The 273,539-nt window shown below is 48.3% G+C and overlaps 79 protein-coding genes across 79 annotated transcripts in view; 44 read left to right on the forward strand and 35 right to left on the reverse strand.

The window, feature by feature from the left end:
* Window positions 1-3,021: 3,021 nt before the first annotated feature.
* Window positions 3,022-4,212, reverse strand: ABOM_002938 (uncharacterized protein; the record flags this gene model as incomplete). The annotated part of the gene is made up of 1 exon (XM_022530068.1): window positions 3,022-4,212. The coding sequence occupies one exon, from the start codon at window positions 4,210-4,212 to the stop codon at window positions 3,022-3,024; it is 1,191 nt and encodes a 396-aa protein (XP_022392484.1).
* A 4,783-nt stretch (window positions 4,213-8,995) lies between these two features.
* On the reverse strand, window positions 8,996-10,771 carry ABOM_002939 (fungal specific transcription factor domain-containing protein; the record flags this gene model as incomplete). The annotated part of the gene is made up of 1 exon (XM_022530069.1): window positions 8,996-10,771. One exon carries the CDS (start codon window positions 10,769-10,771, stop codon window positions 8,996-8,998), a length of 1,776 nt encoding a protein of 591 aa, XP_022392534.1.
* Window positions 10,772-13,307: 2,536 nt separating this feature from the next.
* Window positions 13,308-14,782, forward strand: ABOM_002940 (alpha-mannosyltransferase; the record flags this gene model as incomplete). Its single annotated transcript, XM_022530070.1, has 2 exons — window positions 13,308-14,311; window positions 14,422-14,782. The coding sequence occupies 2 exons, from the start codon at window positions 13,308-13,310 to the stop codon at window positions 14,780-14,782; spliced, it is 1,365 nt and encodes a 454-aa protein (XP_022392481.1).
* A 403-nt stretch (window positions 14,783-15,185) lies between these two features.
* Window positions 15,186-15,672, reverse strand: ABOM_002941 (uncharacterized protein; the record flags this gene model as incomplete). Its single annotated transcript, XM_022530071.1, has 3 exons — window positions 15,186-15,287; window positions 15,345-15,466; window positions 15,537-15,672. The coding sequence occupies 3 exons, from the start codon at window positions 15,670-15,672 to the stop codon at window positions 15,186-15,188; spliced, it is 360 nt and encodes a 119-aa protein (XP_022392482.1).
* Window positions 15,673-16,434: 762 nt separating this feature from the next.
* On the forward strand, window positions 16,435-17,175 carry ABOM_002942 (uncharacterized protein; the record flags this gene model as incomplete). The annotated part of the gene is made up of 1 exon (XM_022530072.1): window positions 16,435-17,175. The coding sequence occupies one exon, from the start codon at window positions 16,435-16,437 to the stop codon at window positions 17,173-17,175; it is 741 nt and encodes a 246-aa protein (XP_022392483.1).
* A 373-nt stretch (window positions 17,176-17,548) lies between these two features.
* On the forward strand, window positions 17,549-18,538 carry ABOM_002943 (protein-transporting protein BCP1; the record flags this gene model as incomplete). The annotated part of the gene is made up of 3 exons (XM_022530073.1): window positions 17,549-17,632; window positions 17,692-17,925; window positions 17,984-18,538. 3 exons carry the CDS (start codon window positions 17,549-17,551, stop codon window positions 18,536-18,538), a joined length of 873 nt encoding a protein of 290 aa, XP_022392581.1.
* A 185-nt stretch (window positions 18,539-18,723) lies between these two features.
* Window positions 18,724-19,717, reverse strand: ABOM_002944 (chorismate mutase ARO7; the record flags this gene model as incomplete). Its single annotated transcript, XM_022530074.1, has 3 exons — window positions 18,724-18,801; window positions 18,857-19,508; window positions 19,647-19,717. The coding sequence occupies 3 exons, from the start codon at window positions 19,715-19,717 to the stop codon at window positions 18,724-18,726; spliced, it is 801 nt and encodes a 266-aa protein (XP_022392477.1).
* A 989-nt stretch (window positions 19,718-20,706) lies between these two features.
* Window positions 20,707-22,899, forward strand: mdv1 (WD repeat-containing protein; the record flags this gene model as incomplete). Its single annotated transcript, XM_022530075.1, has 5 exons — window positions 20,707-20,790; window positions 20,871-21,468; window positions 21,522-21,716; window positions 21,766-22,568; window positions 22,624-22,899. The coding sequence occupies 5 exons, from the start codon at window positions 20,707-20,709 to the stop codon at window positions 22,897-22,899; spliced, it is 1,956 nt and encodes a 651-aa protein (XP_022392478.1).
* Window positions 22,900-24,100: 1,201 nt separating this feature from the next.
* ABOM_002946 (uncharacterized protein) lies at window positions 24,101-26,281 on the forward strand (the record flags this gene model as incomplete). The annotated part of the gene is made up of 1 exon (XM_022530076.1): window positions 24,101-26,281. One exon carries the CDS (start codon window positions 24,101-24,103, stop codon window positions 26,279-26,281), a length of 2,181 nt encoding a protein of 726 aa, XP_022392479.1.
* Window positions 26,282-26,732: 451 nt separating this feature from the next.
* ABOM_002947 (agmatinase) lies at window positions 26,733-28,553 on the reverse strand (the record flags this gene model as incomplete). Its single annotated transcript, XM_022530077.1, has 9 exons — window positions 26,733-26,823; window positions 26,913-27,063; window positions 27,203-27,295; window positions 27,390-27,607; window positions 27,680-27,901; window positions 27,978-28,061; window positions 28,122-28,212; window positions 28,271-28,367; window positions 28,422-28,553. The coding sequence occupies 9 exons, from the start codon at window positions 28,551-28,553 to the stop codon at window positions 26,733-26,735; spliced, it is 1,179 nt and encodes a 392-aa protein (XP_022392480.1).
* Window positions 28,554-29,409: 856 nt separating this feature from the next.
* Window positions 29,410-30,986, reverse strand: ABOM_002948 (MATE family efflux transporter; the record flags this gene model as incomplete). The annotated part of the gene is made up of 2 exons (XM_022530078.1): window positions 29,410-30,311; window positions 30,371-30,986. The coding sequence occupies 2 exons, from the start codon at window positions 30,984-30,986 to the stop codon at window positions 29,410-29,412; spliced, it is 1,518 nt and encodes a 505-aa protein (XP_022392475.1).
* A 1,823-nt stretch (window positions 30,987-32,809) lies between these two features.
* On the forward strand, window positions 32,810-34,820 carry ABOM_002949 (putative MFS transporter; the record flags this gene model as incomplete). Its single annotated transcript, XM_022530079.1, has 7 exons — window positions 32,810-33,015; window positions 33,068-33,381; window positions 33,438-33,527; window positions 33,601-34,221; window positions 34,285-34,359; window positions 34,437-34,564; window positions 34,647-34,820. 7 exons carry the CDS (start codon window positions 32,810-32,812, stop codon window positions 34,818-34,820), a joined length of 1,608 nt encoding a protein of 535 aa, XP_022392476.1.
* Window positions 34,821-35,645: 825 nt separating this feature from the next.
* Window positions 35,646-36,012, forward strand: ABOM_002950 (uncharacterized protein; the record flags this gene model as incomplete). Its single annotated transcript, XM_022530080.1, has 3 exons — window positions 35,646-35,654; window positions 35,723-35,797; window positions 35,860-36,012. 3 exons carry the CDS (start codon window positions 35,646-35,648, stop codon window positions 36,010-36,012), a joined length of 237 nt encoding a protein of 78 aa, XP_022392516.1.
* Window positions 36,013-36,506: 494 nt separating this feature from the next.
* Window positions 36,507-37,292, reverse strand: ABOM_002951 (ankyrin repeat domain-containing protein; the record flags this gene model as incomplete). Its single annotated transcript, XM_022530081.1, has 1 exon — window positions 36,507-37,292. The coding sequence occupies one exon, from the start codon at window positions 37,290-37,292 to the stop codon at window positions 36,507-36,509; it is 786 nt and encodes a 261-aa protein (XP_022392525.1).
* A 5,471-nt stretch (window positions 37,293-42,763) lies between these two features.
* Window positions 42,764-48,280, forward strand: ABOM_002952 (kinesin family protein; the record flags this gene model as incomplete). The annotated part of the gene is made up of 6 exons (XM_022530082.1): window positions 42,764-42,899; window positions 43,045-43,368; window positions 43,424-43,599; window positions 43,650-46,920; window positions 46,983-47,668; window positions 47,720-48,280. The coding sequence occupies 6 exons, from the start codon at window positions 42,764-42,766 to the stop codon at window positions 48,278-48,280; spliced, it is 5,154 nt and encodes a 1,717-aa protein (XP_022392594.1).
* Window positions 48,281-49,010: 730 nt separating this feature from the next.
* Window positions 49,011-52,809, forward strand: ABOM_002953 (uncharacterized protein; the record flags this gene model as incomplete). The annotated part of the gene is made up of 5 exons (XM_022530083.1): window positions 49,011-49,845; window positions 49,921-50,437; window positions 50,869-51,988; window positions 52,063-52,608; window positions 52,699-52,809. The coding sequence occupies 5 exons, from the start codon at window positions 49,011-49,013 to the stop codon at window positions 52,807-52,809; spliced, it is 3,129 nt and encodes a 1,042-aa protein (XP_022392593.1).
* Window positions 52,810-53,185: 376 nt separating this feature from the next.
* On the reverse strand, window positions 53,186-60,544 carry ABOM_002954 (inositol polyphosphate kinase KCS1; the record flags this gene model as incomplete). Its single annotated transcript, XM_022530084.1, has 5 exons — window positions 53,186-53,845; window positions 53,896-54,817; window positions 54,883-55,163; window positions 56,347-58,297; window positions 58,383-60,544. The coding sequence occupies 5 exons, from the start codon at window positions 60,542-60,544 to the stop codon at window positions 53,186-53,188; spliced, it is 5,976 nt and encodes a 1,991-aa protein (XP_022392524.1).
* Window positions 60,545-66,452: 5,908 nt separating this feature from the next.
* Window positions 66,453-67,554, forward strand: ABOM_002955 (DUF614 domain protein; the record flags this gene model as incomplete). The annotated part of the gene is made up of 3 exons (XM_022530085.1): window positions 66,453-67,037; window positions 67,319-67,363; window positions 67,432-67,554. 3 exons carry the CDS (start codon window positions 66,453-66,455, stop codon window positions 67,552-67,554), a joined length of 753 nt encoding a protein of 250 aa, XP_022392595.1.
* Window positions 67,555-68,467: 913 nt separating this feature from the next.
* On the forward strand, window positions 68,468-70,907 carry ABOM_002956 (PalH/RIM21 family protein; the record flags this gene model as incomplete). Its single annotated transcript, XM_022530086.1, has 2 exons — window positions 68,468-68,576; window positions 68,692-70,907. The coding sequence occupies 2 exons, from the start codon at window positions 68,468-68,470 to the stop codon at window positions 70,905-70,907; spliced, it is 2,325 nt and encodes a 774-aa protein (XP_022392523.1).
* Window positions 70,908-71,990: 1,083 nt separating this feature from the next.
* ABOM_002957 (uncharacterized protein) lies at window positions 71,991-74,177 on the forward strand (the record flags this gene model as incomplete). Its single annotated transcript, XM_022530087.1, has 3 exons — window positions 71,991-72,101; window positions 72,175-73,473; window positions 73,530-74,177. 3 exons carry the CDS (start codon window positions 71,991-71,993, stop codon window positions 74,175-74,177), a joined length of 2,058 nt encoding a protein of 685 aa, XP_022392522.1.
* Window positions 74,178-74,956: 779 nt separating this feature from the next.
* Window positions 74,957-75,776, forward strand: ABOM_002958 (uncharacterized protein; the record flags this gene model as incomplete). Its single annotated transcript, XM_022530088.1, has 3 exons — window positions 74,957-74,987; window positions 75,040-75,339; window positions 75,400-75,776. 3 exons carry the CDS (start codon window positions 74,957-74,959, stop codon window positions 75,774-75,776), a joined length of 708 nt encoding a protein of 235 aa, XP_022392592.1.
* Window positions 75,777-77,882: 2,106 nt separating this feature from the next.
* Window positions 77,883-79,202, reverse strand: ABOM_002959 (spherulation-specific family 4 protein; the record flags this gene model as incomplete). Its single annotated transcript, XM_022530089.1, has 3 exons — window positions 77,883-78,188; window positions 78,243-78,600; window positions 78,649-79,202. 3 exons carry the CDS (start codon window positions 79,200-79,202, stop codon window positions 77,883-77,885), a joined length of 1,218 nt encoding a protein of 405 aa, XP_022392591.1.
* Window positions 79,203-84,637: 5,435 nt separating this feature from the next.
* ABOM_002960 (pepsin-like aspartic protease) lies at window positions 84,638-86,028 on the forward strand (the record flags this gene model as incomplete). Its single annotated transcript, XM_022530090.1, has 4 exons — window positions 84,638-84,987; window positions 85,044-85,321; window positions 85,381-85,629; window positions 85,691-86,028. The coding sequence occupies 4 exons, from the start codon at window positions 84,638-84,640 to the stop codon at window positions 86,026-86,028; spliced, it is 1,215 nt and encodes a 404-aa protein (XP_022392588.1).
* A 1,250-nt stretch (window positions 86,029-87,278) lies between these two features.
* On the reverse strand, window positions 87,279-90,650 carry ABOM_002961 (Zn(II)2Cys6 transcription factor domain-containing protein; the record flags this gene model as incomplete). Its single annotated transcript, XM_022530091.1, has 6 exons — window positions 87,279-88,025; window positions 88,076-88,368; window positions 88,418-88,465; window positions 88,512-89,506; window positions 89,554-90,418; window positions 90,503-90,650. 6 exons carry the CDS (start codon window positions 90,648-90,650, stop codon window positions 87,279-87,281), a joined length of 3,096 nt encoding a protein of 1,031 aa, XP_022392589.1.
* Window positions 90,651-91,408: 758 nt separating this feature from the next.
* ABOM_002962 (putative UV radiation resistance protein (UVRAG)) lies at window positions 91,409-93,327 on the reverse strand (the record flags this gene model as incomplete). Its single annotated transcript, XM_022530092.1, has 2 exons — window positions 91,409-93,178; window positions 93,247-93,327. The coding sequence occupies 2 exons, from the start codon at window positions 93,325-93,327 to the stop codon at window positions 91,409-91,411; spliced, it is 1,851 nt and encodes a 616-aa protein (XP_022392586.1).
* A 397-nt stretch (window positions 93,328-93,724) lies between these two features.
* Window positions 93,725-94,838, forward strand: ABOM_002963 (mitochondrial 54S ribosomal protein mL67; the record flags this gene model as incomplete). Its single annotated transcript, XM_022530093.1, has 2 exons — window positions 93,725-94,000; window positions 94,077-94,838. 2 exons carry the CDS (start codon window positions 93,725-93,727, stop codon window positions 94,836-94,838), a joined length of 1,038 nt encoding a protein of 345 aa, XP_022392587.1.
* Window positions 94,839-95,518: 680 nt separating this feature from the next.
* On the reverse strand, window positions 95,519-97,278 carry ptcG (type 2C protein phosphatase PTC1; the record flags this gene model as incomplete). Its single annotated transcript, XM_022530094.1, has 2 exons — window positions 95,519-95,962; window positions 96,016-97,278. 2 exons carry the CDS (start codon window positions 97,276-97,278, stop codon window positions 95,519-95,521), a joined length of 1,707 nt encoding a protein of 568 aa, XP_022392585.1.
* A 1,450-nt stretch (window positions 97,279-98,728) lies between these two features.
* On the reverse strand, window positions 98,729-103,398 carry ABOM_002965 (YjeF-related protein N-terminus domain containing protein; the record flags this gene model as incomplete). Its single annotated transcript, XM_022530095.1, has 7 exons — window positions 98,729-99,242; window positions 99,330-100,507; window positions 100,582-100,598; window positions 100,844-100,865; window positions 101,369-101,397; window positions 101,460-103,226; window positions 103,284-103,398. 7 exons carry the CDS (start codon window positions 103,396-103,398, stop codon window positions 98,729-98,731), a joined length of 3,642 nt encoding a protein of 1,213 aa, XP_022392567.1.
* Window positions 103,399-104,034: 636 nt separating this feature from the next.
* On the reverse strand, window positions 104,035-106,350 carry ABOM_002966 (DEAD/DEAH box helicase; the record flags this gene model as incomplete). Its single annotated transcript, XM_022530096.1, has 3 exons — window positions 104,035-104,860; window positions 104,913-105,331; window positions 105,385-106,350. 3 exons carry the CDS (start codon window positions 106,348-106,350, stop codon window positions 104,035-104,037), a joined length of 2,211 nt encoding a protein of 736 aa, XP_022392583.1.
* A 546-nt stretch (window positions 106,351-106,896) lies between these two features.
* On the forward strand, window positions 106,897-109,667 carry ABOM_002967 (BRCT domain protein; the record flags this gene model as incomplete). The annotated part of the gene is made up of 7 exons (XM_022530097.1): window positions 106,897-106,918; window positions 106,978-107,039; window positions 107,140-107,416; window positions 107,474-108,096; window positions 108,148-108,424; window positions 108,476-108,556; window positions 108,607-109,667. 7 exons carry the CDS (start codon window positions 106,897-106,899, stop codon window positions 109,665-109,667), a joined length of 2,403 nt encoding a protein of 800 aa, XP_022392584.1.
* A 527-nt stretch (window positions 109,668-110,194) lies between these two features.
* On the reverse strand, window positions 110,195-113,166 carry ABOM_002968 (mitofusin; the record flags this gene model as incomplete). Its single annotated transcript, XM_022530098.1, has 4 exons — window positions 110,195-110,556; window positions 110,608-112,676; window positions 112,728-112,776; window positions 112,845-113,166. 4 exons carry the CDS (start codon window positions 113,164-113,166, stop codon window positions 110,195-110,197), a joined length of 2,802 nt encoding a protein of 933 aa, XP_022392509.1.
* A 353-nt stretch (window positions 113,167-113,519) lies between these two features.
* Window positions 113,520-114,440, forward strand: ABOM_002969 (ESCRT-III subunit protein DID4; the record flags this gene model as incomplete). Its single annotated transcript, XM_022530099.1, has 5 exons — window positions 113,520-113,525; window positions 113,586-113,800; window positions 113,868-113,928; window positions 113,988-114,248; window positions 114,312-114,440. 5 exons carry the CDS (start codon window positions 113,520-113,522, stop codon window positions 114,438-114,440), a joined length of 672 nt encoding a protein of 223 aa, XP_022392510.1.
* A 1,794-nt stretch (window positions 114,441-116,234) lies between these two features.
* ABOM_002970 (acyl carrier protein) lies at window positions 116,235-116,661 on the forward strand (the record flags this gene model as incomplete). The annotated part of the gene is made up of 4 exons (XM_022530100.1): window positions 116,235-116,300; window positions 116,355-116,435; window positions 116,509-116,557; window positions 116,618-116,661. 4 exons carry the CDS (start codon window positions 116,235-116,237, stop codon window positions 116,659-116,661), a joined length of 240 nt encoding a protein of 79 aa, XP_022392505.1.
* Window positions 116,662-121,389: 4,728 nt separating this feature from the next.
* ABOM_002971 (uncharacterized protein) lies at window positions 121,390-121,962 on the forward strand (the record flags this gene model as incomplete). The annotated part of the gene is made up of 1 exon (XM_022530101.1): window positions 121,390-121,962. One exon carries the CDS (start codon window positions 121,390-121,392, stop codon window positions 121,960-121,962), a length of 573 nt encoding a protein of 190 aa, XP_022392504.1.
* Window positions 121,963-122,214: 252 nt separating this feature from the next.
* Window positions 122,215-122,974, reverse strand: ABOM_002972 (uncharacterized protein; the record flags this gene model as incomplete). The annotated part of the gene is made up of 4 exons (XM_022530102.1): window positions 122,215-122,289; window positions 122,338-122,529; window positions 122,588-122,865; window positions 122,932-122,974. The coding sequence occupies 4 exons, from the start codon at window positions 122,972-122,974 to the stop codon at window positions 122,215-122,217; spliced, it is 588 nt and encodes a 195-aa protein (XP_022392517.1).
* A 439-nt stretch (window positions 122,975-123,413) lies between these two features.
* Window positions 123,414-124,373, forward strand: ABOM_002973 (IFN-inducible and antiviral protein; the record flags this gene model as incomplete). Its single annotated transcript, XM_022530103.1, has 1 exon — window positions 123,414-124,373. The coding sequence occupies one exon, from the start codon at window positions 123,414-123,416 to the stop codon at window positions 124,371-124,373; it is 960 nt and encodes a 319-aa protein (XP_022392506.1).
* Window positions 124,374-127,255: 2,882 nt separating this feature from the next.
* ABOM_002974 (uncharacterized protein) lies at window positions 127,256-127,613 on the forward strand (the record flags this gene model as incomplete). Its single annotated transcript, XM_022530104.1, has 3 exons — window positions 127,256-127,421; window positions 127,474-127,526; window positions 127,581-127,613. 3 exons carry the CDS (start codon window positions 127,256-127,258, stop codon window positions 127,611-127,613), a joined length of 252 nt encoding a protein of 83 aa, XP_022392521.1.
* Window positions 127,614-131,396: 3,783 nt separating this feature from the next.
* On the forward strand, window positions 131,397-133,736 carry ABOM_002975 (uncharacterized protein; the record flags this gene model as incomplete). The annotated part of the gene is made up of 1 exon (XM_022530105.1): window positions 131,397-133,736. One exon carries the CDS (start codon window positions 131,397-131,399, stop codon window positions 133,734-133,736), a length of 2,340 nt encoding a protein of 779 aa, XP_022392518.1.
* A 605-nt stretch (window positions 133,737-134,341) lies between these two features.
* Window positions 134,342-135,462, forward strand: ABOM_002976 (triose-phosphate isomerase TPI1; the record flags this gene model as incomplete). Its single annotated transcript, XM_022530106.1, has 6 exons — window positions 134,342-134,379; window positions 134,486-134,768; window positions 134,830-134,904; window positions 134,988-135,100; window positions 135,161-135,375; window positions 135,434-135,462. The coding sequence occupies 6 exons, from the start codon at window positions 134,342-134,344 to the stop codon at window positions 135,460-135,462; spliced, it is 753 nt and encodes a 250-aa protein (XP_022392508.1).
* Window positions 135,463-135,711: 249 nt separating this feature from the next.
* Window positions 135,712-137,137, reverse strand: ABOM_002977 (mitochondrial distribution and morphology protein 10; the record flags this gene model as incomplete). Its single annotated transcript, XM_022530107.1, has 2 exons — window positions 135,712-136,976; window positions 137,041-137,137. 2 exons carry the CDS (start codon window positions 137,135-137,137, stop codon window positions 135,712-135,714), a joined length of 1,362 nt encoding a protein of 453 aa, XP_022392507.1.
* A 373-nt stretch (window positions 137,138-137,510) lies between these two features.
* ABOM_002978 (ribosome assembly factor MRT4) lies at window positions 137,511-138,399 on the forward strand (the record flags this gene model as incomplete). Its single annotated transcript, XM_022530108.1, has 2 exons — window positions 137,511-137,704; window positions 137,850-138,399. The coding sequence occupies 2 exons, from the start codon at window positions 137,511-137,513 to the stop codon at window positions 138,397-138,399; spliced, it is 744 nt and encodes a 247-aa protein (XP_022392520.1).
* Window positions 138,400-139,254: 855 nt separating this feature from the next.
* On the reverse strand, window positions 139,255-140,628 carry ABOM_002979 (U1 small nuclear ribonucleoprotein 70 kDa; the record flags this gene model as incomplete). The annotated part of the gene is made up of 5 exons (XM_022530109.1): window positions 139,255-139,475; window positions 139,529-139,918; window positions 140,011-140,107; window positions 140,178-140,305; window positions 140,367-140,628. 5 exons carry the CDS (start codon window positions 140,626-140,628, stop codon window positions 139,255-139,257), a joined length of 1,098 nt encoding a protein of 365 aa, XP_022392519.1.
* Window positions 140,629-140,936: 308 nt separating this feature from the next.
* Window positions 140,937-141,470, forward strand: ABOM_002980 (mitochondrial 54S ribosomal protein mL43; the record flags this gene model as incomplete). Its single annotated transcript, XM_022530110.1, has 3 exons — window positions 140,937-140,975; window positions 141,035-141,117; window positions 141,179-141,470. The coding sequence occupies 3 exons, from the start codon at window positions 140,937-140,939 to the stop codon at window positions 141,468-141,470; spliced, it is 414 nt and encodes a 137-aa protein (XP_022392573.1).
* A 417-nt stretch (window positions 141,471-141,887) lies between these two features.
* Window positions 141,888-145,264, reverse strand: ABOM_002981 (putative cell cycle control protein (Cwf8); the record flags this gene model as incomplete). The annotated part of the gene is made up of 8 exons (XM_022530111.1): window positions 141,888-142,034; window positions 142,088-142,915; window positions 143,015-143,188; window positions 143,637-144,082; window positions 144,138-144,601; window positions 144,657-145,095; window positions 145,145-145,189; window positions 145,252-145,264. 8 exons carry the CDS (start codon window positions 145,262-145,264, stop codon window positions 141,888-141,890), a joined length of 2,556 nt encoding a protein of 851 aa, XP_022392574.1.
* Window positions 145,265-145,727: 463 nt separating this feature from the next.
* On the forward strand, window positions 145,728-146,281 carry ABOM_002982 (DUF4604 domain-containing protein; the record flags this gene model as incomplete). Its single annotated transcript, XM_022530112.1, has 2 exons — window positions 145,728-145,758; window positions 145,815-146,281. The coding sequence occupies 2 exons, from the start codon at window positions 145,728-145,730 to the stop codon at window positions 146,279-146,281; spliced, it is 498 nt and encodes a 165-aa protein (XP_022392575.1).
* A 413-nt stretch (window positions 146,282-146,694) lies between these two features.
* On the forward strand, window positions 146,695-150,271 carry ABOM_002983 (GTPase RIA1; the record flags this gene model as incomplete). Its single annotated transcript, XM_022530113.1, has 6 exons — window positions 146,695-146,757; window positions 146,838-146,858; window positions 146,932-147,869; window positions 147,920-149,443; window positions 149,503-149,825; window positions 149,892-150,271. The coding sequence occupies 6 exons, from the start codon at window positions 146,695-146,697 to the stop codon at window positions 150,269-150,271; spliced, it is 3,249 nt and encodes a 1,082-aa protein (XP_022392576.1).
* A 768-nt stretch (window positions 150,272-151,039) lies between these two features.
* Window positions 151,040-151,788, reverse strand: ABOM_002984 (exosome non-catalytic core subunit CSL4; the record flags this gene model as incomplete). Its single annotated transcript, XM_022530114.1, has 2 exons — window positions 151,040-151,551; window positions 151,605-151,788. 2 exons carry the CDS (start codon window positions 151,786-151,788, stop codon window positions 151,040-151,042), a joined length of 696 nt encoding a protein of 231 aa, XP_022392577.1.
* Window positions 151,789-153,053: 1,265 nt separating this feature from the next.
* Window positions 153,054-155,720, forward strand: ABOM_002985 (uncharacterized protein; the record flags this gene model as incomplete). Its single annotated transcript, XM_022530115.1, has 12 exons — window positions 153,054-153,072; window positions 153,450-153,621; window positions 153,684-153,834; window positions 153,885-154,013; window positions 154,065-154,159; window positions 154,219-154,420; window positions 154,486-154,613; window positions 154,676-154,793; window positions 154,846-154,963; window positions 155,017-155,387; window positions 155,440-155,562; window positions 155,709-155,720. The coding sequence occupies 12 exons, from the start codon at window positions 153,054-153,056 to the stop codon at window positions 155,718-155,720; spliced, it is 1,638 nt and encodes a 545-aa protein (XP_022392578.1).
* A 1,076-nt stretch (window positions 155,721-156,796) lies between these two features.
* On the reverse strand, window positions 156,797-158,051 carry ABOM_002986 (zinc-binding alcohol dehydrogenase family protein; the record flags this gene model as incomplete). Its single annotated transcript, XM_022530116.1, has 5 exons — window positions 156,797-157,002; window positions 157,061-157,620; window positions 157,681-157,797; window positions 157,853-157,875; window positions 157,935-158,051. The coding sequence occupies 5 exons, from the start codon at window positions 158,049-158,051 to the stop codon at window positions 156,797-156,799; spliced, it is 1,023 nt and encodes a 340-aa protein (XP_022392579.1).
* Window positions 158,052-162,630: 4,579 nt separating this feature from the next.
* Window positions 162,631-164,072, reverse strand: ABOM_002987 (uncharacterized protein; the record flags this gene model as incomplete). The annotated part of the gene is made up of 4 exons (XM_022530117.1): window positions 162,631-162,922; window positions 162,975-163,103; window positions 163,174-163,365; window positions 163,423-164,072. The coding sequence occupies 4 exons, from the start codon at window positions 164,070-164,072 to the stop codon at window positions 162,631-162,633; spliced, it is 1,263 nt and encodes a 420-aa protein (XP_022392580.1).
* A 1,267-nt stretch (window positions 164,073-165,339) lies between these two features.
* Window positions 165,340-167,149, forward strand: ABOM_002988 (fungal specific transcription factor domain-containing protein; the record flags this gene model as incomplete). Its single annotated transcript, XM_022530118.1, has 4 exons — window positions 165,340-165,455; window positions 165,639-166,273; window positions 166,359-166,776; window positions 166,834-167,149. The coding sequence occupies 4 exons, from the start codon at window positions 165,340-165,342 to the stop codon at window positions 167,147-167,149; spliced, it is 1,485 nt and encodes a 494-aa protein (XP_022392495.1).
* A 13,737-nt stretch (window positions 167,150-180,886) lies between these two features.
* ABOM_002989 (uncharacterized protein) lies at window positions 180,887-181,540 on the forward strand (the record flags this gene model as incomplete). Its single annotated transcript, XM_022530119.1, has 1 exon — window positions 180,887-181,540. The coding sequence occupies one exon, from the start codon at window positions 180,887-180,889 to the stop codon at window positions 181,538-181,540; it is 654 nt and encodes a 217-aa protein (XP_022392488.1).
* Window positions 181,541-183,226: 1,686 nt separating this feature from the next.
* On the reverse strand, window positions 183,227-185,190 carry ABOM_002990 (bifunctional C97 family peptidase/thioredoxin family protein; the record flags this gene model as incomplete). The annotated part of the gene is made up of 4 exons (XM_022530120.1): window positions 183,227-184,759; window positions 184,860-185,033; window positions 185,090-185,104; window positions 185,155-185,190. The coding sequence occupies 4 exons, from the start codon at window positions 185,188-185,190 to the stop codon at window positions 183,227-183,229; spliced, it is 1,758 nt and encodes a 585-aa protein (XP_022392568.1).
* A 71-nt stretch (window positions 185,191-185,261) lies between these two features.
* Window positions 185,262-186,409, forward strand: ABOM_002991 (EF-hand superfamily Ca2+-modulated protein; the record flags this gene model as incomplete). Its single annotated transcript, XM_022530121.1, has 3 exons — window positions 185,262-185,294; window positions 185,775-185,968; window positions 186,043-186,409. The coding sequence occupies 3 exons, from the start codon at window positions 185,262-185,264 to the stop codon at window positions 186,407-186,409; spliced, it is 594 nt and encodes a 197-aa protein (XP_022392563.1).
* Window positions 186,410-186,894: 485 nt separating this feature from the next.
* ABOM_002992 (ubiquitin-specific protease UBP1) lies at window positions 186,895-188,862 on the reverse strand (the record flags this gene model as incomplete). Its single annotated transcript, XM_022530122.1, has 1 exon — window positions 186,895-188,862. One exon carries the CDS (start codon window positions 188,860-188,862, stop codon window positions 186,895-186,897), a length of 1,968 nt encoding a protein of 655 aa, XP_022392562.1.
* A 268-nt stretch (window positions 188,863-189,130) lies between these two features.
* On the forward strand, window positions 189,131-189,761 carry ABOM_002993 (Alb1 domain-containing protein; the record flags this gene model as incomplete). Its single annotated transcript, XM_022530123.1, has 3 exons — window positions 189,131-189,146; window positions 189,204-189,496; window positions 189,555-189,761. 3 exons carry the CDS (start codon window positions 189,131-189,133, stop codon window positions 189,759-189,761), a joined length of 516 nt encoding a protein of 171 aa, XP_022392561.1.
* Window positions 189,762-189,808: 47 nt separating this feature from the next.
* Window positions 189,809-192,605, reverse strand: vp16 (tethering complex subunit VPS16; the record flags this gene model as incomplete). The annotated part of the gene is made up of 7 exons (XM_022530124.1): window positions 189,809-190,057; window positions 190,118-190,185; window positions 190,239-191,387; window positions 191,438-191,532; window positions 191,582-192,075; window positions 192,125-192,253; window positions 192,303-192,605. The coding sequence occupies 7 exons, from the start codon at window positions 192,603-192,605 to the stop codon at window positions 189,809-189,811; spliced, it is 2,487 nt and encodes an 828-aa protein (XP_022392566.1).
* Window positions 192,606-192,832: 227 nt separating this feature from the next.
* On the forward strand, window positions 192,833-194,095 carry ABOM_002995 (uncharacterized protein; the record flags this gene model as incomplete). The annotated part of the gene is made up of 6 exons (XM_022530125.1): window positions 192,833-192,979; window positions 193,038-193,241; window positions 193,293-193,415; window positions 193,468-193,629; window positions 193,677-193,831; window positions 193,879-194,095. The coding sequence occupies 6 exons, from the start codon at window positions 192,833-192,835 to the stop codon at window positions 194,093-194,095; spliced, it is 1,008 nt and encodes a 335-aa protein (XP_022392565.1).
* A 229-nt stretch (window positions 194,096-194,324) lies between these two features.
* ABOM_002996 (uncharacterized protein) lies at window positions 194,325-194,876 on the reverse strand (the record flags this gene model as incomplete). The annotated part of the gene is made up of 1 exon (XM_022530126.1): window positions 194,325-194,876. The coding sequence occupies one exon, from the start codon at window positions 194,874-194,876 to the stop codon at window positions 194,325-194,327; it is 552 nt and encodes a 183-aa protein (XP_022392569.1).
* Window positions 194,877-195,442: 566 nt separating this feature from the next.
* ABOM_002997 (GMC family oxidoreductase) lies at window positions 195,443-197,304 on the reverse strand (the record flags this gene model as incomplete). Its single annotated transcript, XM_022530127.1, has 3 exons — window positions 195,443-196,389; window positions 196,499-197,212; window positions 197,271-197,304. 3 exons carry the CDS (start codon window positions 197,302-197,304, stop codon window positions 195,443-195,445), a joined length of 1,695 nt encoding a protein of 564 aa, XP_022392564.1.
* A 1,065-nt stretch (window positions 197,305-198,369) lies between these two features.
* On the forward strand, window positions 198,370-199,824 carry ABOM_002998 (srpk; the record flags this gene model as incomplete). Its single annotated transcript, XM_022530128.1, has 6 exons — window positions 198,370-198,507; window positions 198,576-198,802; window positions 198,870-199,009; window positions 199,060-199,154; window positions 199,207-199,320; window positions 199,384-199,824. The coding sequence occupies 6 exons, from the start codon at window positions 198,370-198,372 to the stop codon at window positions 199,822-199,824; spliced, it is 1,155 nt and encodes a 384-aa protein (XP_022392560.1).
* A 2,387-nt stretch (window positions 199,825-202,211) lies between these two features.
* Window positions 202,212-203,213, forward strand: ABOM_002999 (uncharacterized protein; the record flags this gene model as incomplete). Its single annotated transcript, XM_022530129.1, has 2 exons — window positions 202,212-202,568; window positions 202,638-203,213. The coding sequence occupies 2 exons, from the start codon at window positions 202,212-202,214 to the stop codon at window positions 203,211-203,213; spliced, it is 933 nt and encodes a 310-aa protein (XP_022392559.1).
* Window positions 203,214-204,030: 817 nt separating this feature from the next.
* ABOM_003000 (ankyrin repeat domain-containing protein) lies at window positions 204,031-205,635 on the forward strand (the record flags this gene model as incomplete). The annotated part of the gene is made up of 1 exon (XM_022530130.1): window positions 204,031-205,635. One exon carries the CDS (start codon window positions 204,031-204,033, stop codon window positions 205,633-205,635), a length of 1,605 nt encoding a protein of 534 aa, XP_022392494.1.
* A 1,641-nt stretch (window positions 205,636-207,276) lies between these two features.
* ABOM_003001 (bestrophin family protein) lies at window positions 207,277-208,630 on the reverse strand (the record flags this gene model as incomplete). Its single annotated transcript, XM_022530131.1, has 4 exons — window positions 207,277-207,643; window positions 207,717-208,261; window positions 208,325-208,466; window positions 208,521-208,630. 4 exons carry the CDS (start codon window positions 208,628-208,630, stop codon window positions 207,277-207,279), a joined length of 1,164 nt encoding a protein of 387 aa, XP_022392536.1.
* A 1,057-nt stretch (window positions 208,631-209,687) lies between these two features.
* ABOM_003002 (FHA domain protein) lies at window positions 209,688-211,573 on the reverse strand (the record flags this gene model as incomplete). The annotated part of the gene is made up of 3 exons (XM_022530132.1): window positions 209,688-210,284; window positions 210,371-210,467; window positions 210,519-211,573. 3 exons carry the CDS (start codon window positions 211,571-211,573, stop codon window positions 209,688-209,690), a joined length of 1,749 nt encoding a protein of 582 aa, XP_022392493.1.
* Window positions 211,574-215,103: 3,530 nt separating this feature from the next.
* Window positions 215,104-217,141, forward strand: vac8 (protein anchor VAC8; the record flags this gene model as incomplete). Its single annotated transcript, XM_022530133.1, has 6 exons — window positions 215,104-215,277; window positions 215,355-215,475; window positions 215,538-215,651; window positions 215,702-215,947; window positions 216,009-216,758; window positions 216,810-217,141. The coding sequence occupies 6 exons, from the start codon at window positions 215,104-215,106 to the stop codon at window positions 217,139-217,141; spliced, it is 1,737 nt and encodes a 578-aa protein (XP_022392572.1).
* Window positions 217,142-218,523: 1,382 nt separating this feature from the next.
* On the reverse strand, window positions 218,524-219,637 carry ABOM_003004 (uncharacterized protein; the record flags this gene model as incomplete). The annotated part of the gene is made up of 5 exons (XM_022530134.1): window positions 218,524-218,774; window positions 218,829-218,907; window positions 218,943-219,174; window positions 219,231-219,466; window positions 219,530-219,637. The coding sequence occupies 5 exons, from the start codon at window positions 219,635-219,637 to the stop codon at window positions 218,524-218,526; spliced, it is 906 nt and encodes a 301-aa protein (XP_022392571.1).
* A 528-nt stretch (window positions 219,638-220,165) lies between these two features.
* ABOM_003005 (NAD(P)/FAD-dependent oxidoreductase) lies at window positions 220,166-221,317 on the forward strand (the record flags this gene model as incomplete). The annotated part of the gene is made up of 1 exon (XM_022530135.1): window positions 220,166-221,317. One exon carries the CDS (start codon window positions 220,166-220,168, stop codon window positions 221,315-221,317), a length of 1,152 nt encoding a protein of 383 aa, XP_022392492.1.
* Window positions 221,318-230,580: 9,263 nt separating this feature from the next.
* Window positions 230,581-232,294, reverse strand: ABOM_003006 (uncharacterized protein; the record flags this gene model as incomplete). The annotated part of the gene is made up of 3 exons (XM_022530136.1): window positions 230,581-231,509; window positions 231,558-232,159; window positions 232,215-232,294. The coding sequence occupies 3 exons, from the start codon at window positions 232,292-232,294 to the stop codon at window positions 230,581-230,583; spliced, it is 1,611 nt and encodes a 536-aa protein (XP_022392490.1).
* Window positions 232,295-234,561: 2,267 nt separating this feature from the next.
* On the reverse strand, window positions 234,562-235,854 carry ABOM_003007 (aromatic ring-hydroxylating oxygenase subunit alpha; the record flags this gene model as incomplete). The annotated part of the gene is made up of 2 exons (XM_022530137.1): window positions 234,562-234,976; window positions 235,034-235,854. 2 exons carry the CDS (start codon window positions 235,852-235,854, stop codon window positions 234,562-234,564), a joined length of 1,236 nt encoding a protein of 411 aa, XP_022392491.1.
* A 337-nt stretch (window positions 235,855-236,191) lies between these two features.
* On the forward strand, window positions 236,192-238,735 carry ABOM_003008 (uncharacterized protein; the record flags this gene model as incomplete). Its single annotated transcript, XM_022530138.1, has 5 exons — window positions 236,192-236,392; window positions 237,265-237,316; window positions 237,361-237,720; window positions 237,770-238,181; window positions 238,231-238,735. 5 exons carry the CDS (start codon window positions 236,192-236,194, stop codon window positions 238,733-238,735), a joined length of 1,530 nt encoding a protein of 509 aa, XP_022392489.1.
* Window positions 238,736-239,749: 1,014 nt separating this feature from the next.
* On the forward strand, window positions 239,750-241,544 carry ABOM_003009 (uncharacterized protein; the record flags this gene model as incomplete). The annotated part of the gene is made up of 3 exons (XM_022530139.1): window positions 239,750-239,858; window positions 239,939-240,725; window positions 240,785-241,544. The coding sequence occupies 3 exons, from the start codon at window positions 239,750-239,752 to the stop codon at window positions 241,542-241,544; spliced, it is 1,656 nt and encodes a 551-aa protein (XP_022392535.1).
* Window positions 241,545-244,261: 2,717 nt separating this feature from the next.
* Window positions 244,262-246,103, forward strand: ABOM_003010 (uncharacterized protein; the record flags this gene model as incomplete). Its single annotated transcript, XM_022530140.1, has 4 exons — window positions 244,262-244,438; window positions 244,489-244,819; window positions 244,891-245,017; window positions 245,071-246,103. The coding sequence occupies 4 exons, from the start codon at window positions 244,262-244,264 to the stop codon at window positions 246,101-246,103; spliced, it is 1,668 nt and encodes a 555-aa protein (XP_022392552.1).
* An 830-nt stretch (window positions 246,104-246,933) lies between these two features.
* On the reverse strand, window positions 246,934-248,018 carry ABOM_003011 (terpene synthase family protein; the record flags this gene model as incomplete). Its single annotated transcript, XM_022530141.1, has 3 exons — window positions 246,934-247,333; window positions 247,397-247,679; window positions 247,742-248,018. The coding sequence occupies 3 exons, from the start codon at window positions 248,016-248,018 to the stop codon at window positions 246,934-246,936; spliced, it is 960 nt and encodes a 319-aa protein (XP_022392551.1).
* A 3,688-nt stretch (window positions 248,019-251,706) lies between these two features.
* ABOM_003012 (uncharacterized protein) lies at window positions 251,707-252,507 on the reverse strand (the record flags this gene model as incomplete). Its single annotated transcript, XM_022530142.1, has 2 exons — window positions 251,707-252,104; window positions 252,180-252,507. The coding sequence occupies 2 exons, from the start codon at window positions 252,505-252,507 to the stop codon at window positions 251,707-251,709; spliced, it is 726 nt and encodes a 241-aa protein (XP_022392554.1).
* Window positions 252,508-252,888: 381 nt separating this feature from the next.
* Window positions 252,889-253,730, forward strand: ABOM_003013 (uncharacterized protein; the record flags this gene model as incomplete). Its single annotated transcript, XM_022530143.1, has 4 exons — window positions 252,889-252,996; window positions 253,045-253,539; window positions 253,596-253,648; window positions 253,709-253,730. The coding sequence occupies 4 exons, from the start codon at window positions 252,889-252,891 to the stop codon at window positions 253,728-253,730; spliced, it is 678 nt and encodes a 225-aa protein (XP_022392553.1).
* Window positions 253,731-263,167: 9,437 nt separating this feature from the next.
* Window positions 263,168-264,568, forward strand: fpaI (putative methionine aminopeptidase, type I; the record flags this gene model as incomplete). The annotated part of the gene is made up of 4 exons (XM_022530144.1): window positions 263,168-263,320; window positions 263,381-263,794; window positions 263,856-264,402; window positions 264,456-264,568. The coding sequence occupies 4 exons, from the start codon at window positions 263,168-263,170 to the stop codon at window positions 264,566-264,568; spliced, it is 1,227 nt and encodes a 408-aa protein (XP_022392558.1).
* Window positions 264,569-267,303: 2,735 nt separating this feature from the next.
* On the reverse strand, window positions 267,304-268,611 carry ABOM_003015 (uncharacterized protein; the record flags this gene model as incomplete). The annotated part of the gene is made up of 6 exons (XM_022530145.1): window positions 267,304-267,613; window positions 267,669-268,141; window positions 268,196-268,263; window positions 268,310-268,346; window positions 268,399-268,418; window positions 268,470-268,611. The coding sequence occupies 6 exons, from the start codon at window positions 268,609-268,611 to the stop codon at window positions 267,304-267,306; spliced, it is 1,050 nt and encodes a 349-aa protein (XP_022392555.1).
* A 4,242-nt stretch (window positions 268,612-272,853) lies between these two features.
* ABOM_003016 (S1 family serine peptidase) overlaps window positions 272,854-273,539 on the forward strand; it is a gene marked incomplete at both ends in the record, with an annotated part of 758 nt that continues 72 nt past the window's right edge. Inside the window, 2 exons of the mRNA XM_022530146.1 lie at window positions 272,854-273,212; window positions 273,269-273,539. The exon at window positions 273,269-273,539 is cut by the window's right edge and continues 72 nt beyond it. Of these exons, the coding sequence (XP_022392557.1) occupies window positions 272,854-273,212; window positions 273,269-273,539 (630 nt within the window). The remainder of the gene's footprint in view (window positions 273,213-273,268) is intronic.

Here is a 273,539-nt window from a genome sequence, read left to right on the forward strand (position 1 = left end):
AACATAGCTTGAAATCAATAAGAGAAAGGCAAGAATCAGCCTTCTGTCTATATAGTATCTACTGCTTGCCTTTCGGCCTACGTACCCTTACCTAGTTGACAGGTCCTTTGCCCTGACTAGTAGATATTTCTTTGACAGCTACTATGACCTAACACCTATGATTCGGCCTGGTAAGCATGTAATCTTATCTAGAAGAGTCGAAATATAAAGAACTCGAAGTTTTTACCGTCGCAGAGGATAGTAAGTCTCTCCTTCAAGTTTACACAGTGATACGCCCCGTGCTCAGCCCAGCCTACCAAACTGGCTTGAAAGCCAAGACTTAAAGTCCACCTAGGTGGGCCGCAAACTGTGTACAAAGTTAAATAGAAGGACCGAAATAGGCCAGGGCAGTGATAACTGATCAGTGGAGCAGGAGTGACAAAAGGCACGGAGATTTAATCAACAGGGTCAACCTGTTACACACAGGTCTTCATTGCATTCTTATACTATTCACTCTTGTAAACCAAGGAGTAGGCAATCCCTTCGGTACATTGGAACTTTTATATAGAATTTTAGAATTGGCTGGGTTTGCATAAAAGCATGTAACCCGGATACCCCCCCCCCCCAGACCCTATCCAGCCCTGGGACACTTGAGTATCAGAGCAGCTGAAGGAAAGAGTTAATAGGCCTGTGATACAATGGGATGGTTTCCCATACCTTATTCTTGGTCATTACACTTCAACGCCACACGTTGATTTATCTGGCGGGCCGCAAAATTTCTCTTTATTGTTCCATAGAGTATCAGGGGGGCAATCCTTCAACGCCGGCGTCCCCGTCACCCCGTCGCTATTGACCTCACAATATATGTACTTTGTGCAGTCTTCGGAATACGGGTAGAAGCAGTCACGTTCACCAGCACAGTGTGTCGCTTTGATGTCATCCTCCGGGCAGACGATGTCACTGAGTCCACTGACTGTTCCGGCCACGGCTAGAGCGAGTGGAAGAAAGCGAGGAAGATGCATGGCTTACCCAAAGATTAGCATGTTTCCAGCGCGAAAGAAAAATTATGAGGTGGATACTTACTAAGTGCTCGGTGTTAAAGAGTGCGGACTTGGATTGATCTTTGGACACCATTGAGATGTACTTGGGAGACGGGGGGTATTTAAGCACCAGAAGAGTCAATGCAAGTGCATTGTGATGGCTAACCAACTAGTGAGTTGGTGGCTGCCTATGGGCCACGTATTCGGTCCTAAGGTGACCATTGACAGCCTATTATTCTAATGCATCGCCGCGAAGCTACTCTGTAGAGTGCTGTTGAGATCGCTTAAGGAACCCCTTGCTTCTTTCCAGAAACAATGGATTTCGATAGTCTATTGATCGTCAGATCGTCAGTACTATTGACCCACTTGTGCTAACCTTCGCTCTAGCTGACCTCTCCTCTAACCTTTCAGCGACCCTGGGCTGGAAGCTGGCTTGGTGGGCAGTTCCATTTGGTATAGGGTTCCAATTTCCTATACAAAAGGTGCTTGGCTCTGTTCTTGAATAGCTTAATATCCAGTAAACGTAATACTTCAAATTGGTGAATACTGGTTAAGAATATATCCACCTATATAATCCTCAGAGATGATACCAATAACCTTGAATAATAACTACTAACTATAGTATATCCAGTAGGCGTGCCTTGAAATATCCAGACCTTCCAAGTTCAGTTAAAACGATAGAAGCACTGCTATAATTTCTTTTAACATAAAACTATAGATAATACTTCGGAACTGGAACACTATCTTAAAAGCTTTGATGTATATCTCCCAAGTTAGGGTTCTTGTGACCCGAGCTACTCCGTACAATCGGCCCAGTAGTAGAATGTAAGGAATGTAGTGACCTCCAGGTCGGCAACGTTTTTTAAAACTCCACCTAACATTCCATAGCCCACCGCGACTCGCATTTACACTAACTATACTAGTAACACGATACTACTCCAAGAAGTACAGGCCAGCCTACCAAACCCCGAGATCTTAGTCCATATCACTCGCATAAGGCAATCGCATTCTTGCTCCACTGGGGCATTGGTTTACGATCTTAGATAATCTTACTATGTATAGCGTCAAATCATGAACAATACTCATACTCCGACTTAGTCAGAAAATACAACCGGCTGAAATTAACGGTTACATACATCAATCACAGTAACACCGGCGATAGCCTAACCTATCCAGTCAGGAACAGATGCCTCGTGCTACGAGTTAGTTTCAGTCGTCATCTGTCTGCTATTTTCCGAGGCGCCCGGTGGATAACCTTAGGCTCCGCTTTAGTGAGGGGTAAAAAAAGATAGTCGATGTGGGATGTCAGATGACATCAGATTGGCGCTTGCGCTAGTTATTATCGCACTCGGTAGTTCTTGGGAGTTTGGGGTGGGGGAGGGAGGGGATTGCGAAGAGAAGACAAGACAAGGTCAAAAGTGGTAAAATTGAAATGTCTATCGGTACGATGGTAGTGGGTGTCTATATACGCTGTGCAAGACGCAACGAAAGAATCAAACCAACCGTGTCCGAGATAGAACGAGTCGCAAAATGGTATCATCGAAGACAAAGAAAGCCATGGGCTCCAACTTGCAGTAGAAAATGCAAATGACTCCCGATGAGCTAGCATACGCCAGACAAGAAAGCAAAGCCCCGTCCCAGTTGTAAGCAGAATGTAAAGAATTAAGTGTGCCCAGAGGAAGGAAATGACAAAGGAAAAAAACAAAGGAAAAGAAAAGCTGTCAGAGTGATCCGCGCTGATAGCGGTACTGTCCTTTGAACGAGTCACTGAGAGCAAAGGGCAATCCAGTCAGTAGGCCAAACCAAAACGCGCTAAAATGCAATCCGACAGATCAAACGTAAAATGCCGAGGTAGCTCAAACAGCAGCTCTGATGTTGCCCTGCAGTTCCGATTATTCATTCCCGGCGGTGGAAGATGAAAAGAACAAAAATCAATCACGAGTACTTTTTTTTGGTGGGCCGATGCCCGGTGACATTTAGATATCGCAAAGGGTTGCGAGGACTATGCGGCCGGTCGTCGAAGAATCTCCTCGCAGTTGGCATCGAACCGCATGTTCCATAAACGAACGCTGTTCATCAACTTCTCCGTGCTCTCCAGTTCGCGGTCGCGACCAAATATCGTCTCCACAAATTCGCAGCCTGCATTGCGGCCCATAGACACACTCTTACCACCTTCTCGCTTGGCCGCTTTCCACATGAACTGTTCGCAGGTTTTCAGCAATTTCTTAAACCGCGCCCACAGGCGCTCACCGCTTTCCAGAAAGTCCTCCACCACTTCTTGGTGCTCAGGCTCCTTGATCCGATCCACACACTCATCGGCCCTCCTGATCTTACCCGCCAGCTTAATCAACAACAACCACAGCTCGCCCGCAACGTCGGCCATTGGAGTCGAAGCACCGTGGTGGAAGACCGTCCAGTCGTAGATCCACTTGCCGAGGGAGTTCGCATCGAAGACACTGCCCAGGAGAATGATAGGGGTTTCGGTGGGATCCCAGTTCTTGATCGAATAGCCCGCGGGGATGCCAGCTTTGGCCGCATCCTCTTCCGTAGCCTTCGGAGGCGGCTTAGATGATGTCGTGGGCTTGGGCTTGGACGGGGTCCTGGTGGAGGTGGACTGGCGACGCGCGCGGGACCGCTTCGGTGAGTCGTCATCATGCGCAGGAACCTGATTAGAATAACAATATTGATCAGTGGGTGGCTTTGGCTTGCGTGGAGTTGCAGACGAGAATCGACGGGGTTGGCTAGCTTCCTCGCGGAAGGCGAATCGTGGCGCGTCATCGAATCCATCGTCGACCACATCTACAAAGATGGGTCGTTTCCGGGTCGAGTGCGACGGGCGCGGACTAGCGTTATCCCAAGGGTCCGCCGGGGCATTGCCCATGGTGCTACGGCGACGATGGTAGGACGGAGAGCCACCAAAAAAAGCACTTACATTATCGTGCTTGCGCGGTGGCGTGCTATATTCAGGCATCGCGTCGTAGAAAGGCGTACCATACCCGGCATATTGCCATCCTGGTGCTTCCTTGGTGCCGGCATAACTGGCTTTGCGACTATGGCGCTTCGATGATGGTCGAGGGGAGCCGTAGGGATTGGCGACCTGAGTAGCGTAGTAGGCGTAATGAGGAGATGTAGGAGGCGAAGTCATATAATGGGATGACCACCCGGGAGGAGGTGGAGTGGAATAATGATACATTATCGGAAGTTGAGCATAAAAATTGGCTCGCGATGCTGGTAGTAAAGACGAGGAATAGAAATCGACAACTTTTTAGAGTCCCAAGTAACCAAGCTGCTCAAGGAGACAAGCAAATGACCAAATCAAAAATGTTGGGAAAAAATATAAAAAAAAAATAAAAAAATAAAAAATAAAAAAATAAAAAATAAAATAAAATGAAAAATAAGAAGCACAACCCAGGTATATTGTACAGGATATCGTTCAGAACAACCCGATCGACGCCGATGCAAAGGACAACGAAATCGGAAGATCGATAATGAGGACCGTCACCGAGGCACGGCTGGTAGGGGAGAGGAGGGACAGGATGTTATGTGCTGAGAGTGCATTTGAACGTCGTCAATCGTCGGACGGGTTAAGCGACTGATCTGTGTGCGAGGCGAATTCGGTTCCTTGAGGCGAAAGACACCGAACCCAAACGATTGCCGAGAATATTCGAGCGGGTTCCTGAAAGGTCTCTTGATTCTATCTATGTGAATTCCAGGAGTCGACCCAGGAGGTAGTGCGACTGCTGGTTGGGGGGGTTAATTTCTGGAGGTTGATAGTGAACCCTGATGAAGGGCGATAAATGTAGTAAAATGGCGAAAGGAGGGCGCGCAGGCGAACCCCAAGCGTTTTTTGTAATGGATGTTGACTGAGTCCACGGGAACGGGGCACTGCGGGTAAGGGTGGGGGGCGCTTGTAAAATTTCACAACGCTAAATTTGGTTCCATTCGGTCCCGTCTGGTTTGGTTTAATACCGTACGGTACCGATGGAGTACTTTTCAGCTCCGTCGGTTTCAGGCCCGACAGCCCACAGCTGAGAATAAGACACCGACGATAGTTGCCAATGTGAAGATTCATTTGAAGAAACCTTCTTACAGATAGGGAAAGCTATGCACATTTAAGTTCATCAGGGAAAAAAAAAGCTCGAGGCTGATCATATCGCCCGGCTACATATGATATGTTATATACTCTCAGATTCGCTGCCGCTGAAGGAGTCATCTGGAGTGTTGATTAGTTGGGCATCGCCTCGTCGTGCCCTCTGGGTTGACTGGATAGGGCACAAAATAGCCGAATCCAGGGTCGCTATTGGTACCGACCGATAAGCCAGGAGTCAAAATTGCGATATGGACCATATATATCCAGTCATCCTTCTTCGTGAGCCCCCTTCTTGAGTAATCCACTGCATCACTATTCCATCACACTTTCAGTGCCATTGGTCGACCGCAAGTCTACCAAGTCGGACTCATACACTATGGCTATTCGTACCTAAGGCATTCACGGGCCGCTGTAGGTTCAGTCTCCCTTCACACCATCTTGATCTCCTATCCATACGGTGAGTGGGAGCCTAGAATCTGGCGATGAGGGCGCGTATACGGGCGCGGGTGTGAGTCAGTGCCTAAGTTGCCACAGCATGGCTCAGAGTATAACAGGTATCTATTCAGAGTGGTAAGACGATGATTCAGAAGCTTGTCAGCTGAACGAAGACTCATCCAGGAATACTGCTCGCCTCGTTTGTAATCTAAGTCGTCATCGCACGACTGCCTAGGGCTGTGGCAATGTGATAGCACAGGTCTGAAGACCACAACCGCGGATAAATCATTCAATACGGTGCTCTGCAACTCCATACACTGATAATTATAATACAGTCGAGGTCTGAGCAAATAAAAACATTCAGCGCAATGCTGTGTATAACTATTACATGGTCAGCTTTAAGATAATCTGTTCCGTGGATGTTTCCCGCCGTATCCCATGGTTCCATTCCCTGATCTCTGGTTCCAGATAAACAAGCTCGTCTAGACGGATTTTAGTTCAGTGGGACCTTTCTGTCATAAACACCCACCGTATAAATTATACCCACCATGTCCATCGACCAAAACAATGGTTGTTGGGCAACATTCGGTTGCTGGGCTTTACCGCTGCTGGGCAGCAAGTGCACAACGCGATCGGGTTTCAGTGGACAGACCGCAATTTGAACATCTAAGGGCGGAAGGAGTCCGTAGAGGGGTGGGGTGAAAAAAAAAAAAGAAAAAAAAGAAAAAGAAAGAAAGAAAGAAAGAAAAGAAAAGAATAGAGAGAAAAATATCTGAATCCAAATGAAACTTGTCCAAAAATCTGGTTCATACTATCGCAGGCAAAGTACTCGATATGTATAAACGGTTACAGTACCTATGTGAATTGTACATACTTAGTCTCAACAAAAAGCAGGATAGCGAAGGACAACCCCAGTCCGTCAGCCCGTCAGATTCGACATATCTTTTATTCGAACTGAATGAAGCATTGAAGCGATATCATTCCTAATTTTTTGTGGTCTATTTTATTTTGCTTTTTTTGTGCGATAGACTTTTTCTCCGTCGTACCAGACGCTATGGCTTCAAAGTTCAAGGAGATGAATCATTAATGTCGTTACACGGGGGAAATATTGTACAATACTACTGGTAAATTAAAATATGGCCTGGATAGATAAAGACCAAATGGCGACGCCGGCAATGCTAATATCGCTTGAGGACTAGTCTCGTCATAGCCGCTGTGAAGGTCGGCGTCAACGGTTCAATTGCATAGGCTGGCCGAGGTGTGATGAGTGATGTGATTGAAGCCCCCTCCCTCAGCCACCTGAAGATTAATTTAGAACAATATATTAAATGACTGCCGACACGGTCATCATTCCGAGTCCGTCTGCGCCGGAGTACGTAGCACGGCGTACGGAGTACACTGGACATGACTCTAAATCAAGGGAGAACACCTCTTGTAATATTCAACCCCCCCCCAAAGGGGAAATGAATATGAGGTTCACACGGGAGACCGGTACTTTTGCCTGCATCAAAGTCAAAGCGGCTTCTCCACAGCCAAGGCCCACCAGCAGAATTTTCACCCTGCCCTTGCTCTAGAAACCGATCTAGAATCCTATACGGCGGTCAAGTGTTTCTAGTCGTTTTGGACACGGGATAATTTGGCATGTGGGCGCATAAGGAAGACGTTCAGGTTAGGGGGGGACTTTCTCTACGAATCCCTGAAGACATGGCCGGAGCGGCAAAGCAAAAAAGAAGTGGAATGGCAATGTAACACACCTTTGAGTCAAGTTGACCCTTTTTCGTCAATTCCAACCGTGTAACGTTGGCCAGAGCTCGGAGGCTAAAAAAATATAATGCAAAATGATATGACCAGACTGGGGCTCGATCCCAGGACCTTATCGGTGTTAACGATACGTGATAACCAACTACACCATCCGGCCGATATATTTTGCACTGGCTTATTAAGATAAAAGAGGGAAGCCACATGAAGGGTCAAAAAATGTAGCGAACAAAGGGTGAGGATCCCATGTGCGTACGGTATGTACTGGTACATACATAGTTACCTATTTTACTACGTACGATACGTACCACATTCTAGCCCCATAGGCATTCATATTCCAGCCTAGATTACCATAATTTATTCCCACTTCTGTACAAAGGAGACCTGAATCCTGCATACTCAGCCCTGATGAAGAATTCCACACAAAACAAAGCCACAGCACTGGACCTCTCGCCTGATTAGCCCATCCAGGTTCTTCCTTTCTGGGGATGTATACGTAGTCTGTCTCATCCTCTGGTCTGTTCGCCCGCCCCCATTCCAATAAGCTGAAGAATCCATCGCGTAGTCGAAACGAGCATTATTGTGCGCGTGACTTCAGCCCTTACCCTGAGCCCTAGTCAGCAAACTAGACATCAATGGGACCCCAGTGCCTAGGCGTCAATACAAGCCTAGCAAGTGCCTATTAACCCCAGTACCGAAACAACATACAGGCGAACCTTGCAGATAGTGTCAGACTTACTGTAGAACAAACACACCCCTCTCAACTCCCATTCGCCGGTTCAGAGTCGATCATAGTACCTGAACTGGGGCTGGACCGAGACCGCCAACGAACCGAACACTCTTTCCAACCTGCATGCAGCCCTTCCGGCTTCCGCGACCTCATTTAGTTCGTATTCGATTAGCCAACAGAGACAGCGATGGGCTACCAAAGAAGTAAAGTTACTGTACGTCGTCATAGCTACATCTGTGGCTCGGTGGGTACGGTTGTACCCCTCACAGGAGTAATAACTCTTATAGGTAGTCCAGTGTGGTGGAGCGGTACTTCGGACTCCCTGTTCGGACTGAACGTGCATAAAGATACTAGATTGTCTCCACGCTAACTAACGTGGCCAGATAGCTAAGGTGTCACCGACCAACCCTATCAACTTACCACGACCCCTCCTGATCCTTCCACAGAATGTATGACTATGGTTTGTACATACATGCGCCCAATAATGGATTTCCCGGCCCAAATGCCTCCACCATCTTTTTTTCTACGGTTACCACGGTGCATCTACATAAATCTCCGACGTGTGGAGTTGAGATCGGCAAATCAGCGCCTGACACGCTGGCGACGCCAGACTCGTTACCGGTGGATCTGGCGTTGGGTTATAGCTAGTCATGGAATTGCGGGGTGTTATTGGTGAATTGCTATTTCATCGGGTTGCTGTGGTTGGCAATGAGATCAGTTAGGTTGTTATGTGGTTGCTACGTGACTTTTCTTATACGAGGGGGATTTTTCTTCTTCAAGGTAGGCACAATTGCTGCCACCATCGTTGCTATAGCCATGCTATGTACATACATACATGTAGAACTTCGTAATGCTATACCTATATTCGTAATATATCCAGTTGTATATCATCAAGCACATCAGCCAGATTACCGAATAGGCCCACTGGCGTATTAGTATCATGAACGTACATTCGTGACCTTGTCACACCACCATATATTCCCCCTCGGTCCGTTTAGCCTGCATCACCCGGTGCCATCGGAATCCATGCGGTCTCGCAACCGATGCTGGGGTCGCGGACGTCGATGTTCCGCTATAGGAAGGCGAATTATCATCAAAGGCTGACACAACGTCTTCAGATGCGCCAGGGTATCTGCCGCGTGATGCACGATCAATGTTATCGCCAACATCGGCCGCGGTAGGGATTTCGGTCCATATATTTTCGAGCAGCTCTAGACATGAGAGGTTATTGAGAAATCCAGAATCTTTGGAAAGGTCCTTGCAACGCTCTCTGATGAATGTACGATGTCTTTCAAGCACACACTCGGCGCCAGTGATAAAAAGCGGCCATAATAGGTACACGTCCGACTTGACCAGTGAGATATGATGCATCGCGTGGTGCACGAGTAATTGAATACGATGGTGATTGGATGGCAGATCTGGATACGCAAGTCGCTCAGTATAGAGAATGGCGGAATGGCGGAATGATTCGGAGATATGAAAGACATCCTCGCGGTTCTGAGGGGCAACAACGGCCTGAGATGACGGGGATGAAGGCGGCGAGATGTAGGCATTTGTGGTAGTCGCAGGGGCAGCACCAAAGTGTTGACTATCCTGGCGCGGGAGACGCCATGATTCAAGCTTTTGCCGTAATGAATACCACTCAGCCCAAAACGCTGGTGATGACGGCCGCCTCGGAGGGTCGCTCGATTGTGGTAGACAGGGTAGCGGATGCGAATAAGTGTGGTTGACTGTAGGTATGTCCGACCTCAACGTAGAAGGCGAGTAGAAATATGTCATCGATGGGGGAGGCGCCGAAGAGGGTACAAACACATCCGCAAGCCCCGGCGCTTTGACTTCCTGGTCTTGACTCAAAAGATTCAAACGACCGAGCTGCGCAATGAATTTGAACAGACTGGGATCGCAACCAGCAAGATTCTCTAGCCCCCACTCGCCGTCTGAAACTGCCGCAATATCTAAACAAGCACCGCGAAGTTGCGTTTCGCGATCATTGGTGGTAGCCGTCATCGTATCAAACCAGGTGAACACACGAACGAACCATTTCAACTCCTCCGACATTTGGGGTGAGCTGCGCATTCGGATAGCCAATAACTTCGTCACCCCAGCGAACTGGGTTTTGAATTGAGCGACGCCAGTATCACACATGTGGAATAAGCAAAGAACTAGCAGTGTTGCAAGGACGGAATCCGACAGTCTTTCACGGGGATCGGCCAACTCCATATTCAAAGCTTTGACAGCCATGCCCCGATGGTATTGCTCCTCTTGAGCAAAACCCTCAGGCCTTGACACTCCGTATTCATCTCGGAACGCCTCGTCAGTCAAGGCGCGATGGGCTAACGATGATAAGCGTGCTGGAAGGGACCGCTCCGTTGGCCTCATCCTCCGCTCATGCCTCTGCCGTATGTTACATGTAGATAACGTAGCGATGGCTTCCTGAAGTGATAAGCTCTCCTGTGCAAGGCGTAGAACATATGTGCGGAATGGGTTTGCTGGGCCGTCGAAAGCAACGATCATCGGCGCTATGACTTCGGCGTAATAGCTGATTAAATATCTGAGTCGTGGGGTACGCCCAACAGAGCGTGCTAGGAGCAGCTGTGATAGCGACGGCGAATGACAAGTTTCTACGCGTAGAGGAGGACTGCCTGTACTTTCTCGCTCGTGCTGTTCCTCAACTACCTCTGTTGCCTCAGTCTCCGGGGCATTCCCCGGGTGTTGCCACTGTAGCATCGTTGATAGCATTTGTGCCTGACTAGACCATCCATTTGTTGTGCGTATCAAGTTATGACAACCCGTAGATAGGTCTGGCCTCTCCTGAAAGTGTGGGCGTACATCGAGGTTCGCTATGCCCAGTGAGACATCTGTTCCGTGGGTTCCATTCTTACTCCACGGGTGATGGTGCGCGGAGAGTGGACTTCCAGTGGGCCATGGTTGGGTGTTAGACGCGTCAGTTGTCCATATTATGTTCCCGTGGGCTTCGGTTACTATTGGAGGCCGCTGCGGATCCTGAGACGCAGGTGAAGTCGTGGATGAAGTCGTGACTGTGTGAGAGGGTGTAGACTTGTAAGGCGACGGGGGTATAGACGGTGATTCGTGTGGGCCTTCCGGACAAGGTGCTGTTGACGGCGTCGCAGCTGGTTGTGACCCGCTCACCGGAAGAGATAACCCCCTAAGCTTACCCCGCTAGCAACGCCAACACCCCAGGTCAGCTTAGTCTTATAACCCGAACATTCTCGGCCATTGTCAAGGCATTGAGAGCAATAAGGGCGTCGCCGATCACAGGAGAACCCTTGTCGGGCGCAGGTAAAGCAATCCTCCGCTGCGCCGGTAACGACGGTGCGCTTGCGTCTCTTTCGGGGGGCTTGATCCGTGGCCGAGGTAGCTTTTCGGGTTTGCGCGTTGGAAGCCGGCTCCATATTAAGACCCGGTCGACCAGCTATCGCTATCGAACCGATAGTCTTAAATGGCTTAACTGGTCAGGGACAGGAGAGGCGGAATGGCGGAGAGACCCGCGTTGCGGGGTGCCATAGATGATAGAGCGATCGACGAGCAACCGCTAAGGTCGGAAAGTAAAGACGAGAGAAGTCGAGTAAGCGAGTGGGGAGGTGAAGAAAGAAGAAATAAATCCAATGGATTATAGTAATGAGCGGTTTAGCCTCAAAATCCCAGCGACCGGTGTCTTGGGGTGTTTCTGGCTTTGCCCGAGTGTGCTAGCCACGCGGAATTAGAGACGGACGATAAGTGACGATCGCTGCGGCTTCGCCCGCCCTTTAATATCACCTAGTTGATCGTAGAGCCGAAACGAAAATTTGGCAACTAACCAGGAAGAGATAAGTGATACTGATTGGTTTAACTCGGGAAGCCTCGTCACGGAAAGGTATCAAATTAAAAAGCCCCAACTCTATGACGACGCGAACCGAGTCCCAGCGTTTGCCACTCGCTAGACTGGACCTCCTGCAGTGCTGCTTGGCCTGAGTCTTGACACACCAAAATGGTGACGCAGCCGAGCCAGAAGACGATGATAGTATAAAGGGTGGTGGGGGAAAGCAAAAGATCCGTGTCGGTCTGAATAGCAATCCTAGGGACGGTTCAACTACTAGTATGCGAGATCATCAACGGGATCATGTGCCGTCACGTGCAAAGTTTCTTGTATTTGCAAAGTTGAAGCAATTCTTGAGAGCAGTTCCCGTTGCACAGATCGGCCGGCAATACCAGCCAAAGACCCACTCTCTAGCCTCAAAGTAAGGAACTTTGCTGGTTACCAGGGAGGAATTAAGAGCCGTTTGCCTGCAGAGTTTTGGGTTTCTGTGTACTCCATAGTACTTTTGAATTTTGTGGCTGAAAGTATTTTCTTGAGGATCAGCGGTTCTTCAGATGGTTCCGTCTCATTTTCTTTCGGAATATTCTTCTTCGATCTTTGACTCTCCCAGATCTTCTTGGCTTTATCCAATAATCCACTATTGACAAGGGAAAGCCTAGGTCCCTTGGAGATATCCACATATTATGTTATGATATCCATTCTAAAATTGGCAAAGCTTGTCCCTCGGCCTATGAGCGTTCGCTGATTGGAAAGCGCCGCAGAGTTCCCAAGGATACCATCTCGGCCGTAGAGGACAATTGAAACTCTGGTCCTTTACGGAAAGAAGCTGCGAAGGGGTGGAGCCTTGAGAAAACTTAAGTTATGCGCTCTCGGAATAAGGAGTATAATCAACTGGGTTAGTGTGAGATGGTCGGCCTTTTTGGGGCCTCGTCGGAATGTACCTTGTTTCTGCCACCGCCTTCCGCACAGGGGAAGTCTTTGTTTTTTCCTGAATTTCATTGTCTATACATCAGATTTCAACTGTGGAGAGATTTTGCAGTGATTTCAGGCAACAACCTACATTCAAGCCTACTGCCCTTCATCGCTCAAAGCTTCGGCAATAGTGTCGAACCCCTCTGACGCCTGCCTGTCACTAATTCAGTGCTAATTGTTCGACAAAGACTGCCTCGGCCACATCGGATCGACGTCTTCCGTTGGGGGTCGCGCAGAACGAACCTCCTGAATTGTGTTGAGGCGGTCGAATAAACGACCTCGTTGCGGCCAGCATCGCCTGTCATGCTGGCATTCCTCTTTAATTAAGACTGCTCTTATCTGGAATCCGCGATCGAGGTTCTCTCGTTAAGTGTTGGGGCGTATCGTGTTTGCACCGCGCCCATTGGGTCACATTGTGTAGACACCCGAGTTAGAACTATAACAGCATTCTCTGCCATCAATTTCAACCGACTGTCAAACATAGCAATGTCAATCTTTCGGCCAGGCCGGCTGAGGACGGTCCTCTCAGCGACGGCCGCATTAATTCTCATTTGTACTTTCTATCTATATTGGACTCCGCCTCCGGCTTCGACGATTCCTAGCACTGTCTTTGAAGTTCCTCTCACCGAACGTCAGATTGCCTTTTGGAAGGTGCTAAGGTCGATTTTAGATGCACATGCACCAAATTGCCCGTCCCCCACACTCCAGGCTTCTGTGAGCGCAGTTCATTTCAATGCCACAACAGTCGACCCACGTCCCGACTTGATTGTGTTTGGCGAGAATGATCTCGACGTGCTGACAGAGGCACATGCGAATTATCTCAATGATATCAGGACGGCGCAGAAGTTGCGTCCGGCCCACTCTCCCGGAACTCGGGGTATAGTTACGACGGCCGGGGGTTCCTATCTTCCCGTATTTCTGTCATCCTTGCGGATGCTACGCCGCACAGGGTCAACTTTGCCTGTGGAGGTGTACATGAAGGATGCAAGCGAGTATGAAAAGAAAATCTGCGACAAGGTCCTCCCAGATATGGGTGCGCGATGCCTAATCCTCTCCGATGTTGTAGGCAAGGATGTCATCCAACATTACCAACTAAAGGTCTTTGCGGTCCTCTTTTCTTCGTTCGAGGAGATTGTTTGGATGGATGCCGATTGCTTTCCAATGGACAAACCCGAGATATTGCTCAACCATGAACCTTTCACGTCCACTGGCTTAGTGACTTGGCCCGATTTCTGGGCGTCGTCGGTTTCTCCGGCATATTATAACATCTCCCAGCAGCCCATGCCTCCGATGACCGAGCGACAATCCTCGGAGACCGGTATCTTCCTCGTCTCCAAGAAGACGCACTATCTCACACTGCTACTCGCTGCCTATTATAACTACTATGGACCGTCGCATTACTTCCGACTATTGTCTCAGGGTGCACCAGGCGAGGGCGACAAAGAAACGTTCCTGCAGGCTGCGACTGCGTGGGTGAACCTTTCTACGCGGTCAGCGAGAGAGTTCAGGCGCTCGGCCATCAAACACCGGAAGGGCTTTCTGGCTCAGCAATGGCGCAATCGGACCCTATTGGAGACCATGTGCTGACGAGCCAAGGAAGATGGCGAGTTCAGGACCCCTCTGTGGACAAGCCGCCTCGCGTATTTTTCATCCATGCCAACTACCCCAAGTTCAATCCTGCAGAGAATGTCTTTGGGTACAATTGGGAAACTACACCTACCCTTCGACCCGATGGCACAGAGGGGCGCGCATGGACTGCCCCTGAAGACGTCCTACGCCGGTTTGGGATTGACATCGAGAGAGCCTACTGGGAAGAGATCAAATGGGTTAGCTGTAGTCCCGACATAGAATTCAGAACGTGGGAAGGCAAAACGGGTGTGTGTGAGAAAGTCGAGAGCTACTGGAACACAGTCTTTGCAGAACCACACGATGACGACCCTAAGTTTGTTGACGAAGGCTAAATTAGCTCCAGTGAGTACCACTCTAGTTAATCTGGGTCCCATCTGCAGCTGCTACCGCCATAGTGTTCGGCTCGACAATCCTTATCACAGATGCTAGCATAGATTACCTTTTGACACGACACTTGCATGGATGTGAGCGCCTATTTGTGAGTCAAAAGGGACGCAACACGCTGTTTACGAGACGACGACATGGCCGATTACAATATGTATATACATACCATTCATAATGTTGCATAATATCAGAGGATATAGAAATGGACGCAAAATTCCACGTTGATGCTGATCAATTCCCATTATTTCGTCAACCGGTACATGCTAAAATTACAAAAGATGCCACATTAAACCAGCTTGTGGACGAAAAAGCATAACCTTTGGTCATTACACCATAGCCTCCAGGGCAAATTTATTTCTTGATACCCTTCTCCCTCAGTCTCTGCTCGTCTTCTTCCTTGAGCTCCTGGTCAATCTTGGCTCCCTTCGACGGCTCATTGCCATGGATCTTGGCCTGGTCACATGCAAGTCAGCTACAACTATCGACAATCATCACAAGCGGGAAACATACCGGCTTAGTAGAGTCCTTCTTGCTAATCTCCGCCTCGGGGTTAACATCATAGTTGTGATGATGACTGGGGTCAGGCTGCCTCTCACGAGCAGCGAGCTTGTTGGCAATGGAGCGCTCGTCCTCTGCATTCTAGTCAGCACCGGTTCAAGCAACAACATCCCATCAATGGCGAGCAATCAGAGAAGGACATACTCGAATCCAAGTTCTTATGGCTGTGCTTCTGGCCCTCGTTGTAGCGGTCCTGCTCGTTCAGGACGGACTGAGGCACGTTGCGCTGGTCGCCTGCTTCGTAGAGGCTGCGGTTGCCCACGCTAGATTGGCCTGACATTTTGATCAATTGAGGTTTGATTGTAGGAAATTTGAAAAGAGGAAGAAAGAGGCAGTGGTAGAGTACTCGAGAATAATTAAAATTAGAGAGTTGATTGCATTAGGTTGGGAATAGAGGTCAAGACGATACTTTCTTTATAGTATCTTGTATGCCATGATGTGATGTCATGGCTGAGGTCGCTGAGATCATAGGTGGGTCGCATTACAACAATACCTGGAAGGGGGTACTCCAATTAATATGGAATTGCGCTTTGGACTTGACATGATTGAATCATAGGTGGGATTGGTCTAGAAGCGCTTTTGTTGTTTTCTTTTTCTCGATTGGGGGGCTGGGTAGGGCCTGTGTGGGTTTGTTTTGGTGTTTGGTTTACACTCCCGGATCTATGAGAGATTAGACGGATATGGAAAATCGTAAGAAAATCCATAATTCGGTATGTTTCTATGCTTTGTCATGTTTCCGCCGTCATTTCGCACTGACAATCTTCTAGCCAATTAGTCTCTACAGATCATGTGTCGATATGCAAGACAGGTGTACCTCTATACTACTACTAGTAGTAGTACTAGTAGTAGTACTACTAGGTGGGCACCACCACCACGATTGATCCTCAGCAACCCACGTCCGATCTCGGTGCCCAAACCACAACTTCAATACTACAATATCTCTACAACATCACCAGCAATACGTACCTACAGTAACCACACACCCCTCTACCACCCTACTCGCAATCTCCCCAACCCAGCACGCCAACCCCAACCCCGCAAGATGTCAACAGCATCAACAGCAACACCCACCCCGCAACCAGACCCCCGCTACGTCCAACTCTTCCAGGACCTCTCCACCCGCTTTGCGCAGACCTCCCTCCCGGCCGAAAAATGGTACATCCTCGCCATATCCACAATAGTAGCCAGCCCGGACCCGGAGCGCTGCGACCAGCTCTACCTACACCTAATCAACCAAGCTCCCTACAGCACCCCGTCAGCTAGACAAGCACTGGTCCGGCGCCTCCGCGAAGCCCTCTTCAAAAGCATCATCATAGTGGGCGTGTGCAAGCCCATCGAGGCCATCCTAGCAATCAGCAAATACGAACGTGAAGAAGACAAAGACTACACCTTCACGCGGGAGAACTGGCAATGCGACCAGGCCAACCATGACCGCGGCGTAGCGTGGCTGGAGAAGCTGTATGCGCGGAACACGGCCGGGACGCTGGACTTTTTCCGCGCGCATCAGGATTTCGGGTGGTTGTCGAAGGAGATTACGTATGGACTGTTTTTGTCGGATCGAGAGATCTTGGACGATGTTGATACGCAGATGGTCGTGTTGCCGGCCATCATGAGCCAGAATCTGAAGAATGAGACGCATTGGCACATTCGAGGGACGAGGAGGTTGGGGGTCAGCATGGAGGATGTAAAGGTTGTTTGGGAGTGTATTCAGCTCGTTGCCGGGTTCTATGGGGTGGTGTTGGACAAGGTGCCTACTGTTGAGGAGGTGGAAAGTGATGTTTGATCGTGTGGTGGATGGTTTGGATATATAGATGTGTTGGGGTGGCATCTTCGATTGTGATCATGATGATAGAATGTGTTCACGATTGAATGTGGACCTGTTAGAGGAAAATATTAGAGAAATTTGTTTTAGGCCGTTTGTGGTTCAGAGCCATGTACCCCGTATCACTTGGAGGTTATATTGACTTAGGTATTGACCTGTTATTGCTCATGAGATATACTTTGTTTAACCCCCGCGATAAAATGTACGGAAAAGGTTTAGCGAGAGCGGAGCAACTTTTATCGGCCGCCGATGAAGCCCAAAACGACGGATTCCAATGAACCAATACCCCACGAATTGACCTTATTCCCACACTGCAATCACCATATTGATCACAATGGGTAAACGCAAGGAGATCAAAGATAACGATGTCGAAATGGGCGGCACTGACCCCCGCGTGGACGGCGATGAGTCCGACGAGGTAAAACACCACCTTCGCATACATCATAATTTTTTTTCTAACGCCGATCATGGTCGCAGGACATGGACATTGTGAATGTCGATTTCGAATGGTTCGACCCTCAGCCGATCGATTTCCACGGTCTTAAGGTCCTCCTCCGCCAGCTCTTCGACTCCGATGCCCAGCTCTTCGACATGTCCGCTTTGTCGGACATGATCCTCGCGCAACCGTTGCTGGGATCAACAGTGAAGGTAGACGGTAACGAGTCGGATCCGTATGCCTTCTTGACCGTGCTCAACCTCCAGGAACACAAGGTACGCTTTGCGAGAGCAACACCCAAGAGAGAAAATCGCTCGCTAATATCCAGAATAGGACAAACCCGTCATCAAAGATTTGATATCCTACCTCCAGCGTAAAGCATCGTCGAATCCCGACCTCGCCCCTCTTTCCCAGCTCCTTTCCCAAACACCCGTTCCTCCGATCGGATTGATTCTTACCGAGCGATTGATCAATATGCCCGCCGAAGTGGTTCCTGCGATGTACACCATGCTGATGGAGGAGATTGCGTGGGCTATTCAAGACAAGGAGCCCTACAAGTTCTCGCATTACCTGATTGTGTCCAAGAATTATGAAGAGGTTGAGTCGAAGTTGGACATGGAGGACTCGCGGCCGCAGAAGAAAAAGAAGAAGTCGGCTGGTAAGGCTGAAAAGTTTTACTTCCACCCTGAGGATGAGATTCTGGAGAAGCACACGCGGTGCTTCGGGTCTATCGAGTACACACATAAACACGATGAGGGACACTCGGATTCGAAGCGCGCGTTCCAGGAGGCGGGTATCAGGACCAATGGAAGTCTGATGCTTTTCGATGCGGATAAACTCGAGGGTGCGATCAAAGAGATGAAGGACTTCTTGCAGCCTCCGGTATGAGTCTGATGGTTACGGCATGGTTTATGATGTTAGAAAAAAGTTGCTCTGCGCTTTGTCCATAGCGTGTCTATATCCAGTTTTTGAAAATATATTAATAACTCTATGGTTTCCTTTTTTCGGGGTTTTAAATATGTTCATGCGTTTATGGCTGGTTCTATCTTCGTAAATCTTCGTCCATCATTCATTTATTCCCATTGGGTTCCCTTCAGGCGTTGCATAAGGTATTCAACCTCTACGACCTTAGTCAAGGGAATGACATATTCCTAGACGGGGATTAGCAAGTCACTAGCCAAGAAAGGAAGGGGAAGTAGTTCTCACCTTGTACATGGCAACCACGGCCTCCACGTTGATCTTGGAGCCGGTCTCTGTCGCGAATGCGGGATCTGTTCCGTAAGTCTTTGCCTTCAGCGCCAGTCTCTCCAGCACTTTCCGCTCGACCTTCGCGTCGGTAATAGCGTCATCGATCCCAACCCGATCATTCGCCTTGATCATCTTGACGAATCGCTCCGGCTCCTTCTGGAACTTCGACTCGGCCACGAACTTGCCGAAGTGAATGCGCCGAGACAGCGCCTGCAGACAGCTCACGTCGGCGGTCGCAGCGGACCCGTAGTTCTCCTGCGTCTCGCCGCGATCCTCGCGTCCAAACCGCGGACAGACAGCGGGAAGGATATCCTCGGTATAGCGCTGTTTGATGATATCATTCACGTTCACGTCATTATCATGAAGAATCTTCGGATACTCCAGCGGCGCTAGGATCGGTTCTTCAAGGACATCCGGGAAGAACGGATATTCGTCCGGGGACTGGTAGCGACGCACGCGCGACTGGATACGCTCCTGCTCGCGGAGCAGATAATCCATCAGAGGGATGTCATCGCCGGGGATCTTGACGCCGCCGGGGACGTAAACAGGCCTGTTGAGGGGGAATTGGACACGCTCAATCAGGTGGAAGGTGATGGTGTCTTCAAGACGGCTGTAGCATTACACATGATCAGCTCAGGGATGTCACAGGGATTTCGGAATTCTGTGGTCGTTTTGTCTGGTCTAGACGGTAGCCGTGCGACTGCGGGGCAAAGTGTAAGCCGTGAGAAATAAATGCCTTGCGACTTACATCAATTGGAACCGAATGTTGGCTAAATCCAGGGCCTTGGAGGCGTCTGAAAGGTCAATGGCTGTGTCCATGGCTTCTTTTTTATTTTGTGCTCTACTCCGTAGTTGGTTGTGGTTTAAATTTCTCGTTCGTTTTGTTTCCGACAAGATGAGTGTCTCCTGCGGGGCCCCGATTGCGCAGACAGATATTCCTTCTCGGGTCGTTGGGCTGGGGAGGAGTATACCAAGTATGATGAATACTTCGAGGTTCACACGGCTTATATTGAGTTCTGATCAGCTAAGCATGAGTCGGACAGGTAGTAACTGGGGGCTCTATCATTGAAGAAAATATACAAAGAGCCATTTACGAGGTGCTTTTATAGCAGGGAGTACCCTTCATGACCCTTCCTAAACCGGAGTACAGAAGCCTGAACCCAGCACTTGCGTCGATTTAGGGAAAAGCGCTAAGCCGCCGATCCATCGTTTCGCAGGGAAAAGAAAAGGAACAAGAACCCAAGACATAAGTAGATGCCCAGAAAGCATTCACAGAGCATCAGCTGAAAGGATCGCGTTTACGAAGGATCCCATCTGGATCCGATGGTCATCTTGAAATGTTCCTCTGGCTGATGCCGTCATGTGGTAACGTAACTTTCATTTGCAAGGAGGGTTTCAAGTCTAGATTTCAGTACTGACGGTATTACTACAACGTATAAAAGCCAAGCATTAAGAATGGATGCGGACTGGGAAAAACAAAGAATTTTGAAGAAGTTGCAAACCCACATTTTACAATCTTCGACTCCGTACTGAAGCTCGCAAACACTCACACTGTCTTATCGACGACTGTCATGTGCTACGGGGATTAGTCCGCGGTAATATTACGGTACATAGTTCAGGTTCCGGCAACGCGGTAATTCATTTATCGCGTGCAGCTCCAGCTCAAAGTTCTCTTTTCCAGAGAGCCGAAAAATAGAGCAAGTGCACTGCCGACTCGATTCGACCTGCCCTGCTTTGCCTCACACCCCCCTCTCCAGACCTTCCGCATGGGCATTTAACTCCCCCCAATAACTGCTCAGCTCGGTGATATGGACAAACACCGCCGCGATGAGTCGCCTTCCGGTCTGTCAGATATTGTCGAGCATGACGGTCTTCTAGGGACCGGCCTGACGGTAAGTCCCTACGGACCTCTATATCTGCCTGTTCTCCCAAGTCGCCCAAGGATCCGCTGATAGAGCCTTCCGGTACTCAGACCAGACATATCGAGGCCTTCGGGAGGAAAGTAACGTCGACAGCCGGGCATTTAATGGGCCCTACGGCCGACGGGAATCCCGCCCATTACCACAATGCGATGGCGGATATTCAGCGCGAGCTGCGGCGGCCCAATACGCAGCGCAGGGTATTCGCCTTGACCCAAACCACGCCGACGGATCTTGTCCGCTCCAGGCTGTCGACTTCCGAAATCCAATCGCGAGCTCTCTCCTCTCTCCCCGACGATCTCCTTGCGAACATCCCCGACGACAGCAGCTCCTACTCCCTGTTTGAAGGCTTCCAGGCCTCCCAAGACGATATTGAATATAGAAAGGCCCATCGACGGCGCGTTTCCAAATCGAAGAAATTGTTGAAAGATGGCGAAAGCCGGGCGGCCCTTCCGTCCGCCGCGGCGGACCTGAAGAAGGAACGTGATCTGTTAAGTCGCCGCATGGAACTGATGGGTGTGCGCAAAAACATGTGCAGCTCGGAGATACACGATATAGACAACAAGATCGCGAACCTTCACAATATGCGCAAGATTGTTTTGGACCGGTTGGCTGGACTAGAGATGGAGGAGGCGGAATTGGAACACGAACGTGGGTTGGATTTGGTTCCATTGTCGCGGTTTGATTCTGACTTTGGGTAACAGTGACCGAACTCGAAAATAAACTTGAGGATATTGAAGAGGAAACACCGGACGCTTCTGCTGTTGTGGGCACTCCGAAATCATCCGCAAACGATGAATCGATGGGCTCCGAGGATCCGGCCATGGACGCATCTTTCATGTCGGAATCAATCTATCAAAAGATTCCATCGCCGAAGAGCCTGAAGCACAAATCAAAGAGTACGCCTCTTCGGGCCGTTCCCATTAGACTAATAGCTAATTCTCTCAGGAAAACGGTCTATGCCTGTTTTACACGAGCACTTCAATCCCGGATCCTTGATTAAGGAGATGGAAGCGCATACTGATATGGTGACTGCCGTTGATTTCGACTATCCTTTTGGCACAATGATTACCGCAGCGTTGGATGATACCGTGCGAGTTTGGGATCTCAATGTTGGAAGGTGTACTGGGTTCCTGGAGGGGCATAACGCATCGGTTCGATGTCTTCAGATCGAGGACAACATCGTGGCTACGGGTTCTATGGATGCCTCAGTCAAGCTTTGGGATTTGAGTCGCGCCCGCTCTAGACCTCGAAGCAGCCGCATTAACAAGCAAGAAGACGAAGAAGACGCTGCTGACGACGCTTCCCAAGTATCCCATTCAACAACGTTAGAGGATTGCCACGTATTTTCACTAGATTCCCATGTCGGTGAGGTGACAGCGCTCCATTTCCGAGGCGACAATTTGATCTCTGGCTCGGCTGATAAGACTCTACGCCAATGGGATCTCGTCAAAGGACGTTGTGTGCAGACGTTGGATGTTCTTTGGGCTGCAGCTCAAGCGGATACATTGAATGGAGACAGCACATGGCGACCGTCCGGACGCGTACCAGATGCATCTGCAGACTTTGTGGGGGCGCTTCAATGTTTCGATGCCGCCCTGGCTTGCGGTACTGCGGACAGCATGGTCCGTCTGTGGGATCTGCGCAGTGGCCAGGTTCACCGTAGTCTTGTTGGCCACACAGGCCCCGTTACATGCTTGCAGTTTGATGATGTGCATCTCGTGACGGGAAGTATGGACCGTAGTATTCGGGTATGTTGCACACTGACTCTGCGAGGTTAAGGATGCCATTGCTGACATGTTTTAGATCTGGGATCTCCGAATGGGGTCCATCTACGACGCATTCGCCTACGACAAACCCGTCACCAGCATGAAGTTCGACGCGAAACGAATCGTGGCTGCTGCGGGAGAGAGCGTGGTCAAGGTCTACGACAAGGCGGACGGCAACCACTGGGACTGTGGTGCCGGCGTTGGTGTTGATGAACAAGGACCGCTTCCTGCGACTGTTGACCGAGTGTGTCTCAAGGACGGATTTCTCGTTGAAGGTCGCCAGGACGGTATTGTTGGCGCGTGGACGTGTTAGAAATGATTCTATGAGGCATTGGCTTTTGGACGTATTTGGATGTACATGCGGGCACTTGCCATTATATTTCCTGCGAAGTCTCAAGAGCATCTTGAATGTGTATATTATATGTCAACAGTGTTCTAGAAGCGAAATAAAAGCTGTCCAGGACCGACAGCATTGTAAAATGTCTTTGAAGTGATGGTCTCTTAACACATTGAACCTTGAATATAAATGATTGGGAGTAAATTTAGAGAAATGGCAAAGGATACCGAAACAGCAAGGCAAAAGCCGCAACCATTGGGTTTCTTAGACCTTAATAACTGCGTTATGAAATGGTATCTTCATTTTTCAGTCGCCAACTGGTCAATACATGGATTCCCGATTACGTCGAACTGACCTTCCGTAATTTGGGTGGGGCGAACAAGTCACGCTTTACTGGATCAGGGATTCTACAGACTTACATACCAAATACTTACTTGGACTTCGCGACAGCATCGACACCGCCAAGTTAGCGTTAAATACACCAAAACGCGTGCTGATATGGTCGCAAAGCACTGAAGAATTGATTGTGATCTTTTATATCTTCTTAGAACTGCTGTGCGCTCTGCACACTGCACGCTGGTGTTGAGCATCAGTAATCTCTGCCCGCGTCGCATCCGCGCGCCGTGTTCCTTTCTCGTGGATGCAAGTGAAGCTGTATCATTCACTACCTCGATATCTCAATTAGGCAGTTTCTTTGGTTCCTCTAATTGACTTTACCTTGAGGGAGTTAGGGGTCGTTGTGTGGGGGGCTCCTTGTGCCGCGGTTGTGGTGCGCCTCACTTCGACTTTACGAAGATTCCACCAAGGCGGCGGCGACTCAGTCAACATTTTAGAGCTCGCCTCTAATCGATGTGTAGTACTTGCTAGGTAACTACTCACTGAGCTGTCGACTGTAATATTATACTCTCCGACTGGTCGTTCCACAACCGCCGTTGAGAATTGAATCAGTGTTGCTATACCCCAAACGTGTGGGTGCGACAGCGTTGTCATTCACTTTCGAAGGGTTTACTGTAAGTGTATGCTTTACTTTCTCTTGAGTCTCAAGTACCTTGAAGCTTATGCGTCGAATGTCTCATTCTCATTCCATGCAATCTTGCCTAACATTGCTTTCAGGGCACTTACTTTACGTTAATTTTTCACGAAAATAGACGTTTGTCTTCAATAGGAGACCATCAACATGCCTCCCAAGCGCTCTTCTACTCGGCGTGCCGGGGCTGTGACTCTGACCTCTGACCGCGGGACTCCTTCGTACATCCCTAACATGTCAAGTCCCGATGCGAGGAATCCTGCCTTGCCTGATATACCGACCAAGCAATCGTTCGCCTATGGCTCATCAACAACACCAATTCTTCCCCGTGAGCTTGCGGCGAAGCCGAGGATGAATCTGGTTGAGATGGCAACCAATATCGATGAAGGCCGCAGGGTCGCCCAAGATCGAGACTTTGACAGACCTCACATGAACACACGCTCGCGAAGGCAATCTGTTTCTGCAAGCTTATCCCCTGTTCGGCGAAGTCGACGTGAGCCAACTCCAGATCAACTGCAGCTGCTTGATTCGCTACGTGAAGCCACTATGTCTCCTAATGGCCAAGACCATGGAGAGCAATCTACTCCCACTCCCACTCCTCCTATTCCACACACTCTGTCCACAGCATCCAGTCCTGCTACTGAATCTCTTACGAACCCCAAATACCCTGTCTTGACTACCGACCAACTTTATCCGTCTCCACTTCTGCGGTATGGATCACCTGCTCGGAATGCAATCTCGCTGAGCTCGCCCAATTTTGCAACCTCTGTCGACAATGAATCAGTTATCTCGTGGAACGTAGAACGTGATATCCATGATGATGACCTGCAACGGACACGCCCGAATGGGTATCTTGATGGACCGCATGGAAAGAACATTACAGCTCCTCCCCGCCGATTTTCGGGCTTCGCGTTTGCCCACGAGCCTATTGAAGAAGTTGACGAACCGACTACCCAGCTCTCTATATCTAAATCACGTTCTCCTGAGGCTGCGACAGTCGACATTCAGCCTAAGCCTGAACCGCTGTCAGAGTCCGAAGTGGCGCTATCGCCCGGGTCCACGCCTTCGCCCGAGCCAGAGCCAGAGCCAGAAAGGGAGCCTGAGCCTGAGCGCGAGCCCACGCCTCCTCGTGCTCCCGCTCCCGCTCCAGCGCCCAGGATCGCATCCAAACCTGAGCTTTCTTCAGCGCCCACTAGGACAATTATTCCCAGCAATCCTATCCGGGAGGCTTCATTTGATGACAGCACGTATGAGAACGCGTCCCCGTTACGAGAACGTGTCAAAAGCAACGTGCGCTCAGTGGGGAATGCAGCAATTAGTTTCCAGAAAGGCTTGCCTGTCAAAGTAATCACTCTGGTGGTACTAACAGCAGCTATTCTCACCGCCTGCTTTTTTGGCGACCAAGTTTCCAACATTTCCTCCAGTATCGGCTGGCATCTTCCATTGTACAGAGGCCCCTTCCGCGATTTGAATGCGACTGCGTTGCAAGCAGTCCACGGTCTTTCTAACCAAGTGGTTCGCCTTGGAGAGGAAGTTTCCTCGCTGTCTAAGGAGATGGATGTCATTAAAACTGAGGTTGAACATGTGCCTGCTCCCACCACCATTGTCCAGCCAATCCCAGCTCAACAAGAGACCCCGAAAACCAATTTTCTATCTATAGGTATGGGTGTTTTTGTAGACCCGTACAACACAAGTCCCACATCGGGGCGGTCTGTGGGCTTCCTGCACAAACTCCACTCTCAACTTTTGTCTAGAGGCTCGCAGCGACAGCCGGAGCCTCCCCTTGCAGCTTTGACACCCTGGCAGGACGTGGGGGAGTGTTGGTGTAGCAAGCCTCGCTCTGGTATGTCTCAGCTTGCACTGCAGCTGGGGCGTGAAATCGTGCCAGAGGAGGTGGTTGTAGAACACATACCGAAGGGGGCAAGCATCCGGCCAGAAGTTGCACCTCGGGATATGGAGCTATGGGCTCAGTTCCATATCGTCGATGAATCGAACTCCGACTCGTCTCCTTCCCCCAATCCCTTACGCAAATCCGGGATGTTGTCTGAGCAGGCGTCCCTCCACGACCACATCATTGATACCCTTCGGTTAGCATATAAAGGTGAACCCGAGGGTGCATACTCGAACGACGAACTCCTGGGGCCTTCGTTCTATCGTGTGGGGCAATGGACATATGATCTCCACGCCTCGAACCATATCCAGAAGTTCGAGTTAGACGCTATCATTGATGTTCCAGCCATCCGAGTCGACAAGGTGGCTTTCCGGGTCAAGTCAAACTGGGGTGGAAACGATACATGTCTGTATCGGTTGAAACTATACGGCCATGTGTAGGTGATGACGCCTACATCTCAAATACCTTTATGTTCTCTCTCTTTTTTTTTTAGAAAAAAAAGATTTTGATAGCAAGTTCCTCGCTTTAAGAGGGGAACAGCGGTGTTATGGCGTCCGCCAATTACTCGTTCTTCTGTTGATTCTCTGATTTGCAATTCGACCCGATCATGCCGTCTGGCCTGGGACATGATGACCAATCGAACGATTCTCTTACTTTGATATATCTATTCATTCTTTGGATGCATGGCACAGCACGGAAAGGGGCGTTACGGTCTAATTCGAGATATCCAGCTCAATTCTTAGTATCTGCATTTTAGTATAATAGACAGTGACAGTCCGTGACAGTCCGTGACATATCGGGATGAAACCCAGTAAACCAACTAACCCCCACCCACCTCAATTCATAATCACCTATACACTAGAAACAAAAAAGAGAAAAAAGACAACAGACCTACAACTCAACCGACCCATCAGAATCAACAGTCAGCGGCCCCTTCTTTACCATCATCGTCAGAATCTCATAAAGCACATCCGCGGCAGCCCTACCCACACAAGTCATTAGCAAACTCCACAAACCAACCAAGAACAACCCCCGGAATATGAAGGAAAGAAAGAAAGAAAGAAAACATACATAGTCGACAGCTCCGCATTAGTATCATAAGCCGGCGCCACCTCCACGATATCAGCACCGATGAGATTCAACCCGTCCAGACCACGGATGATGGTGCGCAGTTCGCGGGTCGACCAGCCGCCTGTTTCGGGGGTGCCGGTAGCGGGGGCATCTGCAATTTTTTTTTAAAACATTTCCTATTAGCCCTTATTTTGCATTTCGGGAAGTTTGCTTTATCCTTATGAGAGAGAGAGAAAGAAGGGGGGATAGTTCATATATTGCTGGAGGACTATGTTGGTGAAGGGACTTACAGGCGGGATCGAGCGTGTCGATGTCGATGGACAGGTAGACGGGGTTTTCGGTACCGACGCGGTCGCGGATTCGTTTGATTATGCCGTCCGTGCCTGGGTCTTGTTAGTTGTGTTTTGTTCTTTGGGGTTTTGTGTGCTTAGGTGTGAGTGGTTAGGGCAGGAAGAGGGGGTGGGAGGAAGTATATACCGATGGTGTCTATATCTCTAGCCTCGACGATTTCAAACCCACAGTATCCGTCATTCTCATAGTCCGAGGGGCCGGAGAGGGTAGTCCGGATACCGGCGTGAATGTTCGTGTCGTTCTTGAGGAGGCCTTCCATCGCCGCGTGGTAGAAGTATGTTCCATGGTTCACGGAGGCGACCTGGCTTGGGGAGCCGCCGAAGACCTTGGGTTTCCAGGAGTCGCTGTTGGGTTATTATTAGTGATCAGCCCTGGAATACGATGATAGCGGGGAATATGGTGTTGGAGCGACGTACAGATGGCTGTCGAAGTGAATGACACTGACAGGGCCATAGGCCTTGTTGATACTGCGCAGCAGGGGCAGGGTGATGGTGTGGTCGCCTCCTAGGGTGATGACGCGGGGGAGGGTCTTGCCTGCTCGTGAGAGGCCGTATTCGTTTGCGTCGGTGAAGGGCTTGCGCATCAGGATGCTGTTGTGGCCTTCTTCGATTTGCTGGATTGCCCAGGCGTTGTCGTAGCTGCGGTCTTTTTGTTAGTTCTAACTTCTGGGGGGGGGGGGGGGGTAGGGTAGGGAGGTGGGATGCTGGGACGTACGAGGTGACGGGGATGTCGCCGCAGTCTATGACTTTGAGATCGCTGACGAAGGGATTGGCTTCTAGGGGGACATTGTAGCCGCCGCTGGATGGTTGTTGGTTAGTTTTGAATACTATAAGCAATAGCTCGGTGGGAATGGCGTACTAGAGATTGAGACGGCGGGAGCCTTGTCGGATGCCGCTGGGACCAAATCTGGCACCGGGTCTGTAGGAGGTGCCGGTGTCAAAGGGGGCTCCTGTATTGCGTTAGCTGTGGCCGAGAGGAATCAGAAGAAGTTGATGCTCTAGCCATACCTATGAAGGCAATATCGTACTTCTCATCGTCGCTGGAGAGACACGGGAAGTAGGGCAAACGAGCGAAGGTCGAAATGCCTGAGAAGACGGAGTCGGCCTGAGACCGTCAGTATGCATGTATACAAAGGATAGGTAGCAGCTGCACACATACCTGGGTACCGCCGTCTCCTGGCAAGGTGTTATACCACAGTTTCTGGTGCGGACCGGACGTGGGGGTTTGGTGTTTGCTATGGGCAGAAGCCACAGCAGACAAAGCGAGAAGGCTCACTGTTGTGACGAGCATGTTTGCACTGATACTTGATATGATTGCGAAGAGGGAAGGTCAAATTCAATATGGATTTAATTGGAAGACTGGGATCTATGTTCTTGTGTGATGGAGGGAACAAAACTGCTATTTATGTGACCCTTCACGGCAATTGTAAACTTCATTTCCTCAGAGGACTTTCCCCTCGCCTACTTCCGACCGATTATGCCCCTGGTCAATCCATAATTTGCTTTGACTGCTTCTCTTGTGCAATGTTCGAGATCAGGTAACTACCATCTGCGTCTCGGATGGACCAACCTACTCTGAACCAGTCAAGGGACAGAGGAAAGACCCCGACAAACCTTCGAGATTCAAGTCTGGGATAGGACCAAGGAGATACAGTTGGCGTTTGCTCCACTCCCTACAACTTCCTACTTTGGAGGGTACGGGGAGTGGGACAGGCTGAGGATTTACTCTCTATCTGAACATGCAGCCGAATGCACGGATTGCCATTCAGCTTCCCAAAACGGAAAGGTTGGGGAGAGAATCCACGACAAGACGAACATGAGGTCAGCCCAGGAAGCGCGATTAAATTTAGTCAAGGTTACTGGGTTATCAGTTCTTATCGTCACGACAAGGAAATCCTCCGCATGAGTGGCCGATCGGCTTCTTATCAATGCACCCGCACCACCACTAGCTTCAACTTCTAGAACGTCTGGTCTGTCCTCGGAAAAATTGACATTCTTTAGTCTGGGGTACAGCGCTAACTCATTGAAGCAGGGATTCTTGGCCAACCGCTCGACACAGTGACATGAGCACAAACAACTCTGCCATACTTGCTATCTCCATACCGTCGTCCACGGCCGAATCGCCGTACTACTAGTACCACTCTACTCTACATTCCATCCTCCAATCGCTCATGCACATCCATACGCGAAAACGCCTTATCCACTTCCTTGCGCCAATTGCTCAGGGCCACGATCATCCACTCCAACGCCCCCACCAGATACAAGGCAATACACTGTCCCACCCAGAGGCCCTTGAGGCCCCAGCCATGAAATGCCAGCCAAATGCCGAGCGGCAGCGCACCACAGTAATAGCTAACCAGATTGACCATCGCTCCGACATGCTGACGACCCATACCGCGCAGACTACCCCCGCAACTGCCGTTCAAGCCATCTGCAATCTGGAATAGTGCAACGTACGGCAGGACGTCGGCGGTTAGGCGCACAACTCGCTCGTCTGAGTTGAAGATCTTTGCAAAATCATGCCGCGTCCCCATCAGCACCACCAGTACGACCCCACCGAGGAGAATGCTGAGCCAGGCGGCTGTATTCGCTGCTTTGGCTGCTCCCGGTGCGTTCCGAGAACCTAGGAGGTTGCCCACTCGTGCCGACGTGGCGACGCCCACTCCAAACGGGATCGTGTTGAGTACTTGATCTGCGGTCATGATAACGCTTTGCGCGGCCAATGCGATCGTCCCCAGCCGGCCTGCTGCCAGGGCCACAATCTCGAATGCCCACCACTCCGTGCCGACGTGGATGATACCTAGGAAGGCTAGACGGGCAAAGGTACCCAGGTTCTGGAACGCCTCTCGTGACCATCCACCCCAGCATTCGGACCCGGCAATGAACCGGGCATAGAGGACTAACAAGAGGAACGACAACCAGTACGAAATGCCAGTGGCAAATGGTGCTCCGACTAAGCCCATCTCAAAGGTGTAACAGAATAGGTAGTTGAGAAGGGCATTAAAAGGCGATGTAATCATTAGCACATATGTTCCTGGACGCATGATGCCTGGGAAGCAGCAGAGTTAGTGATAGGGTTTAGCGGTGACAGCGCGAGTTGAGTCTCACCTTGAGCTTGCAGATACTTCTTCATCACTTCGAAATAGATATACCCCAAACCGCCTGGGATCAAGCAGGTCAAGAATCTCGCACTGTCCCTAGACAGTTGCGGATCTTGGCCCAGAAGCAGGAAGACGGGCTCCGAGCATGCCCAAAGAATAGCAACGGGGATGTAGAACAGACTCAGAACGAAGAACCCCCTCTGCAGCAGGATACCGAGATCATGCTTGTTTGAGCTACCCGTGAACGTGGACGAGGCCAACGTATCGAGAGCTGTTGTGCCACCCAACGCGATCATCCACGCTGTGATCATAGCAAACATCAAGGAAAATGCAGTCGTGGCCAGGTTTTCGGGTGAGGAGCGCCCGACTATCAAAACGGACACGGTCTGCAAGCTGTTCTGGAGTGTATACGCCAGTATGACGGGAATGGAACCCTTGAACAGAATCCAGAGTTCGGTGAGGTACTGCCTCCAGCCCTCTTCGTCAGAGTCATAGCTGTCAGAGCGATCTGTATCTTCAGGATCGTCGATGTCCGTTGGCTTTGGGAGGAGAGAGGTATATTCAGTTGGCTCTTCTTCAGTATTAGGCGTGTCACCATAGCAAGGAGAACGTTGACGATACATCTCTACGGAGTTTGGTCAGAGGGATTTTGAAAACCGGTTTACCAGTACTGCACACACAAAATAGTCTCTATATTTGAAGTGAAAGGAGTCGTGAGTCTATATTACTTGTTGCATAGACACCTTGCAGACTGCTCAAACTCTTGGCTCTATTTGGTTAATACAAAGTACACAAGTGGATCAGAAGTAATAAGAAAAGCCTCATACAAAGGCATAAAAAGGTATACAAATTCCTATCATCGTAATACATCGGAACGAACACGAATATCTCGATCATAGCCTTGACGGACCCACATAATCCAGACTGGTTTCAGAAATTCGATGAAGTCATTCAATTACCGAGATCATGATAAAGGACGGCCAAAAGTGCCGAGTCACCATTCTATGTGGTAACTCATCCCTTATCAATTATGAAGCAAGGAACGAGTCGGTGGAATGTCCCACTCGCCTGCAGACATTCGATTTTCTCCAAACAAGTTCCTGATTAGGAAAGGATCGTATACCCTGACTTGGAGTTTAAACCATGGCGAGACTTTTCTTATCGCTACCCCACGTTCCGTCCGAGACGTTATCAGAGACCTGGCTGTAGACTGTGGATAATTATAGGATTAATTGGCTATGGCTCGATGCCCCGCTCATACCTAGTGTACTTCAGAGAATATTGATACGTTCCGCACGTAATGTACAGTATAATCCGGGGGTACTGATATTAGGGCTTACTAGGGCTAAATGATCCCGGTTAATTAATTTCTATTTAGAATGTCTAGTATGACTATTAGGCTATCTAGAAGCTCTAGATAGTCTGTCTGTATGATTTCTTGTAGATCTAATAGTATCACAGGCTTGTTCAATCTTTTCCTTAGGTTGTTTTTTAGTAGGGGTATCGTTTTGAGATAGAGGCCAGTACTACAACGGCTCATTCAATTGCATACATCTCTGTTGAATCTGGTTTAACGAGTTGTGAATTAGTATATAATGATACTGAGGTAGTAAAAACTGTCGCATTAGCAGATCCAGCCTGTATATATAGATGATGGTCTGAGGAGAATGGACATTGCCCATAGAATCAGCGGAATAAAGGCTTAAAGCGCCGGTGAAAGACCCATCTAGATTGAAAATGAGCTCAGGACAATCAGCAGAGTCTACGAGACAATGATATCACGTATTCGTTCACATGCTTGATTGACTCGAAGGCCATCTACATGTATGTCAATACCGTTTCTCTGAGGATCTCGCTGGTAATCAGCCTTCTATTCTCCGCTACGATTAATAACTGGTTAAATTGTTTTGAAATCAATTTATTTGGATCTGAAATGGATTCTCAATCACTTTTCCAGTTGTCTTAAGACGAATCAAGTAGGGTTGGGCACCACTGCGGCCGGCAGAACGGTGACCCACCTGAACAGGTCTTAACTATTTTTTGGCAAGTTTACCCGACTTAAGAAGACAACAACTTTGCTTGTTATGGATGTCTCGATAGATGGTTTAAGAGTCGGAGTAAAAAATATAAAGAAAACATTGGTGACTGCCAGCGTGTGGTGTTCATTGGTTGTAACAGTGCATGCTACTAAGCATTCCCTCGGAACGTATTGTCTTCCTAAACCCTAATTCATGGCCGAAGAGATAAGGCATGCTTCTGATATGTCTCAAGGGTCTGATTCGATGGCCTGTATGTTGACGTACTCTGATCCTTGTTCTTATGCAGGCACCGTATGTTACACATTAAACTACCAGGTCTTGATAACTGTTTTTTATGCCTGAATTTGTATATATACTCTGATTCAACATGCCCCAAATTCCCACTCATCGCGCTAGACTTCACAACCATGGAGAAGGAAAAGAAGGAAGACGTCTCCCTCGGCCCCATGGATACCGACATAGTTCACGGTGACGAGAAACGTCCACCATTTCCTTCTGAGAGTGTCGAGCGAGATGGCGTGAGACTCCATCCCCCGCCAACCTCGGATCCCCTGGACCCTTTAAATTGGTCTAGGGTACAGAAGCACTCCATTCTGGGAATAGTCATGCTAAAGTATGATGTTTTTGCCTTAATAGCCATGCTAGATAGTGCTAACTCAAGCTAGATATTTCCTTTTCACTTACATCACTACCACGACCGTCCCCTCGTTCCCTGAGATCCAGTCTCAGTTCAACATCAACTACTCACAGGTCAACTGGACCGTGGCTATCCCCGCTCTAGGCTTGTCCGTGGGTCCGCTATTCTGGTCTTCATTGAGCGATATCTACGGACGTCGAATCATCTTCATCATAGGAACAACCATCTCTTTGGTAGCTACTATTGGTGCGGCAGTGGCTGACACCTATGGAGGGTATATGACTGCTCGGTTCTTTCAAGGGTTCGGCGTCAGCCCGGGATCAACAGTGGGCATGGCTGTGGGTATGTACGCCTTAGACCCTTGATTTTGCATCTTAGCAAGTTACTAATGAAGTCAGTCAATGATCTCTTCTTTGATTATGAACGCGGACAGAAACTGGGACTATGGGTTCTGGCCCTCGACTCAGGACTTCTTCTTGGCCCTACCTGTACGCTGCCCTCCCAGTCTCCCTGCTAGCAGTGCCCAGATCAGTTCTACAATTCTAACATTATGTTCTTCAGTCGGCGGGTTCCTCAATCTCGTGAGCGCAGCATGGATCAATTGGTTCAATGCGATCCTCTTTGCCGTCCTCCTCCTCCTCGAACTCTTCTTCATGCCCGAGACTCTCTACCCACGCACCCGCATGCTCCAACACATGCCTAAAGACCCCTCGCCATACTCAACAGACATCGAGCAGCCCCAAGAGAAGTGCGAAGCAACATCCAAAGCGACAATACAGAATACAGAGATAGATACAATACCTCGGACGAAGGCCCTCAATTTCTTCAGCATCCGCCCCGTCCCCGGCCTGCGCCATCCAAAACCTTGGGATGCCACTCTACGCTTCTTCCTTACCTTTCAATTCCCTGTTGTCGTTCTCGCCGTCCTCGGGTACTCTTTTCTTTGGTATTGGTGGGTGCTATCCGTGATAACAATGGTACCAGCCGCGTACGCAACGTATTCGCCGCTGATCCAGGGCCTATTGTTCCTGGGATTATTTATCGGGACGCTAGTGTCGGAGGTGTGCTGCTCAGGGAGACTCAGTGATTATATTGTTAAACGATTAGCAAGGAAAAACGAGGGTGTGCGAGTCCCAGAGATGAGGTTATGGTTAGCCTATCCTGCCATCCTGATCACTGCTGGTGAGTCTACGTCACCCAAAGAACCCATCGATAGAGCGGTATATCTAACAAGGTTAACGAAAGTTGGGTTAATAGTCTGGGGCATCAGCATTGACAAAAGCTACCACTGGATGATCGGACAGGTAGCATTCTTCCTATGTAAGTCGTCACCACGCTTTACTTCTCGCCCCCTCCCCTCTTCACCACTCAGCGACTAATGCCATAGTACATTGCAGTCTCATCGGGAATCCAAATCGGCAACACAGTCACAAGCAGCTACATAATCGACAGCTACCCGCTCCAATCAACCAGCGTCGTCATCTTCTACGCCGTATTCCTCAACCTGAGTGCTTTTATCAACCCTGTACATAACCCCCATACCTCATACCTCATACCTCATACCTCATACCCACCTGCCGATTAAACAGGACGCTGACAAGATACAGTTCTTCATCGCCAACTGGCAGACCTCTTCCGGCTGGACGTGGACATTCACAGCACAAGCCCTGATTGTGCTTATTGCTGGAACGAGCGTGTTCGCTGTGTTACAACGCTACGGGGCGTTCCTGAGATCCAAAGCGAAGATACCGGGGTGGGTGAATCCGGAGTTTGATTCTTGATTCTCTTTTTGTGGGTATGTATGTGGACGTTTTTGTTCCTTTGTATATATTTTGGTATAGGTATGTCGGAGTAGATGATAAAGGTAGTTAGTACGCAAGGTCTGGACATGTATAGTTTATGAAGTTATGAGAATATGAAGACGTCTTATCATATAATTGTCGTTATCCATTACTGATTATTTACTAGTAGTAGTTGGATGGGTTTTATGAACTACTGCATTGCGAACCATGGGTCCGTCCCGTCTTGGAGGAGCCCCTTTTCTATAATTTAGTACTCTGTGCAGTCTACGGAGTAAAACTATATGTCTATCTTAGAATTTTACAGTTAGGAACGGGAACTGGTATCTGGGACAAGGTTCGAATTTAATGTGTGTCGATTATAGTATCATGATAATGTACTGTAGTTAGTTTTCTTTAGGATCCAATAGAGATACATACGGAGTACCACGAAGAGACAAATTTATATATACGAACCAGATATAGTACCGGGATTATTGTATAGTACTCTGGGATAAGTGGCAACTGCAGTATAAATATATGATACATAAGAGCTTGGAATGGTGTAAGAATACGTAGCTAGCAAATAACAAAAAAGACAATGTGGTGGATGAATTCGATACGCCCAGAATTGATATAGTATGAGAACAGTGATACAACAACGGTTCCGGTCTAGACCTCATCCAGCCAACCGTGAAGAGGCAAAAAGGCAGAAAAAAAAAAAAAAACTTCTCCGCCCCCCACAATTTCATCCGTCCAAAAACAAAAAATTCCCCTGCAATCGCATTTCTTGCAACAGCCACAGAATTATAATTATCACTAGTCATCATGGGTAACGTAAGGGCGCTCACGATATGTCTTCTCGTTTTTTTTCTCGGGAGAAGTGACTGATCTTATGTCACCAGGGAGCCAAAGCCGCCTCTAAGCGTGAGCGCAATGCCAAAGACGCAAAGGGTTCTGCGAAGTCGCAGCTCAAAGCTGTATGTGTATCTACTGGACAAGGCAAATGTAGTTGATTGGTTGTCAAGCTCACAGATTACAGAACGAAGCTGCCAAGGATATCATCTGCAGCGTTTGCAGACAGACTTTCCTCAAGACTACTCGTGGTCCGGCCCTGACCGAGCATGCTGGTAATAAGCACAGCAAGACGCTCCAGGAATGTTTCCCTAGCTTCGTGGAGGCTCCTAAGAAATAAACGGGAGGTTTCCACTTGAGGTTGATGATCTTTTCTAGTGCTTATGTGGGGTGATGTGCATTCTTTCAGTTGCGGTGTTTTTGCTTTCTTTTCTGTGTTCACAGCGAAGGCGATGATGTAGCATGAGTATACCATAGGGTATTGAATCGGAGCATGACAGCGTGCGCTTTTATCTTGTTCATGTTGAAAGAGTCCATGGTAGTTACGTAGTTGCACGAGATTAAAGTTAGCCATAGATCGATGGCTTATAGGGCCCACGGGTTCCTGGATAGTAAGCATACAATCTCTGGCTGGGGTGTCTTGCCATGTTTGTCAGCTGCTGGTGAATGGATACATGTTGGGAGGCTAGCTTTCTAGAAGTTCTTAGAGATGACTCTAATTCCTGCCTAGATGTAGTCATTGCAATCGAGTAGGGCATTAGATAGCTTATTGCTTTATCATTAGGACCATCAACCTTTGCATAGAATCCAGGTATCTTGATATTTCGAATAGATTCACTTCAAAAGGCGTGTTAATTTGGCGACCTGCTCGAACGTGAGACTCGCTCGCCCGGGGTCAGCGCCGTTGTGGAGTAACAGCTTGATCACATTCTCATTTCCCTGGATAGCAGCATATGTCAGTGGTGTCCAGCCAAGACCATCTTCAGATTCTATATTAGAACCTTTCTCGAGCAGCAGTTTGACTATGCTCTCATATTCGGAGAGTACAGCAACTGTTAGCGGTGTCCAGCCATGATTATCTTCAGACTCTATATTTGAACCTTTCTCGAGCAGCAGTTTGACTATATTCTCATATCCAGAGAACACAGCAACTGCTAATGGTGTCCAGTCATAGCCATCTCTAGATTCTATATCAGAACCTTTCTCGAGCAGCAGTTTGACTATACTCTCATATCCAGAGTGTGCAGCAGCTGTCAACGGCGTACTGCCATAGCTATCTTTAAATTTTATATCAGCACCTTTCTCAAGCAGCAGCCTGGCTATATCCTCATGTCCATTGCAAACAGCAACGCTCAATGGTGTGTTACTGGCATAGTCTTTGCACTCTATGTTAGCACCCTTTTGGAGCAGTGCCTCCACAGCTGATTTGCGCCCGTTCGCCGAGTACCATCGCAGTGCTGAACTCCCGGAGTACCTAATGTTGTGTTTGTATAGAGGGTCTGCTTGCTGGATAGCATAGACCCGGGGGCTTGCCAATAGAACAGAAAGAATATCCTTCTCACTATCCAGGTCCTCGATGATCAGAAGTAGTAGTTCGTTTGGGAGACCGAGCAGAGACATCGTAAAGAAAGAGTTTGATAAGCTAGGAGTTTCCCGGCGATCTTAAATGAATTTTCCTCCTATAGTAGTCGAGTCGAGCCCTCGATGATCGTAAAGAATGAGACTTGTTAGCGTCACGAGGGGAGGGAAGAGTTGTGAAAACAGCCATTCTTCATGACTTCACCATGACTAGCATGACGTGGTATTCTCGATCGCTTAGATTTATAAACGAATACGTTTAGCGGTTATCACTGGGTTCTAGAAATGAAAGACACCATCGAATCTGCGCCATATATCTTCTTTAATCCGTTCACCTAAGAATCTGTGTAATGTCGAATCCCCTGCGAGTCGGGCATCAAATAGAGCCAGAGAGGACTAAATGTAGGTATAGCAGATCATCCTATCTAGTAACTAGACATCACCTGATAGTTATTCGTAGGCCGATACTCATATCCAGCTGGTAGTTCAATAGATGTAGGGAATTCGCCCCCCTCCGGATTCAATACCGGTCAAAGTATCTCATTCCAACTTAAGAGTGAGAGTACTCTTACTACATTATATCTTACCTTAGTTCATATGCGACAACCTTAGCTTTCCCTTGTACCAGAACAGAGTTCCTTATTATTGTTGTCCGGTCCGCTTGGGGCTTGCCGCCCTAGTTTGCTTTCAACTTACTCGATCTGTCGTTTCTTGGTTCCAAGCGAGTCTCAAAACGGTGAAGCCAAAGAGTGGCCTCATCGAGAATGGGGATAGAGCTTCTGTCGCTTCAATGATGGAGAGTCCATGTACATCCTATGCTTTATCTGGTTGCTCGTTATCTTTCACGCCTGCTTTATGGATTTACCGTGTGGTGGTGGGGATACAACTTGTTCGTGTATTAAGGGCAACCCCTTACCACATCAATGTGATGTCGAAGAAGTATACAGTATGTCTTCAATACTAGTTAGTTCCACACAATAGGCCTTTCATATAGCCATATCAGAAGTCAAGTCCTTTGAGCGTCAAAGTGAAGTCAGGCGACTTCATCTTGACGCGAACACAATGTCCTTTTCGATTGCATTCCACATAAAGTCTAAATTTAAAGTTAAGATAGCCCCGATCTGAAGGGTGGACACTGGAACGCCGTTGTTGGAAATCGTTGCCACTGGGGCAAAGAGTGGAATACACATTGACGGAGTCCCGATTTTCTTACCTATCCTAAACCTTATCCCTTTCACGAGCTGCTATGCTCAGGAGCTCGCCTGCTCGGAGTGCTCAGATAGACCCAAGCCGAAATTCCGTACATGTCTACTTTATCTCGACATTGACATCCTCCTTGCATGAGCGCAAACGCCACCTCGCAACCTGCAAACCAGATGTGAGCCTATTTAGGCTTAGCTCCAATGGCCCTGCGATGTTCACGTTCGTTTCTATCGAGTTCCTTCCAGAGATATCCACAATGCACATAGGGATGACACTATTGATTTCCAGATCACGTTGAACAAAGTGTATCGGTGGCAACAAACTAACGCTTACATCTCTCAGTTAATGTCCGCGATAGATTCCCGTCCTTACATAGAGTTTCGATATCGCAATCGATTGCAGGACTCCTTTTCACTGAAGGCCTTTGGGAGTGTCCTTGCATAGGGCAGCGTTTATCCTGGACCCTGAGTAGACTTTCGGGCCCTTGCGCCGCTTGATAGCTGTCATTAATATCAGTCTAGGGTGATCAAGGGGCTGGGTCATATCTCATTATTGAGCTCAGGTTCGTCTTTCGCGTGATATCCGAGGTGGCCAAATATGATATCACAATAAGCCGTGGCGGTTGTATCACCGACGCCCCTGCACTATGTATTCCGTACATATGCACGGGTTGGCGAACCGTTGAAAACCTGAATATCCCCAACTGGCCTAGACTGTACCCAAATGGAGTATGTGATCATCGATCCTGAAACTCCGGGGCCGGCTCTTGGTCTGCCCGCCCTCTAATTACAATTCCCAGAAAGGTTACTGCTAATTTTACCTATGTTGCTCCACTATTCTCTGGCAGACAGGCTCTTCCGGTCCGCCGGCTGCGAACTCTCTGCATGGAGGGTCTTCTTTAGTTGCGTTTATTGGGACTCCCGTGCTATCATACACCATAGGGCTCACTTGGGCTTACGATGTACGGGTGAATAGAGGAAAGGAGAAAGGGGATGTCTTTCACGATCGCAGGAACCTCGGCCGCTTCGAGATTGAGTGGCTAGCGCAGATGGCACGGACCTCAGGACTATCATCGCTAGACTGGACGTACTACTCCGAGGCCTACGTCAAGCAAGTAAAAGATCGACTGGTGTTGACGACGGGCTTGGCTGGACTCGAGGAAAAATATTGGTGGTTAGAGTAGCTCGAGTCAGGCGTTCCCTCATGAGTCCTCTGTCTGGACAGTAGCGGTGTACGACATGTATAACCGTTGATAGCACTGTCTACCGGGAGATTGTGATGCGCTGGAGTCGTAGCGCAGTTACCCTAAGGAGGAACATCGGGTTATTATAGTAACCGTTGTGGACCCCGGGCCGGCTTTGAGAATCTCTAGGTTCTTGCTAATGTTATCGTTCATAGTTATGGCCTCGGCACAAAGGGGTCTCCGTCTGACTTGGATTGTTTTGATTGCAGGACTTACTCTGGAGTATTCGGCTTGAATGGCTTGTTGCCTTCTCTGTCTTTATTACAAATTTCATATCAGGATTTGGAGTTTTGGGGATGGAAGCTTCTGGATCCTTGGGGGCAATTTGCTATCAACGAGTGATATTTTACTGGCTAATGGTTTAGCTCGACAACGAGGTTAATTGCTTTAATATGTTTGTTCGTATAACCTGAATTATTGACATTAATTAATTGAGCCTTTATGAGGGGCAGAGTATGGGTCGGAATGTACACAGTATCATGCAACCGTCAAATTAGAGAGCTAAGCCCTAGTGCTCCTTATGGATATCAGCCATGCCATGTGGACGTAAGAGAAACACCCATAATTGAAGTTCCACACTCTCATTAGTGGTTCGCGCTAGGGCCTTGTGTTGTCTTGCTTTTTCGCATCCTAGGAAAAATCCCTCGCACGGAGTTAGTTATTAATTAGCATTAATGACCAAAATTTCGATTAGTGGGATGTCGTAGGGTAACTGGCGGATTGGCCGAAAAAAGTCCTACAGGCAATGGCGGCTATCCTCAGTTGCTCATGGCCTGAAGCCGTTCGACATCGGTTCCTCGAAGGAGTTCATCCGACACTGCCGGTTGTCCCGTCTTTGTGTACTTAGTATAGAAACACTGGAGCTGGAACCGCGATGTCAACCCACTGACAGTTGGATACAGGAGGACCCGCACCTCCGCTGAAGCAACGGACTGTGTCAACTCAGCGTCAAGCTTTTGCATCCGGCCTCCTCATCGCACGTGCGATGAAAGTCTGGGCGTCGTGACTCCGGTCCGTCTTAATTTCGCTTGCTTCCGCGGGAGCCTTAGGTTAGCTTGTCAGGCCTGAACCGTTCCCCGTTGCGGTTATTTCTCCAGTAGTTTATCCAGGGTAGGTAGCTGCCTTTGTTTTGCGTTGTACTTTTTGTCCTTTGCACTTGTTTACGAGGACTGAGACTAGGAAATGACTGTACTTAGGTCGAGTTTTAAATATGTCTTGATCTATTGGGGGTGTTTCTTTGCTTTTTCTGTTTTCAAGTTTGTAGTCGTTCACGAAGCGGTCAAGGCAGGGCTAGCAGTAGCCTATGGATATGGATCATACAATCCGCTTGCTCACGAAAAAGATCTTGCATATCAGATCTATGGTTCAGATAGCGATACACATGCAGCTTCTCCATATTTTGACACCCATGCTATTGATCCAGATGACGGTATTACCAGGTTCTATCGTGGAAAATTCGTCGGGGTTCCTGGATTGTTCCGCCCGGTAGCGAACCATGGGAACCAGCCAAGACTACCCAGTGGTGCGGACACCCGTCATGCATTGCTAGTGGACAGTTGCTCAGGGGTAAACTGGTTGTCGAAGGTTCGCCGATTTTGACACCCACCGCAGTTGATCCCAGTCGTGAACTGGTTGATATTTCGATCCGCATATGCAAGAGGGATAATTTCCCTAGAGGTGGTGTGCTTGTATGGTACGGAGGAAATAGTCAGTCAATACTCCGGCGATAGTTCACTAATAATCCTCCGTCGAAGTACAGTAGCAATGGTGGCCTGAGGAACGGACCAAGATGGTTGCCGATCTAGGCCTAGACTTGGTTGCGGTGGCTCCCCCTGGCGTGGTTGGTGTTCCGTAACGGTATTCGCCAGCGTTGCCAGTTTCATGCATTCTTTTTTGGATCATTATCATTGCTTTGGGCTTCAGTAGATGTACGGAGTAGGTGTATGCCCAAGGATCAACCTGGAATACCTCCTGGATAGTCGAAAGGAGACAACGCCCAGTTTGCCCGCCGCTTGGGTCTGAGCCTCTTGTCTCCATGGTTTATGGTTTGGTATTTTTATATTACTTGTATTTTTATTTTTATTATTTTTTTATTTTCCGCCTCTTCTCCTGGTGGCTTATAAGAAAACTCCACATAGGCAACTAATCGAGATAGAGGGGGGCAAATATGAACCTGCATATATTATTATTATTATTATTTTTTAATTTTTAAAAAAAAAAAGGTGTGCTCTTCAGGAAATGAGTTCCTGAATTAATTACGCACCGCCCCTCCTTTTACCCCCCCTACTCTCACATATTGTTAGCCGTAGTCTACCGTCTACCGTCTACAGTCTCCTCCACTGTGAACAACTCTAGCCAACTGGATCAACCGCCCCAGTTTTGGTTCGCTTCAATTGTGGGAGGCCACCAATTAACTTTGACCGGCCTTTTCAGGAGTCACGACGAACTAAGTTCTAAACTACCCATTTTAGTTTACGTTCTCTCTCTCCGTACTCTTTCGACCAGTCTAGGATTCAGGTACCCTACGACTAATGCTTACTACCGTAGCTGCTGCCACGACTAACGACTAACGACCTGGTAAGTTCTACCCCAGACCTGTCATTGGCACTCTTTTTCCTTTCCATCCATCTCTCTTTTTCTGCTGGTGTTGTTGTCATTTTGTCGTCGGTGCTCTTTCCCTCCTTTGTTTCCGCTGCACTTCGAGGCGCTGGACTATTTGCTCGCTACCATTGGCTTTTTTGTGTTCGATTTTTGATTTTATCTTGTGTCTAATTTGCTGGATCCCCAACTAGGTGTCTTCGATCTTTTTGTATGCTTTGTCTGCCCTGCAAATAAGGGGACCACTCACGTCGCCGATTGCCGCAGGCCGCCATACCGTGCGACTACTTCTTGGAAAACACAATCTAGGAAAAAAAAAGCCTTAGACAACAAATACCCTTACAATTAATCACCGCTGATGACACCCTCCTTCTGCCATTCTTGACCAATAGAGCAATTTTCGCATCCCACCACGCCCGACCTTTTCGCCCAAAAGTGAACCCGCTCGAAGTGTCCAGATAAAAGGGTCATGACGGCCTCGCCGCCAGGTTCGCCGTCAGGTGCGCCTCAGCGACTCAGCGGCATCATGCGTACCCCCAGGAGCACCAGTCGGTTGAGCATGAGTTCTAAGCAAGGCGGAGGAAGCCGGGCCTCTGATGAGGATGGTAAGACGCTGTCAAAGTTGGTATGTTCCCCGTCCGCTTTGGGATTTTGAGTCCCGAGCGCTTTGCTTGCGCGGAAATTTGTCGCGATCGCGGAAACATGACTGCCTTATCGATCTTCTCCGGTACAGCACTAATACCCTCGCAGCCGTCCGTGTCCGACCCCCTTTGAAGCCCGACGACCCAAATTATGAATTAATTCCGCAACGTTTCCAACGTTCCATGGTCCACGTCACCACACCAACCAACTTAGCCGTGGATGTTCCGCAGGGTCGCAAATTGTTTGTGTTTGACCGGGTCTTTCCCGAAACGGTAGATCAGGCTGGTATCTGGGATTACCTCAACGACAGCGTCACTTCTTTCCTACAGGGATACAATGTCTCGATTCTGGCCTATGGCCAATCCGGTGCGGGTAAATCCTATACGATGGGAACATCGGGGCCCAATGAACAGACTTCGAGTCAAGGAATGGGTGAGTCTGCTTCAGTATAGCGCGGCTGGAGTATGCAGTTGACTCACGGAATCAGGAATCATCCCACGCGCCGCCCAATATCTTTTCGAACAATTGGAAGGTCCCCCGAAGCACAGCCGCAACAGCTCGACAGGCTTACGGACGCCCGCGCGATATTCGATTAGCTCAGCTTCTAGTTTCAGCAAGGCAAACACTGAAAAAAACTGGCAGATGAAAGCTACTTATGTTGAAGTACAGTTATATACCTCAATGGCGAATCAGAATGAGGCTGATATGTGTAGATTTATAATGAGCACCTGAGAGATCTCCTTATCCCAGATTCAACGCCCACAGGTGAGCGCAGCACGGTTACCATTCGCGAAGACACGAAGGGTCGCATCATTCCTACCGGTCTGCACCAGGTCAACATCAACTCGATCGATGACCTCCTAGGCGCGTTGAACTTTGGCTCGACCATTCGACAGACAGACTCGACTGCGGTTAACGCGAAGTCTTCTCGATCGCACGCGGTGTTCAGTTTGAACCTTGTTCAGCGCAAATCCGCGAACGGAGTCACCTCCACCAAGGACAAACGGATGTCCATGCCCGCCGATTTACCCTCTGGTTCTGATGTCTCCGTTACCGTGGAGAGCAAGTTCCATTTTGTTGATCTGGCTGGAAGCGAACGGCTGAAGAATACCGGAGCGTCCGGAGAGCGCGCCAAAGAAGGTATTTCTATCAACGCTGGTCTAGCTGCCTTGGGCAAGGTCATCTCGCAGTTGTCCTCTCGTCAAGCAGGCTCGCACGTCTCCTATCGTGATTCAAAACTTACACGGCTCCTGCAAGACTCTCTGGGTGGAAATGCGTACACCTACATGATTGCGTGTGTGACGCCAGCCGAGTTCCACCTCAGTGAAACGCTGAACACAGTCCAGTATGCGCAGAGAGCAAGAGCGATCCAAAGTAAACCTCGAATTCAACAAGTCCATGATGAGAGCGACAAGCATGCCGTGATTGAACGACTCAAAGCGGAAGTGGCATTTTTGCGACAGCAGCTCCGCAATGCTGAGGATAATGAAAGGCGCAGCGTCGATCCCCAAGACCGGTCGGAGCGTCAGAATGAGAGGGAGGCTGACCTCCAGAACCAGCTCCTCGATGTTCAGGAAAGCTATAATGCGCTCAGCCAACGACATGCTAAATTGATCTCCGAGCTTGCTAGAGATTCGGAAACAGAAGAGAATACTGATCCGAATGACGCCGCGTCATACATCGGCAAAAACTCCATTGAAAGGTTGAAACGGTCTCATTCTTTTGCGGAATCTGTTGAGCAAGTGGTGCTGGAATATGAGAAGACCATCCAGAGTCTCGAGTCATCCCTTTCCAATACGCGATCCTCACTATCGGCAACCGAAAGTACGCTTCTGGAGCGTGAGACCAGATGCACTTACGTCGAAACTGTAAATACACAACTTCAAGCTCGCATCCAGAAGCTTCTCGAACGAGAATCCGGTACAGAAACTTACCTCCATGAACTGGAGTCTAGGCTTGATGGGCAGTCCTCCGGTGAAGAGAAACAAGCGGCCATCATCTCAGAGCTTCGTAAAGAACTGACTCGCGCCCGCGATAGTGAAGCTAACTGTGAAGATTACATAACGACGTTGGAAGAGCGCCTGGCGGAAGCCGACCAAGATATGGAACTTATGCAGCGAGAAGTGGATCGCCTGGAGCATGTCATCGAGCGTCAAAGGAGCTTGGGCAAATTGGATAACCTCCTATATGATCTTGATCACAGCCAGCAGAACGGCAGCACAACAAGGGACCACGAAGAACCGGAGATGCAGACGCCTGTTAAGCGTGCTTACCATCCTCAAAGGCGGGCGGCGTCCCTTGATGTGTTGACCGAAGCCGTTGAAACTGCTATACCGGAATCCGACGAGGACTCTGGTGAGCCCGCCCCCGAGGTTGAGGATGACACCCTCAATTCGGAGCCGGCTGCTGAGGCTAACGACGATCTTAAAGTGTTGGAGAATGCTGCCGATCGCCTCCAGGTCGACCAGAATGAACAAGTCCAGGATCGGACCCCTAGCCCGACTCAGTCCAGGGTCGTTGCGGATAAGCTCGAGACGGTCACTCAGGAGCTATTCGATTTGCGTACGCAGCACGAGTCTACAGTGAGCGAGTACGAGATGCTCGAAGCCAAGTATGAGCAAGCTATGAAGGAATTGGCCGACCTGCGGCAGGATGCTGTGGACGAAGCTCGGCATGCCTCACCCGATACCCGCCATCTCATTTCACCAGCCCCTACTTCGCGACCCGTGTCTTTTTTAGAGGATGTCAAGGCCCCCGACTCGAAGACTGGAATACAACAGTCCTCCTCGCGATCACTCTCATCGGAGTTATCCTTGGTCGGGGAGCCTGCTGCTTCGCACGAATCATCTAACGCCAAGTCCGGACCCGAAGCAGAAAACCATGTAGATACAGTGTCTGAAATCGACGAGGCCAAGGCACAAGAGGTCGAGCACATGCGCAGACTGCTCTCTGAGCATCAGGAAGGTGTCAGTATTATGACCCAAAAATATGCTGAGCTACAAGCCGAACACGCTGAGACCCTACATCTCATCGAATCACTCAAGTCCGAACTCCAGAAGCCAAGAGTTTCTCCTCCCACAACACCAGGCTATAAGCCTGTCATTCGGAGGAAGTCAAGCCAAACCCTGATTGGAAATGTCGACCGAGCGCATCGCTCTCTAGCTGCCCTGCGGAACATTGCAGTGGAAGAATTTGAGAGTCGTCCTGATACGATGCAAAACTTCGAGGTACATTTGGACTCAGCTATGCATGAACTGCACAATCGCATGGAACGTATTCAAGCCTTGGAAGCTGAAAACCAAAGCGTGAAGAAGGAAATGGAGACAAAATCGACCATCATATCTGGGCTCACTCGTGAACGTTCCAGTCTGCAAGGTAGCGCTTCATCAGTGGATATGGGTCTTGTCTCCCAGTTGCGCGACCAAGTTGTCCAGCAGGAGAACATCATCAACGAGATGAAGGAAGCGCATGAGGCCAGAGAAAAGCATCTGCTTGCTGAAATTGAGGAGTTGAAGGCTCTTCTCAAGACTCAAGAGGAAGCTGCTAAAGCATATGATGCAGGTGCTGAGGAGCAGGACAAGAGGATCGGCCTTCTTGAGGGCGAATTGACCCAATGGAAGACCAAGCACCAGAGCGCTGTAGAATCTCTGCAATCTTCAGAGCAGCAGCTTAGTACCACGCTTGCAGAGCTCAACGGTGCTCTAGCCACTCTGGATTCAATGCGCGCCGAAAGAGCCGCTGCTGGTGAAGCATCGTCTGCCGAGAAGGAGGCGGCCGCAAAGGCTCTGGAGGACGAGAGATCCCAGCAGCAGGAGCTTGTTGAGGGACTGAAGCGCGATATCGAGCAGCATAAATCTACAGCTGCTGCTCACGTGGACACAATTTCCTCTCTAGAGAAGTCCCACGGCGCGGCTCAGGAACAGCTGAGGGAACTCCTCACCTCGAAAGACGCCAGTGGAAATGAAATCGACGCGCGCCAAAACCGTGTTTCTGAACTTGAGCAGGAAATCGAGTCCCACAGATCACATGCCGATTCCTACAAAAAGGACTTAGACTCTTGCAGGAATCACACAAAGCAGAGCTTGTCGAGTTAGAGGCACGGGCTAAGGCTGCAGCACAGGCCGAGTATGAACTGCAACTCACGGAGAAGGACACCGAGCATGACAACGCCCTGAAGGCTCTGAGATCCGAGATCACGGAGTCGCGAGACGAACTGGTCAAGTTGCTCAAGATGGTTTCTAACCTTCTGAACTCCGACGTCACCGCAGACAACCTGGCAGACCAAATTCAGGAAATTCTGACCCAGAAGCAGCATTTCTCTGATAAATATGCTGAGTTGATGGGCACGAATGAAGATCTTCGCAAGCAACTGGAGCTCAAGGCCAATGACAATGATCGTGTTGACGAGTTGACTAAGAGCAACACTGAGAAAGAGGCAAAGGTGAACGAGCTTGCTGTCTTGGTTGCTACACTTGAAGATACTCTCAACCAGAGAGAGGAGCAGATCAAGAAGAAGGAAGCGCTTGTTGAGGAGATTTCGGCCGAGAAGGAGAAGAGTGTTCGTCTCGTGGAGGAGCTCGAAGAGCAGATCACCAACAGTTTCGATCAGCACCACAACCGTCTCTCTATTATCCAACAGGAGCGTGACCAGGCTCTGGAGGATGCAAAGGCCAAGATTGTTACTTACGAGACGGATATCGAAACTTACAAAGTACGAATCGAACAGCTTGAGGTAAGTCGTCCCACAATAACCGATGAGGTCCAACCACTAATGGATCTGCAGCTTCAAATCAAGAATAGCTCAGGCCAGGATTCTACCTCCCACGACCGCAGCAGCTCTATCACCTCTAACTTGCGGAAGAGCTCCTCTGCAACATCCCTCCCATCTCCACCACCTGCTATTCCCCTCCCGCCTCTCCCTACCATTGCTTCCGCTACCAACGGAACCTCTGGTAGCATCTCTCCCCCAAGCTCTCGCCACGCTAGCAAAGAATTGGCCAGTACCCAGGTCGTCGAGGACCAGGAGGCTCGTATTCGCACCATAGAGAAGCATCTCTACGCTGAGAAGCAGCTCACTGCTACTCTGGAAGAAGCTCTCGGAGACCTTGAAGCCCAGAGTAACAAGGTCAAGTCTGACTGTGAGGCTTGGAAGAAGAAGGCCTGGCAGCTGGAGGAGGAGCTGACCACTCTTCGCAAAGAACGCAACTCTCAGCGCCTGTCACTCCAAGCTGTGGAAGAGGAGAGAAATGCTCGCCGTGAAGCTGAAGCCGCCAGAGCCCAGCTTGAAGAGCGTATGAATGCGCTTAACAAGAAGAAAAAGAAGAGCACCCTGAACTGCTTCTGATCCTTGAACTTGCAGGATCTTTTTTCTTATCTCATAGATTTGTTGTTTTGTTTGGCCCTTAAGATATGATGTTCATTCCCCTGTATTATGAATTCGACGCCGATTCCCCTTGTTCGATTCGCGATACCTTTTTTTCCTTCTCATGTGTGGATTTGCACTACTTCCTCTGTTTACCCTCCATGCCCGTTTCCCCCTCTTTTTTGCATTACGAATCCTGCCTTATGATATGCTTCTGTGTGGTTTATTGGGTTAGCCTGATACTTGCATGTCTATACATACCGGATCTTAGGCTGAACAAATGGCGCTGAGCGATGTGTATATAAGACCGTCATGTGACAGTTTTGGACAGTTCACTTCTATTTCACCGTAGTTTCGTAGGCTTGTCTGCACCATGATTTGACATGATTGGCCGTTGGGTGTGATAGTACTGATATTTATTGACGAACTCGTTTTTAGGGTCCCTGGACAATTATATGAAGTCCCTGAAGCAGCTAGCATAAGAGTACAGGCATGGAGCAAAGAATTCGGGGGAACAGCCAAACACAGGCATGAATCGATTATTTGAGATCCTTATCAGATAAGGATAGATAACCCCCATAAAATCACATGACGTAGCCAATGGCCGCGTGTCGCATATTCGACCAAAGCTCCAGCTCGCAACAGCAATTACAGAAATGCCCACTCACCATCCCACCTCGTAAAAAACCCCCAATTCCTCTCCGAGACCGCCATGTCGGGCCTCAAACGCTCCAACGTGATTATCATCCACCCGGATCTGGGCATCGGTGGCGCCGAGCGTCTTATTATCGACGTGGCGCTTGCGCTGCAAAACCGCGGCCACAAAGTAACGATCTATACCTCGCACTGCGACAAATCACACTGTTTTGAAGAAGCGCGCGATGGCACCCTCGACGTCAAAGTGCGGGGCAACACGATATTCCCCGCACATGTATTCCGACGATTCCATGTCCTCATGGCGATCCTGAGACAGTTACATCTCACCATCTCCGTCTTGGGAGAGATAGCCCATACTTCCGACACGAATGAGAAAAGCACGGTTAGCGAGAAATTACAAGATGATATCTTCATCGTCGACCAGGTCCCCGCCTGTGTACCCTTTCTAAAGACGTTTGCGCGACAACGACAACGTATCCTCTTCTACTGTCATTTTCCGGACCAGTTGCTTGCGTTTCGCGGGGAGGGAGGGTCTCTCTTGAGTGCTGTTAAGACGCTTTATCGGTACCCGTTTGATTGGTTCGAGGGGTGGGCTATGAGTGCTTCTGATAAGGTTGTTGCGAATTCGAGGTTTACGAGAGGTGTTGTCAGTGAGGTTTTCGGGGGTGAGAAGCTTGGCGATGTTAGTGTTGTCTATCCGTGTGTTGACACGGAACCCGTGGCTTCGAAGGAGCCAGTGGTTGTGAAGGATGGGCAGGTGCTGTGGGGTGGGAAGAAGATCCTTTTGAGTATTAATCGGTTCGAGAGGAAGAAGGATATGGCGCTTGCTATCCGTGCGTATCATGGGTTGGGGCCGGAGAAGAGGAAGGGGACGAGGTTGGTTGTTGCTGGTATGTCCTTTTTTTTCCCTGTTCTTTTCTTTCTTGAGGTCGGGGTATGGTGTTGGGCTGACGATGGTGCTATAGGTGGTTATGATAACCGGGTCCAGGAGAATGTGCAGTACCATCGGGAACTGGATGAGCTTGCGACTAGTCTGGGATTGCAGACTGCTACATCTAAGACGGTTATTTCGGCCCTGTCCGTGCCTGATTCCATTGATGTGTTGTTTTTGTTGTCCGTGCCCTCTGCGTTCCGGGATATGCTCCTCGAGCACGCGAAATTGCTCCTTTATACGCCTATCAACGAGCACTTTGGCATTGTACCTGTTGAGGCCATGCGCGCTGGAATCCCCGTCCTGGCGTCGAATACCGGCGGCCCGTTGGAGACGATCGTCGAGGGCGAAACGGGGTGGCTCCGCGATGCCAAGAAGGATGCCGACTGGACAGCGGTCATGGATAAGGTGCTCTACGGAATGGACCAGAAGGAGTTCGACAGGATGTCCGTTGCGGCGAAAGAGAGGGTGGAGCAAGAATTCTCCCTAACGGCCATGGGCGACCGACTCGAGGAGGAGATCTCGGGCATGCTCGCGCGCGAGAGACGTCCGTTCGCCGGGCTGCAGCAGATTGTCGTCCTTTTGGCCCTATCTGGAGTCGTGCTCTCGCTGCTTGCTGCTTTTGCCCTGAAGTTGTTTTGAGTGTTGTTGCTGATAATACCCCCAACCTCCATTACTTTGTACAGTACAATAGACACCAACCAATACAATACCCTCTCGCATTCAATGAATCTACAAGTGATTAGTATATACAACCCACCGTTATCACCACGTGACTTCGCGATCCGCACGCGACACGTGCATATCAATCTGCTTATCAACGGACACAAGCCTCCCCCCAAAACAACCTCCAAAAAAACAACTCCGAGATCAAAATAATGCCAGAGGTAATAAACCTCATCTCCTCAACGCCTCCACTTCCACCTCCGTCCTACCAACCCCGTCGCCCCTCCATCCCCTCATCCCCAATCCCCCCACCAAGATCATTCACCCTCCCAATCCTCTCCTCAGACTGGGACCTCCCCGAACCCACCTACAACAATGACGATAACAACGACTCCTCCAACGCCCCGAAACGACTCCGTCTAAGCGAAGAGCCCAGTCCACTCAAACCGCCCTCGCCGAAACCAGCGCGCCCCTCGCATATCCCGGCATCGAGGAACCCGCTGTTCCTTTTCTCGGATGATATTCTGCCTTCGTCGGATGGGCCACAGGCTTGTGAGGGTGGGGAGGAGGATCCGATTGTTTTTACGTCTTCGGCTCCGGGGCCAGACAGTGTGGCTCGGGTGAGGGAGGGCGGAGGGCGCGGGGCGAATACGATTACGATTGATGATGATGATGATGATTATGATTTCGGTGGTGGTGGGAATGGAGGTGTTGGGAGGGGAGATGCGCGCGACGAGATCGAGGGCTTTAGTGATGAGATCGGGATGTCGGATTTGAATGAGTTGCTTGGGGTGGATACCACAACGAATAAGCGGCCTGGGTTATCGAGTCGGACGGCGAGTTTGCTGGCGAGTCTTGATCGGTCGAAGTTGGGGTCTGGTGGAGGAGTATCGTCGGATTGGAGGGGGCGTGTTGATAAGGACGAGGAGGTAGATGAGGTGGAGGAAGTGGTTCAGTCTCGGAAGTCTAAACCACCACGGAGGACGACGGCTACGAAGCCTTCGAGTGCAGATAAGGAAGCCAAGGCACGGGAACGGGAGGCAAATAAGGCGCAGCGTGAGCGGGAGAAACAGCTAGAGAAGGAGCAGAAGCAGAAGGCCAAGGAGGAGAAAGCGCGGGAGAAACAACTTGCGGCTGATCTTGCGGAGGTAAATAAGCTGAAGGTGGACAAGAAGGAATCAACGCCGGAGATGATCATCGATCTTGCACGGGAATTCGAGGAAATGAGCGTGGGCAATCAGACGGTCGAGTTCATGAAACGGCTCAAGGTCGAGCAGACGTTTTTCGACAGCGAGATCCCGAATGTCGTCAAGTGGCGGCGGAAGGCCACGGCCAGGTACAACGACGCCCTAGGCTACTGGGAACCATGTCCGTTTCATATCCGCGAAGAAGAACACGTTCTTGTTCTCTTAACGGCGCAAGAATTCGTAGACATGGTGATGGACACCTCATCTAGCACGAACGACCTCGATCACCACGTCCACCGACTCAAATCCGCCTACCCCACCAGCACACCAATCTACCTAATCGAGGTCTCACAGCCTGGATGCGCAAGACCCAAAACGCCCGAAACAGAGCCTATCAAGCCGAAGTCCGCCGCCAATACTCAGAATCCCAACCCCAAGACCAACCAACCACCACCACCACCAATTCCCGCCGCAAGAAAACAACAGCCAATAAACCCGAAGCCACATCCCCAGTCTGCGACGACACAATCGAAGACGCGCTCCTCTCCCTCCAAGTCACACACTCCTGTCTCATCCACCACACCAACGCAACCGCTGAATCAGCCGAATGGATCAAAAACTTCACAGAACACGTCTCGACCGTCCCCTACCGCCGCGAAAGAATGGAAGGCAATGACTCCGCCTTCTGCATGGACGGAGGTCAGGTCAAACCCGGCGAAAACAAATCCGATACCTTTATCAAAATGCTCCAGGAAGTAAACCGTGTCACGGCGTCCATGGCATACGGCATTGCGACTCAATACCCAAGTGCTGTTGATCTAGTTCGCGGAATGCGCAGGCATGGTCCGGCCATGTTGGAGGATGTAAAGGTATGGGCTATAACCTTACCTGCCCTTGACTTGCAACATAGCAAATTAAATACAATATGTCTGTGGAAATAAACTAACATGTCCCTACAGAAATCTGCAGACAGAAACGGCGCTCTAACAGATTCTCGTATCGGGCCTGCGGCAAGTAAACGGCTTTACAAGGTCTTTATGGGTCTTGATCCGTCTGCGACTGATATCTGAGTCTGGTTCATATAGTAGGTGCGGTTATCTTGGTGATGATACCTTGTATATGGCATCCTGCTATCTTTTATTGGTTATTCATTTTCTTTATTATGAGGTATTGGAGTATATGGTGTCTAGGACGAGGCTGGGGCTTCTTTCTTGTCTGTTAGGTGGGATGTTTCTTTCCGTACGCTCATACGGTATCATGTATATGTTGCATAACGGTAATATGAAATGAACCAGTCATAATGAATTCAAGAGTAGATATCATAACCTATGTTGCCAATTTCGCCTTGCCTGCCTGAATATGGCCGATGCAGAATAAACCATCCAATGTACGCCTCTATCCAGTATTCCATCCTGATGGAACTATATAAGAGTGAATATAAGCAATTCAAACGGAAACGCCTCTGCGCTTCCAAGATCTCCAAGCGACACCCCACGCAGCAACGGCCACCCATACGCTCAGCGTACATCCCAACGCCCAGTATCCAAAACATTTCCAGCCGTGACACTGGCCGTCCGTCGAGCCATTGCCTCCATCCGTGGCGTCTTGGTAAAAGCTGGAATAGACGAGGCCCCACAGGGCAGCGCCTGCTGCCGGGAACATGGCAACGATACCCCAGTTTGTGCCGAAGTTCTCAACACCCCAGACGACGGAGATGATGATGGGGACGAGGGAGAATGCGCTCCCGTAACCGAAGCCGATAAGACCTGTGGTTATGTGGGACAATTCCGGGTGCTGGACTGGAAAGGGGGATGCGAGGAGAAGATACCCAAGTGAGAGGAGAAGAGCGGATGGGAGGAGGAATGTTAGTCGGGATAAAGTAACTCGCTTCGAGCCGGACGGTGAGCTGGAACGCCCAGCTTCTGCGTCGGTTGGGAAAAGATGGGTTGCTGGGGGTGCGAAGAAATCCGACAGGGATCCTGTGAGGAGTCGGGCAATTGTTGAAGTGAGCGCAATAGTTGTGACATGAGTAGATGGTTTGCCGGCAGGTGAAGGAACATTGGAAGAGCTTGACTCTGGGCCCAGTGCTCCGACCACAGTACCCAGCTAGAAAGGTCAGCAAATCGATGTACGATGGCGATGTGAGTGCCACTTACGTTGTTGATGTATGCTTCACCCGGTCCAGTAACCAAGAAGAAGCCCAAGGCAAGCCACCACATCGTATGATCCTGAAGAAACACCTTTGTTTCCCAGTTCAATAGCCAGTTTTTCTTCCTGCGTTCCTCCTCCTCTCGTTCTTTCTCGAGCCTTGCTGCTTCCCTCTCTTCCTCACTTTGGGTCAGTGATAGCGTTCGTTCTTCGTCGTCTCCATTATCGGACTGTGAGAATGTCCCGTAGGCAGCTCTAACCTCGCTTCTCGACCGGAAGAATTCGCTCTCTTCCAACAGGCCACTCCTCTCAAGTTCTTCAACTGCTTCATCAATGTATTTCTCCTCATCCTCGTCCACAATCCGTAATCCAAAAGTCCCAATGACACCAATACCAAAGAGCAGTGCGGAGAGGAAAATGAAGTATCGGAAGACATCTACATCGCCACGGCTGCCATCTTCTAACCGTTCATACAAAAGGTAAGTACCCACTTGGCTCTGCCACATGCCACTAAGGCCAAAAGCAGCTATGGGGATGGCAAGCATAATGCCCTTGTGTTTGCCCCTGCCAAAGTTTTTGGCACAGGTCGTGACTGCGGCCAAGTACATACAGCTTGTGGCGGTCCCGACGCACACGAAAGCTACTACCATCACCCAGAAAGGGTACCCATTTCCACCTGCATCTGGAGGTGGACCGTTCTTATACACGATTGCAGCCAAAAGGTAGCCTATTCCAAAAACCGTGCCGGAAAACAAAGCCAGCGGCGACGGGGTATACCGGTCACAAAGGTATCCGAAGATTGAGACGGGAAGATACATCGACACACCAGCAGCAATCGATACAGCATTTACTCGGAGCTGAGTGTAATGAAGACGGGTAAGAAACAAGGGGCCGTACAAGGAGAACGCAGTGATGCTACCAGCTCCTAAGCTGCATCGTCTTGTCAGCAAGACCGGTTGGGGCGGAATGTAACGAGATCTTGACACTGGGCTCACCAGGTTACTACCCCCAAGGCAAAGCTACATATCCGTACCACTTCCTTAGCCAGCCTGCGGCGATCCCTTTCGACTATTTCTTCAACAACATCGTTCAAGAGACCGTCTTCGCCGTCACTATAACGGCGTGTAGAGATCCTAGATTCCGGTCGCGAGTGTATATCTCTACCCTCTGTATCTCCACCGGAGTCATAGGTAGCCAGTAATGGACGGTTTGTGTCAAAGTCTCGTTTATCAATAGATGAGTCGCGACCATTAAACGGAGACATTTTGTCGTCAGTCTGGCTCGTGGAGAGGAAGTGACAAAAAGGCAATTTTCGTGCAACAAAGATCCAAGAATCATATATATGCCTATCCGAGCTAACAAAGCTAGGGTCCCATGTACTGTTCCTGTGAGCAATTAAGCAGTAGGAGGGGGATCAGTTGACTGAGCTCCGAGGTTCGGCTCCGCTACGTCACCAGGAGGTTTAAGGAAAGGGCATGTTTATGAGAACAAATTTCCAAAAGAGTTATACATAATAAACTCGAGATAGAAACTACCCACCCACACACACTAGAAACAAGATAGACAGGTGGACCTATGGAAATCAGGTAGGGGGATGGATGAGGAGAAAGAGTCATGCTTCTGCTGGCGATTACACCGCTTATCGCCGACTGCACGTGATCGTGCTTATCTGGGCAGGCATTCAATATCCCCCTTTTAGGCAATTCCCTCGGCCCAGTGACTTGCATACTGTGCCAGAGTCTACTTTGGCCTAGCCACGAAACTAAACACGTATGATTATGAAGTTCTTGTCTAAAGCCTCCCACCATTTATGTACATTAACATACTTCTGGAACGTCACCCTAATAGCTCAACATGGAAAAAGGTCCAGGGAATCGGACAAGTTCCCGGGAGGTATAATCAACAAGACATGTCCGAAATAGAAACAAAACCTAGACAAAAAAGAAATAAATAAACAAGGACAATTTCATACACGCCATCAGAATCGAATCGCTCTCGCACGAAAGACCTTCTATGATGCTCCAGGCATGTATAGACAAGGGCTCTGAGGTGGGCATTGTGCCATGATCAATCGTCAGTATCGTATTATCGGTTGTCGAAAGACTCCTCCACCACATCCCTGGGGTGAGTCGTTAAAATGTCGTCGACATCATTGGACGTGGGCAGGGAAAAGAACAGAAACAGATGGAACGATAACGCCTGGTCCATTGCCATGCAATTTTGACGCCGTATCCCGTTGTTCTCAAATGATTCTTTGATCGACTGGCTTGAAAGAGAATACAAAGCCGCTAACTCCAAACTCGGTAAGGTGAAACAGACTGATGAAAACGGTGAAGGGACCAAAACGAATATAAAAGAAAAAAAGAAATCCCCAGAGATGAAGCATGGGATATGTAACAGAAAAAACGGGGGAGGGGGGTTAGTAACAGTAGGATGCGAGACCAACACTAATAGCTGACTTCACCCGGATCGCTTTCCACCACTCCTTCATCCCAGTAGCGATCGGACAAGTCCTCTTGGCCAGACACCTGGGATCTTAGAGCAATGGCCTCGCCCTCTCCTCGTTCAATATATTCATCCTGGGTGAGCTCCTTTCGGATGCGCTGGAAGTACATTCTGAGGGTCCGTAGGCCACGAAGATAACCGCGGTCGATATCATCCGGATGATGTGGGGGGCAAGGCGCATCCGGAGAAAGCTCATCTTCTCCAGTGACACAGTTTGCAAAGTCGACGATCTTCAGCTGAACGTCCATGTTATTATGTCCCTCATCAGAGGTACGGCGTTGCAATGGAATTCGCTTGCTGTCAACACTCTTGTCATCCTCCTGTGGAATCTTCTCAGGGGAAGACTGCTCGCCATCATAAAGGATCAAAAGACTACTAGCATAAAGCCGATACCGTTTCAGCTTTCGGATCATATTCTCCAATTTGGACAGTTTTTCAAGGATGACAGGGATTTTCTTAGCCACGCTGGTATAGCTGACACCATCGTAGAGGAACCGGGTGAGAGCGTCCTGGAATTCACGCCCTGACTTTAGATCCCGACCGAAGTACTTGTCTTCGAATGTATATTCCTGCTTCTTCACATTCCAGGATTGCATGCCGCAGAGTCGGACACCTAGCTGCTGAGAGGTTGTTGACTGGCACTTTCGCCTTTGAGATTTCTTTTTCTTCTCATTAGCTTCGATTCCGTACTGGCGTGTTCCCATTTTGAGATCGAGGACGCAAGGCTTGTTCATGCCAGCAGTGAGGTCTTCTAATAGCAAGAAAAACTGCACACGTTCATCCTTTCGTGTCTGTGCCTCTTTGGGATTGGAAGGAAGGAGGAAGCGATTGTCCTCTTTTGGTTGAACAAGGATGGGATCTTTCGGCAGCATATCGGCAACAGAGCCATCCTCAGCTTGTAATGCATCGGCTGTATCGGCCTTCAAGGCTTCAAGGTTGGGTGGCTTCACACTCTGAGGAACTGACGGCACCATTTGAGCATCCGCTTCCATAGAGAATATCTCGTCCTCTCCATCACCGCCATACCCGTCGTCTTCGAAGAACATGAGCTCGCCGTCTTTCTTACCCGGGCTCATGCTCCGTCGTCTTTGTAAGCCACTTCCTGAATGACGGCGCCTTACCCGGCGAGACCGCGAGACAGAGCTAGAGCGTGGCTGGGACTCTTCTGTTCGAATTTGTTCGAGGCGGTTATGGTTCGAGTCTAACGCGGTAGACGCTGACGATGATAAGCCGGGGCCGTCACCTGTTTGTTTAGTGATATCTATGGCAACAGACCGTGGTGGCTCATTGGGAACGGATGCATTGCGACGGTTACTAGCAGTGTGATCCTCCGACAAGTTAGCCCTCCTGCGTGTAACACTGTCCGAGGACATTCTTGGTAATGCGGTGTGGCCTCGAGCATGACGCCGGTGATGGTGAATGGCAGGAGGACTGAAGACCTCTCGGAGAACCTGCTCCTGCAGCTTACGGTTGACCGTCGTGGCACCCCAGCTAATCTTGGGCTTTGGGGGAGAAGTTCCAGTGTCGTCCAGAGATCCATTATTCCACCTTTGTTCACCAGTGATCGCCGCAACACCATGAGCACATCTCTCTCGACTCATTGTTATACCATCCGCAGTCTTTGGCCGTTGTGAGCGAGAAAACAAGTCAGCCGGGATAATGTGCCGGTTATTTTCAAGGATCACCTTAGGAATGATTCCAGTGACTTGTTTCTGACTAAAAATCCGTGGCTGATCCACGGTTTCAGACATACGAGAACCGTCGGCAGTTATTGAACTGGTCTGCTGGGCACCGTTTGTCTCACCCGTGGCAGGCTCCGCATTTGAAATCTCCGTATTACCCTCTGACGTTAACTTGGAACGCTTGGGGGTTTTAGAGAAGGTTACATTCAACACACCGATGTACCTGAAGAAAACCACTAATTAGCAAGGTGCCACAAAGGGATTAACAATAACAGGCCTAAGGCAAGATAAACAGAGTATCAATATACCTTGGAAGGAACATGAGCATCTCCGGGTGTCTGCGTTCAATGCGCTCATAGAATTCATTCTCCCGGTTATTGAGCTGTTTACACACAGCGCGCCTGGAGAAACGGAAGACGGTCGTATGGCCACCCACCTGATGCCGGTAAGGTTTCAATTCTACCGCACCCAAAGGGGCCGCTGCACTGTGCTTGCGTTCACGGCGGGGGATACGTTGACGTTGAGTTGGTGTCGCAGTCGGTGTCATTTCAGCCTCATCGGTCACACTCGACTCTTCGTCGCGAGTAGACATGCCACTTTCATCCGCCGAGCCAAACTCCGATCCGCAAGTTGAATACTCACTGCTGCGATCGGTTGTGGCGCTCGGGGGCTTTTCAATCAACTCTTCTAATTGTGGAGCTTGTCTGTCTTGCAGATCACCGTGCAGAATTCTACTATCATTTTTAGATCGAAGAGATATATCCACATGATTGATTTCTTGCTCATCAGAGACGCTATGTCTCTTGGGCACTAGAACGTGACTACTCTTCGTGGGCGATGGGTCGAATGGTTCCGCACCAAGTTGACCATCCGGATAAGACTGGACCTGCGCAACCTCTTCAGAAACAGTGACGCGCTCATGGGGATAATACACAGCGGACGAAATTTGTTCATCGTCTTCATCTTCATATTGTGCAGAGCCACGGCGTCGTTCTCGATCTGTATCCGACGAAGGTGAGAGACCGGGGACCTCCTTCGAGAAGTAATCCCTGCCGCCTTCTGCAAATTGTGTGGGGATGCTTTTGGAAAACGAAGTACCGCGAGCACCGCCTGGAGTTAAATGGAAATTGCGGATCTCCTCAAGTAAGCTGCGAGGCAGGGTTTTATAAGGATTCCTAACATCATCGCTCACCGTGTGCTCCGACGTCTCGACCTCCGGGATCGGGGTGATCACCGGAGCATCAGCCATTGACAGGTGAGATAAACTTTTCGAGCTTCGAAGATTAGAATCATCCGTGGACACCAGCAATTGAGGCTGTGAGTCAGAGAATTCCGGAAGGCGGCGAGGTTCAGAGTGGATAGCAGGTTGATGCTTGTCCAATGGCTCTAGGGAGTCATCGTGCCGTCTTCCACGTTCCTCCCTTCTTTTGCGATCCGGTGAAGTAGTATTCTCCTTAAATAGACCCAGATAATGGCTTGACTTACGGCTGCGCACATGAGACGTCGGCTCTACGTTAGTCAGGTTTGCCTCGATCGAGTGATCTACTCTGCCACGACGACCACGGCTCGAGCTGCGACCAATTCCAAGTTCAGGCGCAGCGTGCCGTGAAGGCTGGTCGAGCTTTGGAAATGACGTTTTCTCGTGCTGGGTCTCTGCAGGCAGACGGTCTAAGGGGACCACTGAGTGGCGCTGCAGAAAAGATGCATCATTGAGGGAGGAAGAGATCAAACTGCGGCTGATGAGCGACTCCTCCGGAGACTCAACAGCGGTACCATTCGAGGCCGTCTTGCGCAGAGGTTGCAAACTCTCCCAGCCCGAGATCTGCGGGCTTCGTTGAGCCGTCTCGTGCTGCCGATCCGGGTCTACATCAGGACCGACCGAAAACAGTGGGGAACGACGAGTCGGTATAGCAGACGGTAATAGTGACGGAGGGAAGGAAGGATTTCTGTGGACGTCAACTTCCATGTGGGAGAGGTTGGCGATAGTGTGACGGGGGAGGACCTTGGAAGAGGGAATTGGAGAAGGAGAAGCGGATGCATTTTCGCCGGCAAGATTCAAGCTCGTGGACAGTTCATTATCTGTGTCTCCTTCGGGCGGAAGCTGCGGCGAATTACTAAGTTCGTTATCAGAAGGGAGGTAGTGGGTAGCAAAGATGCTATCTCTCTCCGACAACTGGGGGCTGTGAAATAGGTCAGGACGGGCGAGCTTTTCGTGGGGGACGGTTGTGGCCCTTTTTAGAGCGAATCCGGCCGGTGGTTTGGCCCATTGATGAGCGGTGGGGGATTCAGCACGGGAAGGAGAAGGAGCTTCTTGGATGCCATGGTGGAGGAGCTGATCCCGGGCGTGGTGGCGCGGCTGCTTGTGATGACGGCGTTCAGGCCCGTCAGAGCAATCATTTTGGGCAGACGCAACAGGTGTCACCAGGGGTCCAGACCAGGTATTTTCTGATACAGACGGAGGGCTTGACATGGGGAGGACATTGGTCGGGCGTGCACGACGACAGGAAGATCGAGGATTGAGGCCAGAGTGGGCAGGCTATGGTTGGTGCGTTTTTTTTCACCTCAGGCGCAACGACGAAAGGATTAGGTAGAGGGGGTGAGGATCTGGCGTCAACGAGTTAGGCAATAGAGTCACTATTGGAAAGACAGAGCAAATCAAGCAGCATTTAGCCACGTTCCGAGAGAAAGGCACCTTACAGGCTGGAAATTAAGCGCAGCCACCGGAGATGATAGGCATCGATAATGGGGGGAATAATGCAAGTGTTATCGGATCGGGGAGGTTTCGAGTAGTATGTTTGGAGGTAATGATGTATGGAATTGAGTATAAATTAATCAGGATTGGGTTTTGGGGGTAGGTGGAGAGGAGGGGTGGGAAGGTCAGGTAAAACGAGTAGCACTACGGAGTACAAGTCGTTCTAAGAGGGTAAAGCACGCCGCCCGAGGAGGTAAAGTAGTAGTAGGGAGGAGGTAAAGCACTAGAAGGAACAGTTACCGGGGAAAGTGTTCTTAGTGGTAAAGAGAGTTAAGTTGCAAGGGTAAAGTCACTAAAGAAGAAAAGCAGTTGGTCGAGAAATGACGCGGATCTTCGTCACCGCCTTAGTGGGTCCCAGGGATAAAAAGCAAATGAAAAAGCAAAAACAAAGGGAAAATAAAATAGAAAACAAGTTTATTGAAGAAAAGGGAATAGCAGCGTTCTTAAAAGATACAAGAAAAAGAAAGTTTACAGCGATGTCAAGATAACAACAGGGGGGGAATGCAGAAACAATGGCCACGGGGTTTGGTTTTGGACTGGATTCTATCGGGTTTTCTACTGCACACGAATGCGAAAACAAAGGATGGAAAAGTAAATGAGAATTAGGAGAAAATAAGAAACTGAACTATAGGGGATCTGGAAAGGATGGCAGAAGAATATGAAACTGGAGATAAAAAGAAAAATGATCATGAAGTCACCGACGGGGACATCTCTTGTTCCCACTGCGGACTGAGGAAATGGATAAGAACCAATCACTAGTCATGGCAGTAGTAGGAAGAATGGGGACATTCCCCCAAAACAGAAGGGTGGTGGTCATCTGTTCCATACAGTTGCGGGTAATCTGATTCTCATCCAGTCCCATGCAGTAAGGATACCCAAGCTATTGGAAACTTCTGTGGATACGCCACTTCTCTGGGGTATTACTGTACTAGTACGGGTTCTCATCCAAGCCCGATAGTTCTACTAGACTACTAGTCTAGCTACTTCAGATAGTCTTGCTAATAGAGTCAACGGCCACGGCAGAATATTATGGTTAAGATACCACAATGTTCGACAATGATCTTTATGTGTTCAATTTCCTTCCAGCCTTTGGAATGAAACATCTCATTTACATACATGATATAAGTACATCCCTTTGCATATGATACAGGGTAAATCAAATCTTGACGACGAACCAAATGTCGCTCCAGAGGATCGGAGATCTCGGAATGCAGACCCCGTCAAATCAACAATAGTTCTAAGGATGACTTGTATAACTTAAAGGGGGTGGGTTCGATTGAATTTTGCCCTTGGGCAAATAATTAAGACCCTCAAAAGTCCCATGCAGCTTCCATTGGACAACTTGCGTGCGAGGGTCGGTATAGGTAGCAATTAAGTCTCAGGTACTCAAACTTGCGGTCTCCCCCAAAACTCATGAAATTACTTATCTCGTCATTCAATAAAACCGCCCCTTAGAATCTAAGTATCCCGATTACTATCCATAACGTAACGGTGATAATGGCTTATAATTCCATCTTCATTCCTTCCATTCCGCTTCATCTCCACATCCACATGATCGGATCAGCCCCAACCTGCCAATCATCGAGCAACGTGATCGACTTGCTTGGCCATGGTACCTTCCGGCATACGGATGATAAGGCATCAACATTTCTTGAGACTCTTGGGTTCACTGTCTTATCTATATACCATGGAACTAGACATACCATCCTAGTCGATTCCTTCCTCCTTGCAGCCGGAGTGTCCCCCGTATCTCCCGCTTTTCCTTTCAGACAGACCACTTGGTTGAGTTCCCAACATAACTCTATGCCAAGTTCTGATACCTAAGGGGGTACCTTCAGGGCTTCCGGCGAGTAGCACCACATCTAGAAATTGACCAATACGATGCCGTTTACCCGCGCCTCGGTAGGACATGGCTGACTCCATGGGTGATCATCCGTGATGTGCAAGAAAGGGGAACCCTACCATATTTGTCAGAACCCAACGCCCAGACGGCTTCCTCAGTGACACGGCCTTTCTTGGTCTTTAACGGACCGTTTTCCGAGAATAAAACTCAAAGTCTTGGTTCTCCAGTCATTGGGTTTTCCATTACCAAATCTAAAATTCAAAGGAATCCCACCAAAGCCCTTCCACGTGATCCTATCATTCATTCACTTACTGGATTCGAGTCATTCTTCGGGATATCAACGCATTTGGAAGTAGTTCCCTATCTCCAACTTTGCTGGTGAATTAACAACCGGAATGTTGGTCTATCAAAACACCAGCGAGATCAGAACAAATCGTGGAAGGAATCTCTAACTCAGGGGGCATAAAGCAAACCGAGGTCTACAGACTTCAACCATGGTTCTTAAAAGATTGATCATCTGACACCGTATCCTGCTAGCGGAACACTACGATTTCATTCATTCAGAGTGAGACAGATACATGCACGAATGGATCTATCGATTTATATCATATATTAGCCCATTGGCCACATAAAAGCCAAGTATATAGAGCAATGGTATTGAACACCAGTATGATGGATACTTTCCCCTTGTATCAGCTAACGTGCCTCGAAATTGGACTTCGCGGTATTATTACCCAGTGGCCTAATGTTCTAGCTAATCATTGAACTGGCCTTATACCAAACAACAAACATAATACCCTTTCCTGTTCCCAACAAGTGCTCTCAACAAGATCAAAATAGTATTCTCGCTAATTACAATACATTGAATAGCCATATCTTTCATCGATTGGAGGTGAGGTTGCGAGCAAGAAAACCAAGTGCTTTCAAGGAGCTATATATCAGTCAACACTGGGTAGGAATAGGCTACGTATGTCTTGGTACGCGAATCAGAATACTGCAGCGGTTATACTTTCTCCGTAACGTATAGACAAATGGATATATACTAGTTACAACCCAGTTCATTTTCAAAGCTGGGAAACTGGGACGTTTATGCGATAGGTTCCCCGCCGATTCCGCAGGCGCCCGCTGACAGTAATGAACAGTCACATTGCATGCACTGAGTAAAACATTTTATTGAGCCCAACTCAGTCCTCACATCGGCTAACTAACTCTGCTGACCATGGCTAACTCTTAAGTTAAACGCAACCATGCTTTGAGAAAGGTGGTGCATTTGGTTTATCTTCGTTATGAGCCATGGATTGCTGAGCCTCCGCCACTGACGAACTTCTCGTTGGTCTACCCTGTACTAGTATATATCTCAGGTACTCGCCCTACCATATTATTGATCCTACGGTATCGAAATGTTCCTAATTCTTGTTACTCCGCTCATTGGTCTACAGAGTTCAGAACGACTCGCCAGCTATTCTCCATGATCGGCTGGCTCATGCGCTTGATATAGACAATGGGCTCTGCTCTATCTCAAGTATGTACATGAAGAAGTCACCTCTGGAAGCGGTTCTCCACCTCGGCCAGGGGTTGAGTAATAGCCGCCATATTGAGCTTCCAATTATAATCAGCCCGAGCTTCACAGCAGTCCAAGCGAATTCAGCGCATTACACACATCTATTAAACTCTAGTGACTCTAAATGAAGTTCTCTTTGGACCGTGGCTAGCCCATGAACTATTTTAACGCAGACAGGTTATGCGGGTTAGGATTCAATATATCTGAATTCCATACTTGTTTGTTGTGAGACTGAGTATCGGGGTTTGTACAACTGGAAAATGAAATTACTACTTCAGACCTCGCATTGCATCTTATAAATATGTTACTAGCGAGAGAGGAAGTTTTCATCTAAAGCTTCCTTCAGCAAACTCCTAAAGCCGTCGGTAGAGTGCATGACCAAGTCAGCTGTTGTTATACTGTTTTCATAGCTACAGAGCTACAATTTAACAGAGATGCAATAGCACCTTCCATATAATATACACTGGATAGACCATTCTATTCAGTCGTTAAAAAGCGATACCATCCAAGCAGCTGACAAGTTCTGAGACACTTAACATGAACCATGAAAGGGAAAGTAACAAGTTATGCCCACACATCATGGTTTGTACAGCCTGTGGAGTAAGAATAGATAGTACTTCGTTACGTAGGTACTAATTATAGCGCAACTTATTCAGAATTAACTAGAAGATAAGTTCTGCGATGAACCGGTCCATATGCTGGTCCATACCATCTCAGAGGCGGTTGTGGCTCATGCTCTACTGCTTTGTTATTTCCGGTCCGTCAGCCACATCTATAGCTCTAAGATAGACTAGCTATGAAGATTATCAGTGCTTGATTTTACTATTATATGATCAGAGCGGCATTCATGTGCTAAGCAGGTAGATTACATCTTGGTTATAACGCGGAATTTGAACACAGAAATCCGAGAAGTAGTTAGTGGATGTAGTGAATTGAAGCCAACTGGGCTCCTTCGGAGGGTATGAATACATACAGAATTCAGATATCGGTACTTTTAGAGACCAGGGGACAGGCTTACCGACCAGGTCACCTCCGACATAACGTGGATAAAGGATTAGCACAGCTGTTGAAGCCATTTGAATCAATCTCAGCACCTTTTCTTTTCTTTTTCTTTTCTTTTTTTGACAACTATAACTCTAATCAAGTATAGTACTGAGAATAAGCCAAGCCAGCCTTCAATTTAACTGTCTTGCCTATGCGGTTTTGAATACAGCCATGTGCTATTATCGTGCGCAGCGGGGAAGCTTTCCAGTATATATATCCACATGAACGATGCTATTGTTTACGACCTTCGTTGAAGTTCGGTGTAGCTTTCCTTCGCGTTCGATGATTGGTAGTTACTAGGTATAGCTTTCTGCTAAATAATCAAGCTTAAGTTCAATGGTTGCGAAGAGTTCCTATTAGAGTCCTTTTGAATCGAAGTTAAAAAGCACATGTGGGTTGCAGACTCGTGTTAACTACTCTCTTTTTCTTTTCTTTCAGCTGACTCACTCTTCTTACGTTATTTTTCGCCCTCTCCTTTGTTCTGGGGTGAGAAAATATCGTAGACGCTTGTTGACACTGCGGAACAGTCACATTGCGCGTACCAGGTAGTGGTTATGCTTTTCCTTCAATATCATTGGAACATGAAGCGTGATGCGCCGGGGCCGGCGATGTGACGAGAAGCAGTGACAGTCCAACGGCAGGTTCCGAACTACCGCCAGACCAACAATAATCCCTACTGGCGTGAGAGCATGCAGCACGAAAGCACATCCGAGCAGGGGTCGGGCGCAACGACTGCCCCTCCCATGCTCTATTCGAGCTTCTGGCGATTCCGATACTTGTCTCCCCGCAGCACCACAATGGCGAGCGCTTTCTCTCCACCGCAGCAAGACCTAAAGGTTACACTTAATTACTGCCTGCCTCCTTGATTCTTATCACTTTTCCTAATTTTTCTTTGACCGTTTTCTTACTTTCAACTGACCCAACCTCTCTAATTTGGATGTCGTCCAATGCGATAAGGATCCAGGACTTGCACATGTTTCACCCATACGTAGATGTAGATCTTTTCGAAAGACTGCTTGAGTGCGAAGGGACCGTGATTAGCCGCAACAATCTCAATCGTCACAGAAACTTTTTGCAAGGTCATTTTGCAAATTTGACCTGTATGAAGTGACCCGATTTTGTATATTAAGGCTCTCGGACTTCACAACGGCTCCCATAACCGAAAGCATTTTGCCAAGATGCACAGGCAGCTACGCTTGGATACCTCCGTTGGAGACAATCAGCGATATTCCTTCATTGAGACACCACTGGAAATGCATGCTTCTGGATTACGAAATGGTCAACAGCAGCAAGAACCGCCGCCGTCGCAATCATTAGCAGGATCCAAGTCTGATCCTATACCCGCACAGGCTGCAGCAGAGCAAGGACAACCACAACGCCTACCACCATTGAATGAGAAGGCACAGTATGTGCGGCAAGAATTGATGGCCCCTGGTAACCCCGGGGGCCCGAATTCTGAAGAGCATCCTGCCATCTCTGCCCCTTTTGCAGACGTGGTGCCTCAGCCGGTCCAGCAACACGATGCAGTTGTGCCGGACTACTCGTATGCGGTGCCGCCTCCAAACTCCCCAGGACCACTTCCGGCCAAGACATATCCAGAAACCCCAGCGCAAGTAACCCGGTTGCAAACTATGGCTATTGTACCGGACACAAATCCTCTACAGTCTCCACAAGTACCCTACTTTCCCGGACCACCGACGGCCTCAGGGACATCCTACACGCCATTGGCAGACGAAGTTGCAGCCTATCATCGGCCAGGCCAGGTATCGCACCCTAATCAACATATAATAGGTGGAACATGGAGTCATGGCATGTGCGATTGTTCAGATGTTTGGACCTGTTGCCTTGGGATCGTGTGCCCTTGTGTATTATATGGGAAGACGCAGTATCGTCTTTCGCAGATGTCAAGGAAAGAAGACCCGACAAACATGTTAGGTCATGAGACATGTAATGGGTCATGTACAGCGATGGCTTTCTTATGTGGTTGCCAATGTGAGCATTACTATCCCACGGTTTCGGCACTGGGTGCTAACGGTTTCCATAGGGCTCATGGCGACAATTCAACATAGACGAACCCGCAAAGCGTATGGTATCCGAGGAGACATTGCATCAGACTGCGTTAGAGCGACCTGTTGTACATGCTGCACTCTCATACAGAATGAAAAAGAAATCAAGAAACGTGAGGAAGAGCGTGCGAATGCAGCCAGGGCTACAGGAGCAACCCTTGTATCACCATATTTGGCTCCACCGCAGATGACATACGGTCCTTTGTCAAGATAAGTGAGATAATCTTGATATTGCAATTTTCGTGAGCAGTGGACGAGACGCTCTGACTCGGGTATAAACGGCGGCCTCCGTCGAGATACATTACCTATTTGCATCTGTGCCCATTCATCCCCTTTGCTAAATACCCAGCGCAGTTCTACTAAAGTTATTTTTTTGTTTTATACAAGACTTCAGGCTGGATTTGAAGCCAATGATTCATAACGATTCACTTTTTTTTTTTGTGTCCATGATGGGGTCTTGGCATTGTTTTTGAATAATTTACTTGCATACAGCGGTTGGTTCGCTTCGGTGTGGTGTCAAGCTCTTGAAATTCGAGAGTCTGAAATTTTTGTGTATATACAACCCTCAGACAACCTGTATATATAGAATATGGACGACGCAATGTATATTCAACTGAGGAAAGATTGAAAGGTTCAAAGAAACTAAGTTCTTGAAAATGTGGGCAGAACGTGATCGGCTGATCATCGACGTCTTTGTTAGGCGGTGACGCCAATGACTGGAATCTGGACCGCAGTGGCGGATCCTTATGGCGTTCAGCGTTACGAAGTTAACTCGCATAGAAAATGTACCACTATCCGACTCCGACACTCGCTCGCTTCTATCCCAACCGGTTACTGCTTCAACAATTTGTATCGCTTCGTTCGATTTATCTGCATATACAGCTTTGGTTGGATCCGTGTACCTGACTCTTTTGATCCTTGCCGTCGCGCCTTTTCTGTCACTTTCCGATCCGGTTTTCGGCATATAGTCACCAACTTCTCGGTTGAACACGCTGGACCAATGGAGGTTTGAGAGCTATTTCGAATGCTTCCTCTGCTGGAAATGGTGAGAATAACTCGGATGGTACTGTGGAATATATGAGTGACTACAACCGCGTGGTCTATCTGCTCGGGTTGATCGTTCGACCATGGGGGATGACGGTCGTCTAGCCCCTCGCCAGATATGGGCACAACCGACAACGTCTTCTACGAAGACTTACCACCCTGGATGTACTCCATTTGTACTCCCCAGTGAAGGTATGCTGCAAGTGAGGATGTGGTTCTACACGATGTCACTTCCGGGCAAGAATTTGGTTGCCTGCGCATCGGGTCTCATCAAATCTGGCTAACATGACTGTTTGACCTTTTCTAGGTTACATTTATCTCAATCTCTCCTATTCGATAGCTCTGTCAGAAAATGCCGTTTTCGAGCCAGTCTGCACGAGTACAGCGACCGCATCGAGAGGTCCATCTCCAATGCTCGATACCCGTGACCCCTTTTACGCTTCGGTGACTCCGCAATTATATGCTATCGGCTGCGCAACTGTAGTTAGCTACCTTCTCGTCATTATTCTTCTTATAACACCACGCACATTTTATGTTGGTGGTCCTGGTGGTGGGGCCAACTTCCTAGGTCGTCATGGCATGATCAGTGGCTCCTATAGCGGTAATTCCTCGGTGGTGGGCGTTGGTGGCCGGCCATGGCTGCAGAAAGTGGCTGCGCTGCTCGTTGCTATATCGTTGACAATTGCGACTGCCGATTCATTCAAGGTGGCCGAGGATCAGTATATACACGGCTACTCTGATGCCGATGCGCTTGCCTCGGAGGTCATCGACGGCATGGAAATTCGCGTTATCAGAGTCATATCGAGCACTTTCCTCTGGCTTGCCCAGGTCCAAACCCTGATTCGACTCTTTCCTCGACATAAAGAGAAGGTTATGATTAAATGGGCTGGTTTCGCCTTGATTGTGTTGGACACGATTTTCAGTATTCTAGATAAATTCTTGGTCCAGAGCAACACTACTAGGCCTCGATTATATGAAGATGCAATACCCGCGCTCAGTTATCTTTTTGAGCTTGCGCTTAATTTGCTTTATGCGGCATGGGTCATTTTCTACTCGCTATCCAAACATCGGTTCGCGTTCTTTCACCCGAAGATGAGGAATATCTGCCTAGTGGCCCTCTTATCCTTATGTGCGGTTCTAATACCAGTTGTGTTTTTCGTTCTGGACATCGCAAAACCTGAAGTCGCTGGCTGGGGTACATACATCAGGTGGGTTGGATCGGCGGCTGCTAGCGTTGTGGTTTGGGAGTGGGTAGAACGCATTGAAGCATTAGAACGAGATGAAAGGAAGGATGGTATTCTCGGCAGGGAAATTTTCGATGGTGATGAAATGCTTGAAGTGACTCCTTCTGAAGAGGTCGACTGGCCTCGACAAAACAATAGAAACGATAGAGGAGGAGGCACGGGCACATCTTCGGGATGGGGAGGAATGATGGGGCTGGCTCAGCGCCCATTGCGCACTCGAGTTGGTCATCCTGGGGGCCGTAACCGGCAGACTCGTGCGGATGCACAAAACCCTGCCATTGCCAATGACCCCCGCCACCGGGGAGCAGCCCGGCCTACTCCACCACCCGTTGCTGTCACACCTGTCAGCCGGGCGGACACTACGAGCGCTGCCAGTACTGTGTACAATGTACATTATCATCCTGTCTCCAGCCCTACACCGCCGGTTGCTATGCCGCATATGGAGGAAGAAAACGAACCTGACGACTATGGCGATGTGGCTACCAAGGAATTGGATACCGCTGTAGAGGAGCATCGATCAAATTCGGCTCGTGAGCGCAGCTCAGTGGAACATGCCAGGGAAGAGTCGCCCCAGATCATCAACGTGGACGACCGATGGCGTACGATACTCAACCCCTTCAGGCGCAGGCGTGCGTCTCTACCTAGGGAAGTTGCTTCAGCACAAGCGGAGGAGCAGGATGTCCTTATTAGAGATGGAGATGAGTTGTACCACAGGGAGACCAGCGAGCAGGATTCGTCGCGACCCACGATCAATCGTTTATTCGCGCTCAATCGCAAACCCAGGCCCGGCACTGGACGGCAAGGTTCTGATACCCCGTTGCCGGTTACGGTCATCCCCGCCAGGCGTCGAGGCCAGCACACATGGTCGCCCGAGTGGTTCACTGAGTCCAGTCTTCTTGAACCATCCCCAGGTCAGCAGCCCCGGCCAAGTCGCACTGACTTGCCAGTAAGGGTGATACAACCACAGGCTCACACAGCCGCGCCTTGGGCAGCCCCTAACGAAGGAGAATTTGGCTATGGCAATTATGAGTTACGTTATGACCCCGAAGCGGCAGCGCTTGTGGGACCTGATGAAGCTCAATCTCAGCCTCAGTCGACCGATAACGCTTGTCATGATACATATATCGACCCCCAAAGACCTTCCGTTGCTGAAAGGCATCGCCAAACTCAAGAGCTAGATCAATCTGCGCCGGAGCAGCCGCAATCACCACAACATCCTCAGCCGACCAATTCACTGAATGACAGTCAGGCCACCCTTGAAAATTCTAGAACTCGGTGAGAATTCGAGGCTCATGTTCTAGGGGCACACTTTGGCGGACCGCGCATTTGTCGGTCCCAGTTAGATGATTCATGATGATCTCTATCGTCGAATTTCTTTGTCTTTACTTTAATCTTTGATATATTCTTGGTTTAGCGGGAGTATCGCTGGATGTATCTACCGGGAGCCCTACTTTTCTTGATCTTCATTCTTATATTCCTCTTTTCACTTTATCGGGGCTGGCACAGGGATCACTTGACTTTGGTTCATATGCGGGACTGGGCAGGGTCTATGGTCCACACACACTGCGTTCCGAAGGTTTGAGCAAGGTTCTAATGCAGTGGCGAAAACGGGGTTTGGTGCACAAAAGATACCCATGGGATTTACGTATCAAGATAGTTAACTGTAGTTACTACCATTATATAAGCTGTACATACTAATGTGAATTCATTTGATTGGAATGACGCAGCTTTTCCTCCGTAGAGTCGGTAGAAATACTTGCGAGATTAAAACTAGCTTGACCGGGGGGGGGGGGGGTGGTGGTGGTACTTTGTCACTAAGTTTAAATACCAGATTGACTTCTTGATTTGCTTGACCCGCGTTGTATCGTTTTTAAGCTACAGCGATTCTCGTATAAGTTATTTGATGCGGGCCACTAGGTAATAGGTACTAGTAGTAAGTTGTGACTAGTCACTGGCTTACGTGGAGACTCTGCCTAAACGTCCTGACATCACACCGATAGAAACAGATATCGGGAGCTCCTTGAGGGAAACAAATCGAATCCGTGAAGTTCTCCAAATTGGCCTAAAGATATTTGGGCAAGAACTAACAGAGGTCTTATGATCTAGGGGAAGCATTATCGGGAGGTAATCAGGGTCTCTTTGTGGACTCTTAGTCTTTGAGCTGATCGGCGCGGCTTAGCTTCACGAAACCTTCGCGTGGTCCCAAGAGAAAAAATAAGGCTCTCCACTCATATTTCTCCGCTCTCCGCCGATTGCCGTCATCGATCGATGCCTTACGCTGTACCACGCAGTGCACTCGCCCTCCTAATCCAAACCCCTCGCTAGTCGATGCAGCGACATCATCGCCTCTGGGCGTCGCACTATGGCGGCTGTCAATCGGAATATGTTTGACGCCAGCGTTACGACAGACCGGCCGCGCGGAGCGTCGTTGATGGTTCTACCGTTGAATCTGATCGCATTCATTATCTCCCACGTATGTCTAACTTGATTCATCTCCGAAATACGCAAGCGATCAAGCTAACTTAGAAAACTCCTTATTCCTACAGTTGGAAGACCCCGGCGACCTTGCTCGCCTGTGTCGAACATGCCGAGTCCTCAACTACATGACGCTCCCGCAGCTGTACAAGAGCATTACCCTGACGTCCTACGATAGGATCCGATACCGTGGGGACCAGCCAGAAGGGATGGGAAGCGCAAGCCCCTTCTCAATGGGTCTTAACGCCATTATCACCCGTCCTTACGCATCGCTAGTTCGGTCGCTGACGCTCCGGGGAAACTGGCGGGAGTCAGAGCTGGAAGAACATGCGCGCATTGGTCGGGTGACAGATTCCTCCATGATGCTGAATATTGTGGTACGGGCGGCCATCGACAAGATGAATGAGTTGGAAAGCTTCAGCTGGGACCTCAACACCAAGATGCTGGAAACCGTCTACCTCGGACTGGCGCAACAACCTAAGTTGACATCGCTGAGTATACGATTTCCCTCGAGCCGTCACCCTCGACCGACGATCGTCATACCCGCAATGCCGCATCTACGGCGCTTGAAAATCACCGATATCGATCCTCTTTGCTACCCAGACGACATTTCAACTCTCCTTTGGAAGTGTAAGAAGTTACAAGAACTCAATATGCACTGGTCACCTCGAATGAGAGAAGAGCAAGAGCCCAGCGTCATGGTCCATGACTACTTCCGCAAATGCATATCGGCAAAGCAGCCTCTTCGAGTCAAGAAGATAGGGCTTCAGAACTTGTATGCCCTTCATACCGAAGAGTTCAATCTTGCATTCGATCAGACCATGGTTGAAGATGTCACCATCCTTACTGATACCAAATCAGACGACTACAACTTCATGAATACGTTTGTTGACAGTACCTGGCCGATTGCTCCGCCTCATGTTGTCAGGATCAAGAGCATTAGACAGGATCGTTTCAATAGGAGGCATGCGGACTTCCTGGGAAATTTCACAGGATTGGAAAGATTGTATTTCGTCAACGCAACGCCCAATCCCAACGATATGAGATCACCCAGACACTTGGAATACCCGGCCCCCACGCCACCCTCTGTGGACCATAATCACCACAACCCAGGCAGTGCTCCAGCCTATACTCCCGACACTACACCTTCCTGTTCTCCCGGATTGCAGGCCGGCATCCGTGATGCCTACCTCAATAATATAATTATAAACCACGCTGCAACTCTACGGCATCTCTTGCTTCCTTCCTACTGGCCGCTCTCATCAAATACAATTGCACGTATTGTTCACTCTAGCCCACAACTTGAGCAGCTTTCTTTTGCAACAGAATTCTCCAGCATGGATACACTAGGCTATTACTCCCATTCCTCCGTAACTTGGTTGCTGTACGCCTTTTAGTTCCGACTGGTGCTACGTCGTCGCCGCAGACTCCACGGCCACCGAAAGCGAGCTTGGGACTCTTATCATCACGTTCAGCCGACGAAGTATTTACATCCGCGCTATCTCTTGCAGATATCGTGGAAGCCGACGACGACATCCTCATCGAAAAGTTCTCCGAATCGCTAGCGGATCCACAGGTATTCAGTCAGCTGAGATTTTTCGGTTTCGGCTGGAAAGCATTCGAGCTTTTGGACTACTATACAATTCCCGCTGTCCCTCCCCCTGAGCGTACCGTTGAATCGCAATCACAATCCCCAGCTGACCTAATGGGCGAGGAGATCAATGGATGTCGAGAGCCTTACCAGAATGGGTTTTCACAGAAGGACGACGGAACAGCCGCCTCTTGTATCTTGACTCCAGCCCCGGCTTCTCACACCCCGCCCACAGGCCCAGCACCGAGGACAAGCCAGGCTCCTTCGTTGCTAGGCAAACGAAGGCGAGAACATGATCTGAACCCAGGAGCGCCACCTAAGAAGGGAATGTCGCGTGAAAGCCCTATAGAACTATCGGATTTCAACCCTTGTCTGCCCACAACGCTCGCGAATGGTCGTGTATGGAGACGTCGGGTGCGACGCGTGGGCTGGGACACTGTCAAACGCTACGAGATATGGGGTTTGGACACGCAAGAATTATGATCACTGTCTGTATTGTCACAGACGGCCATTTCGGACTGCACATATATGCTTTGGGGTTCCAGGATGGGAGGGGCGTTAGTTGTTTTCGTTCGCCCCTGTTTTTTTTTATGGGATGGGGTGAGTACTAGTATCATATTGTTCATACGGGGTCCTATTGCACAAATTTCGCAGGTTGTTCTTGTGCATAAATTAAGGCTATACAACTCTACATATTCTGGTCTGCGGAGCATAGTCGGTGTTCGGTGCACGGCTATTTCTCGCCCGGGTCTCCTGCTACTGTCTGTCCAGGCTCTCTGTTTCAATTCTTCACCTTTTTACGATATCCCTGTTGCGTACATATACTGTACACTTGAGAACATAACTCCACTATTACAATCATATATAAGGATGTGTGAAATTAATTTGAATATGACAGCTATCGAGGTTATATAAACAGCTATGTTTCTAATTATAACTCCTAGCGCGAGAGTGACGATGCAAAGTTAGTTGGATTCCACTCCAATTTTCGAGAAATCATATTTCATCTAATCTATATAGATTTTCTACATTCAGATTAGATTTTGATTTTAAAACTCAATACCCCGGGTAGACTCTACCTTCTATACCCGGATCTAAGAATCAGCGAGTTCGGGGCGAGTTTAGGTAAGGTCTAGTGAGTGGCATACCACGGCCTAAAACGGTACAATCTTCATCCAATTCTCAATGTCTTGCGTGGGATAACAGCCATGTACAGAATACGAAGCGGTATTTTGAAAAAGGCCACGCTAACTTCAAAATCCATGTCCAGGAACATCTCTTTGACTAGTCGTGGTATGCCTCTAATATCGCAATAACCCCTTTGTCTAATGATACCCGCCCTTAGGAGAGCCTATCCAGTATGAGCAACTTTTCGAATACACGAACGGACGATTTCTGGTCAATGAGAAGCACGAAATATCAAAACGATATGCCAAATTTGATCTCGATGCTCTCTGCACAGTAGTCTCGTCTTTGCCCTTCGTGTCTTCACCTATATCCAAAATTGATAAATTGGAGGGCGGCTTCAACAAAGCATTGTTGATGACAGCTGAAAATGGAAAAGAAATTATTACGAAGATACCGTGTCCTACTGTTGTGCCTGCGGAGTATAGTACTGCATCTGAAGCGGCTTCCTTGGAATACGGTAGGTTCTTTCTGTGGCTTCTTTCGGGTTTCCACTACTAATCCAGATGGGGTTCGATAGTAAGGTCTCATACCTCTATTCCAGTTTCCAACGTCCTTGCGTGGAACTCTGATTTCTCGAATCCCGTTGGGTCGGAGTACATTGTGTTGGAGAAGGTAAACGGTAGGCAGTTGATATCAGTATGGGGTGAGATGGGCCAGCTGCAACAGTTCAAGCTGATTCAAAACCTGGTTCAGCTGGAGAGCCAGTTGGCTTCGATAGAATTTCCTGGCTATGGACATCTGTATTTCCGCCATTCAGCTAAACACGGAAGTCCAGTGATCCCCATAAATGACGATTGTTGTATTGGTCCCGCCTATAACGCGTCGTGGTTTCCACAGTTTCGCAACCAAGAGTACTCTGGCCCGTTTTTGCCATACCTGAACCTTCTGTATTAACTACTGGACTCGGGCTAATGTTTGCATCCGCATAGGGGCGAGTCTTTCTGGCCTATGTCTTGCGTTGGCTAATCGAGGCCTAGCGCATGCACAACACTCAACTCTCGTTCCTCGTGGACCCTATTTCGGTAGTCGCCTCGAACATATTCACATTTTGGAGACCGCTATGAAGATTATACCGAAGGTAGTGAGCTATAGTAAGGTTGAGCGCTTCTCTAGACTAACCCTGTGGCATGGGGATCTTCATCTGGGCAATATATTTGTTTGTAACGAGGACCCTACGAGAATCGTTGGCATAATAGATTGGCAATTTGTGTCAACTATGCCTGCGTTCATGCAAGTCCAATGGCCCCCCTTTATTAGCCCTCCTGAAAACTACGAAATTGGGATTGTCAAGCCGGACCTACCGCCAAACTTTGAAAAAATGGATTCGGACGAGAAAGCTTTTGCGAAAACAGAGAGAGATCAAGCTTTACTGTCGAAATGTTACGAAGCAGCACTTGCTAAGAATCACCTTGAATCATACTTGGCTTTAACTCAAGTCGACTCAGTCGCACGACACTTACTCTCCTTGACCGAACACATGTGGAAGCACGATATAATCCCACTCCGTGATTCTCTAGTCCAGATCTCCGAAAATTGGCGCCAAATAGGCCTCTCCGGACCTTGTCCGTACCATATTACAAGGGATGATTTATCAAGGCACAGACTTGAGCTTTCTCGGTATAAAGATTGGCACAGACTGAAAGCATATACACAGGAGTTGCTTCATTCAGACGATGACGGCTGGGTACCGCCCCATTTGACTTTAACAAAGTGCAAGCAAGACACAGCGAACTGTTCCAACTTTATATTCAGAAAGAAATCCGAGGAGGTATCAGAAGAGGAAGCAAAGAAGCTTTGGTTTTATATTGACAGAGTGTGACAAGGCAGACTTTCATTGGGGGGGAAGGGGTCGTGGAAATAGGGATAATGATGGCCGCATTATTGCACAACTAGACTCGGCTGCTGGTATAAGGGCAAGTGAATGAGGCTCGAAGCGACCTCGTGTTGCTTGTCTTCGATAATCTGAATAAGGCCAAACCCAACGGCACCTAACTAGAGAATGAATGGGATGCTTCTGCTGTAGTCCTTGGTCTTGTCTGAGGGCCGCTGGCTATAGTAACCTTACTGTACCCTAATACGGCATACATAGGCGTTTTTTAATTGTGACACTTCGGTCGGGAGATTTTAGATTCTTTACCCATGGAAGTCTTAGTTATATGCTGGTGGTCTCTGTCCTTCAGGAGAGTAGGCCGCGATTCTTTAACAAAGAGGTGGGAACCCAAAGCAAATGATAAACCATGAAAGGAGTGGATAAAATGCTAGAGGACCTAACTTTCGAAGATGAAAGATTAGGGCCGGAGGAAATCTAGCAAAAAGAAAGATGAAGCCTACCCTTGGAAAGAACCAAGCCGCATGTTCCCGAGGACAGACATACTAGACAAAAATCGAGGGAAGTGAACAAATGGGGAAATTGAAAAGCAAATAAAAATGGTCCGACAAACCGCCAACGGTGTTAGCAGGTCATAACCAGATTACCGACGGGTTTCATTTTGTGGGCCGAATTATTTATATTCATCAATTATCAAAATTGTCCTGTTATCTGGAGCGGAATTAGAGTGTGGCTGATTTATCACCGGTTATTTATAGGTATCCTCCGCTGCTCCGTCATTTTCGCCTCCGTTAAAGATGGTAAGAATACGCGGTTTGGAATGAAATATTATAGTTGGTTGGATGGCGTTTTGTCTAGGCAAAACTTGTTTTTGGGGGAATGGCCTTGGTCTGGGCGGTTTATATTAATTATCTTTTGTTTTTTCACGCTTCTTTTCTTAGGAAACTTTACGTGTATTCCGTTATACTTTTTACTTAATTTAGTAGCAAAAGTTACCAAAATCTAAACCCCACGGAACGATGTGTTCCTTGAAGACTATTTGATTTCGTTAATGACCATAATCGTAATGTACGTTAACTCAACATTGGATGATGGTGTGTCGCAGACCGGGGATGAAGACTTGGAAAGCGACCGGAGAAAGCCGGTCGCCTTTTCTCATCACCTTGACTGGCTTAAGCAGACAACAACGACACCACCGTACTCCACAAAGAATCATAAGCCTGGTATGTGTCAAGGTTGCTCATGTAGGTATGGCTGGAGATACTGCGCAGCTGCGTAATCAGCGTCGAAAGGTCGGTATCGGACGGGATACCATAAACCATGGTAGCGAAACGGCTCAAATCCAGACCCTTGACCTTCTCGAATTCGTTGGCGGAGTATGCAGACTGGAACTCGCTGTATGCCGACTCGAAGATGACAGTCGAATCGGGGATATCAAGGTAGGATGAATCGGGAACAGCGCCGGGGTTTGTGACAATCTATATCGGTCAGTGAGTTAATTAATCTACTATTGTGCAAAGGGTTCAACGTACGTAGTTGTTAGGTCCAAGCCCGTCACTTTGTCTGATGGTCGACGCCAGGTTCGTATAGTAGGTGACGGTATCGGCGCTGTAATCCGTGGCAGCTTCGTCGAGGAAGATGCCGTGCACTGCGAAGGAGGACTTTCCACTGGCAGATGGCCATGAGGCGTAGGTCTGGATATCCTGTTCGACTTCCGAGATGTCTCGAGTTCCCTTCTGAGTGCTCACATAGCCGAGGACGAGTGCATTGCTGTAGGATGCCAGTCTGGGAACTGCCGTAAGGAAGTTCGTGTCAGAGGCAGTGCTTGAGCCAGGACCATTATCGGGATTGATGATGATGGTGAACTGCACATCGGGATTGGCAAGGATCCTGTTTGGTTAGTTTCCCTGATATCGGCTTGGCGGGAGATCGACTTACAGTTCTTCCAAGGGTGTCCATGCGCCGGTTGATGGGTACAGATAGTACGGGATCATGACCTTTGCCTTTGAAGTGCTGCTACCTGACGAAGAGGTAGAGGTAGAGACAGAGGTAGATGCAGATGCAGTCGTGGACGCAGAGGAAACCTCGACGACAGAGGTAAATGTAGAGGCAGAGGCAGAAACAGATGTAGATACAGATGCAAACTCAGACTCAGACTCAGGCGCGGAGGGAACCTCGACAACAGAGGTAAAGGTGGAGCTGGAGCTGGACGTAGCCGCCGGAGCATCGGTAGAGATGATAACCGTGGGAGTAACGATGTTCTGCACTGTTGGGCTAGCATCGACGTTTACAGTCACAGTCACAGTCGTTGTTACAGATGTAGTGCCGGCTGCACAGGCACCAACTGGCAGAGCAGAATCATGGGAGCCTCCAGGGCTATGTTGGTTGTGTCGGTGACGATACGGAATATGCGCAGCATACACATGCTGGGACAAAAGCGATATGCAACCCAGTGCACCCACAAGGGTAGTTGAGGGATTGTTGAAGAGCATATTGAGAACTGAAAGATTCAAGGAATGACTAGAGCTAATAGAAAGGAATGAAGGAATGAAGGAACGACTGGTTGTCTATCGAAGAAACCAACACTTGCCAGAAGTTGTCGGAATGAAGGTCAAGAAAGAAATCAGCAGCATACAAAAGAGAAGTCGATTCAGTCGGATCTGACTAGTTAAGCGAGTCGATCTGACCTTTCCTGATCCAGACAACATGATACAATTTGTGATCCTGAGTCCCACTTTTTTATATTATACCAGATCCAGGCAACTTAGTCTTAAATTACAGTTCAAGATAGATATATGCAGAATATTACATATTGGAATCGTATTTTTTATTTTATTTTATTTTTTTTAAAAAAAAAAAACAAATAAAGAAGATATCTTTTCTCTTTGAAATATATTAATCTAGTTAATAAAACCATAGTGTATAGAATATCTGTCCTAAGTTTGTTGTATGAATATTACTTGGAAGTTGACGTGATCTGATGAAAAAAGCGGGAGGATCACAAACTGTCTGAATTAGGGAAGGTTTAGGGTGACTCGCTTAACTAGTCAGGTCCGGCTCATACAAAGTAGCGAATCACGGTAGTTCCTCTCAATACCGGGCGGATATGCCGGGCTTCCATTAGTGTCTAGATCTAGCTCTAGGTCCTCGATGGTGCTTGAAGACCCATGCAGTCTGACTGAGTCCACTGTCCCTAGGGTTTTTGAAGGATGCGTCCAGCTGATCCAGCCCCCAGGACCCAGGGCCACAACCAACGGAGGCTATTAATTTGGGACTCCATCGGGCTTGAAGAAGGAGGATACTAGTAGGTAGTGAAACTCGAATCTTGAGTGTTGAATACCATGAGCGATGTTTGTCTGCCGGTGATGGCCGTACGATTTAGAAGAGCTTTTTTCCCAAGCGAGCGTCATACCCTGCGCCAGAACGTCCAACAGAGGTTTCGGGGCTTTTCGAATGAGATTGGTCGTGGCGGGGGCTTTGAGGTTGTGATAGATCGTGGAGCCAACCAGGCCAAGGCGTTCTTGGGCCATCACAGTAAGCGCTAAGGCACTTGTGGAGTGAAGTTGGAAGAGAGTATGTTACTATAGGCTGCCCCTCTAAATTAGGGAGTAGTAGGCTGAAACGGGATGCTAAGCCGTTAAGTGTTTGTCTGTCCAAGTTCTCAGTTTCGGTTTCTTCGGATGCCTTTTAAGATATCCCTGATTGGTACTCCGTACATGTAGTGAATATACATTTAACAACTTCCCGGTTTACAATGCACAATCCACTCTTAACTCGTATATCGTTCTATATATCTTCATGAATGAACAGAAAAGGCTACGATAGCGAAGTAAATATCCCAAGCCAAAGCTACAGATAGCCTAGTCTACGCCTTATGGACCCGCATTGACAATATATATATTCGTATCTATATCCTAGGTGGCCTGTTATGCGCGAATCGCATTTCATCAGCTACTAGCAACTTGTAGGGCTGACAAAGGGTTCCTTCCGTTCTCCTACTAGTAGATGACATTACACATAATCAGTTACTGGCGTCTCAGAACGACACAATTGGCTCGGCAATAGAGCACTTTTTGGTGTCTATCCGAAGTTCCGAGCCACCTCTTTGTATCCCTTTATCCTGACCGAAAGTTAATCTAACAGGAGAGGTCCTTGTTATCTTGGAGTTGAGTTTGGCGGCCAAGGAGGGGCCTTACAGGTATTAAGTTTAAGCTTGTTTACGAGAAGCTTAGCTATGCCTTGGACGGGCGGCGTTTTCTTGATTTTAGTTTGACATTCTTGAAGACTACTGGAGGAGGCTTGCTCGAATGTTTCTGGTTTGGGATTGTGGATTTGGTACTTCCTTGTGGTAAGATTGCATGATTTTCTGGCCAACTTGGTTGTATAAGGATTTGCTTGTTACAGAGTTTCGTGTTCCAGGGATGGTAAATATAAGTTGACATGACGTCCTGGTTACGAAGCTCAGAAGTATATATATCTGAGGGATTAGATGCATTGGTGGTGTCTTCCATTTTCTACAGTTGCTAGATTGGTGTACGTTGGCTTCTATATCTTCTTCGGCTGGGGCGCCTGGCATTGGATAAGATATTGAGGTCTCCAAGCTCAAATGTAATGTGAGGCAGCTATTATTGAGAGGCGAAGTCTGGTTTGAGGAATTGACGTCTGGTCTCTCACACCATATAACCAATTTACACAATTACGCAGCAATGACCTATCTGGTCAGAAGCAGAATTCTGGGTATGCCAAAGAAGTCTGGCGAAAGTCGCGCTAGTCACAGGTGGTGGTGAGTTGGACAGAATACCAGGTTGTGAATAGACTTGGGACGACCTATCTAATGTTATCCTCCATAGCTTCTGGCATAGGCCTTGCCGTCTGCAAGTCACTTGCAAACCAAGTTTGGCAGATCGCTGTAGTAGACGAATCCCCTACCAAGGAAGATCTAGCCGCATAGCTAAATGGCATATTTGTCCTCGCGAACGTCACCATCTATGAGAGTCTTGGACAAACTTTTGCGACTGTATGGCAGAGATATGGTCGACTAGAAGTTGGTTCATCTACAGTTGCTTTCTTCGCATGCCGCTCGCGCTGCTTGTTGATTGTATGACTAGCCCTCGCCAACGCAAGGGAAATCAAAGAGCGATTCATTCCTCACTAGCAAATCAACGAGCGAGGACGGGCTACCATCCTGCCCTGAAGTTAACTTGGTACATGTGAATCTAGTCAGGGTGATCTATACCACCCACTTTCTGCTGGGAGCAGAACAGCGATCTTCCAAAGTTGCTGATAATGTCATGTTCGCTTGCTGGCCTGTTGCCGAGCTAATCTGCCCCGTCTACACCGCGTCAAGACACTGTGTTGTTGGATTCATGCGATCCATAACCGAGCACCTTCTCCTGGACAACAGAATCCTCGTCAATTGTATTAATAGGGTTATCAAAACCGGGCTGCTGAATGAAGAAACATGGGATCAGATTCCGGCCGAATTCATGACGTCCACCGCGCAGATAGTGAATATGATTAATTCCCTCTTCCGAGACAAATCAGATGGACGTGCAGTGGAGATTTAGCAATAAGACGTCTGTTAATGCTGGACTACCGATTCAAGAAGGCTTAGACGAGCGATTACAGGCAATTGGTGCCATCGCGGAGCGAATCCAGAATACCTTCGAGTGAATAATCTTCCAATCTGGAACCTTGCCGTCGGTGGTCCGTCCATCAGGCTATCAGTAAGTAAGGATTTTCGGGAAATACAGAAGTGGAGCAGGATTGCTAGCTCCGACGGAATATATTAGATTGTGAGACAAGCATCTGACTAACTTCTCCCGAGATAAACGGTCCGCTATTAGATAATGGTAACAGTTCTTCTCCTGAACTGTTGGAAGAACTAGTGCGCTCGTCATTGTCTACTAGAGTTGTGCATTATCTCGCCATTGTTCTTGGTATTTGGTCCCTGCAGGAGTCGTTATCTGAGGGTACTATGATGATGGGAGCCGAAAAGAGACGGTGTCTTTCTTAAGTTAGCCAAGCTAGCTAAAAATGGTATATGGATGGTATGGCCCGAGGTTCCCAAGTGCATTAAGTAGCCTTGCCGCACTAGACGAAAGACTGGCCATATAAAATATGTAGTAACATGAATATGTAAAATAATACCACTCGAGGGCCACTTAGGGCATACTTTGCCGGTTTTCCCTGTAAATATACCGCCCATTCGGTGCAAATGAGCGGCAGACACGGCTTCCACAAGAACTTGGAACAATTGAGTTATAGACAGATTGGGATAGTTGATACTATCCAGTGATAAACTCAAACCCTGTCCATAGGCACCCCCGATAAGGCAGGTACCAACAGAGAGCCATGGACTGATTTCATTGATTATTGAGCCGCTTATCACCGAAACCGTCGGTGATCGACAGCCCTAACCATTAGGGACTTTCCTGTCAGTCCACCCAATCCGCTTGCCCCGTCTTCTACGGAGCATGCATGCTAAGTGGAGAGCGACCAAAATCAGGTCGGGCGCGGTGATTTGTCCGTATTCAGCACGGCGTTGGCCCTCGTCATTTAATGATGAAACCTGGTTGGACTGTAGAGATCAGTGTCTTGGTTGATGGAGACATTCTGCTTTCCTCAGCAATCGAGAAATTGAGTATTTTCTGATAAGGATGGTGGGGAATTGACGAGTGGCCGCAGGCAGAGTAACATCGTTCGAGCTTAGTGAGGAAGGCCGAGGGCGGCTGCTGATGCAGCGACAAGAATCTCACCGTGCGTCTGATATGACAGGGTCATTGGCCGTCTCAGTTTATGTTTTTCAATTGGGTAATTCGGGAGATCATGGAAACCCCGGTAGAACATTCCATTCATGTGCAGATTATAGAAAAAACTCGGTGTGAAGTGACATGAATACTAGTAGTACACTTGGTCGATATCAGATGTTCGTTCAGGGACAAACGGTGATCTTCAGGACTCCGACGGTTCGTCTCCAGGAGAGGAATTGGATGGCCTCGTGTCTAAGGCACGCCCATGTGATGGCGACTAGTCAGGACTCGTACTAGTCTGGAAGTATCAGGGACAGAGCCAATCAGGGGCCGAGTGCAATACTTTTACCCCAAGTCGAGGTCCAGCGTGGGTCCTTTGCTTCCCTCTCAATTTCATTTTCCTTCAATCATCGTTCGGCCTTCATCCGGCCCTCCTCACAGGCTCCCAGATAGATTGATTGCATTGATGACTTGATCGTCTTCTTCACTGCTCTTGGGCCTTCTCGACCCGGGTACCCCTGCGCCTTCCCCCTCCTCCAATGCTACGCCAGCCCGGGTGAATGGCGATCGCCGGACCGATATCGAATGGATGATGAATGTCTTCCTTTCCACCAGACGGAGATATCCGTCCACCTCAAATTAATCCGCGATACAGAGGTGGAGATCAGCAGAACCCGACCAGAGGTCTTGTCCTAAACAAGCAATGACCATTTCCGCCGTAGCATCCGGGTCTAGACATGGGGCAGAGTGCTTGTTCCTCTCATCTCGTCAGCTCACCATTCAGGTACACTCGTCCATTGGGATCTTGGCGCCAACACCTTTACAACCTATTCTTACCCCGTAGTGGATGAGCTTGTAACTGGGCCAAGAAAGCTTACTGGATGACAAGGATCTTTGTCGCTCCATACCTAGAGGAGAAACACTACCTAGTGCTGCTGATGTGGACTGCTCCCCTGAACCGGAGTCCGTTGACTATCATCACGACCATCATGATGCCCACCAGGGCAGACAAAGCTATAAAGGAGCGCCCTCCAGCTGCCCTGACTTGCCCATCACTCTCTCATCCTCTTCAACAAGATTCTTGAGTTCGTCTAGGCTTGTGCTTGTCATTCTTTCACATCCAGTCTTTCGCTCCTTTCCCGTCGTCTCGACTTTTCGCCTAGAGAGCAATCACCATGGTTGTCTTGAGCAAAGTTGCTGCCGTTGCAGTCGGCCTCTCCACGGTCGCCTCTGCGTTACCCACGGGTCCCTCTCATTCCCCCCATGCTCGCCGGGGATTCACCATCAACCAGATCACCAGACAGACTGCTCGCGTCGGCCCTAAGACCGCCAGCTTCCCCGCGATCTACAGCAGGGCCCTTGCTAAGTATGGTGGGGCTGTGCCTGCACACATCAAGAGCGCTGTTGCCTCGGGTAGCGGTACTGTCGTGACTTCTCCCGAGCCCAACGACATTGAGTACTTGACTCCTGTCAACATCGGTGGTACGACTCTGAACCTCGACTTCGACACTGGCTCTGCCGATCTGTGAGTGATAGTCGGCTCTCCAAATTTTGAAAAATGCTCGACTAATGATAATCCAGCTGGGTCTTCTCCGAGGAGCTCCCCAAGTCCGAGCAGACCGGCCACGATGTCTACAAGCCTTCCGGCAATTCCTCCAAGCTCGAGGGTGCTAGCTGGGACATCAGCTATGGTGACGGCAGCAGTGCCAGCGGCGATGTCTATCAGGATACCGTCACCGTTGGTGGCGTCACTGCCCAGGGCCAGGCCGTCGAGGCTGCCAGCAAGATCAGCGAGCAGTTCGTTGAGGACAAGAACAACGACGGCCTGCTGGGTCTCGCTTTCAGCTCGATCAACACTGGTAAGGCATCCTTTGTGTGCACAACGCCGATGACTGGTGTTGGCTGACAAAGACTACAGTTAAGCCCAAGCCCCAGACTACATTCTTCGACACTGTCAAGAGCCAGCTGGACTCTCCCCTGTTCGCTGTGACCCTGAAGTACCATGCTCCTGGCTCCTATGACTTTGGCTTCATCGACAAGCAGAAGTTCACTGGTGAACTCGCCTATGCCGATGTGGACTCCTCCCAGGGCTTCTGGCAGTTCACTGCTGACGGTTACTCTGTCGGAAAGGGCGACGCCCAGCAGGCCCCCATCACCGGTATTGCTGGTGAGTCTCAATCCCAACGCAAATCGATAAGGACTGGACAGCTACTAACACCTCCCTCCAGACACCGGCACCACCCTCGTCATGCTCGATGACGAGATCGTCGACGCCTACTACAAGCAGGTTCAGGGCGCCAAGAACGACGCATCCGCTGGAGGCTACGTCTTCCCTTGCGAAACTGAGCTCCCCGAGTTCACCGTCGTGATCGGCTCCTACAACGCTGTCATCCCCGGCAAGCATATCAACTACGCCCCTCTCCAGGAGGGCAGCTCCACCTGCGTTGGCGGTATCCAGAGCAACTCAGGTCTCGGCCTCTCCATCCTGGGTGATGTCTTCCTGAAGAGCCAGTACGTCGTCTTCGACTCCCAAGGGCCCAGACTCGGCTTCGCTGCCCAGGCTTAAACGTCCAACTAATGCGGGCTCCGTGCTCTACTGCACGGCCTAACTCTAATGAACCAAACCCCTAGTGGGCGATCTGGTTCGATTTGTTGGCGATGAGTGATTTGATCTACCGATGTATCTATTTCTTCTTGTATATGGTGACCTTGATTTATGAGAGATGGTTTGGAATGCGGCACATATTGATGGATGATTGCGACTGTCTTCTTGGACCTCCTGTATATATGACCATGTCGATCGTTACACGAGAGGGCAGCTATCAATTACATAACACAATTCATCCTCTTATAGTTACACTCTATCTCATCCACGGATACGAAATTACTAATAGACAGGAACAGGGATACCGCCATGCAATTGCACTAAATCTCAAGCAGGCCCCGTTTCAGATATAATCAACCAAAACTCTATTCCCACCCCAGCCCTACAAGTGCAACTGTCCAACAATCAATGACATAACTCAATCTATATTTCTGAAACAAAGACATACAAAGACACACCCTTCAACAGCACTACAACTCCATCACATTCTTGAACCCCCTCACTCGCAGACATACATCCGAAACCCACCCCTCATGGATAAGAAAAACAGCACAAGCCCCCAAACCAACTCCCAACACAGATAAATCCAAAGATTACCTTGAATCTCTTACTATACTTAGTGACAAACAAAAAAAAAAAAGGCCACCATTGTCATAAATCAATCACATGTCGCCGACCAAACGCGAATCAGTCCCCACTCTCAGATTAACATTAAATGTAACGGTAAATCTCCGGCCGATCTCCGAGCTGTCAGATAAGGGTGAAACGTGGCGGAAACGGTTGACTCGGATGTCCCTTTAGTGGTAGATTGGGATACGTAGTACTTTTCTTTCTTATTTTATTTTATTTTTTTTGGTTTGTGGGGTTTTGTTTCGTGATGGTTTATTAGGGGTTGATAGGTGGATTCATGGAGAATTTTTTTTTGTGGGTGGTCTGAGTAGGGAGTTGTGGTTTATGTGAGAGGTTTTCTTTAATAGATTGTTTACTATTGTTTTGTTTTTTTGTTTTTTTTACTTAGTTTTGACTTTGGACTTGTTAAGGGAAAGTGACTATGGGGAGGGATTGAATTTTTTGATATATGTAATTGACAATGTCGATTGATGATATCGTAACGTTCATTTGTACATTAGGGTATTTATCTCCTTTAATCCATTGAATAATCGCAATTCCTATGTGACTGGGGGTCGATATCTGCCGTGATTTCATGTTGTTTACGATGATTGCAAAAATTGAGACGGAATGGTGCCACCGCCGGCGGACTCGAGATTGTCAGCGTGTCCGTCGTACTGTTCATTAAGGAGGACTTCGAGCATGTCGAATTCGCCCACCATCGGTCCTGTGCCCCCTAGACCTTGATCCACTAGGGTGGAGCTGTTGAAGAATTGGTCGAGTGGCAGGGCAAACCAGTCCGGCAGTCCGCCAGAGTCCTGCATCGATTGCGATGGAACGTTCGAGCCGTCCAGATCCCCTGCAGGGGGCGTTGCATTCGGGTCATAGTAGTTGTGGTACACGGATGGCGGTGGGGGCATGAATGAAACGTTAATGTTGGACGAGTTGATCGGCTGTGCCGGGATTCCAGCCAGTGGGTCATGCACCGAAGTCATCGGAGTGCCGGTCGAGTGACCATTACTGTCAACATAGCCCAAATTCTGTGTCGAGTTTTGCCCTGGTGTCCAGCCATTACTCGCGCCATCTCGGCGGTTCTCGCGGAGACGGGGTGATTGGGGTCGGGAGGTTGGCGCAGACGCGCGGTCGTGCTCGGCGTCGTTGCCACGATCCATCGGCGCGAATCGCAAGAATCGGGTGCGAATGCTAGTCGTGAGCAGCTCTAGCAGTCGGGCAATGGCGTGACTCAGGTGGACATCGTCTACCACATGTGTCCGTAATGCTTCCACGGTTCGGTCCTGGAGGTCCAAGGAGACACGAACGTCATCTTCTCTCGCACCAAGAGTGAATGTCTATTTTCGTTAGTCAATATGGCATAAACCCTGTAGACGATAAGGCATACCTTGAGAATGAAAATCATCCCAGACAAGATTCGGAAGTAGGTCCTGACGGGTGCATGCTTGAGGTGATCTCCAGGAATAAGCTCCTCCAGTACGGTCTGCAGAATCCTGCGCGACGCGTCAACAACCTCTTGGATATACTGTTCATTGACACGGTACAACTCCATGAGCACGTTGAACCAGCTATTGGCTGAAGTTGCCCCAGATCCTGGCCTTGCGTTTTGGGCGGCTTCGTTCGACATGGTCGTCCACCGATCAACTACAGCCTGTAGAGCCAGGGAATTGACATACAATCCTGGGGGATGTCAGTCTTCAGCACAGCAAAGGTTAGAAGAGTAACGTACGAGTATATTCATACTCAATCATCAAGAGCATCCTCATTGGAGGTGCAACTGGGATTGTCAGCGTTGACCCATGAACTGGACAATAGAAACTTACGATCAAGAGTGTCAATGTTCTGACGCCATTCCCGCAAAAATGGCTGGAATCTATCAATCTGATCTCGATATCGACCACTGCGGATCAACTCTGATGTTTGTTCGTTGGAGGCGAACAGCAGTTGGTTACTCTGATACATAATCTTTGTAATTCCGATCCAACAATCGTGCATTTTGTCAATGTTCGCATCGCCACCTTTAACATTGGCTACATTTGTCGGTTGGATGTCATTGGCGTATTGCGGGAGAGGAAGCATCGACGGAATACCAATGCGGCCACTGCTCTGCGTGTTGTACACAAGGATAAGGCGACGAAGCCGCCTTTTTCGCGTGTGCTCAGCTGGATATTCGCTCGCCGCCTTCGCGTCGTTTTTCTGATCGAACACACCCAGCTCGAATGCTAAGGCTTGTGCTGTGCTAAGTAACATCCAGGACATTCGATCGGACCGCCAAGCAGGTTCCAGCCACTTCTGAAAAGCAAGTCGGCCTTCTGCCGAGGTATTATGGTTACGGTTCAGGATATTGTCGGCGTCCATTTCTGAATCCTTTTCGGGCCGAGTCTGGGCATCCAAGTCCAGCAGTGTGTTCTCGTCGTCACCTGGAGGGAAATGTAAATTCCGTGGATGCCAATCTGTCAGGACCAATAGAGCTTCTATAGTTCCTAGGGATCGCAGATTGCCCTTGAGATTCACTTTCGCCGATGTGGGCGCTAGGTCGAACGAGCGTGGTTTACTGATTCCCATACTATCCCCACCGAACTTTTCTTGACCCCAAAAGAGACGCTCAATCATCCCACGTAGATACGACCAGAGCCGGTCATGGATGTAAAAGGAACGGGTATATGCTCCGTCTCCCTTAGGTTTCATATGTCGTGATGCTGTTGTAAGAATCGTAACAGCTAGCACGGGCTCGTCGGTGAGCAAAGTACGATGCGTAGAAGGATGAGAGAAATCAGGAATGACGATTGGGCTCAAATGAGCCAGATTTTTGTAGTAACTACCCAAGTCAGTGAGCGATGATATGAAAGAAAGAAAGAAACATACTATGCAACATAAGCCATGGCTTCCTCGACTGAAAGCCAACCAGCACGGACGAAACGCAATCGTGACCAGGCCTTGACAGCATCCGTAAACCCTGGGTCTGGAAGACTTTCCGAAGGACCTGGCTGGCCACGACCATCAGAGGCTTGATGATCTACCGAGCTCGATCCAGTCGTTGGAAAATAGTTATTCATCTGCATTCCAGACCGAGCTGGTCTCGAGAAAGAGCCTCCTGCGCTTCGGGGTGTGCCAGCCTGGGTAAGGGGTGACATGGGTGAGTTGAACGACGAGACAGACTGCCGGGCTGCGTAACGATTTTCAAGACTTTGACGGTTGAGATCTTCCGTCCGGCCTGCAGCCTCGGACAACAGGTGTAACGCATCGTGGCTGTTACTGATCGCAGGCGACAGCAGCTCAACCGCGGTACGATTCATCATGGTTTGCCCGCCGTCAAGACCATAACTGGTTGTTCGGTCCCCCAAGGGGTATACCAGTCGAGTATTCCGTGCATCGGGGAAGTGTGTGGTAGATGAAGGGGTATTTGACGTGAACTGATGGCTGCTGGTAGTGGGCTGGGGTACCTGGGAGGTGGCCGTGGGTGATTGCTCGGACGACCACTTCTGCTGCGGAATGGCACTATTACTCTCAAACGACGCCGGTTCAGGTTGCGCATAGGACGACGATCCATCACTAGGAGAATCATTGGATGCGGGATCCCCGATCATCATCCTCTTATCGCGTCGGAGTACGCCATCTACGGTCTCCTCGACTTCCGAGGGTTTGCGCTTGCGCCGGGTGGCGGAGAACTCGCAGCGCTTGCTTTCGCGACGACATCGTACACAGGGCGGAGGACGGGGATTGTCGACACCTACGACGCCTGTCAGCGGTCATCACTCTACTGAATTAAGGGACTAGGGGCATCGTATGATTGCGATGTGAGGACTGCGCTTACTGCCAAGATCACACTTCACCTTGCGTTTCCGACAAGGGTCGCATGCCTGATAACCGCGGCGATGCTGGGCCTGGGGCGACGGGGATTTCTGATTCTGGCTGTTTTGGGTATAGAGACCGGTGTCAGGTTGTGCATTGCTTGCTGCCATCATGTTCTCCAATCCTCCAGTCGTGCCGCCCTTTGCCGGCGCACAAAGTGGATTATGGTCAGGTTGGGGGTTGGAGAAAGCCGATGCAAAGCGAACGCTCCGTTAGAAAGCGGTGGGGTTAGCGGGTATTTATCAGGCACGACGACACGCCTTCTTTTCTCCCATGGGCAGGATTGGAATTCCTTCGGTATTCGCACAACAAGGGAACGGGTGGTCTTCCTTCAAACCATCACAAGAGTCAGTCAGACCGACAAGTTTGCAATTGGAAATGGAATTTGGAAGAAATCACAGTATCCACGGAAAGTCGATAAATGGGGAAGGAAATGCGGGGTAGCCGAACGTCAATTTTAATTATATTTGCAATGAATTCCCTGAACAGTGATATCTGTTATCAATAGGAATCCCCATTAGACTCGACACTAATGGCCTATTCCCCGTCGGTTCGCATTCCCGCCAGTCGTTATTTTATTTTTCTTGGTTCTTTTCGTCCCATTGTATGTCTCACTCTATTCAAAAATGCAGCAAATCGACAACAAGACACTATACAGATGAAAATGCTTGGACTTGGATATCACCCATCACAAAAGGCTACAGATGCAAAATAAATTCCACCCACATCGTAATTAAACAAGATAAAGAAGAAAAAGAAAAAAAAAATTCTACTGATCGTAAAAATAATCACAGCGGAGACGCTACGGGGTCAGCAAGATAAGCCCCCTTTCCGCAGATCCAAACCACCACGAGGGACTGGACCGGGTTTAGGCCACCTGGGAGGCTGACGTCGTGTTCAAGACAGGGATACTTTTCTTCCCCTTGTCAAGCGCGACGTCCCCATTGGATTTCACCAACGAACTCATCATTTTCCGGGGTAAGTTGGATTCGCTGTATGCAACGCTGTCTTCGCTCCCGCGTCTCGACATACTGGGGGTCAACCGGCCCGGTAGCAGGCCTCGAATCCCCCCAGCCTTCCGTGCGGGGATTTCCGCTGTCCCTGCCGTGAGCAAGTACAGCAGATACTTCAAGTTGGGGAGCGTGTGTCGAATGTCCAACACCCGTAGGCCCTGCTTATTCAGGAGAAACTCGATGTTTTTGTTCAGCAGAAACACCCCATATTCGAACCGGTAATGGACATTGACTGGGTACAGTGGGTATGTTCGTTGTGGGAGTGAGACTGAAACCGGGTCCTGGATCTGCGAGTTGGAGAGATACGGATTTATCGGATAAGGTATGGACACGGATAGATAGAAGGACAGCAGATAAACCAAATGTGCAGTATATCCCAGTGCGGCCGCAACAGTGTCCCGATGAATATCGGTGAAGTTCGAGTTCGGCAAGGCAATGCCCGCTATTGTAAACGCGAGCGGTTTGTCGGGGATCGGCTCAATGGGATAGATGGCCAGTAGATCCTCTGAGATGCGCCGGATTTGACCCTTGGAGTCTTCTGTCTCTTTTTCCAATAGTTTAGCGCTGGAGTGCAGCTTCTCCTGCGCATCGGGGAGATGACTACGTGCTCTTTCTTGCGTCTGGCGCCCACGCGCCATAGCCTCCCTCCTCGCGCGTAAACTGGCGACCAGTTCTTCCTTACGTTTCCTAGTCAGGCGAAGTTGTTTCCTCTCAGACACAACCGCCTGTTTCGTCAGGGTAACTTTATCCCGAGCTCGCGAAGCCTCGCTAGTCACGGCTAAAGCTTTCTGGTTCTTCTCCAGAATTGAACTTATCTGAGCCTCCAGCTTCTCCCTAGTGATAAGTGCGTCTTGAATGCACTCATCCAGGTTTGCCAGTCGCATCAGTGCGTCGTAGGACGAAGTCGGCAGCGCATTCCTATCGGAAGTTTTTAATGCTTTCGCAGGCAAAGGCACCCAAACCGGTGGAAGATCCGTCAGATTCCCATAAACACCGTCCGCAAAATGGAAAAGAACTGAATTCGACGGTAGCGGTTGGTGGAAGCTGTCCAACGACTTTCCTAGAAACTGTAGGGATTGTAGATGTAACTGCAATTCCACCAACAGCATGTACTCTTCCATAGCGGTCGTCTTCGCCCATAATTTCAGGGTGAAGCTATCCGATCGCGAGACCAACGGCCCGCACATGTTCAGGTCGAAGGACCGGAAGCTCGGGTTCGTTGCACCCTTCACGACCTCGCTCACATACACTGGTTCTTCGATCTTGTCGCAATGCATGGAGAACCAGGTATCTGCCATTCGACTCCTCGTGATATCCTCCAATTTTACTTGTCTTGCACGCGGATTGGGATCGCTCCAAGGTAAGGTGTTTCGTCTTTGTGGCTGTTGCCGGGGAGGCGGCTCGCGACTAATACACTTATCACCGGCTGCATTGACGGATTTGAGATTTGTAAACGAGCGCGAGTGGTTCAAGGGGCGACTCGCATCCTGTGCAAGGATCTTCGACGGCGATTGGAACGAGTTTGGGATGTCTTCGTCATCAATAGTTTTCCCCCGAGTCCTGCTCGGGGGGTCGACAACAAGATTACGAATCGAGATGCCTTGTAGATGGCGAAGCTTGCGGTTCTAGAAAACAAGCCTATCAGCTTACCCCCAGACCAATTGGCGGAGATTCTACTGCAGGATAAAATTACCGATGGGAACAGCCAAGATCTCTCGCGACGATTACCAGCATCATCATGGCCTATGCCTTCCGAGGTAATAGTCAGCGACATTGCGGCAGTTTGATCGTTTAGTTGATGTGCGCAATCATTATAGATGCAGTTCCAAAGACTATAGCTTGGAATGTAAGCAAATTCAGTAATTAAAGTATAACAAGGATGAGATGTGCGCTAAACTCGAATGCTCCTTTAAGAATGATGGGAGCTTAAACACAAGCATCCATTGCTCTGCGGAGGTTACGGGCGGGTTTGCCCATTTGGTTTGGTCGGGTTTGGTCTAACTCCCCGTCGAAAAATTGATCCGCGCGCTCTCACTTTCCAGCTTCCGACACTCCATCAACCTCACCTCACCTTTCCCCGAATCGTTATGCACTAGAGGGGGGAACACTCTACTCAACTTAACCTCAAGTTCGATCAATAAGAGAGACGCAGCAGTGCGTTTCTGGCCGCAATGGCCTCGCAGTCCGTCACTAAGCCGTTCCAGAAGATCCTGGACCCGACCAAAATCGGGACATGGAATGTCGTCCGTCGCCCGCCAGTCGAGAACCATAGCGTAATCCAGGGAAAAGCGCGGGAACAGAACTCGAATGCGTTCAAGACACATCAGTTGAAGGAGGGAGTCCGGTTACGAAAGGCCATCAATGCCATTACGCACGGGAAGAACATCTTCGTCTATCATAACATCCGCACCAACCAGGTTGTCTACTCATTGACGCGGTATCTGGAGGTAAGACTACCATTTCCATTCTAGTACCCGTTTTGTAATCCCACAGGAGCATATGCTAAGATGCATATTTCCCTAGAAAAACAATGTCCTCCGTCAGCTAGTATACCACGGCAAAAAGACCGTCCCCGCTACACTCCGAAAGGACATGTGGGTGCCTTACTACTCCGTCCATTTCAACGAACCCAAGGTTGGCCTCCGTGCCTACCATCTTCTCCGCGAATTTGCCGTGCAGCGCCAATTCGCCCCGCCTCGTGAGATGATCACGATCAGTGAAAAGTTCCTGGATCAGAAGCGGCCCAAAGACCCCGAAGGAGCCAAGAAGTTCGACGAGAAGTATGCAGACAAGGTCGGATGGCTGATGGAGAAGAAACACCGCGCTCGTGCTTTGATGGACCAGAAGGCTACTAGTGTTGCCGATGTGTCTGCCGTTTTGGCCATCCAGGAGGAAGAGATCGCGAATGGCTTCGCTGATGGCAAAAGGGGATACCTCACTCGCACTGCTAGACGGCGCCGCAGGGAGGCTCGTGCGAAGGAGACAGCCAAGGCCGAGGAGCAGGCTGAGCGTGTGGCTGAGTTGGAAAAGACCTTGAGCACATCCGAAGTCGAATACAAGGTCCGGGAGCCTGAAAGCACGAACGGGCTGGAAAGCAACGGCGTTAAGATCCTCTGGACTGATATTCACGATGCTCGTCTCGCCGAATCTTGGCCTGGACGTGTCCGCCACGGTGAACTCGACCTGACCCGCGGTCACGTTATACCAGGACAGAAGCCTAACTACGGTGTGGAAGTTCTTGCTGATGAGGCGTTTAAGGAGAAGAAGCCGGAGCAGAAGGCCTAAGGGCTAAAGAAGGCGTGTATTGAATACTGATGGAAACTTGTGTGGATATTACATTACATTGGAAAGATGTATTCGTTCTTCGCATATACAGATTTGTATTTTTAGATGATGCAATGGCGTTTAGCAAATTGTCAATTTATTACTACTTCTCCGCCTAGTTATAATATATATGGTGGAACATTAGCTGTAGTTCCGACTATCTACGAAGACCCGTATTAATTTCTCTTGATTTCAAATTTGGGGTTCAGATTTACAGCGTTATGTACCAATACAGGAGTAGCAGTCATTGTCCGAGGAGGTAGAACACGTATAACCGGGTTAGTACCGCTTTCTTCGGCTAATGGCATAAAAGCAGAGGATGAATACCTCTATGAGTAGATGAAGAAATAGAAGAGTGCAAAACCAGAGAAAAAGAAGAATCGGTAAAACCCACATGTTTGGGTCTAAAAGGGTAGGAAAAGAAGATGATACCGGTGACCGTGGGCTACCAGAGGTCCCAAGTCCCTGAACTGCGATCGACGCCAGTAAGTTGTTGAAGTGAACAAGGACGGAAAGAGAAGGTAACAAACAAACAAAGATGCAAATTCATTGTCTGGACCGAGATATGGACGTAGCTCAAATCTTTCCTCCCCCTCCCTTTCTGACACAACGCCAGTCGCGCAGGTGTTGCTACCCGACGCTTAGGGATTTCCGTTATTCACACCAGTCTTGTTCAAGTGACTGACGGCTGGTGCATCATTAGGGTCGTCCACTGACATCTCTGGCCCGGGTTCGCCGTCGACCATGTTTTGCAGATTTGCACCTTTGCCCTTCTCGACCGTTTCACTATCATCTGCAATGTCTGCATTGGCCATGCTCTTTCTTGCACTCTCGATGATCTTGTCTGCTTCGCTCACGCCGTGCTCAACAGCCATGGATGGATCGCCAGCCACACCAATTGGGTCAGCTGTCTTGTTGATGACCTCCTTGACACGATCCGTATCCAGTCGGATAACCATGCAAGAAAGGTTATCGGTACTAAACCGTGCAAGAGCATAATCGACCAGGATCTTAGATGCTTCCTGAGCGTCTGTGACATTTCGAACAAGATCCACAGCTTCCTGATCAGTACAGACATCCCACAGCTAATCATGATCATTAGCAACACTCATTGGAATATACAAAAGCCATTTCTTACCCCGTCGCAGGCCAATATGATAAATTCGTCAGAGTCCGGCTGAACCACGGTCTCTGTAGTATACGGATGTCCGGTGACGAGATCCTTGAGATAGGCATCACCTAGGGCTCTGGTCACTGCAAGAACGCCGTTTACTCTGTTATTAAGTATCAAACCCCCGGCGTTTGCTATTCTTTTGCCTTCGTTTTCGTCGCTACCTTTGTGATCGTAGGACAACCGGAGCGCCTTGCCGTTGCGACACAGGATTATACGAGCATCACCCACATTGGCCGTATACAAGACACGTTGCCGTATAGCTTTCTCTTGCAGTTTGGGCAGAATGGACGGACCAGTACTAGTTGTTTGGGTGGGTGTGTCATCGGCCTCTGAATTGGAATCGCCCTTCGCGGCTGCGGCTGCTGCGGGAGCAAGTGCGGAAGAGCCGGTTGCCGAATGCGAACTGGGGATCCGGTCTTCCCATCGCAGAAGGGCAATGACAGCAGTACACCCACTATTCTTCACAGGTAATTTCTCTAACTGCTGATCAACACTGGTAAATGTTTGGTCGAGAAGTTCCGGAACGGGTGTGTTGGGGTTCTTCTTCATTATATCCTCTAGAATCAGATGCAATTTCTTCCCACACCATTCAGCAGCGAATGTGCCGGCATGTCCATCGAAAATGGCGAAGTACCCATTGTCAGTTTCAACAACACTAGACGCTTCATCAGGAGCGAGGGAAGAATCAGTCTCGTTCTCGCCATCAGCCCGGGCTAATGGTGCGGGGGTCCCCAAAAAGTTGTAAAGATATGCATGGGTATCTTCCATAGTCCGGCGACATTTTCGATTCCGGTCTTCTGTGACACCAACTTTGAACGATGAGCGAGGAGTTGGTAGCGAATCGCCAGCCGAATTGTTCAATGACCCTTGTGGGACACTCAATGCCGGGTCCATGCTCCCAAGTGACTGCAACGTTTGCGGAGATCGAACCGTGTAATTGAACGACGAAGATTCACGAGGACTACTACTCAAACTCAGTGAATTCTTAGCGTTGGTGAAAAACGTCGCCGCTTTCGTGACTGTACTACTCCGGCGCTTCTTCTCCCCGGTAGGGCCCTGGTCTTCGCTAGTCCTTCTCGTAAAGAAACCACCGGACGGCAGAGACTTGCTGGTATGGGTTACAGCGCCTTCCTCGGGATGCACACTCAGAGATTGTGTATCGACAGCACCGGAATGTGGAACTGAGTTTGATTTGTCTTTGGGTGGGCTCGAGGAGCCACTGAACATTCTGTTCAGCAACCCACCCTGGCTCGAAAAACTTCTCCGCTTATTCCCTGCCAGCTTGATTGTAGGTATGGGACTGTGGTATTAAACCAGACCAAAGTTAGAGCGGAGAGGGCGGCGGCGGCGGCGGAAGGCGAAATCTGGCAAGGCCTGACGTAGTGTAGGAATTGCGGCGGAAGCGAGGGGAAAGAACTGAACAAGAAAAATAAAGATAGTGTCAGTGACTGAGCTTACTAGAACTTGCTTCCAACCTAAGTAGGTTGAAGGGTAATGATTGATTTCCAAAACTCAGGTGATATCCAAGAAGCGGTTGTATCAGATGACGAATGTCTGGGCGTCTGCGTGGTCGAAAACCAACAGGCCCATGACATATAGTGGCCCTTCTCTGCCAGACATACAAAAAACATCGCGAAAAAACAGTGACTAGTAGGAAATAGGCATGGATTTGAAGGGATCATCACAAGTCACACTATCCAACTAAAACTGATTTGTCACCTTGAATCAGGCACCATGGGGGCACATCATGATCAACCCCACTGCGCAGCGACATGGAAACAACAGTGTGCTAAGCCACTGGGCGGGATTTGGGTAGGAATTAAATAACACTCACGAGGAAGACAATCAGATAAAAATCAAAGCTCCAAGGTTTCTGGATGTAAAAGTGTTGAAGACGTATTCCGGGTTGAAGTACGGCGAGCGCGGGTTGGTTAGAGGTGGGATCGATGGCATTTATTATTAGTAGTTCGTAGTAGTTAGTTCATCATTGCTGGGAAAGCACCTGGCACTCAGGTTACTTTCCCACTCCCGTCCTTCGCGCTAAACCCAGGTCGGGGAAGAGTTTTAACTAATCACGCAGGCAGTTGAACGCCAGTGCCGGAAGGGCGGAAGACCGCCCAGACTATTTTACTAGTACTAGTAGTTGAGGACGGAATGGGACCTGTGGATCCCCCCCAAAGCAGCATCGCATCACTTACAGTAGTGAGGCAACCCGTTTGCTTTTTCCCCCTGGGACTAAGTAGGGGTCAAGGATCATAAGATGCCAATCTATACGATATGATCTGATATGGTATGTTATATCGTCTAACCAGTGTGCCTTGCTTTTCCTAGTTCGTATTTATTGATTGTTTTCTCGTATTGTACGATTCGGATGATTTGCGTACAGATGTATAGTATATATATAACTGACGACTTACCTTGTAACCTATACGGCGAAGAATTTACAGGCCGTAAGTCATAGAAGCATTGACCATATCGCAAAAAGTGTACGCCTGAGCATAAGACACCCTACCGTATCGAGCGAAAATTCTGTATAATCTGAGCATCCTGGAACCTACTCATACACTCATATAGAAACCTTCGGGGACAAACCCCGGACATTGTGCTGTGTAGACATATCATGACCTAAGTTATAGGTACGTACAGTACGAGATAGATAGCACCAATAGGGAGGCTTTCAATCCCACGAACTGAAATCCCCAAACCCTCCCCTGCTTTTGAACTTCTTCCGCATCGGCTCGGGCTCAGCCTCTTCGTCTACAAATTCCACGATTTCATCCTCTTCTTGAGCGGCTTGATTAGCCAACGCAGCCTTCAAATACTTTCCGACTCCGCTCGAAGCATCGCCGCCAGCTCCTGAAGAGCCTGGGCCGCGCACTCTTTTGCCTGTCCAAGTAACTTGGTCGTCATCTTCCTGCTGAGTTTTCCCGTCTTCTTCTGTTAAATCGGCTGTTGTATTCTTCCCTGACGTCTCTTCCGCCTTTTTCTGATTCAAAAACTCCTCAAAGGGGTCCACAAATATGGTAACATCTGTGATGCGAATGTCTGGAGTAGGCCTATTAGTTGATGCATTGACCGGGTGCGTTTCCAAGTTGTTTAGGGTGGTGGACGAAGGAGTCGGATCGTCGATTACATGACCGAAAATAGTATGCTTGTTGTTCAAGTGTGGGAGAGCACGGTACGCAATGAAGCTAGTAGAGCAAAGTTAGCACAGGCCGTCTCGATCAAATTTCTGACAGTGTGGGGGTCAAAAAAGAGGCAAACAATTGGCAACTTACAACTGACTACTATTCGTATTCTTGCCTTTATTGGCCATGCTGAGAGTCCCTCTGGAATCATGTTTCAAAGGTCCCTCGAATTCATCATTGAAGTATTTACCCCAGATACTTTCACCACCTCGACCAGTACCCGAGGGATCTCCGCCCTGGATCATGAAGCCCTTGATATTGCGATGGAAAGTGACATCTTTATAATATCCCTTTTTAGCCAATTTGATAAAGTTCCACACGGCCTTTGGCGCGTATTCCGTCTGTAGCTCCAAGTTAATGTCACCGGATGTAGTTGAGATTCGAGCATAGCCCTTTTGCTTTATACGCCCCCGTTTTAGCATGTATTCCTCATCTGAAAGGAGCGCGAGCTCGGCAGAGGTATGTGGAGTTAAACCAGTACTCGTGAAGGATGCCGCAGCCAGACCCGTAGTATGCTTGGCTGCATTGTATGGTGTAGGTTTCCCAGATTGGAACGAGGCTGTTTTGGACTGAGTACTTGCAGTCGTACTACCATCAGCCTTCTTGGCAACAGCAGCAGAGCCAGCTCGCTGCGCTCTCTCCGAACGGGCTTTAGCCACGGCCTCCTTTGCCTTCAAGATTTTCGCCGAACTTCCCAATGCGCTGGCATTAACATTGGACTCTTCCTCTTTTTGTCCAGGCACACTTTCGCCTTCCTTCAAATAATTAAAGGAGCTGAGATTCCGCGACTCGATATTCTGTGGATCCTGTAGTGTAATGATGTCCTTGCGTCCAAATTCCTCGTCCGTGACGAGGTCGCGCCACAGCTTCCCCTTGATATTCAACCGCTCAACGGTGTCCCAAGCGAAGACATTCCCGGTGTTGCGCAAAGCGACAATGTGTGTGTTATCCGTCAAGACTTTATAGGTTACTGGGTCGACGTAATCACCCGATTCATTCTTCGCGATGTTGAGCTTAATCAGGTCGGAGTTTTTCAGCGGTGTACCGTCTACCGGATTCTTTCCATGTTTCTTGATCCAAGGGAGGATATTGGTGAGGTCGAAAATTGTCCCGGAATGCGTGCAAACCGGGTGGGTGAATGGCTGCAGTGAAAGAGAGCAGAAATTGAAAGGAAGGCGTTTGAAGGGTGCGTTGTCTCCTCCTTTCGCCCCCCCTTGTCCGGCGCTCGCAGAGTACGAATCACCCGATGCCCACTCAGAATGTGTGATCTGTTTTGAGCTTTGCGATCAGTAACCAGTTTATTAGACGGCGCAGAACAAATCTTTAATGAGGTGTATCATACGTAAAGCTTGTCCGTCCCTACCAGGCAAATGGTCTGTTAGCATTAAGATTGAAATTTAAAGTAGCCAGAATGCTGATTCACTAAACTGACCTTTCCCCATCTTGGTGATGAAGTTTTATGTTGATATTCTGAGTGAATCTTCGCAAAATGCGACCGCTGGCCGCGCCCCAAGACATGATGTATTGCTCCGGGACTAGATGCGGATCTAACCAAATCGGGCTAGGTTCACATGAGGGATAGATCCATTTAACATACTCCGTACAGGTTGACATAGGCATCAGGTGCTAGATAGTGGATCAAGAAACCATGGATCTGTATTTCATTTGCTAGGCAGTGCATTGGCCTTGGAAGAACTACATATGATACAACCCGCTCGTTCCTGAAAATCATTTCGCCGTAGTGCGGCCAACCGGCTATGACTAGCATGATATGATGCATTTCGTTGACACTGCAGAAAGGGGTATACCCTGAATCAATCCCGCTATTTCTTTTAGTAAAACCCGTATAACGCCATAAATTAAGCTGTTCAGTCGTGAAGTAAAGGGCAAAGGCCACCACGCATGCAATATCAAGCAGAGGATGGTTGGTAGCGTAGAGGCACCACCCAGCGATTGCCAAAGTCAATTCCGTGCCGGCGACGTGTCCCATATTTCCTCCACACAATCTGAGGAATCCCAATGTCTGCTACGGAAAGGCTCCAAGTAAGACCCTCCCCGGCTAGCAGTGCATTTATGATTCCAGTCTTGGGTGCTCCGAGGCAGACTACTGATTTGGAACTGACGCACACCCGGCCTCCCTCCATTACGGTCACCTCACCTGTAGTTGGCTTGTGTTAGTAACGGTACTAAAAGGTGCCTATCGATGTAGGAGGGACTTACCGCTCGAAGCTGAGAAGCCCGAAGGAACGTCAACGGACAGAACTTCGAGGTTACTTCGGTTGGCCCAGGCGATCATCTCAAAGGCCACAGCTTGATCGTCGGTGCGGAGATCATCAAAGGCTATGTGAATACCGAATAGAGCATCTAGGACTAGATCAGGACTGAATTCAGAGGTTGAAAGCCGCGTTGATAAATCTTCCCATCTGTGCACACGTCCACCGATCTTCTTGAAAACATCAATCTGCTTGCGGCAGCTCTCAAGTAATTCATTTTCGTGTTCAATACCAAGCATACAGACAGTCACGCGGTGTCCTCTATTACGGAGGTGACGAGCAGCAGATACGGCCCTTGCGCCAGTACGATGGTTGCCGGTCAACACAAGCATGGTAGGCGCAGCGGCATCATTAGACAAAAGGCCAACGGCAGCTTCCGCAATGCTTCTCCCAGCGTTTTCTGTGATCATATCTTCAGTCAGGCCAAGTTCAGCGACCGCAATTTGCTCGACTTCGAGGGCTTGTAGCGGGCTCACAGTCGGACAACTTCTATTCGTTGTAGTGAGGCGCAAGGAAGCTCCAGGAACGCCGGGTCCGCTAATAGGCGATGCCGAAACTGAAGCCTTACTTCCAGGCCGAGGACTGGTAGTACGAGAAGCGCTGAGTTGGCCACGCCCAACAGTGTTAATCTGGGGAGGTACCAGGGGTTGTCCTAGAATGCCACTTCCCTTCCGGCTCTGGGCTCGTGCTGACCCTCTTGAGAGCTCGCGTCCTGAGTAGTTTCCACTGCTCAGTTTCGCGTCGCTTGGCTCCTGGTCAGTGTCTCCGGTTTCACTACCTGGAGGACTATCAAGCACATTCTCAGTCCAATGCAAATTCTTCCCTCCGTTTGTGCCCGGCTTGGGGACCCTTCTATTAAAACTAACCAATCGTGCTTCATCTGCCGTGGTGTCGTCATTTCTAATCTCTTCAAAGACTCTTCTTTTGTCGAATTTGGAGAGATTACTTTGAAAATCGAAATCACCCAGTTCTTGAATGTCGGTAGCATCTTCTGTTGCCCAACCATTGGGATCCTCCGCATAAGAGCCGCGGTTCTTCTTCTTCCGACGCCGTGAGTTAGGCTCTCTTTCTCTGTATTTTTGTGGACTAGCAGGCTCTACAAAGGCAGTCTGACGCCACCCTCGGGTCTTCGGGTTTGTATTCGCCGCGCCATCATGCTCATTAACAGGCGTTAACCCTGAACGCTGGGATTTGTTCTGACCAACGCGACGAGTACCCTTTAGGTTGACCTGGCTGGCAGAGCGTTGTGCAGTTGTAAACTCATCACTGCCTGCAGGAACAGACCCATGCAACTCGTTTCCCTGAGACGCATTGTGAGGCTCATTTACTCTGCCATCTACATTCACCTCCAAGTTGCTGAACGGTTCCGTAAGGACTGCAGATTGATCACGCTGGACCTGATGCGGAGGATGGATATTCTGAGAAGCTGGAGAGCTCAATCGGTCGATCGGAGCGGGTTGAAGCTGCGGCCCTCCTGGTCTTGGGCCCTGGCTGAATTGCTCAGTAGATGGTTTGCTGAAGCTTAAGATGGCCGGGTCAACAAATGGTTGTTGTGCCGGTACCACAGGGGGTGCACGGGCTATATTATGGCTCTCTCTGCCTGGCTGCTGATTATGCGAGGGCGCATTGGGGTTTGGTCCAAGAGAGAGGTCGGCAATGTCGGTAGCTTCAATGAAATATGTGGGAAATTTCTGGGGGCTCCACGAAAGTGCGACTAGCAGCCGCATATTAGACCGATACAGGAAAATGTCATAGGATTTTCTTCACTTACCATCCCGCAGCATCAGACGTTGTCCTATGACATTGGCCACGACGCCTTGGGCAGTTGCATTAGGCGGAGTTCTCAGCGTCACAAGAACGTTGTATCCAATGAATTCGGAAGCCATGGTGAATAGTCACTCAGTATACAATCACCCTACTATCGCCTATCTGACAAGCATGCCAAAGACTGGCGAAAGGGAGCAGGGGAAAAGTAGAGCAAATGTTGGTCCTGTTGTACAGCGTCGCAAAAGTGAATTGTCAGCTCGTTGCTACAGCTCTATCCGACGTCACGTGCAGTGCTAAAAGATCTTATCGATAAGCAGGCGCGCCCAAGTGGGGTGGCCTACAAGGTTCCTACTTTAGTTCGGTATATTTCAAATCTTACCACGAGGCGAGGCCTCCTGTCGGTAACTTTTGATCCTCCAATTGAATTGGTTATTTAATCTCATGTTCCAGATTACTATGGATACTTCAATAGGATTTGCAGTACTACTAACTAGGGAGGGTTAGTGAACAATATGATTGGTCTCAATTCAACTGTCATTGTGCATGCGCTAGTACTAGTAGTAGTAGTATATGTGACTTTCATCTCTCACATGATATCAACAGTAATCAAACTTAAACCCACAATGGTATCATTTTACATGCTTACCCGTAAAGGATACGAGCTTTTAAACAATATGTAGATGCAAAACAGCGATGAAAAAGGTAATAATAGAAGTGTTATGTATATGCCACATGGCAAGTGAAATCTCTTACCCTTATAGATAGTCTAAATAATCATCTTCGAAGTCGTCCTCAGGGTAATGACCAGGAATAGTCCGTTGCCCGCCTTTCGGCTTGAGCACGTCAGTAATACTGGTGAGTTTAGAGTAAAACTCGGTGACTTTGGGATGTACCATGACCTTTCGTGCATCGAACCGTGTGACTTGAAGGCCTTCCTTGGAGGTTGCACGACTCAGAGCAACGTAAGCCTGACCCTTTTCGAAAACCCGTCCAAGATCGACTTTAACTCGCTGCAAGGTCTGACCCTGAGCCTTGTGGATAGACAGAGCCCATGCCAGAATCAATGGGACCTGTGCACGCTGAGCCTGAACCTCTCCGTTGGGAAGTTCGATCTTCCATGTTTCTGGTTGGCAAAGCAGGTGCCTTTCGGTTCCATCCGGCTGTACAAAACAGACAAGAGGCCATTTTCTGCTCACCACGACGCCCCCTTCTTTGTGAGAAAGAGACTTAAGCTTCTTGCGGGAGCGATTCATCATCTCCTCATCGCTTTGGGCTCCCTGGTCACCAGCGAAGTCGCTTTCATTCTCGCGATAGAAATCGAATGTTGCCTCATCCATAAATGCGACCACTCGTCCAATTGATCCATTGACGAGCGTATCTTCCATATTTTTAATGAGCATGACTTGTGCTCCTTTTTTGAGGTGGATTACTTGTGGAGCCATGCAGTTGGCCAGCAGTTTCTCACGATACTGTGCGTCTTGAATTGTACCCGAATCTGCGGCATTGAAAGTCATCACTTCGCCGGACAGTCTTTGCATTCTTGCACTGTTTGCATGCTCTACCTCTTGACGTGTTGGGAACCTAAGTGAATCTATGTTAGTTCCCGTGTAGTCTTCTAATGGGATGACCTTACAGCTCCGTAGCTTCAAGAGAATCATGAAAGTCAAGTGGCCGTGAGAGGTGTTTAAAGGTATCGATTGTACGCGGACTGAGCTTTCCAAGCCTCATTTCATTGAGCATGTTTGCAAAATCAGGATCTGCTTGACGGAAAACAGTGGTCAAGAGGATTGTGTGTTGTATAGAGGTATTCCAGGTAGCAGCAGAAAATGAAAATTTTGCCTCTCGATTGCTGCCATCAGGGACCGGAGGCAATTGAAAGAAGTCGCCCGTAACGACAAGTTGAATGCCGCCGAAAGGACGGCCGTTGTTTCTAATCTTTCGAGCAAGCTCCTCGAGCTTATCGAAGAGGTCTCCGTCAACCATAGACACTTCATCAATAATCAGAACCTTTGTACGTAGCCAACGGTTCCGGCCTTTGGGATTTTTCTTGACCTGTAATGTGTCAATATAAGTACCTTTCGACAGGGCATGGTGCAAATTGTGACCTTCTTAACAAGCTCAGGGACAGGCTCTTTGCCTAATCCTATCCCTGCGAAGCTGTGGAGGGTAACACCCTCGATGTTACAAGCGGCAAGACCCGTTGAAGCAGTCACTGCCACTCTGTCAGGCTCTCTCCTGTACTTGTCGCGAAGTTTCTTAATAATTTCTCTCATGAGAACTGATTTTCCAGTTCCGGCGGAACCGGTGAAGAATATACTCTTCCCTTGCTCAACAACGGCATTAAGTACGTGTTTCTGTTCATCACTAAGGAATAAGGACGCCATCTTAGGACGTGGGCGATGTTGCACAGAATCGGTCTTCTGATTCTTATACTGTCGGCGTAGTTCTTTCTGTTCCTCCTTGATTGCGCTTGCCGATTTGTTCCATATGGCAGTCGGCTTTGGACGCACAGGTGTCTCTGGCTTGTACTGCACGGCTGGTGCTGGCATCGACTCCTCTTTCTTAAGCCACGGTAGAGTTCGTGAACTGGTAGGTTTCTGAAAGTGAGATGGTGGTGAGGATGACCAAGGAACTGGTATGCTGCTGGATGGTACCGGATCATCAGGAACTGGAGGCAGCTCGGGGTACTTTATCTCCAAGTCCTCATTCTTTCTCGTGGGTGTCGACACTTGAGCCGGCTTGATCGTGTGCGTCGCCAAGGTAGTTGAGTTTGTACTTTCAAATGGTATCTGTCGCCCATTGTTCGGCCTCACAATTTTTGGTGGTGGTATAAACGGTTCTGGCTCGCTATCCAAATCAAGATCATCATCGAAATCATTCTCATCAAAGTATACAGCGCTGTGCAAAGACCCTAGTGCAGATCCCCCAGCATTGGCCATTTCGATTTTCCGTTTGACTCCTACTGACTGCGGCGGTGGTTTCGATGGTTGAATCCCATTGCTGTGAAGAAGGCTGGACTGAAGGGGTTTAGCAGATCCTCCCGAATGGTCTTGTACAGCTTTCTTGAACATTACGGTCCCTTCCGGCGCTGGTCAGGCAGTCGAGTATCTGCATGCAACCTGCAATGTCAATTTTGGACCATGTGAAATTACTTGATGAATTAAAACCAGACCCCTTTTAGACATACACAAAGAGCGCAAATTGGAGAAATATGATTCAGTGGTACATCACTTTATGAAATCAATACCATTGATTGAGGACTTTCGCGACCCGCGCGTTCTAGAATAACTGACGCGCTTCATATCACACGTGATTCCGATAAGGGCTGCCACACAGGGCAAGTTCATTACCTTACTCCAGCTGTTATTCCAAGATGCCAAAGGCAACACCAAAGAAACAAAGAACAGTTGCTATGGCCTGAATTGCTAATAAGAATATTTCCTGGCTTAGAATGCTCACCTTTACGTTTCTTAAGTATGCACAGCACGTTTAGCCCTTCTAAAAAGTACTAGGATCACGTGATAACGCATCACGAAAACGCGCCAATGCGGCATCGGAAGTATCAAATCAACCCATAAATGATTAAGGCTGTTTTTATGTGCTGCCAATCATGAAGGATGGCAGAGAAAGGTGCCTCAAGTATGTACATGATCCACTTCCTGTTATGGCGATATGACATTATATTAATAATACGGCAGACAAGGAGCATCCTCTTGCGGGGGTGGTCCTGTGCTTCACGTCCATTCTACCAGAACAGCGGGTTAGTGTGTTTTCCTCGAAGATCTATGATGCTCTCACTTCGTTTCCCATATTCTTATCAGTAAATGGTCGTGACAACTGACAACGTTCCTCGGAATTAGACTGAATTGGCTACAATCGCACGCCAAATGGGAGCGACTCTCAAACTTGACCTAACCTCCGATGTTACCCATCTGATTGTGGGCGAGACCAATACTGCGAAATACAAATTTGTCGCACGAGAACGAGCAGATGTGACTGTTCTTAAGCCTGAGTGGGTAGAAGCGGTCCGCCAATCATGGATGCAGGGAGAAGATACAGACGTCCGAGGTTTGGAAGAACAATACAAATTCCCGACGTTCGCCGGATTGTGCATATGTATAACCGGCTTCGAGGATAGTAAGTGGAAGTGGACAATGTTTACGCCGTATCGGCGCATACTAAAGACTTTCTTAGTGGCATTCCGAAACTATATTCAAGACACAGCCGTTGCACAGGGTGCCGAATTCAGGAAAGATCTTACGAAACAAGTCACCCATCTTGTCGCACGAGATACGGAGAGCCAGAAGTACAAATTTGCGACTCAATGGAATATCAAGGTCATCACCGTGAAATGGTTCACCGACAGTATAGAGCGTGGAATGATCCTGGAGGAGACATTGTATCACCCGCTTGTGCCGGAAGAACAGCAGGGTGCGGGGGCCTGGAACCGCGCACTGCCTGCTGTTCGGGAGAAAGATCCGGGTAATGAAGGCTCGTCGAATCCTCGCCCTAGAAAGTTGCGCCGCATCGCAAGTGCCAAATTGGTAGACCAGAACGAAGGGATCTGGGGTGACATCGTAGGCACCGGGTCCAGAGGAAGTCAACAGAAAGATGATAGCCAATTACTCGTCAAACGTGCATCTATGGTCCAAGAGGCCAAGTCATTCGCCAGTGAAACTACCTTTGCGGAGCCCCAGGAACAAAGCAATGTTGATAAGTTCCAGAGGCCTCGCCAGCAGTTTTCAGAAGCGGCCAGCCACCGCGATGGCTTTTTAGACGGTTGTTATTTCTTCATTCATGGATTCTCTTCAAAACAAGTATGTTTGTGTGCGCAATTGTTTTTATTCTTATATCTAACCACGTCGCAGACGAACGTCCTCCGCCAACACCTTTCGTTCAATGGAGCCCAGTTGGTCGGCTCATTGAGCGAATTCTCTCGGCCCGACATTCCTAAGAGAGGCCATGGTCTCTACACGATTGTCCCCTACAAGATGCCTCGAAACCAGGTTCCATCTACCGATGACCTAGCATTTGAATGTGAAGTTGTAACCGATATGTGGTTGGAAAGATGCCTTGATGCCAAGACTCTAGTGCCCCCAGAATCACACATCGCAAACACTCCAATTCCTTGTTTCCCTATCCCTGGTAAGTCCCTATCCCTTGTTCACATATAAATGCGCAGACTAACCAGAGTAGGGCTCGACAATATGAAAATCTGCTCTACAGGGGTCTCTCGTATCGACCTTCTACATCTATCAAAACTTGTAGGTCTGATTGGTAAGTTCGAACTGCATTGCTAGGGCTTCTTCGTGAACTGATAATTCCAGGTGCAACCTATAATGAATACCTGACACCAACTGCATCTGTATTGTTATGTAATGATCCTGGTTCTGCAAATCAAGAGAAGCTACGGCATACGCAAGAATGGAACGTTCCCGCAGTCACCGTCGATTGGTTATGGACCTCCATCCAAAAAGCACAGAAACAGCCATTCGAACCTTTTCTGATTCGCAAGTCAACCTCACAGAGCAGCCGAGACCCGGAAAAGCGAGTTGGCTCTCTCCCGGACCAGAGGGAACAGTCCCAGGAGCTCAACAAACGCAATAACGCAACCAAGTCACAGATCCACATGGATCACCCCCAGACCAACAAACTCACCAGACAAACATCAAAGGAAACAGACAAAGTTCCTTCACGCCATTCAACACCCCTACAAGAAAACTCCGGAATTCTACAAAAAGAACCCACTATAAGGGAATCCCCCACAAAAGAGCCGAGCCAACAACACACAACATACGTATCACCAAGAAAACGCCCATCCTCAGAACAAGCCATACATCCAACCTCCCTATCAGCAATCGAAACAACGCTGAGCGGATTCCTCCAGCAGGCACGAGCAGCGAACTCGCGCTCCGCATCAGACATAGGAGAGAACGGTGACCGCCCCCGTTCAAGGCGCAGAAAACCTCTTCTTGGAAGAGCGCCCTCTCATGCCTCTGTCCGTTCCATCGAACATAAAGGTTTCTCTCGCGCGAGCTCAATCGATACACTAAACGAGGATGGGTGCGGAAGTGCGATAGACAGCATCAACACAGATGGAATTCCCTCCCTTGTGAACAGCGGAAGATTCGATTTCCTCGAAGGAGACCGCATCAATGAAGAAGAGGAGTCTGAAACACCGCCTCCAATGACGCAATTGAACTACGAAGATCCGGATGCCGTCGCAATGCGCGAGAAGTTTCTCCATCAGGCGGGCAAACTCGTCGATAAGAAACCTGCTAATCAGGACCTAATTGCGGGTGAAATTAAGGAGCTGGAAAATGTGGGCTGGGGGTCTGGTCGGAGGACGAGAAATGCGGGCAAGGTTGCAAAGGATAATACTTTTTAGATCTTGTCGGAAACATTTGTTTGGCGTGTATGCTCACGTTCCTAATGATGGTTTTGGCGTGGCATAGATAGCATCGAAATGGCGTCTCTGGTCATTGCTGGGAGTTATGGATGAATCTATCTTGGAATTTATCATTGATACCATCTATTATCATTTATTCTAGAATGCTTTGGATCAGGAAAGATGACATGTTCTTTGCAATAACAATCAACTGGGTAGATAGGTGGCTACCTACAGTGTTAAATAAAAGCATCAATTGGAGTGGGAATCCAATACGCTGAGTTCTTCAAAGAACGCCAATGCAGGTGTAAACAGGAAGGCTATCAACGTGAATCACGGCCTCCAAGAAAGGGGGGGGAATAAAAATAGATGAGGTGAAAGGGTGTAAATGGATGAACAGTAATTGTTGTACACGATAGGGATATTTGGGAACCGAAGCAAAATTAGCACCCTCGAGACACAGCCGGCCGGATAACTCATATAGAATCATTACTTTTTGTACATATAACGCAAGGGAGATTCAAAGCTCATGGCTCATGGGCACCCATTGCACCCGGCAGCGGGCCATCAAGGTCTATACTCTCTACAGACCTTTTGTTCTCACCACTTTCCCGGAAGAGGTTGGAGAAGTACTTGCTGGCATTCTCACTTTCAACCTTGGTCTTGCTGACTTCTTGCTTGCGTCTTCCGAGGTCTTCAATATCTTGGGCGAGACTGGCCTGGAGATTATTGGCCGGGATACGGAGAACTCGCCGGACTTCAGTCGAGATCCGGGTAGCGTTCGAATGTACGTAGTCTTTCTCTTCAAGAGCAGCGGCGATCTTGCGTGAGAGGCGGGGAGGCAGTGTAGTGGGAATTGTAGAAAGTACGTATGCCGCGGTCAAAGCAGCTGTTCAGGTTAGTTTTGCCCTCAAGGATCCGGTACGAATTAAACACTTACCAGCAGCGACAATACCCGGAACTAGGAGGCGTCGCAAGTTGTTGGGTCCAAGGAACTTAGCTGCACTAAACGCGCTGTCAACCCAGCTAATACCGCCGAAGACTCTGCCTCCGAGGACAGTGACAGCCGTCATGGCCATTCCTGTTCCGGCCACCTTCTCTTGCCGCTCCCAAATGCCAGCAATATCGAAGAAATCCAATAGTTCAACTTCGGTATCGACTTGTTTGGCAAATGTATGGCGTCGACTACGGCGGAACATCATATCGGCACGGAAATTCAAGGGTGCGAATTTGTCTCCAACGTGAAGAAGACCAATCTTTTGAATGGCTTCTACACCGTCTACTGTCTTTACGCGCGCATAGTCCTCGCAAGCTGAAGCTGCGGCAGATATTTGCTCCAGCATGGCTAACTTCAAATCTTCCGCATACTGGAATGCAGAGAAGATACCAGGGTATTCAACACCCAAATCAGCCTCTGAGACGCGAGTAATAGTGTCCGACAAGGTCGACCGCGTATGGTTGTAGACATCTTCGCATGAATCATCAATATTTTTCTCAACCTGCACGTCGAGCTCTATTTTCTTCTTCTGGCCGCCTTCATACGCTGGCTCGAGCTCTGCCAATTCTTCTGTGACACGCTTGAGTTCGGATTGGGCAATGTCGCGATTGGCGGAGGCTAGGGAGTTCAAATCTCCAAGCAAGTTGAGAAGATAAGTTCTGGCAGGGGCGAGCTTCGAGCGAGAACGCTTTTCGAGAACAAATCGTCGCAAAGAGCTTTCGAGATTTTCGAAATCCTGGATCTTCTGTTTCTCCTTCCCTTTGTCTTTGCCTTTGCCTTTGGGCTTACTGTCGTCGTCATCATCACCATCCCCGTCGGAATCGAAGCCCCCGCCACCACCGGAGCCAGAACTTTCCACGGACATAGGAGGCGCAACAGGAACGGCATTGCTTGATACGAAATGAACGAGTTCCGCAGCTTCCTTGTACGTACGAGGGCTAAGTTTGTTGATTTGATCCAGAATCATTCGCTCACACCGTTGCTTGTCGCGAATCTGATCGAATCCGTTGACAACGATAAACATGTATGCTTTTTCTTTTGCCGCGTTGTGAATAAAATCCTTGGCTGAAAGCGTGAAATGATTGGCAGCGGAAACGACAAACACAACAACATCAATCTCTTCCTGCCGAGCAAAAACAGCGGTTGTCTTCAAGGAATCGGAGTTCAAGCCAGGGGCATCAATCAAAGCAATATCGACGACCCCATTGTTCAGTAGAGACTCGTCAATGGTTCGCACGTCCTTAACGTAGACCTTGCATTGCATGTATTTGGAGTTGTCAATCACGATATTCTCGAGCTCAGTCAAGGGATACACGTCGTATGTGCTCTCATCGTTGCGATTGTAATCTACGTCCTTGTGGACTGCATGCACCTCCTCAACTCCGCTGTTCTCCCGCGCATCAAGAACCTCACAGAAAATGCTGGTACAAGGTTGCTGGTCTTCGGGCAGCACCTTGCGGCGCAGCAGAGCATTACAGAAAGTCGATTTTCCCGCATTAAGGTCACCAGTGATCAAAACCTTGCTTGAAGTATCCTCGATCCTGTCACGTAGCGAGAGAAGGTGCTTGACACTCTGGCTGATCTTTCCGTCCAAAAGAGACGCAATAGAGGCCTTTTCCAACGAATGTACTAACTCCACTTGAGACAGAGCACCTAGCTTCAAGTCAAGCTTCAGAATAGAGAATTCTTGCGCTATCTGCGGGGTTATCAACCTCGGTTCTGGCGCTGGCCGACGTTCCGCAGCGGCACTTGATTCCGCTGCAGCCAGGTCGTCGCTATTTGATACCGTAGCTGCTCGTCTAATAGGTCCAGGTCTAAATTCCCCTTGTTGAATGTCGCTGTCGTCGAAGAATGACTGCGCCTGGCGCAACGCGGGTCTGTCTGAAGGAGAATCCGGAGTATCTCGTACCGACGGGTAGTGGGCAGGCCATTGACGGTTCATGTCCTGGAGGTCCTTCAAAGTATCGAGAGTCCGTGTAATAGCGCGTCCGAGCTTCGTCCTGTTGGAGTTGCTATAGAGCGGTTAGAACTTTCATTCGGCTGTTTTGTGGTCGCAAACGTACTATTGTAGCTGGTGAACATGGCTCGCCACTACCTGTCGTTCATGTTCCGCTGCAGAAAACCCAAGTTAATATACTATACATCCCCAGAAGATACCGGTGATGCTAGGAATAACCAACCTGCTGGATTCCACTGTCCTGGAAGTGTTGGAGTATGCACCGGGGTCGGTCTATCCACCATCATATCTGATCGCCAATCGCTACCCACATCACCATCCCTCAAACTGCCACTCGTGATGCTATCACCATAGCCCGAGTCTCTGTTCAACGATGCCATCAAGGCCGTCGCGCTCTCCGATGTCGAACCATTTCCAACGGTCATGTACGCGGGCGGGGCGTTCGGGAAGAAAGGGTACTCGGACGCTTCCTGCTGCGGAGGATGTCTTGACGAACCCTCACCGGCAGAGGAACCGCCGTTGCCGGGAAAATACTCCTGACTCATGACGAAAAGGATGTGCGGTGCATGGAAGTCGAAAGGTCAGGCAAGATGCGATGAAACGGAACTTGTTTTTTCGTCAGTCGGGAGACCCGCTTACATGAGCATAAAAACGGCGTGGGAATTCCATGTCCCAAAAGGGGTTGGTCGCCGCCATGTGACTGTTGCCCCCGTAATTTTATTAGTTTGGATCCGCCCGTTCGGCGTATTAGTTCTTAGGTTTGATGTCACCGCGCGGCTTCGGATCGTATCAGATATTCCCCTCCCCAATCCCGCTCTCTTCATTTGTACATTCTACGCAGCCTCTTTGGTTTCATTTCGAACCGTTTTGCACTGGAGATCTTTTGTGACTGGCCAAGATGAATGTATGTTGTCCGTTGTTATTTGCCGTACCTAGTTTCCCGCTTACGCTGTTCATTGTCTAGGTTATCGAATGGGCATTCGGAAAGCGCATGACACCAGCAGAGCGCCTTCGCAAACATCAAAGGGCTCTTGACCGGACACAGCGCGAATTGGATCGGGAGAGAACCAAGCTGGAAAATCAGGAAAAGAAGCTGGTGCAAGACATCAAGAAGAGCGCCAAGAATGGTCAGATTGGAGCCTGCAAGATCCAGGCCAAAGACCTGGTCAGGACGAGACGGTATGAATACCAAAGGAGCTCAGTTTGCATGCCATGATCATGAGCTAATGGAGATTACTGGGTCTAGGTACATCCAGAAATTCTATCAAATGCGAACGCAACTTCAAGCGATTTCCCTTCGCATTCAGGTAGGATGGTCCCGAGGCGTACGAATAGCGGTGCCTGTTACTCACTTGATATTGTGCAGACCGTTCGCAGCAACGAGCAGATGATGCAATCGATGAAAGGTGCCACAATGCTATTGGGTAGTATGAACCGACAAATGAACCTTCCCGCGCTGCAACGAATCGCTATGGAATTTGAACGAGAAAATGATATTATGGATCAGCGACAAGAAATGATGGATGACGCGATTGACGAAGCAACTGGAATGGAGGGCGAGGACGAAGATAGCGAAGATATTGTCAAGGAAGTCTTGGATGAAATAGGTGTAGATCTCAGCCAGGCGGTTCGTGTTCTCTTCTTCGCCCACGATAGAGCTGTGCATATACTAACTTTTATTCTTGAACAGCTGGGTGAGACACCAACCGACATACAGAAGACTGCAGTCGGTGAGACTCGAGTTGCCCAACCAGTTGGTGCTGGGGGAAGCTCAGCCGATGACGATCTACAAGCCAGGCTGGACAGCCTTCGACGGTGATCATGAGCTCTGATTGTTCCTTTGTTATATTTTGTGTCCTTCAAGCCTCGCTCCCATCCATAACCGGTTTACTCTTTGCATCGATTACGACGCCACTTCATTCATGTCAGATTAATGTGATACACTCAGCAATCCAGACAGTTCGCCACATGGCTTTGGATATGAGTGCTTCGGTGCTAAAAGTCTCTAAGGGCTTTTACGCATTGTAGTAACGTGAATTTCAGGCTAATTCATACCTATTCATCAATCATAACCTATACCTATACTATCAGTGTTAATCCTAATGACAAGGATGCGTTACTTTGTGATAGGACAACACGCCGGAAAAACCATCTTCCTGTAAATTACATTTCCTGTATCATATCTATGACACAGAAACGTCAGTCTGAGCCCATGATCCATGGTACAGGTTAGATAGGCTCGGAGGCTAAACTGATGCCTATCAGGCATACCACATAGATGTAATAAAGTTTATGCTAGGTTAAAAAGGTCCGTTGTCAGCAATACCCAGCATTGCCAACTTTAATTATTATTATTATTATTACACTCCATCCCGTTAACCTTGTGTTTGACACGATAAGATGGGCCACGTGGGGCCGAAGGTGGTTGCAATTGCATGAAGGAACGCAGCAGTGTGATCAATTCGTTCGCTTGTAGAAGTATATGAAGATTTCCAATAAGGTGAGTTGTATTGCAGGACTACTTCCCAGTAGGTACTCCGTCTTTAGTATCTGAAGAGATCTCCGATATTCCATACTTATTTCTTCAACTTTAGGTTTCTATATTTAATTAAAGATAGATGGCATCGGTCCGGTAGCATAAAAGCTCGGGTATCTTAGTCTCTCAATCATCTCCACGACCCACTTAGTGACCTGGCCGTAGATGTCCGCTGGTCGCTTTCTTTACTACAACAGATCACCCTGCACCTGGCATAGGGCAAGTTGTCGTTTTGGCGGGTTTGAAGGAAATCTCAGTGTCTCAGACGCCCCCTCCGCTCCTCTCAACGAACATGCTTAAGAAAGCTCTGCACAGTTCCTCATCAGATGTATGTACACTCGACCTGGTTGAATAACTACGTGATCCAAATTGTATGGAGCGTTAGTGGTCATGATCAAGACGCGGCCTTTATACGATAAGAAATTGGTAATCCTATTTTCAATAGTCCAGAAAAAAAGAAAGCTGTGCTGCTGAGTAGATCGCGTATATCTGAATATTGCCTGGGGACGAGCTTATACTCACATCAATTCCGGTAACATCAACGTTCCCCGAAAACAACATGCAATGGAAGGGCCCCTCAGAAAATAGGTTAATGAACTGAGACGCATTCGCATCGTGATGTAACAGACCTAGTACATAGGTGTCTTAAGATAAAGAGGGCCAAAGTATATCTTTTCGGCATAGCTGCGAAGCAAAATCCACGCTATATAATAAACACAAAGAGCAATTTCTGAAAACAGTCATGTTCAAATCCAAGATATTGCACGCCAACTCCACGACAGACGGGATTCTCTACCACGTGTCTAGAGCCAGCGACAAGTCTTTCTCATTGTACATGTCTGCCTTGGGATCCTGAGGGTTTGTTCGGAAAATATATCCAGACGCCGAGGTCTATTACCAATCAAGAACTTTTAAGTTGAAGACTAGCTGGATTTAGAACCGATGAGGGGTTGCCCCATATAAATATGGGATGCTTTCTCAAGATAGAATGCAAATATTAAAGACTCACGCTGCTCGATTAACCTCGTCACTTCAATCAAGAGTCCTCTCGGCGTCCCAATCATCTTTGAATACAATATGCCCACCGTTGAGGAGAGAGTAAAGGCAATAGTCGCAGAGCAGCTTGACTATAAGCCAGAGGAGGTAGGGGCCTCCATCTATCTATTATGTTACTTAATCTTAACAGCTCCTTTGTAGATAAAGAATGATGCCAGCATTGTGGATGACCTGGGTGCCGATTCTCTTAGCACAGTCGAACTTGTATTGGCCATAGAAGGGGTAAGGCCATTGATCCACAGCGCCCCTCCTTCATAATTTCCGTGCTCTATAGATTTACTGACTAGGCGACCAGGAGTTCGAGCTGGACATTTCGGATGAAGCTGCAGAACAGCTCAAAACTAGTAAGTGTCTCCAAATGTCATGTTCTATTGCGTATGCTAATCCCAGACCCGTGTGGACAGCCCAAGACATCATTGACTATGTCATAAAGCACCGGGACGAATGATTGGCTTGCCATATTTGATCTTCGTTGTGCAATCTAGTTATTGTAGTAGGCGAATAAGCAGCTTAGAAAATGTAGTTGACAAAACAGTCTATAGAGGGGCTTCGCAATTCAACAAGCCGACCCCAGCCAAGAGTCGGGTAATTGTTCTGTGCTGCTCCCTATAAATTAGATAAATGAGGTTGTAGCACCACCGTCCGACCATAAATCGGGCCACTACCAAACTGCCGAAAACTGATATCATTCCCTTTCCATACCCTCTCGGTGTTGGTACCGAAATTTGCCATATTCCCAGAATCAGACGAATCCTGACCCGCGAGAACTCAAAATATGTCGAGCGATTCAGCAAACGGATCTTCAGTGAATCGGAGCGTGATGCTTTTCAACAGCGGCATGATAAAGTCTTACGGTTGAAAAGGGATCTAGATACTGCAGTATGCAGGACCGATGAGAAGAGTCTTCAACAGGACGATTATGACCGAGAGCTATGGAGACTGTCAAGCTGGGTTGGTGGGCGGTAAGGCAAATTAGTAAAACTACAGTGAGGGTACGCTAATCAAGGATTAGATTTGCCGCTAAAGAAGCTGTAATGAAAGCTGTCTCTCCGCAGCGCCTTGGATGGCATCATGCTGAGGTACTGGTGCTTCCGGGACAAATGAAGCCACTGCTAGTGATACACAATTTTCAGCATGTAGATGCCACCGAGGGGAATAGCAAGAATCGACAGCCGGTCAGAAAGCACGCTGCGCAGCTTTCAATTAGTTATGATGGGGAGTACGCCATTGCAACTGTTCTGGCTGCGATTTATTGAAGAGGGTGGAACTGGCAGGCATGGCTGATAAGATAGGGTTGTCTCTAGGGCTTCGCTCGTATGCTTTAGTAAGAATTCGGATTCCGACTGTTTACCTGAGGCATGCACTGTAATGTAGGCAGGTTTCGGTTACGTTTTGCTTCCTACACGTACCATACATCTCTACATCATAATACTACGGAACAGGCGTACCTCAGAATGGCATATCTTGGCGTTAGGGCTTGGAAAACAACTAGAGGACAGACTATGAAGCCATTTCCGGAATTTTTGACAAGGGGTGAATGAAGAGTAGTAAGTCATTCAATGGCAGGGAGTTTGTCGCTTGTCTTCCAATATACAAGATAATTACAGGCTAGGGGATACAGGGGGACTCCAGCGCGAATAAAAGTTTGGTGAAGCTCATCTAAGATTGACTGGATATATGACTCTGTTCACCTCCCAAAATACAGTTGATTGTAGCATTCTATCAAAGAGCGGACGGATAGGCCAGGAGGAAGTTGTATAATACCGAACCACAGTGTCCCTCCCTGCCTCCAGTAGAAACACCATTATACATTCCCCTACGCCATTCTCCAAAGGCAGCTATAGCCTATCTGCGCAACAATCACGTTTGAACTTCTCTTTCCATGGATCCATTCCGGTACATTCTGTCATAGGGATTGCAGACTTGAACTTGATATTCATGATACAGGATCCTATTCCTAAACTCCCATACTACTAGAATCAGTACATAGACCACACTAGTAATGATGCATAATTAATAATGATCTTACCGCGGCATCCGGATGACAGGGGATCTTCCAGTCGTATGAGCCATCCTTATTAGGTTGGTTTTTAGATCCCAGGCGTGTGTCCCTTCTGATAATGCATCTACCGTGTGGGTATAGAGTAGTTGGACCATGACCTGTCTTTTATAGTCAACTCCATGACAAGTGATCGTTTTGTGGTTTCACTTACACCCTGCGCCCACTCATCTGGTTTGACCTTTAGGATTATCTTTTTGCGAGGGGGCTCATCGCCTGGAGGCTGATTGTCCTGAGGGGGCTGATCACCCTTCGGGGACACTTCGTCGTGAGGTCTCTTGTGGGTTACAACCGGGTCTTCTGGGGGAGCTCTTTTGACCCAAAGTGACGCTTCGTCATCATTGGTTGGAACAGCAATGGCACCAACGTCACCAACATTGTCTTCGCTATTAAGTATATAGCCAGGAGCCGAACCGTTATAGGCGGGAGCCACGCTGACACTGGTGTCATCACCGATTGGAACCGCACCTCCAGGGCACGCAAGAACTGCAAGAGCAAAGGTAGAGAAAATAGTAGTCTTCATTTTTGCGATGTTTAAAAGTATAGAAGTGACCAGCACTGGAAGAAGTGAAATGATAAAGAAAACTGACTGACAGGAAAATGAAATGAACGGTCTTGGTTGATAAAGAGATGTCTTCATGCTAGAAGATGGACGTCCTTATATAGCTGATATGCCAAGGCGCAATTCTATGAGAAGCACAGAGCGCTCGAGAGCTTTGATGGTTCTTCATTAGAATTCGTAGTCACGGTTACTTTGCCCAACTGTGCTACGTGTCCAGTTGAGCTATTTTGTTGTGTCTGTTTATACTGCTTTCCAGTGTATGTAGCTTTAATTTAGGTTCTTTGAATCCATAACATGGACTTATCAAGGAGTGATCGACATAATCTTCAATGGCCGGCTGGATACACAGTACTAGAGTTTGGGGTTCAGTTTTCTCCTTAGATCTCCAAAATAGATTTCCAAAAAAACATGTTAGTTGCATTGGCATACGCAATAGCTCATAACTTCATTGAATAGTTATAGATGACATAGGAGTTCAGATATAGAATAAACAGACAATTTAACTTATAAGGGCTTCCCAGAACAGAAGCTCTAGCTTCAACGCCAAAATAGTAACCTACAAGGGTGGTCTATCAGGACTAAGCCTAAGGAAAGCTTTTACTGGGGACGCTCTGTTATATGCTTGGCTGGGCAGATGGCTGAAAGCCTTTCCCGCTCGTCTCACGCCCGCCGTTAGAAATAGTGCGGCCTACAATTGCCATTAGTTTAAATGGTTGTAGTTGATACATGAATGCTACAAAGAACAACATCCCTATAACTTAGATTCCTATATTGAGCAATTATATCTACTTGCAACGATCAATTGTTAACAGAGGATCGTTTTTGAAAATCGCTCCGTAGCACATGTGTAACTTACAGAAACAATAAATTCTTCTCATCAGAAGTTTCCTAGAACTTGACAACCTCCTGAGAAACATCAAATCGCGTTGCCCTTGACCGAAGGGGGTGCGGTGTTGTCTTGAAGGCAACACTTGGACGTGGTATGTTGATGACTCTCGGTGTTATATGTGCCACTAATAGAGAGTTATATATCAAACTACTTTATAGGATTCGAATCTCTAAGTCTAGACTACTGTCTGCTGTTTTCGAGTATTACACGGGCAAAGGGCTAGCAAAGAGCATGTAGCATTCTGGCTCCCCTCAGTGTATGCACATCTTCGCCTTGAATACTGTTGCTATATGGAAAATGAATGATCTGACTTATAGACGCGGGTTTTATTTGGATAGCCAAGCACTCATTATGTTCAATTATCGGGTTAATCCAAATATACTATCTGTAAGAATACGTGTCCGGGCAAGCGTATTCCTAACTGGGCTAAAAGGTTAGTATACTAAATTAGACCCTAGGGTTTGATGCGTGGTTTGCCCTGATCGTACTCTGTATAGCTATATCGTGAGCCTGCGGCACTGATTCTTTGAAGTATATACAATAGATTAGATTGATACGTAGTGAAATGTTTTGTATAATGACTTTTACGTTTTTGATTATATAGTATGGGACTTTTCCACTTCTATAGTAAATAATATCGATTTTCAACAATTACTTAATAATATAATTTGCGATTGCAAGTAGTAGAGAGTTACCGACCTCCTAAATAGACGGAGGTCTTTACGGAGTACATTCTTTGTATACACGCGGTAACTATGGTTTCTCCGACTCAGTAGTAATGAGTGGGTCAACTAATCATCGGCTACCTCGTAGAGTACAGGACTGCCTCAGCCTACAAGGAATAGACTGAAGGCGTACTCCATACTCCGTAGTTGGGATCCCATCCGCCGTTACGGAGTATGTGACATACAATCTATAGGTTCAATAAATGACAACACACTGGGCTGAACCGAAATACCTAAGCCCTAGGCCCTAAGCTGAGGTATAGAAGGTAACTGCTGACTGAATAATACTATACACCTAACTAGTACTAGTTATCGTGATCTAGTTCTGGGTTTAGGCGGGTCGAGTATCCAGATTTTGATACGGAGTGCAGGGTCAAGGTACTAGTAGTAAGGTACTCCGGAGCTCGTATTGAGATCAGATCGTCGAAAACCCGATCCCGTGGTGGGTCGGGGACGGGTTTTAACTTTGGAACCTGAACCCGACCTGCGGACCACTTTAATTGCTGCGTAATTCACGCCGTGCTAACTAACTTATGGTAGTTTGTTTACCATATACGGCCAAAACTACCAAAACTACCAAAACTACCAAGGTTACCAAAAGATCCAGGTACTGCTCATGACTCTGTGGGCACACTTCCGTATCGAAATTACACAATTTTCATGGATCAATGAAATTTCTATAAGTTATTGGTGTGGCGGTCAACTGCCGCGTGTCTCACAGTAGTAACTTCAGCAGCTGAAGATCCACGTCGCAATGCCTCTAACCTTGATAGGTTTAGAGGTGCCAAGGTTTGGGATTCTGTGGGTTAGTCCGTCCCGACTTAACGCGTGCTGCCCTTACTACTTAGCCAAAACAAATATCCTAGACGAATTGTCCATCTATATGCTTTTGGACCAAAAGTTTTGGTACAAAAGCCATAAAGCTACAGCAGGAGGACACCATGGTTCTTCTTGAGGTTGAGCAGAAGTTCAGCTTCAACCCTCTACTTCGCAATGTTTTCCGACGCAACAAGGGCAGCCCTCCATTCTTAAGTCTAACAAGTCGGGGAACTCAACGCTTCTCTGATGCTTACTTTGATCGTGGAAACATCTTTTCTGACAATGGAATATGGATTCGAAAGCGCGAGGGAGCCTGGGAACTGAAAAAGCGAGTTGAAGGGAGCTTCACTCGAACCGCATTCGAGGAAATCAGTGACTACAGTCGAATCCAGAAGATTGTGGGCCAGTTTCTACCGGATACCCTGGAGAAAAAGGGGGATAATCTGGGACTGGACATCATCTGTCAGTTTACCACGACAAGAGAGTCATTTCTGGCCGATGAAAAGTTTTCGGTCATGCTGGATAGTACGGACTTCGGCCATGCCGTGGGGGAAATTGAACTTACCCATGAAAACGCCCAGGAGGCGCACCGAGATATCGACGTCTTTATGAAGAAATACTCGTGGTTCTTTGACAACAGTCGGCCTAAGGGAAAGCTTACGGCTTACTTTGAAAAGTTCGGCTCTCCAGCTTGAGATAAAACCGTAAGTGGCATAATTCTAAGATGCTGGATCCCTTCTATAAAAAAAACACGCTGAACTTCCTAGGCGCCAAAAATGTACAAAACAAAGAAAATGAGAAATCCAAGCAGAGACTGTCAGGTAGTTATCGCAGCATGAACCATCAAGTCGGATGATGGTCCGCTATGGGCGACCTACCATCCGGCAGCCACGGCAATTTACTATCATGGTCTCGCAGAGACGGTCCCGCGACATTAAGTTCAGAGTTTAACGTGAGACGGCTTCAATAAAAGCCTGCTTTACTGAGTCATATCCTTCATCCAAGTCACCGGTGCAATCGATCTATAAATTCTTAGTAGAGCAAATACCATAAAAAGTCGTTTCACTGACCTCAATGACCTGCCCTTGTGCTCTCAACTTGTCAACCACAGGTATGGTTTGAGCATAGTATCCTTGTATCCTCTTACGGAAAGTAATCTCATTATCGTCGACTCTTCCAGATGTTTTGTGTCTATTAAGAACTCGTCGCAGGAGGACATCTTCAGGGCCTTGGAAAAAAAGCGTCGCGCAACAATGGCCGAACTATGACTTGGTTAGATTCCCGTTCTCAATCTCAGGTTCCGTGGGGATGCGCAGCTACCTGGTCCTCAAAAGCCACAAGTTGCTCCAGACTACGAGGAAAGCCATCCATCAGAAACGTATTTCGGCCATTTCTCACGTGCTCGTCCACTGCATCCTGTATTGCCGCCATCACGATCTCAAGTGGGACAATTCCACCCCCGGTCATGGTGTTTTTAATCAACGATGAAAGCTCTGAGTTCTGTTGGTTTCGAAGGAGATCGCCAACGGAGAGGTGGACAACATCGAAATCGCTCGCGAGTCTCGTGCATTGGGTTCCTTTTCCTACTCCAGGACCACCTTTAGAAGGTGTATAGTCAGTATCCACTGAATCTGAAATGGAAGGCAACCATAAACCAACGTTACCTAGAATGAATATAATTTTGGGTTTCTTGGAAGAAGGGGGCATTGTAGACATAATCATTATGCTTTTTATTTCCCCACAACACTGTTATGCAAAGACTTGACGTAGGTTCAGGCGGGGAAGGAATACTGACAACTAAGTACTTAAATGCACCACCATGACTGTTATATGTGTTCAGCTGCACATTCAGCCGCGTGCTCAAACCCATTATTATTCGGCCCCACTTCATTCTAACCGAGCTGAATCTATAGATCTCTCTGTGACGTGGTATATTATATTTGTTGGCTCCTAGTGGCTAGTAGATGTAGATCATCAACGCTATATACCCCACCACAGCTGAGAACCGCTCGATCCCCAGCTGAAAGCGTTCGCGTAGCTGCCCAATTTGAGCTGCTTCGTGACCCCGAAAATATGGTATGATATATTTGGCCCCTTTATCCAAGTTCCCTTCTTGCAAAATCGAAGGAGCAAAAGCCGTATCAGAATGCTTATCTCTCTCATTATCGCAGGAATAATTGTTCTTTGCATCGGGGTGCGGTGGTTCAGACAAAGAAGGCAACAAGCCCCTCTCTCAGTCAATTATCATTTTACGCGCCGATGCAATTACGAATGTGGTTTTTGCTTCCACACCGCGAAGACCTCCTACCTCGAGCCGCTTGAATCAGCAAAGAAGGGACTCGCACTATTGAAGAATGCTGGGATGCGGAAGATAAACTTCGCCGGCGGGGAGCCACTGCTCTACCCAAAGCACCTTGGATCGATGATTAAATTTTGCAAAGAGGAACTGCAGATCGAGTCGGTATCGATAGTCACGAACGGGAGCCGACTGACGAAAAGCTTTCTCTCAACATATGGCAAGTACATCGATATTATTGCCGTGTCGTGCGACTCGTTCCGGGAGGAGACCAACGTCAAGATAGGGCGAGGAACTGGAGCGCATCTGGACAACATCACCCGGATATCAGAACTGTGTGTACAGCATGGGATCAAATTTAAGTTGAATACAGTGGTGAATCGGTTCAACTTCGATGAGGATATGAACGCCTCTATTGCGAAGATCAACCCATTCCGGTGGAAGTGTTTCCAGGTCTTGATCGTGGAGGACGAGAATGATTCCAGCGACACTCTGCGTGATGCGAGAAAATTCGCCATCACGGACGAGGAATATGAGCTCTTCTGCAAGACCCACGCCCACAACAAATGCTTTATTGCTGAGTCGAATAAGGTGATGAAGAGCTCCTATCTAATCATGGACGAATACATGCGTTTCCTCAATAAGGGTACTGGAGAACCAACGCCGTCTATTCTGGAAGTTGGTGTAAACAACGCTTTACACCGTGTTCACTTTGATAAAGAGAACTTTTTTCTGCGTGGTGGAGTGTATGACTGGGTTAGAACTCCCGAGTCTTGTGGTACTACTAGTGATCCAAAGCTGGACTGGTGATGAATAAGCTAGTGTTGAGCATTGTCTCCTGCGGCTAACCCACACCTGCTGGGTAGTGAAGCATGAGGCGAGTATTCAGTATCACCTCTGCGTATGGGGCTGGACTGGAATAGAGGAAGGGTGAATTGTGATGAAGGGGTTCTGTCCTGCACATTTAAGACTCTTTCTAGGCTTCGTTTACAGCGTTGGTCTTCTCTGTACATAAAGTTATGATGATGAAGAAATTGGGTTCTATTGTAATTGAACAACTGTCACCAGCGTGGTACGGGTGGAACCGACCGCTGATTTATTTACAGGGGCGGGTATACTACTAGTAGTAGCAGAAGCCAGAACCCGCTCCGCGTATTGGGTTTAGAGGTCTAAAACGGGCCTAGATTCAAGGAACCCGCGCCAATCAAATTAGGCAAGGTTAGCTGGTCGGACATACCGATCTTACCTGCTTACTACTGTAAAGTAGATAGACAGAGAGTCTACTATACGGGGATCCAACAATGGAAACGTATAGGATAGGCAAAAAATGACAGAAATGAGAGACAATGATTTTAGTATTAAAACTCGCAAGGAATTTCCTTTGTATTTTATGTGTTTAGATAGCGTTCTGGACGAGATTCTACCTTAGAAGCACCTGCATAGCTAGACGTTCAATAGTTAAGTTAGTTCAGTAGCAATATCCCTTTCGGATCGGGTTGAAAAGAGAATTCCGCATCCCGGAAATTATTTCCGGCTATTGACACGGACCAGGAGGCTGCTCTTGACATCCCCAGGAACGATTGTTGCTACCCCCTTCCTATCCACTGTCTACCAGGAGACAATACACTATACGATGGAACGTCCTGGTCAGTATATGTTCTGCGTAAGAGGGATCTCCAACGCTGATATCAGCATAACCCCGGGAAAGTTTCACTTTCCAGTCTCACGAGTATCAACTCCCTAAACGGCCGACGGTCGTCGTATGTATCGATGGCTTTGACCTAGGTTTGCTCCAGTCTAGAGTCGACAGAGGCCTGCTCCAAATTTGCCACCTTCCTGAAGAACGGTTTTCATACAACCGGAATGACATGGATGCCCTCATCCGCCAACCCTAACAATGTATCAATCATCGCGGGTGCGCCCCCAAGCATCCATAGCATCGCCGGGAACTTCTTCCTAGACCGCTCGACCGGCAAGGAAACCATGATCTGCGACGGCTCATTACTCTGTGAATCCACACTGCTCGAGCAAATGTTCGTGTAGCAGCTGTAGCGGCCAAGGATAAGCTGCGGAGGAAAAGGTGACGCCGCATTCTTACGAGTACGGGCACGAGAACGTTACTTGCATACCAAACATGCAAACTTTGTTACATTGCCCGTCGCTACCAAAAGGTATACGGTACTGAATGCCAATAGGGGAGGCTACGCCAACGCCACTAAGCCGAGATAGTCACCAGACCTACAAATCGCGATGAGTGGCTCTGCTCTTCCACCTGAATCTTGGAGAGAGTTCAAGATGTGTGGGCATTAGGCAACGCCACAAGAAAGTTCGCATTGAGGACCAATAAGACCGGATCACCGTAGACAGCCGAAAGCAGCTGTTCCTCGTTCCGGTTCACCATCGTACAGTTGTCTCAAGGAAAGGAATTGATGGAGCTTGTGTTTCTACCAGAATCGAAAGGAAAATTGGGTAACATGGCGCTGAGAGAAGTTACACTTCCGTTAAAAATGGGGTAAGCCCATCGTTGAGTTACATGAGACATAGAAAGCCGAGACCCTTAATGTCAGCTGGCATTGAAATACTTGGGGCTTGAAAACAGATACAAGTTGATGATCTTTGAAGAACAGCCTGCTTACATTGGTGATCACCCTCCGCAGTTTTCTGCAAGGGATAAGGACGAACCCCACCCTGGCTATGAAACGCTACCAGCATGGTCCAAGGGAATGGGAATGTGGCAGGCCTTTACTATCATGTACCCCTCATTTGGTACGAATTGTATGACTGACATAGAGCCTGGTAGTGAGTGATTGTACTTGGCGAGACAAGGGTACTGGCGAATTAGCAGGCACGATAGATCCTGTAAATGATTTCAGGTAGCCATAATCCACTAATCATCGTCATTTTCTGGATTCAGCGCATGTCATGGGTAGCAGCAGTACGCAAGGATGCTCAAGCCTAGAAGAGGAGTTGGTAGTAAGTGGCTACGTTTTGCAAGACGAGATGCTACGCTACTTTGAGTGTGATCATTTTAGTGCAACCAGTACTATTACGAGTAGCATGGCGCGGGGCATGATGCGATTTCGTGAAGACTTCTATCTGTACTCTATTACAGCTATTCAAACGCATTGTATGGGATAGCAATACATGAACTTTCGTTCACTTGGGATAAAGGGAGACTTTGGATGCGACAAAAGGAATTGTTTAGGAAACTGAGTCCTGCGGTTCTCAAAGGAAAAGTCACTCAGCCAAAACATTCACCACTCAATCCAATGGTTCAGGAGGCTTTGGATCATCTAGAGGAAGAGCCAATTGACCAACAAGTCTGTGCTAACCGACATTGTTCTGGACTGCGCCGAGACACATGTTCTGTGCATTGAGCTATGTCCGCCGTAAAAAGACTCATTGGCGAGGCCCTGGAAGGCTAATCACGTTGTCAATTCTATATTCGGTTTCCCATGCGTACTTACCTAAATAACTTGGATGAATGACTACCACCGAGTCAGCTGGCTTACAAGTCTTGACCTAAATAGGACAGATTCTGAGGCGAGAAAACTATATAAGCCTCTACAAACCCCTATGACTCTACCATCTATTTCTCATCACAACAAGATCTGATTCTCATCCATCATCTTCCCATAGAAATACTCCACCTCGTTTCTTCTCAAGTTTACAAAGAACTCATATCTACCATAATGAAGTTCCTGCATACCGTTGCCCTTATTGCTACCTTGACCGTCGCCAGCGCTACGCCGACTGGTAGTACTCCGTCCCAATGCACTACCGCGCAAGCTAATAAATGCTGCACTGGCTTGACTAACGGCATTTTGAATCTGAATGTTCTCCCCGCGCTTTGTCTCCGTAAGGGATTACCCTGCCTTTGCGCTCTGTGTTTTCGCTAATAGCATGTCAGCTCTCGTTGGAAGTTGCAACAACCAGGCAGCCTGCTGCGAGACTAATGGCATTGTAAGTTTCAGGGCTGGAGATATCTAGGGACAAATACTCATGAACTCATCACAGGGCCTTTTGAACTGCCTCACTGTTCAGGTTTAGATGAGCAGACGCTTGGATATGCAAAGATGTACCAACTTGGGTACAGCTATTGGGATACGGCTTGCACTGACGTATGAACTTTTGTCCTTTTTTTCGTTTTATTGCTATTATTCTTGTGTTTTGGAGGAGGACATGAACATGATGCGTCGCTTGTATGGATACACTCATTTAGTACGGGCATAAACCCAAATCACAATGCAACGCCTAAGTGGATGTTAGTTGTTCTGAAAGTGCAAGAGTAGTAGAGGATAAAGCAGAGCTGTCCTGAATCTATACATCTCAGATAGCTGTTGGTACATGTTGGCAAGCCAAGATACAAACCTTGCCAAGTATCTTTTGACCACCAAGTCCCTCATCTAGTTTGAGGATGTTCTTATTCTCTATAGTGTTCCTGCTTTAGTGTTTGATGTTGTCCCGGATATTGATATTACTGCGGATGTCCTCGCTAAGGCTGGGTGGACTTTTGATATACAAGAACCATATCTTATTGGGAATACAGAAATATACTCGGTAGACTTCTTTCAATAGCAACTAATATCCCCTGGTAGCGAAACGAGAATTGTCCTTCTTCCTGCTCTAGACTGAAGATTTCCTCTCGCTACTGGTATACAGTCGGGAATAGAGACTAGTACACTGCCGTTTCGGAGATACTAGCAGACTATTCACAATACACTATTACAGGACCAGTATAAGTTGAGGGAATGCTGCGCTTCTCGTGATAATAAAGATCCATTCACACCGCCGGTAGATCTTGTTCGCAAGCCAGTTGAAGAAGAGCAATAGAAAGAATACACTATGAAAGTGTTTCCAAGATGCCATGTGGAATTAACATATGTTAAGCCCACTTCAATATGGATATTCTTTATGTCTGCTTGGTAATTTCCCTGGGTTTGCATTCATTGGTGAGCCAAGCATCTATCTGTATGCATGGTATTGAACTCCGCTTCTGCACATGAAAAACGAACTTTTCGGAAAATCTCAGACTCAACCAATCCAGAGAGGATTCTATTGGGTATGCTCCAGGACTGCTCAGTCTGTCGACAGAAATAATACCATGAATAGATCAAAGGGTTGATAACTGATCAGAAGACCGAGAAGAGACGAAAGTAGTAGCAATAGCTAGTACACTTCGCAAAACGGCGTCAAAGATGGTCGTTTTTGACCGAGTGCTGATCATATCATCATTCTCTGGAGTAATTAATCAAGGCTGGCTTGATATATCCACAGCAGAAAACTCGCTAGAACTCAGTTGACCAATTTAGATGATCTAAAAAATCTTTTTAGAATAGAAATATCATATATGTTGAGATTTAAGAAACTAATCAAGTATCCTTGTCATCAATATAACCACTGCCACTCCGCTAAACCTTGTTGAATCTACTTGCTCGTTCACTAGCCTAGACGTCTTTCCTGGTACCGAGGTTGGTAGCTTTGATGTTAGGGAATAAATCAAACGCAACATATCAATAAAACCAACTCTGTCCATATAATCCTTACCTCTATCGAGCTTTTTCTCCCTATATTAAGTCTTCGTTATCTCCTTGTCTCGAGAAGTATCTCTGGCTTCTACCTTGGTCCTAAATCACAGAATAAGTGTTGTGCCAGTGGACTACTAGCTCAAGAAAGCACTGGCCACCAACCGGGGTTATTTTTAATTTATTTTACCTTCCTTCATTTCCCTTTGCAAAAGAGCGGTGACAAAGAAGAACGATTCGTCAGCACAATCAAGATTCTCACCACCGGTCAGACGGAGGGAGTGGCTATCGGTGCTCAGATCAACAAGCAACGCGGGCGAGACCCGGAACTAAGTCCCAAAACAGCAAGGAAGACAAAAGCGACTGGCAGTAGGAAGTTTCCCTAGAACACCCGGCACGTTTGTGTATGTATGTATGTATGTATGTATGTATGTATGGAATGCAGAACGCATTGGAGAAACTTAGGACAATCTCCACTTGCCCTAACCCGGCTACGGGTACTGTACATGAACTATCGGCAGGGATTAAGTATTCCGTACTCCTTGGAAAGAGAACACGAAGAAGATAACGGTTATGAGACTGGTAATTATTGTATTTCCTTTTATTTATTTTCTCTCACGAGAGAGAGTTTTCTGTGAAGATTGGGCATGATGCGGACGACCACTCCCCAAGTGTTTCAGCCATGAGCAATAGGAGAAATGAGTCAGAGCGGTAAGAAATCATGGGCTGTGGCATAGTCTATACCCCCATTAAATTGTCTGTTATTTTCTCTGGCCTATCACAAAGCAATTCTGTCACAGTGTATGCGGGGACACTGCAGAGATCGTCGGGGATTGAATATAACGCGGACGTCGATTGGTACCTTCATTTCCCATGGAGTGTGATGGAGGGTGGGCGATGGAAAAAAATTTTCGATGCACGAGGGACCGGGGTCGTGTCCAAGGATTGAGAAATTAAACTGTGTAGGGGAGCCGTGGAAGCAATAAATGTTTATCTCGGAAGATTGACGATTCGTCTTGCAAAAGAAAAATAAAGAAAGAAAAACTAGGTTCTATATAAACGTGCCGGGTGTGCGACGCTGGATCAGAAGTAAGCAGTAAGCAGTACCACTCGACTAGTTTCACAAATCCGTCCACTGAATAAACAATCATCATTGCTTTCCTGCATTGATCCGATGTTATGGACGTAATCCTACATCAAAGGGGATTTGAAATGCTTGACGCTAAGGACACCTTTCTGACTTTCTTAGGCGATGGGTGCCTGCCTGCCTGTCTTGGCTGCATTTCGCCTGCATCGCTCGTCACAAAAGAAAACCCAATGGAAGGACCGAGTCGGTCGAATGTGAGAAGGAAAAACAAGAAAAAGACCCATTTTGTTTTCACCAACGGTTGTCCGGTTACGTTATGGTATAACTTCTGAGGACTTGAACAGCACCTTGTTGCTTGAAGAAAGGCTGTAGTGGAAGTGACACAGCTGACCGGCCGGATGCCCTAACTTTCTACCCAACTTCCGAGCTGTTTCCAGGCAGATGGAGGTAGCCTATTATTGTCTCCGTATTTTTATCTTCTTGATTCCAATCGCTTTGGATCTCGCATAGCCACCTTCCTGCGGCTGAGGATCCCCTCCAATACAATACCATGCTTTCGAGTCTTTCACCGCGAGAAAAGGTGAGTGCGTGACAGCAGCCTCACTATTGACAATGCCCAGGTGTTTCTGCGCCCTGTTCACCTCGTGTTGCTGGGCGCTATCTGAAGAAGAAGAAAAGAAAAAAAAAAGGCACTGGTGCTCGGTGCTCTTCTGAGATCTGGACTTTTGTGTGTAATGGAGGGTGAATCCGCCAATGATGGCGAAGAGAAATGCTAGCCTTACTACGGGTGAAATCAGCCTGGGGCCTGGTGAGGTCGGGGATTTTCCCTGCCGTCGGACGTGCAGTCATCAAAAGCTAAAGATGACCAGGCAGAAGTACAGTACATTACAAGGATCTTCCACGGTCTGAAACACAGCCATATTATGTTTGTCCTGGACCGGCCGATACCTGGACGTGAAAAAGCCGACTTACCCCTCCTGGGTAGGTCAAGATAGGAGAAAGATATTATAATATGCTTTGACCCTCGACTTTGTTCGAAGACTTTCTCTCCCTCTGTTTCTTTCTTGTTTAGTAGTCTTTCTGCAGTATACCCCCTGTCCGGTTTGTCTTGTTGATTCTGTTCGGTGTCTTGCAATTGTTTGTCGGGTCTACGCACGGCTTACTACGCCTGGTCTTACTCATTGTTTATCTGCCCCTGCTACAGGCGGAGTCCTCCGGGATATGGCGGTCATTAACCAGAAAACCACGCCGCCGGTGCCTCCCGCCCACCATGCACCGGTTCAACAGCCAGTGAATCCTGCTCTCTATCCAGCTGTTTACCAAGGGCTCCCAGCGGGACTCTACCACCCGTCGGCTTATCCGGGGGCCTATCCATTCGCTCACTCGGCACCGCGCCAAGCTTCCTATCCAACGCCTCACCCAGGATCTCACTCAGCAGCCCACCAGGCGTCTCATCCAGCGCCTCATCCGGCAGGCCATCCAGGTGTTCACCCTGCAGGTCATCCCGGAGGTCATCCTGGAGTCCACCATGGAGGCCACCATGGAGGCCACCAAGTGGGACATCATGGAGGCCAACAAGAAGGATACTCAGGGGCCTCTCGCACGACCCATACTGCCACCCCGCGCTCCATAGATCCCGCCAAGGTCGCCGAAGCAATGGCCCGCCTGAATGTCAATACGGAGAGAGCAGCCTCAGGAAATCGGCAGAAAGCGCCGGACTCTACCTCGGCAAAGGAGTCCACCGCGGCAAAAGTGACAGATTCACGCCCCTACTTTTATATTGGGTATACCTTCTTCAAGAAAGATGCAACCCCTGGCCACAAGCCCACCTGGAGCCAGGTGGAAAAGAGCCAAATGCACCTGACGCAAGCGGAGTTGATCGGCATGGTCCAGAAACGGGCAAAGAAGCTCCCCGGCGTCCAACAGTACCAGTCACTTTCAAAGGCAAAGCGCACCCATGTGGACCAACTCATCAACGAGCTCAAGAAGGAGGACTCGCACCTAGAATGGACTTGTGCATATGTCAAGGAAGAAGAACGACAGATGAAAGGAAAGAACAATAAGCGCGGAGACTATGAGACTGTTTCCATGGACGTTGTGATCATGGGGAAGCCTATTACCTCTTCGCGTCCCAAGGTGGCGCAAGTGGAGTTCGACTTACCTAGCAAGTCTAAGGAGAGGGTTGAACCCAATGCCGAAAATCCCGTGGCCGTTGATGAACCTCGGCCATTGGACCCAGAGATTAGAAATGCCCCTCAGTGGACAAGACCTAATATGGGTCATGCACAACAACCCCCCATGGTGCAGGTGCACAATATTCCACGGCAGCTTAACCCTGAGTTCACTCAGCAAGCTCCACCACCACCGCCTCCCCCTCCTCAGCCTCAGGCACAGCAGGCGGGAGGAAGACCATTGGTTAACCATGGGCATCTGCCACAAGGAGTTCCAGCCCATTTCTCCTTGGGGGTACACCCACAGGCAGCTATGCCCCACGTCGCGCGGGCCGCTCCAGAGAAGGGTCCCGCAATTGACGTCCTAAAGGAACAAGCCAGAGGCGTGGCGAGCGCTGGTGCACAACCACACATGCCCCAGGTCGCGAGAGTTGTCCCAGAGAAAGGCCCCACTGTTGAGGTCTTGAAGGAGCATGTTAGAGGGGTCCCTGTGGGCGCTGGTACGCACCCACAGGTAGCCATGCCCCACACCACGAGGACTGCTCCGGAGAATGGCCCAGCTATTGAGGTGCTAAAGGAGCATGTCAGAGGCGTTCCGAACGCTGGTGCACAACACGCAGGAATCAATAACGTGTACAGCCCAGCCGGGGTGCCGGTAACCAATAACCACCCACGGAGAGAGCATTCCCATCCCTATGAATCTCGTTCTTTTGAGAACGTCACCCAAGGAGGTAGTGTCAAACCACCCAACTTGGCGGAACCAGAGATAGAACTGGCTCCCGACTCCAGCAGTATTGGGGATGACGATTCGGAGATTTTCGACTTTGAAGATGTTAGCTCAGTTACAGATGACTCTGAACATGAGGGAGAGACACGCAAAGAAGCGCAGCCCTGGCGTGGAAGTCTCTTTCGCCGACATTCCTCTACTTCAAGGCGCCCTGGACCATCTCGATACCGCTCCCACTACCGGAAACAACCCTCGGGTTCGTCTGACAACAGGCACGGTCGTACCAAGTACCCCAGTGATTATGTTGATGTGATCCCCGCCGACAGTAGGGATTCCGACAAGCAACTATGGAGGGTCCATAGCCGAGAGGTTGCTCGGCAGACCCGAGATCGCCCGAAGATTATCCACGCCCCTGTTAGTTCCGAGGATTTGGATGCACCCGAGTTCGACGAGAGATATCGTGGGCTACGAGCTCGCAACGATATTCGCACCCGAATTCTCGATGATCGGGAAGCAAGACTTGAGCGCCGAGAGAAGCAGCTGGACCATCGGACGAGAATGCTGGATGTGTTAGATGAAAGATTGGACGATGCCTTACGCCGACGCATGTCCCTGAGAGACGCTGGTCCGTATTACTCTCGACAGTATTATGAAAATTATTGATTTGATTTTCCTTTTCCTGCCATTTTTTGTTTCATGATTCCCCCCTTGTTTATGTTCCTGTTATCCTCGGGCCGCATTTTCTGTTAGTAGTTTCTATTATTCTTCTCGGGTGCGAGTGGGCGGCGGGTAGACGCTAATAACGTCATTCACCGGGGACCGTTTGTATACCAGTGTTGTCGAGCTCTGCTGCGTTTAGTGTACGCTTCGTGTATGTATTTTCCCAAAAGAAAACTGAATGAGTGATGAGTATGAGATATGATCTGCACCTTACCGCACTATTACTGGGATGATTGTATAGTATGGATCCGTTGAGGACAGTAACTAAGTATGTTCGAGGACCAAGTCAGCAGTTGACAGCGCATTGCATCCGGTGACGAGAACTTATCGATAAGCCCCACCACGGCTGGCCTCAGGCAGTCGAAACCCCGCCATGGAGTGGGATTGATTTGGTTCGTTTTTCTTCCGTCTTCCACCTTTTATGTCATCGCTCTTCCCTGTCGTCTGATCTTCTTCTATTCTTCCTTTCATACTTGAACTTGACAATCACACTGTCTTTCTTCAACCAAACTCATCGTATCTTACTTTCGCATACACACACATCCAAAATGCCTCGCCAATTCTTCGTCGGTGGTAACTTCAAGATGTACGACATCACCCTCACTACCACCACAACTGCCCCGCAATGCCCCCTGATGCCACACCAACCACCTGGAAGCTAACGGATGCCCTCTTTCTCTCTTGCAATACAGGAACGGTACTGCGGATAGCATTACCTCCATCATCAAGAACCTCAATGATGCCAAGCTCGACGAGACCACCGAGGTCGTCGTCTCCCCTCCTGCTCTCTACCTGACCCTCGCCCAACAGATCGCCGATGAGAAGAAGGTTGCCGTTTCCTCCCAGAACGTCTTCGACAAGCCCAACGGTGCTTTTACCGGTGAGATCTCGGTTTCCCAGCTGCAGGATGCCAAGATCCCCTGGGCCATCATTGGACACAGCGAGCGCCGTGTCATCCTGAAGGAGACCGATGAGGTATGCTTATTCTTCATCCTGCAGCACGCCTGTCGGCAATTGAGTGACTGATTGGCTTTAGTTCATTGCTCGTAAGGTTAAGGCTTCCATTGACGGTGGCATTAGCGTCATTTTCTGCATCGGTGAGACTCTTGAGGTATGGCTCACATGTCCACTTTCCGCTCTCGACCTTCCCTATTGGGGAAAATTGCATGATCTGGTTTGATTAATGTCTTGTAGGAGCGTGAGGCCAACAAGACCATTGAGATCGTCACCAAGCAGCTCAACGCTGCCGCCAAGGAGCTCACCAAGGAGCAGTGGTCCAAGGTCGTCATTGCCTACGAGCCCGTCTGGTCAGTACCTTATTCCTTGATCTCACTTCACCCTCGACTGTGATGCTAACAGTGCAACAGGGCTATCGGTACCGGCAAGGTCGCTACCACCCAGCAGGCCCAGGAGGTCCACGCCGCCATCCGCAAGTGGCTCGCCGAGGCCATCTCGCCCGAGGCCTCCGAGAACACCCGTATCATCTACGGTGGCTCCGTCAGTGAGAAGAACTGCCGCGAGCTGGCCAAGGAGGCCGATGTAGATGGCTTCCTGGTTGGCGGTGCCAGCTTGAAGCCTGCTTGTACGTTCCTTTCTTCCCCGGTTCTGCGTATTGGCAAGCTACTAACATTCCGTAATAGTTGTCGACATCATCAACGCTCGTTTGTAAAGGAATTGAGAGTGTTAATATAGGCTATAATCACTTTCTAGTTCTTTTACTGATAAATTTATGACGGTTTCGAAAATAGTTCTATGAATTAAATATCAAAATGAATATAGAAGTTCTCACATGAAAATATATCGGACAGTTCATCTATCCCGCTCTAACACTAATTATATACATTTGTGCCAAAAACCAGTTTACCTATACAACGGACCCAACACCCATTATCTGAGAAACCAAACAATTGAATAGAAATTAAGAAGAATAAAGTACTGAAACACCCACGCCCCTCCAATACGACGGCACACCCCCGCCACCACTGCTCTGCCCCGATCCAGCTGCAGCAGTCGCCCAGGAAGAAGACGAGAACGAACTCGGCCCCAATCCCACCCCAGCGCTCACCAGCAGCTCCTTCACGCGCCCCTCCCAAAGAACCCGAACATTCCACGACTGATCGACCCGAATTTTCAGAACAGAGTCCGTCGCCTCTTCCTCCTCTTGCCTCTTCTTAGGCTCCACGGGCAAAGAAGGCAAAGACGGAGGCTCAGAAGCGCGCATTTTCCGTCTCGCCCATTCCAACCCATCATCTTCATCCCGCTTCCTCGATTTCCGCCACAGTTCACAACCAGCCACCATCTCACTCTCCCAGCTGTAAACATTGAACCCGAAGCGCGAGCTAAACGCCAGATTAGGCGACGCACGGAGCGAATACGTCGTCGACAAGGAACCAGTTAGCGGTGTCAGGGTTAAGGTAAGCGTATACGGGAACGTAGAGATGGGAGTATTCTGGTTCGCCGTCGCCGACCCCGTAGCCGCTGATGCAGGCACATCCGTCGCAGCGGGGAGAGTACTAAACCTCAGACCGGTGGACATGCCAATGAGCGACGACACAGGCGAGTAATACGCCTCCGCACCGGCTGATAGAAGGGATAGGCGTGACGCGGTGGTATCTGTCGCCGACCTGGGGTCGGGTCCGAAGTTCCATAGCCCCCGCCAGCCGAATAGCGCATTATCTGTGCTGAAGAGGTACTCATTGCTGTATTTGCCTGTGTTATGTGACAATTGCGTGAGGAGGGATGCTTGCGGCGCGGACTTGGAGAGTGGGGGGCCTCTCGTCGAGCAGACAGCTAGTGTTAGTTGCATTGTTGGGGAGATGCGACGGAGGAAAAGGGCGTTTAGGGTTGTTGGGGGTGGGAGGTGTAGTGTTGCGTGCAGGAGGGTGGGCTTGCTGGCGAACGACGGTTGGACATTTTGGGGATTGTCGAGGATTGAGTTCCAGTTCCAGTCTTCGATTGGGGCAACTGGGGGCGTTACTTGGCGGTAGCCTGGGGATAGTTTGCGGAGGGGGATCAAGGCGCTTCGGCTTGGTGTATTAGTGAAGGGGACGGTGCTGTAGAGGTAGGAGACTGAGCCGTCGATTAGGCCTACTGTGCCGAGGGTGTAGCTGGTTGCGAAATTGGGGGTGGATAGAGAGGAGAGATGCACGCGTAGACGCTCGGGGGTTGAGAAATCCAGGAGGGCTGTGGCATAGTTAGTGAGGTGGATCTTTTTTAAGAGAGTAAGAGAGAAGACATTGGTACTTACACTGGGCTGTGGCCGTCAGCGACGAGTATGAATTGTCGCGGTTCCAGTTAGTCCCCTCGGCGAACGCGAGTTGGATATAATCCATGAAGTCAAGCATTGTCGGCCAATGACAGTAATTGGGATAGTAGTATGAAGAGAGAATCAAAGCCTGAACCCCCAGCTAGATCATCATGGACTAAGTTGAGAATATGCCAACGGTCTAACTGAGCGTGAGTGGTATGTCAGTCGGCGGAGGCATTTACAGCTTATTTCCCCATGCAGTTTAGATCTAATCGGATAAGCCCCGCATCAACAATATTCCGACTGTTATCAGTGAAGAAAAAAATAATTGATTTTCGAACTCCTCCAAGTCGACCCATTTCCGCGCTTGTATATATAACCCATTTCCCCCTCCACCGGGTCCAAGATCGCCGGGCTATCAGTAAAATTGAAACCGGGTTTTCGAATTTGTCACTCACAAGTCCGCCACAATGCCTCGTTCTAAGCGTGCCCGCGTCGTCCACGAGACCAAGACCGCCAAAAAGTCCCACAAGGAACAGACCAGACGCCTTTACGCCAACATCCGTGAATGTGTCGAGGAATACAACCATCTTTTCGTCTTCGGAGTTGATAACATGCGCAATACCTACCTGAAGGATGTGCGCACTGAGTTCGCCGATAGCCGGTCAGTTTGTCTTTCCCACTTTTTTTCACCTTGCGGGGATTGCCCTTATTTTGATATTGAACCTTTTTTTGCCCGTGGAGACGGGGAATTGGATTCAATCTCAGTATATGATGATTTCAACGATCAATGGCTAACGTTCAAGCAGTCTCTTCTTCGGCAAGACCAAAGTCATGGCCGTGGCACTGGGCCACAACCCCGAATCCGAAGCAGCCACCAACCTGCACAAGCTCGTCCCCTATCTGACCGGTGCCGTCGGTCTACTCTTCACCTCTCGCGACCCCGAGTCCGTCACCAACTACTTCGACTCCTTCCGTCCCCTGGACTTTGCCCGTGCCGGAACCGTCAGCACCCGGTCTTTCAGCATCCCCAACGGCCTCGTGTACTCTCGGGCCGGCGAGATCCCCGCCTCGGAGGACGAGCCCGTCAGCCACACGATCGAGCCCGAGCTGCGCAAGCTGGGCATTCCCACCCGTCTCATCAAGGGCAAGGTTATGCTCGAGTTGACCGGTGGCCAGGATGCATTCCCCGTTTGCCAGGAGGGAGAGGTTCTCGACTCGCGGCAGACGACGCTGCTCAAGATGTTCGGTGTTGCCACTTCCGAGTTCCATGTTGCGCTCAAGGCTCGCTGGACTCGGGAAAGTGGAGAGGTGAAGATTTTGGAGAAGGACCAAAGTGGTATGGAGATTGAGCAGTGAGGTGGGGAAATTATGGGTTATAGAAAAAAAAGTCTTTTCTGATTCCTTTTTTTGTCTTCTCTTCTTCGACGAAATCCCCTGGGCATTTCTTGGAGTTAGGTATTGGCGCTTGCTTTACTGCTGCTTTCTTTTTTCTTTCTCTTGTTATGAGTGGTGCCCGTTTATGACGGGTTATTCATTGCTGGATGAGCGTATGATGGACATACATGAATACCAAGCTAAAATCCTACCATAAATAAACCTACGGTGACTATATATCTGGATGTTACATGAGGATAAAATAGAACTATTCCGACCATTACCTTGATTTACACTGTACGAAGATACCTGGCATCGGTTATTTGTTGTTGCAGAAACCTTACCTGATCTTCTTACCTGACCCCCGTAACACCTCCATGAATCCACCTAAGAAGTTGACTACCTAAAGTACATACTTACCCCGTAAAGAGCAGTGCAAACCCTGGGGAAGAAATTGACAGGGTAGAAGGACATGCAAGCAAGCAGAAGAAGAACTCGATAAGGAAAACAGTAAGAAAGGGATCGAGACCAAGTGTGCGGTTCCAGTAGACGTCGACTCTCCGGGAAAGAAACGGCCATTCCAAGGATCAAATCATGATGAGATCCCAGCGGTGTATATAGATACCTCGGTTCCGGCTTAATATGAGGATGCATAATGTTTCGACTGTTGTAAGTAACGGTCAAGCCTGAGGGCAGGAGACCTGAATGATTGGCGTGGACCTTGCCTTACCCATTGCCAAAACAGACGATGAGAGAAACTGGAAGATCGATCAGAAATACCCACCAGCAAACCATTGTTGTGTACTAAATGGGGGAAATCCTTCGTAAGGTAGGTATTCAGTATCTTCTCTTGGCGCGAGGGTCATCATATGCATCATCCTCATGATGTCGCTTGCGTCCGTAGTCCTCCCGGCCTCCGTAACGGTCACCACGGTCACCCCGATCACCGCGGTCACGGTCGCGGTCCCGGTAACGGTAGCTGTCCCTGTCGCGGTCCCTGTGACGGTCACCACCATCGCGGTCCCGGTCATCCCGTCGATCGCGGTCGGAGAAGCCATCTCTTGGCCTTATCGGTTCACGGTTGCTTCCGGTTGCGCCCGATCGCGATCACCAAATCTGCCGCCAAAACCACCGCTTCTTCCACCACCGGGGCCCGATGGCGCGTTTGGCGGAGCTTGCCCGCCTCCACCGAATCCATTGCGGCCTCCTTGGTATCCGACACCGCCCCGAGGACCCCCGAAACGTTCGTTACGGAAGCCGCCCCTTCCTCTACCACCACCAAAGCCACCACGGAAGCCACCGCCGTAACCTCCAGGTCCAGAGGGAGCACCGAATGACCCGGGGCCGATAGGGCGCGAGGGCAGGGCTTTGGTGTAACCACGGCCGCCAAGACCGCCGCCGAAGCGCCGAGGTTTCCAGCCCTTTACAGTGCGACCACGTTCTACATCAACCAAGACACGTCGGTCTTTGATACGAATGCCATCCGTCTCTTTGTAGGCGGCTGGAACAATCAGAAGCATATCATGTCAGCAAAACGCTCTCAAGATGCAGATACCTGTGGCCAATAAAGGTGTTGATCATTTGCAGTAATACCTTTCATGTCCTTCTCGCGCTCGTAAACGATAAAAGCGTATCCCCTGTGCGGCTTCTTCGAACCCTTCGGGGTTACAGTGTCTTTGATGATACGGATCTAGATAGTCAATAACATCAGTATAAGAAAAACAAAAAGAAAGGCAAAGGCTGGATTGTAATAGGATTACCCTCTCAATAGGTCCAAATCGGCCGAACTCTCTTTCAAGATCGGACTCCTTGACATCATAACTAAGACGGGAAACAAAAAGTGTTTTGAAGGGGTCGCCTCGAGCTTGCAGGTCGTTCGCAGGGTCGACTAGAAGGGTTTAGTATCCATGCGCTCAGGTGCCACTACAGGGTTAATAGAAATAACATACATGAATGAATGCCTTCTGTCAATTGTTGCTCGATGTTTTCCTTCCTCTCCTGCTTCTGTCGCAGTTTGCGCTGGATCCAACTCTCCGTAGCATTGTAGGGGTACTCCTCTTCATACTCCTTCAAGTCGGGGAGAAACTGTGCGACACCGCCGAGTGTACTCTTCTTACAGTCCTCTGGTGCACGGTCAATGGGAGTAACATAGCGCAAGGGTGGACGAGGCTGAAAGAGGGCGAGAAGCGGAGGGGGGAGCTTGTCCGTCATCTTTGAACCCTCAGTCAGTTAGTAGTAAAATACAGTGTGACAAAATGGGGGGTTGATTCCCATGCGCAATGGGCATAAGCAATGATGAGCGTTGGAATTATTCTGAGACAATACCGCAGGTCTCGTTAAGTCAAGTTCGCGTTGCTCCGTGACTTGGCAGCTCACTTGCAATTCTGGAAGCCGCTAGGCGCGCTAGACGGGATAGCCGCGAGCCAATGACAGCCATGCCCGGAGGTGCTGAAAAGTGAACTATCGCTCCGTGGACCGGTTCTCGACTTACTGTATCAATCAAATAAAGAATTGCAGAGATGCCTGTGCAAGGAATTAGAGCAGTTACCACTGCCAGAGTATGCATATATTCTCCAAAAACTAGGTCCGTGGTACCCCGATAGCTAATCGTTCGCAGAACGGCGTGGGTGCCTTTATTTTGCAATGCAAGCGTTTGGACTTTCACTACTGCGACTGGGCTGGCAGTTCCCGCGGGATGGTGTATGTACCTTCTATACAAGGTGGTACTTGGTCATTGATGCTAATGGTGGTGTTAAACCAGAGCTTTCTTGAAGAACACTCTTCCCTCCTTCGCCAAAGCCAACCCTCAGATTGAAATCCGCGTATCGCCACGACCACACAAGCACCCCGTAGTCAAGGGCCACTACATCAACGGACGTGAGAAGGCGGTCTGTGTTCGCAACCTCGAGCCCGAACAGATCTTCCAGAAGGCGAACCTGCTTAAGGAGGCCAGCGGCGAGAAATTGAAGCGTACCAAGAAGCCCGTCACAAGTATCAACGAGAGTGTCAGAGGCATCTGGTCCCCGTATCACGGAGACGTTAAGACTGTCTAAAGCGGTGTTTTTGGGTTTACTGCGACGGTGTTATGTTCTGGATTGCGACGCTTCCAGCTTGTCATATTCATACAATGTATTATGGGCCTGTTTGTTTTGTTCGGGGAAACCAATGCTTTTTATGTTAAGAAGAGTATGTAGCATATGTATGTACAAAATGCATTGATCTTAAAGATTATTTTCAGGTTAATAGGACTCGCAACCTATTCAGGTAGTTGCGACCTAACCAAAAATGTATTCCAGGGCTCCGTACCTGCTAGTAACCGGATCTACTAGCAATCCATATAGTATCCATCCACTCAACCATCAATGCAATAAGGGTATCAAAGAAGTAGCAAACCAGACCAAGTCACCGCCCGCCTAACACCGGAATCATGCAAACCCTGTATAAAACATGGGAAGGAGAGAATATATGTATCATAGATAGATCTGGAACATCGATTTTGGTGCACTGGCAGACTTCTCACAATCTGCCACTTGACATTTAGAAAACGGCTTCACCGGCAGCGATGCCTTCTTAGCGTTTGATTTGGACCTATGGGTGGCACACTGCCCGCAATAAACCTGGATAAGATGTTAGAGCCTGATAGCACAAGGGGCATCATGGAGATACGAACATGTCCGCATTGTTTTACCACCCAAATCTGTTGTTGAATTTCGTCACCCGTCCCGAGCTCTGCATCACAATTCGGACAACAAACGACCTCATCTTCTTTAATGTTCCTTGTAAACCCCTCTGGCGGCGGACTTGGTGGCTTGTACGTTGGCCGTGACACTCGATCAGGTGAAAACCCTGGGATCTGATAATCCATTGCCAGCGGACCGTCCATATCCAGGTTGATCGTGAGATCAACTGCTCCGCCCGATCTATCTCCGATCCAAAAGGTCTCCACATCATGTGGCGGGCGACGGGGGCCTCTCGTTCTCCATCCAGGATCTCTAGAAAATAGCCCTCTGCCAGGAAAGTGTTGAACTCTGGGGTCATCTAACCGTAGGAACCGTACAAGCCCAGCGCCGAAATCAAAACCTCTAGGCTGTGGTGGCGATGGTCGAGGTAACTGGGGTCGAACGCTGGCACCCACGAATTGAACCTCTGGACTGCTAGGGATGTCGAGATCAATTGTATTATCCGGTTCATCTTCTAAGTCCACAACATCTGCCATGATATCCCTTCCGAAGCGGGGTTGTCTAGGTCGCCGCGATGTTGCCCGAGCACTCAAATCTCGCTGCTGTGGAGGCGAGTCCGGTTCATTTGTCAAATCGATTACTTCCTCTGTCTGAGGGGAAGCCGAGACGACAGGTCTCCTCAAATCGAGTCCGTCCCCAACGTATCTCATGGGTGGCAACTGGTTGGGCGGAGCTCTGGAGGACGATGGCTCCCCATTTTGTGAAAAGAAACGGCGACTGGGTGAATGAGATGTTCGGGACATTTGTCGGTGATTACGCTGTAGTTTCATGATAGTCGTCAGCGAGCTCCCATCTCTCTAGGATTGGCACAATGGGTGCCCCGCCTCTTGAAGGCAACGGAAAGATATGGGGCGAACCTTTCTCGGCCTTGCAGCCACAAACTGCACACCTGAGTCTTCATTCATGTCAAGTTGCTTGGGCTGAAGTCCAGCAGGGGTCAGAACCGAATGACTGGGAAGTATAAAGAGGAAGGGGGTGAGAGAGATGTGAGAGTCGAAATCGAAGGAGCGATACAGCTGGCGGAAGAGTTCCTAATCGTCCAATGTAATAAGTCCGGAGCCGAGTCCTTGCGGTGGAGAGATGACATGATATGCCGCCCTCTTCAATAGTTGGCCACCGGTATTTGAGAGCCCGATAAGATAAGTAAAAGGGCAAGAAAGAAATACGAAAAAAAAGAGGGAGTTGACCCCCCATGTCACCAGATCTACTCCTAAATTAGATCCCGATCACCGGCTGGAACAACATATTATTAATGTGACGGATTCCGGCCAAACATGTTCTGGTATGTGTTAATTTCAACTCCGGGTAACAACAGTACATCCAAGACAGTAATCTATTGTCTTTTATTCTTTCAGTTCTTCTCTCTTCCAACTGTGAAGTTCAGGTGAAAACCAGCATCCATAATTTCAAGAACTAAAAGTACAAACTCAATGCTTTGCTTTTCTCTGAAAGGTATCATTATTACTGGGCCCCCAATACTGTGATTCCACCGTCACGGTTCAAAGCCACAATGCTTTGAGCTGCAACACCCCACGCCACGGCAGCTGCAGGGACAGCACTTCGCAGTGGCTCCGACCATGACTTAGTTGACTTGGTGTACTGCTGGACGGTCAACCCGCTAGGTCCGCCAGTGAGTAGGAATTGTCCGGTGTAATCCCAGTTGATAGAATCAATCTGACTGCCGGTTTCCAGAGCTTTGACTTCTGATGCACTGCGCAGATCCCAAATAGAAACAACTGTAGAACTCTCGGCGACTGCGGCCATGAATGTGCCGTTTTCAGAGAAGAACAAGCACTTGACGGGTCCAGACAGAGTGAAATTAGCGGCAGACGAGCCGTTCTTGACATCGAAGATCTTAATCTGCCCATCCACGCCACCGGCAGCAATAAGATGGCCATCAGGATGGAATTTCACGGAAAGAAGAGCTAAAGAGGAAAATTAGGACTTGTGCAGTACTCATATTGGCGGGGTTTTACTCACATGCGTCACTGAAGATCTGGGTAATCACGGAGTTGGTCGTCAAGTCGTAAAGCACGTAACTTTTGTCAGCGCCAACGGAAGCGACAATGTCGCCAGTAGGGTGCAGGGCGAGCGCCGTGGCTGCACCAGCATGAGAGCTGAAATCAGCAACTTCATTGCCATTCTCGAAAACCTTCACTGAGCCGGTAGACGAAGCAACGACGGCCTTATCACCTGCCCAGACAGCATCGGTGACTGGGCCATTTGCCTGCAGGCTTTGGACGACTTGCTTCTGAGACAGCGAGTAGACACCAACAACACCGTCAGCGCCCCCAACAAGGGCAAGCTCTCCGGAAGCATTAACAGACAGGGCCTTGCCACCGGGGTAGAGGGGCTCGGTATTTTGAGCGGGCTTGTATGTGGAGATAGCATCGCTGGTTGCCCAGCCTTCCGGTGCAGTGCGCTTACGGCGAGTCTTAGAGAGCCTATTTGCAATTAGCTACGGGGTCAGGATTCACAAACCACACAATTTGTACATACGCTGCTTGTGTACCCTCGACACGTGACAAAACTGCTTCAGGCAGTCCAGTTGAATCAACCTGCATTGCTTCACCGCCAGCAGCGCGTGTAGCGCCGACGGTCACCTTAGAGAGCGCATCACGAGCTTCATCTCGTTCTTTGGTCAAGCGCGCGATCACGCGGACCGCCGCATCGTTCTGGTAGAGAGCCGTACTCAGCTCCTGGCGCGTTTGGGCTAATGTCTGTCGCAGTGTGTATGTCTCCAGGGCAAGGGCGTCCCATTCCTCTTGGAACACATTGAGTAGAGAAGGAATCGAGGTGAGTGTAGGGGGACGGGGTCGAACAACGCGCTCGGACTTGACCTCGATAAGGTCATCGGTAGAGAGCTCCTCTCCGTTCACAGGGTCTTTCCCATTTTCGGCGATGTATGCTTCGATGAGGCGCTTCTCAAAGACGCTGCCTGAAAGACGTTAGATACGGTGCGGGTGCTGTTCGAGGTTGCAACATACCGCTCTTGGGCGAGACGACGGGCACCTGTGGTGCCTCTCCCGAGACTGTCATCAATTACCGTCAGTTTTCCATTAAATTTTTAAACTGCATGACACTTGCTACTCACTTGCACACAGCATGGTATTTCTGGAAGATGGATGGATGTGGGGAGGGAGAGAGATGTTGCTCTTCACCACGAGAGCTGCGGCTCCTTTGGACTTTTCGACGGTCCGCCTATCTTTTGGGTTTAGCCGCAGATCTCTTGGCGGCAAGCAACCATGCGCAAACGATCAAGTCGAAGTCCACCCTATTCCTCTTGACTCAATATATTCGTTTCTCCTGTACACTTGTTTATTCTGCCAGCTTTGCTACCCTACTTATTGAAGGAGGCGATTGCAGCTATTATAATAACCTATCATTGACGGAGCTTGTCTGTCCCGTCCAAGCTTCCCTCTTCAATATTCTATCAGTAGCCGGAGGATATGAGAATTGAGGCACTACTCTGTTTCTTTGCTTGAATATTTTATGTCGCGGTAGCGATATATCCCTTGCTATTTGTCTGGCGGAATCTAAACTAACAATTTACTGTGGGACTATTCAAACATGTCCTTCAAGTCGAAGAATCTCGCATATGGTATGTCGGCTCTGTATCACCATTACGCGGAGTTTAGACTGATACTCCAAAAATAGAGGCGAAAGAACCGGCATTCTTACAGCGACTTCGAAACCAATATGGAGATACCTCCGGTCGCCTTGAGCGCCCAATTGCTCGACCCCGAAAACTAAAAGATGCCGACGACGATGATGAGCCTACCTATGTTGATGAAGAGAGCAACGAAGTTATATCAAAAGAGGAATATGAAGCTCTCGTTCGCGATAGTAACAAGGATATCGGGGACACGGGGAAAGGAGAACCAGACCCGGAACAGCCCACATCCCAAGATAAAGAACAGGATAAGGCAAGTACCCCGCAAGACGCGCCCATATCGAAACAGAATATGGCAGAGATAGGCGGACCAAAGAAGCGAAAGCAGGCAAAGGTTATTGGCGAAGAAGAGCCTGCAGCAGAAAAAGAAGAAACACAGCCGAAAGACACTGGATCTCGGAAACCCAAGCAAAAGAAGAAGAAAATCAAGCTCTCGTTTGACGAGGAATGATGCATGAATGACTACCGATTTACCCAGTCATAATACTAGTATAATGTCTCGATTTGACTCATATTATGCGGCAAAGCCCTCTTAGTTCAGGCACCAGTAGAGTAGTCATCATATTCGATAACAACCTGAGAATAATTAATAATCAACGATAAAATACTTTAGATGCACGCTTCCAGACATGGTCCTTCAATTATAGCCTCATAATAATCATAGTCGTATTATTTTGCGGTAGTTCCCTAGTCGTTGAAAAGCTTTGGCTTTTCCGCCAATATTTTTTTTTTCCATTTTTGTCATAGAATTCAATTCTTCCGCAGTACGCGGGACACCAACTCAGATATATTCTAACCACTTGGAGACCTTTGATCTGGTTTTTCGGATTCAGGTTGGTCACTGACACCAGCCTATTTCCCAAAATGCCCGTCGTCAATGTCGAGGGTCTGGTCCGTCTTCAACGGAAACCCGATGACATACGGAATGTACGTAGCCCCTCCATCATCCCACTTTGATGTCACGAGTTCCTTCATATCGGGATACCCATAGCTAACCAGCATCGCAGATCTGTATCTTGGCTCACGTTGTAAGTAGCTACGGTTGCTCAGCTCGATGGAAAGTCACTCGATATTAATTCTAGAAAACTTGCGTGGTTATAGGATCATGGCAAAACATCTCTGACCGATAGCCTTATCGCCACTAATGGCATCATCTCACCAAAGCTGGCGGGCAAGATCCGCTATCTGGATTCTCGCCCGGATGAACAGCTTCGAGGTATTACCATGGAGTCGTCGGCGATCTCTTTGTTCTTTTCGATGATGCGTCGTCCTGCTCCCGACGCTGCTCCAGTAACCAAAGAGTACTTGATCAATCTTATCGACTCCCCGGGACATATCGACTTCAGCAGCGAGGTCTCAACGGCTTCTCGTCTGTGTGATGGGGCCATTGTCTTAGTCGATGCTGTAGAGGGTGTATGCAGTCAGACAGTCACTGTCCTGCGCCAGAGCTGGGTCGAGCAGCTAAAACCCATCCTGGTTATAAATAAGATCGACAGACTGGTTACTGAATTAAAGATGAGCCCCAGTGAGGCTTACTCGCATATGAGCAAACTGTTGGAGCAGGTCAATGCAGTCATCGGTAGCTTCTACCAAGGTGAGCGAATGGAGGAAGATCTCCAGTGGCGAGAGCGCATGGAAGAACGCGCCAATGCGGCGGCCGAGAAAGATCGCACCAAGAAGCAAACACACGATGATGAATCTACACAGGGTAGTGCAGATGCTGCTGAATATGTAGAGCGAGATGATGAGGACCTTTACTTTGCCCCTGAGAAGAACAATGTCATCTTTGGTAGTGCTGTGGACGGGTGGGCCTTCACCATCCGCCAATTCGCTGCTATTTACGAAAAGAAGCTCGGGATCAAGCGGGCAGTTCTTGAGAAAGTGCTCTGGGGAGACTACTACTTGGACCCCAAGACGAAACGAGTTCTGGGCCAAAAACATCTTAAAGGACGAGCTTTGAAACCGATGTTCGTTCAGTTGGTTTTAGACAGTATCTGGGCTGCATACGAAGCTACCACAGGTGGAGGTAAAGGCAAAGGGTATGATATACCGAACACTTAGGTATATTTTGTTAACTGACAATTGACAGTGACCCTGCTTTATTGGAGAAAATTACAAAATCTCTGAATATCACCATCCCGGCATATATTCTACGATCTCGAGACCCGAGGAATATAATGACAACACTATTCTCTATGTGGCTTCCTCTTTCAACCGCAGTCCTCGTGTCTGTTATTGAATATCTTCCTAGTCCCCGAGCTGCCCAAGAAACCCGGTTACCAGCCTTGATTGAAGAGTCACCTGGCGCAGACTTTGTGGATACAAAAGTGAAAGATGCAATGATCAATTTCAAGACGGGTCCGGACGAGCCCGTGGTAGCATATGTCAGCAAGATGGTTGCCATTCCGGAAAGTGAACTGTCTTCAAGCCAAAAGCGTTCCGGCGCGACTATGTCGGCGGATGAGGCCCGAGAGATTGCTCGGAAAAAGAGAGAGGAAATAGCCAAAATGCAAGCGGAGGCCAACGGTGAACAGCAGGACGACGGCTATGCGCGGATCACTTCTGCCTTTGAAAGTGTTACCATAGACGACAATAACCAAGCGCCGGAAGAGGAGAAGGAAGACCCAGAGCACCTGATAGGTTTTGCACGACTATATTCAGGAACCCTTTCAGTGGGTGATTCTGTCTACGTCCTCGCCCCGAAGTTCTCACCGGAAAATCCGAACGCTACCCCTGTGCCACAGAAGGTGACTGTCACAGACTTGTATCTTCTTATGGGACGTAGTCTCGAGCCGCTCAAGTCTGTTCCCGCCGGTGTGGTCTTTGGCATCGGAGGCCTTGCAGGCCACGTGTTGAAGACCGGAACTCTGTGCTCACAGCTCGAGGGAAGCATTAACCTGGCTGGTGTTTCCCTCAATACTCCACCTATCGTAAGAGTCGCTCTTGAACCAGCCAACCCTGCCGATCTGAGCAAGATGGTCACCGGTCTGCGACTCTTGGAACAAAGCGACCCATGCGCGCAGTACGATGTGCTCCCCAACGGTGAGCATGTCATCCTGACAGCCGGCGAACTGCATCTCGAGCGTTGCTTGAAGGACCTTCGCGAACGTTTTGCCAAATGCGACATTCAGACCGGCGAAACAATCGTACCATACCGCGAAACCATCGTCAATGCTCCAGAAATGGCTGCACCGAAGAACCCAGATTTGGGACGGGGAGGTGTTCTGGCAGTTTCAGCATCAAAGCAACTATCTATCCGGCTACGCGTTGTGCCTCTACCTGAAGCCGTGACTGACTACCTTTCTAAACACGTCGGAACTATCAAACGACTACAATCTCAGCGGCACACAGCAGCAGAGGACAAGGCAGCCAACGGAACCCCAGATGGCACTCAGCAGGTAGAGACGAGTGATGCAACAGATGAAGCCCGCGAAGGAAGTATCCTCTCTCTCAAGGACTTCAGGAACGAACTAAACAAGATATTCGACGAAGAAGTAAAAGAAGACAAGGAACTGTGGAAGGACGTCGTAGATAGAATCACTGCCTTCGGCCCAAGACGAGTGGGACCGAACATCCTAGTCGATGCCACCGCAGTCAACACGTGCGAGAAATTGTAAGTCCAATCCAGAAACCCTGCAACATTCATGCATGGCATAGACTGACAAGAAGCAGTTTGCTGGAAGATCCCAAGCAACAGCCCACCGTCAACACAGAAACCAGCAGCCGTGAAGCCCTGATCGTGCGTGACTTCTGCGACAAGGTCACATATGCCTTCCAACTGGCAACCGGCCAGGGTCCTCTCTGTCAAGAGCCCATGCAAGGAACGGCCGTCTTCTTAGAAGAGATAGCTGTCAATGCCAGCGAGGAAGAACTTGATCTCGGTCGCCTGACGGGCGAGGGAATCAGACTTGTTCGTGAGAGCATCTCGCAGGGATTCCTTGATTGGAGTCCTCGAATCATGCTCGCAATGTACAGTTGTGAAATTCAAGCATCGAGTACGCACCCTCTTTAACAGCCCTATCCCATCCAAGTTACACGGAATATATACTGACTCAAAACAGCCGAAGTCCTCGGTCGTGTCTACGGTGTAATAACCCGACGTCGCGGCCGTATCCTCTCCGAGACTATGAAGGAAGGAACACCGTTCTTCACAATCCTGGCCCTGCTCCCCGTTGCCGAATCATTCGGATTCGCCGAGGAGATTCGTAAGCGTACCTCCGGTGCAGCGCAGCCACAACTTATCTTTGCCGGATTCGAGGCCCTCGACGAAGACCCCTTCTGGGTACCAGCTACCGAGGAAGAATTGGAGGATCTGGGCGAGTTGGCCGATAGGGAGAACGTGGCGAAGCGGTATATGGATGCCGTGAGAACTCGAAAGGGACTGGTGGTCCAGGGAAGGAAGTTGATTGACGCGGAGAAGCAGAAGACGCTGAAGAAGTAAAACAGGTTTCTTTGTTTATGCCTGTGTGGATTTATGGTACGATAGATAAAGCATTTGGATATTGCGCTGGAATATGTGTACATACAGTACAAAGAAAAAGTTATTTGAATCATTAGAATAGTTCCATTATCGGATTGAGTGTAACTACGATGTTCTTGAAGATATTGTACCCTCGATTACAGCAGCTCCAGTCCACAAAATAAGTGAACAGAGAATCATGAGGAGGGTCGTGAAGATGAGTATATCGCTACGCGAGATACCGTTTATCTTCCTCCGGTGACAAACGCAGTTCAGCATTGAGAAGGCCAGAACCATGGATACTAGAGGTGTAAATAAACAGCGATTTGAGTGCCTAATCTTTCATAACTGTCTAAACGATCAGAGTTATTGTATTCTCTTGAATTATCTTGTTCGTAACTCGTCACACATCATTGAATGTGAAGCGCGAAGCACCGGTGGGCCAGTACTTCTGATATGTACAGCAATAGTATGCAAGGTGATGGAGAATCTGCTACGTGAAAAAGTCCAGAGCATCTCAACTCTAGTCGTATAGTCTGTCCAAGACAGTTCCGAGCAGGACGCGGCAAAGTTCTTCCGGAAGAGAGAGAGGGATCAACGGATCTCTCCGGTCCTCTGCGCCGGCACGCGACTCTCTGAAGTACCAAGAAAAGGACGCGACATACGAGCCTTTCTCAGCCTTGTGATGATAATGAAGTGAGGGGGGCAAGAAGCATCAGTGACGAATGCCCTCAACTGGCATCAAACCGATCAAAACGGTCTCGCCACCTTCCTCAACTCCGCCTGACCGGTGATCGAATCTCTCATTTCCTTCCAGCTAACGGGGAACATCATATTGCCGGCTTCGCTGCGAGCCATAACCACGCCCAGGTCGTTGCGTGCAGTCGTCAAATAGTAGAAACTCTGGTCTCCGAGGGAAATAACGGTTCCACGCACGATATCGCCAACGCGGAACATCTCGTCCATCACGACGCGGTCCTTCTCAACCGCACGCACATCTTCCTTCCGGATAAGAGCCTGGAAGCGGAGCTCGTCGGAACTGCTATGATTCTCGGGATTGGCGGCGGAGGAGAGAATCGCCTCGATGTTGTCGTTATCGGATGTCGTCTGGGAGGGATTGACACCTTGGGTGGCGCCCGATTCATCCAACACAACCAGGATAGATACAGTAGCCTGACGTTTCTGGACCCTCGTCACACGCGCCAGCACCACCGAGTCGACTGCGGGGAGGGTGTTGTATTTCTGTTTGGGTTTGGCGCCAGCTGCCGTGGTTGCGGGGTTGGGGCATTGCCTGTTCCAGGAGCCCTGATAGAACGAGAGACGCTTAGAGTAGCCTTTCCCTTGGAGGAGCCTGGTTGCGCCGGTTCGACGACGACTGGGCCGGCGATGGAGGCGTAGACATTGGATTGTTGTACGTGCGTGCCTGGACCGGCTGTGTAGGAGGTCACTGGGCCCAGACGTTGGCCTGGAATGGCCAGGGCTGGAAGTGTGCTTGCCATTTCAGGGCAATGGCACGAAGAAAAGAATAAATGAATGTATGATGAGGGAAAACTGGAGCTTCGTTCTGTTGAGGGACGCAAGTGAAAACTTGTCGGCGGTGGAGAAAAGCTTTCCCGGTGGGTCCACTGCTAGCTCTCTTTACCGCCTACCTACTACGGAGTGATCTACATGCAGCCCTGAGTGCATCTGGTAGTACTGAAGTAGAGCAATCGATTCTTGAAATTATATACGCATATGGATTGGTTTTCACTCTAAACAGGCCCTCAAGGATTTTCTGAACTTCTGATATACATGGTCTGTACGATATAGCTATATATATGCCACGGGCTCGGGCATATAGCTATATACTACGTGTGATCCAGGTGATATCATACGGATTCAGACCTAGAGTCTGAGTGTTATCCACTCTCACATCAACCTCCTCTCTGATTCAATAAAGGATATCCATTATATATTCACTTACGCCGCTAAGCCTTATTGTAACTTGTGCAATGGCACTAAGCTGTCGTAAGGGTGTATCAATTACACTAATAGAAGCCGGGATGAAGGTCTGTGTGGCTGGAAAGAGTATATACTCCCCAAGACAACACAATATCCCGGTTCCTGATTGAAGAATCGTTTTCCGATCTTGATATGTTTTTGTCACGATTCACGACCTTCTGCATTTGCTCCTTTCGCATAAAAACACACCAATAATACCCTTTTACTATTTCCGATACCATCTTGTCAGAAGAAGATTGGGCTTCTGGCACTTTCCTTTTGGATTTTGGATCTCGCATTGAAGACTGGCCGTGCTAACCTTTGGCTAAGTGGGGACTACTGCAGGAATTCAGCTCAAGCCTCGAATCTGTTGACAGCCAGAAAGCATCAGCTCGATGGGATTTGGCTGTGTGATCGACAAGCTAGAGCGTACGACCCCAAATACGACATAATTATCAGCCTGGGGGCTATAATCGCCCCCGCAAGTCGGGCTCATACGCATAAACCCGGCAGCAACTACATGACTTTTGGGCAGATTCGGACCACATCTTCAGTCCATGCATACATACTAGCCAATCAAATGTAAGGGGGTGTATTAGCCTACCAGTCAAAGATAGGGACCACGTGTAGGGGGTAGATTGATGGAGATGCTCTACAGGAACTCTCCTACTTCCTACTGCCTATGCCTATCATTCCCCATAGCTAATGTCTGATATGCCAAAGTCCCTTAGGCCAGATCAGTTTCTCTCCTCCCCTCCCCCTTCCCCCACTTTCCTGCCCGTTCATGGCCGGAAAACTGAGAGGTCAGATTCTTGCATTGAGAAAGAGGGGATAAGAGGTTGAAGCTATGTAATGATAAAGAGCGGTCAGAGGTAGACAGTCGATTGGATGCCAACATGCACAGCGTCCCATTGCTATCTTACACCTGAATATAAATACGGGGAGCTTACCTAGCACCTAAGTACTTGAACTTTTTGAGACATATCTAATCGTTTCCTTACTGTTCTTTAAGCGACTACTATCCAATATGAGCGCGTCTGCTGGCCGAAGCAAGGTCCGAAAAGGGCATACGGCGGCCGAGGATCTTGACCTGAGCAAACTGAAAAGGTCCCTTAAGGACGCTGAAGAAGGCAATCCTCGCTTCGATTTTTCTCTTCTATACGTGCTAACAATCCTGTAGCAAATGAAAATGACCCCCAAGCCATATTCGACATCTACGTTTATGATGACAACTCCGGCAAAGCCAAAATGGATAAATTCGTCACTGTGGGCAGTTTTAAAAATGTCCAGGGCACGAAATTGTCCGATATTCGTGTGATGCTGAATAGCGAGAATGGGTTGAGTGTTAGGCTGTATGTAGTGGCTAGTCCCTTCCCAAGGCTCAGAGGTCACATATATACTAACAAGCTTGCAGGCAAGGATCCCCCTTCTGCAACAAAGTTGGGGCTGTTGCGAATGAGGGTTTGCCTTTCACCGAGTATATCAAGTCGCTCGATAGGGGTGGAACGAAGAGCAAGGAAGAGAAGACGGAGGAGTCTGACAAGCAGGGTTATTCGACTCAAGTTGTGAGTACAGTTGTTCTCTCCCATGTGGAGGTTACTGATGACTGTGATAGCCCGGAGCAAATGAGCCAGTGGCAGAATCACAGGCATATGCTGTCTATTTCAAATCTCGCGCTTTGACTTCGGAGATGAACGATGTGACCAAAGAGTTTCTGAAAGAGAAGCTAGAGCTAGAGTTGAGAGTACGCATGATGCCTTGTTTAGTATTTGTACCATCAACTGATTTCTAGTAGAAAGCAGAACTCAGCACGGTCGACAAACCAGACATTCTGACCAGCTCTTACGATCACGCAAGCTTTATGGCTGGGGTTGGTAAAGGAACGGTGGTGTAATTTTCCCTTACCAAGAATATAGTCTTGGACTACGCTAACGGAAAAATTTTGCTAGTCATCCCACCGATATGACCCAAGGACAATGGAACACCGTCTTGCAAACCAATGCCCTTCTGCATGGAAGTTACGTTAGACTGTTGCGTCAGGGCACCGTTTGCAAAGTCGAACGAGCCATGTATCCAGCGTTCCAGTTGAGGTCCCGTCAGTTCCTTGACTTCAATGCTTCAAAGGATGATAAAGACATTGTTATTCCCGCGGTATGTATTTCGTTTTCGACAGGTAAGCTCCGTGGGAAAAGACACAACTAATGGATTTTGAACAGAGGCATTTATTCATCCCTCGTTATCGAGTTGAAGATGACTCTTATGTCGAGGTTTCTGAGAATAAATCCTCTGTAGCGTCGGCCATTGCCTCTAGTTCTTTGTCTGAGACTGCTGCAGAAGTTGCTGTGTAAGTAAGACTTGATACTATTGATGACTATACGCAGAGATATGTATAGCTAACCAAACTAGTGGTGGGGGAGCCTTTGGTTTCAGCGCCGGGGCCCAAGCTGGCTTCAAGGAAGAAGAGCAGGCATCTGAATCTAGGGCCACTACTGAAGAAACAAAGCATATGACCATCACTTACAATGTGAGTGCCTCATTTTTAGGATTTTTATCAATTGAGTGATTCTAATAATTAGTTCCCTCGTGTTGTCCTTCAACTTGATGATGAAAGCCTAGAACTCACCGAAGAATGCGCGAAAGATCTCGCCTGTGTTACAGACATGGCATCTCTCACAGCGTTCAAAGCCAGATACGGTATATATTATATATCTTATCACTGAATGTTATATCTGACGAAAGATATCTAGGAACCTTCTTCGCCACCCGCATTGAACTGGGTGGTCGCCTACACGCAACGGAAGACTCGGCCGCCCTGGGAAAGGCCAGTGTATCTGAGAAATCAAAAGCAATGAAAGCTGCAGCCAGTTTGAGCTTTTCCTCGCCATGGGTCCAAGCTTCAGCTAGTGCTAGCTCTGCGTCGTCGACTGCAAACAAGGCCGAGAACAGCGAGAGTTCGTTGAACGTGAGCATGACATGGGAGGCTAAGGGTGGCGATACCTTGCTTTGCAATAAGTATATTGTCTCCTCTATTGATGAAGTGAGCGATGCTAATGATTATGAAAGCCCCTCAGCTTGGTGTTCCACTGTGGCTTCCTTTTATAACTGGCGAGTGGTCAAGGTTAGTACATCATAGGTATATTCCTGCCACCCTTCAGAACGCCTCCTGACAGCAAAACAAACAGCAAGAAAATCTCCTGTCAATCGAGGATATTATAACGAAAATTCCTAGGCACGAAGATGTCAAGAACAGGTTCTCAAGGATTATAGAAGGCGAGAAAGCAAAAGAGCGGGTTGTAAGTGAAGCCACTGTCCAAGTCCGTTTCAGGGAGAAGGGGACCGGCCATTACCTCGCCCTGGAGTCACAGCCCAGCTCAGCAATATGTAGGACTCATCAATGATAAACGGATATGGCGATATGCATTATGCTAATATTTAGTAGCCAATCAAATAGCCAAGGGTGCATTTCTGGCGGGACACTCCTCCGCTGCGATGGACTGGGTGAAGGAGTGCCGGAAGGAATGGCGGCGAGTCCTTCTGCAATCGGAGAAAAATGCTGTCAATTTGCACGGCATGATCGCCACCACTAATAACAAAAGACGTGTTCTTGCTGGCGGTACCTACACCCTTTTAAGTGACATCGAAAACAAGGAAAACACCTATTTCCAAGGTACACGGATGTTTCCGGGATACCCACTCTCCTACTTGCACGAGGGATCTAAAGACACGGCGTGGGGTTTCACTATAGAACCGCAGAACACGTTGCAGGAGGCACAACTCGATCTAGAACAGGGGGATGGTGTTCAGTTAGGAGTAAGTGATGATAAGGGACAGACGCTGGGACTGATAGGCCTTATTTCTCTTGGTTCAGAAGGAACCCCCTCGTGCATGGCGTCGAGATTTTTAGTAAAATCACACCCGTTTTTCGAGATAGAGTATGTTGCTGAAGATACTAAATGATACCATGTCGTGTCGCATGGCGCGCAAGTGAAATATGACGGCTATGGGGAAATATTGATATACACTGCATAGAGCTCAATCTATGTGTTCACGCTTTTGGTGACCTAGCGGTAATATTTTAACAACTACTTCGATCATTGAAGCACCCTTGTAGATACATGTTTCATATAGCATATCCTTTGTATTTCTCGTTGTACAGCCATCTTTAATGTAGTCCGTAAACATCTAGCAGAAGATAGCAGTTGCATGGAGACCATTCCAGCCAGTACCAAAAACCAGCAGCTTAGGGCAGTACGACAATTTACTCCGTAGCAGGTCATCAGAGCAAGGCTTTACTGTGTTGGCATTATTTCTTGTAAGGGAGTTTTCATCATTCTGATCTTGTGTTACCATCATACTTGGAGAGTATATATTAACTAGTTAACTAGAAACTATGTCTCATTATTAATGAAATAGTAACTATACAAAAGATTTGACAAAGGAGATAGTCTATCCTATGTACTTGATTCACTCAAAGGCCTAATCTCATACTGGCATCATCTCCATCAAACTAATCAAAGCACCCATCGCCTAAAGCGTAACGACAATCTTCTTGGCAGAAACACCGGCTTTATGCACCTTCAGTCCATGCTCGAGTGCACTCAACCCATGACCTACAACCACCGGGTCAGGCTTCGCCTGCAACTGCCCACTGGCCAATGCTTCGGGCACAAACTTCCCCCAAATCGCTTCACCAAACTCTTCATGCGGGGCTGTGGCGATTTCAAAACAGAATACTGAAAAAATTAGCAAACTTTACGATCATGCGATAGTACGGAATATGACATGATATACCAAAGATGGGGTCAAACCCCTCGGATGGCTTCTCACGAGCCTGCGCAGCGGCAACTTTGACCTGGCGGCCCAGACGCTTCACAATCTCAGTGATCGGCTCGAAACTGGGCTCTTCGGCAATGGCATCGTAGATTCCAGCGAGGTCGCTGTCTTCAAGCTCTTTGACAATGTCCTCGACGACAGACGGGGATCTGTAATCGAACGCGGCACTGGCGCCCAGGGCTTTGACAAACTCATGATTAGCCGACGAGGCCGTGGTGATTACTTTCAGTCCGGATGCAACGGCAAGTTGGATAGTGGCTGCGCCGACGGAGGATGCGCCTCCCCAGACGAGGAGCGTCTTTCCGGTGGGCTTGGGGTTTGGCGATGGCAGGTAAGGAAGACCTAGATATTTCGGAATGTAGAGGCCGGATGCCGCGGTCGAAAGGGCCACAGGTAGTACGACGGCTTGCTCGAAGCTCATGGAATCGGGTATCACCGATGTGAACACTTCCTCGGCGAGTGGATACAGCTGGAATGCACCCTTTGCAGGGACTTGGTCTCTTAATGTCTGGGAGTGCCTATCCACGAGTATCAGACATCGTGAGCGCCGTAGAAAGTCCTATGAGACAGCAGCTTACGAGATGACACGCTGACCCTTCTTGAACCGGGTTACCTCTTCGCCAACTTTTTCAACTGTGCCTGCAATGTCTAGCCCGACCACGATCGGCCAGGCCTTAATGAAGGATGCACCGTTCCTGAGATGTCAGCATGCGTGTTGGTTAGAACCTTGGGTGTTTGTCGGTGGCTTACTGGATCTTCCAGTCTGCTGGATTCTGAGTTGCACGGTGAGTATATTTGTGGATACTCAGCTAGATATTATGTATGGACTTACAATCGCCACGGCGTGGTTCTTGATGACCAGTTGCTTCGGGCCGGGGTTTGGCATCGGCGCAGGGCCAACCCGAAGAGGCTGTCCTTCGTCGAGCCAGGCAGCTTGGTTCAGAGACATAATGGATGTGATCGTAAACGAAGTAATTAGTGGTGTTCGCTATTCGCAGCAAGATTGACTTCCTCTCAAGTACTACAATGCTCTTTTATAGAGCAGAAGTTCAATTATAACTAATTTCTAGATGGGCTTACAAGTAAATGCCAAGATTAATGATGCAGGTTGATTTGGGAGGCGGTTTCATAACGCACGTCGAAATAAGTTATCAGTCTTTTTGGCCCCATGAACGTTATTAAATCGCGCAATTCATTCTCCACTCAGGATATCCCTCGATGCTAGAGGAAATTCAGCCCTGGGAGAAGATATGTGTGGACGTTTCGCGCTCAACAACCGGCTTTAATGCTAAAGTCCGGTAGTATTCCCCGTGTGACTAAATGTCAGGCACCCAATCTTTGGGTCAGGTGTACAAAGCATTTACCTCTTGCGGGAGCTAGAACCTACTAAATAGCGCACTAGATAGCCTAGAGCCTAGAGGTCCCCGCGTGCCTTACAACCATTCTCCCCGCCCTTTTTCACAAGCCTCAGTTCCTCAAGGCTGAATGAGCAGGCCGGAACTCACCGAGCCTTTCACTACCTAAGTCCGGCAGGCTATTCTAGGCCACCATTTATGAAAGGTTACCGGGAGGAAGCTTACTGAGTTTTTACTACCTAAGCTTCCGTGATAGGCTATACTCGGCAACCCTAAAATCTTAGTACTACTAGTAGCTCCCCCCAGAGTATCCCGAGGTAGTCTCTAGCGTACCCGTAACGGTGGTCCAGACTAGTATTGAACCCCTGTCAGCCACCACCACCACCACCGGGATTCGACCACAGCTTCTCTGACCATATGTCGCGGGTAATATTGGTCTTTTGGTAAAAAAGGCCTGGTACACCTGGCCCCTAGATCAGGTGCTTGCACCAAATAGTGCTTCCAAGCTTGCATTTCTCGTTGCAAAAGAGATACTCTCCTCTGGGGAAAGACAAACGAGGAGACCATTGTCAATGGTTAGCTCTAACTTACGGTTTCTAGTAGGGCAGGATAGTCTGACGGTTCGACATGGTCTCGAGGGAGAAAGCCAAGAGAGTCCCAGGGGTTCCAGCCAGTAACTGATGCCTGCCTACCCAGGCTATATCAAACTAGTATCGTTCGCAAATTCGTGTCTAGTTGTATATCGTAGATCTTTTGATCCGCAAGTTTCTAGACCAAGATAGTCACAATATTCCTGCGCCCAGTACCATGGCATAATTTCATGAAAGATATTATGATCGGGATATTTGTCAATAAATCTTGGTTGAAGTTCCTTGTCAAATACTACAAAGAGTTCTGTGGGGCTTGACAGAGCTAGACTATATTAGAAAGTTCTCTTATCCCAGGCTGCGCTTATTATTTGTGATAGCTTGAACAAGACTGAAAAACAATCCTTGCAAATAGAAGAACGGGGGCCCTCTTCCTTAATAGAAGCGCTCATAAATTCTAGTCGACTACTGTTATATTCAGATAACACAATCCGATCTACAGCTATACTGGTAAACCAGTAGAGAGATTAGATCATCTCAATAGAGAGAGAACATATCCACTCAAGATCAACAAGCAACATTATATTCCAATTCTCATCAACAACAATATCACTTGAATATAGATCTATCAACAAGAAAATAAAAGATCCGCAACAGAAATTTCAACTAAAAAATAATAGAAATATTACTCGCAATATCATAAAAGAAGAGATTTAATATATATAATCTGTAAAATTATTTATAGTATTTAACTGATAGCGAAGCCAGCTATTATAAAAGACAATATATCTACTATACAGAAGTCGACCGTGGAATAAATATAATCTTATAATATATCCATCAGAATATACTCATTTTCAAGATGTTGGATCTCAAGAGATAGTAGTCAGTTTTTAAAAAATATAAACCCATCGTTATTAATAATAGATAATCCAATCCTTAAGAGTAATATCCTCGACAGACTCAGATATAATCTACTAAGATCCTAGAAAGATTCATCCATAACTTCACATCCTCGCACTTCAAACTCCAGGTGGACGACAATATCTTACCTTTCGTTTCCTCGATATATTCAATTAGAAGATAGCCAATATTGGGCAATCTAATTTTAGATAATTCAGTTCTACAGTAATAACAGATATATCTCAACAAGATTAGACAGCCGAGAAGAAACAGCACACAGTGGCACACATATTATATCCAACAAAACAAAACTAAAAAACTCCCAGTTCAAATAAACTATATGGGAGATTAGTTAGCAAGAGAGCCCCAAATATTACAAAAATTTTATACATTTCCCCAGTAGCCATTCCAAATCCATAAAGACGCGGAATTGGTATATCAAGACAGCTTTCTTCTAATCAGACATACATTCCTGCTTTACATCGAACTTTTTTATCTCCATTTCCAGATCGAAAATTCTCTCCGATACAATATAAGCAATAGAAAACAAACAAGAACACAGTCGCCGAACTATCGTTTCTGATTCCAACCCAGAATTGTGACTGATATATATACATTGAAACTTTCATAAAACCATTCCCCAACATCGGCCACTTGGCACACGTCAATAGAGAAGAGATTCAGATAGTGGGCTACAATAACTTTTATCCAATTACACTTGTTTTAAAGAAGAGTAAAGAATCGCGCTTATTAACTGGGATAGCTAAGTTAATATAAGATATTAATTTCCTTAGTCTTTGTATAAGAGTATATCAATTCTTCATAAAGTAACTGACGTGTTTTTGACATGACAATAAATCCGGTGTTACCTTGATAATATATTGCCTGCTACGATAAAGGCGTAGAAGTAGGTAGGGTTTAGGTAGAGTCCGTCGGGAATGCCTGTGCCAACCCGCGGGCCCATTATCCAGCTTGGATCAACTTCTGGGCCGTGCTACAGATAAGTACACAGTACACAGAGATCAGCTAGTTGGCGCAAATATATGCTTTCTATTGGCTGAGGAACCAGTTCGCCAAGGGATTAGCGACGAGCGACCCAGAAAGTCTCGAAAGTAAAGCAAGTGATCAGTCACCAGAGATTCTAAGGAAGGTATCTCAGTATGATTGTTGTATTCGTAGATCAGTGACAGTGGTTGAGTAAATACAATATGTGGGGCGGTGAGCCTGTCATGTGATATTCTCGTCGGTCAGTTAGCGAGGATGCAAAGTACCAATGCACCTTGAGAACATATTAGGATTTATGCTCGGGGTACTATATACGACCATAACTCCAGAGCTTAGGATAATGTATAATACCTCTCCATTCCAACCAGTGGACTAACGAAGTGAACTACCGGCTTGACGTGAATCACCTCAGCAACCCTGACCACCTGCAACAATCAACCTCACTTCAACCATCGGCTTGGAACATGGCCCTTTAACACTTTCCCTGGAGATATTCACTGGCTAATGCAGTGTATCATGTACGCGAACAACTATGGTTCTGGTTGGCTGGCCGGGTGTGGCGCGCATGTACTTATCAGAGACCTCACAGATAGCCGTCGGCTTCTTGTCATGTATTACATTAACATCTTCCTGAGCGCAGTGTCACAATCTGCCATTTTAAATCAAGGAGGGTTGGTATTGGCTGTAAAGAGATGGAATGTGCCCCGCTTTATCCCTTGCGCATTCATGACATGAGCCGAACCCGGCGCAGTGGTGCATTAGCGAGGCGAGGGTATGCCGAGCTATCCTATAAGCTAAATTTATACAAGTCACTATTTTGCACCCTCATTCCACACTAGATCCTCTGCAGAGAATATTACGGATCATCTTTGACAATCACTAAGACACACTTCTCAGCAATAGCGTAGATTCTTAATGAACAATAAGGGTTACACGATTGAATGTATGATCCAACGGGAAAACCGCGTCCTACAATGGTGTAGCAAAGTTGGAGATATTCCCTCAACGCTGATAACAAATCAATGGTCGCACAAATTTTGCAACTGGGCTCCTCATGAGGTGATCTCGAAGCAGCCCTTGTGCGTCCATATTTGAAGGTTGGGGCAGGGCTTCGAAACATTTCGATAAGGATGGCCAGGGATGATGTACTCAAGGTAATGAGAATGCTCGCTGGATGGGAGTAACTGGAAAAGCTCAAACAGTGAACTTATTTTGTATTACGAATACCAGGAGCAATTCAAATGAGATAGATATTATCCATCATATGTAACACGCGAACTCCTGTTTCAATAGTTTGCATATACTAACCCCACATCATCGCATAGGCAGTTGTAGACTCATGGCTAGGCGGATGTGACAACGTGACATCTGGATCAGCCGCTTGAGCCAGGGAGGCATTGATCCTTTGCTGGGCTTGTTGGCAGTCAGTGTAGTGTGGATCCTTGGGCTGGATTACAGTTAGGATACAGGTAAAGAACGTGTTTAATTCCGGAATCACTGTTCTTTGGCCAAATGAATCCAATCTGCTTGTGGTTTGGCTTGACTGGGTAAAGGGAAGTGAGGCCAGTATCTTTGCGCTTGGAAGTCCGTATAGAACAATCTAAGAGGAATTCTCGTCGGCATTTTGTCTTTTGATGTACGTTGGGGTTCACATTGAACGGGTCAAACATAAAAGACTTCAGTAACTCACTCTCCATGCGTAATCGGAACGATACTCTTCTAGCCTACCCAAAGACTGCGCTCCACATATCATCGTCTCGAGTGTCTTTCGACACATCTCCCCGAGAGTGTAGACCTGTTCGTACAGCAGATGCTGCCAGATGTATACTTTTGTGTATAAGTATTCCAAATAGGCTATTAATAGGCCATAGCCTTGATTAGGCAAGCTCTCCATTTGCCAACTCTCCGGCTGTACACCGCTAGAAACTTTCAACCATTGCCACACGCCCTCTAGCAGTCGGTTCATATTTCTAAAACACATCAGCGCGTACATATACACTATAAAAGAGCCCCGAGACGTACTCAGGTGCGGAGCCTTCTTGGCTGCCATGTAATGTCGACCTCGCAACCTGAGCGTCTTCGCGTACTACGCTCATGACAAAACTGGCTTTTTCAACAAGTGATGCTGGGGAAGACAGTGAGTGACCCAGCCTAATTGAGATATAGTGGTTGATCTCGTCAGCAGCAGGGAAAGACAAAACAACGTCGTCTAAATCCATACAGTACTGCCTTGGGATTCGTGGTGGTTGATTCATTAGTGTTGTTATAGCCTTGTCCAGAGTATATGCTGTCAAGAACAACTGTTGGCGGATATGCATCGCTGTAATGACCTGGTTCCTTGAAGATGGTTTGTGCAGCCCAATAGTAAATAGTACGTTTCCAATATCCCCTAACCTCCGCCAAACACATCGACCTATCGAATATTGAGCTCATGGTTTAGGACCAACCATCACAAATATAGCGATATCACTCACTTTGGCCGCCGTAGATTCGAATCAACAACATGAGGTCTTGGATTAGAAGCCATAAGTATAGTTCAGTTTTGGTGCCGGTCATTTCCTGAAACCTTATACATGTGTTGACGGCATGAGTCAGGTCTTTTAGGATCGTCTCCCTTGCCCAAGAACCTGGCTGCGATGCGTCACTATCGAAATCAGATAGGTCATGTCTTATAGTTAGGGACAGAGCGACGGTAGAATATATGATACCAATTACGTCCCACCGCAGGCAATCCTGGCCATCTAGGCCTTGTGGAGTGTGACCGCGGGAGCTGAGGTAGTTGGCCAGCCATCTCGGAGGGACTTTAGAGTTATGGAATACCCTGTCCACAGTTTCAAAAATCCGAGTGTTCACGTGCCCAAGGGATGTATCCAACTGCGATTGCGTGAGATAGGCAAGAAAGGAGCAGATGAGTGGTTTCATAAGGAAACCGGGGGTATCTGGTGGGAGAGAGTCTAGGAGCTGTTGGAACGAGGCAGAGCGTTTAACATAAAACAGAACCTGATAGGCAGCGGAGATTGTTTCCAGATCATCAGGGGATTGACCCATATACGGATTAGGAGCACCGCTGGCTTGGGCAGCATTGTCGATAGAAGGGCACTTTGGTTGTTGAGGCTCCATGCACAAATTTCTGGCAAGTCACAGCGCCGATGCGATATTGGCAATTGATGGGGGCAGCTCGGAGCACCGACCGTAAATAGACCACTTCCATCTTTTCTACGTTCTCCAACTCAAGCAAACCTGCTTCTGGGACAATTAGTCACATTTGATCCATGTCTCAATTGCTGATCTCTCTGGCATGGACTTTGGGATGCCGCTGCCGCTGCCACTGCCCCTTGGAAGCAAGGTGTGGCATACTGTGAACATTCCTAAACCTTGCAGCACGTCGCTTAAGATCCAGTCAACCGTGGTACTGCCAGCCACGGCTGTCCATTGCAAAAAGCACTACTATTCTGTCGAGACTACCAGCATACCGTAATGCTGCGTCTACGATGGTTCAGCCAGCCTCGATATCGTCGTGATTGTGTTCCGTAAGTACACGTTAGCTGGCTCCCAAAATAGTACACTGTATGCTAAACCATCGTTATCGTTAACTTGGCTGGCTGAGAACTGAAAGCTCATAGATCCTGCGTAGCTTAATTTAGAGTATGGTGATGCAACCGTCGTATTATGATCTGGACCACAGCCAGCCACTTTGGCGCGTACCCACCCTCAAGCCGGAAAATGAATCCGTTAAGTCAGCCGCCTCGCAATACTTACAATTTTTTGGTTACTTTAGAAATATTAAGTTTGAATGCGAGCATTTACGGCTGTTCCCTTTTTATTCAATCGAGCTTGAAAAGATAGGCCTTGGGAAGTATAGATAGAAGATCTTCTATAAACTAATGGGATTAGCTGTGAAAAATAGCCTTTCACTACCCGCGGGCCGCAAGCTGACGTACCGCTGGGATCCGAGCCCTAATTAAAGACATTAAGCGTTGGCTGGAAACAGCTTGGAACATGATAACTGAAGCGAGGCCCACCCGTTCCCAACAGTGGTGGTGGTGTCAAAGTGTCATGCATTCGAGGGTCCGTCATGGTGAATGCCAGCCTTCCGAACACGGAAGCCTAATTTGAGAGGACACATTGTCATATATCCAGCCCGTTAACTCGACCACCTTCTTCCCTCTTTAGAGGTTAACAATGCCTAAAATCCAATCTTCACATCGTAATCCCGGCAGAAGAACATATGACGACGGATCAACATACAATGATCCGTCGTAATGGCAGGAGGAGCTCTTGTGAGCCTTGTCGGAAGTCGAAGATTAAATGCGACCATGAGTTCCCCATATGTCGGAGATGTCAATATCGTGGTATGACGACAAGTTGTATATATCATCCAGCGCCAATGACCCGATCGGACTCTCGACAGCAGCGTCGTCATCACGACCCTCAAAGACTGTCGCGGCTCATTTCGTCCCCTACAGCTCATTGGAATCGCAAGGGCAGAATCACTGAAGATTTGTACGTTTCGTTCTTGCTATTTGTCGGGTTATATGACTGGCGTTGGACACTGGCTGGTAAAGTGGCGGTGATAGAACAGGGGAGTGACCTAGCAGGCATGGGCTCGACCGGAGGGGAGGGGGTCTTAGCGACCAGGATAGCCCCGTATAAATTTATGAAGTGAATACTAACTTCGTTTCTCAGGCAGGTCTCTCAAGGGGGGTTGAACACCCAGTCTAGTGGTATAAACGGGGCCAATTACCCGTTGTTCTCACCTTCCATTCGTGACATATGCACCACAGACATCCAACAAGGATCTACGCTCTTAAAACGTCTTAACGATATCTCAGCCCTCACAAAGCTCACAAAACAGTACGTCCAATTGCAGAGCCATGTGAACCCAATCCCAGCTTTTCTGGCACAAACGGTCATTGCGTCCTTAGAAGAAGAACCTTCAATCGAAAAAATGAGCACCGGAGATCAGTTGGCAAAGTCAATTATGATTACCGGGAATACCTGTCGAGAACTAGATCTGGGGATATATATCTCTCCCGATAGCCTCTGCAAAAGGTTCACGGGGCCTGCACTACGCTGGGAAACGCTGGGACTGCTATTCACATGGGCCACACTTGCTCTGCTACATTCCCCAGTGGATGACAGGGTTGCTGCAAACTTCATAGCGACTCAGGGTACTAACAAAGCTTCATGCGTTTCGACAATGATGCACAGCAGTAATCTATGTATCTCGCTATGTAAAGAATATGCACCTGCAAATGAGGTTCTCCTGTGGTTGTTGCACGAAAGTCTGGCCCTCACAGCACAATTCTATGGTGATTACAGTAAGCCTCCTTGAACACACCCATCAAGCCGTCATAATCGCACCGAAGGCATCACAACGGTTCTATAACACGCTTATCGTTCTAGGTCATCAGACATGGCAGCGCCTAGGCGACCTAGCCACTGAAGCCCTAGACCCGACCATAGTCAAGTTTGGCGCAGGTAACCTTTCAGTCCCCTTTTTCCTTGCCCAGTCACGAAGCAAGATTATAGCTTCTGCGTATTGGATAGATAAAAGTTTGGCGAGCTTCCAAGGTCAAATCCCGCGAATTCCTTACCTCCCGCAAGATTTTGAAATCCCACTTGATATGGATGACGGTGCGCTTCTCGCAGAGGGATTTCCTCGCTCAAAATCGCTACAATCGTGTAGCAGTGAGAGGAATCAATCAGAGTCTCCCTGCCCTGCTACATATATCCGCGCCAGATATATCTTGGGCGGTTTTCGAGATGAGCTCCTTCGACTGTCCCACGCAGTGTCTACTGTCAATAGACTCCCAAAGCTAAAGTAAGCTATGGATTCTTTTTATTCATCGTTCGCTATATGTTACTTATGGTTTTCTAGTGATTTATCTTGGCGCTATAGGGCCACTTGGCTGGAGATGCCGAACAATCTGCATTACAAAGACACCGACCAGGTCGAGGCGATGCCCTACATGACCTCCTTCCCACAGCTACTACTCTTCTTGGATTTTCTTCAGGGTGAATATCTTATCTATAAAGAGATCAGTAACATTATTGAGAGCATGCGACCTCAGCTTCTCTGGCACTGCAAAAGGACCCTCAATATAGTGATCAGTTTGTTTGCTTCCCCTAAGATGAGGGCACAGACTAGTCCGCTGGAACGTATCCGCGTTGTGAGTTTTCTGTCCACCATCTAGACTAGTGGCCAGGGCTTCTCAATAGACTAAGACCCTCCTCTTCATCTGTCAGGGAGTATTACATGGTGTCCCGTGTGCCGAGTACCTTATCCTCACCCTGAAGGAGTACAATGAAAACAACGACTTACATGGTCATTCACCATCTCCAGTGGAGCTTATACGCAATATCAGTGCTCTCATCAGCTCCCTGGAGCACGAGTATCATTCTTATGATCAGCTTAGCCTTTCCTACGTCAGCACTTATAGGAATCTGGAGTGCGCCCTTAATGACATTCTTGAATCGAAGCAGATATGTGCTCTTGGCTGCGGTGCCGATACTAGTTCATCGATCAGTTCCCCTGGTTCTGGGATCTTGGGAAACGACAACAACATTGGAAGTGAGTTAATTGGTTGGACGGACGACTTTAGGTGGGATATGCAATGACTAAGTGTACAATCGGTTTCACTGGAGTGTAAATATTAGAAATGGACAAATTCACATACCCTGGTCTGGCTAAAGGATCTATCAAATAATGTTTAGTGCAAGAAAGTATGGGCCGGGGGCTTTCCCTTTTTTGGTTTCTGGCAGTTATAGCTGTTTCGAAAGGAGGTTTGAGATGCCTCAATCTTTTTTGTACTTGGATAAAAGACTGACAAAATTGGTAATTTTATGAACTATCTGTAACTACAATCTCTATCATCTGGGTTTGAATGGAACCAATGAGTGTGAGATCAATTATTTTTCTAGGGCATCTAAACACCCCGTATATAGCTATCAACAATGATATATCGCGTTGATACATTTCCGTACAAACACAGGGGCTGAATCGTGGAGCAGGTCACAGTTTGAATGGTAGAGAAATATCAATTATTCCTGTCCATTATATATAACTTATAAATCTTCGTATCCAATATTTCCTTTCCACCTTAGCAAGAAGTCTTCTCTCGCTTCTAGAGTCACTTTTGGCTATGTAACAGGGCGACCTTTCGTACTTGAACAATCACTGTACCAGTTGCCAGACCCTAGACTTGGTGAATGAACGCGGTCAGTAGGAGACATGTATTCTCTTACCAGCTCGCTCAATAATCAGCTTGTAATATGTAGATAGAGATGAATAACATAGACTTACCCGTGACGTAGCCACAATGTGGTCACCATCCCTCAGTCGAGCAAGAGCGGCCTTTGAGCCAGGAATAGCACCAGCAACTATACATGTACTATTGCTCGATTTGTCAAATGATGCAGACTAAACATCAGACCACCGGCTCTGGTTTAAATCTTGCCAGTGGAAGGCTTGCCTCTCTTGCAGCTCCATTCATCATTGATTGCGAGATATGCGAATGTTGGAGCATCTTTTTCCATCTATCTTGCCGGTATTGTATCTACTCATAGGGATACTTGCTCTTCTCCTTCCGTTTGAGCCGTCAAGTATGGACATAGCAAGCTAGGATGTCGTGTCTCGACCACAAGACCAGCGATCTTTAATGGCGCGATGGTCGAAAGCTGAGACCAGTCTATAACTAGTGAAATGAGGTGTCTTTTAGTATGAGACTTATGAGTCTTTGTGGAGGATGGAATCATCGGAACACCAGCCAGTAAACCTACACAGCCATGTATTAGCCTCCATTTAGTATGCGTTTGGATGTGGTACTGGTTTGGCCTTTCTGTAGAATTGTGTCGATCGCATTTAGGCATGGCAGGTAGTGCATGAACGCCCTTGAGATTAATGGCTTGAGACAGTGGAACAATATATGTGTGAGGATATAGATATACGTTTCAAGAGGCTCATACTACCTTTCCCATACTTTATCATTAATTGACTGGCCACAAGACATTATACGGTATAGTATAGTCTCGATGCGCAATTACTCTCCGTGGTAAGCTACATCTTACCAGAATGATCTATGATTGCAGGAGACATTAGTCGTATATCAGATAATACTATCAAAACATCACCATTGAACGCGTAGGACATTTACTCAATACAGAACCGACACTATTTCAGGGAAGGCCGGGAAATTTTCATATATATTCGGTGAGAAGGCAACGATAAGAAGAGGATGCGTAAAGCAATGCACTTACGCAAACCCCGACACATAGCACTCCATACACCGCCGATTCTACCTGATTGCGAATCCGATGTTATAGAATAGGCATTTAGCAGAAATACCCAGCACTTCAACCTATTAGCCGACGGGTAAACTCAGATGATCGAGGGCTTGGCCGGTCAGCCGGTCAGCATAGTTGGGATCAATGAAATAGCCGATATTCGCGATTCACTTTGCTCATGTTACCTTCGCTATTACTGGTGAGGCGTAATGGGCGGTATTCGTGTCCCCCCCCCCGTACAGATACTATTGAACTCCAAGCTAAGCCACTCCCCTTCCCTCCAGTAAAGCGTCCACGTGCTGATGTGCGTTTCCAATACTATGCATCTAAGATATGCACGACGATGATCAGACTAGAGCATCGCCCCACTCAGATGACCCCCACTCAATCTAGCTAATATGTAAAATAAATGATAGTCTGCAGGCCTTGTTGGATACTACTGTAATCTAACCGTTCGCCTAGTCTCGACCGCTCCGTCTCACCTTGCATACAGAAAATGGGGTCCAAGTTCATCAGCTAAAAATAACAGCGACAGGATGAAGAAGCTTTTGTGACGATGGGATTGATATTGTTATACTTGGGGTTAATATTAGCCAGGATGGTGGTTTCAGGTGAGTCGGGGTCGTCTTTCGGTCGAGCGAGTAGAAATAGCTTGTATAAGTTTCCTAATAATCATACAATCGATAAACAGATATCGGCAGTAATAAATTTATAGCTGTTTAGTTATGTGATAGACTATATTATAGGTATACGTCAATTTTTCTCTTGTTGGTTCGCTAACTACCTTTCAAACACTTCGGACTCGCCGAATAGACGGTCTTGCATTTCGATCCACTGCTCTCTAACTTTAAGCGCTAGCTTTTCGTTCTCAATCTCCATTTTACGTATTTCCTCCTCTTGCTTTCGGAGATTCATTTCCTTTTGTTTGACTTCTGCCTCCCTTTGTCGAACATCTACTTCAAGCTTTCGAAGCTCAAGCTCTTGACGTCTTTGTTCAAAAGTCAAGGCATTTGTTGGCGCAGCACCACGAAGGTCATGAGAGGGTCTTATTGGCCTAATTGATTGATAAGTATACCTGAAGCGGGTGATAAGCACTGGAGACATACTCGTTATCATCATTCTGTGAAGTTAATCGGGAGGCGGATCTTGCACTTCTTTGAGCTGGTGGAGGTCGTGGTAGAGCGGTTGTTAAGTAGCTGGCGAGGTGCTCGTTATGGCCATCCTGTGCAGTAGATTGGGGGGCGAGCCTTGCACTTCTTTGAGCTGACAGAGGTCGTGGTAAAGTAGTTGATAAGTAGTCGGAGATATACTCGTTATCACCATTCTGTGAAATAGGTCGAGAGGCGGGTTGTGCACTTCTTGGAGCTGACAGAGGTCGTGGCAAGGCGGGTTGGGTTTCAACGAGACTAGGTGAAGAGGACCGTTGACGTTTGCGGCTACCTATATAGATGATTTAGTTGATAATTATCTATTGAGAAATTGACCATGAATCAACACACTTACTTTGAGTCCTAAGAGAGGTGACAGAGTCGGGGGCGGTGGTGGATGTTTATGCACACCGTGCGAAGTAAACAAGACATATGGACATTGATTGAGATCCACTGGAACCAAAGCGTTAAAAGTAACATCACAGGTTGTACGCTTTAATTGGCCCAGTCCCTGAGGATGAAGTCGTTCTTTTACGCAGTTAGCAGCCGGCTATTAAACTCTTTATGGCCTATAGGTAACCTACCACAATGTTTCCGTCGGGACGTTAGAGGCTCAAAAACACGGCAATCTTCAGTTGGTGGTAAAATATCTTTATTAAAAAGATCTTCAAGAAACTGTCGGTCGATAACCGCATAACCTCGTAATGTTTCCCTGTAATGTTTTGCTCCAACAACAGAGGTTTCATTGATACAGCCAATATAGCAATATAGGATATGCATTCGCCATCAATTATCTAGAGCAGTTAGAGAGTACTTAAGAACCACTTATGAGCACACAAAGCTTACCATTTGAGTATCTTTCTTCCTGAAGACTGGCTTACATGTAGAAACTTTGTCGATACAGGCGTGGCCCTTTTGGAAGAGATTCAGTCTCGACCGATAGTAACTATAAGTAGTAGTTAGTGATTAGTTGATAAGTAGTTGAGGGAGTTAAAAATACTTGTACGCATTTAGCCTGCCCTGGTCTTTTTCTAACATCTCAGTCTCCCTCTGAGCTTTTAGGATTTCCTGCCAAAAGGTTTCATCCACAGAGGTGTGGTGAAGAGATCGAAGCGCGGGACTCAAAAATTCACATGCATAGATCCCAGAGCATTTCCAGTTCCATTTTATGGCGCGGCAAGTAAGAAATGGGCTAAACACTGGCCGTCTCGGCCCATGGCACACGCTTCTTGCATACTGAATCTAGAATTACTTAGTAGCCAGTCATATATGTAACATCACTTAGTATTTACCTCCTTTACAACTTGCTCCATTTCAGTTTGTGATCGTCCCCTTGTGGAAACAACATATGTATATCCATGGATATGGCTTCTTGGGTACTCTGGTAGGTCATTGGTATATTCTACTTTCAGCGTTGTAAGGCCATGGCCTTTGGCTTGTGTGAGTTGAATAGGAATAGTAGCTGGTTCCTGTATTAAGTACTTAGTAACCAATTGGAAACTGCTTGCAAAGTACTCTAGAACTAGTTTACCGTCACCCCAATACCCGAGTTATTTTCAGAACGACGCCCATCCACATTGATAATAGGATTACTAGATTCCATGAAGTGAGAGAAAAAGGTAAAAATCGGAAATATTGAAAGTATGTTGTAGCTTCTTGGTAGCTGCTTAAATGTTTCGAATAAAATTAGGAGACAGAAAAAACGTAGGTAGGAAAATAAATTACACATAGTTATGTACAGTACTAGTTAACTAATCGGTTAGCTCGTGCTTATTAATATGATCGAGTGTCACGTGGCAGGTGTGATGCAAGAGCTACTGGAAGCTCGCGTCCTCTGTGTACTATCGTTAATGTACGGAGTACTCCATACTGCCTGCTGCTTTCTATTGCTCAAGCCATTATTCGTGAATAGACTGACAAGGTTTGGCCGGCTATACATACCCATGTTGGCTGCTCGAATCCTTCTACAGGTCTAAAGTAAGAGTATGAGTTTTCAAAGTCGGCTAATTCATCATAAATCGACCGATTGGCCTAGTGGTTACGGCGCTCGCTTTACAATGTGAACGCGAGAGATCGCAGGTTCGATCCCTGCATCGGTCATTTCTTTTTCTACCCCGATAATGTTTTATCACTGTCCACTTCTTTTTTGATTATTTTTCTTTAATACACTCACAAGATATCGAGTTCCCAGTTGAATAAAACATATCCATTCTATCCACATATCTAAGGGCCTGTTCGGTGTTTGTAACTGTCGTTAAAAGCAAGATATATATATCCAGTAGCATCTTCTACATCGCTCAACCACCTCCAAATCAATCCATGTCAGTATCTTCATTATCCCCAGATTCATAAATATAAAGTCCCAAGCACCTGGAATACCCCATCTGTGACAATCAAAGCCGTCTAACCCTGTATTATAGTAACAGTACTCAACCACCATACCTAGCCAACCAACACACCTCAAACCGCAACAATCAATCTATACGAAACTCAACGTAAGCACTTGAGCAGGCGAAAGACCATCACAAAGCCGCTAGCTGGTGAAACATGAACCCAGAGGACACAAGACAAGAGACAAGAGACCAAAGCCCTTGTCCTACCCCTCACTGCCACAGGTCCTACCAACAATGTCCGACTTGTTCCTGAGCAAACCGCTAATCTGTAGAGAACAAACAGACCCCAACTTCGAATCTTATTATCATATACCAACAAAACAAAACAAAACAAAATGAAACTGATACACCAACAAAAAGCTAATTCAAACACAGCCCTCACACTAACAAACTACTACATTATAAACAGTACCACCCCAAACCAACCAAAAACCTACTCCGTAAAATACCATACCTACCAACCTACTACAGTATAAAATTACCCTAAAGAAAAAATAAAATCTTCAAACTCTGAGTCAACCTAAGACAAGACAAACACCATGCCATCACAATCTCCCCCACTATGATAAGAGACTCCCATGGAAATGTAACCCCTCAATCTCACCTCACCGTAGCGTACCGCACTGAAACCAAACTAAACACAGCCGCAAAAAGCCAGCCGGCCCCATTATGTCGCCTTATCGCGTATGTCAAGGGTAATAACTAACTAGAGGGGGGGCCGTCCGTTCTAGAATGCTTCCTTGGTGGAGATGAGGCGTTTTGCTTCGGAGGCTTTTTGGTCATTTATTTTTTTTCTTTTAATTTGTTGGTGGATTCATTGGGTTGTGGTGGTGGTGGTGGTTACATGGCGGCCCGATGTGGATTCTTTTTTTTTTTTTACTTAATTTGTTTTCCCTTGATTTTTAAGCATTACAGTATTCTGGTTTTGAATTTGTATTTGGTGATTGTTTTAGCTATCTTTTATTCATTTGGTATTTGTATTTGATAAGGGAGTGGTGGCATGGTTAGTTACTAGTAGTATATTCAAGCTGGTAATCAATCTTATTTTCATATGATTAGCATATGATTGGCATATGATCGATTTACGTATTCCTGCAGCCGGTTCCAGTTCACCAATCTCCCAAACTAGCAGTGCATACTATATCGGTCCCAACCTGACAATTATCCTAGGAAGAACATGATCCTGCATGGCTAGGGCCCACCTAGATAGATAATCCTGTACATAACCATGAGGACATCGGTTGTTAATCCCGGTTATAGTGCATACAGCATACTGGCAATGTATAGCTCGTTGGAGAAGTGGCTTGCTTCCATAACTGGGATATTCTTTCGAGAAGCGCTTTCGACGCGTGATTTGGCTGTTGTGTATCTGTATTTATTCAGCTTATCGAGTTGTGTGTCTCTTGGGCTGGGGGCGGAGTCGATATAAGGGCGGGGTAAGATAAAGTTAAACTGGGGGGGGGGGGGGGGTTTGATAGGAGTTTGGTTGAGGGAGGTTGTTTTTGATGTGATGAATATAGAACAAGATATGTCTCGGGGTCACTGGTGTCGAAGAACCTACAGGTTGATATTCAGGGTTCATTCACTATACGGTGACTTGGACAGAGAAGGAAAGGAGAGAGAGAGAGAGAGAGAGAGAAGTATGCTCTATCCCGCTGATTCGGGTGTTGTATGCTGAGTTTCCAAATGTAATATCTAAATCCAAGTATGTACTATATAGCTATAGCGATACCTATGCTACGATAGTATAACCATGCATAGTTATACTTCCAGTGTTGTACAGGAGAAACTTCCACGTAACAAACATAACCAAAACCACGAAAGAAGCGATACATGGTAGCCATCACGTTTCATCCACACGAAACCGAGATTAAACTCAGTATCAGCTACAAAGAAAAGACAAGGCGCCCAGTCCGGTTCGACAAACTATCCACGAGGACAGCGGGCCCATTTACAAGGCTGATGGATTATGCAATGTCAGCAATAGCCATGCTTTGCTGGCTGTTGGGCGGGTTTGTTTTTTATTTTATTTTATTTTATTTTTATTCTGTTATCTTTGGTATTACGGACATTTATATTGGTTTGTTGGTTTTATGTAGGTGATAGGATGATAAGATCCTGTGTCATGAGGGTGTTGATGCGGGGATGCTTGTGCAACGTGTGAGGCTCGTTGGTTTCCTGGTTTCTGGTTTTGAGTTGGGTTGGATATGTTTTCTTGGAAATGTAGCTGTCTTATCTATCTTACTGGCGTTAGTGGTCGGGTTGGAAATCAGGGTTTTGGGCGTTTGCAGTCGACTGCTTATCAACTTGGTTTTGATAATACTTCGTTGGACAGTGCGGATGCTACATTCCATGACTCTCCATACGCTCCTCCGTACGCTACACCGTGCTCAGACTTCGTCGTCATCGACCCCGTGTGCATACTGATCGGATATTATTTGCGATCAGTGGAATGTTGTGTCTCATATTCAAGAAACGGGGACCTGTCCAGTGAGGTCATCGGGGATTGACAGCATGGATCAAGATTGACCGACTGATCGTTGTCGTCGGTGGCTGTCGAGATAGATCTGCCATCGCACTCTGCTCTCGGTCCCCAAGGGCTAGACTCAGCGAAACCTGTTTCCTGCAGTGCCGATCGTTGAAGGAGTGGAGCTTACATGAATCATACTGTCCTGCTGCTTAGCGAGGGCTCAGCCACAAGACAGGTACTAGCCACATCGCCCGAGCCACAGTGGTGGGGGGGGAGGGTATGTGGGAGGTATGTAGATCCCAAATCGACCTATCCGTTGCAATGCATGAGGGGCCACCCCGGGGTTTGGGTAGATAACATCCAGATGGGGACAGCTGCAATAGTTATGCACTGTATTCATCAGCTTGCAGAAGGCGCCACAATCCACATACCTTAAGTGGGTGCGATGTGGCGGTTATACTTTCTGATAGAACGAAGTATCTTTGGGTCACCCCGTGCAGAGCTCAAATGATCAGCCGGGGAAGCGGTGGTCGACGCGTCCGTCAGGACTCAGAAGTCCTTTTTTTTCTCCCTTGTCACGAAGCTCGCAACCGAGAACCAGGAAAACCAACCCGGGGGAAGCGGAAAGGACTATCCGCCAGCTCCATCGGCTGCAAGGAGTCGACACCTTAACACCTTCAACCTTTCCCCCGGACTCGGACCACATTCCGCAATGTGCAAGCTCTGTGCCTTTGCGCTGGGGCCCATTCTCTTGCCCGAAATAGTTGTTACAGATGAAGACGTGTGCTGGGTGGCGATTAAACCCCGGACAAAGCCGCGGGAATGTTGTGCATCCTTGAGTGAAGATCACACAGCTCCCCTCGCCTACGGTTGTGTACCCCATCTTTTTTTTTTTATTTTTGTGAACGTTTTCGGCCATCCCTGGCGGCGGCGGACACACTGGGTCTGGGGTATCGTGGATTGGGACCATGATTCAGAAATACGGGTCATATGTCTGTGTTGGCTGGATTTTCTGGGGATATGTCGCCCCAGCGTTCGATCCACGATTGAGTAACTGAGCGGCAAGACATTTGACTACGCTGACTCCGGAGTCTCGTGTTCTTCAGCCTTCACTGCCATCTTGTTGCTCGCATGGCAGCTTCGTATCCAATAGTCGATCAGGCGGTGTATCACCGCCCTTTGCGATGCGTCGTCGCCGAGCCGGCAATCCCTGCGGGGATGGTACTTTGGCAGCTGTGGCAAACATGGTACTCCTGTCGCCGGGGAATATTATTCAATATGTAAAACATTTTAATAAACATCAAATACTATTGGGATAGTCGATGCAGTTGCAGAAACAACCGGACGGGGGCGGCGGCAATGCAGGGTTGGACCCGGGATCATGGGATGAGATTCGACCTATCGTTCGATCGATCCTGCGATCGGATGTAAACAGTAGGGGGTCTGAACACCCGGGAATGGTCGGTGATATGGAGGACAAAGGTACTTTTAATTGTCAGTACCTCCATCTATCACGGTCGGCATGTATGTGGTGACCCTCTCTGCAGATGGATACAGAGGAATGGACAGGTGGTCGTCATCAAGGTTGTGTGATGAATGCTGAATCGCAAACCCATGCCAAATAGTAAACGAGAACACAGGAGCCAGCATATGAATCCTCGTCCACCAATGGGCGGACGTGTATTGGGGGTTTTCTCGGAAATGCTCAACACACCCCAGGACACTGAGGAAAGGACGCCGGGGATGCGGCAAGAAGCTATGAAAAGGGAAGCGATCCCCATACTCTCCTCACCCTTGGGACCGCCGGCTTCTCCTTCCGCCTTTCCCGAGTCTGGTTACCTTTGCGGGAAGGAAGGGGAAGTGAGAACCCGGCAGTTGGGTTACAATTGCCCTAAAGGGGGAACATTCATTATTCAGTAGGCGGCGATCGTTTGGGACCCAGTTTTATTTTATTTTCTTTTATTTTTAAAATATATTTCCTTTTTTGGATATTGTCGAGGAGGGAAGTGGGGGAAGGATTCCGACATGACGGTTCGATCGTTTCGCGGGAGACGGAAATGCTTTCCCCGGGGTAGGGATGTTTAATAATAATTAGGTTCGTTTGAGCTGAACTATTGATGGATCGTGATTGATAGTATCTGATTAAAATTAGGTGGTGCGGACGACGGGTCTAGACTCGAGACACTCTTGCCGAGGCTCCAGCCGACCGTACCTTCATCAGGTCTGGGGAAGCTCTCGCGCACACAAAGATCCCGTTTACCTGTCAACTGGCTGGGCGGGCGGGATCGGTCTGGCATCTCCGTAGTTCGTACTTTGTCAATGGATTGTAGTGATTTGTCACACATTTGGAATCGTAGGGAAAAAAAAGATCTATCGGCACATGGGTTGCTGGAGCCTGATGCATACCATTTGCGAGGTACGTATGCTGGGTACTTCTCAAACATGGGCTGAAAAAGGGCCTTGGAGGAATATGATGGATCCTCCTAGGAAACTAGAGGCTACTTCCTAAGACACCAACCAATTCAAACCACACCAATTTGGGCAGCAACAACAGCGTCAAGGGGGCAATAGGGGTTCTATCCCAAAGCTCTGGTCGTTGGAACTCCATCACGATCACCATCTGATCCAGTTGGCCGGGCCTCGCGCGACTTTCGCCCGATTGCCGAGGGCTCGATTTAACCACGAGCTTTCCCCTGATCCCCCAGTGCGAAACCTAGCACCATCACATCCAGCTCCATGTAGCCTCGGCTGAAGTGCGCCCGTAGCATCGGCGACCCGGCTCACAGCTCGCCACTGTGAGGCTCAGATTTTATCCGCGGTCGCTTTATTCTTGAACGTGATAATTTCGCCTCTGCACTGGCGGAGAAAAACGGGAGAAAATCTTCCGCCTCATCTTTCCCTAACTGGGGCGAATTCCGGAGGAACGTTTTGGCTACGGAAAACCGGGGCCGTTGCAACTTGGAACTACGTGGAGCAGGGCCGCATCATCCATCGTTAGTAGTTAGTAGTAGTTAGTAATTACCCTTCACAGGAGCCTCGATGGAGTAATCACGGATGAATTCTCGGCTGTGCGACCAGGGGATTGTTTCTACTCCTGACTAGAAACGCGATCGGTGTTACGCTGGCGATAGTGTGGACGATCTGGTCGAGTCGCGGGGAAGTTCCGGCCGGTTTAAAGGATATCCAGAAATCCCTGGGTCAATGATCTTCCGAGGCGGTTCTCGTGGGGGATTAAAGTAGGCAGAGTAGCGAGCGCGTTCCATGGTTCTGATCCTGCTTGTCAAGGTCCTCAAAGTTACACCCCACGTAGAATTCGAAATCCAACGTTTCCTTGGACAGTTCATCTAGGACACGACAGCGGATGAAGAAACAAAAAAAAAAGAAAGGAGGAAGAAGCGACAACGGGAGTGAAGAAAGAAAGAATAAACCGAGTCCCCACCGCGGATACCGCGCATGGGCTCTGGAACACATTTCGAAGGAACTCCGTCCGGTTGCAATCGATATGATTTCCTATTTTAGTTCTTTTCCACCCAGTTCATTGGGCCGCACGAGGCGACTAGATTTTTCTGGCGGAAAACGACACAACTAGGCGGAAAATCACCCCAGCTACGAAGTAGGTAGAATTACTACTGAATCACTACCGTCGCAACTATCGTTGTCGAGGAAAATCCATCGGTCAGGGATTGCCCAATTCCAGACCGCTAGAAGGATCCGGATTCAAGGAAAAGGATTGCAATGCGCGGTGTGAGTGAGTGAGCCGTGGCGTGCTGTAAATCGCAAGAATTGTTGGTAGATTTTAGGACATTGGTACAGGCGGTGACCTGATGTAAACTGCCGCTGTATTCCCCCCCCCCTCCTCCTCGAGATAGACATACAGCTCGACATACATCCGCCCGCAGTATTATGTATGCACGTTCACCGCGAGGATGTCAAACATTGAAGCGGTGTGCTTCATGCGCGGTCTGATTCGACTCCCCTCCATCCGCCACTCGCCTGGGGATGGGGAGGACAGTTCAATAATGTTACGGCGATCTACGCAGGTTGGAAGGAGCACGGACAGACAACTGTCTCGACAGCAGACCGCAAGAATCCGTTTCAGATGCACGAGAGCCCAAAATATATCATGATATCGGCGGCAGTGGGAAAATATGATAATATGATAACAAGATGATCGTGTTGGATCGCATAATCCTGAATGCGTCTGACCACCTTCACATTTTCTCACTCGACTGCGAAAAGTTGGGGGTCCCATACGGAGTCATCCGAGTCATCACCGAGACATATGATAAAGGATTACGATGACGGTGAAGAATTCCTCCGAAATAATTCCAGGCACCGAAATCAGGGACCGAGAAATCCATCGAGGGTTTGGAACTTGGGGGTGTACGCGGGTTTATTCTTACTTAGTCGGGTAACAGTTACGGGTAATAATACTCGAAAAGATTAAAAATAAGATAAATAAATAAATAAATAAATCATCCAGAATAATAAAAAAAAAATAATCAAATGAGTTTTGGGAAACTTTCACCCCCGTCTTGACTCACTCTTTGACGGTTTTTTTGATCCCCACGGGCCCCAACCCGATGTTCCCCGGCCCGCGGGCCGATGCTGAAAGAAATTCATCAAATAAATAAAAGAATATTAATTAAATCAATCCATCCGGAGCACTGGAACAAAAACCAAATTCAAATAAGAAAAGCGATAGATCCACGTCCGCTGACCGGGGTCTGCTGTCAAGAACTCACGACTGTCAGACTTTCATACACGCTCGCAACTCTTTGTCCAAACCGATTTTGGTGGTGGTACTTCTGCTCTTGGACTGATCAATTCGGGGTGCTTCATTATTCTGGAATTGAATGAATGAAGCGACGATACGAATCAATGAACCGATCAATGATTCGATCAGGCTGTGGTCGCCCTATCTGTCCAACTTACCTGTTCACCTTGCAACCCCTACCAGTCAATTCTTCATACAGAATACATCGTACAGCTGCCGGGACGCCCCTTCCGCCTGATCGTCGCGCTTGACTCGCAGTTGTCAGTTGGGTACTGGCCAGCATTACGGAATATTCTATGTGTCTTGAGGAATTCTCGACCGGTATTTTTGTTTGGCGATCATTTTTACTCACTGCCTGCTGATTGTGGAGCCTGCATTATTCTTTTTTTCTTTTTTTTTCCCTTGAAATTTAAAATAAATCAATTATTTTTTATTTTGGATTTTATTTTATTTGTTTTAAAGGAAAAAAATACGCATCACACCAACCCCCCCCCCGCGACGCCTTATCTGTTGGGATATGCAAGGGAGTCCAGACGCTTCCCCGATCGATCTGGACCCATACATATACATATCTCCTTTCCTTCACCACAACTTGACCCATTCACACAAATATTGGTGCCAGAGCTTATTACTATTTACACCCTCCCATTCCTCCCTTCCCTCCTTCTGGGTCCCTTCCCCAGACTTGTCGATCTTCGTCACCTTTATTATCTTCTGTTGCTCCCGCCTAAATCTCTCGTCAGCAACACACTCCTCTCCACTCTTCCATACTGGAGCTCAACCCATTATAACAGGCCATCACCGCCGCTTTGGCTTCTAACCTCATCTCTCTCCATCCACTATTCACACACACAAACACAATGAAGTACACCCGATCTTCAGCGATACCAATGTTTCCCCTCCAGGCCTGGAGTGGCAACGCGGCCAGTCTCAGATCCTCCCCCAGTGAGGCATCGACCAACACCGACCCGGTCGCCTTCAGCTTTGATACTACGTGGGACGGTGGCTCGCCTATTTCCACCCCGGCAGCCCCTCCACCTACTCCTCAGGACTCTCTACTCGATATTACACCCCGCAAGTGCTCCTTCTCTACAGCCTTTGGCATGAGCAACGCTTGTGCTTTTCCCTCCTGGCCCAACCGACCGGCTCTGATCAGCACGGACACCGAGGTCTCTACGGGGAGCGCCTACATCTCGGACGAGGAGCTTTGCTTCGATTTGACCCCCCAGTCGGAATCCGCCGTGGAAGAAGAGTCGGCCGTACAGGAGTCCGTCCGACCGGGTGACTTGACGACTGAACAGCAGATCCAGATGTTGCGCGCCGCTGCTGAAGAGGAAGCTCAGCGCGCCCGTTTCCTCGCCCAGGTCCAGGCGCACGCCCGGGCTCAGCAAGCCATGCGGGTGGCGCAGTTGGCAACCCAGGAGAAGGAAAATGCGAAGCGCAAGAAACGCCAGGGTCTCCCGCAGAAGAAGCGGCGGGCGCCGTCGGCCACTAAGGTGGTGATTCGTGCCTAGAGCTGTCAAATTCGCCTTGTATCAACATCTTGCTTCTTATCGATACCCCGCCTGTCGCATCGCCCCACGTTGTCTTCACTGGTTTGTTAGCGCAGCACTGTCGAACGATCGACAGAACATGGACTTTTCCAGACTGTTTCGAATTTGCGGTCAACGACTCCTTCAGCCGCGTTTCCCCGGTGTCGGGCGACCAATCGGAGCGACCGCCCTCTCGCCCAAAACAAAGCGCGTTGCAAGTATCAAAGCGCCGCAACTGAATCCGAAAGGTTTTCGCCAGAGCGAACATCGGATGACTGATGAGAACGGGCAGCACGTGCCTCGTCTTGACGGAGGGGCCGCGCTGGTTGGCTGCCCGTGGGGGTTACGCGCCATAGCCGGACGGAATTTCCGCCCACGGAGTGACGTGCCCGATTCGCTGCCTGATTTTCGTTGCTCTTGCTCGATTACTTAATTCCTCGTCGCTGTCGGCGCATCACGCGAAAATTGCCTGTCAAAATCCAAATGACCTTTCCCTTCCCCTCGGCGCCTCTTCAGTCGACTGCACGTTGGACAGGGTCCCTGCGCCTATCACCGAGCTGTCATCTCACCGCTACTGTCTGATGCCCTTCGGATCTTATCTCGCTTGACACCACCACCACCACCACGACTACTACTACCAACTATTCTTATGACTCACTCACCGGAAATGATGCTGGCCAAGGGCCTTGATTGTGTTTTTCGTTTGCCTGAACTTTCCTGTGACCCCGCTTGATGTTTACAATCTTGTTTTTTTTTTGTTTTTGTTTTTGTTTTCTGCGATGGCGTTGGTGGTTTTCATCATCCATGGTAGCGCTTCGGTTTTCTTTTATCCATTTCGGGAACTCTTGGTTCATGTTCAGCCTGCGGTTCAGGATTTCACAGCACTGTCCTCTGTATTTTTCTTTTTACACCTTAATACCCCCTTTTCCTGAATATTTTCTAGCGTCGATCCCATGTTCTCAGATACCCCGTCGTGTACCTCAGTAAGGTTGTTTTCTTTGTTGTTTCTCATACCCCGAGCGTGTTACACGAACAGCTCCCGCGTCGGCTTTTTTCCACGGTTTGCATTTGCATAGCTCAGCGACATACCCTTTCTTTCCTATTTCTCATGACTCTCTTAGCGACCATGGTTGTATCGTTTTATCTAGGTAATGGCATGTGAATACGAGGTAGTACTGAATCTGGCATTGCTCCTGACTGGCGTAGTTTTCGATTGTAATTCCGACCGGCGTCTCTGGTGATCAGACCGTAGATATCGGCCACAGCAGCGAGGCCAAAGCTCTGTTTACGTAGTACCGTCGTCGGTCCCGAGTCCCCTGTGACATCCAACACCACCACCACTGGAAGACCACAAACAGAAGCAACAAAATGATCACAATTCAATAAAAGGAAACCCAAGAAAACACAGACCCGTACACATCACCACATCACCACGCCATCCCAACAAATCCGCCCCAAAACAACAGATCTACAAATTCTATACGCAACCCAAGCCCTACAAACAAAACCCAAACAAGAAAAAAACAACCATCACAGTCCAACTAAAATACTCAACTCCTCCCTTCCCCCTCACAACTAGTACATACATACCATAGTAGAAACTAGAACCCAGAATCCAGAGCCCAGAAACCAAACTAGAAAACTAAACTACTACTACTACTACTACTACTACAACCCCCCCACCAACCTCCCCACCTCCCCAATCAACCCCTCCAAGTTCATGTTCAAGTTCAAGTTCTCCCCCTCCCCCCCAGCAAACAACAACCCCTCCTTCCCCATCACCGTCTCTTTCACCCCCAGCACCCGACAAACCTCACTCACCTCCCCGTCCACCGCACACTCGTACAACAACAGCCCCAGCGCCATCAGAAACCCCCGCAACGCCTCCCCGCTCTGCCCCTCGTTCGCGATCGCCTCCGCTAGCCCCGCCACCAGCGACACCTGGTCGTCTTCGGCGAGGAGATCGCCCTTTCCGTCGAGCCGGGCGTTGTGGTTCTGCGCCGCCAGGTTGTAGGCCAGGGAGGCGGCCGCGCACCGGATCTTAGGGTTCGCGTGGAACAGGGACGTGGTCAGGGTGGAGAGGGTTGCGGTGGAGAGGGCTGGGGAGGTGGAGAGGAGGGCGGATGGGGTGGCCGTGAGGTTTGCGAGGAGGTGGAGGGTGGTCAGGGTTGTGTTGTATGGTTTTTCTTTGCTTTGGGTGGTGTTGTTGTTGTTGTCGTCGTCGGCGGCGGCGGTGGCGGTTGTTGTTGTTGTTGTTGTTGTTGTTGTTGTAGTTGTAGTCAGGGAGAGAAGAGAGAGTAGTGTCGACGGCGGGTTCTGGGCGGCGAAGTAGGCGGCGATGCGCGGGTCGAGGACGAGGAGTCGTGCCAGGTCGATGACGGCGAAGTGCGCGTCGGCTGGCGTGTCGCGGAGCAGGGCCTCGATGTAGCTTGGATAGGAGGGCGTGTCGGGGGGCAGGGGGGTTTCTATCTTGGGGTCTTGGAGGGAGTGGGTGATGAAGGATGTCATCGAGGTTAGGATCTTGTTGGAGCGGGTGTCCGGGGGCAGTTTCTGGATGAGTTTGGCGAGCGGGGGCAGGTTCTTGTATTGGATGGGTGAGCAGGGGCGTTGGAAGGTCGGGAGCGAGAGTTTGCGGTGCGGATGCGCTGGGTTGGCCATCTCGAGCAGCAGTCGTAGGTTGCCCTGCAGTTGGGACGCGTTGGCCCCGCTCCACGTCTCGGTTTCCTGGCCCTTGAGGTAGGTCTTGAATGTTGGGGTGGCGGTGATGCCGTGTTTCATGGCCACGTCGTAGGCGCCGCTGATGTCCACTTTGATGAGCCGGGCCTTGGACCCTGCTTCTTCGGCGAGCGAGTTGTACAGTGGGTACAGCGCTTTGCAGGGCGGGCAGGTCGCCGAGGTGAAGAAGATGATGGCGGCGGAGTGACGGGCTTGGTTGAGCTCGTGGTCGAGTTGTGCGAGACTGGTGACCTGGTGGACTTTACTCGGCGGTTGGGTAGGGGCTTGTGTTGGTGCGCCGGTGCTTGGGGCCTGGGTGATGGGGCGCAAGGCGGCTTCGATTTGGGGCTTCAGCATCTGGCCGAGGGGCGTGCTGAGGAAGGTCTGGGGCAGGTTGCGGATGTGGTCGGGGATGCTCTTGCCCAGGAGGAACATGGCCAGGTCTTGGGTGAAGTTGTTGCAGTTGTGGAGGAAGAGGTCGTAGGACTGGGGTTGTTGTTTAGTAATGGTTGATGTTTAAGAGGGGCCGGTGGCTTGCCTCTGGGGTGTAGATTTCTCCTAGCGAGCCGATGTACTCGGATATCACGTCCAGGGGCAGCTCTGTCTGGCCCAGATGGACCTTTTCCATGGGCTGGCCGTGGTGTGTGCTCCCCGGGTAGGCTGTTTGGATGCCATGGCCGAAGTAGTATTCCACGCCGTTGAGCACGATGGCGGTGTGGTAGATGGCATCGATGTGCGTGCCCGTTAGGGGGAGGGACCACTGGACGATGTTAGATCTTGGTCCTTGTCCTCAGTGATGGCACGAGTTCGACGTACCTGGCGGGCGAGACCCTGTTGGATGTTAGCCAATGAGCTTGTGGTTGTATACTGGATGAGAGTACCTTGGAGAGGTCGTAGACGTACAGCTCTACGTCCATGGTATGGGGCGAGTGCGTTAAAGACGTTCTACTAACGGAGTTCTATCTATGGCGTGTAGTATTAGTCGATGATGGAGAAAGTCAGGAAAGTGTCTGGGGACAATGTAGGGTATATAAAGTCCGGCCGTTTGGCTCGATTGGGAAATGTAGGCACTATTTGGGGTTACGTCAGCAGGCCCAGGCAGTCACGGGAATTCGTCGATTGTTCGGTCATCTTCGATCCAGGACCATGACTGCATTGCTTTACTATTCAGTACTGTAGAGAGAATCTTATGTCTTCATTAGCATTCGAGGTGCTGTAACATACATTCCCATAAACACTATGTAGAAAAGCCAGTATATCTCCATGTATTTCCCCCGGAGAAAAGAAAGTAAGCTCAGCGCATCCTCGGTATAGATAAGTAACCCAACCAACGGCGTCTCCGCCTTCACTTGCGCATTTAATCATTCCGCCACCAACAACCACAACCCCCCCCCCCCCCCCCCCCAATTGACACACCCCAACGCCAACAAGGGGAGATGGTGAGTCGCAAAACAAACTCCTACCCGTACACAGCCACTAACCAGAATCGTACGCCCTCCAGCCTCCCAAAAAGCGCAGCGCACCCTCCGCGCCCAGGAAAGCACGACAATCGAAGCTCGCCAAAGCGAACGACATCAGCGCGACCGAAGAAAACGAGATCAAGGAAGTCTTCCAGCTGTTCGCGACCAGCGCCGCAGACTTCCCGAATGAGAAAGAGGGGGTAATCGCCCGCGAAGACGTTCGGAAGGCGCTTGTGTATGTCCCACCCCACCCTCCACTCCTGCGTCGATGTGTTGGATTGGACTGTATTGACTGAGGGGATAATCAAGAGCGCTGGGACTTGCGCCGGCGGACTCGCGAGAGCTTCACGATATTCTGGCTGCGGTGGACCCCACGACGACTGGGTACGTGCTCTATGAGCCGTTTGTGTCGGTTGCGGCGGCGAAGTTACGGTCGCGCGATGACGATGCCATGGTGGCCGAAGTGGATGCCGCTTATCAGCTGTTTACGCGGAATACGGATGGGCCGATTACCCTGGGGCATTTGAGGCGCATTGCGCGTGAGTTGAAGGAGGATGGGCTGGGGGATGACTTGCTACGGGATATGATTTTGGAGGCGAATGGGGGCGAGGGCATTGAGGCTGGGGTGAGCTTGGAACAGTTTCATGAGGTTATGACTCGGGCTGGCGTTTTTTAGTGATTAGATTTGGGATTTGGTTTTGGGGTTTGGCGTTGACTTGGGGGTTGGCGTCTGTAGGCTTGTTTGGTTGGTATGCTTTTCATGGATCGTGTACATACATCATGGGAGGAATATAATATTGCTTTTGAGGTATCTGCTTGGGAATGGAGGTCTTTGGGTACCTGAAGACCGTAAGTGTCTGGAAGGGACTGGTGGTGATATATCCCGGGAGAGGTCAAAACCCTGGATGGATTGTGGAGTTCCTGATGCTAACTAGTAATGTATGAACGAGAAAACATTCTCGGCCTGAAGCATGTCTGTCTTGCTGATGCAGAGTGCGTCCAATCTATGCCTGTCCAGAATCATGTCCACTAAAAATACAAAACACAAAGCAATGCAACGCCTTTAGGGACTTGGGGTATCATAATAGTGATGTACACAGTTGCTAGAGTCCGCCAATCGAGCGGACCATGCTAAATATAACAATATGCAAGAGACTATACTCAATCGATGTCCGGAACAGGCCGTGCATTCTCGACTGGAAGACCTGCCTTCTCAGGCGTGGAAACGCTTGTGGATTGAGATGTTTGAGAGTCGTCGGTGGTCGTCGATGTTGTCGACATGTCCTCCGTGGCAGCACCCGAGGTAGGTACTGAGTTCTCCACCTCCGCAAAATCTGGCTCGTCAGTTCCAGCGGGGAGAGAAGATAGATCCACGGCTTCATAAAAGAGCATGAAGGCACCTCCCTGCGCCATAACGTTGGACTCGCTGACCATCTGCACATCCTCGTCACTCAGCCGGAACCAGCGCTCGGTCGTCTGCTTTTCACCGTCTTGCTCGATGACTGACTCCGGAACGTCGGCCGGGAATGCATCTGAAGAGTACTTTCTATAACAGATATAGTGACCGTTCTCATGGCGGCCGTAGTGCGTGATTACCGCTCGTAATTCATATAGTTGTCCATGGGCGTCCGCGATCTTGGCGGCTTGTGCGAGCATCGACTCTCTCGGATCCATCTCCCACGTTTCGCTACCGGCAGCCGCTCCTAGGCACCACTCGCCCATATCAAGGATCTTCGGGAACTTCAGAGCGGCGTAATTCTTTCGAAGCATTCCCGTCATTTCATCAAACAAGCTTCGATTGATGTGAACGACAAGGCATTTCGGCGGCCTTGCAATCACAGCTTGCCTGGACTTCGTGGAGGAAACACGGTTCTTCGAAGGGATATTGCATTTCTTAGAGAGAGTCTTCTCCGCAAAATCCTCCTCCTCGAGGGCCTCCTCGACAGCCTGCAATCGTTCCTGCGCCGAATTCTTCAGCGCTTCAGATACACTAGGTGAATCGGGTGTGTTCGAAAGCGACTTATCCTCCTCGATCTGCTTAAGTAAATTCTGGAGTTGTTTTTGAGCGTGCAACAAAGTACACTTCGCACACTCCACCCCTTCAATAGGCTCTAAATCCATATAGTCCTGGAGACAATCACGAACATCGTGTTCATAGCCCGCCCCAAGTGGCACCGTTAGGCAATTGAATGGAATAAGGGATAGACCCTCGGTCCAACCGCATTGCATGCAGCCCACTCGCTGTGCCAGCAGACCTTCCAATGGGTTTCCGAAGGAGCGTATTTCGGCGATCCGAGCCCCGACGGAATTATCCAAATTTGCTTCCTGCGTAGACCCAGCCCCGATCACATTTTCTTGCGGGCTTGCCACCTTCAATCCGAGGTTCCGGGTCTGTTTCCGTGTAGCCTGCTGTATCTCGTAGTCTACCTGATCGATAACCTTCGAAAAATATTCCTGTGCGTCTTGTTGCTGCCAACTGCTCATCGATTTCAAATCCGCCGGAGTCCATAATCGCTGCCCGTAGCTGTGGGGGCTATTCAGCTGTTCTATGATGCCCTTGAGCGCCTGATGTGTCGAGAATGTTCCCTTTGCCCCGAATAAATCGATGTTCCGTCCCAAAAATGTCGCTAGCGACTTCAGCGAAGCGAACCCTTGTATGATACTGTTCTGGTAGCACGAGTTGTCCCAGTTGCCCAGACCCGGAGGTAGACTGTCCTTGTTGCCGAGGAGTGTAGTGCCGAAGCCCGGGAGTGTTGGAGCTCGGGGGATAAGGGAGGAAAGCGAGGAGTTGTCGAGTCTGAGGATCCGTTTCATCGCTTCGCTCTTAGCTTCGAATGTCATCGGACCGGCACTTTCGTCGATCGGGGTTGAATTTGCGGTTTTGTCTAGGGCGGCGACTACTCGAGAAGGCGTCATATAGACGATGACGTCCCACAATGCTCGAGCTACCGTGGCTGGAATCGATCCAGACTGAGTCAAGGCAACGAAGACGAGTATCGCGATCGCTAGGGTGGAGGCTATGCTTGGGTGATCTTGTAGATACTGAAATACCGTGTCATAGTGGCTATTCTTTGCGTGGTTCCAGGGACTCTGAGTGAGGACACTGTTCGCTCCTCTATGAGAGTGCATGGCTGAGTGGGAAATCTGGGAGATCACGGCATAGAGACAACGTTTGAATACTCATGGATGGGTAAAGGAAAGAATATGAGTCTGTATATTATCTGATGTATAGATTGGTGATATTTGAACTGTTTGCCCGTCGGAGTTTAATAAGCGCCGCCGGGCTTCACTTCTGGTTTCTGTGGTTGCCCGGACTCGTTATCGATAGCGACTTATCGTCTCCACTGAAAATATTCTACGGCTGTGATAAAACACAAACTTTCTGGTCCTCATCACAATGGCTAAAGCAAGAGGTACGTGGAGATTATGCAGGAGGGAAATGAGGTTACTAAATTAATGGCTGTCTATAGTCCAGTCAAAGCACTCTCGCGCGGCCCGGCGGGCAGCATCGCCGAGTCTCGACGTCGACAAGTCTTTGACCACCCTTCCCCGTGCCGAAGATACTGTGATACAGCGTGAATCTATCCTTTCCGATCGTGCAAGTTCCGGGGTGTCCAAGAGGAAATCGAAAACTAAAGCCCTGTCAAAGGTGCAGCGTGCTAGGCAGCAGAAGGGTATCGAAAGAGCAGAGAATGTCATGGATCAACTGGAGGCGAAAGTGGAGAAGAGTGTCAAGCGGGGGAAGACTGTGAAAGCACGTAGGGTACGAGCAAGATGATTCACCCAAGGCCATTTCCTTGACTGACAATGCGGGTTGCCAGGCTGAGTGGGAAGACCTGAATCGCAAGTCGGGGGCGACCATGTTTCAGAACCTCAACGACGAGGCCGATAATGACGACGATGACGCTATGGCCGATGTTTCCGCGGCCCCGAAGAAAACAAAGCCGCAGCCGCAACCCACATACGTGGCTCAAAACCCGGCGGTCGACCAACACGCAGACATTGACGTGGACGATGATATCAGCTGAGCTGTCACGGCGACAGTGCAAAGGAGATACCAGGCCGGTCACGTCAACTATTTCCTTGGCCTAAGCTGGTTGATCATTCGATCAATATCAGCGGCAGCTGGCCCCGAAGCTCTCGTCCGGAGGAGCTCCAGGGTATTAAAGTCTTTCGCTCTGAAGGCTTCCTCCCCGGCTTTCACGATCATTCCACATTTCACCCACATTTCCACCTTGTCCTCGACTGGTAAACTGGTGCATTTGGGGACGAAAAACGAGGCGAGTTTCGTGTTTCCAGCACCTAGTATCTCGTTATAGAAAGGCTGTCAATTTGTGTCAGCACGTGCATGCATACAGCTGAAGCTGGTTAAGAATTGGCTCACCTCCCATCCGATCGGGGATTTTTTGTTTCTGCCGATCTCTTCCAACTCACCCCAGTCTCGTTTGGCGACTAGAGCCTTAGTCTAAGCCACCAGTATGTCTTGTCCGGCATCTTAAATTCACTCTGCAGTTTCTGTGCTCTCTTGCCGTAGCCCGATCGGATCAATCTGTAAATAGTCTCGTTTAAGCTTAGACCTACAAACTCAGAGCGATCTGCAATATCCTTGTCCAAGGCTTCCTGAACCTTCAACAACTGTGATGCTTCGGAAAGGAGTTTTTGCTGCAAGACGACTGTCGCGTCTTTAGAATCGACTAATAACCGAGAGGCAAGCTGCAGCTTCTCCGTTTTGTGCGGCAACTCTGTCTGAGCCAATGCTTCCGAGAGGAGCACATTAGAGCCGTCGATCGGACGGTCGTCTTGGTAGTAGAGATCTTTTAGTAGTTCCGCATCGTCACCTCGAGCGGTCGTTTCCACAAGGGCAGAAGCCATAGGTCGAGTGTTAATCATTCTGAAGAAGCTGGCAAGGGGGAGTTTGCTCTTGAGACGCAGAAGCACATAGTTTACTAGGTCATTGTCCCCGCTTTCGATGGCCTTGTCAAGAGCGATTTCATCCTCCTCCATATTCAGAAGTAATGGAACCTGCTTGCCGGCCCGCGGCTCGTGGTTCAGCAGCTGAGTCGCCAGAGGAGCACGCCCTTCATCGTAAGCGGCTTGTGCGATCAGTTCGAACGATATCCCTGGCTTACCGTCCAACCTTTGCACGATAAGCTTACAGACAGCTTCATCGTCAACAGTTGAGACCTTGACCTTCTGGCTAGCCCAATGAACGTAAATCCTGTCGGCGGGTATCTGCAGGTATTCAGAGATTTTGATGGCAAGCAGATATTCATGTCGATTCACCAGACGTTCGATAAGTTTCTCCGGAGTCAGCCGCATGTATTGATCATATGAGATTGGAAGCCCAATCTGGTAGTCCCTGACTGCTTTAAGAACTCGGAGTTTCTCGGTCATTTCTACAAAATCGTCACTGTTGTATAAATCCAGAACAGACTTTCCGAATGACGCAGCTTTCAACAATCTCTTCTGCCAATATGCGTCGAACTCATGACCCGCGGCCCGAACGCAAGTGTCGACGGCCTCTGGTAAACTTGATCGGATTCGTTGGATATTCTCGTCAGCCTTGGGAGACTTCTTTTCCAACAAGTCGATTGAGTCCAGCAGGACTGAGGCAGGGGAGGTAGACCCGAGGCGGAAGATCGCCTCCGTTACGTCTAGACCGGCTGTTAATTGGCGAGAAAACGGATCTTGCAAGGAAACATACCAGTAACTTTATGCAAAAATTCGCATGTGTCATGAGTGATCAATCGTACACCATCAAACTCGGGGACGACGTGGACAGTGCCATCGTAGTAGTAGCTTACTTGGTCAGAGGAGCGCAGGCTTCCAGATACGACGGACAACTCACCGAGCGGCAACGCCGTTGGGACCAATCAAGTGCACTTCATCTTCCCACGCAATGACAACAGCATCATCGCCACACCAGTCAATCGTCCGGGGAGTTACGCGAGATTCGGGGTCATATTCGCTGTACTTGCTCTGGAAGTCACTACTGACTACCCATACTTTGCCTTCCGCCGTAATGAGAGCCACAAATCTTCCGGTTGGCGACACGCTGGCATGCTTAAAAGGACCATTTTGAAGCACTTTGTCCTCTGCTTCTGTGGGATCAACCAGGTATACAGTCTTGTCCACAGCTAGCAGTACCTCGACCGAGCGCGACAAAGTAAAAGCAGGTGGAATTAATGACCACGATGAAACCTCTCCTTCAGGACAATGAGCTAGGAGCTTCGGTCGAGGCTCGTCATAGCTAGACACAGCTACCAGCTGGTTATTTGAGAGCAGAGCAACGAAGCCGGAAGTCCAAAAACGACAGGCTCTGACTCCATATTCTTCCGCTCCCTACGCATATTAGTCCCGAAGATAGTAGATATAGGTATCAAAAGCCTACGTTTCCAAGAGAAAATGTAGTGAAATCTCCATATAGTCCGAAATAGCGTCGCACGGTGCCGTCTTCCGTGATCACTAACAACTCTTCCTTGTCGGACCAGCCGAGCCCTCGGATAGTACCATACTCCCACTGGAATGGTTAGAGTTAGATGCACCATTGAGTTCAATCATTAACTAACATTAAGTCGATTAATCAGCTTTCCCGAGGAGGAGTAGATACCAATGCTCGACCTGGCGGTCTGAGCATCACGGAACCTGTACGGCTTGGTATCATCGCGATGCAACGCTTTGATTTGTAAGCATCGACCCAGACATGTATAACTATAGATACTCGTACCTAGAGCCCCTCCGTATGGCGCGCCTGCAACGATGTAGTTCTCTAGTTCGACGTCTTCATCGAAGATAGCGTCGTATATTGGGACTTTCCTGTAGAAACTATCGCCCAGCCTCTCCCAGTTTGCCAGTGGATTTGACGGCGCCATTTATACTGGCAGATATTTCCATAAACAGAGACCGCACCAACCGAAGAATGAGAACAAAGCTGCGATGAGCCTTGTTGGTGGTCGTTTCATCGGGAAGCTCCCAGCTCACATGGGGTCGGTCCGGGGCTAAACTAAGTTAGGCATAGCGTCTTGGCTGTTCCGTCGGCCACTTATCAACGCTCAATATTTACTGATACTGGACATCATGAAGCAAACGAGAAAGGATTATGGACGACCTAGCAGAAATATCCAGTCTGGTACTAGGACTATCAGACCTTGAAGTAGCACTTTATCTCTGCCTTGCTGCTCGCGAGCATTGCCGTATCGACGCTACGACAGACAACATTAATGATGTTGCAAGAGAGCTCGCCCTGGTAACTTGCTTCCTAATATATAATATGCTTCATGGTTCACGCGCTGACGTTCCACCAGATATGTGTACACACCTTTGGTCTTACTTGTGTTACCGTTGACTGCTCGGAGACTACAACATTGGATGGATTCTGCTCAGAACTCATTCTTGCGAATGCTCGAAACTCGGCTGGCCCGAACGATGCGGAGAACAGGGCGGCAAACGTCGTTGTAGCCAAGAACTTCGATCACGCTGCTGACAGGATACAGCTCCAAGCTCTTGAGGTGACGGTAGAATCTTGCTTGAAGGTGTTCTGTTGCTAACACCCATAACAGCTGATGCGCTCTAAGAAACTCAATACATACAATGGCTTCCTTCAGGCCCCAGAGGACTTCCTCTTCATACCGCTTGTTATGCGCAAGACAGAACATGATCAGCCAGCTTTAAACTTTCATTTGGTAGGTAGCCTGTTGCCATAATTCTATGATCGGATGATGCTGACCAGTCAAGAATGACCACCTCATTATCTCCCATTTCCACGGTTCTAGGGACAACTTTATTTACTTAGAAGAGAATAACGACTGGCTCTCTGATGGCCAGATGTCGGCATCGTCTGTTGTGCGCAAACCAGAAGTACCACTGCACAAGGGACACCCAAGTATAGACCGACAGGTGGGGTTAACTTTCTGGGAGTTCGTTCAATACTTACCGATATACAGGCTTTGGACAAATTACAGAAAGCCAGTGACTGTGTAACTATGGGCGCGGATGTAGTTCGGTATCATCAAGACATCATTGTGTTTCTCCGTCTCAGTCGCGCAGTTGCTGGAGGAATATCCGCACGATCAAACGTCTATTTTAGGAAACTCTCAAAGTGTGTCCTCAAGGCTTTAGAAGTATGACTTGAACTAACCAAGATAGGTTGCTCGCTGCATTGCATGGAATTGATTATCTCACGCCATCGATAGTAGCCTTAGCTGCGAAGAAGGTCTTCCGCCATCGAATTATTGTGGCTAAACCGGAAGATGATCGCAGTTTGCAATATGGAAGCGACTTAAAAGCGGTAGCCCAAGTTCTATCTTATGCTACTCCTGATACTATCCTGGACAGTGTCTTGACACTGGAAGCTCCCTTATGAGCTTGGAAGTCGTACGACGATGCAAATCTCGTTTTCGATCACCATGCGCGGCCGTAATCAACTGGACAATATACTATGTTACAGTGTATAATGGTGGACACACTGAATCATGCATATAACGTCAGGTGCGCCCCGCAACGGAAAATATATAATATACATGAACGCCCGTTCCATCTGACTCCCCACTAATGTAGCCTGGACCATGTCCCTATGGCCGTTCGCCAATCAGTTAATCAAGGTCAAGCAACTCGCCAACCAAATTCACAATTCCACCTAGCATATTGGACACCAAATCCACCACACCCCCCAACAACGGAAACGTAACCGACAACAGACACTCCAGCGCATCGGTTACCTCGTCCAATAATTCTTCCAATACTTCGTCAAGTGTACACTTTTCCTCATCATCCCGCCTAGTGCTTTGCAATACATTGTTTGCGCCCGAGTTAGGCTCTTGGCAGGTCGTCATCTTACTCAAGACTTTGTCCTTGGATTTCTTGAGCAGCGCCTCTGCGGATTGGATTTGTTGGAGTTTATCGCTAAGACCTCTTTTATGGGTGGCGCCGACGGTCCTATTTAGAGCGGGCGCTACTGCCTTGCCATTGTCCGCACTAATATGAGAGAGTCTCTCAAGGATCGGGGAGACGTGGTGGAGGGTGCGGTTGAGCCTTTCCAGATTCTGACAATTGTTGAGACTAGCTCCCGGGACTGCTGAGTGGGCGTGGATAAGTGAAAAAATGCTTGAAAGGAAGACGACGCAGAACAAGAGTGGCTGATACATCGTTGCGATCTTTCGGATGGGGATTGAGTACTGAGTAGTGTTACACTGGTTGGAAGAGGAATTGTTGATTCTCCATGATCAATAAAGAATGAAAACCTGGCACTCTTGGCAGGAGAATAAGGGGGATCTACGCAGAAAACGAATTCTCAACTAATGCATCGATTACAGTTCCAGAAAATGAGAAAGTCTATCATGTCGGATCATCGATGATATCCTCGCGGCTTACCCCAAACAGTAAGGTGCTCATTTCGCGTATTCCGGGAGTCGAGCCGAAAAGGAGACACATCGCTTATATCAGCAGTTCTGAAATCCCGTGACCCCACTGAGGGAAGCGGGTCTGTGGAGTGTACTACTAGTATGTGAGCTGTCAACAAGTTGGGTTAATTTGTCGGAGGAATTCCGATGGATAGTGCAATAAAACTGGTCTAGCGCCAGGATCCCCGGAAAAGAGAGTCTTGCCTCTCCGGGTCAATCTCTCAAGAGCGAATAACGATCCTTGCGTTATGGCCAAGTTCAACAGGTTGAATCGTTTGTTAAAATTCATGTACGCTAATGCAAAAAGGTGTCTAAGCTAGATCATACTCCTTGATCAACTTCTCCGCGCATGTGGCTCCCGTCACATATGCCACGGCCTGAACGTGACAGTTGGCCAGTACGGGGACCACGCTCATATCCGCTACGCGCAACCCATCAATGCCGATGAAGCGGAAATCGTTGTCCACTGCGGCATCGGTATCGCCTTTCTTACCCATCTTGATAGTGCCAGTCATGTGCCAGCTGGATGAAATGTTCTGCTTCCAGTACTCCAAGAGATCATCGTCAGAGTCGGACTTGGGGCCAGCCAATTCCATGACGTTATCCTTGGTATAGCCATCGTTCTTAGCAATGCGGAACGCATCCCGAAGAGACTCAATAGCAATACGACGATCGAATGGGTGAGACAGGAACTTCGGATCGAAGAGCAAGGGCACATTGGGGTCCGAGGACTGTAGAGTGACTTCACCACGAGCCTGTGCGTTGAACATGAACACGAGCAGACAGGAGTAGTTCAGGGCCTCCTTGGCGAAATCCGGGATGAACCAGTGGATAGGGAAGTGGGTCAGCATTTCATAGTGCGGTACGGTCTCTTGCAGAAGATACTTTTGCTCTTCCTCGGGCAGCTTCTGGAATTCCTCGGAGGACGTGAGCTTGTCGAGCTTGAACCAGCCGATGCCCAGTTCGCAGGCGAACCGTGACCATGGACCGCTTCCGTCTTTCTTCCATTGCTCAAGGGCCTCGGCCATGGCTTTCTCGTTGCCGTAGAACTCACGGCGCTGGGTGCTATTCTCCACGCGAGTGTTCACGATCGGGACGAAAGTGTGGTCTCGAAGGCCCTGGCCAATGACGGGAACGTCGAGCTTGACGGGGATATTGAACTTCTCTAGCTGCTGTGCCGGGCCAATGCCCGAGTGCATGAGGATGCGCGGACCTTCCAGAGACCCAGCGCACATGATAACCTCCTTTGAGGCGAGGTCTTCGCAAATGTTAGCCAGATATTGCTTGATTGTATATACTATTTTTCGTCGTCTCCATTTTTGGATATCCTTTTCAAATCAAAGCGGGTAAACTGAAGTGGAACTCACACTTCTTCCCATTGGATTCCACACCTACAGCCTTGTTGCCGTCGAATACGAGGCGCTGTACAGGAGCATCAGTGACAATAGTCAAGTTCTCCGGCTGTGGCTTCAAAAGATCCGCAGCTGTTGACCGAACGCCCTTGTGGGCAGAGTTAATCAGAACAGACATCCCAATGGGATTGCCCGAGTTGTGGTCCGGATTGAAGGGGAACCCTGCTTGCTCGATGACATCCAAAAGCGGCGGCAGATCCTTCTCCCATTCCGAGGCGAACCCGACGTGAAGCCGGCCAGAGTTTCCGTGATCTTCCGCTCGGGGAGCTGCGTACTTCGTATCAACACCAGCCGGGAGATCGCCGTGGAAGGTCTCGAGGGTTTTGAACCTGGACTGGATTTGCTCCCAGCGGAAGGCATCATCACCAACAACCCGTGCCCACTCTTCGTAGTCATCGCGGGCGCCTACCGTGTACACCCCGAAGTTGATGGCGCTGGAGCCTCCCATGCCCCGTCCGCGGGAGTAGTCGATCTCGCGGTTGTTACAGTGCTCTTGCGGCGTGGTCTTGTAGCCCCAGTTCATGTGTTTATTCTGGAAGGTCAGCCACCGCTGGCCGTCCACCCGCAGGTCGTGCTCAGCATTGAGGCCGCCGGCTTCCAGAAGAAGCACTTTGGGATGCTTCGGGGAGTTGGCTAGCTGGCTTGCCACCGTGCTGCCAGCCGGACCACCTATTACGGTTCATTAGCGGACTGTGGCGACCCCGTCCGGGCGGTCGGGCGGTCTCACCTCCGATAACAATAAAGTCAGCAGCGGAATCCATTTTGTCTTCTTGGTTCTGAGGTTGATCTCTGAAAGTCAATCGGGGGAGACAAAGAGGGGGGATACGAGGTCTTCATAAGGGGACAAGACTGCTAGCGCGCCTTGGTGTGAATCTACTCCGGTAGAGGGGCAAAGCATTGGCAGAAACGTTCCTGACCGCTCCGCTGGCGTAGACTCCATACGGAATAAAGGAAATTAACGAGTCTTCACTATTAGCAGGCATGAAGCATTCGGTGCATGTCGGCTGGGGGGTCCAGTCCTCAACGGTGGTGTCTTTGGCAGGGATCAACAGTTCCGGCGTTTGGAGCAACGTCCAATGGAGAGTTGCGATAAACCCTAACCGGCAGGGTTAGCGGGTCCTGGTACGAGCCTAATCTCCCACTAATGTCTAATCATAGTACTTGGGGTAATGCCAGTCCCCACTTTATGGTTTAAGCTCCAAGTCCACGTACGAGAGCTGAGGCCCTAATGCTGCGTCAGGACGGATATGGATGGCACACTAGTTTAGGCCGTGTCCACAGCTCTCTCAGGGGGTGGATCCATGAAGATACCGAATTATTGACCACTCTACCGTCCAAAGATGGAGCCTTCTTGCACACTAACTGAAACGGGCTGCTTCAGTTCATGCTAGGGCGGTGTTCGTTGATTCTCCCCTTCAGATCATTGCCTCTTTAGGATATAGGTTGGATGTCCTCTCGTCCACGGACGACGGGAGGACAGTATGTCCCGGTGAAGCGGTCGTGTTCTAACGCTGATTAGCATCACATTAGCTCCGTACGTATCTTGGCATTATAATTTCTAATGCACATCCCTCATGCCGCTGGTGGATCCGATATTCCCGGAACCGTGTGAAGAATCCTGCAGAGCGGTGCTTTGGGATTTTTCCTTTTCTTTTCCTAGCATCAATGCACATTGCCCCCGTTCCCAAAATGGCACCCCTTCCCTGTGCCTTGGAAGCGGGACCTAGCGCACGCGGTTCTTATACTTGCCAATTCCGGATCTCTTGAGTGACCCATTTGCTCTTCTTCCCTACGCGGTGCGCTCTTCAGCTTTTTGTGTTGACATCATGGCCACAGCAGACCCGGAGGCGTTCACCCTCCTCTCTCTGGGTCTAGTCTTCATTATTATCCGAGTCTACGTGAGATGGACGGCGGTCGGCCCTGCCAACTTCCAGGTGGATGATTACTTGATGCCCTTGGCTGGGGTGAGTGTGAATAAAATCGACTGCAAGTTTTTCCAGAAGAGGGGTGGGTACTTACACTTAAGATATAGCTAGCGTACACTGCCGAAACAGTAGCGGCGTACCTGGTTGGGGCCATGTTCGGTGGACTCACGAATAGCTATATGACTCCCGAAGAACGTGCTGCGCTTGATCCAAACTCGCGCGAGTATTACGATAGGCAATGGGGCTCGAAAATCCAGGTGATCGGGTGGTCATTCTATGCATGCATTTTGTGGTTGGTGAAGGCCTGTGTGGCCGTGTTCTATTCCCGGCTGACGTACGTTTCTTCTCCATTATTATTTTGCCTGTCGAAACCTGTATGACTGTGACACTGACCAGTACAGCACTGGGCTTCAACACTTACCCGGTCGAGTGCGGTTCGCATACGTCCTCCTCGGAGTGACCTATCTTGCTGTGGCATTGTCCATCTTGCTCGGATGCCAACCGATGCATAAGTACTGGCAGATTAACCCAGATCCTGGGAGTAAGCAATTGAAGCCCTTTTGTTCTACCTCTACCATGCTAACAGCTTAGATATTTGTCAACCCACCAGGTCAACGCTCTATGTCCTCATTGTGGTCATTCCAAATGTATTGACCGACCTGTACCTGATGTCTATTCCGCTGCCAGTTCGTCTCCCATTGCCCCACCAAAAGCCACCAAAAGCTCACACTACGTCAGTTGTTATGGAAAGTCAACATTGGTATTAGGAGAAAGATTACCCTAATGGCTTTGTTCAGTGGCGCCGCCTTCGTGATCATGGCCGCTATCATCCGTGCCGTAACCATCATGACAGTGCGTCCTACCCTTCCCGTAGACCTACTTCGATTGTTTCCATACCTAACAAGCGCTCCTTAGTCCGGACCCGAAGGCGCAGTCTCAGGCAGTAAATGGGCTTGTCGCGAAACATTCGTCGCCATCGTTGTCGCCAACCTCCCAATCATCCAACCCCTTATCCGCCGCGGCGCCCAGAAAGTCGGTCTCAGCGCCCTCTTCAGTTCCAGCGGCGGACCTTCCAGCTACGGCCGACACCGCACCCAGTCCTTTCCACTATCGAGTCGAAATCAACCATCTAAACGCTCGCGACACCCGCTTTCGATTCCGAATAACACGACGGCATGGGGCAGCGACGAGCATATTTTAGTGGAGGGGTCAGGCAAGGGGTCAGGCAAAGCGAATGACATCACAGTCACACAAGAGATGATTATCGAGAGTGAGCCGCGTCGTACTGGCCATCATCCGGATGAGGCCCTTCCATCGCCTAATGCGTGGGATTCGAATAGGGGGCGGGCTCTCTGATTCCACTGGGTTTGGGTTGGTTTGGTTAAAGGTGGAGTCATGGCGTTCGACGTGTTCAATGTAATATTATAAAATATCTCCTTTGTTAAAGTACGTTATATTGAAGTAATACCCAAGCTAGAAACTTCGCAGGATTTTGATTCTAAGACCCCAGGGCAATAAATAGCCTAGTATGGTCCAACAAATCCATGTCATAAAATACCAAGCTTTAGACTAAAGCGGAGGAATGCAAGGAAGGCTTGGCTATGGCCAGGACCATTAATTGGTTACGTAGAATAGCAATCCAAGTATTAATTAATGTGATATATTAATGTCTTAATTAATATTAATATGATTCCCCCCGGCCATAGCACTGGACATCGGTGTGTGGGGATGGATCTATATTGATGTTTACTAAGCTCGTATCGCTGAACTTAAATTATTTTTTGTCTCTGAATAGAAACCATAGCTAGCTTAGTTATAGTAATTATATAGGCTCATTACAGCGATTATCATGTTGAACATGGAGGTGGTTCAATTTGCAGAGCGCTGCCTCGGCCTGTCTGCCTGAGGCCTTCACCTGTGATGAATAACAACCCCGCCCGTTGTGGTTAATTAATAATAACTGAAATATCATTTTACGAGCTCATAGCTGTCCTTGATCCGCACCATGAAGCACGGGCACCAACAGCATGGATTCCCTCTAGCCTCTTGTATTTTAACCTGCTTCCGTGTGGTCCATACCCACCATGAACATGGCCGAAAGCAGGAGCCAACATTGCAATCCCCGTAGCAATGAACTCCACTTGCTCTGGTCACCCCCAAGATCAACAGTTTCTGCCCCACCAACCTCACCACCTTCCTTTCTCCCTAGCTCAGCCTCGGTTGCAACTCCAAGCTTGTGGCAGTAGGCTATGAGTTCTCTTGTTTTGCTATATTTCCTCCTTCTCATAGGGGCTCATATCGCACATGAGGCTGTCGAACCGCTCGGGGATATTGGCAGCGCGTCGAGCCAGCTCCATTTGCGCATGGTCTAAGTGCCGCGCCATGGGTACAGTAGTGGAGTGGTATAGGCCTGCTGCGGCACGCACCAGGGAGCTACCGGCATACTCGATTGCCCACGGTATCCATTGACTTAGGCGCCATGGGGTTTGGAATGGCGACCAACCTCGTCCGGCAGGGTTACGAAGTCACGGGATTTGATATATCTCAGGCAATCCTCGAAAGGTTCAAACAGCAGGCACAGGACGTACTACTCGATGGGCCCGAGCCTGCGATCAAAACACTTCCCGAAGGAGCAGTCCTGCTGCTATGCTCAACCGTTCCCCGTGGCCATGTTCAAAGCCCCGCGCGTGAGCCGGCCGAGAGATGGCGAAGCGACATCGCGTTAATCGGCTCCCTCGAATGCTCGATCCGAATTTCGGGCCGCTTGCCAGCGCGCTCACCATCATCCTGAAAGACACGAGTATTATTACTTCAACCTGCTCCTCGGCGCACGACAGGCCGCTGGAAAAGACACTTCCGACATATCACTGAGCCAGATTATTGGCTGATGGGGGCAATAGCATATCTATGGTCACTATATCAGTCTCTGTTGAACTCATCATACTTCTAGTCTGTAGGGTCACGCTGCGACGCTGAACTTACTGCTAGGCAGTGGTACCTCGGTTATAGTTATGTTGTTCCTTTTTTCTATGCTAATTTCCTTGTCTTACGTTTACTATGCGGTGTATTCAGTGCAGTGCAGTAGCTGGATCTAATGAGTTAGCCCGTTATACTCATGTGGCTGTGACACTATTAATCATAGATAGTCGGCAGTCAAAGAATTTGACTCCTGAATTTGTTAGAAAGATATCCTCAAAGTATAAGCCCGCGGTCCGTTCACGCTACATGATATTTGACCCTTGCCCAGGAATTCCATCGACATGTTGACCTTGTATGATTGTAAAATATTGACTGCCCGTTATACGGCATGGAGTCCACTCGGTCAAGCAATAGCGGTGGGTAAGGCTCGCCGCTCAGCGCGGGTACAGAATGTAAGCTGCATTAGAATGCAGTTGGAACCCCCACTCGGTCCCACTGAGCGATTAAATACGCAACTTTGGGTCCCACCAAAGCTGCTTCTTTCAGCACAGCCTGAGAAAGGCAATTCCAGGCGGCATAGCACATCGCTGCTCGCCTCAAGGCGCTGGGCGTCACGACCCTAGTTGTGGAACACAACAAACGAATCGGCGACAACTGGCGCAACCGATATGAATATCTCTCCCTTCACCTTCCCCACTGGGGAGATCACTTCCATTGTTTTCCTTTCCCTGAGCACTGGCCAACATACACTCCTGCTGCGAAGTTGGGCGACTGGCACGAGTGGCATGCGAGTGCGCTCGAGCTGACAACCTGGACCGACTCGAATGTCATTGCCACCTCGAAGGACGCCAAAAGGGCTTGGGAGATCACTGTTCAACGCGGCACTGGGCAAGGCAAGTACACGCGCATTTTCCACCCCCAAACACGTTGTGCTGGCTACATCACTTGCGGGTGTACCATTTGCCCCTGACATTCCTGGGGCTGAGAAGTTCCGAGGCACAGTGAAGCATTCGACGCAGCACCACTCTTCTCGAGACTGGGTTGGCAAGAAAGTCTTGGTGGTTGGTACCTCTTCTTCTGGATTTGATACAGCATACGACTTCGCTGGTCGGGGCATCGATGTCACTCTTCTTCAAAGGTCGCCGACGTATTTGATGTCATTAGACAAATCCATGCCACGGGTATGCCTCCACTTAGTGATCAAACCATAAAAGCTAAAAGAGATGCCGTGCTCACCTTTTGTTCACTAGATGATTGCGCCGGTGTATAGCCCGGAAGGCAGGAAACGGCCTGACATTGATACCGCAGACCGAGTTGCCTACGCCCTCCCAACCGGCCCCGCTGAAGAGCTATTCCGTCGGACAGCTAAGGACATCTGGGGTGCAGATGCAGAGCTGATTGCCAAGATGGAAAAGGCCGGCTTTAGGGTCTGGCGAGGCCAGCACGACACCGGGCAACAGACTCTTGCATATACCAGAAATGGTGGATTCGATTTCGAAACCGGTGCCTGCGGCGCCATTATAGACGGCAGTATCAAGGTGGAGCAAGGGTATCCCATTCGCTTCACTGAAGACCACGTTGTACTGGATGTAGAGCGGGAGCAAAAGTATGACCTCGTCATCCTGGCCCCGGGCTTCTCCAGTACCGTCGAGTCGATTCGGCAGATCTTCGGCGATGAGCTCACCAGCCAATGCAAACCGACCTGGGGTATGGATCAGGAGGGAGGTTCACAAGCCACCCTCAATTCAAAAGCTGGAACCAAAATCATGGACCAAATTTGCTATGGGTTTCAGCGGATTCAGGTTACGGGAAGTCGGTTTTGGTGAAGTACTTGGTTGATGCAGTTCTTCCCACCAGGGCGAGAACGATTTGTTACTTCTTCTTCAAGGATGATTTTGAAGACCAGAGGGGCTCAACAAGTGCTGTCTGTACTATTCTACGCCAGCTCTTTCTTACACAGCCTCACATTTTGCATGACTCGATATTGGATAAGTTTGAGACAGATGGGGCCCGGCTTACGGATTCTTTTATGATCTTTGGGGGATCCTGATTAACATAGCCACTACTCAAGCTTCTGGGGAGGTAATATGCGTATTCGACGCCTTAGATGAGTGTCGAGAAGTTGATCGAATGCAATTCACCTGTGCAGTAAAAACCTTCTTTATCGCGGAGCCCAGAGTCTCAAACTTGAAATTTCTGATAACGAGCAGACCTTACGATGACATACGCCGTGGGTTCTGGGAACTCGAAGACCAGCTACTAACAATTCACCTCAGTAGTGAGAACGAGGTTGAAGTCGAGAAAATCACACAAGAGATAGACCTCGTTATCAAAGAGCGGATTTGCCAGATTGGCAAGCAGAAGTCTTAGGAAATTCAAAGGTGTGAATTTCTACAGGAACAACTCACAAGCATCCCCAATCGTACTTATCTTTGGGTGAGCCTCGTAATAGATGTTATCGAGAACACGACCAGTTTCACAAAAGGGAATGTCCGCCGAGCTATACAGTCACTACCCCGGACCGTTGATGACGCGTACGACAAGATCCTGAGTCACAGTCCTGATATCGATAAAGCAAAGGCCCTTCTACATATTGTTACTTCTGCAAAGAAACCGTTGTCCCTGAAACAGGTATCTCTGGCCATGGCCATTAGTACAGAACACCGATCCTACACGGACCTTGAGGAAGAACTAGAGTCAGAGCATAGCTTTCGAAGAACTGTGGGGGATTTATGTGGACTCCTCCTGGTTATCATTGACGAAAAGATCTACCTACTTCATCAGACCGCGAAGGAGTTCTTGGTCCGTGACGAATTGGTGGCGCTGCCTAGTACTGAGCCCTCTCTTTCTAACACATGGAAACATTGTCTCTATTCAAAGGAGTCGAACAAAGTCCTTGCCGAAAGATGCATTTGGTATCTCAGTTTAGCCAATGAGGAAATTCACAGAGACCCCTTCTTCACCTATAGAGCCCAGTATTGGCCTTTATATTTTCGTGAATCTTGCATGTATGGCATGGATACAATAGCAGCACAGGCGCTGTATCTTTGTAAAGCAAAATCCAACCAATACAAGGCTTGGTCACGGTACTCTCCAGCGCCCGATTGTGTGCAGGATGACTTAACTATATGTCGCTGGCTCCCCCGCTCCCCCACACATTGCATACTGTCTTCTTTAGGATTCGAAGCATTAGTGATCTTGCTTCTCAATGGTGGCGGAGTGGACATGAATGTTAAGGACCCCGAGTATGGGCGCACGCCACTATCGTGGACCGCAGGACATGGGCATGACACAATAGTCAAGCTCCTGCTTGACGCAGGTAAAATTGACCCAGGTTCTGAGGACTATTCAGGAAAAACGCCATTAGCATGGGCTGCAAGGGGTGGACATGATGACGTAGTCGAGTTCCTTCTTGATTCAGGAGAGGTTGGCCCAGACTCCAAGGTCAAGTCTCAAGTACTTAATATTTCAGCAGGAAGGTCTAGCCCAGGCCCCATGATCAAGGTGGACGAAACGCCACTATTATTAGCTGCCAAGATAGGACATGGCACAGTAGTCAAGCTCCTGCTTGATACAGGCAAAGTTGACCCAAACCTCAAAGACGACTTAGGATTGACATCACTATCTCATGCTGCACAAAATGGGCATGAGAAGGTGGTAAAAATCTTGCTTGATGCAGAGAATGTGGATCCAGAATCTCAAGACATGTTAGGAAGAACACCGCTATTATTGGCTGCAATGAAGGGCAAGGAATCGGTTGTGAATCTTCTGATAATATCTGGCAAGGTTTACCCAGAGTCTAGAGACTATACGGGCAGAGCACCATTATCATTAGCTGCAGCACATGGATATGAGCGTGTTGTAAAGCAGTTATATGATACGGGGAGGGTGGATCCTGACTCCAGGAATGAGAATTGTCGCACACCATTCTCATACGCTGCGGGAGCTGACCCGAACGCACAATCAACCATACATTATCTAGGAACCGGAATGTCCAGCAACAAGATACCGTCTATTGCTGTGACATATGAGCGAGAAAGGCTATCAGCTCTGCAAGTGCTGCTGGAAATTAAAGTGGTGAACGTTGATTCGAGGGACATATTTGGACGGATTCCTCTGTCTTATGCTGCGGCAGCTAAGTGGCGAGGTCGACAGCTCATAGAGGTGCTGCTTAAAACAGGGAAGGTGGATGTTGACTCAATGGATGAGGAGGGACGCACGCCACTCTCGTACGCTGTAGAATCATGAACAAAGTTGCCTTGTGGGAGAATATTCTCAACGGTAGAACCACTTCTTGAAACTGGGAAGGTCGATATTGAGTTAAAGGACAAGGATGGCCGCACGCCACTTTCATACACTGAGGGGGATGGGAGAGAAGATCTCAGAAAGCTACTCAAGGACGCTCTCGAGTCAAGGGGGTAAGTCCTATGCCCCTTTTTACCTTGATCATATCACGTTTTATTGGGGTTGTTGAATATGCTGGTTCATGGAACAACGGCTGACATAAATCGCGGAGTGAGAGTAACTCAACCACTGAGGTGTCCCAGCAATCACAAGTAGATCCATGATTATTGATTGTTTTGGAGAGGGAGATATTCGTCCAATTCAGCAGCTCATGGACCTGATAACTTTTCTGACGATGTACGTTTTCAGGGGCGAGGACCACATTAAAAGAAGGGTTCGAATATGAGAGACCATTTTCCCTGTCGCTATGAAGTCTATCAGGGATAGAGTGTTCAAGGCACGACCTTGGTGGCATATGGTATTGTGTACGAGTGGGATTGTCAAAATGCACTGCCCGGGAGGATATCGGCTCGAATTATTCAAAGTTTCACCCAAATTGAAAGTCCATGTGCAAATGGTTACTTTAATTCTAAGATATGCATGTTACCACGCTACTGAATTTATATTCCTTCCTTTCACTGCTCAAATACTTATATCAGCGTCGATACATAGTAACCAGTGGATATCAAGGCGTGGATAAGTTCCCGAGCGCGCCAACGATAGTCTATTTAAACTACGTACCGTACCAACCTGTATTTAATGTACTCCATACCAAGGATCAACGAGCTCCATTTCTTCCCCGGATCCGCATTACGGCGTAATCAAATCTCCACCCATTACCGATCAGAACCACCAAACTACTAATAGGTACCCATAACCCCAACACATACATAGCCCGTCACCAGCTCCCCAAACACCAATCTAACCACAGAAATACTAGCTACCTACCCTCCGCGCCTGAAATGCTCTAATCCTCGGCAAACAAGCCACCATCGACATCGCCACAAAGCACGAAAGTAGACGAACCCGCAACACATCGATTGAGGAAAGCAAGGTGACCGCTGAAAATCTACCTGCGCGTCCGAAAGAACCAGTGTCATCAAGAATATATCCACCTCGGAAGGTTCGATGGGATGGTTTTGACGGTGGAGCCTGATTCTGTATTATGGGATTCGGTTGCTGTATACTGAGAGGCCGGTTTAGGGCTGTGCATGGTTTGGTCTGGTGGTGGGGATTGGGATGGAGGGTTGTTTTGATGGGCTCTTTTCTTTTGTGGTGTTGGAGGTAGTATGGTGCTGCTGGTTTTGTGGTGGCATTCTTTGTTTGATGGGGTTGGTGTTCATGGGGTTGGGTTGAGGGTTCATCTGTATCGAGAAGAGGGCTTATATCAGGTTTGAGTGGTGTTGTTGGAGAGTAGTTCTGTGAGTGAGCGGTTTGTATGTTTAAGAAGGCCTGGTAAGTATATTTGGTAGGTAATTGTAAGATGATGCTACTATCGTAAGAACATAAAGCCATGAATCAATATGCACAGATACCCTAACCTTCCTTTACATTCTCCATACCCACTTCGCGAACCCGACTCCTCACTCGCCCCAGTCGACAAAGTCACACCCTCCCCATCACAGGCCGATGCTTTAGGAACATCTCGGGAGGGAACTTCTCCCTGTCGTTATGAGCTTCGACACACTGGTTCTCATGCCTCGGCGTCTCCACTTCCATGAGCGACATCAACTTCCGCCACTCCGATAACACCACATCGATCTCCATCTTGGAGTCCCCGACAATTGCGTCCATCTTGATATCGTTCCGGTCGTATCCGAACGGATCCTCCAGTTGTGATCCGATCCCTTCGATTCCGTACAAGGTGAAAATTACGAGACTGACAATGGGGACCGTCCACCAGCCCAGGTCATCGACCATTCCGAATGGCAGGACACAGCCGAAGAGAGCGAGGACTTGTTTCTGGTGGATCCTATATCATCATCAGCATCCTCTTCCAGGACAATTACCAGTGAATCGAGGTATAAAAGATGGAAGTGACTCACAAATGCGCAACAGGAATAGGCGTTAACCGAATCATCTCCATCCTCCCCACAGCGTCCAACAACGAGTTCAACTGCGCCTGCATCTGACTTGCCCCTGGCGCATGATACCAACCTCTCTCGACACCCCTCTTGATAAACCCATCGACGAAGAAACTCAACTGGAACGGCAGCGCCAGCCCTTCATCCTCGTGGCCCTCGAGTCCCTTTGGGAGCAGATTTGCGTAGTCGGGGTTATATGCTGCGACTCCGTCCTCGCCGACGTCGTCGCCGAAAGAGTAGAAGGCCGCGCCCCATTCGGCGCGGAGGTGGTTTTTCACGGCGTACGGTAGGGCCATGAGGATGCGGATAGTGCGTTCAATGTCTTCTTTTTCGTCCTGACGGAGGGGACGCGAGGTGCTGTAGCTGTTGGTGAGGATGGTCCGGACCAGGTTGCGAATGCAGGTTGTTAGGGTTGTGAGGCTGTTGCGACCGTCCCAGAAGCGGTTGTAGCTGGTCTGGTTGCGGAAGACGAGCATTAGGCCCACCACTATCGAGAGGGATGGAATCTGAGTTTGGTAGTGAGTTAGGTGCTCTTTGAAAAGAACACTAAGGATGAGAACCAAGCTTACGATGCTACTAGGTAATCCGACGGTATCAAAGATGTACAAATCTAGACAGACGACGAAGGCCGTAAACAGCGCGTGGAAGAGTGTAGGAACGATAATGGCGCCATGGATGGCACCTTTGATGAATCGGAATACCAGGGGCCATCTAAAGAAGTCTTCGGTCAGATCTGATCCAGTACTAGAGATATGGGGTGCGTACCTTCGCGGCTTCTGTCGATGGGAGAGGAGATGCGGATGTGTGCCATGTCGAACAAAGGTGCTTTGACGGCTCAGCGCTGGGGTCGATGGGGCGCTCAAGTTTAATCGCATTTTCCTGCTGTCCTTCGAGTATTCTGGGAGGGATATTCTCTCAAAGAGTGAGTGAAGGGAAGGAATTGGCAAGGGCAGCGGTCAACCAAAACAAACGGTTAGGTTGGTTAGGTTGGTGAGGTGGTTTCCACTAAAAGGAGTTGGAGGGGCTCGACGACCCCTCAAGCAAATCACACGAGACGAAACTACAAGCTAACCGTGGTGGTTCGAGCCACTAATCATAGTCCGGGCATAGCTTAAAAACAGTTCCCGCGTCCCCGTCCTATCGTCACCTTCGACGCGGTGTCGATCTTCCTGTGAGATGACGTCGCTTGAATTCTCCAGCGCCCGTGGGGTAGTAGTTAATTGGATACCTGCACGAAGGGGTGGATGTTGAGGCGCTCTAAGAGCCCCCGACAAACGTTATTTAGAATCATTGGTCTGACCACCCTTCGGTGGCGGGAGGGTCGCGAAGAGGGTTGGAAGATGGACTCCGGCGAGCCAAGCAATGGTATTGTTGCTTTAGTAGCTGAGTTGGCCAGTGCGGTTCCCACGCACGGTCGCAGTATAAATGATGTATGTACACACATGCTTAATCAGGCGCTATCAAAATAGAACGGAAGGAAAAAGGGTCACAGGAGAACGAATGCAGACGGGGAGATCGCCGAGGGACCACCGGCAACCTTAGCGAGATCGCAGGATGTATGCAGATGCCAAAACGCCAATACCAGCCGGCTAAAGTGCACTGTCGGACAGCCAGTGAGGACGCAATGGGGAACCTGGTCAAGCCGACCGAGAGGAGCAATCCGGCGATGCGAAATGGGGGTATAATTTAAAACCAAGGGCAGATGGGTTCCAGATTGCGATGCTAGATAAAGATAGGAAATAGCTATGCTGGGGTGTTCAACTAAGGATGATGCAAGGAGAGAAACGAGAGGAAACACGGGAAAGGATGCAGGATAGTCTTTGGTGGGACGACTCTCGGTGCCGTTGGCCGAGCGCCTCCCTGCCCACAAAGGCCAATGTAGTCCCTGCGCGTGGTGTCCCATGACTTTGTATTCCATAGAATTGTCCTTCTTCACGACATGCTAGCCCGGCCGTCAAACGCCAGAGGACCGGAATCATTGCGGGGCGTCAGAGGGTTATCTTCGGAGGATTCAGAACGAATGGGTGTATCTGCACGCAGCTGCGCCTGCCGGCACTGAAGAGCACTAGCCGTAGGAATCGGTATCCCGATACTCCCCGTGACAACAAGGGGTGGATCAGCCGCACGGGGTCTCTCGCCATCAAGTTCTCTCGATGCACTATTTTCATTGAGGTGCATCGTCTCGACATCGTGAGTAAGCCCTGCTGCCGCGGGTAAGGGACTTGGCTGGGCATCCACGGAGTCTTGCGAGGAGCTGGAGGCCTCAGGAGTTGAGTTACTTTCTAGTTGAGGGGTGTGGGTTTCGGATCGACCGTCCTGAGATGAATCTCGTTGCTCCACTGTGGAGGCGGGCTTTTGTTCCACCTCCTCGTAATCGTTCGAATCATCAACCTCGGCGCTGAGATCTGTATACGCACGGCAATTCGGGCACTGGAACATAGGGTAATCCGGTGTATGTATGAGGCGACTAACGCACTTGTAGTGCCAAACATGGGCACACGCGGCCATGAACAGACACTGGTAGGGTCTCTACACTCGACGTTAGCCACAGACTGTCCAGGAGAAACCAGCCAAGGGAAACGAAACGGCGAAACAAAACAAGCGGTGAGACAAACCAAGACGGATCCAAGACAGATCGAGCATTCGCGACATCCAGAATAGTCCGCCGTATCGCCTTTGCCTAGGTTTTTAATAAGGCTCTCGGTGTTTTTACTAGAGCCGGGTTAGCATTGTCATCCCCCTCCCTCAGTGTATGGGCCATACTTGAACTCATTAGGCTGCTGCTGCCAGGACCGGTTGCATTCGATGCGTATACGAACGCATCGGAAAATCATCTCTTCCCCACCCCTGAAATCAATACCCAGCTGCACGATATCACCGTCCTTGACTGTGTACAGGCGAGACGCCATGTTGGGTTGACTCAACCGCATGTGGTTCAAAAAGGTCCCCGATGAGCTTCCAACATCTTTAATGTGCCACTGCCCGTTCAGGTACAGAAATTCACAATGTTTTCGACTGACGACCTTCGACTTGAACCCAACAGGCGCATCGGAGGGCTCCGTAGGGTTTGCGACGGGCAACCCATCTCGTTCAGAGTATCGTCCGACCCGGATGACACTACTCTCCGATGGTAGCGTTCGAGATATGGGGATGAAGGGCAAGGAAGGTCTCGAATTGCCGTGCGAATCCTGATGAGGGAAAAAACGAATGGTGGCCTTCTGCTGCGGGCGTGGCGATGAAGAAGAATTTTCATTGGTAACCGGGTCGGGGCAGTCTAACAGCCCATTCTGCAGGTTGGTCGGCGCCGATGCTGGCGTCGTGTCCACCTCAGGTCTCGTATCTGGGGTTTGAGATAACCCTCTCAGCCGCGCCATCCTGCCTTGGGTCTGCGTCCGACGGGGCTCGTTCGAAGAAGGCGGGGACGTTGACTCAGGGGAGCGATTCTGGGAACGCAGGTCGAGATCAAAACCGCGGTAGCCTGGAAACAAGACAGAACTGTAACGGGCGAGGGTCGATGAAGACGGTTCAGACTCGGGGCATGGGGCCGAGTTATTGGTCCCCACAGCTGGATGAGCAGATTCGGTACTGGTGGAGGCAGATGACGCGGGAGAAAACCAAGATACTCGACTACTGAAGGTATGTCGACGGGCGATTCGTTGTTGACTGTTGGTATTGGAGGTTGATGATGACGAGGAGGAGGACTGAGAGGAGAAATGATTTTGGGTATAAGCGCGCAGTTGGCTAAGGCGACGGAGGGGCCCCGAACGAGCGTCGGATGGGAAGTTCGACGAGGCGGAGGCGGAAACGGATGCAGACATTCGGTTGGGTCAAAAATTAATTGGTTGCCTGAGGAGAGGGGAGGAGGAAAAAAAAAAAAAAAAAAGGCAATAAAAAGATAATTATTCCCCCCGGCGAAAGGGTTGAAAAGAAAAATAATATGCAATGATATGAAAAATAAAATAAAAAAATAAGAAAATAATAATAATAAATAAAAAAGAAATAAGAAAAAATAAAAAAATTAAAAAATAAAAAAAAATCAGGAACGAAAGAGTAAATCGATCAGAACAATAATAATACACAGGGAGCTTCCTCTCTGATCTGCGCAGCCGCCCTATATTAAAATCCCCCCTAGAGGAAATATCCGATCGGGTCGCAAAAGTGGATTTTCTAGTGAGAAAGCGTGACGTACTACAGGGATCCAAGGGCGAATTCGTAGGGAGTAAATACGGAGTAAGGATAAAATCATAAAAAAAATAAAAAAGCACGGAGTACAGAGGAAGGTTGCAAGAGCTTTAAAAGGATCCAAGCGATTCTCTAGTGATTTGAAAAACGGACACTAGACCAGAAGAGGGGAGAGGCGAAGAAGGCCAGAATAGAAAAAAAAAGGGGGGGGAGGAGAAAGGGCACGATTGTTGTTGGCAAAGAGGGCAAAGTAGCTTAAGTATGCGAGTCAGATGGTAAGATCTGCCAGTGGGGCATCTGAATGGGATGGTATGGATTGGTAGGTATGCGTGAAGTTGTAGCTATCTGAACATATGGACCAACCCCATCAGAAAAACAAACACGCGACCCCGTCGGTGAGCCAAAGGTACTCTTTTTCCCAGCCCTTTTGCCTCAGGTTGCGGCATAGAATGGTTATAGAAGGGTCTATCAGAGGCTGATTTGGCAGAGACAACAGTCCGTATGCTGCGCAGCAGCTAAAGAATCAAGAGTTGAGATGCTGTCGATTCTTCTGGTCCCGCAGTAAGCTTTCTTCCGCCGTGGATCATCATGCAGTTGACAGGCGCGGAGTACATCTAACGTCCTGATGGTATCACAGAGTTTGGCGAATTCCTTACTGAAACGCGCTGAGATAAGAGTCTTAGTCAGTTTCCTAGAAGAACCCCTATTCTGCATTGGCAAAGTCCATCAGCAAAATTACGTGAAGTGGACGTGGATGTCGCCCTTCAAGAGATGGTGGCAAGTTCTCCGATTTTCGCATTGATCCTTTGATGGCTGGTTGCTGCTAAGACGCTTAAGATATCGTGCTATAGACTAGGGCTGCTCCGCAGTTGGTGTCGGGTCTTAGTTTGCGGGGCAACACGAGGAAGGGATAACATGCGACGAGCCATTCCAATCATCGCCCGCAGGTATTTGACTTAGACTCCGTTGTCTAGAGGTACAGCCTTATTTATTACTTGCTCAGTCAATCTGGCGTTGATGGCGGCTTCATGTGACCCTCTTTGGCCATCACCTCACGTGGTAGGCGGGCGACATTCAAGAGTGAACAATCACAAAGCCAGTGTCGGTTATATGGGAAAGTGCATGTCTGCGTGGATCACTCAATTTTGGACGGGTCTCGGTGGAAGTAACTTGTTATGGCATGTTCAACGGTTAGCTGAGATGGATCGATGGGTCCTTTAGTTACCAATTAGCCCCTCCCGATTTTCCAATACTTCCGAATCCCGAAGCCGACTGACCTGACCGTGGTGACCGCCTTCTTTTCTTTCCTTTTTCCTCCCTTTTTTTTTTTCTTTCTCTTTCTCCTTTCCCCTCTTGGCTTCAAAGTGGGCTATTATGACGTATTACCACGTTTGATTAATGTTTACGGGAACCAAAAGTGCTAACCCAAGGAGGAGCCATTGCCGATCGGCAGCGACCTGCATCTTATTCAGAATGGAATGCCACAAACTTGAGCAAGCTCGGGGCGAACCGAGATTATCTTGTAGACTACAGAATACAGTACAACCAGGTCTACAAGGCGCAGCGTTCAAATCAGAATGATAGCCTGGATATATATATATATAAAATATCCCTGGCGGTCCTGCAGAAGCCGACTTGGGTAAATGGGAAACCACCCGCTATGACCAACAGCCCGTTGATCATCCATCCATTGTCCGGTGATCATATCGCATCACTCGTCAAGGGGTTGCCTCCGGTATACAAACACGATTTGGTAAGATAGGTGATCTGGGTGAGCTTAGAGGTTTGTCGGAATAGCCACATACATTTATATATAATGTCAAATACTGGTACCATACAGCCCAGTATCAGCCTCCAAATAGAGGTCGTTCTCGGCTATGATGGCCGAGGAACTGGGTGAAGGTCTGACCGAGTGTCGTGAGGCTTCTATCACTAGTTGTTGTTGAGTACTGACTAAGACAGAAAACCCCCCGCCCCCCGTGACAGTGAGAATGATTCTCTCGCATGAGTGTCATGTCGAACCCGTAAGTTTGCCGAGTGGATCAGCGGGTAGCCCCATGATTAGCCCAGGAGGGTTATACTTTGCTCATCCATTGTTGGTGGGGGAGGGTTACCAGGATTGTATGATGGGATTGCTATGGCATCCAGCAAGTGGTCGATATTGTAAGCTTGGGTGTTTTCTAGATGGTGGGTCGATCAAATTGAAATCTGCAGTGGGAAACAGACTACCGGGAGATATAAGGTAGCATACAGAGCCCATACATACTGTACATGATAAACACGATCAACAATGACAACCAAAACGAAACAGGTAAAGGTATGTCCACCTGACCGTACCATACACAAAACAGTGGTTTATATATATTTATATGATATACTTTAATAACAATGGAGTCTAATCAAGGAGCAAAGATACTTGGAATTGAATGAAAAAACAAGACAAAATTATTTCAACTATTGACATTCTTGAATAGAATTGATTCTCCGTCCAAAAATCCAAATGTTGTTATTGTTGTTGTGTATTGTCGGTGACGGGAAGTGATAAAGGGAAATGAGCTCTCTTCATTTCCCGCGTTATCATTTGCCCACACCTTCACTTGGGACCCGTATGGTCACTCATCACCCGTGCTCCAAGCTAAGGCCCACTAACAGTAACTAAACTCAACCTCACCGTCTGCCATCTCTTCCTGGTGCTCTTCCCAACCACCACCACCAACTTCCCCCCCCCTCCCCTCCCTCTTCCTTCACTGTTCGATCCCCTCCCTTCTGGGTAATACCCTGGGGTCTTTTCTACACTAATCTCGAATTCGAACCGACAATAATATCGGCAAAAGGTGTCCTGCCTATCACGCGCCATTCTTTGTGCTTCCGCGAGCTTCAACTCTCATCGGGCTATATGCAGAGTCACCCATCCGTTTCTTTGTCTCGTCATCAATCGATTCCCATCGCATCCCACAATACTCCATTTCCTTGACCCTATCTCTCGGTAGAGACCAACAAAGACCCCATCGTTCGAGGTCCTCCCTGGGAACAGGACACGCCCTGGGACGAAGGGAAGGTTGTCTTTCGCCGGTCGGACTGACAACGTTGGTTTCGTTCCCTTTCGCTTTTAGACTTGTCGCTTGTGGGGCCGGGGTCTGGTCTTGCGGGCCTGTAGCATTAAGGCATGAGTGGGATCGCAAGTGCTTGTTTATCCTGTCTCTCGACAGTTGACCGCTGGTGTCATATCACCGCCTGTCTCGGGCCGATCGGCGGTCGCTCGAGGGATGGAATTTACGAGACAACCTTAGCGGACAATGAGCGGGAGGCAGTTTCCGACTTGTTAGGCTACCTTGAAAATGTATGTTCACCCACCCTCACCCCTGTGTTGATTGATCTCTTGGCGTGATTGTGATCCTAACTCAATCGACTCGGTAGAGAGCCGAGACCGACTTCTTCAGAGGTGAACCGCTTAGCGCTTTAAGTACACTGGTATACTCCGATAACGTCGACCTTCAACGAAGCGCCAGCTTGACCTTTGCTGAAATCACGGAGAGAGGTGGGTGAATCTCGAGTTTCGATGATCTTCCCGCGGCTAACCCCCGCCTTTCTTCATCTCAGATGTGCGCGAAGTCGATCGGGATACCCTCGAACCCATCCTTTTCCTGTTACAAAGCTCCGATATTGAAGTACAACGCGCGGCCAGCGCTGCTCTGGGAAACCTCGCTGTCAATGGTTGGTCTCATTTTCGGTGACGGCAACGACTTATCGCTGACACAACATAGCGGATAACAAGGTATTGATTGTCGCCCTCGGAGGGCTGGCCCCTCTAATACGGCAGATGATGTCGCCCAATGTCGAAGTCCAATGCAACGCAGTCGGTTGCATTACGAATCTAGCTACGCATGAGGACAACAAGGCCAAGATCGCTCGGTCGGGTGCTCTGGGACCGTTGATTCGGCTGGCGAAATCCAAGGATATGCGTGTACAACGGAACGCGACGGGGGCCTTGCTAAACATGACACACTCCGGTGGGTAGACCGTGTGCGAACACGCGGTTGGTCCTTCATCCTTTTCTGACGGCTTTTATAGATGATAACCGACAACAACTGGTCAACGCTGGCGCGATTCCCGTCTTGGTTCAGTTGCTTTCTTCCTCCGATGTTGATGTACAATACTATTGCACAACTGCTCTCAGCAATATCGCCGTCGATGCGTCAAACCGAAAGAGACTTGCCCAAACCGAGTCCCGGTTGGTTCAGTCACTGGTCCATCTCATGGACTCCTCCACTCCTAAAGTCCAATGCCAGGCTGCGCTGGCTCTTCGCAATTTGGCGTCGGACGAGAAATACCAACTCGAAATCGTTCGCGCCAAAGGTCTTCCCCCGCTTTTGCGCCTCTTGCAGTCCTCCTACCTTCCCCTCATACTCTCCGCCGTCGCATGCATTCGCAACATCTCTATTCACCCGCTTAACGAATCACCCATTATTGATGCAGGCTTTTTGAAGCCCCTGGTGGACTTGCTTGGCTCGACGGATAATGAAGAAATCCAGTGCCACGCCATTTCCACGCTCCGGAATCTCGCCGCCAGTTCAGACCGTAACAAGGAGCTTGTCCTCCAAGCGGGTGCGGTCCAGAAATGCAAGGACCTGGTTCTGAAGGTTCCCCTCAGCGTCCAGTCGGAGATGACTGCCGCCATTGCGGTTCTGGCGCTTAGTGATGAGCTCAAACCCCACCTTCTGAATCTCGGCGTTTTTGACGTTCTAATTCCTCTGACGGAATCCGAAAGTATCGAAGTACAAGGGAATAGTGCCGCGGCCTTGGGCAATCTGTCCTCCAAGGGTAAGTGATAAGCAGTTCTGGATGCATCCCGCATTCGCTAATCTGACACAGTCGGCGACTATTCCATATTCGTCCGCGATTGGGCGGATCCCAACGGGGGTATCCACGGCTATCTTAACCGGTTCCTCGCCAGCGGAGACCCTACCTTCCAGCACATTGCGATCTGGACTCTCCTTCAGCTGTTGGAGTCCGAGGACAAGAGACTGATCAGCTATATTGCCAAATCCGACGATGTCGTGCAGATGGTCAAGTCGATCTCCGACAAGAATATTGAGTCCGACGAGGAGGATCAGGAAGATGGTGAGGGCGAGGTAATTGCGCTGGCACGACGATGCCTCGAATTTCTTGGTAACGGCCCCCGACAAACGCTTGTGGAAGCTTAATTAATCCCCGCGCCGTCACTCCCTTTAATGATTTCCTCCCTATAGCTTCCTTTCCCACTCGTCTATAGTTGACCTTGTGTTTTTACACATTCACTTTACATTCTCCCAGGTGTTCAGCGGGCATTCGATTCAGTGTCACTTTCTTGCTTCAGCGAGCATCCGATGTGATAGGAATAATATCGGGATCCGTCCTGGTGGCCGTTCATCCCACGGCCTACTTTCTCCAGCTGTATGCTTATATTGTTTGTATGTACTTTGATAAATGCTGTGGTTCTTAGACCAGTCCTGGTCGTCTATTTGATTACCGTGATACCTGAATTTGTGTGTTGTATTAGCTACATCGATTTTTGTATTGCACTACCGTTATTTCCATGTCGTGGTCGATTCCTAACGTTGCTGGACCCACCCAGAGGGGACGTGCTTTTCTTCCGCGCAAGAGGCTGAAGTGGGTCGAACCAGTCGATTCTTCCGGCAAATCAAACGGGCTGGGTGGGTCAAGCATCTAACCTTAAGTGCTACTTTGATACCCATGCATCCCTTCTTATTACACGTACGAAACGAGTATGTCATACACTCATGAATAAAATTACACACACTCCTTTCGGTTTGCAACATGCGCTAATACAAACCTCATCTCGGAGAGGCTTCCTGTTATCAATCCATAGTAGGACTGAGTATTCCACAATCGGAAGACCAAGGACACCAGACAATCCCTGCAATGAGCTTCATTCATTTGGTGAATTCCGCATCGCGATCTCTGGTGTTCCCCATGCTATATATATTCCAGGAACCTGCCCAGCAAGAGCGTTTGCCCTATTATCCACCTCCTGCTTTTGTTGTTTAACAATAATAGAGGTGACTTCTTTTGGAATTGGATATCGATATGAGCCTGGTTTAAGTTTGAACTGATATGCTGTTCGACGTGGATCTAACAGCTCAACCTCAGTTGCAATCATCTCATGGCCGTTTAGCTTGACGGTCTAACAGAGTCAGCTTAATTCAGTCCTCAGGCCAACGCGTAGAAACACCCTACCCGGGAAGGTTGTTGGAGTGGGAAAGAATAAGACATGATTAAACGGGAATCGAGGGGGCTGAAGAAGAAAGGAGAAAGGGAAGAGCTTAGACAGCAAGAGGATAATATACTCAGTTGTCATGTGATTTATGAGATGCAAGGAGGAGATGATACATCTCAGTAACCTAGATAGGAACTAAATATTTCGGTGATTCAACTGCCTGCCCCTTTAGGCAAACTTACGTTCACATTCACGAAAGACTGGGCTAGTCAGCCTGGGCCTTGAATGGTGGATAGAAAGTCAAACTATCTAATACGTTATAGAATTCACGGATGTCCTATGAAACATGCAGATTTATAGTGAAATTGTCTAAGCTTTCCAGACCTTCTGCAGAAGCTCACCGAAGGAGAGCGGCTTGATATCCGGGAAACGCTGGTTGAGCGTGTCTGTATCCGGAAGATCGAAGTGTCCTGCTGCAGCCCATTGGCCAAAAACAGCCAGGATGAATTGAAGGTGTTCCTTGGGAAGGAAAGGATACAGGGGAGGATGTGCTGGAAGCTCGGTGACTTGTAATGTTTTAAGCTTCTCCTCGCTATCGTGCTTGATATCAAACTTGGCACCTGGTTATTGACATTAGCACGCGATACTTCTTTAGCGGAGATAGGGTTACTAACCTTTGGTAACCTCAGCGAGAGCAACTAATTCATTCCAGCTCAGCTTGTCACCAATGATAATGCTTCGCTCGGGCCAGTCCTTAGACTGGTGAGTGCTGCCACATATTTCGCTACATCAAAAGTATGAGTGAAGACCACAGGGACATCGCCGGAACCAGGTATAGCGGCGGCATTGTTTGCCATGTCAACAGCGAAGACGAATGGCTGGAGGTAGCTCTTTACTTTGGGCAGGCCATAGTAATCCATGAAAAAGCCATTTGAAACTAGGGTATACTCCAGGCCAGATGTTTTCAACCTCTGAGCTGCCGTAATTTTCCCCTGAATTGGGGGAAATGCCGCTCCGTGCCTATAGAGAATGAGAATTTGAGTGTGAAAGCAAAGGGACAATACAGGGACACTCACGACTCCGTGTACTGAATGCCGAATTCACTGGGAATAAAACGTTTGGTACTGGATGCTTTCATAGCAGCCTCAATAAGATTCAGCTGAGACTCGCTCGCAGAAGCGTCGGTAATGGGAACAGTTGAGATAACGGTATCAATATTGTTCTCATCCAAGACCTTGCTCAACGATTCGATACTGGAATAGTCGACGGGAAGGATTGGGACATCCAGCGTGCTCGACAACTGGTCATTGGCCTAGCGACTATTAGTGTTGGCAAGAACAAAAGTGAAAGATGGCACGTCTGGGAGCTCACATACACCTCTTGCGAGAACCAAGACTGAATGATTAGTGGTACTGCGCAGAGCCTCGACGATCGCCCGCCCCAATTTGCCAGTTCCACCAGATACCGCAACAGTCACCACCATTTTGCCTGGATGATTTTCGAGTTTCGAGAAGAGTCCTTGTCTCACATTTGACTCGCCATTTTGTTGGGTTCATGCGCATTGATATACTGTGTCAATTAGAACTTATCATCCTACACTAGGGGTAGGTCTCCTCCATGACCATGCTTAGAAATAGAAGTGCTCATGATTACGGATCACGCGATAGAAGGAACCCTGGCGGCCGCGATGCCGATGGCCTATACTGTAAAACTGTGGAGCCGCTTACTAACCATGTTCCCAGGCGGCCGCCGAACCCGACTCCATTCCACCATTGTGTGGCTAGATGGGAACGAATTTTATACTACCAATCAGCTTGTTCTAAACGGAAGTTATTTAGCTCTAGCAAGACTGAATCTCTTCCAATCATAGATTGACATCTTCTCGGGGGTTGAGTCGGAGGATTGCATGCCCCCTTGTCGTAGAATCATGCCCTTCTTCTATAAAGTCTTCCGCTCCTAGACTCCGCGATAAAGGCGGGCAGGTTAACTTCTATTGCTCTATATATCAAGAATGGCATCCAAACCCACAGTCATCATCATCGGCGGCTCATTCGCAGGGCTTGGTGTTGCCAAATCCCTATTGAAAGAAGTGCCGTCAGTTAAAGTGACCCTGATCAACCCTTCCGAGAAGGCTTTTTTTAATATTGCTGCGCCGCGCATCTTCGCGAATCCGGACTCGTTCGCACCCGATCAGTACCTCATCGACATAAAAGACACTTTCAAAAAGTACCAGTCCAGCACATTCGAGTTTGTGCAGGGTTCGGCGACCGCGATTGATCCCACTGCGAAAACTGTGTCGGTCTCAGCTACGAATGTGACTCTCCACTACGATATTCTGGTCATCGCCTCAGGCAGTACCACAGCTTCAGCAATTGGGAAAGATAGTGCATCGGTACTTTTCAAGTCAGCGAACACCAATGATATAGAGAGCATGATCCGATCCGGCCAGGAAGAAATTGCTAGTGCGAGAACATTTCTTATTATCGGTGGCGGACCTGTTGGGGTAGAGTTCGCGGGGGAGCTTGCAGACACTCTCCAGAGCAGGACCGGCGCCAAAGTTACCTTGGTTACTCAATCTGATCGCCTTCTTTCAGGACTGAAGGAGGCTGCGTCTACGACAGCAAGACGTCTCTTGGAAGATAGGAATATCAGCGTTCATACCCAACGCAAGGTACTGCGCGTCGCGCAAGACTCAATCACCAAGGAATGGACTGCTACATTTGATGGTGGCGATGAAATCACGGTGGATCTTTGCATCTCAACGACTGGGGCTTTGCCGAACAATTCATTCATCCCTGCTGAATTTCTCTCCGAGAACGGCTGGGTGAGAGTCAACGATGCATTCAAGGTGCAAAGTGGTACCAATCAAACGGTCGATTCTGTCTACGCTGTGGGAGATATCACAACATATACAGACCGTCTGGCCTCAAAGATTCGGGAACAGGTCCCCATCGTCACAGCGCATATCAAGGCTGATATCATGGGCAGCGGTCCGCGGCCCAGATACGCAGCGAACGGCTCCCTGATGATGCTAGTGCCTGCTGGTAGATCCGGTGGTACTGGACAGCTGTTTGGCTGGGTTCCCTGGAGTTGGCTCGTGTCTATGATTAAGGGTAAGGATTACTTTATCTCACAGGCGGCTAGCTTTCTGGGCGGTAGTTAGACCTGTAATTCAGAGTTGTATTATATTCCACATCCTCCTATAAGTTTTGTTGTTTACTCCTTTATTTGATGTGAGCTGTGGAGCACTTCTGCTAGATTAAAAGTAGACAGACAGAATCTCCAATGCTTTGACAGGCCGGTACGCATGTAAAGGTGCGATGTAAGTCCATAAATCGGTAGTAATGTCCAAGATAAACTTAGTAAGGAAAGCCTGGAGTATTAATTTGAAATGACCGAGCGGATGCCGAGTACAATATAGAAACCGAGGTCCTAGCGGTGTTGTTCGTTTGGTATTCTGCTGATATAAACCCATCAAAGAACCCATAGGTAGAGAGATTGATTCCCCACTGCAGGATAAAAGTGGACAGTATAACGGTTTCTTACAGTATACCGCACTCATAACAGTGCAGACCCTGGGTGGAAGTGGAGCACCCCCAGCCTAAGACCACGTGACTCGGACTTTACCTTAACCCTGCAAACATAAATTTATATCGTTGATCCCTGAATCAAATGCTTCCAATGTTCCATTGTTGACTCTATCTGATCATGACAAGTCACGTGGACCCTGATAGCCCAGACGTACGTGAATCTGCAGCACACGCCTGCGCTCAATGTAAAGCAAGTAAAAAAAAGTGCGACAAAGCACTACCTTCCTGCAACCGATGTTCTAGGTTTGGTGCTCCCTGTCCCCCCAAGTCCCACCAGAAACTTATGTAAGCTAGGGTTATACTTCGTTGTATTTATGATGAGGGAGCCGGCATAGCGCCAGCAGAGATCATATCCAAATTTCAGGCCGTGTTCGATCGCCTGGACAGACTTGAAGAAAATGTTTTTGCACCCACCGCGGTCACCAATGCCTCACCAGCCCCTAGCATAAACCTAGCTGCTAGACCAAAGGACCCGGAAGCAGATAAGTGGCAAATCTCTCCTCAACTACTCCAGCCTTCGTATCTGGGTATGATGGCCGGGGCAAGCGTCTTCAGAATATTAGAAGAGAAGGGCATGACGATGCGGGGGGTAGTTCATAAGTACTTCGACACAATACACAATTATATGCCCATAATCTCTAGGATTAAGCTTGATAAGCAAATCCAGGAGGCTGAGGGTTTGAACTCCACAAGCGCTTTCATGGTTTTAATCCTGGCTATCCTTCTTCTCACCGAGCATCCGCCAGCTCCCTCCGATGATGCACTTGGTTTATCAGAACTATACCAAGTTTGCAAGTACCACTTCTCTTTGTTTCTGTCACTCAAAGATCCGTCCATTGAATTGGTACAAGCCGGACTTTGCATCACTCTGTATGAATATGCACACGGCACCCCTGAACGTGCCTATGTCACGATTGGCACATGTATCAGGATGGCTAGCCTTCTCAGGCTTCATTCCAATACTAACAGCGCGCCTCAATCTGCCTTAGCAGAAGGCTACTTCGATGAGAGCGCACATGTTATTTCGGCAATGCATCTGCTAAACAGGTGATGACATCCCATATACAGTTGCCCGCTCAGTTATCTTCAACTAACCAAACAACTCCATTGGTAGGCACATTTGCCTCAGCCTTACAATTCTCGGCAAGCATCTCAGTTCTGAATACTCACCTATCATAGAGGCTCCTGAGCCTCTCATGACCTCAGGTATTCATCCATGTATCCTATATAAGACGGTCCTGTAATAACCGCATCCATGACTAGTCATGGGAAAGGCTGTGGACACCCTCAGCCGTGAAGCCGAAGGATGTCGAATACTATGTCGTCTCCAACAGATCATTTATGAAGACATTGCGGTACGTGGGCCTGGAACTTCCTGGCCCACGCAGTTGGATCGAGTTATTGCTCTGGATAACGAATTGCAGAGCATGAAATTAGGTTTCCAAGTCTTCAACGACTCCCCGACTTGGCGAGGCGATTTTGCGGCATATGCTGTGTAAGCTTTCTTTTCCCCTAACATCACATAATAATGATGAAAGTAGATCCTAATAGGTCCCTAGGGCCTCCATTTTAATGTTGAATTTCGTCAGCCAACAGGAAGAAATAGTGCCTGTCACCGAATGCTTCGGCCAGCGCCATATGGAAATCCTGACCTCCATTGAGATGCTGATGAAGATGGTGAACAGTCAACTCAGTGAGGCCATGGCCACTGGGTACAATGCTGATTTCCTGACACCGTTTTCTATGACCATACTGGCGCTTGGAGCAAATGGCCTCGAATCGCTCTCATCAATGGAATTGAGTGAGGAGTGTAAATTAAGCCAAAGAAGGGTTTTTACAGATTTGCTGCGTTGCCTTGGCGCGCGATGGAGACTGGGCAGTAAGATACTCCGCATTTTTCCAGCGCGTTCACGACTGATTCATCGTTTATAGAGGAGTACTTGAAAATAATAGACGTTGTATGACCGGATATTTCGGGTGTCCCTACAGCGGCATTGCCGTGGAAGGCAGCCGAGTCAGGCATCATTAGATGCGCTGAACGATACATAGTTAGTTAGGCACTCGACCTGGAAATAGCAAGGGCTTAGAGACAAGAAAACTGCATTATGTCCGTTGCGGCCCCATGCCTAATAAGCCCGGGTCTTTAGCTCTCCATGGTTGTTTAAACGTGCTACTCCCTAGTGATTTCCAGTATAGCCCACTGCTAACTAGTCTTGGATCTTGAACTATCAGCAATAACTGCTAGATGCCATTCCTGGATTCCTCATAGCAGCAGGGCTATACAACTCCCCGAAGTCTATACTAGGTGTTAAATCTGTTTTCTAGGACAGAAAGTTTGTCTATTAGATAAAGGAAAAATTGATTCTGAAATATATTATATCCGCTGTTTAAGAAGCGATTCCTGGAAAGAGGAAGCAAGAACAGAGCGCATGCGGTCTTCCTGAATCTTGTCGGTTCGATACCATAACGACAGGGATTCAGCATCGGGCCCTATCTCATAACAATGGGAATGTCTCAGTTTGAAAGCAAATTCCTATGTGTGAAAAAACGAATGTCAGAACCCTATCAGAGACTACTAATCTATCTAAACGAATGAAATATTTCGCCGCGAAATCAAAATAGGATATCAAACTAAGCAATTTGAATCTGCGAAAAGGGAAGATTGGCCAAACGAGTCTAGCCGTCCACATAAGTAGGCATAATTGGAAGTCAGACAGAAAAGTCAGTCATTCCGGATTAGATCCTTCCCCTATTTCTCGTTGTCGGTGACACTCAAGTAGATCATTGAAGAAGACTGTAAACATTCCCAGTATCTTTTCCAACTCACTCATAAATTCATGTGCTTCGGCAACCATGTTCTTCAAGTTATTGAAGACTTCGTTTTCCCCTTCATGACCAGAACAAGCCTCAAACTCCTTCAGAACCCGCAGAAGATTTTCTTGAAAGTACTCCAAGGAATTAATCTGTTCGTCGCATATGGCGGTCATATCTGTATCAAGGAAGCAATGCGCAAAAACGTCATGGACTGCATCGACCCGAGGCCGGTAGCAGTGCTTAAGATCCTCGATCACGGCTTCGACCTCGGTTCTGTAGATTGATCCTTGCAGGATGCTTTCTGTAATCTTGAAGAAACCAATTAGATCAAGCCCTGAATCATCTTCTTCCGCGACAGATTGAGCGGGTCCCCGCACGAGTTCAAGATTTCCTTCCCACTCCATCCATTGTATAAGGCGATCTTGGGAGGTCAGAATCTGATTTTCTGCTCTGGCATCAAATCCGCCCAGATTCAGGTCATCCTGCAGTACATGCCGTGCGAGCAATGCTTGGCAGCCATCTAGACCTTCAAAAAAGTAATTCCAGGAAGGAAGTAAAGAAAGTGTTATTCGGAAATAACAAAGTAGAGCGGATCGAATTCCACACTTTTGCTGCAAATATGTTATCTTTGTCAATTGACATGTATCATTATGTTGATTCTGGAATCACCGTTAGTATCACCCAGACTCGAAAAGCTATTACTAAACTTACCAAGTTGGTACGATTGGATGAAAATTTATCAGAAAGGCCGAGAGTCAATACTTGGAACAAAGACTTTGCTGTATCTAAGAGGTCTGTGTTTGAAAGTGAAAACAACTGATTTGCAGAATTTTGCAGGTGTCGGAACAAGGAGAGTTCAAATTGACGGCGGGTAATCCACGCCAAAGTATCCAGAAGACCCTTGGAACTGTCCATCATGTCGTCTGCTACAAGTAACTCTTTCATCTCGTCGCTATATCTGTATTCTGTTAGGCAAAACAGTAGATTTGCGGTCTGCAATATTATTAGCTGCAGTCATGTTTTAATAATTAGATGTCAGACCTACCGTCCATGACTCACGAGACCCACCGAAACTTAAGGGATTGGAAAGTATTATTGGGGGTAAAGAACTTGCATCCTTTGCGCGGCGGCGTGCTAGCTCTGACATTCTTTGCGGAATAGGAATCCCTTTGTAGCCAGGATCATCGGTGTTAAGAATATCCGCAAGCGTTTGGAACGCAATTTTCCATATGACAAGGCCTTTAACATCGAATGGACCTGGAAGACCCGTAGAGATATCAGTAAGATCTTCTTTTTTACAGGCGGAAGCTATTTTCATCAACTGGTGGAAGATTAGTTTCTCGTCCAATCCGTTCATCTTTTCGCTCTCAAAGCTGGCAATGCCTACAGGGTCGGTATATTATTAGCAATTTTCAAGGCATTTGAGAGGAGATAAAAGAAAGGAGTACAGACTTTCAAAATACGAGCCGGCCTCGATCATGTCGAAGAAATTGGCTTTTGTACAAGGAAACTTCCAAAATGTGGCTTTTGATTTCTCAAGACAGGCCCGGCAAGGAATGCCTCCAATACACTAGTACTACATTAGCAGGCTGTGCACCGTATCTTAATAATGGAGTAAATAGACTTTTACCCTTTTTCCAAACCTGCGGCATCTGATGCATGCACCTCTCTTTCTGGCTTCTTTCCGCAAAGTTCTCTCTTCCATAGTGAGTGGACCTTTCCTTCCTCCTCTGCGAGCTGGGGGCAATGAGACAGGACGCGTGAGACCCAAAATGGGATTTCGACTGCCATTTATTGGATGTGGCTTTAGGAACTCGGAGTTTTCTAGAATTGCTTCGGCCTCAGTTGGTCTTATTGGCATAATATCCGTGGAAGTACCTCGATGGCTAGATTGAATTCCTAGAAAAGGCACAGGTGCTGCAAGGTGACCTTCGGTGCTTGATCCCTGTTCCTGTATGCAGCTGGATTCTGAAGCCGCTGATGGGTCCAGTGGGTTAGACTGAAGATTGTGATTGAAATCAAAAATATTGGCTCCATTTGAAGGAAGTGACACTTGGGCTGGAAAATTAAAATTGGTTGCGAAGAATTGATCGTCGCTATCACTTCCCAGCAATCTGGTACGGCCGGCAATGTCATTCATGATGGGCCCGGTTTCTAGGTCTGGTAGCGAACAAAACCCTAGGCTGCCATTTTGCTGGACATTTATTTGGCCCGGCAAAAGCGAATGGTCATTGTGCATCATATACGGCGAAAGCAACTGTGGCTGGAGGTGTGGAAGCTGCTGGGAGTATATGGCGTCGTCCGGCCTCGTCATGGATGCATAGTCTTGAGCATATTGATTGTAAGGGGGCAAGGGAACTTGAGTATCCAAATAATCTGGACGTTGGGTGAACTCAGAAGGTGGCATCAGGTTGCCTCCACACATATTTTGCGGCGACGCTCGCTCATTGGGGGAGGTTGATGAGAACCACAAATAGCCCTCTCCGAGACCGGTATCAGCGCCAAGACATGTCGGATAGAGCATTGGAAACAACGCCATCGATTGATCATTCTCGTTTTGGATGGGAAGGCTCTCCGCGAAAATGTCCTCAGCTGTGACAATTTGTGAGCACACACATTACTAGGCTAGGCAATAGGTTCACGCTTGGTCACTCCATACATATCTCTTGAGTGATGGTTTGCCCTGCCTCATTCGTGTTTGTATCTTGCGACAACGATACATATGAGGAATGCGGTAAAAAATGCCGTGGGCTGAGGGGTGGTAGATGGACCGTTCCGGGATCTTGGTCTGGAGCGTCTTGCAGATAGTCGCAGGAAGAGGGCTGGTCTGTTCTTTGCACGCTCGATTCCATCATGACGAGAGTCATAAAGAATAGATCACTCTTGCTCCAAGACTAAGTAGAGGAGAAGCATGCTCTACTTTATATAGAGGCCCTTCGTGATCGATTTCGCCGGAACTGAGAGATCTATCATGTTTACAGAAGCACTGGACAGAAAAGGTCCCACTTAAATCCAGCCAATAATTTATCGAAACGGTCAGCAGCCCGAGAGCTGATTAAACAACTGCCAATGGGAGTAGAGACCGGTCTGAACGTTCCTTTCCAGTGGGGCTCCGGACACCTAAACTGCGAATGAGAGTAGAGACCGGTCAGAAGGCTATGCAGCTCAACAATCGAGACTTCTTTCTCTTCGCGAGGGGTGCATGAATCCCATTGGGCGTATCGTAATAACTAGATCAATTTCACACTACACATGCCCAACCCTTGCTCTACAGCACCTTCGTGGTTGTTAGTACTTCTTACACTGACTCCACTTGTCGCGGTGAAGAACAATTCGTCTCATTTTCCCCCACAAAGATATTCTAGACTTACTGGTTATTCGTGGTCAGCCACACTTCCAATATTGCGTATGTTGTATTATGTAGTATGTCACCTGCCCAGATACGAATACAATACGAGCCAGTGAACTGTGGGACAGAGTATCCATACAGGATATCCACGAGAATACTAAGCAGGGGGAAGAAGGGGAAATGCTAAAATAGAAATGTGAAGGCCAGGCAACGTATTTCACAGCAGGGTCTAATACGCAAAAGACCATATCAATGAGATAAATTAGAATATATACGATTTGTTAAGGCTTAGATATGGTGTTCTAATCTCCAGGCTGGTGGTAAGTATCGATATGTTCATAGTCTATATTCCCAAGCTTTTAACGACCCTTGACCAACAGCAACAATTTCGTTCCGATCTAACTAGGCTGCACGAGAACCAAAATGAGTTTCCTCAATCCCAGTTTCTTTCATGTCGACATATGGGTTTGACGGTGTCGACCCTAACTAGGGACACCTCGCTGCGGGCGATGGAAATGCAAGTTTTGTAAGCTTATCGTGAGCCTAATAAACGTCTTGAGATCCTTAAGGGGGGAGAGATGAGCTTGGCCTAATACTTTCAACCTCCTACTAGTACCTACAGTACTTTTGACATTAAAATTCTGTTAAAGAATGTGGGTTATCTCAACCACATGTCTTTTGATTTTCACAATGGCTAGAATTAAGGTAAGTGAGGAGCTGCAATACAAAAGAAAACCACTTTAACATATATATTTATGGATCGGGTGGACAGACGCCGTTTTATATGCCCATAGTAATTTGACCTAAATCCGAGAAGTGACGGACTTGCTTTGGCAAAACAACATTACCTTTCTACGGACGAGTCTTCACGATTGCCAATAAGAATTGCAAGGAGTCTGATCACATGCTTCCCCTAGCGGCTCGTTGCACCTATTCAGAAACTGCAGACAGGCCAGAAAACAGAATTACTACATAATGAAAGGGAACGTCATGTAGAGCAACCATTTTGCTGAAGTGATTTTGGACAGTCCGCCCATCCGCTCCCTAAGGCAATGGTAGTGCGAAATCCACAAATGGGTGGCTAGAACTATACCCTGTTATTTCAACCGCCTGGCAACGGATCTTTGGTGGGTTGTTATTTCAATACTAGTAGGCTGGACCTTTGGTAAACCCCAGCCGGGTAGGAGGCCTTCTGGTACTGGATGGAATTCCACATTCTGTCGGTGAGTCTTCTCGCCGGATGACCGGCTGCTAGAGTCCGGTTCTCATGATAAGACTATCAATCCCTTACTTTATATTTGATGTCGACCATTATTGCCGCCATACCGAAGGTTACGATAGTATTGTTTATTCAGCCATCGTCTCGATGATTACGTTTCAACTATATAGAAGATTGTGTGGTGAGGGAAGGCACACTGAAAGACTTAGTCAGCCAGAATGTATTCCATTTAGCGGTGTAAGTTCTCACGCATTAGTTCAATGACTGCAGCCTTTCCCTGGAGTATGAGAAATACCGACTTTTTTTTGACCGTAGTAAGAGGCTTTACCGGCCGTGGCTAAATATAGACCGCCTGCTAATCCAGGCGGTTTTATGTTATTATTTTTAATCACTTTCGATCCTCTTGTTTTGCTCTCCTACCTACTCTATGTTGGTTTCCCCTAAGCCCCACTATCCATGTGTCCTCCTCTCTTCTTCTTTGAGGCTGGAAGGGGTCATGGGACGAAAATTTGACCAGAACCGAAGAAAATGAATGCGTTATAGCGGCTGCCACATTATTTCGTTTGGAGTTCGGTTAGCTCTTCTTTAAGGACATGGTGAAAAGCATTCCAAGAAGATAGGAGCCGCAGAAGGGATTAGAGCGTGGCGAGGGACATCATAGAACCTATTAAATGCGGTCAGCGTAAAAGCGCTATCCTAGCAACAGATCGTCCCTTCCCCCAGACTTCTGGTCACTATTGAAATCAACTGCTCAAAAGCAAACACTAAACGTAAGGTCATTACAACCGCTGGCTTTCACTGCAACGGGTTATCTGAATCCCAGGAATAGAAAACCAGTTTATAGACCTATAAAGCTTGGATCGTGATCCTTGTCGCATAGATCAAGAAGGATTTCCCATTGCGAAACGCGCATATCAGCCAGCTACATAAACTATAAATGCATTTCCCTGAAAACATTTAGCCAGTCACCGAATCAGACACAAGATAGCGAAATATGAGCACCAAAGAGAAGGTCTGTATTATCTAACAAAGCGTTTCGCACTGCAGAACCTATCTCGAGTACAGTTCCCCGTGGTCCATTGACCAGTTTTACTGATTTAAGGCCCATTTGTGGAATGTAGCTGTAACTTCTAAAAGTTCCATACCAAAATTGTTCTTCATCTTTTAACGAGGGTTTGAATGAAATGGGGCGTTCCAAGCCCGTATATATGGTTGGACTGATAGGATGCTCTCAAGATTGGATACATAAAGCTGCTGTTAGCTGTTGGGTGTTTTACTTCCGAGCGCAGTCTACGGCCAACCCATACTTGATATGGAAATATACTTGGGAACATATGGCGTTTTGGATGAAGCTTTAAGCGGTTTACCTAGCACAGCATTTTTGATATGTAGCTTTCACCAGCTACAGTCGTCTCAGAGGAAAGACAACTTAGCATAAATTTCCAGATAAGGAGTCAATCAACAGGTAGCGGAGAAGTGCAATCATCATCGTCTTTATAAGGCCAATTCTGCCAACACAGTTCATGTTCATGTTCCTCAGATTGCCGCAAGAATTCCATTCTGAATTCCAGATTTTTGTGGTATGCCCACTCATAATTTTCCGGTTCAGTGCCTCCTTCTAAATCTATGCCGAGATGGTTCCTAATCGTAGATAATAATCTCTCAGAATCGTTCCAGTCAGCCGACTCCTCCAATGACTTCTCTCTTTCCTCGTCACTGAAAGACACTGGGCACGGTAGGGATGTGATAGAGCTCCAAACGTGAGGAGTACTGATACCAACAAGGGCAGCAGAGAGATTGATAGTATCCGCATCCCAGGGATATCCTGTTTGCCGGAAGAGATATTGCCGCATACCAATATGTGGGATCTGAAGAGCCTTAAGATGGGCGTTGTTTTGCAAGCCAGTCGCGGCTAGATAAAATAGATTTGCTTCCTCCATGCGCATTTTGGCTTTGGCTTGTGTTTGCTCCTCCACACACATTTCATTGAAGTTTTCGGGCAGCTGTGGAATCTTCAAACGTTGCGGCTTCGAGAAGTCATGTTCACAAAACGCCGGATAGCCAGCTTGCATAAACAGTGGGAAAATAACGGCATCTTGCCAATCAATGATCCCAGCTATCTTGCTGGAACCGGGTTCCAGGAGAATGTTAGTCATACTCAAGTCTGGGTGTCTCAGCGTAGGGGAATTATTGGCAGGCTCTGGAGGAACCAAGAAGGGCGCTATCTCTAGAAACTTTGAGAGAAGCGATGTGTGCTGAGAGGGATCGATGTCGTAGTTTGTTGGAAGAAGAAATGTCCGTCGGGACCGAGGTTTGGCATGGCGCAGAATACAAGTCATTTCTCGGCGTGCTGCAGAAGTATAACAGTCCTCAGATAAACGCCCTGTTGGAATCAGCCCAATTCTATTATCCCTTTATAGACAATGCTCACATGGACCGCGGTCTAAATCCATTTGGTTCCTCTCACCATGCCAAAACTGTCGTGCGGCAACAGGGCCAATGCAGAAGCCTTCCACTTCTATAGGTATCTGTGTTTCTCCTGCAATATCATTCTTGCGATAGAGGCTCCCGTACCCAGGGAAGGAGAAAGAGGAAATATTCCGCTCTATCTGTGCTAGTTGTTTCATGATAATTTTCATCTCCTCGGTCTCCAGAGTTGGCCATCTGGATGCGAGACTTTCACCATGTACTCGCTCCATTATGATATATTCTGCTCCAACTGGATTCTCTGATGATGTTGAATAGGCCAGTACCTTTGGTACAGGAACTTTGAGAACGGTTCGCAGAAAGTTCAATGTCGCAACTTCGCTGGCTGTGGTCAAACGGGAAGGGCCGGCGATCGGCGTGGGGATACGTGCAATCACCTCGCGACCATCAGCTGCTTTGAGCAGAAATACTTTGTTGAAGCCACCTTCTGCAAGCTTCACAATGCAAGAACACTGGTCTTGCTCTATTGCCTGACCGGCGACCCGCCGAAGCTCTGTTGGGTTGAATTCAACATATCTCTCCTTGAGTCGTTCAGCTTCGTTAAAACTAAGACATAGTTAGTATGTAGTGCAAAATGCCCTTCTGAAACAAACAAGCTGACATCCATCTCCTTGACGTGTTCTCGAAAAAGGTATGATATATCGAAGTAGAGGACAGACGCGAGGGCGAGGGAATGGACATGACCGGTTTTCTGGGTCGGGTTAATCTTCCGATAAACCCCGGACACTTGGAGTCACTTCGGGCAACCGCTATTACCCGAAAGTGCTTAACCATGATTCAAAGGATACGACATGATCATTCGCCGGTTTGCGAGGATATTCATTGCTAATGGAGGAGTCAATCAAAGGGTCGTCCCAAATATGCCAAGGCTGTTTCACCGCCCGAGAAGGTATGTTGTGCATGAGTAGGAAGGAGGCACAACTTGATTACTCTGAATTGTAAAGCCTGTCGAGTCATGAAAGATGCCAGATCTGCCTGTAAGCAATGGAGTTACTCTCTGAAATGTCTTTAGCAATACTACTAGTGCGTTACGTTGAGGATGCTCCATGCGCAACTAATGCATCTCGGGAACCTTCATGTAGGTGAGGAATTCGTTCATTTATTCATCCAGGCATTCGTACCAACTATTGCACATCTGAGAACTCCGCTAAACTAATGAAGAGAAACCCAATGAAGCCTCATTTGCCAGCTGCTGTGTGCATACAAGACAACAGGTTCACTCGAAACTCACCACATATTGCCACCCATAGCGAAGCCCCGTATGGGTAGGCCAAGCAACAGGCCTATCAACAGCTATAAGAAGAGGATAGACTCCACATGAGCACGTTCCATAGAGTGCACAGGCACAGGATACGAGATAGTGTCCGGAAGCCAAGAAGGAGAGCCGAGACACGGGGTTATCATGGCCTCCCAACGTCTGGACCGGGTCGTCGCTCCATGATGGCTGTACTATCCTGATGTCTCCACTCATCATGGCTATGGCAAGGCGTGTCTTGAGAGAATGACTAGAGGCGATTGGTGCAAGAATTGCCCCTCAAAGCAGATTCAGCACTAACAATAGCTCATTAGTCCCCAAACGAGTCAAGTTGATGAAAATAATATAGTATCGGTATTGACCTCCCGCATGATATCATCATCTTCATAAATGTGGTTTCCAGACGCTGTAAACAATTCTTTTGTATTTGTGAGGGCCCATTAGGCAATGGCCAGCTATACTAAACCTTCGTTGGCAAACATAAAGGTTTGGATCTAAGTCTCCTGATATTGACACAACGGAGAAACCTGCCTTCTTTGAGGTGACAAGATCGTTTGGAAACCACGGGGCAGGCCTCGATCTATTGCCTAGGCTTGGCCTATGCGATGTGATCTACCAGTTCCCCCAGGATATTTACTCACCGCTGGCCACCTGGTATGAAGCCCCACATCGGCCGCCAACGCCGTTGACCTCGGAGCAATCTCTCCTTCCCGGTTTGAATATCAAATATACATATCCCATTTTCCGAGAGCACGTTAAAAGAGAGCCACAGGAGAAGAAGGTCCCTGCTATTCCCTATGACCCCGCATTATACCCACGCAATCCACTCCAAAGTTCGCAGCCATTTCCACCTTCCTCCGTGTCAGAGCCAATGAGGAATTTAAAAATACGTTTGTATTTCTCCATTGACAAGCTAGGGTTGCGGACAACTACATATCAATACTATACACCTTCCACTCCACCTACAGGATGTTAATTATCCGCCCACCTAGCCATGGAACTTAAGAAAAACGTCGACAATGCTGTTCTGGATCCCAGCAGGGACACCGATATCCGAACTGCAACACATGCGGACCTTGCCACCGATAATGCTGATAATCTCCATTGACGGCTTGGTAACCGCCAAATTCAGCTCCTCGCCATAGGGGGATCCATTGGGACTGCGCCTTTTATCAGTATCGGCAGCGGCCTTGCAAAAGCTGGTCCTTTAAACGTGCTTTTAGGCTGGCCTATACACACTGTCCTCCTTGGCCTCGTCAACAGTGGCATGGCCGAAATGGCAGTTCTCCATCCTGTTTCTGGCACTATTAATAATGTATCCAAAATGTCAATTCTGGTGATGATTAGAACATAGATCGTCATGAGAGATCCGTCTCCTGCAATAGTATTGAGAGTGGAGGACTTGTTTTCATCGTTCATTTTCCGTATAGACTGCTGGTGATAAAACCTTGTGTCTTTACAAAGAACATGAGTACGTTCAGCACTATAGGTGTTGCTTCCTACTACAGAAGTCATCAAAGTCGAAGAATATTCGATGCTACTGCCAGTAACAATCGTTGTTCAAGGTAGCCTAATACATAAGTATAATGACCAGTGTTGCAATTGAGATGGCAGTTGCCAGGTACAGCTTCCAGTGGACACTTTTGTAATTCAATAAAACAAACGATGCAACATTTCCCAAGCGAACCCCGTATCACCAGGCGATATCAGCTGCCTGGGCACGTCCACATGCGAGTCCTGCACAGAATGCCTCATCATCCTTGCTCATGGCATCTGCACTCGGTGTTTGAGCAGCCGGCCAGATCTGACGTCCGGCAGCCTTTTCCCGCTCTGCATGCTCCTTCACAATCTCCCGGACCTTTGCCTGCATATGCAGCGGGGCACTCTCCACGCGAGGGTGCATTAGCCCATTGATGAACAACCCACGCTCCATATTCTTCTGGACACCACATGCAAGCCCCTTGTCTTCGTTCATGACCTGCTTGTAGAGAGTGTCGACCTTGTCGAAGAGCTCTTGACTGGCGTTCTTGTTGCGGAAAATCTGGTAGTGCATCTTGGTTCGAGAAGTCGATTGCGGGAGAAACCTCTGCAGCATGATATAGTTGGGGCTAGCCGAAGTCAGTCCCGGAGCGGGTTTCGTTCCAGAGCTGGGGCAGGCAACTTACAGAATGTTGGTGGATGCATTTGGAAAGTAGTACGTAGTGCAAATTTGGAGACCATCCCTCTTCTGCTCTTCGTTTTGTGCCGTAACGGAGATGACGTGACCATCCTTGGACTCTTGGGTGAGAGTCTCAATATCGAACAAGGTCGGGATGGTGGGGTGGGACGTTGGGCAATGGTAGCATTCGTTAAAGTTGTCGGAGCAGAGCTTCCAGTTAGTCTCTGCGTCAATCTCGAATTCATGATCGAAAAAGTAGTCCGCAAGATTGTATTTGTCATATCTGTCCTGCACATCAATGCCATCAAACTCCTTTTCCCAGGGTTCCGGGTTCTCAGTCGCATCCAGGTTCACCCAAATGAAGCCGAGTTTATCCTTCCTCAGGTGAATCTTGAAGAGACCGTTTTGACTCTTGTCGAAATTCTGCATATCGTCATACCATGGGGCTTTGGTGAGCTTGCCATCCAAGGCGTATGACCACCCGTGATACTTGCAAGACAGAATCTGATTCCGACCACAAGGCTTATCGACAACAGCGTACGCACGGTGGCGACATGTGTTGTGGAATGCGTGAAATTCGCCTTTTCGGTCTCTGGCAATGACATATTCGTAGCCGGCAATCTCGAACCTGATCCAATCGCCGGAGCTCGGGAAACGTACTTCATGAGTGATCAACATCCATTTCTTGCTGAAGATGGCACGTCGCTCAAGCTCGTACATCTCAGGCGAGGTAAACCAACTGGCGGGGAGGGCCCGCATCGGCTCAGTCTTGCCATCGGTATAAGGACTGGTGCAGAGGGGGCCTCGCGATTTCGGTTTGAAAGGCATAGTGAGGAATGGCAACGGTGTTCTTGCTCCGCTGTATTGTCTCGACAATTGTTCTTTGCTTGATTGAGATCGACTTATAATCAGCAAGCCAACATGAATGGCGAAGTTCGATCCTTTTTATCCTTGGACTGTGGACAGACCGTACAGTGATACCAGGTCCCGGAAGATGCTCTCCATTTCACTGCTGAATTTGGCTAACTTTGGAGTGCTAGCGTGAATGCGAATTGCTGAGAAATGTGTGCACAGTACAGAGATGCTGTTCCTGTTATTTGATCCAGCTCCCGATTGGATCACCCTCCACCATCATCACCCTCAATGTCACAAGTACAGGGACAGGATGGCACAGAACACGGGTGATCCTCATTCAGTCACCCTGGAACACAAGCCAAAAGCCGTGGGTGCTCATTTTACTGTACGTGAGAAGCAATTATCCTCTCCCTCTGAGGTACTTGCCCTTGCGGATCCCCATCTCGATATTTCAAACGTTGCTGCTCGAGGCTGCCTCATCGCAGATGTTGGGCCTGCAGTTGGCAGGATGGTATTGTTCACCTGGTCCTCAAGCCAGCGTCCCACCTCGCAATGCGGAAGGGATGAGTGAAGCCAAAGCCTATACGGCATGCTAACATCGGCCATAGGTCGGGCATGACTATGGGTGGGTGCACAGAAACCAATTGCAAATAGATCACGGGAGGTGTCCACATCAAGCAACTTGATGGAGAGCAAGTGGAGACAAAGCTAGCTTGCCTTTGAAGGCCAGAAGGTTCTCGGGGATCGTCGGGTCTGGTCTCGGGTCTTGGTTATGCGGGGTAATTGATAGTAATTGATATGGGGCTAACATAGAATAACTTAGCCCCACCGGCCCTTTCAAAGGTTCTCTTTTTGGAAACAAAAAAGAGAGCCCATCGGCCCCAGTCCGAGGTTTCCTTCGGTTTCCCGCCTCTTATAGGATGGGGTATCGGATCGAGGACCGGGATAAGCCAGGGATAAGACAGCGGAGCTTTGCCGGTGAGAATACTAAGACATGGGAGTCTGTGGTGATCTGTCACAATAGATATCCAGATATCAAGTAGCGTTATCGCGGCGGGGTAGCCGCTTTATCTCAGATAGAGTTTCTTAAAGAGAGGATTAATCATCTCGGCGAGGGTTGGTTGAGAGTACTATTGACCGTTCTTGATCGGTGGACTTCTCTTACGTCCTTCGACAGTCCAACCAGCGCCTGTTGCCGATCATTTCAAAGACCCTACAAGGAGGGTCCAACAGCAGTTAGTAAACGTACCTGCGTGATTGAGGGATGTGGAGCCAACGTGAGAAACGTAAGCCGAAGTCGCGGAAACGGCGCTATGTTCCAAAAGTGCCAGGTGAATAGCCATCATAAGCAGTTGTCTCGTACTGTGTTAACGTCTTGTACAGGGTGCTATCAGTGCTCTCGCCGCCGCATCGACTGCGACAGAGCGGAACCCAGGTGCAACAAGTGTCTAGAGAGAGGCATCCACTGCACTGGCATAGGAATCCGGTACAGATTCGCCGACGATGTTGGGACGCATCGTAGAAACCGGCGCCGAGAGCCTCCATCATCTCGACATGCCCGTGAGAGCTTGAATAGTGCGGCTTTGCGTTATCCCGCGCCGCACCAGTCCCCAGGACTCGATGAACATCTGGACAACGCCTTCGTCGTACCTCGCTCACGGACCAATCATCATATGGCGCCCCAAGGCGCTCTCCTTCAGACTCATGATAGCAATGGTATAGATGCCTTCCACATTGACGCACAGCTCTGTATGATGTGGCGCAGGTGTGTAAGTCACACTATCAAGAGTATCACACCTGATACTCTCGACACAACAGAGCGCTATCTTTTCCACTCATGTGAGTCCTTGCATCCGGTCATGTCGTTGAACCATGCTGAACATAAAAGTTTCAGAAAGAATTGCTCCAATGCTGGTACTGGTCGATGACGATTCCAATAGTTGGCGACGTGTCGTGTTACCCGTTGCACATTTCGATGATTTAGTGAAGTCTGCGCTCCTATCAGCTGCGGCCTTCTGTAATTCGACGCCTCTGTCTGAGCAAACAACATCTCCTGAGATGGCTTACCAGAGGGTTATCCGTGGGCTTCAGCAGAGACAAAACCTTGCCGCAGAAGATCTGATGGGAAAACAGTGCATCATATTGACCTTACTTGTTCTTCTGGCGAACGTGATCGTGAATGGATCTCCTGATTTCCGCACGATTTTCGACTTGCTAAGATCATCATTAAAAGCAGTACGAGATGATCTGAATTTCTTTCGGGGTGAGATCGGCCTTTTCATTTCTACCCAACTACCCAAGTAAGCCTTCTGCCGCTCTCGGTTTAATCAGATTATTGACGAATCGAAGATTTCGCGGATATGCAGCACCTTTTCTAAGCCTCGACGAAGGAGTTGCAACTCTTTGTCGAACAATTGTAGGTGGCCCGCCTAGTATCAATGCCTGGCACGAATTTACTGTCTGCCGCGACATGCACCCGGATTTGAACGCCGCCATGTCTGTTGTTTATGAACTTAATCGGAAGGCCTGTGACATCTATTTAGCTCGCGCGCAGGCCGGCTCGACGGCACCTGCTTTTACTGATATGGTCGAAGATTTCAAGAATACCTTGGACTCATTTCCTCCTAATACACCGGGCGAGCATACCCTTGTGTGGCCTTGCTTCCTCGTTGCCCTCGAGAGCTCGACAACCGCCCACCGGGTGTTTTTTATCGATACACTTCTCAGACATCAAAGGATACGGGGCTTTGCCAATTTGGATAGAGCCATTGAATACGTCAAAAGGGTGTGGGCTAGTCAAAGTGACGTCAATTGGGTCCAACATCTCACCAAGCTCAGTGCATTTGTGGTGTGAGGTAGACGGCTTTTATTAGTCGATGTAAGAGCGGATTGGGTCTAAGCAGAAAGTGCTGTAGCAGTTGAGGGAGCTAAGATACGCTGCCCACTGAAGATATGCGAATTATACGGCCAAGAAATATTTTTCCTGGGTGACGTGATAACAAGGGACGCTTCAGCATAGAAAAGTGAATACTAAAAAAGCATTCAGGAAGACTGGAATATTCCTTGATATAGTACCTCGTGAGGTTGAATTTGGAGAAATAATATGGCCCACTTTGAGCTATGGAATTACATTCATAGGCGACGGACCTGTAACTTCTTTGCAAAGAGATGACTGCTTCTTCCCATATCTACACAGGTGTTCTGTTAGACTACCGATATACTGAATATACGATATAATTTTACTTATGTATAGAATTTCTATTCTTAAACGATTTGATTTGTTCTGATTTATATAGAAGTTCTCTAATATTTTAATGTAAGTAATTCTGCTAGCAGTATACTAATCTTTTATAGTCTATTAGCCTACTATACTCTAAAAGTATACCGCTGCCTAAATTATGTATTCTAAAGGCGTCCTTGCAGTGTTTAAATAATTTATTCTATTTTGATTTATATATAAGTTCTCCAGCAATTTGAATACAAGTAATCCTTCTAGTATTACAGCTCTTGCAGTCTTCCCCTACACTGTGTCAGGCAATTGCATAAGAATAGTTCACCGCACGTCGGTGGGGGAAGCAGTAATCCCATCAACTTACTCCACTTTTGGGCTCATCTAACAGTGCCAACACACACACACACACAAGCGAGCCTTACTCAATTGTGCCTAACTCAACAAGCCTTGTTACTGCCTGGAAACTGGACAAGTGAGGGATAGGTTAGCTGTTGGACAACTTTTGCCCGCTATAAATAGATTTGAATCTAACAGACCTCTTTGTGTCGGACTCGAGTTCACTGCCATCTTGAATGTATCCCTTGATAACTTCCTCTAGGAATCTTACTCTAAAACAGGCATGTAAGAGCAAGCACTATGGGTAATAAACGATTTTCTTTCCGAAGGTTCTCCAGGAAACTTTCGGGCAAGAAGCCAAATCACACTCAGGCATCACACCGTGACGGCTCATCTACGAAGGACGATGGTATCGAACCCTATTCATGCCATTCTTATAATTTTTATAATCTTCCGATGTGTATCTTTCCGTCTTCTAATTTATAATAGCGTCAGTCACAGGCATCGTCAGTACCTCACAGTTAATTACAGATCTTTCCACCCCGAAACTGGCCCCGGTTGAGAAGGGGACTGAGACAGATAGCAGAACACATGGAACAGCTGAAAAAGATAGTACCTCATCCCGGAGCACCACTCAGAAGCAAGATTCGGATGGCTTTAATAGAGAACCTCCTTCTGCTTCTCTCGGCGACAACGCATACGATTCTCTTGAACAGGACTTGCCTGAGTTTCCATCTAAATCTGATGCTACCAGCCGAATCAACCATGACGCGAGGATGGAAGACCAGGAGCCCCCTGAACACGAAGTAGTTGATATGAAGTGCTCAGATCAGACGCATATCATTAAAAGTTCACCTTCACTAAGAAGCAGTATCGGTATTATCTGTCCTACTCCCTGTGAAGGATCCCAAGCGGGATCAAATCGGAACTCCACTATGTCACTAGCTTCAACGATTTCATGGAAGGGAAAGAGGAACGCACAGATTGGGCCATGGCAACTGGGAAAGGTACTTGGGAATGGTCGCACCAGCCGGGTTAGGCTGGCCACACATGCTGTGACAGGGCAGCCTGCTGCAGTCAAGATCGTGTCTAAGGAGTCTGCCAGGACGGTACAGCCTAAAAGCATTGCCGCTATGGCGAAAACTGTCGACTGGTTGACTGGAACATGGGGGAATCAAATGCCTCGCAGCATCGATCGACAAGCGGTAATTATGAAGCTCATCAATCATCCAAACGTCATCAGTTTGTACGACGTGTGGGAGAGGAGTGGTGAACTGTAAGTAATGAACGACGGCCATGAATTATATACGGTACGGAGTACTTACAAGAGAAAAGATATTTGGTAATGGAATATGCTGAGCGTGGTGAGCTATTTCATTATTTGACCGCCACCGGTGATTTACAAGAGGAAGAGGCAGTGCGAATCTTTCGACAACTCATTGCCGGACTGGGCTATTGCCATCGATTCAATATTTGCCATGGAGACCTCAAACCAGAGAATATCCTGCTAGATAGTTCTGGCAATGTTAAACTCGCAGACTTCGGCATGGCCGCCTTTCAACCCGCTGATCACTGGCTATACACTTCGTGTGGAAGCCCGCATTATGTCGCGCCTGAAATAGCCAGGGGTCACAAGTATCAAGGTGCTATCGCGGACATTTGGAGCTGTGGTGTCATCTTATACGCCTTATTAGCGGGGTTTCTTCCTTTCGACAGCGACGATTTAGTAAGTACACTACGCTTAGTAAAGAAAGGTGTTTACACAATCCCATCACACTTCAGCACTGAGGCCGCAGACCTCATCAGGCGGACACTGCAAACGGAACCAAAGCAGAGGATTAGTATGGAGGACATGTGGCAACACCCCCTTTTGAATAAATACGAACGGTTTCATGAACGAACTTTTAACTATGCCCTCGGTCCAGCGCCTCCGCCGTCAGCGGAAGACTGTGGTGCACCGTTGGCAGCACAGGACATTGATATGGATTTGGTACACAATCTCCAAACACTGTGGCAACATGCTGAACCAGATATACTACTAAAGAGGCTACTAAGTACGGAGTACGTCATTGCCGATCTGAAACTCCATCCTTAATTCACCTCCAGTTTCTGTCCGTCTTTATTTTCACCCTGCTCCTGATAATAATTCCTATTGGTGTGAAAACTCCATTCTAACTTGTTACCAGGCCAACTCAGGAGAGAATTCTCTACAATGCCCTTGTGAAACACCGCGATGAACAGCCGGTGAACTACCAAAGAGAACCGCTAGAGGACTCAGCAAGTCGTTACCCACATATCCCAGGACCACTTGATTGGGAAGGACAACGACACAGCTACAGGAGCCGGTCACAAAGCACTTCATCAAGAAGCTTACAGTTGAACTTGAGGGAGCAGGATCGTCAATATTCTTACGAACTAAGACAAATATGCGAAGAAGCCTTCAACAGCAGATCTATTTTAACAGACTGCACTATAAGCACTTTTTTGGGGCGGAAAAATAGTGAATAGGTCTCGATCGAATGAACCGGCGTTGATAGGTAGTGAAGCCAAAGTTGAAGCAGCAATTCATAGTATTAGATTTTGTGAGTTTCCAGCACCGTTTCAACATGAATCCCAATTAGCCAGATAATTCTAAGTCATGATATCCTTATCTTGCCCACAGGCTGCAGGCTTTATGAAACAAAGAGGGCTATTCATTTGTCGCCTACGATGATCGCCATGGGTTTCTCCTTCCGGCCCCCATCGTGCCCAGATGGCGAACTCTACGTGGTCTATGTTATGCTCCACCAGTAAACCCCTTCATAAGCATTTTCATCGGACGTGCCATGCCTGAACTGGATTCCTATACAGGATAGCTGATGATAAAATAAAGTGGATTTCGTTCACTAATTTTATAACCCTAGGATTCCTTAATATATAAAATATCTGTACTTTCTCTTAACAGGTTACCCAAATATCACATTGGCAACCAAGAGATACATGCATATCTATATCTACTATAGTATGAATCCCCGCTCGACTCATCACAGTGAAGTTCTATAAAATCAAAATAGATGCACAATCGTGCGTCAATGAATGTGTCTGTCTGTGCACTAGCGTAGAAGGTAGTGGTGTTACTCAAGTCTATCTCTTTAGAACATGATTCGGCCTTGGGGACCTTGGGCTAAAGTCGGTGATAACCCTATCGGTGCCGACTTCCTACTCGGAGAAACCCAAATAATTGCCATGTTATTGCTAAGCTATCCACCTGGGGTATCCTATACTTTTGTAATATAAAAGCTAACATCTCCCGTTGCCTCTGGTACATAGTGCACTCTGTGTCTACTGTTATATGGGGTATATATGTTTGACTTCGTCCCAACACAGTAGGTCTCCTCTGGGATGAGTGCCTGTGTTCGTGCGAGGACTTTCGGTAGCACAGGTGTGATACCCGGGCCATATCCACCACAGCAGCAGTGTCTGATAAGATTAAAGACGCCTGGACGTAAAGCTGCAATAGCACAAAATACAGACAGACTAATCAAAAAAAAAACATACAACAGGAGGGATTCGCTGGTGGTCACCCACCCAACTACTAACCTCCCGGCGTGTGGCTTAAGTACGGCTGAGCGGACGGGAAGCCCTGTTCTCCACACCCTGTGGTCGTATGTGCTTGCTTACTCCAAGTAGTAAATTATGTAGTACTAATAGCACGAACATGACAGTAAGTAGTAATTGGCTATGGAGTGTCTTTAATTGTGCAACTACATGCCACCTGTAGAGCACGCCCAATTGTTTTCAATACTAGATATCCTGCCGATTCTTGGTCTTAGGGCATTGAAGACTGCTAGATAGACGGTGTGTCGGGACTCGGTAGCGGCTCCCTATGGGCACGTAGGTTGGAACCTAGCGCATGTCGGCCATTATCCTGGGTTTCTCAGTCGGCCAGGTTATCCGGTCCAGATAACTCTAAGCAGCATGGACGGGATGCGCTGCTTTTCTGTTCTCCACAATTCAGCTGACGGATATGAATTCCGTACGACCTTGCTCTAAGCGAGGCCGATAGATCCACTCTCAATGACGCTACTACGGCGGGGCGCGAAAAGATCGTGTGTGGAACCGTCTCGTCCTACGTAGTATATTTTGTATACAGCTAGTAAATTCGCAGAAGGAAAAGATCTACCTACCTACCCATAGTGATCAGCACGATCTTTTCGCACCCTGTCTCAGTACTAGACCGCAGGATCGGGTGTCTATCGCAGTGCAATAATGCCGAGCAATTACACATCTAGTGATCTCCACTATGGCAAGTGGCCCATGTACAGACATATCGATATATGAACTAGACGATTGATCGAAGATGTTGAACAGAAGTTGTCATCAGCGTTATCCCCTATGCATGACTAGCAACGCGTCATGTCCTATGGTATATGAGAACGTTCTGGGTCGCTGCAGCACGCTCATCGTGGAGTCATCGGGGATACACGTAGCTTTTACAAGAGACAGTATGCATCGTGATATGCTAATGCCCCTAAAATTGTCTATGCGGGTCACAAGATGGGATTCCCACAATTGAGAAAAGTTTATAGAATGGGCTTGTCCTGAGAGGTTTGGCTAACCATTCCTTTCCCTTTCTTTTTCTTTGTTTTGTTTTTCGTTTTGTAATTTTTTTTTTTCAGTCTATCCATACATGTACACAGATAACGGTGTTTCGTGGTGTCCGCCATTAGTAAACAACGATCAGGATATATATTATAAGGTGGTCATATTTTGATCCAACTACTTTCATTTTTCCTTCTACTACGCTGGAATATGAATTCCACCTTGACTGCCATGGATCCCTTAGGGAAATCCGCTATGTTCGTTTCATTGGTGGAACTGCATGATTGCAGCAATGGTTTGAAGCTCTTGAAGCTCGCCGGTGCGATACTGGCAATATCGCTGTTGCTGTTTATGATCAAGTTATACCAAGCCCGAATGAAGTTCAGGAGGCTTAAGTCTCAAGGCATTGTATGTTTCTTCAAGTTTTACCCCAACAACCAGGCTCTAATTTGAGATAGCCAATCATGCCTCATTCTCTAATTTTTGGCCATCTTCCTGTTGTCCTCCAATTTTACCGGGACTGGGCATTTGATGCGAACTTGGTTCAAAGCTTCGGCTACTATATGAGCAAATATTGGAAGAAGTTCTTCCCAAATGAAGAAAGATGTCCTCCCGTCGTATATGTCGATATTTGGCCTATGTCAAGGCCCATGGCATTCTCTATGGAGGCATACGTATCCAATCAGATGTCAATTGGGACCAGCTTGCCTAAGTCACCTATGCATGGTGAGTTCCTTGGACCAATTTCGGCTGGAAAGGATCTCATCTGTATGCATGGCGACGAATGGCGTATGTGGCGCTCGATGTTCAACCGCGGTTTTAGTCGAGGTAATATTAGAGCTGGGTACCTGCCATTATAGAGGAGGTTGAGGCATTCTCGAACATGTTAAAGAATCTTGCCGGCGGCAACGGAGGTTGGGGCCAGGTGTTTCCACTTGAGCAAATCTCCAGTAACTTGGCATTCGATGTTACAGGGAGAATCCTTCTGTGAGTGAAGTGACCTTGACGTGAAGCCCCATTCCTCAGACTAATAGCTATAGTGACACACGACTGAACACTCAATCACTGTATCCATCTCAGTTTACTATTGCTTATCGAGAACAACTAGAACGTATGGAAATTACTTTCAGTCCCCGCAAGCTTCTATGGAGGGCGACACCGTTTTTTAAGCTGCTTGTGCAGCGCAAGAGAGACGAGCTGTTCCAAATCCTTCGACCCTCCATTATGGAAAACCTGGGTACGCCTAGCAAAGGCGCGCAAACCATAGTGCAAGCCGCAGCGGAGGATCTGAAAAAGGTTGCCAGCGCTAAAGGAGAAGACAAAGATGGTTCTCTGGATGAATCCCTGGTCAAGCATGTGTTCTTCCATCTGATGGCCACATTCTTCGGGGGCGACGATGCAATCTCCATTACACTCCCTCGGATATTCAAGCGGCTCCAACAGCACCCCGAATGTCTCGCTAAATTGCGGGCTGAACACGATAGCATTTTTGGCCCTGACCCAAGAGCAGCTGCCCAGAGACTTCGAGACGAGCCCCACGTCTTAGACTCGCTCAAATATACCCTCAGTGTTATCAAGGAGACGCTACGCATCAACCCGGCTACAATCACGATCCGGGCAGGCCAGCCTGACTTTAACTTTCATATTAAAGACTCCCACACCGTATGGCCGACAGCTGGATTCGATCTTTTTGACAGCTCTATCACCATCCACAACGATCCTGCCAATTTCCACGAGCCCTCGGAATTCATCCCGGAGCGGTACCTGGTCCCAGAAGGCGATGTATTGCATCCGGAAAGGGACATGTGGCGGGGCTTCCAACTTGGCCCTAGGAGATGCCTTGGACAGGAACTAGCCATTGTCGTGCTCAAGCTGGTGCTGGTGCTTGTTGTCCGTGATCTTGACGTTGAGATGGCCTGGGAAGAGTGGGACCGGCTCCGAGAACAGCAGGGGATCAAATTTGACAAGCAAACGGTCGAAGGCGAGCGGATGTACACCGCTGGGAAGGCAACCGCGCATCCTAAAGACGGTGCACCGGCACATGTGAAGATCCGGAACCCCTCCAAGGAATGAGATACTGCCACGGATTGTGGGCTTGTGGACCCATCGCGCGGGGTGTTGGGGATGTGACGAATTTGCTTTGGTGATGCATGTATTTCCTCTCACTATCATCTTTCGTATACGTTATGTAAGGAAACGGAGCCGTATATTTCACTTCCATCTAAATGATCCGATATGAGTTGCTATTGTACTTTCCAACCATTATGAATTGCACATAAATAACTAGTTAACCATGACTGGCTCATTAATATAGCTGCTCTGCCGTGTGCAAGCTGGCTGCCAAGTCTTCTACTTGACATCTATGAATTGCAAAAACCACATTAGGGCATATATTTTAGGCAATAGTGTTTGTCGGCGTACGCCCTTGGTACCAGGGCAAAGGTCTATGAAGTTTTATCGCGGATCCCCGGCAAATGTCCGAAATTCCGAATATACTAGTATCCACCCAGTTGCATTCGCGAGGGACTTTTCTGCCGATCAAATCTCAAGGTTTGCTCTATTCTCCAGCCTGCATTCCTTAGACTTTACGCTAGTGGGGTTCGCCCATGTAGTTTTTTCTTAGCGTCAATTCAACCCCGCCGGCTAGGTTTCAGCTTTTGATAGCCCATTCGGTGACCGAATATTCAAGCCATGTCAAGCTTCATACAGCTTCCACTAACTGAATACCCTTCGATTAATTCCAGCCAAAGCAAGTAGTAACCGAATGCACAATCCTATTTCTAGTTTGCTGGCGCACATCTAAGTCACAAAATTTGGAACTGGTTCATAATTACCCACCCTATCAATACACCAAGACATCAAACAAGAACACCATCATGAATGAAAGAAACAAAATCCCGCATCTATTGCTGAACCTTATAACGTGGAGCAGTTGCATGCCAATAGCCACTTCCTCCTACGTATAACTCAATGGCTTCAATATACTCCAAAACCGCGGGAGATAGGGTGTCGGGGGTTTTCAGCAATTGCTGCTTCAATCGGCAGGCCTTCTCCTCTTCATCGACAATAAGCCCTCTCAGTAAAGGCTTTGCAACGGTGTCCGAAACATTATATTCGTTCATCAGCACCTTCACCGCGTTCCGCACTCGATCGGTCTTCTGATCCTTCTCCACATTCCAGCTGTAGTAGTCATTGGTCAGGCCCAGAATGACGCCCATACTGAAGTCGAAGTCGCGGACTAATTCATATTCCGCATCGGTGAGAACCAGTCCCATACCCCAGCGAATGAAATACGAGGAGATCCTGTGTGGTAGGTTGCGTCAGTAGTGTTCGGAAACGGGAGTAAACATCCAGGGCGCTACTTACCAATATCCGCTGTTTGCCACGCGGTAAGGGTTGTATTTCTCCATGGAGACGAAGTCCTCATCACTGCTATCGAAGGTTCTCAAGTAGTCCGCGAGCACCTCCACCAGTGATGTTGCGGCGTCAGGGTCCATGGAGCATGCCTTCTGTACGTGCAAGCCGAATAGCGTTTCCCGGGAGTTGAACGTTCCAGCCGGTGCATTCGTGAGCTTCTCGGGATCCATAGCATCGATCAGGATATCATGCTTTATGCAGGCTTCTTTATGCTCCAGTTCTTCGGTGACATCTACTCTCGCGATTTAGCGTCCCATCTTAGACAGAAGAGATCATTCCATGGCAGGTGCTTACCGTCGTTGATCCAAGCCAACTCGATAATGGAGGAAAGAACAACTAGTCTGTCCGGGAATGCGGTGCAGTGACAGATGGCAAAAGGCTCATTATCGGCAGTGAGATGGCGGGTCCTGGCCTTTTTGCCTTCTTTAGAACCCGGCTCGCAAGATGCGTCAATCACTTTATTAAGGGCATCGACAACCTCAGCGGCATTGTGAGCAATGCCTGCTGGGAACCGACTAAAGTGTTCTGGGACCTCAAAGGCACTGATAGAATCCCAGGTGTTAGGTACCATGATGGCGCAATTAGAGGGGCGTTATAGGACAAAGTTTGAAAACACGAGAGGAGATGAATCAGGTAAACAAGTTAGATCTTGGACAGAAAACTTTTCACACGAGTCAAAGCCAATCGTGCGTTAAAGAGACTCCTATATATGCAAAAGCTGTTCCGTGGATTTAGGCAGGAAGCTTCACGGTGATCTGACTGTCTGCACTGAAATTCCTCAGAAGCAAGCCTGGTTTCTGATTCGGCGTGGTAATATGGAGTACTAAGTTCAACATAGTGTACAATGGTGCCTTCCGTGGACCTCCTACTCTACCATGGTCAGCTCTATTGTGGGTATTTTGTAGCAGTGAAGAGCTGCAAAGCACAATACCATTAACTAAACAAGACAAGTAACGATTCTGCTGATGGAACGCCCGAATGCATGGATGTTTGCTACGAGCATGTGCGTCATATTACTTACTACATCAGCTCCCAAGGACCTGGGTTGCCTTCGCTTAACCTTCAAGCCGAAGCTGTAACCTTCGATCGAACTCAAAATCGAGATCGTGCTGATCCATGTGGGTAGGTTCGGAGATCTTTTCCTTGCACACATTTTGCCAGCTATCTATAACATCTGATAGGACCTGGGAGTGGAGACAGGCTGCGACAGTGGTTCTGCCAGCTCCACAAAGCGATCCACAGCAGCCCACATATGCTATATGCAAGTGTATCGGCTATGTGCCGAGGTGGTTATCAACGAACGATTATCCAAACTTGCAAAACCTAATCTCACCGGAAATCTGACGCCCTCCTGGGCAAAGAGCGGTGTGACGTAAAACTGAAGGTCCACTTTTGCCATTTATAAATATCTCCGATACAGAGGATGCCCCCGATCTAAACAGTCCAATTGGGTGTCTGCAGTAGATCACTATTTAAAATTCCCCAAACCCTCGAGATAGGGCGGAACTTAGACGTAGAATGGATCCTCTAAACCAATTATATAATATTTGAAAATAATCATACTAGTCCCTAGCTTTGACTCTGAATAGTCTCAGCGTTTTACTGTAAATGTACTAATAACATAATAAATTCTTTCTTTACTACACTATAAATCATTATGAGAAGACCCTTTACAACAGGGACAAATCAAGAAGTATATAATACAGTCTATATAGAACCTTGATAATTTGAGACATAGTATTCACTAAGCCATGCAGACAATTCATTTTAAGCAATCCCTCGTCATGACTAATTTCAAACGGTTGCAAAATTAATTGCGTATACTGAGGCTTACTGTATCGGATTGATCCACATTCCAGAACTTTCGGTCTTTTTATGGTTTTTTCTAGCTTTGGTAGACCACCACATAGTTCGTAGCGAGAGGATGGGACCAGGGGTGGATATAATCCAGGTCCCAGAAACCAGATCTTCCCTACCGCTAAGTTCCACACTTCTGTTCGAACTCAGCTGTGTCGGCCACTCTGACCGCTCCTTTGCTGGAGTGAGAGTATAGATATCTATCACTACTGGGGCTTTCAGCCAGCCACCCGAGCACTGATGTAAGTGGGACAATGCCCTGGTCCCAGAACTATCTACTAGCCGCGCCCTTGGCTGCTGATCCATAGCTTCAGCCTCCACATCGGATGTTCGGTAGCTCGGATTTACGAAAACGGTATCCCGGGCTTGTAGAGCATCAGTATATAGAGCTTTGGCCCTAGTATATCTTATCACTCTGCAGTCACCTTATTACTCTTATAATCTACCTAATGTATTTATAGTGAACATTCTGGAATTCTTCACAATGTATTAAATACAGTGCATGGGGTCTCTCAGTCCATAACTTCGGCATCCTTATACTTTCCCTGCTTCTGAAGTATTGAACCAAGGTGGCTGAAACTGGTGGGAGTATGGGTATGGGCAACACTTTGCTGAGGCTGCCGCAAAATGATCTCATAATAAAGCGTTCCAATGGCCCGTTGCCCTATATATCACTTACTTAGTCTGCGTCCGTCAAGCACATACTAAGAGCGACACATAAACTTAGGGATTCATCATAGAAAAACTTTAGAACGTGCCGTAAAGATTTAACAACGACGGGAATCAACTTGTATTCCTACTGTAGGATAAGTCCTATTGAGGCACGCGGTTTTACTATCCACGGTAGTAACCACACTATTGAAATAAAACTCTATGGGGCATCCTGGTGTATTAAGAATAGTCGACCGGTTGGTATATATATGTTTCTGTGTTGGAGAGTCTGTACAGTGGTTGCGATATTTTTAGTTGGGCTAAAGTAACGTCCTTGACTCACGAGAGAATATATATTCCTAGACCGACCCAAATATCATTACTACCAACACTAACTTCAAGTCAGTCAGCCAACTACGTCAAAACATTTGAAAACGCAATATAAATGATACAAATTCATAGGAGTCAGGGGAGGCAAGACATGTCTACTAAACTCATATGCGAATAGTAGAATACAGAAGACTAAAAGAGATCTATTCCCCGTCAGGGGAGGAGTGGCTGCGCCCTGGAGGGCCACAAATCACTCAGAGGCGGGGATATCGAACGGCCAGATCGATCGAAGGGTTGCCCCGTCCTTCACAGGCTCATTCTCATCCCGTTCTTGATTCGTTACAACGGCCTGCAATATCCCCATGAATATCTCCCTATGAGCCAATGCCGTTGCTTCCCACTGTTCAGGAGGCACCCACCCATCGGACGCTGTATTGAGCAGATTTGAGAGATCGTGTCTTAGAATCTGGGCCGCCTCGGAAATAGCCTATCTATCTCGAACTGAAATAGCCAACATATATCCCATCGAAGATGGCTCCATAATCTTTATCATAAGCTCGAAATTGTCTGTAGAGAATCTATCTCTAAGCCTTTTGATGCGGCGATTCCTGGAGAGGTTGAAGGTCTGGGACCAAACTATTTTTACGAAGTCGACTAATTCAATTGAGTTCGCTAGAGCATTTAAGAGTCAGTTGGTTGATTTGACCCTAGCTTTATGAAGGCTTCCTGCAACCTCGCATCTACCCTCTAATAGCAGACGTGGAATATTCCAAAAGGACCCTCGACGACTTATACTAGGTGTCAAATCCGATGAGTTTGAAGTGTCACGGGTCTTCCCTCTCCTAAATGTGGTACTAGATAGAGAGCCTGATACTGCCATACGGGATAGTGCCTCTACTGCGATAGTTGAATCCACCCCGCCCCATAAGTTAATAGTTCCTCACGTTAATCAAACTCCTTTTTCCTACGCCACAAGTATGTTCGATAGTTCATTCGAGTATCAAGAGCACGTCAATGTCGTGCTGAAGGATGACCTTGGGTCAGCTCTTATTGGCGTGCCGGGTTTTCATGAGGCATTTGTTAAGAATATTAGAGCCTTGAGAGCAGTGAATGCGGCAATATTTGAAAACATTCTCGACGACGGTTCAGAAAGTGTCTGGACGGCCTTTCTCATTGATTTCGATCTTGCTATTAGAGAAGCATTTCCTAAGACACGACTTGGAGTATTCGACCTGACAATATATGCTAATTTCACAGAATACTACAAGACTATGAAGCCATATGTACGCAAATTATGATTGTTTCCAGGCGGAAGGTCATAGAGAGGAAGCCACATTTCTTTATTCTCGGCTGTGTGAAATCCTTGATCAAGCGCAGAAAGGTCAAGGTTTAGGGGAGAGCAACAACACCTTGTCTACAACCTAAGAGCGTCTCGATGAAGGTATAGAAACTGCACCAGTGTCATATATACCCTGGCAGCACGCGTCGATGTCTCTCGAAACCTCATCCATTGAGTGGTAGTCCCCATTCCAACAACGCAAAATAATGTCACCAAGTACAAGCATATCCACTCTCGGGTATTTTCCCGTGGCAAAAAGCTGCTCTACCACTCTCATCAACTTGCCAGTCCCCAGTGTCTTTTCCAATTCTTGGTAAGGTTTTTCGCCGGTTTCTATTTCAAACAGTGTCGAACCGAAGGCAAATATATCTGTTTTGATATTGGGTTCAGATCCCGGCCGATAGCTACACCATTCATAGCAAACCATTGCAGCTTCCCCGTCGATACCAGAGCCGGAAAAGTCAATATACTTTACATGGCCTGACGGGTCCAAAATTAGATTATGACAGCCAACATCTGCATGTATAATCGCCTTAGTATGTATATAGCGCAAACCAGCTGCGGCTTCTTGGGTCCAGCGAAGCTTTGTCTCGATTGTCGATTCGCTGCTCTGAATCTTTTGGCGCAGGCATTCGCCTCGTTCGATGATTATACCATCTGCCGTAACCTCCCGTACTTTCGCGACCTGAGGGTGATCACCCAACCGTTCGTAAGCGCGGATTTCGATGTTGTAGGCTTGACAAGCAAAATCGTCCGACGGCTTGGGTCGGCGCTTTATCACAAAATGGCTATCAATTGCATAAATTGGACTTACTGTCCCCACAGCAATCAGGGAACAGTGTTGTGTGGCGAATATATGGGATTCAACAGGATATTGTGCCATTTTGGTAAGGGAAGAGAAGGCTGAGTGGGAAAGTACCCAGACGCCCGGAACTGGATAGCGATGGGTAAGTCTCTCAAGATAATTGGGGTCTCGTACCAAGGGATGGGCCCGACAGCAAACTCGATACCTAACCGTGGAGCCCCGCAGACGTATAGGAACAGGTCACGTCGCTGGGAGATAATAACTATTGGCCGTAAGCTGAACAACTGCTTTCCATTCTGCGCTTTGACACTCTCCCCCACATTTTGTGACTCGTTAGTACGTTTGCGAGGTTTGCATAGGATCATCCCAAAAGCAACATATATGCGCCTCTTAATTAAAGATAATCGTGTCTTATGGCCTTTGCGTAACTCAAGGTCTCGTCCGATTATCACAAACCTCATGGAAATCGATTTATCAGCGATAGAGTATGTTGAGCACATTAGAAGCTCGGAGTGGTCATGTATTTTCCGCACACGCTGGCGCGACAGAGACTGTATTCTCAAAGTGGTGCGTAACCAGGTAGTCTTTCTAATCCCAAGCCTGATATGTCCCTAGTACCACAGTATTAAACCATCTCATGCCGACCCGATAGACCGCGAAGTCGATATCTTTAAATGCGAAAGCAAAGCCTATATTCGACTCAAGGCTCGTGGTCTATGTGACAAAGGATATATCCCTGATTTCTACGGTCTGATAAAGCAAATCAACCCAGTGGAATGGTCACCACACTTGACAAAGTTTCTCGAAGATCGGTTACCTCCCAATGCTGTTCTGCTTGAATATGTCCCGGATCTTCAGCAGATTGATTTATCTACATTTTCGATAGACAGGATCTACAGACTCCGTCGGATTCTCTCGGAGATACATGACGCGGGAGTTTATCATGGTGATCCATATCCACGAAATATAATGGTTCAGCAAAGCTCCGATAGGGTTCTGTGGATCGATTTTGATCGTGCCCAAACTTTCTTTCAAGACTCAATCACAGATCTCCAACGGCAATGGCTGGAGGGCGAAATTGAATTGGTGGACTATTTTGTCGATGCTCTTGTATGAATGAATACCACTTTATCATCACCTTGAGAGGCTAACCGATCTATGGCTAGGCCGCAGACTTTAAGGAGGGCAAGCTCCATCGTGCATGGTCGGCTTATTATGAGTATGTATAGTTCCATCATGCCCCTACTAGCTACGCTGAAGATTAGCTGAATTCAAATAGAGGCGTTTATCAAGGTTCTTGAGTGCCTTCTTGCAAAGCCCATCGGATACACTCGTGCGGAATTATTCGTAGCCTGAAAGTAGATGCGAGAAGGAACTGGCTTACTGGGCACAGAGGAGAGAATATATGTTTAGCAGAATATCCGTATCGGATATTGGCACTAAGTTGAGACATCGTTGCTGTGGTGATAGCAAAATGAAGAGCGAGTAAATTTGATGGCTTTAAGGTTTTCTTTAGTGGTTTAAAATTTAAAGGGGAGTAAAAAAATTTTTCAAAATAAAGATTAGAATAGAAAAAGGATGGACAGGAATTTCTACTTCGTAAAAAAGAAAAGCGTTCTATGAAGAAGATACTATATGACCCACTACTGAGAGTAGTCTACCACATACAACCATAGGGCATGGAGAACAGGGCTTCCCGTCCGCTCAGTGTTACGGACCCCAGTCTAGTGCGGTATCAATAGATAATATTTTGGCTACAGTAACAATAGAAGCAGTAAATATTATTAACAGCAGAATATTATCCAGACAATAATTGCCAGTATATAAATATTATAGAATATAGAATATTATAACTATAATAATATTAAAGATCTCAATATTAAATAAACTTGTCACAGAATTGATAACGGTCATGCAAGGTGGTTGTACAGTATACCCTGTCCCAGGTGCATGGACATTTCGGTGGCCGAACGGTGTCTTCGGTATCTATGTCGGTCACCTTTCTAATGATGTACAGTGGCCCCCCCTCCTGAGGATTGATTATTGTATACAGAGAACTTTAGGGGCCCTTGGCTATAAATTAGCACTGTAGTCAATAGGAGGGAAAATCAAGAATCAGTTTCCTGTCAATAGACTATCTACTGTTGTTTTGCCTACGTATCCTTACCTAGTTGACAGGTCTTCTACCCTGATTAGTAGATAACTCTGACATACTACGGCCCCTGCCACGCTGTTAATCACGCCCAGTCTTATATATATATATATTGATTAGAACAGCTATAGGCATAGCTGGTGTGTATAGGAATAGACAGGCCTGAGAATGGAATCTTAGTGCCATACTTTAGAAGCCCCAGCAAATTAGTCAGCTCCTGTCGGTTCAGGTGAGCGAAACCTTAACCTGCTGAGCAAAGCATATCGATATTTGTGACAACAAGGTACATTGGGCTCAGAAAGCCCTAAGATATATAGTCACCTGCAACGGAGCCTTGCCATCACTCATACAACGTCCCCTTTCTTATTGGAATAACTTGATCCTCTAGCCCGAAAGCTGCGTGCCCAGAGCCACCGTCATCTTCCCTGCCAAGCTCATCCAACTTCTTTAATTCTCCGAACCTAACCCGTTGCCCCTTGAGTCGCTTTGCCCGATTGCTACTAAGACAATGGCCTCGAGAGATCTCGTCTAGTGCTGTATTTCGGGTTGTGACCAAGATCTGACTGAAACTGCCGTCGACCGGCACACCATTGATCATTAATGAATGCAATCCTAGCCCCACACAGAGAACCGATAGACCAAACCCGACCAAATAAGGAACAAGAAGCCAGAGGGGCGTATATTGGTACACCAGCTCCGTTTCCAGCGACATGCAATCAACCCTAATGGACGGATGGTTTCCACCCATAACCGACAACGTTATATTTTGCATGAGCTCCGGGATGCCGATTATCAGGTCCCGATTCAAATGAAAGGTGCTACCAGTTTCGTTCGCTATTAATTCAACAAGGCCAGTAGAGGTCACTGACGTGTTGGATTTGAAGGCGTTCTGCTCGTCCAATCGCATCGAGATAGACCCGGCTAAGGAGTCATAGAGAGAATCCCGCACAGCGACCATATCTAGCGCCCGCCGTGTTGTGGCATTGATCTCACTCATTGCCCAGTTCGCCGAGGTGAATTGGCGTGCCCAATCGACATCATCTGCCTGCGTGAGATTTCCCGTGGTTGCATTGAACGTAGGAATTCCGTTGCCTAAGGTTACGCTGACATTATATGTTGTGTTCCTAGTCGAACATGCAAGTACAGTCGGCACTTCCTTGTAATGTTTATTAAGCCCAAAAAGAACCCACAGTATTTCTTCATGTTGCTTATCAACGACAGCAGAGTAGTAGGTAAATGTAGCGCCGTTTTGATTGTCCGGCGCAGCGTCCTTTCCCAGAATTGCCTGGGCTACCTCAAAAGGCTGCTCATCGCATGACATTGCAGGACCAGGAAAGGTGACCCAATAGGAGCAGTTCTGTCCACACGGTGATGGAAAGCCGATGGGGGCATCTCCTACGATGGTTTTAGCCGTTATCTTCGACATCAACGGTGACGGACCTCCGTATGGGGTTCTCGAACCACCTGGTGCCTGTTGCCAGATTGTGAGGCTGCTGGGTGACCCGGTGCCAAAGACGGGAACTTCACAAGGATTGACTGATGACCGCGTTGCAAAAGTTACGGAGAGGGTACTAGGCACGAGGATCGTGATGATGCCAAATACCCAGGTGACAGCAGCCATACTGAGAATAAGGGGGGCCGCCAGCAGGTCTCTCGACAGAAAGGATAACAGATTGGTCTGAAGTGCGAAGATCTTGTCGATCGATCCGATTTTGAAGTACCTCTGCCGCAGCGTGAACCATGTCACTTGGGAAAGAGCAATCCCGACCGCGATAGCGAAGACCACCTTGACGATAAACGCCGCCCCTGTGGCGATCCTCAGAATCCACGCTTGGGAGTAGCGAGCGACAGGCTTCCCGTGCAGGTAGTTGTAGCAGAAGTGATGACCGACGCCAATGGTCAAACCAAGTAGAAGCAGCCCAGTCATGGTCACAGGGATAACCCAAATGCTACTGGGGTCGACCTTTTCTATCTCAACGTTGATCTGATTTGCCTGCTCGGGAGGCCCTTGTTCACTCCCCGACCCCAACTGTTGTGCCTCTTCTGCCCGTTCGACTCGAGACTGTGCTTCTCCATGTTGGCTTTCTTCGAAACTAGAGCTTGACGACCTGTAGATCGGCCGTTGCAAGGGTTGAGTGTCTGCCACATCGTTTGGTGGACTGGGGGTGGATCGCGTATAAAAGGCCATCAAGGGCGCTGAAACTCAACTGTTTTGAAATCTCGAACACCTCTAGAATACCAAACGGGCTTGGAGAGACGGGATGTGTGTCGCAAAATATCCGGCGGGTTCCCCACTAGCGCTTTGATCGCTACAGGACACTAGAGCCGCCCAAGGCCATGGGTACACCCGCCAACCCATAGGTTGAAGAGAAAAGCGTACAGTAGCCGGGATTCGCCGGTGGTCAATGGTCTACTAACCGGCAGTCGGGTGGCTGCCGCCCGAGGGAGTTAGCGGGTGAGCCACTTTACCGTCGCGCGACCTCAGGTAGTTAATTCCTCCCCCTCCCCCTCCAGTGGCCACCTTTGCAACCTCGTATTAGAACAAGGGGCAAAGTAGCTCGAGCCTCGTGAGTGCTTACAGCTCAAGGAGGTTCCGCTCATCCATGTCTGATTATCTGGAATGGCAAATTTGCATCATAGATGAACTGAAAATTACATCGCTAGTGGTCACACATCATTCCGATATTAAATTTGTTTCATATTTATTGTACTCGATTTCTTTCAAACTGTTGTGTAGGATTCAGACAAAATAATCATCTATCTTCGTCAACGCATAAGAACTAACATAGGGATCACATGGCATGACCACTAGGGATGTAATTGTTAGTTCATCTGATTCGTATTCTTCTGGATAGTGAACCGAATGTGCATTACCAATAGGTCTCCGTGTGACAAATATGTGATGACATCTTTTGTTTCTGTGTGTCATAAGATATCCTTTCCAGAATAATACAATGCACTGCCCCCAAACATAGCTATGGCCAACCACTGCCTGCATGTCAAAGGATTCCTTCCTCGGAGTTGGTCTGTCATTTGGGCTCGAGCGGCTGGAGTGCTCCGAATCAGGAAGGCGTTAGGGGATAGACAGGGGCTAAAGGAATGGCCAGGGATGCGGGGTTAGCACGTATCTTGAGGGGTTGAATACTTAAGGTCGAGGAAGTATGTGTAATAGCCGTAGCCTGTAGTTACAGCCCAGCCAAATGAATTGCCAATGAAAAATGCTTGCCAATCTCAACGTCTCACTGCCTTTGGCATCTCTTGTATTAATCGCCGGCGATGCTATTGCGGCCCCAGCGCAGCCAGAATAACCCCGTGCTGAGGTGGGCAAACAGTAGTTTAAATGGTAGATCTGCCTTCAGTCAGGGGTAATTGAAACGTGAGATGACTTGTACAGCTCGAAAATCTCCAGAGGAGAAGGTTTGCATCCTAGTTTGCTCGACTTGTTCAGAAAGTCATGTCTTCAATACAATTTGACACGCGGTACGACTCACCTTTCGCTGCCCTTGGATATGAAAGCATTGTGGGTGTTGACGCCCAAAATAGATCGAACGACCACTTACAAAAATCCTTATACGATAAATATGGCAACTACTTCCGAAAGATAGGAAATAGTAAGTCCTCGGACGTCTTCGCCAAGTTCCACGGTTTGTGTGGCAGATTCGATGGTAAGTTCGCCGAGAACAGCCAGGCAACGATCACGGTGGTACAGTAGAAGGCCGGTAACAGGTCCTTATTTCCTAGCTTGTAAGGCTTGTATTATAGAGATTGTATTAAGGGGCGCAGCTGACTGTAAGGCTATGGATGGGGAGGTTTTGAAATTTACTGTCAAAGTCCAGTATTGATGTTTTTTTACAGCTACTCTGCCTCGGAGCGGATGGATAACTGAGTGTTGAGGGCTTTGAAATATTTCTAGCACTGATAGATGTTTGTTCAGGAAAGACTTTCTCTATAAATAAGTTTCGCTAAATAATATTATTAAATATCCTATCTTTTCTATTGTAATTCCAGCTATATTAGCTACTGAATATAATACTTTTGTATACAGATCGCCGAAAGTTACAGAACGATTTCTGCTTGTGGTAAACTAACACTGTTATATAATATATAATATTATAAACTATAGTGAACTTACTATTAGCGCTAAATAGCTATTGTCCGAGCTATTTTAGACAGATAGAGTAGTAAGAAACTCCTCGGGTAGCAGAGGAAACAAGAGTTTAAAGTTATCAATAATCGGAGGCCCGAGTAGGTGGACTCTATCTTTGCAGATAAACTCTGATGTATGGAGGGCAAACTAGCCCCAAAACAGGCCAATATATGTATTGGCAGCGATGACCTGTCGAAGGTCTATTGTAAAAGTCTAAAGTGGATTTTAGCTATGTCTGCGCTTGTGCCGGCTGTATAGATCTAAGTGATAAGTCTACGGGGTTTTGAGTCGGGAACAAGGTGTGCCGATCTGTACTATTCCGACAAGCTAGTTCTATGATCTTCGAGTTCTTCTAGGTGCTCAGTTTATTGAAAGCCTCGTGTATCAAAGAAGAAACTTATATTATAGGATATCAGAAGCGAGCTTCTGGACGACTCCTACTCTAGGTGACTGAAGGTGTCTTTTTCTGGATACTGGCTATACCACTGTCGCTGCCAGCTATTTATGTCTTTAATCTGAATAGCGGTAAAACACTTACCAAGGGCTGCTATATGGAGGTCTTTCAAGCTGTCCACGTGAATAGGAAACTATATGTGACCTGTATAATCTACTAAAGTACTATTGAAGACGATGTCCGCTCAGGATAAATCTATTGAATGTAGACATGAGTTGCGATATATTCTTTATAGATAATATGTATTGTTTGACCAGATTTGATATACTTCGGTCTAAGACTGCTGTATAGGGTATATTTATATGTCTTGGAATCTGTATAAGTTTGATTGGATATTCTATAGCTGTTGTAACTATTTGTATGTTATCCCAGACTGCCCTATAGTTTGCTGTATATAGATAACAGCTAGGTGGATTTTGTAGGACTTTCTTAACAAGGGTTTGTACGATTACTTTAAAGTCTATATTTTCTTCCAGATTGTATTTGCGACCAAGTTCTTTCTACTAATAGGGGCTGGGGCTATAGCGTAAATCCTTTTTAAAATTGACAATATCCTTCTCCTGGTCAAGGAAGTTATAAATTTTCTGAATAAGCTCAGGGGTTAAGAGAATCAGAAATTGGCCTCTACTAACGGCCCTTCTATCTTTATTGCTTATAATAATAAAGATATCTAGATCTAGATCACCAGTCGGGTAGGTAAAAGAGGCTTGAATAAGGAAAAAAAATATTGATAAGATATACCGAGAAATGATCGATCCAATACTGACTGAAGCGGTCTATCTATAGAGCTTCTATAACAATCGACCAGTATCCACAGTGAACAGCGGGTATCTGAAGGTTGTTGCCGTGAGTATTGAACGCGTACACACAGCTGTGCAGAAGTAGCTTGCCTGTACCGATTCTATTCTAAACTGCTTCCCGAAGCACGCAGTGTCGACTATGCGATGTATTAAGCTGCAGTTTACATAGAGCGCAAATTAAGACGATATTCATTGTGTATTGTTAGAGAGTAAAGTCATTGCGAGTACTGAAAACACTAATTGAGGAAGAGCTGGACAAGGTCGCAATGATCGACCTAAGCTAGTTGTAAGATAAGCCAGTTTTGGAACGCCTAGCAGCTCTACGGTCATTGGCAGATGTTTTCTCTCGAGCTGAGCACGACCACCATGGGTCTAGGAGGAACCATGTCAGGGCACTAGAAAGTTGCCCCGTGTGCTATTGCTAAAGAGCGGGCGTCAGTCGCAACACGAATGGGGTTGGGCGGTTTGGGTATTGGTTGCAGTGATTTTTCGGATTCCAATCAGCTGACTCATGGGAAGAGGTTCTGAAATAGGTACTCCTAATCGGGATCCAAAAGAGCAAAGAGACTTGGGTTTAACCTTCGGATACTCAAGATACGCCGCATATTTCCAGAATCAGCTCTATTGTGGGTTACATTGCCTGAGGCTAGATTAGCATAAATTTACTGTAAGGAATCAAGCCTACCAGTATTTCTCTAAATTGATTAACAACTTATCTATAACTGGTATAATCCACATAGATATGCCTTATCTTCCCTGAAATACTTTTTTTTGATATCAACGTATGTTTTTATTTTAAAGGCTATAGTTAATGTGTCAAGTTCTGCTTTATAAGAGAAGTAGAAGTAACTGTTTCGACGCCTGTTTATTTGGCGAAGTCTAGCAGCCAAGAACAAAAGCGGGGTGGCATCCAATAGATAGTAGAGTATGTAAGCGAAGTGGGTAGTAAGGTTTACTTTTGGGTAAGTTTTCGCGAGGTCGCGCGCGACCGAGTGAGTTCTAGCTGGCGGCTCATCCTATCTATTGCGCACTCACCCAAGCTTACCCGAGATCGCGCGACCGTAAAGCGGCTCACCCGCTAGCTCACCCGGGCGGCAGCCACCCGACTTCTCGTCGCGTTTAAGCCACACGCCGGGAGGTTAGTAGTTGGGTGGGTGACCACTAGCGAATCCCTCCTGTTGTATGTATTCTTTTTTGATACTTCTGTGTTCGATGCACAGAAATGGGCACTGCTTCAGCGGCCAATATACTTCGACATGCAACATGAGAGACGAAAAGTGGCTATACAGGACGTGATTGTCAACCTCCCAGTGTCGGGATTGGGTAATTTGCGCGCCTGCTGTCTTCCTTGGATGTGGTGAGCCGTTTCTCAGGCTCTCCCTCCGGAATCGAACCCTAATTCCTCGTTACCCCTTGCCACCATGGTAAGCCACTATCCTACCATCGAAAATTGATAGGGCAGAAATTTGAATGAACAGATGCTAGCAAATTTGGGGATGTGTTACATTCACAGAGCTCTCTAATTGAGGGCACGGATAAGTCTACGACATTGTCCAGGGCTTATCAGGTCATACAATCTCGCAGGATAAGATATAGCGGAACCCACACAGTGGATTTAGGAGGCCAGCGACAATATCTTCAGGCACCGAATATGGAACCGAAGGTCCTGCGAGATCATTCTATCTTACTCTCACACACAGTTTTTACAATCTCAATCCTGATAGTGCTTAATGTAGATGAGCTGAGGAATTATAGTTTGGCGACAGCAGTGTGGAGCACTCAGCATATACACTAGTGAATATCGGCAGCTAATCTCGCCTGATCAAACTCGGAATATATGATCCACCACCCACAGAATATATATACGCAGATCATGCAGATCTTCAGCCACCGCCTGAGTGGATGACCCTGTCCTCCTAGCTATAAATTCGGGTTCCCCAGCTTTCACATAATCCACTCTAAGACATTCTCATCCTTCAAATAACACAGACTATCTACACCCTTTTAACATGAAAGCTCTTATATTTGCCTTCGCTATGCACTTAATAGCTTTTTGCAACGCAGCACCCCATGGCCCAATGGCCAACCTGGTAAAAACCACTGCTACGATATATTTCTTTAGTGTCTTGTTTCTCAACTCCCCTGTTTCATTCTAGGCAGTCCGAAAGAATGACCAAAGTGAATGGAAGTATTTAACCGTTCCAAATAATCAGATATGCACCAATTTTGTAGACCCGTGAGTATAACCCTGAATCATTTATTCGCCATCTGACATCAACGTAACTGAATACGCTAGAATGAGCGAAACGTATCTCGACCCGCAGATTTTGCCGGATGGTATTCCTTTTGTGTGTAGTTTTTTCCGGTAGGTCTCTGGTGATGCCTTGGTTTGGTTAGACTGGTGCTGATAGGCTTCGAGGGACCGGGGATGTCGTCAGGGGATTACGTGGGTGAGCTCAGAGCATCCTCGGGGGACTTTCGAGCCAGCCCTATCAGTCCGATGTTCGCAAAATCCCTTTGGAAACGGAGTCCCACACGGTGCAGACCGAGATTAGGATGGATACTAGTCGTTAGACGTTGAGTATTAGGGCGCTCAATCAGGTCTCGCCGACGCAATGATGGTCATGGTCATGTCGAATCAGTATGAATGCACTAATACTATATTCAAGAGCTAATTTAACTTTTCATATTATACTGGTAAGCACCGGAACATAACTTAGATACAGCGGGAAATAGATTTTGCATTGGTGAGATCAGGTGATTAGGGTTTGGAAGAGCATCTTGAGATTTTTGACATGGAAGGCGGAGTCGCACCAGTGTAAGAAACTACACAGTGTCCAAACTACTCGGAGTACTGCTTTGGTCCCCGCCAAGATGGACTTCCGTACAGAAGAGGATTTCGGGCCGGACCCCACGCTAAGCCCACCGGGCTCAGTGGGCCTTCGGGACAGATCCGAGGATCAACCTATCAATGCATTGTCTCTACTCCGCTACTACTAGTGGCCCTGAGCTGAGCGAGTTAATCGTCCAGTTGTGTCGGAGTATCCCCCATCACGTGCACTGCCCGTTACATTCGGCGTCTTGCAACCCACACAAAGAACCAACTGCCACTTTCACTAATTACGACTTTCTTCCAGCGACGTGAAGTTGGCTCTGTGACAGCCGAACCCTTTTAAACCGACACCATGGGTGACAGCGCGTCCGAACTATCCTCTCAGAGAAAGTGTCTTGGAGTCGACTGTGATAATGAAGCGGAAGCCTTGCAATGTCCGACCTGCTTGAAATTGGGCATGAAAGATAGCTACTTCTGCTCCCAAGATTGCTTCAAGAAGAACTGGGTGTGTTTCCGCATCCGGATGATGACTGGAATCTCAATGTTGACTGAGCTCGCGAGGTAGGCCCAACACAAGACCGTCCACAAAACAGCCCAAGGTAAGACACAGAATGGTATTCTCCGCAAAATCATCCCTCCGAAAGTTGTCTCTGAACCCGACCCAGTTACCGGACTTTATAATCCATTCCCAACCTACTCATTTACCGGGTCGGTGCGACCGGTCTATCCACTATCTCCGATGCGCACCCTTCCCAAGTCGATCAGACGCCCTGACTGGTCTGAGACCGGCATTCCGAAGGGGGAGCGGCGCTTGCACCGATCGAAGATTGAAATTTTAGACGCGAAGGGGCAGGAGGCCATGCGCAAGGTGTGTCGCCTAGCCCGGGAGGTACTGGATATCACCGCAGCAGCAATCCGGCCGGGCCTTACCACGGATTACCTGGACGAGGTCTGTCATAAGGCTTGCGTGGAACGAAATGTAGGTGCTACTCGCATACTGATGAAACTTAATCATATGTATCTTTTGCTAATATAGACAGGCCTATCCCTCGCCCTTGAACTATAACCATTTCCCTAAATCGTTGTGTACGTCTCCGAACGAGGTGGTTTGTCACGGTATTCCGGATCAGCGGATCCTTCTCGACGGCGATATCCTGAACCTTGACATCTCATTGTATCACGGGGGCTATCACGCGGATGTGAACGAAACCTATTACGTAGGAGATCGAGCCAAGGCCGACCCTGACTCGGTCCGGGTGGTGGAAACAACTCGAGAGTGCTTAGATAAGGCAATCGAGCTCGTAAAGCCCGGAACTCTCTTCCGAGACTTTGGCAAGGTTATTGAGAAGCACGCCAAGTCCCGGAACTGTAGCATTCACACAACCTGGGGTGGCCATGGTATCAACACTGAATTCCACCCCCCGCCGTGGATCCCTCATTATGCAAACAGCAAGGTGCCCGGAGTGTGCAAACCCGGCATGGCTTTCACCATCGAGCCCATTCTGACGCTGGGGAAACCTCGAGAAATCTATTGGCCAGATGACTGGACGAACGTGACGGTGGATGGCAAACGGACGGCTCAATTTGGTGAGTACAGCATGCAACATGACGGGTAAAGCCCAACGCTAACATTCGTGGAGAACACACCTTGCTGGTCACCGAAACCGGGGTCGAGGTGTTGACTGCGAGACTGGAAGATTCTCCAGGAGGCCCGATTCCTATACCTACGCCTAATAATGGTAGTATTGCGTAGTCCGTTCCGTATATCCCAGATTGAATCACATAGTAGGGGAAGGGAGAGTTGGTTAGATGAAACGAATAAAGCGAAAAAGACGAGTGTTAAGGCGCGGCAGCACGTAGGCTAGATCGAATGACGTCAGGTCCTCAGTAAGTCGGGCCGATACCACCGTGATTGCACGGGCTCGTGCCGTATTTGCGGACGGTTTCAAGAGGCGGATGACCCCTGCATGGTGGCCATCGGAATACACGCGTCCCGCCCACGTGTACAGACACTGGGATATCTTCAGACGGCTTTCTGACCCGCGTATCCAGTGCAGCTATGCTTGACTGGTCTCTATGAGGAAAGTGAAATTCAATCATCGTCGGAGCGATGAGTAGGCTGGTTCCCTGCATTGTGCCTGCGGTCTCTGTATCCACTTTCGGTCTGCACGTGAAAACCGAGCATGGACAACTTGTTCTATGTTGTTCCCTCGTCTATGTCCGAAATTGACTGTGACATCAACTATTTCCCTATCATACGTTCCTCCTCGTGGGCCCTGACGACGAACTAGGTTTGGGGCCATTATCGGGAATGAATGTTACGTCGCCATGGACCACAGAGCCAATATGACTGAGTTCCAACACCTCCTTCAACTCGTGGTCTGCCCTCCACAATCAAAGAATTTGCTCACTAGTTATTTGCTGGAGACGACAAGGAACAGAATGAGAATTTGACGGTTATTAGCCTGAGGCAGGAACAAATCATGGCTTCCTATTTCGAATCTGGGTATATGATAACTATCGATTTCACAGGCAGAGGGCAGAGGTAAATGGACGGGGACATTATGGGAATACAAATAGAAAAAACAAAGCTGTCACCTCTAGACCCTAACAACAAACATTCATAAACATCAAGCACAGTGGATCTTCCATCCCGTCACCCCAACCTCATCGATTCCGTTACAACCCCCCTGGTACTCATTCGGAGGCAGCGCCTTGCCCGTGCAATTACCACCGGTATACAGCATCAATTGGGCGGTCCGGTTCTTGCAGGGATTCTCATCCTCGTTCAACCCTATCAGGCGATACGCCCGCGTGTGCTCAGACTCAATCGACATGCACTGGTCCATCCCAGTGGCGGTGGTGTTTGATTCAGGGATGTCGCAGCTGCTGTCCCAGAAGGTTTCCAGGTAAATGGGCTTCTTTTCTGGGACCTTTGGTACCGGGGGGCACTCCAACGCCCACGACTCATAAATGAAATCAGTGATATTGGTCGGTTGGCATCCCGTGATATTCGTGGGGAATCTTTGAGAATCCCCTGTACACCAGGGGGAGGCATAGAGTGTGGCGACCGGCGCAGAGTTATCCTCGCATTTCGGCACTCCCGGATCAATCCTGACGGAGTTGGTGTCATAACGAGTCAAAGTGAAACACCTGTGGAGCTGGGTGGCGTAATCACCAGAGCGAGGTTTTGTACACTGGGCATCTTGGAAAATGTCGATTTCCGGTTTCTGTGCCGCCAGGGTGTAGGCTGTGTTGGCGGCGAAGAGGAAGATTGGAGCCTAGAGGGAAGCCATTAATCGGATGGTCGTTTCGTTGGGAAGCTGTGTATGGACAGATAGACGCCTTACCTTGACTTTGACCATGGTCAATAATGGGTGGTAGTTTGGTTTGGATGGTTAGTTTATAATCTGATATCGTGGGTGTTGTTGGGGCAATTCGACCTATTTATGCCTTGTCTTGAACGAAAGCAAAAGGGAAACCATCTTGCAGGATTAATTCTACGGGGACTGGCGCAGCTGCACAAACGATCTGCGCCGATTGATAGTTCAATAGTCTGCGATCCAAGAGAAACGAGATGCAATAGTCAGCCCCACTCGCCCCGGATACATGACGATCATGTATTCTCCGGACGGGTACAGCTGAAGCAGATCCTTTCTCTCTAAGACTGGACAGCCCTGCTACTGTGGCAGAGTGCGAAAAGATCGTCACCATCCCTGTGCGATAGTTCAGATATCATTTCCTTCTTAGAATTTTCCCAGTTGTACGGAGTACAAACTGCAGAGTAGTAGTAACAGATCGCCATTGTGAACTTGGAGCAGAGTAACTAATATTAGCCGAGACCCATTTGATCTGTCAATCTTTTCTGTTCGCTATGTAGTATGGACCCATGTTATGACGCCACGATACTATACAGCAACGATAGCATTCCGGAGAATATGGCACGTACTCAAACGACGCGGAGTAATTATTAACATGATGTATATTCTACACCTCGAGGTAATCGATTATTGTCATCTTATATACTATTGCGTCTAGATATGAGCCGCCTTCGGTATCGACCTTTCTCTGGATATACGTGGTCTGGTTAAACGTGTAATACTGTCCTTAAGCTGGGAGGGCTTGTGATAACATATTAACGCATAGTATAGAACCTGCAAAGGACCTGAATTCCGTATGAGCTGTCAGAATGCATGCTTTCCTGTAGTATTGTATTCCGTGGTTCCAGCTTCTTCTCGTCAGTTACACAGATTATAGAGAACATTGCGGTGCTCCTGAAAGGTCGTCCAGTGCGATATACTTCTCAGCCGCCTGTCTCTGGCCTGCGCCTACTGCCCACCGTACCCATGTACGGGCATTCGTGTTCTGGGCGGGTATGTGCATAATATATTTCGCTCTTGGACCGCCACTGCTGGCCTGCATTGTAGTCTCCTATGGTCCTCTGCAGGGGCTCGAACAAATACTATTCCCTTGGTTTACCCACCAGTATCAGACACTAGTCACTACAGTCGATATTTCTACAGTTCGGAGAATTTCGATGGCATCCCCCCTGCTGCCAAAATGCTCGCCGTGCCCGTACATGAGGGCCCGCATGTGGGGGCTACTCTGTGCGCGCGAGACTAAAGCTTCTTGATCTGAGGTCTTTCGCCAAAAGGCCCGGCGGCGGGAATGGTCCGAGCTCTCCTGAGAGCATTCACACGATAGGTGGCTGCGGGAGTGCTGATGAGATAGATGGGTGACGAAAGCCGAGAGGGAGGGAAGACAGGCACAGATTATCCCGAGGGAGATCTCCGCATTACTACGCCGGCCAGTGTTAGCTAGCGCGATCGAACACCGACCCGGAACACACATACCCGAGCATGTTGATGCGCATGAACGCCGTCGTGATGTCCTGGGATGTTCCAGTGCTGACGATCAGTGCCAGCCGGGCGATGCTGGACGCGCAGGCGAGACCGCCCGCACCGAGGAGGGCTATCACACGGATCTTCTTGCGAATCGGTAGATGTAGCCTCGACACTAGTGCCAGCGGGATGATCAGAACGATCAGATCGCTGGCGACACTGATGACCGCATCGGCCAGCGTGATCTTGGTCTGGTCCAGGCAGCTGCCGGGAGTGGCTGGGGCCCAGAACTTCGAGATGGGGTTGCAGATGCAGATCTTGACAATCAGCGCCGGAACGTAGTAGGCTAGCATCAGGCCGAGGAAGATATAGATCAGGATCACGGCCTTGCGGAAGGGGCAAAACACCCGCGTCATGATCCACAGGAGGCATACTTTGGTCAGGTAGGCCGCGGGCCCGTAGATAATCATAGTTCCGTAGACGGTCTGGTGTCATCAGCCGATGTCTTTCTCTCATCTCTGGTCTGCGGTCTGGAATACCTTGCGGAATATGCGTTCATCGTCATCCGACACGTTTTCGATCGGAAGGCCCCCTCCATGGAAGCCCACTGTGGAGCATTAGCGATGTAACCCGTGGCGTAGCATTATACGTACTAGCCAGTGCGATGGCCGAATAGCCGACCCCGAGGGACTGTAATCAAATGTTTAGCACGGGGTTAGGACGATGCTAGTGCAAAACCTACCCAGGCACCCAAGCAGGCCGCTGTACCGATCAGTCATCTGTGCATCACATTGTTTGATGAAACTAACTTACCATCTTCCTTGGCTAAGCCGTCGAGCACGGCCAGCCGAGTATAAACACGGAGGGCGACGCAAAACGTGGTGGCGCTGATACATAGGATCTGTAAAGCCGTATTCCAGTGCTGGAGGGTCTGGTCGAAGTTGTCTGTGGGCATATCGGATGCGTTTTTGTGCCGCCAGATGTGCCTTGAGGAGCCACTCTGGTTTTGCCACTGTCCTCACCCAATCACGGTCGACACAGCAATTCCGTGTCAGATAGAATTTGGTATTTGGAGGTGGTGGAAGATGTGTGTTCTCAAACGAGGGCAAACAGAATCTGCTACACTCGACTAAGAAAAAGAGGTAAAAAGACAAAGAGTGATCGGATTAATGGGTAGGATAAGGGATTGCCTCAAATGATTGTTTGAGGCGCTTTTCGCTTTCCATAATCATCACCTGCTTGCTATTCAGCTAGGCCTGCATAGTTGACTGACACCTTGCGGTCTATAGAGATGGGGGAACCCCAGATCATAAATAGAATCTCTTGCGAGGTGGTATGCATGAGGTTACTTTAATCTCGCCTGGCCAAGCAGGTCCGGTTGTACCATGTCCAGGTGGCGGAAGTCAAAATAGGAAGCTCAATACTGGATGCGGTCAACGCCAATAGGGTCGTCTGAAAGTTAGGGACAAAGAACCTCAGACTCCTTCGGCCGAAGGAGTTCCATCAGACGATCAACCGCATGGTTGTGGGGAATTGACAGCTGTACCTTAATACCTTTGACCTTTTCAGGAAGTTGCAGACTGGTGGATGTCATCATCAGCCCTAGTCTTTGCCACTTGGCTTTCAAGAGCCCCATATAGGATGCAACCATTTTTAGTCGGAACCTTAGTTCCGAGCATTCATTAGGCTGTTATATCCGAGGCATCTACAAGAGCTCTACAATAAACAGGTTGTATCACGAGCTGCGGAAGTCTCAGCCACTTACTCAAGACTGATAATGCTTAGTGCCAAATGCCGGATTGTTTGCACTCTCGGCTAGCCTATCTTTACCTGAACTCAATGATCGAGGCGTCTCCTATTCCATTCGAGAACTTGGCAATCCCAGTGTGTCAAATTACCGGCTGAGAATCTACCCTTGGAGACAGGCTACCGGGATAAAATCAATGTGTGAGGCACTTGACTACCCGAGATTTCCATGGGAGTTCTCCTGTACAGCAACAACATAAAGACGATCTAGGCCTAGTAAAGTCCTCCAATAACCGCTGAAATCCTTTTACCCACAAAATGTCATACGTGAACCTTTCCATGTCAATTGTGCGGCTTGCTCAACTGACAGCCCTAGTCTAGCCAGCTGGCCCGCTGGGCCCGCAACAGCAGACCCATGGTTCTCCGTCACCACAGAGTTAAAAATTCCTAAATGACAGAAATCCCTGAAGTTTAAAATTACCAATATCGGGCAGGGATCATCACGCTGAGCCCGACTTTACGAACAGAATGCTGAGAATATGTCGCCGCTGCTTTCTTCGAACTAGCTTATGTATCTAGATCCTTGTCTCAGTCATTTTTCAGAGCTTTCTTCTCCAGTATGTTACTTTGCTTCCGATTTTGCGCATCCGCCGTTTCTTCTATAAACTATACATACTTCAGAGAAATCCGCCTAAGTGTAGTAGGAAATTAGATATTCTATTTAGTAGCCCCTCCAGGCGTAGGGAAGCTGAAGCGCCAGGATAGTAACTATGTTTGAGCTAGATAGGGAGTACTACGGCCATCAGGGCTGCGCCGACTAACTCCAAAAAAAAAAAGAAAAGAAAATAAAAGAAAAAAGGTTTATATTATAATTATAATTACTCGGCGACTTTCGAGAAAGTAAGCCATAAAGTAAAGATATAATGGCCCACTCACTGGCTTCTACTATGAACAAGACAGTTACAGGGTATAACAATGGGGGATGTCCAGAATGTCACTCCCGCATGTTTGGCCAATATCGGTTGCGGAACGTTGGCAACCCAGCCATCTGCCTGGTCTTGACTGGCCCTGGCTATTTGACATTGACCAACCTGGTAAGGATCACCTTGTGCTTGGAGTTTACTTTTATACAATCACCTACTGAACAAGAACAGCGCTAGTGATACCGGTGGGGATAGTATGAGGTATCATACCCTATGGCAGCTTTCATCAAGAGATGGTAAGCAGCCGTTTGTCGTAAGGGACAGGAACAATCCACTCTCATAGGAGAACGAGGTTTGTCTATTCTTGCTCACACCGGAGTATCATCCACCTATTCGGCATTTTCATGTAATTCAAGCCAACAAGGCTATTTAGCACTAGTAGTAAAGGGCTACTTGGACGGCCGGAGGTGTGACAATCATTTTGGATTACTGAAGAGTGACGATCAGGATTGGTATGTTCTTATATGTTTATGCGTCTTTGGTCCATTCTGCCAACTACTCGCCAATCGGTAATTTTATCGAGCTTGGTGCCTATTAAGCTTGGCTTGAGTTCAGTTAGTCTCGAATTGCCACAATTTCGCTCACATAAATTACTGACCATAAGTAGTCAGCAACCAACGGAGGTAAGGGGTTAGACCACGTTACCTTTGATCTGGAAGGTAGTAAGGCATAAATAAGTGTCCACACGCCAATAAGAATGAAACCCGAAAGTAATTTAATATAAACGTATGTAGAATAAACTACAACAGTATCAAAAAGATTGGACTGATCTGGGCAGTGCGATCCTTGTGGAAACTCTTCAGCCATATCATTGATTAAACAAAGATCGACAGGGTGATATTTAAATAAGGGCCGGAACATACTTCATATCATATCAGCCACTTGCTCACCTTAAGGTAACTTTCGCTGCGCACCTATTTTGCCGGACAGAAATCCTCTCTCTCTCGTGCAACGTTATCTCGCTATAGAAAACAACCATTAAGGCTGTCACTGCTCTCCTCCTCTTAATCGGTGTCGTGACGGCCAACTCAATGCTCTTAGGGTGACATGATCGTTGTGAGAGTATAGTCGAGTCCTGTGACGCAAAGGTCCATGGTAGCTATCAACTGTCTAGACAATACGCTTGGGCAGTACATGTGATGGTGTTTTCTTAATCGGCAAGCGAAGTGTGAAGCAAAGCATCTGTATATTGAGTGCTCCGTTGATGTTTCGCAGCTCTGCCCTTCCCACCACGTAATTGATTGCCCTTGCTTTCGGCTAATCCCCTTGCGGTTGCTTTAGATTGCAAGGAACTGTATAGTACGTACTTAAGGTCAATGTTGTCTAACGATAATATCGGCACGATACTTAGGCCTGCTCATAGAAGGATGCGGGATGCCAGTAGACCGTTAATGAGAAACAGAATCCAGATAAGATAGTGGAGGGTGCCGTGCATAGCAACAGCCTTTTCAAATTATAAGATAACTCGCTAGAGGTACAAGAGGGAGTCGGTATATACAGCAAAGACATTTATAAAAACCGTTTCCGTAACTTTCAGCATTTGGCAATATAAGCCATAGAAATGGAGAAGCTGTTTGCCTACCAGCGTTAGCTCTCTGCATCATAAATCACGGAAGAAAAGAAGCCAGATCACCCCAACTTAGCAGCAAGTGGGGAATCTGAGGTATCAGACTTCTCACACCCGTAGGATATAACCCTATGGCCATAAGCCAGTTTGCATGAAACGCGCGATTGGCCCCAGAGGTAAGAGGAATATACAGCGTATCTAATTCCAACCCTTCTAACCCCATGGAACTTGTTCCCAGCCCTATTCGAACCCACGCGAGGGCCACATGCCAAGTTCCTCTTGTCGAAGAAGTTCTAATTAGATATTGATTCAAGAATCGCGGTTTGATGAGCCATAATAATAATAATAATCATAGGGGCTAGCATACTCAGAATTAACTATTAATAGTTTATACTGGGTTGGATATTCTATTCTATTTTAGGCAGGGATCGATGGTGGCGCAGCTACACCATCCCTCCGATCGACTGAGAAGCTGACTTCCAGTGCGACACCGAGATGTTCCGAAGCGATCTTCGTAGTAAGCTTTGGTTGTTGTGGGGATCAGCAGATCAATCAGATCAATAGCCCTGGTCGATCCCTCGATAGTGTCTTCAAGTGAACTCTCCCGGCATGTAAACAAACTTTCATACCGCAAAGGGAATCAGTGCCCTGTCTTCGGCCCAGGACCTAATATATAATCCTCCTCGGCAGCTATTTACCCTGATTGACGACGGTCATCCACTTTGATTTTGACCTCGCCGCTTTGACAAATCTCTAGGTAGATCTGCTGCCTTTGATCAAGCTCCTCCATAATTCCTTCCCACGCGATTAAGCTTTGAACATCGCCGGCCATCCCAAATCTCATAATCGACTTGGTCCAACACCCACTCCTCTAGCAGCTTCCAGTCAGGAGATTCCAGCCATGAAGCCCACGAAAGCTCTAGGCAGATTACTATTTTTCACTTCTATAATTGCATCACCTGTGAATGCAATTGTAGGAGGGAGTGAGGCATCCCCGGATAGTGCACCATTTACAGTCGCTGTCATCTCGAGTACTTTCTTTGGTGACACCTATATATGTGCTGGCTCCTTGATTAGCCCAAAGACGGTTCTTACTACGGCTGGTTGTGTCTCTGGATCTTCGGCATCTTCGCTAAAGATACGAGTGGGTAGTCTCGAGCACGCAACTGGGGGCAAATTGAACCAGGTTACGAAAGTCATCAAACATCCCAATTATAACACCAACACTCAAGATGGCGATTTTGCCGTCCTCCATCTCACGTACTCGGTTACAGATATCGAGCCTGTGGCGATCGCCAAGCAGTTTACAGTTACAGGGGCCCTGTAACCCTCTACGGATGGGGAAAGACAGACAAGCTGTCGGATAAAAATCCTCGAACACTGCAACAGCTCCAGACGACTTTTATTTCCGCTGATGATTGCAACAAGTTATGGTCGGACATCAATCCAGTGACCCTCAACATGAATTGTGACGCGGCGCCAGAGAAGGAACAGGGCTCTTGTTCCCAGGACCAAGGGGGTCCCGTTGTGAATGAATCTGGAGAGCTGGTGGGCATTATAGGATACTACAATTACTGTCAGCCGTCT

The sequence above is a fragment of the Aspergillus bombycis genome (genome assembly GCF_001792695.1).
Source record: "Aspergillus bombycis strain NRRL26010 chromosome Unknown contig00013, whole genome shotgun sequence".
Lineage (NCBI taxonomy): Eukaryota > Fungi > Ascomycota > Eurotiomycetes > Eurotiales > Aspergillaceae > Aspergillus > Aspergillus bombycis.